This window comes from Stenella coeruleoalba (assembly GCF_951394435.1).
Source record: "Stenella coeruleoalba genome assembly, chromosome: 4".
Classification (NCBI taxonomy): domain Eukaryota; kingdom Metazoa; phylum Chordata; class Mammalia; order Artiodactyla; family Delphinidae; genus Stenella; species Stenella coeruleoalba.
In genome coordinates, this window is record NC_137149.1 from 19,097,102 (window position 1) to 19,385,459 (window position 288,358).

Genomic DNA, 288,358 nt, shown 5'->3' on the forward strand with positions numbered 1-288,358 from the left:
GGAATTTACAGTAATATTTTAAAATAATCTGAGTCAACCTTCAAACAATATTATACCACTTAACATCTGTATATTAATCTTATAACAGTGTATTCCCAGTTATTGCCTTATATGCTGTAAACACAATATATTGTTACAGCTTTTTTGCTTTATATAGTTAATTATCTTTTACAGCAATTAAAAACAAAGACATTTTTGTTATCCTCATTTACTTTCAACACTCTACGTGTCTTCATATAGATCCAAGTTTCTGACTATATCATTTTCATTCAGAAGTGTTCCTGCCCCTTTTTCAGATGTAATATTGGGGCTAGTTCTCCCAGCGGTAGAACTTTTTTTCCTTTTTATTCTTCTCCAGCTTCAGTGGGTTTCCACCAGTTGCCTCAGGCAACAATTTTGTTGCCCTTCCCTCTGCAGATTAGACTTGTATTCCTTAGGAGATATAGAGGACATGGGTCTGGGCAGGGTTTCAGTGGTGGCTGTTCTTCCCAGTATCTAGCCAGTATCATGGGGGAAGCTTTTTCAGGATTCATCTTGATTTATCCTATGAGCATCTTGTGGGATTCCTGGAGAGAAAGCTTACAGGAAGGCACAACAGCCCCTAAGTCTGGCTCCCAGGGTCATCACAGTCTTATTCTAGCCTATGCTTAGCCTATCTGATTAGTTAAAAATTACTGGCTGATTCTTCTTATTAGCTTGTATGGCATTTGTGAGCATTTGGCCCAAATAAGCAAATGCGCAGGTCCTGTTTGTGCTTATGCCTGTCTCTTCAGATTTTCTGTTAGTTGTTCACACTATGACCTCAGTTTTCTGATGGGTTCAAGAAAAATTGTTAATTTACAATGTGTCCAGCTTTTTTTTCCTAAGGGTAGCACAGTGCTTTTTTTCCAGTTCTCTACCTCTCCAAGGTGAAACCTCAAGTTCTCTGATTATGTATTTTTATTTTTTTATTTAATTATTTAATTATTTATAATTTATTTTTTTTTTGCAGTACGTGGGCCTCTCACTGTTGCGGCCTCTCCCATTGCGGAGCACAGGCTCCGGACGCGCAGGCCCAGCGGCCATGGCTCACGGGCCCAGCCGCTCCGCGGCATGTGGGATCTTCCCGGACTGGGGCACGAACCCGCGTCCCCTGCATAGGCAGGCGGACTCTCAACCACTGTGCCACCAGGGAAGCCCAGAAGGTATACATTTTGAAGGTGCTTGTTAGGTATAATAGTGAAAGGAGATAACTTTATCTTTCAACTCTCAGTTATTGAACCTATGTATTTTGTTTATCAGAGATACAGGATGAGATACTGACCACTAGTTTTTTTTTAAATTTTTTTTTTAGTTCATTTAGGTTGTAATATTTTCACAGCACTTTTTAAAAAAATCATTTGTAATATTCTGTAGATCACATTTAAACATTGTTTTAAAGACATGAAATAATATAGTATTTTTTTAAAGTAAAACCACCATTATAAAGTAGAGGAACTTAAGAAGACAAAGATCAAATCTGCGTCATATACAGGATGGGGCAGTTTAATACACAGTACAACATTAGTCCTTTCAAACAACTTTGCTAAGAAACAGCTCCCATGTTTAGTGTTAAAAATAAAATAATCTTCTTATTTAGAAACATCAAGATATCATTTGATTAATACAGCCCATTCTTCCCCCAATTTTATACTTGCTTGTCTTCATTTAGAAATTATAAATTCATGAGAAAAGAACAAATTTTGTTATGGTATAAAAATTTTAGTCGGGAACAACAAATTACAAATATTTAATTTTTTTAAACAAACAATACTGTTTTCCTTCCCAAAATGTAAACATCTAGTAAATAAAACATATGTAACGTTCCAGGTATAGAAACACTAGTAATTCACTTAATGAAAGAGGTGTAGTTTGGTATATTTGGTGGTAAGGGTTTTTTATTTAGCTTTTTTTTTTTACATCTTTATTAGGGTATGATTGCTTTACAATGGTGTGTTAGTTTCTGCTTTATAACAAAGTGAATCAGTTATACATATACATATGTTCCCATACCTCCTCCCTCTTGCGTCTCCCTCCCACCCTCTCTATCCCACCCCTCTAGGTGGTCACAAAACACACAGCTGATCTCCCTGTGCTATGCGGCTGCTTCCCACTAGCTATCTATTTTACGTTTGGTAGTGTATATATGTCCATGCCACTCTCTCACTTTGTCACAGCTTACCCTTCCCCCGCCCCATATCCTCAAGTCCATTCTCTAGTAGGTCTGTGTCTTTATTCCGTCTTACCCCTAGATACTTCATGACATTTTTTTTCTTAGGTTCCATATATATGTGTTAGCATACGGTATTTGCCTTTCTCGTTCTGACTTACTTCACTCTATATGACAGACTCTACGTCCATCCACCTCACTACAAATAACTCAATTTCGTTTCTTTTTATGGCTGAGTAATATTCCATTGTATATATGTGCCACATCTTCTTTATCCATTCATCCGATGATGGACACTTAGGTTGTTTCCATCTCCTGGATATTGTAAGTAGAGCTGCAATGAACATTTTGGTCCATGACTCTTTTTGAATTATGGTTGTCTCAGGGTATATGCCCAGTAGTGGGATTGCTGGGTCATATGGTAGTTCTATTTGTAGTTTTTTAAGGAACCTCTATACTGTTCTCCATAGTGGCTGTACCAATTCACATTTGCACCAGCAGTGCAAGAGTCTTCCCTTTTCTCCACACCCTCTCCAGCATTTATTGTTTCTAGATTTTTTGATGATGGCCATTCTGACTGGTGTGAGATGATATCTCATTGTAGTTTTGATTTGCATTTCTCTAATGATTAATGATGTTGAGCATTCTTTCATGTGTTTGTTCGCAATCTGTATGTCTTCTTTGGAGAAATGTGTTTGTGCCGCCAACCCCAGTCCTATCCCTGGGATCCGACCGAAGCCCGAGCCTCAGCTCCCAGCCCCCGCCCACCTCGGCGGGTGAGCAGACAAGCCTCTTGGGCTGGTTAGTGCGGGTCGGCGCCGATCTTCTGTGCGGGAATCGCCCCACCTTGCCCTCTGCACCCCTGTTGCTGTGCTCTCCTCCGCGGCTCCGAAGCTTTCCCCCTCTGCCGCCCGCAGTCTCTGCCCGCGAAGGGGCTTCCTAGTGTGTGGAAACCTTTTCTCCTTCACAGCTCCCTCCTACTGGTGCAGGTCCCATCCCTATCCTTTTGTCTCTGTTTATTCTTTTTTCTTTTGCCCTACCCAGGTACATGGGGAGTTTCATGTCTTTTGGGAGGTCTGAGGTTTTCTGCCAGCGTTCAGTAGGTGTTCTGTAGGAGTTGTTCCACGTGTAGATGTATTTCTGGTGTATCTGTTCAGTGGAAGGTGATCTCCGTGTCTTACTCTTCCGCCATCTTCCCCCTCTCTCCCTGACCACTAGTTTAAAACATCTGCTACAGTATGTAGGTCAGCACCCCAGCTATACATATCTTTCTTAGACTGAGGAATCACTGAATCTTCAGTAGGCTAGTCTACGATTATAAGTCTAGCTGCATATGGGTAATGATAAAACTACTGAAACCCATGGGCATCAGCTTTCTCTCACTGTAAGTTAGGTAAGTTTTCATTCTGTTGAACAATGAATAAACCTGTTAACAGGAAACAGTAGTAACAAAGTAATAGTAACAATAGTAATAGTAAAGTATTTAAACAGAAAACTATTCATGTTTGATGCTTAAGATAAATATCTGGCTTCTCCTGTCCAAAGGTTGGAATTCATTGAAAGACACATACCAGAGATAAGGAGGTTAAAAAGAAGTCAGCTTTATTGCCTAATGAATCTAAATTGGAAAATGTGCCCAGCTGTCTGGCCAAATGGGGTTGCCGTCACTCTCTAAATACACAAACTTCCTCATTCTATCAGTGCAAGCTGGACAAATCCAGCTTGCCCCTTACAGCATGCACAAGGGAGGAAATCAGAATTGCATCCTCCTTGCAGGCAGGCTGGCTTCAAAAGATGAAATGAGAATAGGCTCATTCGTTTTCTTTTCTCTAGAGCACCAAATGGATTAAGTCACTTCTGGGGAGGAGTGAACAACAGGTTGGGAGAGAAATTGTTATTATTCTGGTGGAAGGCACTCATAGTGGAAACATGAAGCCGGGGAAAGGAGCTTATCAAAGAGAATTAGTTACAGCGACTTGTCTATCCTGTACCGTTTCACTTGGCAGTTGACTTGATGCCCTGACAGGTCACCCTGTATTCATTCTGAGAGCTTAAGCTTTGTTGTTACCTCCTAACACCACTCCCCACATCCAGACCACTGGGTCTACACCTAACGACCAGAGTCTACTTGCCATCACTCTTTGACAGCATTTGCTCTCTTTGGCATTTTTTAACAGTATCTTACTCCAGAAATGCCTCCCAACATCTGATGGTTCTTCTGAGAGCTTTCCTAGGGTTTGTCACATATCATTGCCTGAATAAACTGTTTGTTTGAACTTGAGTTCAGAGCCTTTCCTGGCCTTGAGTTGCTCAGCTCTGACCTACACAGGTAAAGCAGACAAAATTCACAGAACCAGAACTTATTGAGTATTGCTCAGTTGAGGACTGTCTATCCATCTAACACTTCTGGCTAAGGATACTCTCTGCTTGAGGTCCCAAATGGGAACAACAAAAAAAAGATTCTCGACTGACTTTAAAATATGTGCTAGTGACAAAGGGAGATGGGTAACTAGCTCTCACTGTGTGGAGGGCACAGCATTCTGAGTATGGCTCTACCGGTTGCCATAGAAAATGACAAGTCCACACAGGCAATCAGGTTTATTCCATTAAACTTTAGAAGGCACCATTCCATAGTGAGGATAGAGAAGGTTCTAGAGCAATTCTATTTAGTGTAGTCCATGGACTGAGGCCACTCCATGAATTATTAATGCTCTACAAGAAGTATAGAAATTGAGAGTACACGTTTAGAAGTTCTTACAGCAATTGACAGAATACACTTGAATCTAATAATAAAACTGAATGTAAAAAATTAAAAATTTGAGCTTGTGTTTTATATGTTGAGTATTTTTATAAATGTTTTCATTTTGAATAATTGATCTTTACTGTATTTTACAAGTATTGCTTTGGCAGTTTAGATTGGTACTGCAGATTTATATGTGGTGCTACATACAGGTAATTTAAAAAAAATGATTCTTCACTACAGATTGTTTGTGAATCCCGGGTCTAAAGTGGGCCAGAAATTATGATCTTTATATGAGAAAATCCTTTAGATTTTGTTACATGTCATTGGAATGTTATAGAAAATCTGGATGTATAATGTGATTTACTAGAATAGGATAAGGTACATGATCCTCAAAATATAATTTTAGCAGACTGCCTGGAAACTGGTATCTACACAGGGCTGTATCTTTTTTCACTCAAGGATAGAGATCATCCTTCGTTTTTTTTGTTTGTTTTGTTTTACAGTTGCATACTATTCCATTAAGTGGGTCTGTCATATTTCATTTACCTGTCTTCCACTGATGGACATTTGAATTGTTTCCATCCATTTATTATGAATACTGCAATAAACATTCTTACATAATTATTTCACACATATGCAGGTATATCCAGTAGTGAGACTGTTCAGTAAGAGATGATGTGCCTTTGTAATTTTAGTAGCTTTGTGTAATTGTCCTTCATGGGGGTTATGCCAATTTACACTCCTACCACCACTGCACAAATACGGTTTTCCCATAGCTTTGTCCAACAGAGCCACAGAAATTTTCAACAGTTACAGATTTATTTTAAATTGCCCTTTTTTTGATAGCATTAGCACAGTAAGTGCCAGAAACAGAGTTTATACTTATGTCGTTTTTTTGGTAATCTCATATATCAATACATTTAAAGCCAGAGGAAATTTTTAACATTTAGAACTTACTACTAGCGTACTGTTTCTTGGAAGCAGAGAATTAATACCTGAAGTACAACTCCAGGAACTAATTTTCAAAATTTTTACTTATTCTGTTTTATGAAGTAACTATCTTAGATAGTTCTCTGGTAAGCTTGACCAATAGAAATATTGTACCTATCCCTCCCAACTGTAGGGCTGCCAAAGGGGAAACAGAGATCAGGCAGATGATTCATAAGATGGTCTAGCAGAATATGAAATGATGATTCTAGACACTAGGGTTTTAGTTTTGCTACTGAATTGCTGTGTGACCTTAGATAGCAGTTCTTAATTCCCCTACTGACACTTAGTGTACATGCATATCTACATACATACCTACACACACACACACCCTTGGCTAAGTGTCTTGACTCTTGAGTTTTTAATCTGTCAGAACAAATAATGCAGAAGTCTGCACCAGAGGCTTTCTTGAGGCATTTTCTAGCTCATGGTTCTTCAGTTCTGCTGTTTTACCCAGCCTTTAAACTGACTATTGACTTAGCTAGATTTCAAACCTGAGTTGTGATTAACAGTATTATAGCTACCTTTGAATATTACTTTAGATTTTGCTTTTCTTTTAAAATTTATTTATTAGATTTACATGTATAATATTATACATATTCATATGCACAAGGAATACATATAAATATATAAAGAATATAGTATAATAAAACAAATAGCTGTGTACTTACCAGTAGCTTAAGAAATAGAACAATACCTAATATTTCTGAAGCCTCTGCTGTACCTCTCCCTGAGATAATTTTTTATAAGTATTATTTTCTGTGAAAACAGTAACTGACACAGGTTGGGCATCTATTAATTATAAAATAAGCTATAAAAGGAAGAAAGTCTCAAACAACTACAGACTGAAACCAATTATTGTGACTTTATTACAATAGTTACAAACAATACTTTAGTGGTATGTATTTGTATCACAATTACTCAAACTATATACAAATAGATATTTATACAAGTCTACACTTAAAAAAAAGAAAAAGCAATTAATGTCCAAAAAAAAAAAGTCACATTATCAACAAATTTTTTTCTAAAAGTTATGGCCAATAACAAAGGAAATTCACAGTTATTCTGAAAATATTTTAAAGATGCAGGAATCATATTGCACATAATACAGTTATAAACCTTACTGAGCAGATGTGTATATTTTAATCTAGTTTTTCACAAAATTTACATCATGCAATACTTCACTGTATACAGAATGGTAGAACTACAATAAACAGGTTAACTTACAAACTTTTAATATAATGGCCACAAAATTAGAATTTTTTAAAGTTATATTTAAAGTAATTTTACTATACAAAAAAACACAAAAAACCCAACACTCCAGTGTAATAAAGCTTAACAGACAGAATCAAAATTTGTTCACAGATCAAGTTACATTTTTAGTGTTCTTCTTTATCTTTTCCTTTCTTTTCCTTTTCATCCTGTAGTGCAGTACCGAGTTTTTTAATAAGAACTGACAGAACCTTGTCCAGTGGGTCCATAACTCCTCTTTGAAGCCACTTAGGAATAGTAGTCCTGGCATGATGAAAGCCCAATTTTTGAAGAATATAATCAACACCTACTGGATCAATTTTTCTTCCAGTCCAAGAAATTAATCTAAAATAATTATAAGTCATTATTATTAAGGAGTACAGTGCCCTAGCACAGTCCTGAAGGTAGGTTCAAGACAAAGTATTTTCAGTAGATGCAAATGATTATGTAACCTACAATTCCTGGATTCACTGTAATAGCACTCAAAAAATGTGTGAGCCTACACAGCAACGGCATTTAGTGAATTTCATCGTGATTAATTTATTTTAGGCCTCAAGTTACATGGTCATCTTAGTTACAAGGACATCTGGCTCATTCTAAAAGATGGTATTAACTTGATGGGGGGAATCCTTTCATGATGTTCACGTATATCAAATCATGATGTTGTACACTTAAAATATCTGTTTTGTCAATTATACTTCAATAAAGCTGGGAGAAAAAGGCTAAAATTTACTAAGTGTTTGCTATGTGCTAAACGTGTTTGAAGGAAGAACCATTTTCTCCCTATTCTTTCCGTTTTCTTCCATATAGAAGAACAGTGTTAGTGAAACACTCCTGGTCTTTCTCTGCCCCCTTATTGGTGATTTATCTGATTGGCAAATTAACAGAGGAACTGAGTAGTGTAGTTCAGTACCCTCCTCCCTACCTGCTCTTCAGGAGCTTCTCATTTTGAACTGTTCCTCCATGCCATAGGTTTTTCAAGGACAGGCCGCTAAATAGTTAGCCCAAGACGGTTCGTGGCTGCCTGTAGCTACGTGAGTACACAAGGCTGCTGACTGCACAACTCTAGCATCCCTCTGCCCCCCACCTCCTGAGTTCTGAATCATTGAGACCCTGTAGGTAAGTCCAAACCTAGACTTCGTAATAGAAAGACATTGTTGCTTGACACCAAACCACATTCTGTTATCAGCTTTATAAGTATTAAAGCTGTAATTTTGATTTCCAGCTGCCTCTTGCTGTTTCAGTTGATCCTGAACTTAGGTAGGGAAAAGGAGGGTATTAAGCACTGGTCTGCTAAAACTCTAATGGTTGTAAGCTTTTTCCATTAATTAACTCATGTAACCATTGTAACAACCCTTGAAGGTAGGTAATACCATTTTCCAAATTTTTCATGTGAGGCACCTGAGGCATTAGATCCTTTGGCCAAGGTCACTCAGCCACTATGCTATGTAGCTGGGCTTAGAGCCAGAGCCCTTAACCACGTGCTCCACCAGTATATTGTATCGCTTAATCTCTTGATAGGTATCTAATATATATATATATATATATATATATGTACACACACATATATAATATATATGTGTGTATATATATGTTTATAGCAAATTTAACTTTTATTCTCATTTTAAATTAAAAGATAGTCAATTTCATTATATTTATTGATATTTACATATAATGGACGGTTTTCTGTATTAGGACCTTTGCAGTATTTTAATATTGACACTGTTGATATTTCTCATGAGTATATGTACTATTAATACCAAAGTGTATTGTTGATTTGGTTACAACATATTTTATTAAATACAGATTACTAACACAAAGTCACTACTTTCTGCTTATACAGGAGTCCACTGAATAATGGAGATCTTACTAGTTTAGAATGATTTTGTGGCATAAATATATCTGAATAATAACGTTGTCTAAATGAAATATGTATCATTCTGCAGAATGTTGTGCTGGACTTTTTTTGATACTGTTATTGCATGATGGACAGTTATAATCTGATTAACAAAGCAGATGAGAGGAAAGAGGAATAGGAAGGTTGTGTTAACTCACACACAAGGACATACAAAGCAAGTACCGCTAGTTACAGCAGAAGTTTAATGTAATTAAAACTAGAAAATACTTTGGAAAGTTTGATATGGAAACAATGTGATGTAGCTGGGATTGTGACTGTAGTAGAACATGACACAGTAAAGGAACCTGAATCTGAATTAAATCTGACATTTCAGGATGGTTTTATATTGCTTAGTATGCAGACAGAAAGACACTGTGACACTGTAGGTTCTATTACATTGTCATGACATATGTGAAAAATTGTAATGACTACTTAATGATGATGTATGACTTCTGCATCTTACAAAACAGTTTATTGTAGCTACCTCAAACACCTGAAAATAACATCCTGCTGAGATGGTGAAAAAATAATAGCAACAGCAAAAGTGGAGTTACTCTCATTTTTTACTGATTAACTGACAGGATGTCATGTCACACACTGGATAGTTAGTCAGCACGGAGCTATTCTCAGTTGTTTGTGCTGCTTTTGCCTTGCTTAGAAGCACTTACAAAGGAAAAAAGGAGAAGCAAAAATATCAGTCAGAAGCTGTAGAGGCTGTAAGTGACTAACATAAAAATATTTTTTGGTAAACCATATTTAACCTGCTGCATTATTTATAACCTTTTTCTCATAATAATCTCATAGGAAATAGGTAAATATATACACCCACTCCTTACCTAAGAGTGGGTTCTAGATGCCATGTATTGCACATAAAATCTCTCCAGTCCACAGTAGTGTAAGTGATGCTGTCTTCTCTGTCTTTGTCAGAGGAATTTTCGTCATGAATGATAACTGGACTTTTCTGTCCTGGTCGAGTAGATAAAATCCGAGGTGGAAAAATAGCTATAAGGAAAATGATATATTAATATTGCAAATACATATCTTATAAATTTATTTTAAGTCACTAAATGAACAAAGTAATTGGCTCCATTTGTTTTTATTTATAAACTGGCCAAAGCCTCATTTAATTACATTTCTTAAAAAACATTTAAAGATAAGCCATAAGTAAGTGCCAGTTATTGGTATTTCTTGGAGAAAGACAATATCGAAGTTATTTTATTCTCTCATAAGAATTAGAAATAACATGTCATCATTTATTTTTGAGTAATAGCACGTTTTACATGTATCTGTGCCTAAAACATACAGTAAAGAATATTTGATAGCAGGCACAGGACACTGAAATTGACAGTTGTAGGGCTCCTAAAAAAATGCCTGTAGCTGGATGACTTTTTAACAGCTTTTTTGAGATATAGTTCACTCGTTTAAAGAGTACAGCTCAATGGTTTTTTAATGTTAATGCCTATATATATATATTTGAAAGGCTGCACTAACTTAGGAGTTTTTTAGGTAAGCAGTCTTTTCACTCTTCCTAGTTGAGTACTCAAATGTTTTATGAAAAATGAAGTCTTTTAAAATTGGTGATCATAAATGATATATTTAAAATTGAATCTGGGACAAAAGTAGCTTTCATATGATCTTTAATAAATACAGCATTTCTATAGGGCACAGGTTTTCAAGACACAAATTGGGCATAAAATAATGATTAATACGAAATATGATATGTATTATGTAGCTCTGGTTATAACTGTTAATTAGCAGTGGGATAATGTATTGATTGGGAATGAAGCCAGGAATGAAGCTGTACTCTCACACCACATCGGAATACAGATGTCTTCAGTTATCGCCTGGTCTGTTGCTCTGCTTTTGTTTATTATTGATGGTGGTTACAGTACAACAGTTTATCTGGATGTTCTAGGAATATGTTGATTCTGCTCTAGTCTTACATACTGTTAAGAATTTTCTGAGGCATGTTTATATTTATTTTGCCCAACACTACTTGCTTTTAGTTTTTTTAAAAAATATATACTTACAGCTATTAAAATATTTTATTTATAATGAAAATCCCCATAAGTAATAGTTTTGTTACTGTAAGTCTGATAATCAAGTCCCTATTTCCTCTTTTCGCAATGAAATAATGTCTTACAACAATTTCTAGAAAAAATACATTTTAAAAGAAATACACACAGTTCATGGCAGGCCAACACAATATTTCATAAAGTGACAAAGGTTCCACATAATACCTGAGGGAAAGAAATCTGGCAGGCATTCACACCTAGGTAGACTAGAAAAGAATTCTGCACTTCACAGCTTTATCTAGAATCTGTGTTTCTCCACATTAAGTTTAAATATTAAGGCAGAGAGAAAAACAAGAGGATTAACAGTGATGGTATATTTTGTTGCTCTATGTGAAGACTGGATCTATGCATATTATACATAACATTTCCTATTATACGCCTGCAGTCATTTTACTTGAATGGCTCATAGATTTCTCCCAGCCATCATTATTGCTTTCACTCTCACTGAATTTTTGGCACATCTAGATTAAATAGTAATGGAAGAGCAACTCAACTTATGTATGCTATATTTACACTCTTTCCACATGGTCTTTTGATAATCTGTCTTTGTTTTCTTCACTCAAACATTCATCATGAAGCTATTTTGAAATATCTACAAGATAAATTTTATATTTCTTTCTTCTTGGAAAAAATGAAGCAGTTATTATAGTGTAATTATAGTGTGACTTGATTATATTTAATAAATTAAATAAATTTCATCTATTCGAAGCAGTTTTTTTAAAAGCACATCTGTTGTTTTTACCATTGTATATTCATATAGTTGCACAATAAATATTTATTGAGTGAATAAAGACCATATATTTGGAGAGCATTCCATATCATGACATTTTAAACTACCTCATTCTTTTAAACAGCTACAGAGTATTCCATTTCATTGTATGGACACACCATAATATATTCAGCCAATTCCATATGGATATGAGGGTCACCATATGTTTCTTAGTGGGCCAACATTTAAGTTTCCAGTGAGTAAAACCAATGTTAGCTAGCTCATGAAAACAAGACACCACTACTGAGGTCTAAATATTTATAAAAAAGATAACATTCTGTGCATTCTAGACAGATATATCTTCTTTAATTTGGTTTTCCCAATTACGTATGTAACTCTTGCTAACTTTATTATGTAGTTGTTTCTCTAGTCATTTCACTTTGACCAGCAATATTTCCTCAAAGAGGTTTTCTTTTCTAACTTTGTGAGACTATCTTACTAGACCTGATAATATACAGAAAATATATGGAAACATTGTGTAAAGTATAAAACACCATTCAGTTTGAGATATGGTTAGAAAAAAAATGAAATGTACCTGGCAGATACTCAGAAAGTCTATCACATAGTCTTACTAATATATATTTATTGATATTTGTAACTCATAGAGGAAGGAGACACATTCTACCCATTTTATCACTAGACCATAAAAATCCATATAAATTGTAGTGAGAGCTGCCTTTCCTGAAGCTTGAAGGGAAAAACAAAACCAAAACCAATATGTTACCCACCTTTTTCTTTTTCTTTAAGATAAGCTGACACTAAATCATGAAGAAACATGATGAGCTCAGCGTCCATCGTCACACAAATGTGGTCAGTGAACTCTGTCACCACACTGCATTCTACCTTTGGCTTCAGGCTGGCGTCTGCAATGGCAAAGTTCTTTTACAGTAAAAGATTATTGAAATAAGTCCCTTCCTCTTCCCATTAACAAGGGATTTACATGGGTCCGTGTAAATGCCTCCACTTAAATGCAATTTCTGTATATGACTTACAGAATGATGATGATAGTTAACTAAGCACTTTCCAAGTATATGCCATTTACTCATAAAACCCTGATGAAGTCCTATTAGCCCCATTTGAGGAGAAAGAGGCACAAATGGAGTAAATTATTTGCCAGAGGTCATACAGCTGGTAAGAAAATCAATTTGAACCAGAAGATCAATTTCATTATATTATATTACAAAAATAACCTTCAGGGAAAAAAAGAAGTTTGAAAATCCTTTAGAATTTTCTTTTAGTTAACTTTAGAAACTAAAGATTGTTTTTCCACATACTCTGTAATGAAGGTTCTTGTGGTTCTTGAACGTGAATAGATTTAAAGTCAAGCTGCATCCTTGGTAATGCAAAGATAGTCTCTGTTTCATGATTGTAGCTAGAACATCCTCTGAATCCACTCAGCAAACTAGAATTCTTCACTGTAGTGCTATTCTCAGTGTTATTAGCATCAACATTACGAAGCAGATTTAGCTCTACAAGCATAATGATAAAGACAATAAGAATCAAACCAATAGGCATTGATAAGCATATGGCTTTCATGACATTGATACACAGAACTTTTATCATTTCAAAAGGCTGGAAAATGAATACATTTTAAAAAAGAGAGCCATATTTAAGCTTTGATTTTGAGACTAGTTATATGCCTCTATAGATATAAATATGGACACATATTTATATATACATACATATACAAATATATATCTCACTATTCTCAATATTGAAGCTTTATAACATGATTTTGGCTAAATCCAGTAAATTGTGTTTTTTTGTTTCTTGAATTTTGAATATTATTCTCAATTGAAATCGTATCTGAATTTAATGAAGGCGAAGTCTTAACCACTGGACCGCCAGGGAAGTTCCAGGAGGTCTTTTTTAAGTAAAACATTCAAGTCTTAACATGTCCCAGTCTAGTCAGCTTTTTAATACAGATGAAATGATTGGTAAAAGCAGTACTCTAAACTCTGACACAAAAACAACCGCAGAATAAGAATTTTCATGACTGAATTACTACAAGACCGGTGAATCTAATTTACTTCCTTATCCTCCTTTGTTCTGAGAACATTTTTAACAGTCTCTGATCCCTAGGGTTGCCTGTGCATAACAACTATTTTCCATGAGGCCCAAGCCATCTTCTTTTCCATTCTGAGAGGATTGAAAAAATGAATAAATTAAAAAATGAAAATGAATTTTAAAACTTCATCAAAAGCACTTTCTTTAAACTTATGACTTCACAGGAATACTAATATTTAGTTTCATTTTATTCCAGCCATCCTGAACCTTAATTTTTGGTATTCTATTACTTAGTTGTATAATAACTTTCCCAAACCTCCAATGTGAACATTACTATAAAAATATTTTTCCAATTATAATAAACTTAATTTCATTTATTTAAACCAATTTTATTTTGAATGTTTTCAGTTACATATAAAATAATTTTAGTCCATGAGATGTTGCACTACTAGGGTGGTGAATCATGTACTAATATTGCTACTTAAGGCAGCTGGAATAAAACGAAAATTGTTTAAAGAAATGGAAATTCTCCCTACACTTAAATTCTAAACACAGTCAACAAAGCCCCAAATAGAGAAAACAAAATAAATCTCTCCAAAGAATCAAACTTTTAACCTTCATTTCTTGTGGCTGTAACGTAATTGAACCATTCTTTCACGCTTGCTACTCCATGGGGTGGATTTTCATGGCGACGCCTTGTTATCTTGGTTATTGTTGCCATAGGACTTTCCAAAGCACCGCATGGTTTGGTAACCATGGTATTATGGCCCAGATGAAAATCCAGTGTTTGTACAATATATGTAGAATGATCACTAGCACCTAGAGGGGAAAAAAAGTTTCTCAGTGTAACAAACTATATTTAGATGCAAGAAAAGTTGTGGCCCTAGAGCAATAAATTTAGCTAGGTAAGTCATACATAGATACAGAAGGCTGTAAAACTAAGGAGTACAAAAGAGAGAAAAAAATTCACAAATACTTTTTCTTGTAGTTATAACTGGATCTATCCCCAAGAAGATGAAGAACATCAACCATTTTTTCCTTCATCATTAAGAAACCACTGAGTAGAAAATTAAAGCTAAAAGAAACTGTGGAGGTAAAAGCACAGCCTGCCCATAAAAGTCTTGTAAAATAGTGTTGACTGGCAAGTAATTTCCTTACACTACCACTGTGTATCGTCTTCTCTTCATGTTTTTATAAGAAATTTTTACAATTTTTACAAATTTTTACAAATGACTATGGCCAACCACAGCAGCAAAAACTTTAATTGCCTAAGTAAGAAACAGAGTGAGATGGTAAGTTCAGAAATAAGTCCTTTAACATGTCCCAGACTTTATAGATACTGACTCATTGGCAGTGAACTCCTTGACATTGTCAGATACATGATAATAAATAGAGATGGATTTCAGAAATACCATAAGAAAAACAGATAAAAGATATGAGAAAAGAAAATTACTTTGTCATATATAATCATATAAGAAGATGAGGAAAAGTGAAAGCTGAAAATGTGTCAGTTTACCATCTTCCCAGATTTTTTGAGCTTCGGTCCAAAAAGCAATATTTGGTTCCTCTAAGTGAAAAAGGGCCCATGATTTTGAACGGAAATTTGGACCATGAAAACAAGCTAGTGTCATATGATTTCCATGTAAGCTCATTGATCCTCCAAACTGCATTCCATCTTCCGGTAATGGAATCTGAAATAAGGATATGTGGCATCCTGATACCACCTTCAATACTCCAGGCCAATGTCGATGATGAGCTGCATCGAGCACTGCAAGAAAACAAAAAACCACTTATCCTGAAATATCTCATGAACATCCTGAATGCTGAGTAGGAAGACAGCAGGTGGCTACTTTCTACAGCTGAAGTGACTCAGATAACAGATGAAAACAACAGTTCAGTCCCTGGTTAACATTAAGCAGAAGCTAATAAGGATACAGTCTGGGAAAAGATGCTGTGTAAGGATGGCTAGAACTCAGGAAAGTAGCAACTTGCTAATAATAATTACAACTAATGCTTCTGTAATGATTAATGATTTACAAAGTGCCCGCATGAAATTTTATGTAATTCTCACAGTATCTTTGTAAACTAGGTATTTCATCTAGACTCTTCAAGTGAAATAGAAGAGGGGTGAAGTGAACCAGTGAAGGCCTAGAAATCAAAGGCAGATCCCTGATTTTAAGTACTGGAAAAAAAATCTTTTATACCCTTTGCTGCTCAGAAGTGAGGTCTGAGGACCAGCGGCATCAGCATCGCCTGGGAGCTTGTTAGAAATTCACTCTTATGTCCACCCCAAATCTACTGCATCAGAATCTGCATTTTAAAAGCTCTCCAGGTGCACATTAAAGTTCAAGAACAACTAATCAGATATACAGTTGACCACTGAACAACATGGGGGTTAGGGGCACTGACCCTCTGCACAGTCGAATATCCATGTATAACTTACGGTTGGCCCTCCACATCCACACTTCCTCAGGATTCAACAAACCATAGACGGTGTAGTACCACAGTATTCATTACTATTGAAAAAAAATCTGTGCGTGGGCCTGCACAGTTCAAACCCATGTTTTTCAAGGGTCATCTGTACAATTCATATTTATATTTCCCACTTATTCCAATAATATCCTTTTGGCTGTTTTCCACAATTCTCATTCTGGATCTAACCAAGGATCATACATCATGATCATGCAAGGATCATGCATTAGTTGGCGTATCTCTTTAGTTTCCTTTAATCTAAGACAATTCCTTAAGCCCGTTTGTCTGTTTCCCATGACAAAGACTTTTTGGAAGAATCCAGGCCATGCATTTTTGGGAACACTCCTCTATTTGTATATATGTCTGATACCAATTCTAGTTTAAAGGAAATGCAGGGACTAGGGGAGCAAGATAAATGAAACAACAAAGAAGCAACTGAAAAAGACCCAGAAAGTAGGATATTCTGCAGGACAATTGGCCAAGTCTCTTCAGCAAGTCAGGTCACTAAAAAAAGGACTATACTGAATTTAAAAATAGTAAAGGAACATAACCATTTTTAATCTGTGATCTTGGATATACTGGTTTGGACAAACCAGTTGTAAATATAATTTTAGATCAGTTGTGGACTGTGCTGAGGTGACTAGAGGAGATAATTAGCACAATGGAAAGTCTGAGACTGTTGACTGGAAAAGGCTACAAAACAATGTGAATAATGTTTTGGTAAAAGGTACATATATGTGTGTGTATGTATATATATATACATACACACACACACACGCATAGAAAAGTATCTGAAAGTATATAAAGTGTTGACAGTGATGATTTCTGGGTAGAATGTGATTTTTTTTTTTTTTTTGCTTGTATATGTTTTCTCATTTGTTTTCCCAATGCACATGTACTGCTTATATGATAATAAATCATTAAAAATTATCCTGCTTCTGACTACTTTTCACTTTCACCACTATCTCTCTAGTTAAGGCCACCATTGTCTGTTGCCTGGACTCTCAGAAAATCCTCCTTACAATGGTCATGTAAGTCTGTAGCAATGGTAATGGTAATTATTGCAGTGATTTCCTTACTTTCATTCTTAACCACCTTAGTCTGTTCCCCACACAGCAGCTTTAAAAAGGATTAATTTTTTAAAAAGTGAATCAAATAATATCAGATCTGTTCAAAGCTCTCCAATAGCTACCCATCATATTAAAAATCTTCTCTTTGGCCTCTCTAAGTTCGTGTCCAGTGTTTTCTTGCTTGCTCACTCTGTTCCACCACAGTGGGCCACCTTAATGATCCTCAAACAAGCAAGTTTCCTCCCGACTGTAGGAGCTTTGCACCTTTCAGTTGCCCACTTTGCCCAGAACTCTCTTCCCCAGATCTTAGCCTAGCTGCCACTTCAGAAAAGGTTTTCCTGACCACCCTTTCTCAAACAGCTATCCTCACAGTATGTATCACAGGCTCTGTGATCCTGCCCCTGCTTTGTTCTTTTTCTCAGCATTTCTCTCTACCTGAAATTATCTTACATACTTACTTAGCAAATTTGTTATGGTCTGTCTCTCCCATTAAAATGTAAGCTCCATGAGGATAGGAATTTTTTCTACTTAGTAGATCTCCTATGCCTAAAACAGTGCTTAAGAACACGGTTGATACATAATAAAAATTTGAATTACTGAATGAAAATCTGCCTAATATGACACAGGTAATAAATCCAAACTCAGACATTCTGATTCCATAGCCCATGCTCTAAACCAGAACGTGGTGTTGTCATATTTAGTATTAAAGAGCATGTATTGTATCTGAATACATATAGTTGTATGTATTAAACAGTCAAATGAACATGAGTAATGTAATGGGAAATACAATGTAAGCTATTCAGAATAAAAGAAAATATATCTAATCATTAGTTGTAACTTGTAATTATGTAATAAGGTAAGAATTAATTTGTAATGTAGTGATGTAATCTGTAGTAATGGCATGATTGTAGATGAGCTGTGGCAGGGGGAGGAGATAATGAATGTGAATGACTTCCCAAATGATGGCCTCTAATTCCACTGGAGGGTAGGAAATTGGGTACTTTGCTGAGTGAGCAGGATAAAAAGCATATGGACCACTTTTTAAGTATGGTACATCGATATTATTTTAAATTAACACATATTTAGTGAAAGATAAAGCATATATAAAGCCTTAGTCTTCTAACTCTTACATTGTTCTTGTGAACTTTTCTCTAGGTTATTAGTCATTGTCTTAGGTGGAAGATAAGGAACTGGTCCCCAGGTAGACAGAGCTCGTTTGCTGGTGTCAAACTGTTGAGTGAAAAATTCCTGCAGCTTCATTCCTATTTTTATCAGGTCTGGTGTAGTTGATCTTGATATCATTACTTGGAAAATATCCCACTTCAGATCTCCATGGACAAAAATTTCACTAGAGCATAAAACAGAATCTTTTATCATATATATTACATAAGACAGTTTAAAAGCACAAAAAAAAGTCTCTTCCCCACCAGTTTTTCATTCATATTAATTGTATGATATAAAATCACTGTGCAGGAAAAATGGTTTGTGTTTTCTCACTGGATGATAGAAAATATGTTGAGTAGTCATGTAAAGTACTGAAAAAGTAATATTTTACTAAATACCTTTTATCGGTCATGCTTGAATCCAGTGTGTTATACAGATTTACTTTCCATTCATCCTGAAGCTTGAGATCAGCATTACTGAAGATACCCATGAGAATACTTGAGCCCATGTAATCAACACGAGCTTCAGTAGAACCCATAGTAATCTGAATTTTGTGACTGGGTTGCTGATTTGGATGTTCAGAAATATGAGCTAAAATAGAAACAATAATTAATTTTCACAGAAATGCTCATGGGAAAAAACTCATCAAAATCAATTTTCAAATACTTTTCTTCAACATATTGTTCAGTTGTAAAATTTCAACATACCAACCATCTCCAAAGCATTGACATCTATAGTCCCTCCAACTACTCCTCCTTTAGAATCTAACTGTGATCTTCCTAGACCAACAGACATGCTTATCTCTCGATCTCGATTACTTCCTACTGACAGACGGCCCTGGCTCTTCAAACCACTAGTTGTCCAGCTATAAAAAAGAAAAAGTGTTATTAATTAGACATATGGCTTCCCGTGTCAATGAATTAAAACAGGAGTTAGATGATTTCAAAAAAGTTGGGCAATGAAACAATACATTTCTTATAAAAACTATGGTAAACATTTGAATATTAACATTAATGATGAAGCTTTCTTCTTAACTAGAAAATTATGCTATTTTCCTTATCATTTTCTATCTTTTTAGAACACATTTCATGCTGTTTTTATGTTACAATATCTTTAGGATTAAACCATTTTCAGGATAAAGGTATATAATCTTTTATCTACTGTCTTCACTGTCTCAAACATTGCAGCTTTAAAAAAAGGTTTTGAATTGCTTTACTACAATTAGAAAAATTACAACTAATGATTAAATATATTTTCTTTGTATCTGAATAGCTTACGTTGTATTTCCCATTACATTACTCATATTCATTTGAACGTTTAATTGCTTCAGGTTGATAGCGAACACGACAAGTGTTTCCCATGGGGTCCCTTGTTGGCTTGCCGCTTTGTTCGATTTGTTAAAAGGAGTTGATGTTTTCGAAAGTGAATCTAAAAATAGAAAATCAAATGTACATTCACATAGATGCTCAGCCAATTACAAAGCAAAAACTACCCATCACTATAATCCAGAGAGTAAAATAATGATATTCTTGTGTTAAAACCTAACATTTACTAGCTGTCATATTGCCTCCAAAATATTAATAGTTACCATTTACTGAACGGTCAGTAAGGGTTGCCAGCCTTACTTCTTGAAAGCTCATAGTTCTGTATGAGCTCCATCTTATATGAGGAGATTCTGGTGTGCATGGGATATAGCAGCACAGATCGTTTATCACCCTAGGATTTTCTTACCAAAGGAGAAAATCATAAGTTGCTGCTGCCAAGAAGAGAACTTGGAAGGTAGGTACCATTCTGAAATGCAGAGGCTGGCTGGGGTGCCTGTCTTCTGTGTTCTTATGGACTTAGTATACATCCTGAGTCCTGCATTGGCTCATTATACTCTAATCTTACCTTGGGACATGAACTACATCATTCATTTTATATACTTAGACACAAGTAGAGCCTTGAGCACATAAGAGTTAAAAAAAAATAGTGGCTGAATAAAAGAATGACTGAAAGACTGAAAGACTGAAAGAATGCAAAGATTAACTTTTTCAATATGGAGTTTACAACACTGTAGGTCTGTTTTACTTCCTGTGGTGCATGCTAACATTATGCTTATTCCTCTCTCCCTATCCCTTTTCAAAGCGACTAGCCATCCAGCTGTCTCTTCTGCTAGCAAATACTGTGAAGTGCTTTGTCTGTTGTTTGGTTTGGGGCTCCTCCCTCAACCCCGCATCTCCATAAAAACCTGCAAGAGAGTAACTTCCTGCAGTTGGGGCAGAAGTCTGGGAGTAACTAATTAAGATTTTTATCTTGGGGTCACTGGAGGGCTACTGATAACAAGGAGAGCAGTGTTACCTCTTTGGGGAACTGAAGAATCAGACACACTTCTTGACCTTATGGAAGCTGGGGATTTTAGGCTCTGTGCTGCTGTCCCTGGTGACATGGTGCTGTTTGTCATATGCTCATTGAACACATTAGGTGACTGAGGCATGTGGGTGAAAGAGGCTGACTGACTAGGCTGCTCCCAGGTCCTGCAGTAAGCTTTCCTTGAAGATTCGGGGGAAAGGTGTTGGCTTACACCTTCAATGGAATCAGGTGTCCCTGGGCCAGATGCTAACAGAAAAGTAGATAGCAAAAACAAAATTAACAGGGTAATATCATCATGTTATAAAATAAGGAATTTCACCACTCCACCATTTCTAATCACATTTTATATTCCTTCCAGTTCTCTGACAACTGTATGATGTACATTTTGCAAAGTACATTCCAGCATGTTATTTTTTTAAATTCTCACAGAAACTCCATGAGATGGGTAGGACAGGCACTCCGTCCCATATTACAGATGAGGGAGTAGACCCAGACCCAGATTTCTGATATTTTCTACTGTATCATGCTAACTCTGTCTTTCACTTACGCAGTGTAATACTACAACAATATCTAAGTCCAAGAGAAAAAACGCAATATGATAGCATGTCCCCAATATATTCTATTTTCCATGTTTAACCATGATTAACTTGGTTAAATGTATTTCTGTGTTTCCAGATTTTACAAAGATTACAGGGTAATCATTACAGAATAAAAATCAGCTGAACTTAACCCCTGAGAGTGCAAGTATTTTGTGACCTCCAGTGCTAGTGCATTCCCAGTGGTTATTTGCACATTAAAGGGGCTCCACTAACATTTGCTGAATGAGTGAAAGAATTGCAGGGTACAACTTACCAAGTAAGACAAAGTTTGTGTTATCAATCATGGATCTTGTTACTATTGTAATCAAAATGAAAAGCAGCCTAAGTATAATTTATAATTACATAAACAAGCTTACTTGGCAAATTTATAGTTTGGTCTCCAAGGAACAGGCGTCTTGCAATACTCCTCCTATACCAAGCTCTTGGAAATGCTAGAATTTCACTGAGGCGGCGCATGTCATATTTAAAGGAAGCAGACCCTATATCACAAACAGCTGATACATAAATAAAGTTTGTTAGAACACATTTCCAAAACCTTTAATATTTTCACATGGTAGGTAATAATAGGACATGATATTACACAACTGAATTATAATTCTATTACAATTCATGAAATACCAAAATAAGTTACATAGTATGATTAGTAAGTGATAATGTGTTCCTTCCACAAATGATAAAAATAGCACATTCTGCACTGTTAGTTCCATTTTTAAGGTGAGGGCAAATTGGAATTCTATTATCAAGTGATGATATTGTGAAATTCTCAGAGAGGATCTAAAGATCGGTCTTACAAACAGCTTCCAGCTTTAACATAGAGCTCTTCTCAAATATGGGAAATGAATCATCAGGATGAGCTAGAATACAAACTTCCTCAAAAGTAGCTGCAAACCAAATAACTGTATGGCAAAAACTACTATTTTCCTTTTAGACAGAAAGCGGCCACTTGTCAATCTGAAAGCACTCTCATGGCTGTCTCCCGGGGTTCTGCTCTGAGCACACTGCTGCTTTTGCTTCACGTGCCTTCTATTCCTCCACCATAGCTTGTGTTGCATTTACATGCCAACATCTCCCAAACCTGAAGTGTCTGTTTCAGTCTGAGCCCATAACCACACAGCCCATTAGCCAATTGCCTACCAGACCCTTTCACCTCAAGGTCGTATAGGCCATTTCCTTCTTTATTTTCTATCTAAGTTAATGACCTCACTGTCCCTTCAGTCACCTAAGCTAAAAGTTTGAGGCATCCCTGTCTCCTCTACTGCTCCTCATACAACTTGTCCTTAAGCTTGTGGATTCTCATATTTCTCTTGAAACCATTCCCTCTACTCTTTTTTTCCTATAACAACTCAGGCCCTCATCCCCTATTGCTTAGTCTGTTTCAACAGCTTCCTCAAGCATCTTTCCACTCCACCACCTCTTTTCATTCAACCATCAAAACTCTCTTCCTAAAACATCAATCTGAAGCATCTTCCTTTTTTTTTAAAATGTAAACAGATTATTTTATAATCCATATATAATTGTGGTTGTTTTTTATGGTAAGAACACTTAACATGAAATCTACCAGCTACAGATTTTTAAACGTACAATACAGTATTGTCATCTTTTGGGACAGTGTTGTCATATCATTTCTTAAAAATTCTAAGGGCTTCTCCCTGCCCAAAGGATCAGAACCCTGTTCTTTAGCCTGGCATATGAGTCCCCCCTACCCCAATCATGTCCTGGGCTATTTTACCAGCTTTACCTCTAGCCAACTCCTCTCTCCCTCTGGCCTCACCTACTGTGTACAACTAACTAAATGTTCAGTTATACCTATGCTTCAGCTTCAGTGAATCAAAGTATGCTCCAAAAGCATACTTTCTGACACTTTTGTACCATTAAATACCATGTTGCTATAGCCAAGGATATTCCTACATAATTTTGAAGATCTGACCCAACATCATCTCCTTTGTGAAGCTTTCTCTGATCACTCATATAAAGCAGAATATGTTTCCTCCTCTTTAAGTAAACCTCCATTATAGGATTTATCACACTGCACTGTAATTTGTCTACTAATAAGACCTTCCCTTATTCATGCCTGCACCTTCAAGCATCTAGCAGAGTTCCTGGCACAAGTTCACTGTAAAATAAAGGCTCAGTATATGTTTGCTGAATGACCAAACATATATTGTGTTGAGTGAGTTAAGTATACTTACTATATCTTTTCAGTTAATAATTTTAAAAATTTTCACTTGCATAGTACTCTGAATTCTTCAAAATGTTCTACATGCATTTAATTTTAAATACTCAAATCACAACGTAAAGAAAATGTGCAAGTGAATCTGTCCATAGTTATGTAACTAGTTATAAAGCTGGCAACACATATGCACACAACTCAAGATCTAATGACACCAAGTAAAAAATTTTCAACACTCATCTCTCCTTAGTGTTTTAAGAATTTCTAATTAAAAAATCAAACAAAAAATCATAAACTTTACCAATTCATGGTAGAGAAGCGAAGAAGCAGTTTTCAGTGATTCAATTAGGCATATTTTGGCCCTTGGGTGATATTTCCATGTATTTATCTAGCAATCATATTTCTAACATTGATTACCTGGACTGAGATAATACTTGGCTGGACAGTTATTCTTCTCCTTTAAATCAATTTGTCACTGAATGCTTAATATTACTAAATGTATTTAATAATTAAACACGAAAAGGAGGCCCTTATTTAATTCTGGAAAAACAGTATTTTAATTAAAAAACTATAAAATTGAATACCAGATATATTTATTAGTGTAGTGTCCATTTTGCTTGCAGACTTGCTTACAGACTGACTTTCAAAAAATGAGGCACCTCCAGAACGCCTTATCCGAGACAAACTCACTTTTACAAACTCGAGATTTATACTGAGTGAGTCTTTTCGACCAGTGACTGAAGTGGCTTCTTCATCCACATTCCCTTTAAAAAAAAAAAAAACAACAAACCAAAAACACATGCGTGTGAACACACACACACCCATATATATATGTATACACACACACACAACTACCTAGTTACATGAAATTATCCAATAGGCTAGAATATGCTATCAAATAACATCACTTAAGTGAGTAAAAATTTAAACAGAATGACCTAATGAGCATTAGGCATTCCTAACAATAATTTTATAGGTTCAAGCCCATAAACATAATAGATGATTTTTACAGCGTCCCTCCAGCAAAAATTAGGATGGACATGGAGTGTGTGTCTTTATTTGTCTAAATAAGTCAAGAGACATTCACTAATATCAACATCCTATACATTTTTTAAATGCCAGGGGAATTTAAGTTCACTAAATAACGAGTAATAATAGTCTCATTTTAAATTAACAAATGTGATGCACACCCTTTAAAAATTTACTATTTATAAAATATAATTTTTTATACAAATAGACAATGATTTGATGAAACATTTAAAATTTAAGTAACATAAGTAACCTCATATCTGAAGCGACTGCACAGTGTATATCACTTATAAGATATTTGGAGTTTTAAAATTCTTATATAATTGATTTACCTACATTACTTATTTCATATTTCTACTTATTATGTAGAGACAGGATAGATATTATCAAGAAGAAAAGTAAAGTTTCTGATCTCATTTTATATCCATTATTAAAGATAACATTTCTAAAAAGATCAAAGCTTGAAAAGATGCGATAAATTTGAAAAAGATGCAGACATGCTAAGTATACCTAATCCTCCTGATCCAGGTGTAAGGCCAGAAACAGCAGTTTTTTGTTTCCCTGCTCCATATGGATGAAATACATAAAGTGAAAAGTCAGACATGCACGCAGTGAAGCTCAACCCAGATGAACTGCTGCTGGAACTGGTCAGATCTGACTGACTACTACTATGTCGACTTCTGCCAAGAGGGCTGCCTAATCCTGACAAACCTACAGGGAACACAAGAACACCAAAATATTTATAAGCCACAGAAAATTTAAAAAACTGTCACTAATATAGTCTCAAGAAACAAACATGACTTGAAAATAAAGTGAAAATAGTCAAACATTAACCGATCAATAGAGTTAAATCCTTGAAATTAAAATGAGGACTTAGATGTATTTTCCAGTTAATTCATAAACTAAGGCTGAATATTCTGTTCATCTTTGAAATAATTATTTATACATATGACTGGCCAACTCCATGGTTTCCTGTTTCTTTTCTCCTTTGTTCTACAGGGAGCAGGCTGTGGAAGAGGTACAAAACAGCTGGGTTTTAAGCAATGGAGGAGAAGAATGAACTGTAAAAAACCCAAACCATATAGCTGGAGTCCACATTTCCCAGAAACAGTGGAAACAGAGTAAGGTACACAAATAGAGAAAGTTGAGGATCTCCTTCTCTTAGGCAGCTACGTGCCCTCACTGGCAACATCTACCGTGGGTGGACAGACTAATTCCAAATATGCTTTAAACATAAAAAAATATGAGACTGTCTGAATGGAGCTTTATATGATTTGCCAGTGATTCTAAAATACGTATCTCCAGACCAGACTTCTTTTGGATTCATATATTGCAGCTGGTTACTTGACATCCCACTAGAATGGATCACAGACATGTGATCACCGACATGGTAAGACAAAGCTTACCATGTCCAAAACTGAACTGATCTTTTCCCCTAATCTGCTTTTCTTCCAGTATTTCCCATCTCTTTAAGTAACACTTCCATGCAAATAGCTCAGCCAGAAACCTGGGAGCTATCTGTCATCCTTCCCACTTGTAACTTCCTATCATGCAACTTATCACCATATCATTTCTATGTCTAACAACATATACCAAGTATGTCCATTTTCCTCCATCTTACTATTGCTATTCTAGCCTAAACAATGATCAATTCTGGGCTGCTGAAATGGCCAACTTCTCTGCCTGCTTCCTTTCACTCTTGTTCTCCTCCAAGCAACTGCCACACTGCAGCTCGACTAGTGTTCTAGAAGTGTGAATGATAATCACGTCCACTTCCCTGCTTAACCTCTCAGGTGGCTTCCCTGAATGATACGGCTCTTTCCTATCTATATAAATCTTGCTCATGCCAGTATACCCTTTGTTCACCATGCTCCACTTATACTAGTTGTATTCTTTTTATTTTTCAGAGTTGTCAAACTCTTTCCTACTTCATGAATTCTTGTATTCTGTACCTGGAGTGTTTATTCCCCCAACTCTCTGCTTGGCTAACTCATATTTAACCTACTTCATGTTTCCACTTAAAACATGTTTGTTTGCTTATTATCTGTTTCTCCAAATTCAATTTAAGTTCCATATTAGCAGGCACTATGTCTGTTAGCTAAGTTCACTACAGTATATCCAACCCCTAGTACTGACCCAGAACTCAGTAAAGTTCAATAAAGATCCTTTAAAAGAATGGATATTGTCGTAACCTACATTTCTTATACATTTATTCTCATCATCATTCCTTCTTTCATGCTTTATGATGATAGAATAAGAGGTGCTGTTTCATTCGTTAATTTTCTAAAATAAATGTGGACATAAAAATAGCTGCTCATTTTATTTTCCTCTCATTATGTATTTCTAGCATAGTACATATACACTGCTATAATAATTTGTGTTAATAATTTGTGATATTTTGTCATTAAGAAAAAAGTGAATATCCCAACAGAGAAATGGGCATGGGCATATTTATCCCCCTCTGTCAAACAGCCAATAAAGTAACAATATAGATTAAAATAATAAAATCCCGTTTTAGTCAATCATATTAACAATGATTGAAAATAAATTTAAAGCAAAGTGTTGGGAAGAGTACAGTGAACTTGGCGTTCAGATACGTTGTGGTGAAGATGCAGAAATCTTCATAGTCTTACTAGAGCGTAAAATATATCAAACACCTTAAAATGTTTGCACTCTCTGACTTAGGAATTCCACTTTTAAGAATTAATCCTATGGATGTTTAAAAATATTTATATACAGAGATACTCATCTCAATATTATTCACAAAATAAAAACCAAAGAGCCCAGAGAGTTTCAAATATATGATCAAAATGATGTTACATCATACAGTCATTAAAGTTATTTTAGAGATAAATACTTAATAATTTGGGAAAACCTATATTTAAAATTTCTGAAAGTTACATAGCAGAAGAGACCATATTTCAGTCTTTCCTGGGAAAAAGATCATATCTTCACAAAAATGCTAGAGAGTAGGTAGGAACTGATAAAGGGATATTATTATTTTCATTTTTGATACTTTTCTGTTTTCTTTATGTTCTGTAATAAACAATGAGTTAATTTTATAATCAAAAAAATATGTTTTCAAAAACCAGCACTACCGCTCCAACGTGTTGTTGACTACAACACAATTCCAGCAGCAATATTTAGGAGCTAAGTGTAAGACAGTGGGCTATGGCATTAGCAAAAATCTTATTTGTAAAATATCAACTTTTTGTTTTGAAAATTTTCAGAGATTTACACAGCAAAGCAAATGTTTTGCTTTAGCCATTTCTCCACATTGCGGAATATCCCCTGGGGGCAGAATCACCCCCCCCCACTGCTTGAAAACACTGAACATTAGTTCTCTCATCAATTTTCATTCATTCTAGTCTCTCTTTTAAAAAATGGCCAAGAAAATCTTTATTTTTTTGCATTTGTGATCTCTAAATGATTTTTAGGGCAGAAATGACACAGTTTTAATACAGTGAAGTGTGACTATCTCATCAGGAAATCATCAGTTCTGCTTTAAAAACTAAACCTTTCATGAAACAAACATTTGAGGTAGGTAACAAAATTTACCATTAAAAAGTCTTTTTATACACACACACACACACACACACACACACACAATGTGATATACTTTTAATTCAGTGTGATAAGAAATCCTTGCAAGATAATACTACATCTCTTATTTACCATTTGCAACACTGATTACTTGTAATGTAAAAATATAGCATAAAATCACTCAGAAGTACTTGAACACATTATCACTCATCACTCATAGTGCATGTAATGCGTACGTGAAACCAACAACAAAATGCTATCCCACTGCCATTCCTTTGTAATAAAATACACTCAAAACTTTGATCTACTATAGATTTTTTTCTACAAGTACTCTAATTCTCAAATATTCTCCTTTTCCAAATTTATTTATTTGGCAATATATATTACTGTTAAAATAATATTTGGCTTTATGCCAATTGAATAAAAGAATGTTTCCACACCTGGTATTCCAGTTTTGCTTGCAGAGGTCTTTGTTCCACTCTGAGGAGCATTACCTCCAGGGGATAAAGTCTCTGCAGGATACGTAGCCCCTAAAGTCTCCAGTTCTCCTCGGTTTGAAGAAAACACCAAGTCCAGGGATGGCAGCTTTAGCATGCATTCTACTCTTGACACCGGTAAACAGCTAAACTTGATCTGTGAGGGCTAAAAAGTGCAGAAAGCCAAAACAAAAGTTTCTAGGAGCTAGATGATTAAAAATTTTCCCACTGGACTCCAAAAATTACATTCAGTTTCCATTTCAGTCTACATATACCAAATTTATTATTTGACACTTAAAAGAATTTTGTCTTACTTAAAAGAATTTTGTCTTTAGTGTGTCCTACCTTTTTCAAACAGACACACGATACATTAACCAAAGTATATTAACAAAATGGTATCATTTATAAAACTCTAAATATTTGAGGAACTATCTCTAAGCAGTAAATATGTAGACATTTAGATAATTCAGAACATTAAAGATGTTTACATTCATATTGTTCATAATCAAGTATTTTAAAGGAAATGATTTCCTTTTATACTAAAATTTTAAAAGGCTATTGCATTAATAACTGAAGTTTTACAAACTCTCAAGCCCTCACTCATTACATGTTTTCATCAGATCTTCAAAAAAGCTTGTGTAAAAACTCCAGAAGATCAGACTGAAGTTCTTTTGGCCAAACTGCTATTGTAGAAATTAATCTGAACAGATGATCATTAGCGTTTCATTTTTTTTATTTTTTTGCAGTACGTGGGCCTCTCACTGTTGTAGCCTCTCCCATTGCGGAGCACAGGCTCCGGACGTGCAGGCTCAGCGGCCATGGCTCACGGGCCCAGCCGCTCCGCGGCATGTGGGATCTTCCCGGGCCGGGGCACGAACCCACGTCCCCTGCATCGGCAGGCGGACTCTCAACCACTGCGCCACCAGGGAGCCCCAACAGCGTTATTTTTTAATTAAGGCAGGTACACTGTTTTTTCAGATATAATACTATTGCACACTTAATAAACTACCATACAGTGTAAACATAACTTTTATATGCACTGAGGAATCAAAAACATGTAACTTGCTTCACTGCAATATTTGCTTTATTGCAGTGGTGGTTTGGAACTGAACCCACAATATCTCTCAGGTATGCCTATACTCCTAAAAGCCTACAGATAGGACTGAATTTTAGAATAAAATACTAAATATATAACTCTTAGAAAAATCTAACAAAGGTACTATTGTGACTTTGTATCTCAATTTCACTTTATATCTGCCCCCAAATGACCATAATGACAAGAAATATAGGCGCCATCATAAAAAATGGCATAGAGTGCTGAAAAAGTTTTAACTTACATATTTTCACATTTGCCACAAAAGTATGAGATCTCAATTTTGAAAACTCAGATACGAACCTCCTCAGCAGACAAGTAAATACACACATAAAGTTGTACATATACTTCCCAAAGGTTCACACAACCTCTAAGCCATCATAGACATACTAAAGGTCCATGAAGCTTAAGAAAACGTTAAAGGGTAGTAATATTGTAAATGTTCAAATAAACTTAAGAAAATTTTTTTTCTTTAAAACAGAAAGGAATAAATGAAGTATATCACCTGAACTCGTACATAAACCACAACATCTACAGGGAAGGAAGAGTAAGCAGATGTTGAAGATGATACTAGTGATGTTGTTGATTCTTCCATAGGATCTGGTATTTCAAAATGTCCCATATCTTCATCTTGTGAGCTGATAGCTGTTAAAATATTTAGTTTTAAGTGCACTCTTAGGGCAAGGGCAAACTATTTATTAAAAGATCTTTTTCTCTTATGCTAGTACTGAGATCAGGGGTATGAACGCACAGAAAACACTGGCTCTGTAGCCCATCATTCTATACATCTATCCCTATTCAAACCTCTTACTCATTCCTCCAAACTCTGATTCCCTGCTGCTATACCAAACAACGAACAAAGAAAAAAGTAATTATGCCTTTGCCCTCAAGGAGTTTCCAGTCCAAGAGACACACTAACATAGGACCTAAAAATGTTAATTTTGTCACTAGCTGTGGCCGTGGAAGAATCGTAAAACCCCACCAGGACTAGATGGTCTCTCAAGTTCTTCTTCAGTTCTATAATTCCTTTACATTTATCACTGAATATATAATAGCATTAAGAAATCCTTCTAAGTAATAGGACCCCAAAGTACATGTGATGGGAAAATAAGTATATAAACAGGACACTCACTTGTATAGTTCCTTTCAACTGGTGTAATTGGGATAGTTTCCAGAGCCTTTTCCAGAAAGTCTAATAGGCAGGGACTAATAACCATTTCTTCTGGCAATGACTGAAGTGCTACCCAGGCATATAACTTGGCTGTTTTTACTCCTCCACTTCCTTTTCCTTTGGCTAGAACATTTAAGGGTGTGAAGTGAATTTAATAGTTTCCATAAAACATACAATAATTTTGTGAGAAATGAGAATTATATGACAGTTTAATCACAGGAAACACCTCTTATTTAAAACCATACAAGAATGCAATAAAAATAGGTTGAAAGAAATCATAAATTATTGTTAGAATACAAAGATAATCAATGATGTATATAAAAGTACAACAGTTATTCCTATTTGCTCTAGGTAACAAATTTTGGTTCAATTTTTCAAGTTTATACTTTGCTAACTCTCTCATTAGTATTATTTTAGCATTTAATCTCTCATTTAGTATTATTTTGTCCACTTGAGGAGTAAGATGTAGACAATTTTGACTAATGATATTCTGTGGCAAGTTGAGGAAAAACATCATTGTTTTTAGGTTTTCCTGTGTTCTTGCTGTTCTTACCTTGTATGCATTTATAATGCCTCCTTACATGGGCTGCATCTCTCTTTCCTTCTACCTGACTAAATATTTCCACATCAGTAGAATGGTTATAATAGCTAACTAATATTTAGCTAACTTTGGCTTAGGTTTCCAACTCAAGCATGTATTAGCTTGTAAAAGTAGGAAAGAAATGCAACTTCTGTGAGCTTTAAATTTCATATATAAAATGGGGACAATATTGATAATATCTGCCTTGCACTTAATGGACATACATGTGTCTTGTCAATTTAAAAGTGATCTAGGGACTTACCCAGTGGTCCACTGGTAAAGAATCTGCCTTCCAACGTAGGGGATATGGCTTCAATCCCTGGTCAGGGAACTAAGATCCCACATGCTGTGGGGCAACTAAGCCCACACACTGCAACTACTGAGCCCGTGTGCCGCAACTACAGAGCACATGCACTCTGGAGCCCACGCGCCACAACTAGAGACAAGCCCATGCCTCGCAACGAGAGATCCCATGTGCCACAACTAAGACCCAACGCAGAGAGCAGAAGCAAGAATAACTACAATCCTGCAGCCTGTGGGACAAAAACCACATTCACAGAAAGACAAGATGAAAAGGCAGAAGGCTATGTACCAGATGAAGGAACAAGACAAAACCCCAGAAAAACAACTAAATGAAGTGGAGACAGGCAACCTTCCAGAAAAAGAATTCAGAATAATGATAGTGAAGATGATCTAGGACCTCAGAAAAAGAATGGAGGCAAAGATCGAGAAGATGCAAGAGATGTTTAAAAAAGACCTAGAAGAATTAAAGAACAAACAAACAGAGATGAACAATACAATAACTGAAATGAAAACTACACTAGAAGGAATCAATAGGAGAATAACTGAGGCAGAAGAACGGAGAAGTGACCTGGAAGATAGAATGGTGGCATTCACTGCTGCAGAACAGAATAAAGAAAAAAGAATGAAAAGAAATGAAGACAGCCTAAGAGACCTCTGGGACAACATTAAACGCAACACCATTCACATTACAGGGGTCCCAGAAGGAGAAGAGACAGAGAAAGGACCCGAGAAAATATGTGAAGAGATTATAGTCGAAAACTTCCCTAACATGGGAAAGGAAATAGCCACCCAAGTCCAGGAAGCGCAGACAGTCCCATACAGGATAAACCCAAGGAGAAACACGTCGAGACACATAGTAATCAAATTGGCAAAAATTAAAGACAAAGAAAAATTATTAAAAGCAGCAAGGGAAAAACAACAAATAACATACAAGGGAACTCCCATAAGGTTAACAGCTGATTTCTCAGCAGAAACTCTACAAGCCAGAAGGGAGTGGCATGATATACTTAAAGTGATTAAACGGAAAAACCTACAACCAAGATTACTCTACCCAGCAAGGATCTCATTCAGATTCGATGGAGAAATCAAAAGCTTTACAGACAAGCAAAAGCTAAGAGAATTCAGCACCACCAAACCAGCTCTACAACAAATGCTAAAGGAACTACTCTAAGTGGGAAACAAAAGAGAAGAAAGGACCTACAAAAACAAACCCAAAACAATTAGAAAATGGTAGTAGGAACATACATATCAATAATTACCCTAAACCTGAATGGATTAAATGCTCCAACCAAAAGACACAGGCTTGCTGAATGGATACAAAAACAAGACCCATATATATGCTGTCTACAAGAGACCCACTTCAGACCTAGGGACACATTCAGACTGAAAGTGAGGGGATGGAAAAAGATATTCCATGCAAATGGAAATCAAAAGAAAGCTGGAGCAGCAATACTCATATCAGATAAAATAGACTTTAAAACAAAGAATGTTACAAGAGACAAGGAAGGACACTACACAATGATCAGGGTATCAATCCAAGAAGAAGATATAACAATTATATATGCACCCAACATAGGAGCACCTCAATACATAAGGCAACTGATAACAGCTATAAAAGAGGAAATCGACAGTAACACAATAATAGTGGGGGACTTTAACACCTCACTTACACCAATGGACAGATCATCCAAACAGAAAATTAATAAGGAAACCCAAGCTTTAAATGACATGACAGACCAGATAGATTTAATTGATATTTATAGGACATTCCATCCAAAAACAGCAGATTACACTTTCTTCTCAAATGCGCACGGAACATTCTCCAAGATAGATCACGTCTTGGGTCACAAATCAAGCCTCAGTAAATTTAAGAAAATTAAAATCATATCAAGCATCTTTTCTGACCACAACGCTATGAGAGTAGAAATGAATTACAGGGAAAAAAATGTAAAAAACACAAACACGTGGAGGCTAAACAATACGTTACTAAATAACCAAGAGATCACTGAAGAAATCAAAGAGGAAATCAAAAAATATCTAGAGATAAATGACAATGAAAACACGATGATCCAAAACCTATGGGATGCAGCAAAAGCAGTTCTAAGAGGGAAGTTTATAGCAATACAAGCCTACCTCAAGAAACAAGAAAAATCTCAAACAAACAATCTAACCTTACACCTAAAGGAACTAGAGAAAGAAGAACAAACAAAGCCCAAACTTAGCAGAAGGAAAGAAATCATAAAGATCAGAGCAGAAATCAATGAAATAGAAACAAAGAAAACAATAGCAAAGATCAATAAAACTAAAAGCTGGTTCTTTGAGAAGATAAAATTGATAAACCATTAGCAACATTCATCAAGAAAAAGAGGGAGAGGACTCAATAAAATTAGAAATGAAAAAGAAGTTACAACAGACACCGCAGAAATACAAAGCATCCTAAGAGACTACTACAAGCAACTCTATGCCAATAAAATGGACAACCTGGAAGAAATGGACAAATTCTTAGAAAGGTATAACCTTCCAAGACTGAACCAGGAAGAAACAGAAAATATGAACAGACCGATCACAAGTAATGAAATTGAAACTGTGATTAAAAATCTTCCAACAAACAAAAGTCCAGGACCAGATGGCTTCACAGGTGAATTCTATCAAACATTTAGAGAAGAGCTAACACCCATCCTTCACAAACTCTTCCAAAAAACTGCAGAGGAAGCAACACTCCCAAACACATTCTATGAGGCCACCATCACCCTGATACCAAAACCAGCCAAAATAAAAAATAAAAAAGACCCAACACAGCCAAACATAAATTAAAAAATATATAAAAGTGATCTAAAAATGTTAGTCATTATTATCACGATTACTGGCTACTTTAAAAGATTTATCAAGTTCCATCTCTCAAATAAAGATTTTTCAAATAATTCTTGTCCAGTCCAATATTCCCTTTTTTGGATATTCTACTTTATATATATAAGGTATTATTCACATGGTATAGTAGCCAGATTCCAAGATAACTTCCAATAGTCCTTTCCTCCTGGTATTCACGCCCTTGTGTAGTTCCCTCCCACACTGAATAAGGCTCACCTGTATGATCAATTAGACATTGTGGAAGTGATGTTACATGACTTCTGAGACTAAGCCATAAAAGATATTGCAGCTTCAGCCATGTTCTCTTTTGGATCACTCCTTTTGAGGGAATGTCAGCTGCCATGTCCTGAGAACACTCAGGGACCCCAGTGGAGAGACCCATGTGGGGAGAAACTAAAGCACCAGCTTGCCAGCCATGTGAATGGGATACAATGGAAGCAGATTTCCAGACCCAGTCAGGCATTTGGATGACTGCAGCCCTAGCCAACATCCTGACTGTAGCTTCATAAAAGACTGTGAAGTTAGATTCACCCTGCCAAACTGCTCCTGAATTTCTGATCCACAGAAGGTGTGTTTGAGATTTTAAGCCACTAAATTTGTGATAATTTGTTATGCAATAATAGATAATTAATAAATGTGGTTAAGTCCAGTGCACTCTGTCTTAAATGTATAACTTTGATGTTTCCATCTAGATCATAAGCTCCCAGATATAACTTTGATGTTTCCATCTAGATCATAAGCTCCCAGATTTGAACTACATTAAGACTTTTCTAAATATATATAGATCTAAAAAATTAAGTAAACTTTAAGTATATTAAGTTTATTTTAACAACTGATATTCTAAGGTAATATCAGTTTGAGAACTAGGCAAAAGTAGTTGGCCAACACTTCCACATATGAACTTTGTACAGTCGTTACTGATAAGTCTAAGTCCTTTCTTAAACGTGAATTTGAAAGAAAGTCTCAAAAGAGCAAGTAGGTGATGACTAAAACTTAATTTATGAAAAAAATTAAAATAAAGTATATTTTCCGTAAATACCTGAGGGAATAGGCGGGGGCTGGGGGGGAAGTAAGGTGTGAGTCTTGCTCTGGGCAGTGCAAGGTAAAGGAGGAGGAGGAGATGTCGCACTATCTTTCACACCGTACAGCTTGGACTCTTTAGACAGTGTTCTTGGCAAGGAAGATCCTCTGGAGGCATTAGGTGATTCGGTCTTTAGAGTCTTGGAATTATAATGCAACTGTATTGAAACAAATAAACTTTCAAAATTAAAATTATGCAGATGAGGGAAACCAAGAAATGTACAAAAATGTGGCAGAAAGAACACTGGTTCAGGAGCCAGAAGACTTTACAAGTTAGCTTTGTGATCCCGGCAAGTTCCTTATTAGCTTTATCTCATTTTTAAAGTTAAAAAGGGTCATCCCAGATAATATTTTAAGTTCTTTCTAGCTTAACATCCTAGCTTAATAATTCTAGAATCTAAAAGAGTTGCAATAGGCAAGGTTTAGCAAATACATTGTGAATGTCAAGGTTTAAAAAAGAAAATTAACTTTTCTGTCAAAATTTCGTGGAAAAAGGGGCAACCTGCAGTTTAGAAGGCCTCATGTTCAGAATATGGCTATATTAGAGAAAAACTTCAGAAGGCCTCGTTTTAATACAATTGGTAAAGGAAGAATATATATGATAGAAAATAAACATGGCTACTAATAATCTAATCCCTAATCCTAGACATTTAGGTTTTTACCTTTACATCAACTCCAGGAATGTAAAATACTGTTGTTTCTAAGTCACTAGGCTTTGTCTGTAGAGATGATGGCACTTTCTTGCCAGTCATTAAATGCGTGGTGGAAGCATAATTAGTTTGAAACTTCTTCTTTTTCGAAGGAGAATCTTGATCTAAACTCCTGGAACTTCTGTCATAACTCCTATAAATAGAAAAATGTTTTATCTTTTTGAAAGACATTTATTTCCTTTTATTTTGTTTAAAAGCAAACTTTTATTTATATAGTAAATGAAATGTAATCCTTTATTAATAAGGTTGAAAAAGTGAAGCTCATCAGTGTCTCTAGTGAAACCGGTTAATCCTTGCATGGATGAGGTTTATGTTGTATGTTCCACAACTACACAAGGCAGTTATTCTTTCCCGAGATCACAGCTGTTTCACATGAACACATAAGGTTGAACCAAATGAAACTGCCCTTTACATAGGTAAATATAGCTGAGTACCAGCAATTTAGTTTGGTTTACTGCGGTTCAACCAAAAATAAATTAACAGTCGTTCTTATTATCACCACTATTACATTTGTAAGAATTTAACTGTTTAGAGTGCCTTTTTACCTTCTCATTTTATAAAAAGCTTCATTAGACAAAGAGACATTTAAAAATCTTTTATTATAGAAAATTTCGAACATACAGAAAGTAAATGGAACAGCAGAATGAACTCCCACGGGCCCATCTCCCAGCTTCAGCATTTGTCAGCATTCTGCCTACTTGTTTTATCTACATTTCCACCCACTCCTTACTCATTCACTCAATTATTAATATTACTGTTTCCCTATAATTCTTTTTTAGATTAGGAAGGAAAAGCAAAACAAATTCAAAGAACAAAATAATCTAACCCTACGCCTGTTTATACCACTATTTCGTCAATGATGGAAACAAATGGTAAAGCTGCAGTTATAGCCTGAACAACATTCCAGTTTACTGAGGTCTCTGTGCAGCTGTTTCCCAATCTTTCTTATTTCTTTATGTCATCAAACTTTCAATAACAAGATATCTTTAAGTATTGTACTGTTCTTTGAAACAGAAATGTGCACAATGATGAGAGACTGAGAAATTCATGCTTATTTAAAGAATTCCAATGATATAACTATTTTAATTAACAAATTTGCTAGAATCTAAATCAGACGTCCATTTCTAATCACCAGAAAATATTATACACTTGTTTAAAGAAAACAGTATGTTATACAAATAAACACTCAAACATGCTAATTATAATAAAATATACTCTTTAAATCTGCATTTTGGGATGTGGTGGGAAATGTTTGTTACAATTAATGATATATAAATAGTAGTTCTAACAAATGAAGTTACTTGTACACCTTTCTGACCAATATCTTACCTTCTCAAGCTTATATCATCATGTTCTTGTAGAAGGGTGGTTGGGTGGAGCACACATTTTCCACTATCAATTTCAACTCGTATATCAAGTTCAAAGTCAATATTTCTCTCTGTAGCTGTGCCACTAAGACTTCTGTTGGCTGGGGCTGTTGGCCAGCGTTCTGTAAATAGCTGATGAACAGCAGCAAAGCCTGTTGCTTTTTTACGAGATGTATGTCTAGAGAAAGAACAACTGGTGATTACATTGTAGTAAACTGGGAAGAGTTTTCAACAAACTATTTTCCAACATGTTATGTGAGCAGTAGTCTGTAAGTAAATTTCACTATTTTATAAATTCACACAAATTACCCAACTGGCTCCTACTAATTGAAGTTTTTCTTAAGTTTAATGGAGTCACATTTTATTCAACAACTATGTACTGAGTAACTGTCATGTGTCAGGCAATGTTCTCAGTGCTCAGGACACAGGCACAAGCACTGATATTAAGGAGTCTGAATATCAGTGTATGACCTACATTCTACAACTTGGAGGAGATTTCATTTTTGCAAATTGTAAAATTTAAAATGCTACTTTCTAGATTTTATTAAAAAAACATAAAGACAGGGAAAGAAAAAAATAATGCCATATGGAGCTAAATTATATTAGTAAACCATGGATACATCTCCTAGTCTCACTCTGGGTAGGCACGTTAAGATTTTCTTTTTTCTGTAAAAATTAACAGTTATATAATGCTTTAAGCTCAGTTCTAGATTCTAAAATACTGCCTAAGGATCTTAAAGCTACTCACGAGGGTTTCCTGTAAATATAGAACCTTTCCCTCTCATGGTCTTCATCCTTTTCATCCTTCTCGGAATCTTCACTGGTAGAAGACAAACTGTCATCCCGTCGGCCCTCCTCAGGTTGGAAAGAAATGCCTGGTGAAAGGCCTCCTGGAGTTTTGGGAGAACTGAACACGGAATATGATCCTTCACTATTTGAGGAGTAATGGGATGGACCTTCAATGGTTACTGACAAAAGGTCCAGTTCTGTCTCCTCTGGAAACTGAATGTAAAGAGAAAAAATATGAATCAGGTTCACATTATAAACCTCTTTTCCCTTAAAAAAAAAAAAGAAAAAAATTATACATTTAAGCGTCTAAAATTTCTCTCAAAATTGAATTTCCTCACGCTGAGCTGAAAGATCAGCTTTACAAACATATGAAATGATACACCAAAGAAGGAAGCAGAAGTTCAAACCACAGAAAGTCATATCACTGACTCACTAAAAATTAGAGTGAAATTTTACTTTATATAAGCATATATCATCATGTTAATTAGTACATACTGTAATTCTTTAAAGCATGGGTTAATCATGCTGTGGAGACAAAAGAAACAATATGATTAACTTTAAATTAGAAGGGCAAGAGAGCAATTAATGATGGAAGAGGATGCAAGTGTCAGTACAGAATGTACTTTGTGCTTCCAGAATACTTTCTGTGGATACATCTTTTTAAAATGGGCCCCTACTAAGCTGAAGAAAGATGTGTAAATAGTTATATAATTAAATAGCAATCAATCAAACTTAAGAATTCTGTATTTTAAGGCAAATACTTTGTGTAATAAGTACAATGTCACTCACTGAGGATTGTATCAGGAGACCACTGCATTTAAGTAGGTCAAAAAAAGAACAAAAAACAAACTTCTATGACCTTATTTTGATTCCCAGTTTTGAGATTTGCTCACATATCCTTTGAGGGAATGTGATAAGCCTTTGTAAAGTGTAATGTGCAAGGTACATTGATATTACTATAAGATACATAGTGAAATCCTATAATCAAAATTTCAAACATTTGCAGAATCTAGATTTTCTTCACTTTTTAAAAAATAACATATCATTTAGTAAGTAAGTCAGATTTTATCAGAAAATCTTCAACTTTTAAAGCTGTGGTAAGAGTTTATGTAGATAAATATCCCTTTGTTTATATTTATTTTCTATTTAACCATGCCTTAATGATCTATTCTGTAATTCATGATTTTTATACACTATTTTTTATAAACAGCATATACTGCTATTTAAAAATCGGACTTGAATCATTCAAATATTAATGCCTTTAAGAATAACTCAATCATTTCACAGTATATACATATATCAAATAATTATGTTGTATACCTGAAAATAATGTTATATGTCAATTATCTCGATTTTAAAAATACAGGAAAAAAAAAATCAATTAGTAGAATCCATTCAATTCACTGTAAAGGACAGTATTTCCAAGTTCATTTTTAGAAAAAAGGACATGTCTGTCAAGCTCATTCTATTACAACCTAATAGTTCTAAAACAAAATTCGGCTTGACTAAATTCAGTGTAACTACGGGATATATATTGAGACTATCTTAAAAGAGTGGGAGATGGGAAACAAATGTGGAATAAGTTCCAATTTTTAAATGTAACTTGACAGAAAATTTCTAGACAATGATTTATATACCTACTATACAGATACAATTTTAAAATTAAATTTTACTCTTATAACTTATATTTAGGGAAAATATGTAGCTTATAAAGGTGTTAACTTATAAGTGATTGTGTAGCACATTTTCCACACTGTTTTGAACATAATTTTTAATAGATTGCTTTTATACATGCTTTTTTTATACTAGTGACTGAAAATAAATAACACTCAATGATTAATTTGTTGTTCTGTTGATTCTAGTTTGAATTAGGTAACTAATTTTTTCTTAAAGAAAAGATTCATTTTGTGTTTGAGTGTAGGGAAAAAGAGATTCACTTCGGGATTAGCAAATAACTGTAATATATTGCAGTTTTTGGTTTATGATTTTGTTGAGTTAATCTGGTGTGCTGATTTAGTCCTTCTTTAATTTTGGAGATTAAATAATTACTATTAAATTATAAGTGAGTATAGAAGTAAAATATATTCATGAAAAAGCTTAGGAAATATAAAGGATGAAAAAGAATTGAAACAATCTTAAACCTTTATGTAAAATATCTTCAAGGTCTGAGTTTAGTATGAAATTAGAGGAAGACATTTTGAAAGCAGATTTTCAGAGTGGTTACTTAGTTTTAAAGCAAAATTTATGTTGTTCTTAAAAAGTACCTGAAAATACCCTTCCCCAGGACAGCTGGACTGTGGTGTACTTCCCCATACCGTTTTTTTCAACTTAATTAAAATAATAAGAAAATTTATAAAAATTAATGAAAAATAAAAAAACAATGATTTAAAAGTAAACAAAAACAACAAACATTTTAACATTCATTTTAACATGCTATAAAATTAGAATACAACTTTGACGCTGACCTTTTTTACTACTAGTTTCTGATATTATCTCTATATATTCTGAACAAAAATACATAAACAATAAAATACATTAAGTAAGAACATTCCACATTTACATTTGTGTAAAATACCCAGTTTAATGCAGAGTCGAACTTGAAAGAAAAATTATTCAACAAAATGTTTCTACCTACAAGCAGTATGGGGTCTTTATTCTACATGCAAAACACTAACACCTGCGGCATGGCTCTCAATAGTGCTCTGCTATTTGGCAACGTACAGACACCTCAACCATCACAATCCACACTTTCACTGTAAGTAGGAACTACTATTTCTAAACTGCGTAACTACTATAATTTTGTAATTACTAAAAATTATTTAGCACTGTGTATCTCTAACAAATAGTATCTCTCTTACTGTATCTTGGATATTGAAAGTGACTCTGGGTCCAGGAGATGCTGCATCCACCCGGATTTCTGGGAGCTCCTCAGTTTCACCTACTCGAGAACTATAATAAAATATAAAGTTATAAAACATTAATATTCGTGTTCAAAAAAAACCCCTGGACGTTATAAAAGTCTGATTAATGACATTAACACTTTATTTCTAAATATTTACCTTATCCAAGGATTGAACTTTTGGTATTCCATTTCTTAACCTTTAGCATCTCATAAAAAAAAAGTTCATTGCTTTAACACAAGATTTCCTAAAATTAAGCCTTATAAAAAAGAATTTATACTTACTTTATAGTGTTCATTTACTAGTAAATCTATATTTTTCTTCAATAATAAGTAAAATTTCCATTTTTCATATGTTAAATGTGTGTATAATCACACTTTCTAAAATGACAAATTTAGAGCTGCAGCTCCTAACATGGAATATTCATTTCTTTGGATAGTCTATACGTTTACGCATAAACTTGTCTAAATAGCAGTGTACTTCATTACTAAAAAGCACACAATGACTTTTATAATATAAAAGTAGAGTATAAATGAGATAGAGGGATTCCTCAAACTTCTTAGTTTGACAGTATCCACTATTACTAGTTTTACTAATAAGGTCCATTTGCTACCTTAATTTTGTAATTTCCCCAATTAGAACACAATAAATAAGTAGTGACCTTTGGCAAAAGAGTCAGCAATTTTATTACTTGTTTCATTGGTTGAAATATATTACCTTGCCCTTTCCATTCGCTTAAGAGGTGGTCTTCCAGAAGCTGAAATGGTTTTTGATCGGCTGTAACTTGGTTTGTAACCCAAACCCCACTTATCCTTTAGGGAAGCAGCCTAATGAACGGGGGTAGAAAAAGGGTGACTTTAGGCAGTTGTTTACTGTTGTAATATCTGACTTCAGGTAAAATATTCTGCTATTATAGAAGTTATCTTGTCTCCCCCAGGTCAATAACAAGTTATCTTAAATTGTGACTTTAAATGTCACTTAACAACACAGATGGATCAAAGTGCAGCAGGAATCAACTATTCTTAGTCCTAACGTCAATTAGGAAGGCTGTACAAGGAAAATAGGAGCCACCAGCTCGTTTGAGAGAAAAGATTGGGAGCAGGGATGAGGGGTACAGAAATAAGGGGAGAAATGAGGAAACAGTAAGAAAAGAAAGAAAATGAGAATTAAAAGGAAAGATTCTGGGAGAAACGTGAGGGGAGGGGGGAGAAGAGGAGATCAGGGAAGAGAGGGAGGGGGAGGGAGGGAGCGACCACTAATCATCCCAAGTACCCCCCAAGGGTACCCCTCCTGACAGAACTCTTTGTTACAGAAAAGGAAAGGAAGTGGTGACTGGAACACCTTCCTTGTCGCCAAATCCCTCTTCTTCAAATTTGTAGTTTGGGGGGGCTAGATAGTAAAAAGATTCTAATACAATGGAGACTTAGAAAGCAAGAGGACTAAAAGGGAATTGGGGGGAAATACCAAATGAGAAAAATGTTAAGAACACAGATTTAATTTCAGTAATTTTCCTAATCCTCTCCACCTAGTTTTATTTTTAAGTTAATTGCCAATTCTAAACTAGCTTATAAACAGTATGGCAAGCAATATTTTCATTATGTTGCATGGCTGTGAGGTACATAGTGGCAAAACATTTAAACACAGAGTTATGCATTACAGAGCATCACTATCCATTTAGTACTATCAGAAGCCAGTGATGAATAAAGTTGAATTTTATTCCTAATTTAAATAAATAATTTAGAACACTATTCAAATGAGGTCTAGGACTTCGGTGGTGACCAAGGAAAGAAAGTTCAAGCCGATGAACTCTGGATCCCTGCAACCTTTCCACCTTTTCTCTAACCTCAACAGCTCTGATTTAACCAGTTTTTATGTATTGGGGTAACACCCCAAAACCATATTCTGGTTAAAAAAAACTGGAGGGTTTTGCTGACTATATTTTTAAAAATTAGTTTTTCTACTAAGAAGACCACCTTGACCCAAAGCAACCTACCTCCATTTGAATAAGTTTTAGAATTATTTTCTACTCTATTTTTCTAGTACATCTATCTATATATTTATTTCAAGTGTTCAGCAATTGGACTAAATCCCAGAATGTGGTAGAAAGTAAGGTCAAAGATAAACAACTTGTCCTTTAAGAGGCTCAAATACTAGTAAGGGCAACTAAATATGCAAATAATAAAGGTAAGAATAAAGTGCTGACAGTATGTAGTGGCTAAGAGTAAAATCTTCTGTGGAAAATGGGAGGGGTAGAATGGACATCTCAAAAAATTTCACATTTGAATTAGAGACAAAAAAGAAAGTATGACTTCATGAAAGGCAGACAGAACACAGTGGCTAAGGGCATAAACTGTAGAATTCCACTGTTTGGGTTTGAATCTTGGCTCCACTGGAATTACTGGCTGTATAACCTTGGTCAAATTGCTTGACCTCTCTGTGCCTCAGTTTCCTCATCTTTAAAATGGGGAAAATAATATAAGCTACCACATAGGGTTGTTGTAAAGATTTAATGGGTTATTGAATGTAAAGTGCTTTAAACAGTGCCTGGTACATAGTAGACATGAGATACACAAATCAAGTGTTATCACTAGCAATGGAGGAAGAAAGAGAACAACATAAGTATCATCATAAAATTTCATAAAGTGATAAAATGTTTACATAGTCTACTTTAATAAAATTCTCCTTAAATGTTTACTCACTCGCATACTGGACCTCCGTAATTTTTTACGAACATCTCTTCTAATATCATTCACAGCAACAGATTCTAATTGTTGATAACGTTGAATTTCCTGGTTTATGGTTCCTTCACTTGCACCTAGTTTTCTGGATAAAAAACAAATATGGCAGTTATTGTAATGAGGTAACAAAGTAAGAGTGATTTTTACTTGCTCCTTTTAAAATTCTCTATCAGAATATCAAAGATTATGTATGGACAGGCCAAAATCCTGCATAAACTTAATACTCATATCTGGCAAACTGTAAAAAAAAAAACTTTCTCTAATGTTTTAGGAAATGGTTCTTATCCATTTCTACATCAAGAGTCTCTGTGATAATCTCAGGAAAGCTATGGAACCACTTAGCAGAATAGTATCTGTATGTAATATTTTACATATAATTTAAGCCTCAGGTAAGATTTTAGGGGGGGAAGTATATTTTGCTTCAAGTCAGTTTTCCCCTGATAACAAAACTCAAACTGTAATGTAAGTCAACAGGAAAACGTGAATCACTGTATCATAACTGATTTTACAGACAAGTTTTTAGCAAATACCGTTCACTGTACAATGTATACATTTCTGTAAAATCCTCGAATGCAAAAAAACACAGATACAGGAGTACAAAGATTAGAAAAGATGAAGTATGTTTTCCACCTTTGGGGAAAACAAAAATTTCAGTTTGGCAAGAAGAATATTTAGTCTTACAGAGCAAGTATTACCTAGTCAGTACTATTTAGCAGGCTACAGATAAAGAAAAAAATGACTTCCGCCTACTCCCCCCTCTTGGCTCGCCCTACCCTCACCTCAGTTCTAGTGAACTGCTAATACAGGCAAGCAAAAAGCATGAAGTTTGAATTCAGACAAACACAGGTTCAAATTCCAATTCTTTAATCTCTCCGAGCCAGTTTTCTCATCCATAAAGTTTGGATAATGCCATCTACTCTCATAGAAATGTTGTGAGGATTAAATTGAGATAACACGTCAGAATCACAATAGGTACTTAATAAATTCTAAATTTTCTTCCTCTCTCAAAAATTTGCATTCCAAAAATACTGTTAGCAAAACACTCATATTTACATACGTATGTGAAGATGCATGTATATACACGTAGAGATGCATATATGTGACATAAAGTCAGTCATAAACTTCTCAGAAATGGGGAGCTGTGATGAGCACTAGACTAACATTTCTAACTTTATCACTAATGAATATATGATCTCAGACAAATCACCAAACTTTTCTGGACCTTGGTGATCTCATTTATAAACTAAATGGGTTGTACTGGCCCCAATCCAGTTTCCTTCACATTTAAAATCTATTCTATTATTAGGGAATACTATACTAAATTACAAATCATTATACATACTTAAGATCATCTATTACTTTGGCCTGTTCATTCAGTTCTCTGATATCCACTATACGCTTCATAATTTTTCTTCCTCTAAGTTCTCCTGGCTGGCTACAAGATGCTCCTTGTCTTCGATGATCTACAGCTTCCTGAAAAATCAAAAGCATGTCTGTCAGTAACACCCTCAGGTCACAAAGCAAATCTACCCTATCACAGAAATAACACCTTAAATCAAAGGAAGCATGCAAGAATCAAAGCCATCTATATTAAGTAAGATGATTGGAATTCTCCAGTGATTCAAACCCCTTCATTTTCATAAGGAATCCATTTAGTTGCTACCTACGTTTCCCCATGAGTGAGCTCTGCATGCTTTCAGATGGGACTGGCTAGACTGAGGGGAGGCCCACATCTCTGGGTTACACAGATACTCTGCAGGAACAGAATAGCGCTGATGTGGAGGCCTCAGGCCTAGGAGGTGATTTACAAGTCGTTGCCCAAAGGTGAGCTTGTGGCCATCTCCACTTACTGAACTTTCCTCTGAACTCTAAATGGTAAACAGTAATGTTAATTTTTTAAAAATTTCTTTCCAAGAACAAAACTATTTCATGATACAGTAGTTAAAAGATGTTTCAAAAAATTTTTTACGTTGATAATAGAATGAAAGCAGAGAGAAACTTTCTTTTTAACTAATAAATAATAAGTTTAACTAATAACTAATCAATCTGATACTATAGAATATGTACAGTATAAATGGAAATACACATTTTTAAAATGTATACTTTATTTTGTGTGGGTGCACTTTGCTTTTGACTTTCATTTTTGAACATCATTATTGAGATAATTCACATGCCATAAAATTGACCCATTTAAAATGTATAATGGTTTATAGTGGTTTTTAGTATAGTCACAAAGTTGTGCAGCCATCATCAGAATCTATTTAGAACATTTTCACCGCCTCCCAAACAAAACCTCATAACATTAGCAGTCTCTTCCCATCCCCTCTCCCAACCCCCTAAACTCTCCCAGTCCTAGGCAACCACTGATCTACTTTCTGTCTCTACAAATCTGCTTGCACTTTGCTGTTACTGTTAACATGTTACCTGTAGGTTAAGGCACAAGTTGGTTGACAGCCGTTATGAAACAAGGAATTCAATTAAAAGACAATATTATGGAATTAAAAAAACAATATTATATAAATGTAGACACAGAGGACCACCACTCCCTTCCTTCCTCCACAACTAGCAACTACAGTAAATAACACTGACCTAATAATATCCCTTTCTCAGGGTAAAAGCCAGTCCTGAAAAAGTCTAACTGTGAGTTTACTTACAGTATGGATAGTGGGAGACATAGTGTCAACTTCATCTTCATCTGACAGGTCAGCTATGTTCACTGAATTTAGATCGGCAATGTCATCTGTGTCCTCCTCTCCTGTCAGTGTTGTAAGGGTATTGCCCAGAGCGTTAAGTCTTTTGCCAATGTTAGGATCCATGTGGACATCAATCCCACACATTTTCCACAATACATTGAGTGTCCAGGTTCCAGCACTACTACTTTCTGTTTAAATAAAGAAGTGACGTTTTTGGTTAAGTCTTGAGTATAGAAATTTAAATAATTCTACATTCAGGGAATAAAGTGGATGATGGCCCTGTGTAATAACTAATGTCTCTCACAGCTAGATCTGTCAGAAACATGAGACTATGGGATTGATTCCCCTATTGTATAGGGTGCACCTACTGTTCCTCTGTTTTCAGCACTCTTCTTTCCCCATGTGACCTATGAATTCCCTCCTCCCCTAGCCCCCTAGCTGATCTACCTTCCCATGACTATAGTAGGAGAACTGGCACAGCCCTCCCTCATTAGCCAGAATTAATTAGATGATTAGTCTGAGTAAGGGTCAAAGTTGGAAAACTAAGAATCCTTCCCTGGACTTGAGAAAAGACCGGTCCTTCTCTAGTGACTGAGGGGCGGGGAATGAGGCTCATGAGCTGCTCGCAGCCATGTTTCCTGCCATGTTTCAGGAGGTCAGCAGTAAGCACAAATGAAGCAGCCGGAGAGAAGCAAAGACAAGAGCTGGAAAGAGCCCTGGTGACAGCTGGGATCTTGTTTCCAGTAGTTCCTGAGGGCCCCTGAATTGACCTGGTTCCTTCTCTTCACTGAGATAGCCATTCCTAAGTTTAACTGTGATCTGCAAATGTTCTTTTAACAAGTTCCCCCTTTTAGTTAAGCCAGTTTGAGTATGTTGTTGTTGCTTATAAACAAGACCCCTGACAAAGACTTTTATGTGACCTTCCTCCCAATATGTATGTTTACCTCAGTTATCACCTTTTCCTTCTAACATTACTGCTGGAAATCTCCTAACCTTTTCAGTTCTCTGTCTGTGGGGACTGCAGGCCTTGCTATTTTCTGAGACAGTTTACTTAGGATGAGCACTGAGACTAGGTTTTGGAGGACAGGAGGAAGAGTAAGGAGGAAAGGAACTCTGCTCATTTAATCAGCTTCTCCCCTCTCAACATTTTAAGCTCTCTTAAATAAACATCTCCATTTATCTTACCCTAGTTTTATACCAGTAAAAATAATAAAAATTTACACTATGCTGTCATCTTAGTTAAGACGGATTATTACTTCTATGGTTATCTCCTAACCAGTTTCCTAGATTTTTCTCCTCTCTAATCCTTGAAAGTGTCCCTTTTGATACTGTCACATCTGCTTTCTTGCTCAAAAAAACTCAATGGCTTTCTCACTGTCCACCAAATGAAGTCCAAATTCCTTAATTTGGGATTTAAGATTTTTCTCATCTTATTTTCACATAACTCTATTCCAGCCAATTTGGACAACTCTAACCAGACACTGTGTTCTGACATCATGACAGGAATTATTCTCTCCGCCTGAATTTTCTCTATTCATATTTTCCAGTTTTTGCTTAAGAAACAATTTTATCCATCTTTCAAGTCCTTGTTTAAATGCTTTTTCTTCCATAAAGCTTTCTCTCATTCCAGTATCCTTTGAAATTTAGAAATTTTATCTCCCTCCTGTAAATTTCATTAGCAATTGGAATTTTATATATTTTTTGAACTTATCACTTATTGCAGTTTAGTTATGCTGCAGAGCTGTAACTACCTTATTAGAATTTAAACTTATATGGCATAGAAAGTATATCTTATTCATCTTTGTCTTTCCCAAAACATTTTGTAGTGTATCTTGTACACTGATGGTGTCTAATTAATTGTTAGATAAATAAAAATATGCTAATATTATTGCAAAATAGTTTTTAAAAATTAGGGAATACCAGAATGAGTTTAGTTAAAAGAGCCTCTAATATAAAGGCAGGAAAAATGGATAAAAAAAGCAGAATTCTACCAGATATATATAGCAAAATTAATACCAAAGGTGAACTTACCAGCAGCTGCTTGTCCTGTAGTCCTGGAACATACTTCATAGGTACCATCTGGAACTACACCTGCACAAAAATCAACCCCAAAATAAGTTTCAATAAAATTATGCTTGTGATTAAATATTACACTGCAATTTTTCTTCCAAAAATGATTACCTAAACAGGATTACTAGCCTCTCTAGGTTTCAGTTTCTTTTTTTTAAATTTAATTTATTAATTTATTTATTTTACACAGCAGGTTCTTATTAGTTATCTATCTGATACATCTTAGTGTATTAGGTTTCAGTTTCTAATCTGGAGAATGAAAGGGCTACCTTAGATGACTTATGATGTCTATGTCATATCTCACAATATTTTATTCTTATCGATTTTAAGAACTAAACTGCATACACCTGAAACTAATATATTGTAAATCAACCATACCTCAATAAAGAAAAAAAGATTTGACTCCAGTTTTATCTTTACATTCTGCATGTGATTTCCTTATCTGAGTGACAATACCTGGCCAACTCTGAAACTCTAGTTTCCAGATGCTATGACAATTTGTACCATCATGAGTGAATGGCACTTTGAGAATGCAAATAATTTTTAAATGATTTTTTGATAACTAAGAACTGCCACATTAGGTCACAGACATGATTCATCAACCTTGTCTTTTACTTTGACAAGGATCATTTTATGAGGGAAAAAAAAAAGATTGCCTGCCATGATGTCAACCTCATAAGGTCAGCCTTCTAAGGTCATGGACCTATCCCCAGAACATATCTAACTTTAACTTTGAAACATTTACTACTTCTTAGCTTTAATCAGATAATTTCAGCTTTTTTAAGAGGTTAATTAAATCAACAAAAGACATACCATCCTTGAAATAACTTTTAAACAAAGTAGAGCCTAAAGATAGAATTAAGACCCTTTCTCAGTAATCCTTAATGGAAACCAAATTTCAATCTAAACCTGACAGTATATATACCGTAAATAAAATGTCCTTTTGCAATTCATTCCATATTCTAAACTGGTATTCAAATGTTATGCAAATGTGAGTTGTAGAAATACTACAATTTAGGGACTTCCCTGGTGGTCCAGTGGTTAAGACTCCACGCTCCCAATGCAGGGGGCCTGGGTTTGATCCCTGGTCAGGGAACTAGATCCCGCATGCCACAACTAAGACCCGGCACAGCCAAATAAATAAATTAATTAAAAAAAAAAAAGGAAATACTACAATTTATTTTGGGAGAAAGGGTCTATAAATGATAATTTCTATTATGTATTTTTTAAGATGGTACCAATAACTTTAAAATCTAAATTATATTTTTGAACCACATGGTACTTGTGCCTCACATACACATTATAAAAAAGAATTAGATCTTGTTTGGGGGTAAAAGATTGCCTAATTCACCTTTAATGTCATAGTTATAAATCAGAGCAAAAAAAACCTAGACTACCCTTTCAAATCTTAAGACTGCTAGAATGAAAAGAAAAGCTTCTGAAATTGGAGTAATAAAACTAAGGCCAAATGAAAGTAAGAAACAGTAAATTCAAAAAGGGTAGAAAACATCAGGGACTTCCAATCCCAAGAAGCGCTAGAGAATTTTTGAATATTAAGCTAAAAGAAGATTATATAAATTCATAGAATACAGAGGTATGATGAATTAATAAGGAACATTAAAATTCTTAGGAGTAGATCTGAATCCTGAAAGTGAGAAGTAGGAAACCAACTGGGCTCTTTCCCATTGTACCTGTCATCTCTGAGTTGGACCAACCAGAATCCAGGATGGCAGTATTCCTGCTGTGACAACCAAATGCTGCTACCCAGGTGTTAGCAGAAAGCTTGGAATTTTTCAAACTTCTAACGGTTTAGTTTTTCTAAATACATGTTAAAGAAAAGCGTCTAATCTTTACTATTTAAGGGGTCCATGGAACCCTTCCTATAGATTGTCCTAATTTTTATTGCACTTCCCCCCAAAATATTATCACCTAGAGAGGAAATTACACCATGCTTTTTTTTTTTTTTTTTTTTTGGCCACGCCACTTGGCTTGCAGTCTTAATTCCCCAACCAGGGATAAAACCTGGGCCCCGCCAGTGAAAGCGCCAAGTCCTAACCACTGGACAACCAGGGAATTACCGACACAGGGCCATCTTTTTTCTAGGGCATGATTTTTTTTTTTTTTAACATCTTTACTAGAGTATAATTGCTTTACAATGTTGTGTTAGTTTCTGCTGTATAACAAAGTAAATCAGCTATACGTATACATATATCCCCATATCTCCTCCCTCTTGCGTCTCCCTCCCACCCTCCCTATCCCACCCCGCTAGGTGGTCACAAAGCACCCAGCTGATCTCCCTGTGCTATGCGGCTGCTTCCCACCAGCTACCTATTTTACATTTGGTAGTGTATGTATGTCCATGCCACTCTCTTTGTCACAGCTTACCCTTCCCCCCCCCCCGTGTCCTCAAGTCCGTTCTCTACATCTGTGTCTTTATTCCTGTCCTGCTCCTAGGTTCGTCAGAGCCATTTTTTTTTTTTTAGATTCCATATATATGTGTTAGCATACCGTATTTGTTTTTCTCTTTCTGACCTACTTCACCCTGTATGACAGACTCTAGGTCCATCCACCTCACTACAAATACCTCAATTTCATTTCTTTTAATGGCTAATATTCCACTGTATATATATGCCACATATTCTTTATCCATTCATCTGTCAGTGGACACTTAGGTTGCTTCCATGTCCTGGCTATTGTAAATAGAGCTGCAATGAACATTGTGGTACATGACTCTTCTGGAATTATGGTTTTCTCAGGGTATATGCCCAGTAGTGGGATTGCTGGGTCGTATGGTAGTTCTATTTTTAGTTTTTTAAGGAACTTCCATATTGTTCTCCATAGTGGCTGTATCAATTTACATTTCCACCAACAGTGCAAGAGGGTTCCCTTTTCTCCACACCCTCTCCAGCATTTATCGTTTGTAGATTTTTTTGATGCTGGCCATTCTGACTGGTGTGAGGTGATTCCTCGTTGTAGTTTTGATTTGCATTTCTCTAATGATTAGTGATGTTGAGCATCCGTTCATGTGTTTGTTGGCAATCGGTATATCTTCTTCGGAGAAATGTCTATTTAGGTCTTCTGCCCATTTTTAGATTAGGTTGTTTGTTTTTTTGATATTGAGCTGCAAGAGCTGCTTGTAAATTTTGGAGATTAATCCTTTGTCAGTTTATTCATTTGCAAATATTTTCTCCCATTCTGAGGGTTGTCTTTTCGTCTTGTTTATGCTTTCCTTTGCTGTGCAAAAGCTTTTAAGTTTCATTAGGCCCCATTTGTTTATTTTCATTTTTATTTCCATTTCTCAAGGAGGTGGGTCTAAAAGGATCTTGCTGTGATTTATGTCATGGAGTGTTCTGCCTATGTTTTCCTCTAAGAGTTTGATAGTGTCTGGCCTTACATTCAGGTCTTTAATCCATTTTGAGTTTATTTTTGTGTATGGTGTTGGGAGTGTTCTAATTTCATTCTTTTACATGTAGCTGTCCAGTTTTCTCAGCACCACTTATTGAAGAAGCTGTCTTTTCTCCACTGTATATTCTTGCCTCCTTTATCAAACATAAGGTGACCATACGTGCGTGGGTTTATATCTGGGCTTTCTATCCTGTTCCATTGATCTACATTTCTGTTTCTGTAGGGCATGATTTTTAAATGATCTGTGAAAAAAAATCCTAAGGCATAATCCTACTTTTCCTTATTTCTCTGCCCTAAACTCAACTCTTTTTTTAAAAAAATTGTCAGTTATATCCAAGTATACTTACTCCTAATAAAAACTACACTAATAAAAACTACAAAATAGTAAACTAATTGGTGAATCTGTAATTTGGAATTCTTTTATGTCAGCAAAACAACTACTCTACTCATCTCATTTGCCACTCTCCCAAAACACCAAACAATAAGCATGTTACAAAAACAAGTCATTTGATACCCTCCAAAACCCCAAATAAATTATGATTATCGCAATTATCAGCATGTTAGTGTTCTACTTTGCTGGTATAATATCCACTGAGGTGCTGAGTTATTGTTTATATTTTTTAGTATGTGTTTTTGACTTTGAGTCAGAGGCATATTTCTTATGCATTTTCCCTTTGTTTAAACTGCTAAGGAAATGGTATCCTTCCTTGCTTCCAAATATATTCTATCCAGTATGACTATAATGATGGCAAAATGTCATCTTAATAAAAATCAATAGGTTTAAATTTATTTTAAGGAAAAAAACACACAAACAAAAGACAGTTATGGTGACTTTTTAAAACATATATAAGAACCATGTAAAATGATTACTTGTAAAAATTTCTGATGAAGGCTAATTTTGGTCTTTTGGGTATTAGGCATGAGTATTTTGATATCAAGTCTTCTTAATAACCTGAAGTATTTCAAAGAAATCCTAGTATTTTACCTATGAATTATCTAAATGCAAAGCATTCAAAACCAAAAAATTTTACCTAAAATTTTAGCCAATATTAAATGCTAAAACTTCAAGTTTTGATATAAAAACACTCGAAAGTTCTCCCAATACTCAAAGAAAACCCAGAACTGGAAAGAAGATTTTCTTCCAGTGAAGAGAGGAAAAAATTGCTAAATAATGGCATACCGCCTTCTGAAAAGTAATTAATTTTGTTTTACAGATTAGCTGAGGAATTTTAGTCCACAACCTTTAATTCTTCAAATATAATTTTTCTTCATTATTAAGATTAATGATAACACAACATTGTAAAGCAACTATACTCCAATAAAAATTAATTAAAAATAGATTAATGATGCTTTATCAACTCTGCTGTAATATCTAAAATAAAAATAAATCCCTGTACCTTCAAAATAGCATATAAACACAGCTTTAGTTATTCACAACCAGAGGAATAACTAAAGCTGTGTTTAATGGGGCATAATAGAATCAGAGGAATTCACACAAATTATACTCTGTAAACTACATTGTGGACTTATTTATGGCTGGAATCCCTGCTCCCGGTTATCCTGTATTATGTTATAGGATGAACTGGATCTTACACATTTACCACTTTGTTTCAAGATCCCCACAGAACAAAGACACTTTGCCTGGTCATTAATGAATCAATTACAGGAAAAATCAGGGAGTGAGCAAATGTTCAAATGTTGTACCATCAAAAAGAATACCTAGTTGGTTTACTTACCCAAACAACTGAAAGCTGCAGTTTTTCACAAATATGTTCTGATATGTTTAATTAGAAATAGGCTTTATGTCACAAAGTCCAATAACATTCCTCTATATGAACATCCTTCAGTTTTACTTATGAAGACACTGGGGTTACTTTTTAATTTTAAAAAATTCAAAACCTCCTACAGAAAATAAAAGATACTCACAGGCATTCATCACTAGGTCCCCACGAATTTCTGGTTTCCAGTCATCCCATGATGTCTCAAAGCCATCAGCAAAACGGATACAAAAGTTTTTGAAATGCCCTTTACTAACTAGAGATTCTGAAGAACAAGCAGTGATGAGAGTACTTTCAATGGTCAGTACTAAAGCAGAACCAGTGTCAAGGTCTCCAGTGTGATTAGACTGCAAAATATATTAAAGAAATGAGACAAAAGGTGACAACTTTTAAAATTTGGAAACCTCACAGGATTCATAAGATCAAACATCTAGAAAGGGTCAACCCTAGAGAGCTTCATTAAAAAGCAGTTTAGAAAGATGCCTACTTTTAAAATTAAATTGCTCATGTGAAATGCATTGCCATGTGCATTTTTTTAAACTAAACTTGCAAAAGGCTAAATATCTGTTCTTTTTATCTCAAGCCTTTTAGTTTGTGGGGAACATTTTCATTTTGACAACCATCCCTGGTGTGTAAGGCCTTCCTGAGCTCTGTCCATCATGTCATTAAAATATTATCATTTTTGAACTTCTGAAGCACAAACATACCACGTTGCCAATTCTCAACTCAGAGTTTTTCTTAACACTGTTTTGCCAAACAAAATACTTAAAGATAAATTCATTCAACAACTGGTTACAGGTTAAGGTATATTATAACAGTAAAATGTAGACCTCTGTGTTTGTTATAACTGTAACTTCTTAGCCTAACAGGGGGTTCACAGCCTTTTCCCTCACACACATGTGCATACAAATATGTATTCCTGAGAACTGGTCCTAAATCACAAAGAGTAAATTTTTGCTTTATCCAGTACACATAACTTGGAAGTTTTGTTACCATTAAATATTATAGTTTAAAAGAATTTCGAAATTCCCTACCCCGTTTTAGATAAAGTTATTAAACATTATTATATAGCACCCTTAAATATCCTTTGTTTCTATTTTATTATCAAGTGTATGCCAAAGATGTCTTGGCTAAATACAAAACAAATAAAAAATTTTGAAAACTAAGCTGCTTATTTTCCAAGGTAAAAATTAAGATTTATTAGAGGGGTGTCAATCTCATTACTATTATGAGGCATATCAGAATGCTTCAGAGAAAAGTCTCATGAAATTGATATTTAATACACTGTGGATAAATAACGGTTGAAGGAGTTCAATCTTAATTGCTATCTACTAAACTCAAATTATAAACTGTTATCCTGAAAAGCTTATTGTTATACTCTATATACATAAAAATGGTTTCTAGAAATGTCTGGCTCTTAATGTTGGACTGTGATTCGATTTTTTATACCTGTGCAGTATTTGTGATAGGCAGGCAAATTCCCAGATCATTCACAGTGAGCTGGAGGAAGAGAGTCCCAAACGCCTGGGCTGACGTTTGCTGGATACCAGGCAACATATCTACCACTTCCTTTGTAGCCATATGAATATCTTTATGTAAAGCCATTCGTTGTTCATTCCAATTGTCATAGGCAGCCTTATAATTCAGCCAAAACAGCACAGCTTTTGATAATTAAGACAGGGCAGAAGGAAAATTAAAATAAAAACTGTAAAGCTATATGGCAAGTAAACCTCTAGAGCTGCAAAATCCTGTTGATTAATAAAAATTACTCCCAGAAAATTGTAGCATTAGAATTTGAAAGGATCTAAGAGGATACAGTCAACTTGAGAAATGAAAAAAGCAGAAAGCAGGCGACTGCAAAGTGGCAGAAGAAGAAAATCCAGGTCCATTCATTCATTCAATGAATTAGTTGTGAAATGCCTACTATATATGCTAGGCATTGGCATGGAATAACAAACGAAAACACACATGGACCCTGACCATATACAGCTTTCTGTTGCAACAGTTAAAAATTCTTGAAGGAGAGGTACATAATACTGGGAGTATACATTAATAAAGTGTGATTTAGAGAGAGAAGTCGAAGACATTTGAGTTTGTAACAAGAATTGAAAACTTAAGGTAAACCATCATTTAATGCAGTATATACAAGGAGGAGTCTAAAGAGAGATAAAGATGAAGGGGCCAGAGAAGTAGAAGGAAAAGCAGATGTTATGTCATGGACACAAAGAGTAGAAAGTACTTTAAGGAGTTGTTGAAAGTTGATCAAAAGTTGGTAAGATGAGAAATGAAAAAAAAAAAAAAAACGTGCACCAGATTTAGCAAAATAAAATGGTAAGGGCAGTTTTCTAACAAAATGTCTTATCACCAGCCAATGCCCACCACCGATTTAAATCTTTTATGGCTTCATAAATGGTTCTTCATTACTTCTAAAATACAATTCCTATTTGCCCAAGACACATTAATTAGATCCTATCTATCGTTCAGCCTTATTTCCCATTATTTTCTTTTATAAAAGTGGCTGCTGTATTTTCTTAGACCTCTGTGCTCATATATATTCATTCATGTTCTTTCTCACTTGGCAAATCTTTATTTAGTTCTTAACTACATGCCTGGGACTGTTCTGGGCCTTCAGATACAGAGGTAAATAGGACAAGCTTTCACTTCCTGTCTCCTTGGTGAACTCCTAACTCCAAGTTGAATCTGAAAATTTAGTTTCTCCTCTGAGAAGCACAGAGAAAGTGAGAGACACCCTCAGATATAAGGGGAAAAAAAAGAAGAGTGTGTGTGTGTGTGTGTGTGTGTGTGTGTGTGTGTGTGTGTGTGTCTCTCTCTACTCTGTAGTCTACTTTGTTCTCTTTCCCACTGAACTGAGATCTCCTTGAGGGAAGAGATCCTGTTTTCCATATTTGTATTCCACTTCTAGACAGTTAACAATAAATGTTTATAGAATAAATGAATAAAGACAGTGCTAAGACAATTGGGTGCAATAGTTATCCAAGCCAAAAAATTTAAAATTCTGAATCAGACATTCCTATAGATCCATGTAAAAAGCAAATAACTTTAAAAAGTAAAGTAACTCCAAAAACTGATGGTAGTAAGCAAGAAACTTTTTTTGGATGCTCACATTTCAAATTTAAGAGACATTTAGCTGTCAAGCATTTAAACTGGTAAACTACAGATGATTTTTTCTAGCATTACCAAAACATTTCTAAATCTAACAAGACAGTATTGATAGACTTCATCTTACCTCTATCAAAGGCCACAGGCTGTGCATAAACAATTGGTCTATTCAGGGTAATAAGCACGGCTTCCCTATCTGAAGAACCACTGATTTCTTCTCGCAGGGCATTTCTTAACCCAATTCTAGTTTTAAAATAGGCAACCTGATGAAAATCAGAACCAGCTTCCTCATAAACCTAAAATAAAATTAAAAGCTCAATAAAATCAAATAATGGAAAATATTTTAATTTAAAAAATTAGAAGTTTTAACACCATTAATGGTATTGTTCACTAAAAGAACTACAGTACATTTTTCTCTATTTTATTTGTCAATGATAAATTCCTGATACTCTGTACCATAAACACTTGAAATTAATATACAATATGGATGGGTATATAAGAAATAAATAGGAAGTCATACATAAAATTCATACAAAAGCTAGGATTAGGGCCATAGCCTCAATGGCAATATATTAAATGTTTCAAGATAATCAGATCCTCTCTCCTCTCGAACTGTGTTTCTATTTGAAAAAATTACTGTTTTTCTAGAGATGACATGAAATTTTTGTTCATTTATTCCCCCACATAATCTTTAATATAGCCACTCAGTTTTGAAAAGTGACTGGTATTCTTTTAATCTTCAAACTAAAGAAGGAAAAAGGTTAAATCTACATAATAATTTTTACCAAAAATAATAGTATAATTCCCTGATGAGCTGTGAAAGTTAATTTTTATACAACAGAAATCTGATTTACTGTTGTATATATACACATTTTTTTTTAAAACTTTACATGTTTAATATTATAGCATGCAAAATGTGCCATTATCAAACAGGACAGCTAAGAAACTTAGTAACATTTTAAAGACTGACCAATGTTAGTACAAAGTGTTGAAATAAAAAATACTGTTTAACAAAATCAAGAGAAATTATAAACGAATATTTATGAAGATACTAGATTCAAGTTTCATGTGATTGCATTTGCACTGAACAATATACCACCAATATACTCAATGAAATACCAAGGTAAAATTATAAGGGCCTTCTTAAATGATTTTTTATTAGAATTTACAATCAGATTTTACGAACTTCAACTCAATACTTTTTAAAGTATAGTAATACTTAAAGTAGTTTAAATTGATGTGCAAAGTTTAAAAGCCAGAGTTTTAATATCAACATATTCAGCACTCACCTGATGTTTAACAATTTGTCCTAATGCCAGATTTAAATCCACTTGGCATTTACCAAACAGTTTCAGATAGCTGCTACTTCCTGGTGAAGCTTTGGTTTGAAGTCGGTTCGAAAGTTCCAGTTCAATCAGTCCAGTTTCAAATCTCACAGCTCTCATTGAGGGAGTTGTGGCCGTTACTTGAATACCCTAGCAGATTATATGTTTGGAGGAAAAAAAGAATCTTAAATCAACAATGTACACCCACACAAATGAAATCTTTCAATATATGATAAATAAAACAGCCATGTTTTTAAACACACATAGGATGCCTGATGAACTAATAAAACTGGCAACATCCTTTAATTTCTCATGTCAGTCGGAACTTTTTTAGCTATTAAATTTTATTCCAGTATTCTGTATTTAAAATATAGACTGTTCATGTGTTAAATACATTAATTACAAGTAAATAACTATTTGGTAAGAATGATTTTTATTTTTAAGAACACTAATATCGTAAATATTGGAAATAACGTTTCTATTAAGGTATTATTTTAACTGGACAACTGTACAAAATATTTCTTACAGAGTAATTTATAACAGCAATAATTAGAAAAAAAGTCAAAAGGTTCATCTGAAGGAAGTAGTTAAATTGTTACAACTGTATAATATATAGCACAGCTGTTCAAAAAGATAAAGTGGATCTAAATGTTCTGACATGGAAAGGTATTCAAGGTTTTTAAAAATGCAGAAATATATACATATATAAAAATACAAATAGGAAAACGTCCTAAAGGATATTCAATTGTTAAAGCTTCTTCTATGCACGGACAGGGTTATACTTCAGTTTTATTTTCTATTTGGCATACTCATATATCATATGGATTTTCTACAAGCATACATTAATTAAGTAGAAAAATACTTCTTAAAGAATCATTATTATATTATTATTTTTGTTACCTTAAACTGCAAGTTCAGGGAATAGAGTAGAATTTTAGGCTTATCTCCATCTGCTGTTCCATCATGTTCGTTCCAAAGAGGAATAGGTTGCTCTCCACCTGAAAGAGGTTAAATAATTGAAGGTTTGAGGCAATTTCTTTAAAAGGAAAATAATAACTACTTTGTGTGCTTAAAAACACACACACACACAACATTTTCTTTTTCCTGATCATTAACTCAATCTTTAACAGGGAACTTTAGCATGTCACATTTCACTGAGGCAGATATTATAAGATAGGGACAGTACTGCATATGTAGATATTTATTAAGAACATTTTATAAGAACTAGAACTAAGATCTCACAAGCTGCGTGGTACGGCCAGAAAAAAAAAAAAAGAACATTTTATAAGGACTAAATTAAGATATTATACGTATAATTACACCAAACATGATTATACACCTGAGAAAATATATTTGAGGGAAAAACAGTACAATGAAATAATTTCTTCAACCAAAAATGTGACCTTTGTCATTTATATTTGTGTGTCATAAACAAAAAAGAATGGAAGAAAAAATAAAGGTAGAGAAATAAAAAATAAGGTAATAATTAAGAGTGTGACAATAAACGTTTGGCCTATACATGAAAACAAAATACGGGCAGAGGACCCTGGGGATAAAGTTCCTATTAATAGACCATTTGTTGCCCAGGCATTGTGGCATTCAGGAAATAATGTTCTAATATTTTAAAATCCAACTTCTATCTCCACTTCTCCTCTCCTTATTGTAAAAACTTTTCTGTATGCTTACCTTTCAAATATTCTATCTTAAAATGATTCATCTTTTTCTATGTATATTGAATTTAGCATCATCCCAGGGAGCAAATATAAGTGGGATGGGAAGTTTTTTCCTAGTAGGTAATCAATTAATGTAATTCATCACATCAACAGGCTAAAGAAGAAAAATCACATTATCATATTACAGGATGCAGAAAAAGCATTTGACAAAAACCAACACCTATTGATAGTAAAGATTCTCAGTAAACTAGGAGCAGAGAACTTCCTCAACTCAATAGAGAATATCTACAAAAAACCTACAGCTAGTATGATCCTTAATGGTGAAAAGCTCTTAGTTTCCTCACTAAGATAAGGTACAAACCAAGGATGTCCACTCTTACCACTTCTTTTCAACATCATACAAGAAGTCCTAGCTAATGCAATACGACAAGAAAAGGGAAAAAAAAGATATACAGATTGGGAAGGAAGAAATAAAACTGTCTCTGTTCACAAATGACCTGATCATCTATGTAGAAGTTCCTGGAACCAATAAGTGATTATAGCAAGACTGCAGGATACAAGGTTAATAATATAAAAAGGTCAGTCACTTTCCTATACACCAGCAATAAACAGTGGAATGTGAAATTAAAAACACAATACTATTTACATTAGCACCACAAAAAATAAGATACTTAAGTATAAATTAACAATATATATACAAGATCTACATGAAAAAACCTACAAAACTCTGATAATGTCAGTTCTTCCCAACTTGCTCTCTAGATTCAATGCAACCCCAGCCAAAATCCTACCAAGTTATTTTGTGGGTATCGACAAACTCATTCTAAGGTGTACGTGAAGGGACAAAATACCCAGAATAGCCAATAAAATATTGAAGGAGAAGACCAAAACTAGAAGACTTAAACTACCTGACTTCAAAACTACAAGCTAATCCAGACAGTGTGGTACTTGTGAAATAACAGACAAAAAGATCAATGGAACAGAAGGGAGAGCCCAAAAATAGATCCACATAAATATAATCAACTAATCTTTGACAAATGAGCAAAGGCAATACAATTGAGCAAAAGCAATACAATGGAGCAAAGATACAGTCTTTTCAACATATGTTGCTAGAATACAAAAAAATACATGCAAAAAAATACATCTAGATATAGACCTTAAACCTGTCACAAAAATTAACTCATAATGGATCACAGGCCTAAAGGTAAAACACAAAACTACAAAAATCATATAAGATAACAAAGGAGAAAACCTTAATGACCTTCTGTATGACAATGACTTTTTGGATACAACACCAAAGGCATGATCCATGAAAGAAAGAATTGATAAATTAGACTTCTTAAAAATTTTTTATTTTAATTTTAATTTTTTTTTGGTCACACCACACAGAATGAGGGATCTTAGTCCCCCAACCAGGGATCAAACTTGCACCCCATGCAGTGGAAGCATGGAGTCTTAACCACTGGACCACCAGGGAAGTCCCAAGCTAGACTTTATTAAAATTAAAAACTTCTGCTCTGAGAAGAGTGGTAAGAGAATAACAAGACAAGCCACAACTGGGAGAAAATATTTCCAAAAGATACATTTGTAAAGGACCGTTATCCAAAATATGCAAAGAGCTCTTAAACTCAACAATAAGAAAACAACCTGATTAAAAATGGGCCAAACATTTTAATAAACACCTCACCAAAGAAGATATACAGATGGCAAATAAGCACATGAAAACGTGCTTCACATCATGTCATCAAGGAAATGCAAATTAAAACCACAGTAAGATACCACTGCACACCCATCAGAATATCCAAAATCTAGAACAGTGACAAACAACACAAAATGCTGGGGGGATGTGGAGCAAAAGGAACTTTCATTCATTTCTGGTGGGAATGCAAACTGGTACAGTCACTTTGGAAGACAGTTTGGCAGTTTCCTATAAAACTAAACATACTTTTATATGATCCATATGATCCAGCAATCTTGCACTTTGTCAGTTACCAAAAGGAGATGAAAACTTATGTCCACACAGAAACCTGCATATGGATGTTTACAGCACCTTAATTCATAATGGCCAAAACCTCGAAGCAACCAAGGGAGGAATAAATAGGCAAAGAACAGAGGATTTTTAGGGCAGTGGAACTACTCTGTAGGATATTATAATGATGGATACACGTCATTATACATTTGTTCAAACCCACCGAATGTACAATGCCAAGAGTGAATCCTAATGTAAACTATGGGCTTTTGTTGATAATGGTGTGTCAATGTAGGTTTGTCAGTTGTAACAAACGTACCACTCTAATGGGGGACTTTGATAATGGGGGAGGCTATGCATGACTGAAGGCAGAGGGTATCTGGGAAATCTCTGTACCTTGCCCTCAATTTTGCCGTGAACCTAAAACTGCTCTAAAAAATAAAGTTGATTTTTAAAAAAGGCTATTTGTTTTGTTCATCTATCACTATCCTGAATATCTTTTACATAGTTTCAGAAAAAAAAAAATTCTTTTAATTTAAAAGACAAGCTCTGCCTCTTACAAAATGTATTACATAATACTTTTAGTTTATAGAAATATCAGAGACACTATTAGTCACATTAAATCCACAGTTTCTACCTTGTTATGAATTAAATATAGACCTGGTCCAATTGTAAGAATGTAACCTCACTATATATATATTTCTCATTACATATAAATGGCTGTACATACTCAAAAATAGACCTCTTCTCTTTACTAAGTCAGTGCTCATCTACATCTTTCTGAAACCCAGGCAATCCATGGGCAATAAGATTATAAGAACTGATTCTTCAAAAAAGAATTTTCCTAACAAACTTGATGATGATTGTGAACATGAGTATTCCTATGCAATAGAAAATGTCCTAAAGCTAAATGTAACGCGAAGGAAAAGCATGAGGAAAAAGTTTAAGAAACAAATAAGGAAAATAATCATGAAGATTATGGGAGAGTAGGGAAGCAATATAGAGATGAGAATACTAAGAAATGTGGCTACAGGGATTCTAAGTATTCCCTCTCAATAATCTGTTACATTCTCTGGTTTTGAAAAAGATAAGGGGACATCTGTGCTCCATGAGGCCCTGGGCCAGCTGGATGATATGTGATTTACATTTCAGCTATTTTCCTAGGGTTCATGCTGTCTCTACAGTCAGGAAGGAATGGTTCAGGGAGCAGATCTAGCCACTAAATGACTTTGGCATCATTATCTGATTTCTCTATTCTTCACAGTGATTAGCAAGTCTTCATGGTTAGAACATTAATTTCCAGTCTTCTTTTCCAGTTCATTATTCATAGACCTAGGGATACACTTTACTTATAACTCCTAACTGAATGTAATTCAAAGGTTAAGAAAAGCCTTTCTTTTTCATCAAAACCACTTTGACAGCTTACGGTACCAGACTAATACGAGGAACTCTATAATCCTAGCTTTTTACCGTAAGATACAAGATTAGTTAATGGAAAAGTCTGTTTGTTTTTTAGTTATACATATTCAGCAATAGCAGTCTTGAAAATACTCTTTAAAACTCATAAAAAATTACCAACTTGAAATATTCTTTACTTTCACATTATAGACAATGTTCTAATGTGATATCAACCAGGTAAATGGGCCACATTAAAACTTCTATATGGTCTCCAAGTAGAGACACCTTCAGTGGCAGAAGGGGCTTCTGCTATGTATTCATCCCTCCCTTAATGGTTTGTATTCAACCATTTTTAGAAAAATTCCAAGACTACCAATTGATCTGATTTTTATATTAACTTGTAAAATTCTATAGCTCTGCTAGGCTTCTTCAATGTGATCATTAAGTAGCTTCCTGACCTCAGATACAACCAGAACCAACCCACGAGAACCAGGAAAATCTCTTGCTCACACAGCTGCTACATAATTTAATTCCCTAATCCATGGTCTGTCCTCCTTCAGGGCCTTATCAAACACTGGTCCATAAGCTCTGCCTGAATCTTCTCTACTTCTCCTTTCTTGCCAAATGAGGCTTCACTTGTGAGGTTTTGAATATGACTTCCTCTGTGAAGCCTTTTCTGATTCCTTAGGCTACGTTAGTTTCTCCTTTGACACAGACATAGCACCTTCTTCTTGTCATTCAGAGAACTCATCACAAATATAGTGTACTATCTAGATACTTAATAAATTTGTAAAATGAATGAATTTATCCATCAACATGGAGGAATCTCCTCTCGATGCCAATTTATAGATGAGGCTTAACTATTATTTTAACATGATTATATGCATACTGAAATATTCAGCCTCAAGAACTGTTATACAGTCAACTTGTTTTCCACCCTAATGCCTCTTAATACTTTACCTTGTGAATTAAAAATCAATTAATTGTTTAAATCAAACATATATTTCTGGTTAAAATATAAAATAGTGATTAAGAAGCTCACTTATAATCTGATCTTGAGGAATAGCAAAAATATAATAAGGATTGCTATAGACAATTTACCATGTGGCCAGCATACTGTCACCATCTGATACAGATTAAAATCGAAATCTTAATACTGATCTAAATTTTGTTCCCAAATGATTAAGTTTAGTTTAGTTAACAGACACACACTAAGCTTTTTCTTTTTGGAAGGGAAGCATAAGGGACCTTTGTTTAATTTATAAATTGTAAATGCATATATTACATATGACAAAAGTAATAAGCAAAACAATCTGTAGGTGAGAAAGCCATAAAAGGAATGCAGAGGGGCTTCCCTGGTGGCGCAGTGGTTGAGAGTCCGCCTGCCGATGCAGGAGACACGGGTTCGTGCTCCCGTCTGGGAAGATCCCACATGCCGCGGAGCGGCTGGGCCCATGGCCGCCGAGCCTGCGCGTCCGGAGCCTATGCTCCGCAATGGGAGAGGCCACAACAGTGAGAGGCCCGCGTACCGCAAAAAAAAAAAAAAAAAAGAAAAGGAATGCAGAATTTTTAGGGAGTTACTCAACAATTTCATCTAAATGATAGGATCGATACTCATACCACTGGTACATGGACCATCATATAGCCAATGAGAATAAAAACCTGCTGTATGTTCTGCACTATAAGTATCAAATCATCTTACCAGAAACTTTTTGTATTACTTCATTAACTTCCTTCATGAACACTTTCTGTACAAATACCAAGTGGTTTAGAAGATCGGTTGTAAGATTATGTTCGAAGGAACCAACCTGCCAAACAAAATCAGAATACTAGATTAACATACTGACTATATTAGTTTAAAATACATCTCACATAAGTCATGCCAAACTCTGAGGAAAAACAATTAACTACATGCTATTTGAAATGAAAATACTGAAGAAGGGTTAAAAATACTCAGATTCCCCAATACTCTACTGGCCTGACATTGTTATGAGCCATTCCCCCCATATTTTAAAATAACAGTAGCCAATAAGGTATGAGAAATCTTTTGAAAATGAATGAAAATTATACTCTAGGTAACTTGCTGATTGCAAAATTGAAATTTTATGTAGAGTAATATTTATTTTTAATGACCACTGTTGTAGAGTTAGAAAGATGGACCAGTATAAGTGAAAGTAAATGTATTTACTCATTCAAATATTTATTGACCATCTGCATTAGGTGCTAAAGATACAGCTGTGAATAAAAATAACAAAATTATGGCTCTCATGAAGCTACATTTGAGCAAATTAGCAAATCAGATATACTAAAGTCAGCTTTACTATAATACATGTCCCATGATTAGTATAAAGCCCAAAATTTCTGGCAAGAATTAGTTAATAAATAGATTAAATAGAAAGCCGGCCCTAACTGGAGTTGAGTTTTATATTAACGATGAATTGAAACATCCTTATAAGTAAGGCAAATACTTCAACATTTGTCACTTTGATAGTGTCCACATTTTGATCAAAAGTTAACAGCAAAAGAGATGTAGCAGTCTCTTCTTAGTCTAAGTTTCACTGGGCACTTTTATTTTATATATAGTAGTATCAAATGGGCAAAGATGATTTTCACATGTGTCTATTTTAGGCCATAGTTAAATGGGCAACTCTCAGAGAGATGCAACTTTAGATTCTTTCGAATGTTTGTAATTAACTGCATTCTTAGTAAATCTGGGATGGCGTTCTGCCCCAATTACAAACTTTATACCTTTATAATAGCTAATATTAGTAAGGAACTATGCAATATACTGCATTTGATTTGTTTTATTTTCTGTCAAATGAACCATTAATAACAGTATTGCTAAACTACAGTCTGGAACACTTATTCTTCAGTGTAGAAAGCACAAATGAAATATGCTTTATAATCCACCTTTTAGTAAATAAATATTTGACTTCTAGCATCTTGTACACGAGTAGTTCTAGGACAAGCAGAGTCTAAAGAAGGTAAGCCAGACTTAAATATATCCTACTTAGCTGTAATATTTCTAGAAAGACGCCAAAGAGCATTCTTATAGATCCTTCAGATTCTAGAGAATAAAATTTATAAAACAAAGAGTTGGTAAATTGATTTTTGATAAGGTTGCAATTGTTTCTGACAAACTGACAAAGCAAGCTGAGGGACGAGCACACTGTGTGACTCCTACATCTCTCATTTGATAGTTGGGAGACTTAGGGAAAGTTATTTAATCTCTCTAAATTTGATTTTCTACTATAACAAATTAGGATGATAACAAATGGCCTACTTACCACAAATCAAATGAAAACATATCCAAATGCTTTTTAAACTTGTGATAATTGTACAGATATAGAGGGAAAATATAATGATGGAATCATGTATGCTGGCTTTCAAATTCCCTTAGTAAAGAAACTAGTCTGTGAATCTGCTTGTAATTATTTTCTCTCTGTATGACCTTTATATTGTTAATAAGTATGTATACCTGGATGAATCATGTAACCTCTCTAACGGCTCAGTTTCTTTACTTGTAAAATGAGAATAAAATATCTACCTCAAAGGATTGATTTAAGGATTGTACAAGTCAATGAATATGAAGCACCTGACAAATGTTAGATACGCTTAGCGTTTTTATAATCAAATGAATCATGAAAATATTGTAGAGATGCATGTGAAACCCAATATAATAAATATGAATTCAAAGATGATTAAAACAAGAAAAAAAAGCATGTTTAAATAAAACTATAAGGAGAGAGACACATACAGATGTGTACGTAAACACACACACACACACACACACCAGAGTAAAAAATTCTGTAGGAATAAATGATTTGATGATTTTTTTTGATCACTACATACTTTGGTACAACTAAAATTTGAAGGCTCCTAAATTACAAAGAGTAAGAAAATTAAAAAGTGAACTTACTTCTGCCACACAACGTAGATAATTTCCCTGTAAATAGTACCCTTGTTTAGAAGGCAGTTCATCTATACTCCACACCTGGTCTGAATAACTATCATGCTCTTCCATTATATATTTCCCTGACATAGTAACAGGAGGAAGGTTAAGACTGGCAGAAGGAGGAATGGTTGACATATCCGTGGCAGAAACTTTTGAAGTAAAACGCAATCTGTGATTTGGCAGCTCAAATGTAAATCTGGTCTGTGCACCTGTAAGAAATAAGGAAAGTTACTGTTTGTTGTTCAGGTGCTCATTCACTCATTCATTCCTTACTTTGTTCAACAAATGTGTCTATTAAAAAAAGTATGCATTTTCCAAACCTATGTTGAAAGATATGAGAAGGATATTTTAAATTTGCTTATAAAATATTTCCCATCTTTAAATATATGTATGGTTACTATAAAGCATCAGCCAGTATTATTAAGCCAGCAAATATCATTTATTAAGCCTACTAGGTGCCCAGCATTGTGTTAGGTGCTGGAGAAACACCTGTAAATGTTCTCTTTATTTCACGTAAGGTAGAAAAGAAACTGCCTTTATTATGAAAGAGTTAAAACAAGAGAAATTAAAGTGTAAAACAAAACAAAACAACAGCAATCCGCACAGTGTTTTATTCACAGAGAATAGTTAGCAGTTGATAACTTGCCTCTTGATCCTGACTCAGTATGGAAGGAAACAGTGAAATTGTCAAACCAACTAAATTATACTCAATGAAAACATTCGTCGAGTATAAAATTTTACAAAACATGTATCTTTGACCTTAACAATAATAATGGGACCATACTCCAAATAAGAATATGGTCTGAGTTTTAGTTTACTGTTGGTTCTAAACACTTAAATCAACAATTTGGCATGTAGTCGTTCAAACAATTATAAATACACAACCTGTACTATTTATTCAGGCTATATTTCTCCAACTATTTATTGAGGGCATTAAGGCGTAGCAGAAACCTTGTTAAAATCAAGATCTATTATTGCCTATTACATATACTGTCTAATGTATATGTGCATGTTCCTTTCCAACCAATCAAATCTACTGATACTGTTCTGTACATAAGCAATTCTCTCCACTCAAACATTAAACAGCCTATTTTGCCTACATTTAAAATTTATTATATATTCCTAGTATTCTCGATTGTGCCAGAAATAATTCTCTTTCTTCCACATACTAATTAAAGGGCACCTCCTATATGTCACATTCACTATATTCACTCACTATACAGTAACGTTTATACTTGGAATGAGTTATCCATAAACAGAAACACGCTCTCTCACCAACTGGTGCAACCGTGAAAGGCCAGATAGGTCACAACTGCTCTGATCTCCTCTTACTCACCAGGCAGAGTCATTGACTATGGCTTGCAGGCTGCAAGGGGTGCGGGCTGCCCTCCACAGTAGCTACCACTACTATTACTACCACCAACGTTACCAAATAAAAACACAGACTGAAGTAATACTAGGCCTCAGGTCATCCCTTATCACTAGTATAGCCTTTTTTTTTTCCTACTGTTTTTGTCCCTTTCCTTTACTGCAAGGAGAATTATGGGTTGTTATCTGACTAGATATTTGACAATATGTTTTCTTTGCTCCTAAATATTCATATCTTCCTAGTTCCAAACTGACTATTTGGCTTTTGATCTGCTGCTTCTGTTGGCTCTTCTATTTCATGGATGCCCTGAATAAACAGACAAGAAGAGCCATTTAGCCCAATACCTGAAGGCCCAACACTTCTGACTCTGCAAAATATGGAAATTCACTTTAAAGTGCTTCTGTTTCTGATAAGAAAAGATGTTCAGAAAAATTCCTCTCAATAAAGAAAACCTAAAATGCTAGAGGGCAGAAATAAATACATACACATACATACAAAAATACATACATGTATGTATGTATTCACATATATGTATATGTGTTTTTAAAATTATTAATGTAATTTATCATGTTAATATAATAAAGGAGAAAAAATATTTTAATTTCAACAGAAGCAGAAAAAAGTATCCAATAATAAGTATTTGCCAATCATTCATAGAAACTCTTAGCACACTAGGAATAAAAGTAACTTATCTTGACCTGATAAAAATAACCCAGCAAAAACCTACAGCAAACATCATATTCACTGGTGAAATATTAATTCCCTTAAAAAATATGAGTAAAACAAGGATGCCAACAGTACCCCTTTTACTGAACTTGGTAGTAGAGACATAGTAAGATAAGAAAAATAAAAAGGCATAAAGACTGGAAAGGAAGAAACAAAAGTATTATTTGCACATGGTATGAATATCTACTTAGGAAACTCCACAGAATCTTATTAGCAATAATAAAAATAGTTTAATATGATTGCTGAGTATAAGATTAACATCAAGTGCATTTGTACATACCACCACTGGTTTAAAATGCTATTTATAAAATATACCATTTGTAATAACAACAATAACATAAGGTGCCTAGGTATCTAAGTAAATAAACATATCTTGCAACAGATAAACAAAAACCTTAAGTTGAAAAATTTTAAACTTTATAGAAAAACACTGAAGATGATCTAAAGAAACAGAGAAATAGACATATGCAGGAATAAGAAGGTTAAATACTATGTCAGTTCTCAAAATCAATATTTTTAATTCTCCCCCAAGTAAATCTATAGATTCAACTCAATTTCTAAAATAATCCAAACAGGCTTTTTCAGGGAACTTGGCAAATTGATTCTAAAATGTATCTGAAGGAGCAAATAAACAAAAATAACCAGGACAACTTCTAAAGAAAGGAAAAGTCAAGTATCAGTATGACACTGGTGCAAACAGGCCACTGAGGCACAATAGAGATCTCTGAAATAGACCCCCATATACATAAACACTTAACAGATGATAAAGTTGGATTATCTATCACTGAAAAAAAGAACAGATTAGTCAATAAATCATGCTGAGATAACTGGTTATGCATACTACTCCATACCAAACTGAAGAAAAAACCAGTCAATTCCTTACAGATTAGGAACTTAAATGTGAAAAGCAAAACTTCAAAATGTTTAACAGTAAATATGAGAGAATCTTCTCATGATCCTGGGAACAGAAGGATGATATAAAAATTTATATTTTTATGTCTTCTTCAAAACATAAAAATACACAATAAAACAAGGAAATATTAATTCAGTTACATTAAAATTAAGAGTATATGTTGATCAAAAGACCAAAAAGTGAAATAAGCCTCTGACTGGGTGACAATATATGTTGAACATATAACATCAAAGGTTTAATATACAAAACATACAAAGAATTTCTGTGAACCAAGAAAAATACAAATGACTCAATGGTCAAATGGACAGAAAACAAACAAGAACCATCAACAGGTGTTTCATATAAGAAAACATATAAGGACCCCTTAATCATATTTAAAAATTCAGCTCCATTAATAACTACAGAAACATAAATTAAAGTACAATGAGATACCATTCCACATTTACGAGACAAGCAATAATTTTAAAGTCGATAATAACAAGTGTTGACAAAGATGCAGAACAATGGGAACTCCAATCTAATACTGATGGGAGGGTAAAAACTGGTGGACACAGCACTAAGGAAAACAGTTTTATATTTCCTAGTAAAGTTGAAGATGCATTTACCCTATAATCTAGCTGTATCACTCCTAAGTACATATCCTTGAGAAACTCTTGCACATATGTACCAGAAGATGTGTATGAGAACAAATGTAATAGCAAAAAAATAGAATGAGGCAAAGGTCCATCAATAGCAGAATAGATAAATAAATTGTGATATAATCACTTAACGGACTACTATATTTCACTGAAAAATGAATGAAACAAAGATACATGGATGAATATAAATAAATCAAAGAAAATGTGCAACAAAAAAATTCCAAGTTAAAATATACATTAGTGGGACTCCACATGAATAAAGTACAGGCTACAACAAAATTGGTCATTTATGAGTATATGTCTATGTAATAAAACTATAAAGAAAAGCAAAGGAATGGATAACACAAAATTCATGATAGTGATTATTAACCAAGCACTCATGGGGACTATTATCTGATAGTAATAATATTCATTGAAGGAGCCTTCAAAGTACTGGTAATGTTTTAATTCTTAGGATGTGTAATCGGTAGGTGAGTTTACAGTTCTATAAACTGTGTGAATGTAACTGATATACTTTTGTATACATGATACATTTCAGAATAAAAATACAACAGCAAAGTGCTTTTGGAGAGGATATATAAGGATCACAAAATCTTATAAAAATAGCTATTTTGAAGAAGTCAAATAACCTCTGATTTAAGCTAAATGTACTCAACGTGAAAATAAACCAAGTTATTCAGGCTATAAGAACCTAACAATGTAGAAATGTATTCAACTTGTAGAAATGTAGAAATGTATTCAACTTGTAGAAATGTAGAAATGTACTCAATTCAAGTTTAAGTTGGAAATGGTTTCTAAAGAGTGGATAACTAAAGAGTTCAAATGAAAGCAGGGTCCATGCTGGTCATTCAAGGAAGTGTATTGCTATTTTTACTTGACTGAATGAAAAACATTGTTAATGAAATTTAAAAGTGTTTTGATTAAAATTATTTAAATTTTCATAAAAAATCTATAAAACTAAATTTGTTTCACCAAAATATTACTAATTTCTTAAACCAGTCATAAATTTTAAGAATGAATTCAAACTTCAATGTTACCTGTCATTCCATGACTTCTCATTCTTCCCATCTTGTATTCTGCTTTCAGAGATGGTAAAAGTGCTGCTCCAATGGCTATACCATCTAACATGGTGCTGAATTTAAGGACAATAGGCTTCTTCTCTAAACCTTCTGGTAGCTGAGGAAATTCATTTGTTTCAATAGGAGTTTGATTAACACTTGTTGGGGTTTTTTCAGAAGGTAGGGGGGTTGCAATATCTTCTTTTACAGGCTGTGGGCTATAGAGCAAAACAAAAAAAAAAGTTTAAAAAAGACAATTAGAACAGCTACTAATAAAATTTAAATTGTATAAAAATAAAAATTGTATAAAATTGGTATTCTCAATGTAAAAGAACAAAAATAAACTACGAACAGATGTTTTCTTTCTAATACCAAGTCATATTAAGACTTCCTCAGAACAGCCATTGAAAAATGATGATCTAGAAAAGTAAACAAGATGAAGTAATAACAATATAAACTGAATGTTACACTGCCAAGGCCATTCACATTATTAATGTGAAACTGGAGGTTTTCTGATTCCAAATTCCATGACTTAACCATTATGCACTCTACTGTTGATTGTTAATACTATTACTATTACTAGCACTATTAATAATAATAACACCAACAACAGCAGTAATTATTTGAGTGCTTACTATGTGCCAGGTACTATTCTTATTGCTTTGTGTATTTCATATAATTTATTTATCTCATAAAACCCTTTGATTAGGTACCATTATCTCCATTTTACAAATGAAGTATAGCAAGAAAGTGGTGAAATCAGTTTTGAACTCAGTCAATCTGACTCTAGAGTCTTTTTGTTTTTAACTACTCCACTCCACTGCCAATACATTCTAATAAGGAAAAATTCCTTAGGGTATTTTATAACTAAGGCTCATGTACACATTCTGGATTCCATATTCCAGAGACAGGAGAAACATGTTTAAATTATTACTACTTAGTCAACCAGACATGAATTAATATTACATCAGAATTAAAGATCTAGATAGGACAACTGGAAAAATCATTGCTTTAAGACACTGTCAAAATACACACTCGTGTTCTTCTACCTTACAGGTTAGGAAAAAGGAAACATAACAAGACAAATTTTTACCTTTTACTTATATTTTTATTAGTTATTAATTAGCTATAACTTTGGAGACCAGGAAGAAAGCTTGGCAATGCAGACCCAGGGAATAAACGTTACTGTGCAAAGGTCCCATTTACTGCCTTTTAAAATATTTAAATGGTATATTCAAATCCTGCCTTGAACCATGTACAATAATCTCACATAGAGGTCAGCACAAAACCACGCATGGGACATAAATGGCCACTGCAACTTTATAAATCTATGCACTCACAAATTGCAGTGAGTTCAAAGTAAAGAAATATTGCTACAATCCTAGAATTTGCCTTTTATTAGTAACATGTTATAATGTCCACTAATCTCTAGGATCTCTTAAGCTTTACTGATGCAATATGAACGACTCGCAATCGCATTTGTGACATAGTACTTTAATAATATCCAGAATACAATTCTCCCACAATCATGTTTAGCTACTTTTCACCTGCCCCACTATCCATAATAGTCACTACTTAGATGTAACCTTCTGTCTTCCTCCAAACTATTGTTAACACAGCAAAGAATGACATGAAATACTATATAGAATCACAGATCTTGAATAAATAACTTACACTGTAGAAGGTTGTCTGATGAGATCTGAGATCTGCTTAGATAGCTGGTGAGAACTTCGAACCATCATGCTGTGTAAGGTGGCAGGGTGCTGGGGAATGTTGATGCTGATAGCTCCTACTTTGAACACCGCGGCATTGTTAGTCTTCAACCCCCTCTGGGCACTGTAGAGGGCTTGGGACTTGGCAATACTACATTTCACTACAGTTCTATTAAAAGAGAAGGAGGATCATTAAAATATGGCCAAGTAAAGAGAAATTTTGAAAAAGTATTTTGAGAGCAAGACAAATGTTTTTAAATCATTCAATGAAGTAAATTACAAGATTTCTCATGCATTTAAATCACACTAAAGAAATAACGTTTTCTAAAAATATGGACATACATTTTATACTGTTTGTACTGAATATTATTCTGTTTAATAAAGAGTTTACAGAAGAATGTATGTATGTGCTTACATGGAAGAGAATACACTGACATATTACACATATACAACACACAAAATCCCATTTTGATTTTTTTCCCCATTAAGAACTCCGTTTTTCTTCAACATATTTTAGGCATCTGTACAACCACTAAGAAAATATAAACAGCGAAAATTAAAAGAAAAGAAACAAACACTCACTATACTTCTTAAAATCTAATCAGCCAAAGAAACTAACCTAACAATCATCCAATATGTTAAAAGAAATTAATGAGAAGGAAGAAATTTAACTTGCATTTTCCTTTTTTTATTTTCAGTGAGTAGCAAAGAAATGACAGAAGTCCAATTCATAATGAGTAACTACTACTTAATTAAAAATTGGTAAGCTTTACTGGTACAGATATAAAATAGAAATACTGTCTTTCTTGATTTCTCGTTCTTTCTTTCCAATGCCTAGAACAGTGCTTTAAACATAGTAGACACTCACTGAATTTTGTGAAATGAATGAGCAGAAAGAAGTACAGCAGAAGAATGACTCAACACAACTGTGGAATTCCACAGATATCACGTGATATATCATGTATGTAAAAGCCATGATGAAGCAGTCTTGACACACACAGTAGAAAGGTTCATGTCAATGAACTGCACCACTAAAGGCCCAGTAGTAAGAGGAAAGCTTTTAACATATATGTTATCTTTGAAATGAGCAAAGAATGCTTGACAACAGATTTAGCAAAACACACAAAATGCAAATTTCATATTAACTACATGTCAGTTCACACACATTTATCTCTACTTAGGCTACAGAGGATTCACCGAGAATTTACTTACAGTCTCAAGGACCTAAGGAATCATCCATTCGTTACATTTAACTTCTATTAGAATAAACCTTGAGCAGCGTAAGAGTGGTTCTATTAGAAGTTTTGATTATTTACAGATAGTGAAATCCAGGTATTATACAAAATTCAAAAATGATTACTAGAGAACTATATTTGCTTTCTTCTTCAAAGGAAACTATTTCTCAAAGACTATCACTGACTAGAAAAAGAAAAAAGTAATCTATGGAATTGTTCTAGCTAGCATGAATATAGATTCTAGGATGCTGACTAGTTACTGAATTTTGAATCTTAACTATTTTAATAAATAAAGCTACTATTTATCATCAATGAGATTCCATTTTAAATTCAATTTCATCATGAGCCAGAACACTCAGATGGTGCTAAAGTGCAAAGTGCTTTCTAGTTGCGAACAGTATTCACCTACTGAATGAAACTAAGCATACATTTACAAAGAAGTCTTGTTATCATGACAGTCAAGAAATTCTACACCTATCTTACTATTTTACCTTTATAATCTATAGAAGTCTGCTTAAATATTACTTGTGATTATATAAGCACATACACAATCCTTAATTTTCAATTATACACCAAATGTCAGAATAGAAAGCTATGGGGCTGACTGCTCTCCTACTGTAGATCCTACTGTGGTATTTCCAGTGGAAATTTTGATGTTAAGGACTTCAGGGGCTCTGTGTTGCCCAACTCCAGAGGGCACCACCACACTGTAGGCTATGTAAATGATGCCCATGACTACAGCGTGAGTAATGTTCCTTGGAGCTAGACAACAGGATAGTCCTACACTGATCAAACTGAGACAGACACTGTAGAGGATGTCTGATTAACTCTTGTCAAACTGTACATGTTAAAGATGTAAGGAGACCCAGAATGAGGAATTAAACAATTTACAAGCTGCCAGTATGAATTATCTAGTCATAATTTCAGATTTATCTATTCATAATTATCTATTCATATATTATCTATTTTAATTCTTAAAAGAGCTGTCACTTAATCTAGATCAAAAAACATGTAGCATATATAAGACTTTTACACAGGAAAGAAGTGGTCAAAGTCTTTTTAAAGTGAAGACTATAAAAACTTGTAGCATGCCAAGCATGCCTCATATATGTAAAAAGTTCACGGCAAGTGACCAAGAAGCTTGGCTCAAGAATTCATTGGCAGTGGTGGGAGGGCAGATCCACTGTGAGCCTGTTATAACCACCACAGTGCCTAATCAGGCAAGGACTTTTCCGCATCTTCGTTTTCTTCCTGTGTCCAGGCCACAGGGCCTTTAAAGCAGGCCAGCCATCCTTGTAGTGCCGGTTGAGAGTTTGAGGACTTACTTTAGGGCCTCATTATTGCTACTCTATCTCCACCCCCACCCCACCTCCTTGATCTTGCAGGCCCAGACTTTAAAGGCAGGAAAAGGAGGTAAACTAATTTATGTACCCTGACCCATGCGGCCTGCCTCAGTTCAGTTTTGCCTGGAAATCTTTACAATGTGGACAGAGAGTGTTGGGATCACGTGTAATTCAGTTAACTATTAAAAATCATTGGAGCTTCCTTTCCCATTTGGCAATTGTACCTTACGTGTTAACTCTCTCAGCAGGAAGGCCTAAAAAAGGAGGGAGTGGTCCTATAAGTGATATTATGACAGGAACTACCTCTCACTTGCTTACTGTTCCATCTCTGAAACCTAACACAGTGTGCAGGCCATAATATGCAACCTAAAAACCTAATTAGTTGAGTGGATAAAGATGTGATCTTCAGCCATTAAATAGCATCGTCTCTAAAGTCATACAGTACTGATTTTTTTTTTATTATACATCCAGAGAACTCAGTGATAAAAAAGAGAGAAACAATAAATCTTCTCCAGCTACTATAACTACTAAAGTGGAATTAGCTATTTTTTTATACCTGTTATTATTAATGATGATATTAATATGGAAGAGTGGCTTCCAAAAACAATCAATTTTCTAATTTAATATTAGTGCATTTATTCTTTTTTAGTACTTCTAGTTGGCTGATGAAGTGACATAGATCACAGATAATCCCAACAAAGGGTTGCTGATTGATGATGTTTTGACTATGGCCTATTATCAATACACAATGAAACAAATCTCACCAGGTATTGATAATCTTACCAGCCTGGAACAAAATATGCAGATTCATCTATTTATTCAGCATACTGAAATTTTATAGAAAAGGTTGAAAGAAAAGATCAGTCCTAAGTAACATACTAAATTGTCATGGTGGTAGGACTCATGTGACAAGTATTTAAATATATCACTACCACAAAATATCAGATATACACAGGCCAAATCAAGCCCGCCAAAATACAAAAGGATACACAGTAAAAGCCATACATAAAAGCTGACAATAGAGCAGTGAACTCTCTCCATCTTAAAGACAGAATTATTATAAGGTTGAGCAATGTAGATATTTTCATATATTAGTGTTTTAATAATTAGTTTTGAAAATTTGTGAAAACTCATTTGCAAAGTTAAAAATTTTAGCTTCTATTATCACATCAAACGTTAACAAGGGTTTGTAACAGGTCTTAAAAAAGCACAAAGCAACACACAACTACAGTGTTACAATCTTTCAACAATAAAACAAGGTATGAATTACCAAAAAGGTAGTCCTTACCTGTGTATTTTCCTTGAAAATCAGTAAACTTTAATCTATAAAAGGATCTATATTAAAGCTACAAAATAATAGCTACATACTTTCACAGCCATGCAGATAATCTAAATATTTTATCTTTAAAAACTATTCAAATAGTATGTTAATCACAAAGTCCATGAAAAAGAATAATAATGACATACAGAAACTCTTGTTTGGCTGTGCTTGTAGGAGATGTAGGAAAATCCTCCAGTCTACAGATGAAGATTCAAGAGAAAGCAGGAAAACAAAAAGGAAGCAAATAAACATTCATGCATAAATTAGTGACAATATGAGCAATCATTTGGAAAGCTTTTATTTCCCATTTTTTAAATTTTCAAGAAACTTTTCAACTATTTTTTAAAAATTCCATTTCCTTTTCATTGAAACTGGAAGTGAAAAGCCAAAGAATAAATCCAGAAAGTCTTAACACTACTAGAGTTTGGCAGTGAGTAATTAATAACTTTTATTTTTTTAATGAAAAAGTTAAGGGCTCTTGGCTTGAGATTTTTTAAAGGCAAGAATTATCAACTAATACTTTTTTTAAAAATCAATTTTATAAATATGTTTGGTTCAAGAGGATAGAGTAAATAAAACCCACGAGACATCTAAAGAAATCTGTTGTACTTTTTTTTTTGCGGTACGCGGGCCTCTCACTGTTGTGGCCTCTCCTGTTGCGGAGCACAGGCTCCGGACGCACAGGCTCAGCGGCCATGGCTCACGGACCCAGCCGCTCCGCGGCATGTGGGATCTTCCCGGACTGGGGCACGAACCCGTGTCCCCTGCATCGGCAGGCGGACTCTCAACCACTGTGCCACCAGGGAAGCCCTGTTGTACTTTTGAATAGGTCAAAGTGACCATGATACTTTAAATTTAGACTCAACAAAGGAATCATGAAACCCAAGGTCTGTGGTGACTTTGTGCAGTAGCATCATAGTGAGGTAGAAGGTGCAGAGGTTCAGGTATCTCTTCTTACTGACTGTATGACTTTAAGCATTTTAGGAAAATACTTCGATATTTCTGAATCTCGATTTATTGTTCTGTAAAGTGGGGATAAAACACCCCAGTTAACAGGACTGTGGTGAGGATTAAATAAAATAATGTATAGGAGGCTCCTGGTCCATGATAGGTAACTCCTTTAGATTGTAATTATTACATAATAATACCCCTCTCCTCCCATACTGAATGATCAGAAAAGATCTTGTCTCACAACTACTGGAATTTCCTGGTCTTTAGAAAGACTGCTTAGGTAATGTGATCTGGACCATTTAGGCAGCTATAATGAAATATACTCTTTGGTTCTAGATATACAGGTCCAAACTGCCTCAGCAAGACTTAGACATCCATTTCATCCATCCATTTTATGTTCCCCAAGACAGTCATCACATTACCCATGTTTGAAATGTTATGAATAGACCTGTAATGAGTCAAATTACAACTAATATTTAATATTTATAGCATTGAACCAAATCCTCTATTTAGTCAGTATTTAGCATGATAGATGCTTTAAGGGACAATAGTAGGACATTAACTAGTTATAATATTAAGAATGAGCAAATCCTCAAAATCTGATCTAAATTATCAAAATACATTTTGTAGTTATAGCATAAAAGTGCTCCACTGAAAGGAAGTTAGGAATGAAGTTTTATACTCCCAAGTGTATGAGCAAAGTCAACGGTTAAATGTACTGACAACCAAATAGTGATCTAAGTATCATGTATAAAGGTAATCATTATCAGAACAATTTTGGACAGATCCACAAATAGCACATATAAAGAAAAGGTGAGAGCAAAGAGTCAAAAGAAAAGCAATATAGAATGGTAAACTCACTACAGAAAGCTTACCTATACTATTAGAAGGGTCTCATAGGCTTTATCGTTAAATTCTTTAAATGAAAAAATGGCAAGATAAAGTTTGGAAACCCAGCATGAATATGGGTAATGATCAGTTAGAATAAAATCAAGAGACAGTCTATATTCTCTGACTATAATTTTGTTTTAAATACTTAACTATTTGAATTATGTGAGCTTTTGCATCTCATATGTTTAACTGAAATTTGCACTGTAATCATTTTTCCTGTCACACAATCTTAACATGTCCTGGGAGTCAGTTTTTTAGGGTGGAGGGGTGGCAGTAGGCCAATTTTAGAAAAGAAAGAAATAAGTTTTCTGAGAACATTTCATTTGTGATGTTCTTAGTGACAGAATCACAGTGTCTGGCAACATTCAGTAATATAAATCTCAAAACTTAGTAGGTACGGGATTCATCCAATGAATTTTAAGTTTCCTGTCAAACTATAACAAACAAGTTTAAGAGAATAGTAAAAAAAACCACACTTACTGTATATTTGGTGTAATCCCTTCAAGCAGCACAATATTGACCCCACCAATATGAGCAGTGGCACATGTCTCAGTCATCTTTTGATGTAGAACATCTTAAAGTGTGAAAAAAAAAAAAAGTGTATGAATTCTGGAAAGAGAGTGGCACTTCATATTAAAATGTCATTTTATTCATAATACGTTCAAGGACAAAAGATAACTTTAAAGGTACAATGAAATTTAAACTATTTCCAAACGACTTTTTAAAAAATTTCCTTGAAGATTTTTATCTCTATGCATTCACATATACATATGTATTATACGTCAAAACTGGAATGATGCTGAATATGTAGTTTAACGTGCTATTCATGCACTAAAGAGCCTAATGACATTAAACAGCCTAAGGACATTTTAAATCTCAGAAGTAAAACTTGGCACAGAATACTTACAAGAATTTTAAAAACGTTAAGAATAAGAAAAAGAAACTATATACACGAGCACTCTTGATCCGTATAAACGGGAAGTTCCATTCTCTGAAGAAAAATTGCCAAGTAGGAATTTGTGAGACATGGCACTGGCTTTCTTCAGAAAAAACACGCCCCAGGGTTAGAATGTCACCTGCCTTTCATTTTTTCCTTTAGTGTGAAACTGCCGTGGATCCTCTTCAGCTCTGACTCCATGGTTAGCCCACCGATGTCGGCCTCCAGGTGCGTGCGGCTCACCATGCCAACCCCAAATACTATTAGAGTGACGTGCTGGGGCTCAGCAGTTGCCACGCTGCGCTTCCTCTGCGTCCTAGTCAAACTGTTCCTGTCTTGTTCATTCTCAAACACAACTTTACACGTTGGCTCTGTAGGGCTCCGGACTCCTTTAAGTGAACAGAAATATATAGGTTTAGACATGAAAACTGCAAAATGGAAGGACATCAACTGCCCTTTCTTTCCTGCACATTCCAAACTGGCTCTCTTTGTCCTCTTCCCCACCAAAATGATTTCTTAAATTTTTCAACATTTTCCCATGGTCATATTTGAAAATAAATAGTACAGTCAGGTGTTTGAAAGCAGGTCTGTGTGAATTCTTTAGGAGCATACTGTGTAAGGGTTAGGAAGGATGGGAAAAAGGGGTAGCAGAATATCTGATCGCCATCACTATTTTCTCTCCTTGGGTGACTGCCAATTTCTTTGCATTTCAATTATCCAATTATAACATTAAGAAAACATGATGAATAAACTTGTCTTTTTTAGTATTATTGCTATTCTAAACAGAAAATTTTTTAAATATGAAAATAGCCATTACCTGCTGGTCCAAATGTTTCTGAAGATTTTTCCAGTATTCCTGTTGGATCAGAGATAAGTGAATAGAAGTTAAGCAATTTATACATATTCTGCCAGCACTCAGCTGAAGGCTCACTTTGTTCTGACACTGTAATTGAGTCAGAGTCATCCATATGGATAGTCATATGATCCACCACGTCTTTGGAACCTTTCCTAGACACTTTTGAAGTTCTTCTTTCAGATCTTCCTAATGAATTTTTGTTTCGAGACTCCTTTTTGTTGTTCTCATTGTTGGTCCGTTTGTTCTTTGCATTATTTACTCTATTGCCACCATTAAGACTTCCTCTAGAACTGCGGCTGAAGTCAGAGGAGCGAAAATCCCGATGTTTTCTGGTTTTGAAGGTAGGCGTTGGAGAAGCTGATCCAGCTGTATATCTGCTAAGTTTAATGTCAGTCTGAGTCGCTTTGATGTCATCTATCATCGTACTAAATTGATGAATAAGACGAACTAAAGCCATATCTACATGCTGGCTTATTGACTGACAGGAAATAGTAAAGTTGCAGTGAAAGGTATTATAATAACGCTTGTTGAGATCATGAAAAGAAAGAGCGCTGGTAGAGTTCTGAGGGGTGCACACAGACTTTTCCATTACAACAGCACTGATGCTAAAGGTTTCCAACATCAATGCTGGTTTGAACTCAAGTGGAGGAAGATTCACATGGCCTTGCCTAAAAATGTGGAAAAAAATGAAAAAAGAAAATGACAAGGTTTTATTTCTTTTTTCCCAGAACCACACAATCTTTATTAACTTGTTAGCAAAATAATCTCCAAGGTGAAGAGTAAGCCATTTAACTAATTTTAAGTAAGAGATCAAGTAGAATAAGTTTTTCCAACTTTTTCATAAGTTGGAAACTGGGCCTTAAGTCTTCCTTCTTGATCTTACTCTATGACTAGTCAAAATCAGACTTAATTAATGATTTCAGTGAAATGATAAAATAATTTTTCTTGCCATCTGATGGCACACCTCAATGGTCTTAGAATTTAAAGTCAATAGTAGGTCAACTAGAACATCTTCCTTAACCATCCTCTACTCTTCTGTTAAATATATGGTTTATATATTTAATTTCATCACATTTTATATATTTTGATTTGCTATTTGAAATGAAACCCTGCTGGCATATTTTGCCAAGTTGAAAGTGCTAAGAAAAGCAACTGAAACAAAAATGAGAAATGCACACAAAAGACTTAAAACCTCTATAAAAGTTATTTTGGCAAATCCTCTGCATATCTAAAAATTTTCAGGTAGAAATATTATAGACAATTTTAATATTAAAAAGTCAAAATAGGGCTTCCCTGGTGGCACAGTGGTTGGGAGTCTGCCTGCCGATGCAGGGGACACGGGTTTGTGCCCCGGTCCGGGAGGATCCCACATGCCGCAGAGCGGCTGGGCCCGTGAGCCATGGCCGCTGAGCCTGCGCATCCGGAGCCTGTGCTCCACAACGGGAGAGGCCACAACAGTGAGAGGCCCGCGTACAGCAAAAAAAAAAAAAAAAAAAAAAAAAAAAAAAAGTCAAAATATCTCAGATTTTCATAAATCAACTACTAATAACAATAAACTTCAAGCACCAAAATTTTAAAAAGATATTTTCCCCTCTGCTTCCATGTAAAATATGAATGTGTAGTCACATAGGTTAAATTAAACATAGGATTCTTTTCTATTGGGAGAAAAAAACCCCTCCAAGGTTCTTTGATATTTTCAATTTGACTTAAAGAATTTATAATTAGAGACTAATAATTCCTTAATGAATACTAGTATTTCTTATTTAATAAGAAAAACTCCACTCTGTGGTATAATTCAAGAAAATGTACAAGCTTAGAGTAAGCCTATAATCGATGCTAAGTGTGCAATCAGAGAAGGAAAAATCAGATTTTGAGAATTAGAAGATATAGAAGAGAGACTCAAAAGAGATTAAAATAATCCAAAACTACAAAAACAAGAACTGAAAACATGTAAGCGAGGCAAAAAAGTCTTAAACAGAGGAGATTCAAGTAAAAGGGGGAAGAAATCTCGCTACATAATGAAGCAGTCATTTAAGGCAAAAGCAGCCACACGGGTAAAGTTAAAATTAAATATTTACTAAGCCCCTAACATGTTCAACTATCTTGACTGGAGACAGCAAAGATATAAGGAAACCAATATTTATGAGGACATACTACATGCCAGGACTTATGCTAAATGATTTAATAACTGTTCTGGCTTTATGGTCTAGGAAAGTTATACATGTTTATATAAGAAACTATAACCCAATAGTAAGGTACAATAATTAGTAGAATGAACAATGTGCTACAAAAAAAACCCAGACAAGACTAAAATTAATGACCAGGAAAAGTGTACTGTGACAAAAGTTTCCTAATAAATAAGATCTAAGGTGGAGTTACAGGAGATCTGAGAAATAAAAGCTAACCATGGTCTAGTAATAAGAATGTAGAGCACTCAGAGGTGGTGTGATAGTAGAAAAATTTAAAGGAATGTTAGGTTCAGCCAGACTAAAGACAGTAAGTTCAAAGTCACTCAAAGAATTTGGGAACATAAGAAGGGAAGTGTGGTCAGATGAAGGTCTGGTCTGTAGCAGTATTATATGGCATTTAGCAGGCCAATAAGTAGGCTATAAATATAATCTAATATATATAATCATATTATATATAATATAATTATGCATAACCTAATTATATCTGATGATACATATACTATATGTGTGTATACATCCACTTTTACATATACACACATATATTTTTACATATTAATATATATTTATATGTATGTATATATTTACATGAAAGTAGGCTACTGCAAATAGAAATACAAATTTAACTCAGGACTTTAAACTCTAATCCAGGAGTGTAAGCAGATATTATTGTTTTGGTGTCTGGATTTGATGATTCCAATGTGAATGGATGCAATTACCATGGTTTATAGTTAAATAACACCAGACCCCAACAGCATGGTTCAAATTTTAACTAAAATTTACTGCATAAAGTATAAACTTGCTGCTAGCTCTTCAGTCCACAAATCACTACATAAATAATAGACATACATCATGATCACTGACCAACCACATTACTTCTGTCAAAGTCTGTCAGTGATTGGTCAGTGCACATTTGTTTTTCATTTCATGCACAAACAGTAAAGCATGTAGTTATATTGCCTCCTTGTGATAAACCCACATGACATTTTACAAAAATGGTTAAGTAAGAGGGATCTGGACAGCAAAGATGAAAATGAAGCAAAATAAGATTGTAGTGATGAAATTCAATAAAAAGTAAATGGAAAGTTGCAGGGTTTAAAATCAACATACAAAAATCTGTTGTTTCTATATGCTTACAATGAGCTAGTGGAAAGAGAAATTAAGAAAACAATCCATTTACAATCAAAACCAAAATAATAAAATACCTAGGGATACATTTAACCAAGGAAGTAAAAGACCTGTATACCAAAAACCATAAGACATTGTTGAAAGAAACTGAAGACACAAACAAATAGCAAGATATTCTGTGCTCATGGACTAGAAGAATTAACATTGTTAAAATGCCCATATCACCTAAAGCAATCTACAGATTCAACGCAATCCTTATCAAAATCACAAGGACAGTTTTCACAGAAAGAGAACAAAAAATGTATATGGAACCACAAAAGACCCTGAATAGCTAATGCAATCCTGAGAAAAAAAAAACAAAGCTGGAGGTATCATGCTCCCTGATTCTGAACTATATTACAAAGTTAAATTAATCAAAATAGCCTGGTATTGGCAGAAAAACATACACAGATCAATGAAACAGAATTGAAAGCCCAAAAATAAACCCACACATATATGCACAATTAACTTATGACAAAGGAGCAATAAACAAACAATGAAGAAGGATAGTCTCTTCAATAAATGGTGTTGGAAAAACTGGGCAGTCATATGCAAAAAAAAAAAGAAAGAAAGAAACTAGACCACTGTCTCACACCATACACAAAAATCAACTCAAAATGGCTTAAAGATTTGAATGTAAGACCTGAAATCAGAAAACTCCTGAAAGGAAACTTAAGCACTATGCTTTCTGATATTGGTCTTTGCAAGATTTTTCTGATATGCCTCCTCAGGCAAGGGAACAAAAGTAAAAATAAACAAATGGAACTACATCTAAATGAAAAGCTTCTGCACAGGAAAGGAAGCCATCAACAAAAGGAAAAGACAACCTATTGAATGGGAGACGATACTTGCAAATGATATACCTGATAAGGGGTTAATATCCAAAAAATACATAAAGAGCTCATACAACTCAATTTAAAAAATGATTAAAAATGGGCAGAGTATCTAAATAGATATTTTTCCAAAGAAGACATATAGATGGCCAACAGGTGTTATGAAAAGATTTTCAACATCACTAATTATTAGAGAAATACAAATCAAAACTATGATGAGATATCACCTCATGTCTGTTAGAATATCTATCATCAACAAGAAATAACAAGTGTGGGCAAGGATGTGGAGAAAGGGAATCTTCATACACTGTTGGTGGGAATATAAACTGGTATACCACTATTGAATACAGTATAGAAATTCCTCCAAAAATTAAGATTAGAACTACCTTATGATCCAGCTTTCCTACTTCTGGGTATTTATCCAAATAATACAAACACACTAATTCTAAAAGATATATTCACCCCATATTCATCATGGCATTATTTACAATAGCCAAGATATGAAAACAACCTAAGTGCCCATCAATGGATGAATGGACACAGAATACTACTCAGCATAAAAAAAGATGAAATATTGCTGTCTGCAGCAACATGGATGGAACTTGAGGGCATTATGCTAAGTGAAATAAGTCAAACAGAGACATACCATATGATTTCACTTACATGTGGAATACAAAAAACAATAAAATAAATAAACCAAACCAAACAAAAACAAATACCCAGATACAGAGAACAGAGTAGTGGTTACCAGAGGGGAAGGGGCTCAGGTAAGGGAGGGGAGAGCAAAATGGGTAAAGGAGATCAAACGCATGGTAACAAAAGGAAACCAAATGTTTGGCAGCGAGCATGCTGTAGTGTATACAGAAGTAGAAATGTAATGTTGTACATGTGAAACTTATATAATGTTATAAATCAATGTTACCTCAATAAAAAATAAAGTTTAGAAAAGTAAATGGAGTTACAGAAGAAAACAACTGAGTATGAAAACGTTGACACTTCCACTGCTCTAGAAACTCTAGATATGCAGCTAGAGGACCTCAGAGAAGGCAAACTTACTAGCATAAAGAGGAAGTGGTCATGGCAAAAAGGATGAATATATCCCAGAGAAAGTGATGTTGGCAAAAACCTTTCTAGTAAAAAGAACTAGTGAAGATATTTCATGACACTGAAAGTGCAAAGGTAAAATGTTGAAAACTGCTGAGAATGGCGTATGACATTTGCTAAGGCACAGAAAAGATGCTCATTCTGTGTTTTAAGTTACATGATGATAAGAAGGTAAGGACTATACAAACTACCCTTTGACGAGTTTTTAAGAAAGAAATAAAACACCTTAATTCTCAATGTTTCTAAGGTTTTAAATTGTATGTACAAAATATTAGTTTTACTATATTTTTCATTTTCCTATACATTTATAATAAACAGTAAGAGACTTTTTAATATTTTGATAAACATTTTTCCAGGTCACAAAACAAAGGTAATTTTCCCCATTAATATTTATAATCATTAAGGTCACTTCTGCAGTGTTTCAGCTTTCATGGTCATTGTTAATGGTACCACACTATTGTGAAAAGCAAGTCCATACTCTCAGCATGACTTCTACTCTGTTCCTAACAGAAAATACTACCTGCTACAAGTCAACTCAGAAAGGAGGTTAGGAGGAAGTTCTAAGAATAATATATAAAATTACAATCCATAAGATCATAAAAATTAAACTACTGCAACAGTAAATAAAGTGTATTTATCAACATAAGTGCTTTGGCTGACCCTCATACATGTACTAACATCTTACAAAAATATGCCTAAAAATAGGCCTCATAACCTACTGATAAAATCAACAGGTTTTTAAGGAAATGTGGCTACTGTTTCTGTTAAATGGAAGTTATCTTCTCATTAGGCTATTAAAATTACTACCGCGTCAGCATTTGAAGAAAGCAAAGTTAAAAGAACAGGTATTATAACTTTTGTACAAAATTTTACATAAAAACAATCATAACGTAAGACACCTTCTTGCTCTTTTGCCTTTTCTCTCTTTGGCTGTGTCTGAATCCACAATATCTGCTCTAAGGCAGTCCAAAGTTCCTGAAAATGAGAGGTGTTCTCCAAAGTACATTCGGTAGCAGAGAGGCATTGCATCCTGTGACTGGATCCCTGTATGACTCAGAAGAGGTTTGAAAACAACCTAAAAGACATAACACATTTATATTACCTCAACTTAACAATTCATCATTTACTGTGGCTTTTTTCTTACACTCTACCTCAGTACATATTATTAACTGTAGTGTGATGGGGAAAAAAAAAGGCCTTGTATAATAAATATAGCTCTAATTTTACTTCAAACTTAGCAGTATTTTTGAGCACCTACTATGTGCCACTCATCTTCAAATTAATCATAAGGACAAAGATGCCTTGATCCTACTTAAGTGAAAGTACAAGGTAAATAAAATTGTGAATTAGTTTAAATCATTCTACTTCTTACTTTTAAAAAAGGCTTGAATATCTACTGTGTTTCCATAACAATATGCTATAAAAGGTTCACAAAAGAGTCTATCAATTTCCTGTGTTAATACAAAAACATTTCATATGTTATATTTTTAATATCTGGTCTATTTTTAAGTGGTATCACTTGGTTGCAAAATAACATTTTCTGACAAAGAACTTCCTTTACATTTTAAGTATCATATATGCTATGGAAATATTAATACATCACTCTGGTTAAATCTCTGGTTAACTGAACTTCATAGTTACTAAGAGGTAACCCAAATAGAAGCAACTATATGTGTGCAATAGTAGATCACTATAATCTTTCTGACTACTCCTTCTCTGCTGCATGGTTCCTTTCCTCCTTCCACATCCTAAATATAGATGCTATCTATCCGGTGCTTTCCTTGACCCCCTTCTAACTCTTTCACCACACATTCTCACTTAGTGATCTTTTCCTGAAGCTTAAAAAATCTATCAAAATGGAGAAATGCCATTTATGCAATGAAACTCAAGTCTGCACTTTCACTTGTCTCTACATCATCTCATTTGTTTGTGCTCGGGAAAACAAGCTACCCTTGTGAAAGCATGGAGGCCTAGAATGAGAGAATTCAAACAATTCACCCCTCACTGGAAACTTAGGGAGTATTTTTCTCTCCCTTGTATATCTGCTTGGCATACGCATTCTTGGGTTTACTCTTTCTTAGATTTGCTCTTTCATCCTAATGGAAACGCTCTTCCCTCTTTAAGGTTCAAACCATCCTCCACCTTTCCTAATCTTTGTTATCTACTTATGCCCCTTAGTTAGTCCTGCAAACCCACCTGGTATTTTGGTTCTTTTCTTTTCCATCCCAGTTTATCATTCTGAATGGCTTCTTTGGCCATGCAGATAACTCAACCGATGCTTTAGTTCCAAAGTTATGTGACTTCCTTTCCCCCCACCCCCCATAATCTTGCCTTAAACTCCTTTTCAGCAACTTCCAAGACTGTATATTACATTTCATCACCTCATTTTTCTTGCTACATCTGCTTTGGATCAATCCTCTTCTATTCCTATAGCTGGGCTACTAAGGACACAAGAGGTTCTAAATAACTAGACCCTCAGCACTATTAGGCAATCCTTCTGGGAGTCTGGTGGGCTCTCTTTCACATTCACTCCAACCTTTCCATATATCTAAATCACCTTACACAGTTTTTTATTGTATTACTTAATATTAATGTCTCTGGTAGATTTTAGTCTTACATGTAAAATAGTATAGTTGTCTCTAAAAATGTGTATTGGATGCTAATAAATACAATGAATGTATATACAGGCCAAAATAGACATAAAAAATATTTCTTTTCTCTCTCTCTCTTTTAATAAAAAGTGAAAGAATCCCTAAAAACTACTCCAATGTATTACAGAAGTAAATCTCAAGAAAGTTTAAAAGTGCCTAACACATTTCTTAACATAAATCACTTCCTATTGTGAGAGAAAGTTGAGGCTATCAATTTGCAAACTTACCTGTACAGTTATGAACTGTCCTTATTGCCTTCCCAAACATTCTCGGGGAAAAAGTACTTTTTATGTCAAAAAGTATCTCTCTCTATAAATGACTCTAAATTCCAACACTTCTCATCCCTCCCTGAATCTTTCTCTATCAGTTTACCCTCCTTTCCTTTTTTTTTTTTTTTGATCAGAACCTTCCTAATTCCTCCTAAGTAAAAAATATGCTCGAGTCTCTTTCATCCTGAAAAAATAACACCTCTTAATATCCATATCCCACTCTCCCACCTGCCTTCTGGTCACTCAAACTAGAAAGTACATTTCAAAGGATTTTGTTCTCTACTCCCTACATTTAGTCAATTAAATAAGATCTCCACAGTATTTCTCCTTTACCTATCAAAGCCATAACCATCTAAGCTAACAGCTTCATTACCACTTGTGTGAACTATTTCATTAACTCATCTTTTCACCTCTAGTTTCTCTACTTCAATCCATTTAACACATTGCTACTCATATAACATTTCCACATGTACAGTTCCAGGCACTTTACTCCTCTGCTCTAAAATCTTCAATGCCTCCCCACTGCTCGCTCAAGTCTTCACATAGCACTAAAGACTATAGGAAATGATGAAATTTAACTTTCTAGTCATGTTATTTTGCCAATCTCTATCTCCAAATAACAAAAATGTTGCTATACAAGACAACTAACTATATGCCACTCTTCAGTTTAATGAGTATCTATAGATGCTTAATTTGTATTTATAATTAACCTATGTACTTTTTAAAGGCTCCTCCTTTTTTCATGAAGGCTTTAGGCAGACAGGCAAGGACAAAGATTTTCACTAGAATTCCATGGTGCACATACTTGATGGTTCTAGCTGCTAAGTACTGCTCAATGCGAGGTCACTATAATTAGGGAAAAACAGACTGGCTCACCTGAGCATCAGCAAGCTGTACAGCAGGAAACCCTTGGTTGGCTTCTTCTACACCTACCACATCATCCTGACTAGTGCTATGCTGAGAATGTGTCCCATCCAAAGTATTCTGGTCACTAGACAAGACAGTGTTGAAATCTGAGGCTGAGGGTATTGTAGGAAGATTGGGTGCAACACCTAAAAGGGCAAGTGTTCAAAAATAAAATCTAAATTACTGGGAAATGAAGACAACATAAAGGGGCACAGCAAAGTAAACTTATGAAACTTGTATTATAATTGTATTATCAGACCATTTAAGTTGAGAAGGGAAAAAATAGCACTTTCAGGTTATTTTACAGACATGATTTATTAATAGAAAATGAAATTAAACTTTATTTTCAGAATATATCACTCATCCTCGTACAGGAAGTATGTATTAGAGCCAGTCACTCCAAAATATAAAACTTTAGGGCTGGAAGATCTTTGAAAAGCATTTGATATCCCATCAGCTTTGCAGTGAGGAACAGAATTATAGACAGTAGCAGGGCTACAAAAAGCAGCTGTAGCAGGACAAAAGCCATAGGCGTCACAAAATCCCACATATAAATTTCTTCCCCACTATGCTTTCCCAAGGTGGAACAAAAATGAAATGGCACTATTTCTTTCTTCTGTACTGCCCTTATCCTTTAACTCGCCAGGCAAAGGACCTGTGATAGAGAGGAAATGTTCCTTTCTGGTTCTTTTGAAATTTAAACTCTATGGAGTAGTGAGACTAGCTCCAGAAAAGTGCTGAGAGCTGGTAAAAGCACCATCCTTCTATCTTCCTCAACCAAGGGCCAATACTAAGAATTAGCACGTCTTAGTACTCTTAAGAGTCACAACTAGGATCAGTTCCAGATTCAAAAGTGGTCCATGCACTGGCAAAAAAAAAGGACTGAGTAAGTAGTCATATATCAACTACTTTTCATAATTTCATTATTTTTTGTCTGAAGAAAATTTACAAGTGATCCAATAGCTGTTACACAGATTAATTTCAGCTGCCCTCAGTAACGGTTCAAAGGCTACTTCACATATTCTTTTAAAAAATATATACACATTTTTACAATGAAATAATAAATGCATCTAGTGAATTTGGAAAAACACAAAATAATAGCAAAGAATAGGAAAGAAAGAGTGGCTTCATTTATGTTACTGGAAATAGCCACCAATATTTCTTTGTGAATCCTTTGCCTGTTTTTCTGCTGCTTATAAATAAAGGAATATAAATATTCCTTTAAAATTAATAAATTTTCCTCATTTGTTTCCCTCCTTGAGGGCAAGAATCTTACTTTATTCCTTTTAGTACTCCTTCAGATTTAATTAAATATTTAAGTAAATATTTAAGTATAAAGAGTATATAGATGCTTGTCATTATGCCTCAGAGGACTCTGGATAAGCTGAAAGTGTCTTCTGTATTGTAGGTACATGATGCTGTAATTATACTTTGCATTTTTTCATTTACCTCCTCTTGGTGTTTTGCAAATTAAACCACACACATTAAATGGAAGTTTTAAACTCTTTAAATTATATATAATCTCGCATTTGACATATTTGCCTTTCCACAAGAACACTGAGAGACTGCTTACGACTCTCTCAATTGCAATATTAGCAAAGGCATTTCATAAATGAGCCAATTTCAACTAAACAGTACTTAAACGTTTGAGATTTTTTTAACCATCCTCTGAAAAACAGGATTTTAACATAACTTCACATGTACCCCTTAGATGGTTAAGTAAAATAACGTGATAGCTCAATACCTGTTGGGAGACTATTGTGTCCTGATTTTGTAACAGGAGATTCTTGCACCACACTTCCTCGATTACCCACAGCATTTGACATCCAATTATAGAAACTCACAGATGATGGTTCAGACAACAAAGGGTGTTCAGATAACATATCAGTGGCCATTGTGTTTCCTGAAAATAAAGTTTTACTGAGTATAGTATTATTTATGTACTAAGGAGCAGAAAATGTGATTTATTTTTTGAAAAGTCAGGTTAAATTATCTGCCTTTTGCATGTCTTTAAACTCACTGCACGATGCTGGTATTTGGATATTAAGGCATTAATAAATAATTTATTGCTATCGTAATGGGAAAAAATTCACTGCTGGCTGGCCTAGACAGCATTCCACACCATGCCTAGGTTGATAGTAATAGCAAATGTTGCAATTTAAAAATGCAAACTAAGGGCATGAGACACCAACAGGTTATAAGCAGGACAGTTTTCCAAAATACTTTCTCAAAGATAAGGTGTAATACAAAAGACTAGGTATGCAACCAAAGTATATATCTAAATAAACGTTAAGTCCTATTTTCGTTTTCTTAATCTCCCACAGAAGTAAGCTTATAATTGTCAAAACTAAGGATATACCTGTTCTCGTTAGGGAGCTACTTTTCACCGCGGCACTACTTCTTTGAGGGGTCCCTTCCAGGAGGTTGTGCAAGCTTGGGAAGCTTCCAGTCAGGTAGCTGAGTAGGCTCTCCTTCCTTGGACTCTCCTTAACTGGCACGCCTGTACGTCCCACATGCACCGGAGAATCTGTGGCAGTGTCACCACTGGTATAGCTCAGAGAATGATACGGGTGAATGCCCTATAAAAGGAACAACACGGGGCCCTTTCTTATGCACATAAAAATGACTACTGATAACCACGACTACTCACTGTTTTTATTACTAGTTACTGTTTACATTAAAACAACTGCGTCTATCTAAACAGTTTGTGTCTATTAGAATTATGGTGAATCCCAAATGTATGTAATAATGTTTTATAACTCTACAGTACAATACAAAGGACAGCATTTATTATCATTCATTTAATTTTAACAATGATTAATGCCCTTTAAAATCTGAAGAGGGAGTCTGGTGGTAAGATGTCTATCCCAAAATTCTTCATACTATACTACTCTTCTTGGTACTCTGATAATAATTTCTTGGTACTCTGATAATAATTTCTGTGTTAAGACCTGATTCTCTGTAAAGCTCTAATATACCAAAAAGAATTTCCAGCAATTCTCTGAAGAAAAGCAAAAAAAATCAAAAATTACACAATTGTCCAATCTCTATCTGTTCTGTCACATCTAAGACTGGAATTCCAGATCAGTTTAAAACAGTACAAAGAAAGACCATGCAGACAGAAAGATCCTGAAAAGCAGAGATCTGAAACAAAGCACTTTTAATTTCAATTCTTTGGACTTCTGTAATCCATAAACAAAGGAATGCTCAAAAACATTTCTGAGAGAGAACAGCATTATAGAAAACACCTAGGGACTTCCCTGGTGATGCAGTGGTTAAGAATCCGCCTGCCAATGCAGGGGACATGGGTCCGATCCCTGGTCTGGGAAGATCCCGCATGCCACAGAGCAACTAAGCTCGTGCACTGCAACTACTGAACATGCAGTGTAGAGCCCACGAGCCACAACTACTGAGCCCATGCGCCTAGAGCCCGAGCTCCATAACAAGACAAGCCACTGCAAATAAGAAGCCCACGCACTGCAACGAAGAGTAGCCCCTGCTCGCCACAACTAGAGAAAGCCCGCACACAACAACGAAGACTCAACGCAGCCAAATAAAAAAATAAATAAATAAAAATTAAAAAAAATAGCAAATACCTAAATATGATCAGAGCATCTGGAAAAACTATAAATCAGGAAAAATTCTGAGACAGATTAAGGGGTGGAGAATTTAAAGTGTCCCAAGGGCTTCCCTGGTGGCGCAGTGGTTGAGAGTCCGCCTGCCCATGCGCAGGGGACACGGGTTCGTGCCCCGGTCCGGGAAGATCCCACATGCTGCGGAGCGGCTGGGCCCGTGAGCCATGGCCGCTAAGCCTGTGCATCCGGAGCCTGTGCTCCACAACGGGAGAGGCCACAACAGTGAGAGGCCCGCGTACAGCAAAAAAAAAAAAGTGTCCCAGCCTTGTAACTATACTGCAGAAATAGAATAAGCCTATAGCCCAAACTTTAAAAAAATGTATATCAAATTAAATGTTTTAATTAAAAGAGCAATATTTACACAAAATAAAACTTTCAAAAGCACAAAAGACTAGTCAATAAAAAGTATCTCCTGAGCTCCAGTTTGCTAGACCCTTTCCCCAAGAAGTCCTCTTAACCATTTCTTATCTATCCTTATATAAATAATTTGACTATATAAACACATATACATATTTATCCTTTTTTAACACACAGATACATATTGTCCTATACTTTATTTTTACTTGAACCAGTGCACTTTGGTGATCATTCCACATCCACTTAGAGACCTACTTTATCTTTTTGAAGTCTTCATAGTAGGCATCCATACGAGGGTGCACTAATTTATTAGTCCTCAAATAGTCATTTGAGGTGCTCATGAGCTCATAAGTGCTCATGTTCTTGAGCATTTATGAGCATTCATTTCTTTAGAATCACTTCCCGGACATAGACATACTGCTAAAAGGCATTACATTTAAAATTTTACATTTAAAAATGGACAAACTGTTCTTCAAAGAGGTTATGCCAGTTTACACTCCCACCCAGTACCGTATGAAAGTGTCTGTTTTCTTACATCTTCACCAACGTATACTATTAAACTTTCAGATTTTTCAACCTGACAGGTGGAAATGGAATCTCATTTTATTTTACATTTACATTTCTTTAATTAGAAGAGAATACATTTTCATATTTGTATATGAATTCCTCTGTGAACTGCCTTTATTTTCTATTTGGTTGTGCCTTTTTAGTGATTAGGAAAAGATCTTTACACATTAGGAAATTAGCCCTTTGTCATATGTCTTTCCATTTTGTTTACAATACTTTTTTTCTGTGTAGAAATTTTATATTTCAATATAGTGAAAAATACAATTTACCTAATGGATTCTTGGTATTAATTATTAATTTAAGATTATACCCAGACTGTCAACGGAAGTTAAAATATTAACTATTTACTGTTTCCAGTGCTCAGAAAAGGAAACTACCAAAAAATAAGTAACTCACAACAACAGCAAATAACTTACTAAGTGCTTACTATGAGCCAGGTATTGTTCTAAGCATTTTTCATGTATCAACTCCATTATTTCTTACAGCAACCTTCTGAAGGAGGTTACTATTATAATCTCCATTTTTAACATATGAGGAAACTGACACACAGTGCAGTTAAAAACTTTAGTCACAAAGCAATTAAGTGGCAGGGGCAGGATTGAAACCAAGGTAGTCTGACTCCTGAGTGGCAGTCAACCACTCTGCTATCCATATGTCTTATTTTATCAAGCACTGGTTAAATTTCTTAAAACAAAAAAAATGCAATTAAAGTCATGAAACTAGCTTAACTCAAACTGTATTTTGATCATGTACTACTTATAAAACTTCTCATTAAAACTAATAACTGTAAGCTGATCAACATTTCAATATTGTTTTTTATTGAATACGATATTCAATAAGTTGAAAAGAGAGCCCTAAGGCTTGGTAGTTAAAGTAGTCCTTGTTCAATATTAATTACTGACTGTTGATATAATTTTCAAAGAAATGTGTAAACTAAAAGTTACTAATCATGTTAATTTCAACATAAAAACACTACTTGAATATTTAGGGCAAATACCTAATATTTACATTTGAGATAACAAAAGTTTAGGTCTTCTCTGTAAGTCTAAGTAACTCTAACCAAAGGCAGCAACAATGTACCTTTATTTTTAATGCAGAGTCACTATGGGTATGAGTCTTAGATAGTTTCCTCATTATCTCAGCTCCAGTTACAGGTCCAGAACTACCAGGTGGAGGCCGGTTGGCTGTTCCCTCCAGCAGCATTGTGTGTTCACTGACTGTGGCTGAAACAGTTCAAAACAATAAGTGGGCTATAGATTATCATATAATCTTGAAACAACAACTCCAATGTTCCTGGTGGTATAACTAAACTCAACTTTTCATATTTCTTGAAAAACTAATTGTGCACTCTGCTATAACATTCACTCTTCTGTCTTTTATTCTTCAAACCCCAGTCTTCTCACTCAGTCTCAAGAAAGGAACAAACAGCTTTCGCTCAGTCTTTCACATGTCACCCAAATGGCACAGAGTTCAAAAACTAATTCAACTATGCTGAAGAAAGTACGAAACGTTCACAGATTAACCTAGGCCTTTGCAGATAATTAGAAGGGATGTTTACTGCACTATTCTTTCAATTTTGGGGTAGACTTGAAATTTTTTTAAATAATAAAATCCAACCTATTACACATAACATATTTATTTGTTAAATACAAAGTTTTTCTAATTTATTTTTTAAAAGCTCGGTAAAGTATAAATGTTCTGAAAGCTCTAATTTTAAGACTACTATCCTTTTCCATGGTACTTTTAATTTTTTTTTAAAATATCACAAGATAAATTTTCATTGAGTACTATATATCATGATAATAATAAAAATTATCCTTTGAAAAAGCATTTAAGTGTGCATGTCTATTTCTGTAATGCATTATCTACTGCCTATGTTCTGGCACAGTCAGTATAATGACAGAATTGTGGGCCAAATGCATACCTCTAAACATTATACAAATTCAGAATCAAACAGGCACCAGGTAAAATTCAAATCTTTAAAAGACTGGTATAGGGAGCATGACAAATAAAAATATAAATTTCAAAAAGAAATTCATGTGTTTCATTCAAAACATTCTAGTTATACAAAGATGTCTGTTAATTGTACTGGATAGATTAGGAGAAGAAATCTTCTGTATTTCACAAAATTAAACCTAGAAGTCAAGTCTGTATAAAGATTCCAATATTATTACCACTTATTTGGACTAATACAAATCATAGTTGTATAATTAAGCCATGACATTTCAAATTTGGGACAAAAATTATTAAAATTATCACAAGTATTAGGTTACCAAGCACATAGTATCTAGCAAAAATATTTACAAAATTACCTGCATCAAATTCAAATTCTGCTCCATCAGCACTGGTATCACTTTGAAGACCACCTCCATTGTCCAGCCCAAGCCCATCTTCATGATCATAGTGCACAGCTGACTGAGGTTTCAGGGGCTGAGCTGGTCGATGTAAACTCACTCCTTTAAAGGCTGGTGTCACTACAATAAACTTCATCCACTGCCTAGCCAGTGCAACTAAACCTTTCTTTAAAGTTACCAAAGCAGGAAGGCCATCACTCTGTAACAACAATGACATGGTTAGGAGTAATCTTACTGTAACAACAATAGTAACTATTTAAGTGTTCTGCATATATTTATTCATTTAAATCTCATAACTCCCATTTAGAGATGAGGAAACTGGAATTTATATGTTGAGTAATTTGTCCAAATTGACACAGGAGAGTCACTATTTCAAGTTGACTATAGAACTCAATCGCTAAACACAATGTTGCATCTTTCTATCATAAACAACCCAGCAGTACCAGGTAAATAAGAGACTAAACATGGGGTGTAAAGTGGGAATCTCCTTAAGAAGCATTCAAAGCACTTCGCCTGCTTTGCTCAACTGAAGAATTAAATGTATTTTGTGCTACCTGGAATATTCATCAAGCAAAGAGGAAATTATTTCTTTCAAAGATTAGGTAACCACCTCTATTTTAACATTAAAAAATTAATAAATTACTATAGTTAAATGACAGACACAGAAGGATTTGTAACTGCTTTGAAACCTAAATATATGATCAGTAAGAATTACATAATTTAGAATATATTTTATTCCACATGGTGATGATTTTACGAAAGAAAATTTGCCTATTGGAGCCTTAGCCTAAGGAGAAAATGTGCAACTCCTCTCCCCTTTCCTACAATTCCTTGTATTAGGAATAATAGCTTTGACTGAAGAGAGCCATTTACTAGGTGGCAGGAATCACCTCACTTACTTTCTGAGGAACATCAGGCCCCTTAGCCTGTCCTTTCACTCCTAGGCTCAAGTAAGGAGGGTCATCTTGTGTTTCTTCCTCTTACATGGAAACCATATCCCGGCACAGCATCCATCCGTGGGAAGTGCCTGCCTGTGACTAGACGGGCAAGTTAAACTTGCACTGTGGATCTCCCAGTCTTCAATTCACGGGATGGGAGTAGAAAGCACTATACCAGCCTCAGGTCTAAGTACCTTTATGAAATCCATAATTTACTCCAGATTCTTTCATTAGAGGTTATCAGGAGCTTGACTGACCATTAATAATACTGATACATTGATGACTAATTTGGCTAAAGCTTCCTGTGTATTCTCTATTGACCAGAAACTTGGAGAGGAGAGGGAGATCCTCAAGCTCTAAGCCTCTAATCATGTGCTTCCATAGTGCTTTTCTAGTGCAAAGATATACTGTATTTATTCGTACAGTTACATATTCCCCCCTCAATCATTAATTAGTCCTTATTTTATTAAACATTTCTGTGAAATTTGACTCTAATGATTACTCTCTTGTTTGAAATTCTTTATACCTTTGGTTTCTAAAACCTTCTTTCCTGGTCCTTCTACCTCTTCTTTTCCCTCCTCAGCACTCTGGGTACCTCTATGCACCCTCTCCATGCTCCTTTAATTTTGGTATTTATCAGGGATCCATCCCTGACCAGTTTCTCACTCAACATATCATCCCTAGAAGGCTCATCCTTATCCGCAGCTTCTAACGCTTTCATGCTGGCAAGTCCCAAGCCATTAATTTGAGCCCAAGCTTGTCAATAGCCTGGATTTCTAACCACATTTCTCCTTTGGACTTCCCATACTCATCTCAAACCTTCTGGGTCAACGGCTACTCAACAGAATAGAGGCTTTTTTAAAGCTAACATATGATTCCGGTAACTCACCATTGTAGCGTCATCAATGATGGAGTAGTTTGCCTGGTGCAGGTAGTGATGTAGTATATTACACAGTAAGCATGAAGGATTTTCTTGGAGAAAGCGGGCAACTTTTGTAAGTCTGTTGTATTTACTTCTTAAGGGAAAATGTACACTTTTATTCTGTGAAAAGCAAAACAACAGATTCAGAATGACACAGCAAAGATACAACAAACAAAAGATATCTAGAAATTAAGAACTTGCAGGTCTGATGTTTTCCAACAATGATAATAAGGGATCATTTTCAATAATAAACTTTGTATGATACCTTGTATTGTTGAAAGACATACCTCTAATGCTTCTGTCATTATGCATCCCATAACAGCACAAATTCTCAAGGTTCCCTCGGTTTCCAATTTGTTTAAGGATGACTTGAGTTGATCAATGGGAACAAGCCATGCACCAACAGCTGGAGTTGCAGTGCTTAAAAGGTTTAGCTGCCTTTTAAAATGAAAAAAAAAAATTATAAAAACAAGTGTTAAGATTTGTATTTCAAACAATCTCCCATATCTACTGTACTTAGTGGCTATCTTAGTTAGGCAAAATTACCTTTCCTTTTGACCACTAGATAAATTCTGAACATATAAGTAGGAAATGCAAAGAATAGATAACAGAAAATAAAGAAAAATATAAGAGTCTGTTAGAGGTGAAAAGAGTATATAAAAAGCTTACGGCAGGGTGACATGTAAAAATAAAACTAAAACCCTAGGAAAGAAGAAGGGTCAAACAAATTGGGAATAATGTCTATAGAAAGTATGAAGTAGGAAAGATGGAAAAGAAACCGGCAACCCTAATACTAGATATATCAGAAAAACAATTCAAAAAATACATGAAACAGAATTGTATGTTACTTAAAATAAAGAAACATCAAGGGATAGTAATATATTTTTAAAACTTTTTACCTAGAAAATGCATGTGCAGGAGATCTCACATTGGTGGGAGCTGCAAAACTAAACCAAATTTCCTTGATGGTCAGCTTCATGCTACAGGAATCTGGAGGTGGAGGCATTAAAGGTAGATCTTTTTTCAAATCATCAGATTCAACTCCTTCATCCTATATAAAACAGAGTACCAAAAACATTAATGTATAGTCCCTTAAAACCACTAGCACAGAGTGTTTTACGAACAAAACCTTCCTATCAAATCAAGTTCTACAGATAATAACACCGTGATATAAAACAGGTAACATAAACCTTGCTCAGCCTAATCCTTATTCTGAGAAATACCTATGGATCCTTGAAGCTCCAGGGAGCACAGTCTGAAAAACACTGCATTATAACGAACCATAAATCAGAGATCTTAGAACTAAAGTGTTTCTCTCAATCACTTCATTCAGTCACATTTGTTTAGGGATACTGTTTCTTTTCCTAGATGAGAGAAAGAAGTTTTATGACTTGCCAGAGGTCATACAACTATTAAGTTGGAGAATGAGTGACAGCATTAAGGTCTTCTGCTTCCTACTGCAATCTATTTTCCATTCTATCTTAATAGAATATTTCAAACTTCCAAATAAAGTGCCATAAGAAATACTATTATAGCCTATGTTCAAATAGATAACACTATACAATAAAAAATTCTTAGTTATCCTGGATGCTAGTAATCTGAATCTGTATTGAGAAATAGGAATAATACTTTTTAAACATGTAATCACCACTCTTCAGAATGCAGGGAGGTAAGAAGCATAATATTAAAGAAACAAACAAAATCCATTGCCTGTTATATCTGTTTAATAGGTTTCTAATTCATTTTTAGATATTCTTGGTCAAAATAAAGAAAAGATTGGCATTTTCTTGTGGGATGACTGAGGAATGAAAAGTATCCACAAAACAGCTTTAAATCCTAAATGTTACAAGACAATGTGAACCATAGACCCTAGTAATTTTAAAGTCAGCAGGCACTAAATATAAGTCCACATTCCCATATCTGCAATTCCAAAATCCACAACATTCTGAAAATCTAAATCTGTTTTTGTGGCATCAAAATCTGATATGAACTTGTAAGAGATTATTTATCCCACTTGGTGTTTTCATTCATGTCTTGCTGTAGAAATATTCAAATATTTCAAGACGTAGTGCTATCTCAGATTCCACTAGGAGTTTACGTAGCTTATACACACACCATATTACCTTTATTTTATTTTTTATTGAAGTATAGTTGATGTACAATATTGTATGTTACAGGAGTACAATATAGTGACTCACAATTTTTAAAGGTTATACTCCATTTATAGTTACTATAAAATATTGGCTATATTCCCTGTGTTGTATAATATATCCTTGTAGCTTATACATAATAGTTTGCACGTCTTAATCATTTATAATGGAATCTAAAAAATACAGCAAACTAGTGAATATAGCAAAAAAAGAAGCAGACTCACAGATATAGAGAACAAACTAGTGGTTATCAGTAGGGAGAGGGAAGGGGAGAGGGGCAATATAGGGCTACGGCATATTACCTTTCTTTTAAAGAAAAAAAATCTGAATTCTCAAATATATCTGGCCCATGGATTTCAGACAAGGGCTGTGAGCCAGGCAACTGAGCATATACAAATATACAGAAGACAGTCTAGAGGAACTTGAACTTTAAAAAACGGGAGAGGGGGGGCTTCCCTTGTGGCGCAGTGGTTGAGAGTCCACCTGCCGGTGCAGGGGACACAGGTTCATGACCTGGTCCAGGAAGATCCCACATGCCGTGGAGCGGCTGGGCCTGTGAGCCATGGCCGTTGAGCCTGCGCGTCCGGAGCCTGTGCTCCACAACGGGTGAGGCCACAACAGTGAGAGGCCCGTGTACCGCAAAAAACAAACAAACAACCAAACAAAAAAAAAAACAGGAGAGGGGCTTGTAGATAATAAGCAAGTACTTATAACAACATGTGAAGCAAAGTAACAAAAACCTTGGTTTTAGACTGACTGAATTTTTGGTGCCTACGGCACATCTAAATGATGATATCTAAAAGGCCATTGGATACAATTCTGAAGCTCAGTAAAGGGTTGATGCTGAAGGCATAACTGATGGGAAGGAGCAGTGTCATCAAATTATGGACCTGGACTAGGAAATGAAACAAGTGAGGGAGTGGACAAAGAGCAAGAAGGGTAGCCAAGAACAGAACATGGGGGGACACCCACATTTATGAAGGACAATGAACTGCATAAGGAGATGGACCAAGAAAAGTCAGAGAACCAAAAGAAAGTAACGTTACACAATTCGAGGACTTCCACCAAGGAGGACAGGATCAGAGAGATTCAGGAAGATACCTGAGTTTCTGTCAAGTATTTTAGAAGGTGAAGGAGAAGGAAAGAACAGATAGGTTCTTCCGAGCTCTTTGTTCAGTGAGCGGCTGCTATATATTTTAATTTCCTTAATCGAAGTGCTAATCCCCACCCAGCTCTCAAATACTTCCAAAGACCTCACAAGAAAACTGTGATTAAAACCCTTTACTATGCATCAAATCAAAATAAACTTTTCAAAAATAAATTCCCAGAAACCTGGGTTCAAGAGTGATTTGCCAATGCATACTAGATACCCATGACACGTTTCTTAGTTAAAAGGTGGTTTCTTTCCTCTTCAATTGGTCTAATTTCCAAATGATCAGAAGTGTTATGTGTGTTTAAGAACAACATTTACCAAGTTCTTACTTGGTCTTTCATATGTACTGCCTCCTTCAATCTCCACAACTCTAGGTCAATATCATTATAATACTCCTATTTCAGAAACATAGGAGACAGTAAAAAAAAAAAAAAAAAAAATGTGCCCAAGGTCACCTATCAGGTAGTAGTACAACTATTCTGTAGTCTAGAATTTTGAATATTTTCATTATTGCTGTTACTATATTCATCACCATGAAATTATACAATAAAAATAATAAATGAGTTGCATGTAAGGTGTTCTTCAGGCTTCCAAATGAAATAGGTAGATATTGACAAAAATATTTAAACTTACATGAAATACTACCAATAACAAAACTGTTTATTTAAAAAATGAATTCTGCTAAAATCCTTCAAATAAGATAAAAATAAAGCCTGCTTTTCTGAAATTCTATTAATTCATTAATTCAACAAATAAAATTAAGTACTTAACATAAGCAAAATATTATGCTAGGTACTATGACAGATATAAATATATCTATAATATGGTGCCTACATTTTAGCAATTATGCTCTAGTAGAATATAATCACCAAGATGCCTTGGCTACCATTTAAGCAAAATCCACAACATGGAAAGACAAGGAAATATACTCCAGAAATTAAATGTGAATTGGGTATGTAGTTTTCTATTTTATTTTCCCAAATCATTATTATTATTAGAAATTCACCAACTTGTTCATCGGAAACAGAATTTCCATTTAAGTCTGAAGAAGGGCTTGTTCGGTCACAAGGAAGATTATCATCAGAGACATCAGTATTATAGCCGCTGCCAGTTGGAGAATCAGAAGAATTATTGGATGTCAGCACTCCACCCCTTTCCGTGACATTAGCTTTACCCATAGTTCCAAAAGTATTATATAAAACAGCACCAGACTGTCTTCCTCCTATCCAAATGAAAGAATTTATTTATTAAAAACACTGTACTCTATCATATCCATAAAAATAAAAAATAAAAATCGCATGAAGATTTTTTTTCTCACCAAAACTTTGCCCTTATCTATAAAAGTGATATAATATTGCAATATCAGGTAAGGAATTATAGGCATATACACTACTATTATACATAACTAAGCCTAAAAGTCTTATACACAATTCAGCCTTCCTATTTTAATGTATTAGTCAGTAATGTAAAAGAAAATAAATATAAGTCAGTATCGCGGAATAAAGGATTTACAGTATTTTCATCGTATATGGCAAGGCTCTACTAATCAAAGATCCAGTTTCCAAAGATGCAAACTTCCAAAAGTTAAGAGGCTTTATATTTTATTTGAGAATTTTTTCTGAACTATGCACTGCTTTGCTCAGGCATTTTACATGTCTAGATGCTCTGCTAGTTTTGAATCACACAATAATTTCATTAAGCTCCACTTACGCAATTGGGATGGGGCACCCACTCCTAGTAAATAATCCCAGATGCCACACTTTCTGCTTGACTATGCTGATTCAGGTTATTGAAAGTCATGATTGTTCAAAACTTTTCAGCAGTGTGTGGCCAATTTGTTCCCCACTTAAGCAGAAATTTTTATAAAAAGCTTACCTTTTATGGTTAAATTTTCAAGTCCACATTCAAACATTATCCATCCCCATTTTTCTTGGCTGGGACCTATTCGAGTTACATCTGGAACAGCCTGCTGATCAGTTTCATCCACAAAAGCAAACTCATCCAACTCTTCAAGAGTAAATAAAACTTTGGACTTCTCAAAGGGGATAGCAGTGATGGCACAGGTACCAATATCTATTATCAAAAGAAAACAAAATGACCATTTTTAAAGACAGAGGTTTGTATATTTTTTAAAAACAACAAATAACGTAAGCATGTGGCACAGTGGTTGTCTTAAAAGATATCTTAGTATTCTGTCAAAAAGAAAAATAAACAAATGAACTAACCAATTTCTAAAATAGCACTGCCTAATGTCATACTACTTAAAAAGCGCCAGAATCATGTTGAAGTTAGAGGGAGAAAAGAAGATTCCATAATTAACAGATAAGTGCTCAGAGACAGGATAAATTCATTTCTGAGAGATTATAGGGTACTCTAAAAATCTAAACTTAAAAAGTTCCTGAATAATTCAGTTTCATAGTAAACTATTTTTAAATACTTTCTCATCATTTTACAAAATAAAAAATTATTTTAATTAATTACCTAGCCTTAGGAAAAACATTATTTTCCAGGAAAACTATAGCTTTCACTAAAAGATTGCTTTATGCTAACATATTTTATATAACAATTCATCACAGATATTGCCATAATTCCATCCCTTTCAATATGCAATATGGGAGCCAACATCCTGAGTGCCTGGCAGAGATTTTTAGTTTATCTTACTGTTTTTTCATTTCTTTCTCTGATTACAGCTAATGAATACAGAAAAGCAAAAAGAAGATTAAAAAAACACATGTAAATTTACCACCCAGAGATAACTTGTTTACGTCTGAACTAAGTTTTCTTCTAGCTCTTTAGAGATCATTTTACAAATCCAGCTTTGGTTCCCACCTTTCATGTAGCAGTCAACTATGATAATTTCCTCAGTTCATTAAAAATTCTTCCAAGTTATTAAGAAGCACAGCCATGTCTATTATTCTTATTGCTGCTATATTTTACAGATCTGACTACCTGCTTCTGATACCACTATTAATTCTTTTTAACAAAGCTGTGCCTACAGGACGATTTTAAAAAGAAAGAAAGACTATAAAGATCATACTCTCTGTTCTACAGTGAGCAAACAGATACCATGAAGAAAACAGATGCGAGATAGAAGCAGTTTCTAATTTGGGGCCATACCACCCACCTTCCCACCAAAGTTTACCTTCCATCCTGCGCAGAATGTGAGTAATGAATAGTTAAATACTATGTGTTCAATATATACAGAGATACCTTTCTCTTTCTTATATTGATAAAATACTCAAATTGTAGCAAACTCCAAAGGAAAAAAAATTATGTTTCCTTTTGCAAAATCCTCTTACATTTATACATGTCAAAGAAAAATATGTTGTAGACTCCTACCCGTTGTATCAAGACCCCTCAGTTGCCCATGAACTCGATGAATGTTTAACTTGGCTGCAATCTCTTTGCCTTTTTCCGCTCCAGCGTTTGATCTGAGAGATCCTGATGACTGAGGCTGCATCTTAGTGGCATGAACATACCTATCAAAATTTGATGTTCTACCAGGGTCTGCACTGTTTGAAGTCTCTTCAACCACACCTCTTTATGAAAAAAGAAAGAGTATGGTGGTTAACATTTAAATAATACATAGTTCAGTAAAAACATTTAACTAGTATTTTTTTCTAAATCCACTATTTTAATTAAACCAATATTAATAACAAATTCTTCAGTGTTTACTAAAAGATAGTATGAATAAAAACAGTACAAACTTTTTAAAACCTACTTTGCTAATCTTAAAGTGAGATTTGAAATTCCAATATCAGTTCTGAGTTTTAACATTAGAATTTTCCGAAATGTATTAAAAGGATGGTTAAAGCTTGCTTTTACATCCAGCAAGATAGTCATGGCTCAAATTAATAAACTCTTTCTTACCTGTTCATACGAACTTGTGTAGCAATTCTGTCAAAACACAGTGCTACTAAGGAAACATGAGTCACACTTCTACTAGGAGCTGTACTCGGAGATTCTTCCACTGAGGCTTGTAACAAACATAAGTTCACCTAACACACAAAATGTCACATATTCCAGAGTTGAAAAGTAAAAAGTTATCACTTAAACATAAGATATATAGGAAAATGAAAAACTACCATTAGGAATGGCATATCTATGTGTATGAGAGTAATGAAGAAGAAGCTTACAAACTCTCATAAAATAATAATTAAATTCTTACTGGATCAATGTGAATTATTTTAGTAAATATTACCCAACATTCTGCTTAAGTAAACTATTTACATTACATTAAATGTTACATTAGATCATCAAGGAAATAAAATATATATTTTTGATATTACAATCTATTCTACCACCGTTCAGTTTAGTAAATACAAAGGATAAAAACGACCAAAATATTCTCTTTCAGGAAAACTTGTTTAAATATTAAATTTTTACCTTTGGTATGCTAACATTAGCCTGAAGACCTTTAATTGTTACATTATCTTGCTTCATTGTAAGATTTGTCTGTGCTTGTCCTTGGTTAGTCATTCCTATGGTAGAATGTTCAGTTTTTGTTCCTCTAACATCCTGTTTGGAAGATAGCTAAAAAGATTGAAAGCGGAATTATTATTTCACAGACCTTTCGTAATTTCCATATCATCTACAACAGCAACTTGTTATTCACTGTGCTCCTTTATACCCATCTAGGTACCAGCTGCCATCTGGTTTAGCATTCCCAGGCTTAAAGTCCAAACCTTAGAAAAGCTAGAAAATAGACTGGCAGCCCCAGTGTTGAGAGAAGTGATACAAAATAAAGCAAAATCAGCCTACATAAAAACATGTACTTGAGAACATATTTGGTTTCTGATAATTAGCTCCTTGTTGGCTGGGAATATTTTCAAATTTCTTTTTTGATTTGTACTCCTCTAGCCAAACTACCTATCACATGAAATGCCAATATATCTTGAATAACTGGATCACTAAAAACAATCAGCTTTACTTTCACCTTGCCTCTGGTCCATAGTCCAAATGCGACTCAGATACATCTGAAAGTCAAGTGGACAATCACTAGATGAGGATTAATCACCAGGATATGACTGCTAAGAAACTGGCTTTGTGACTAGGACCACAGTGTTAAGTAAAATATCGCACACCAGAAGACAGTGAGTGACTTGATTCACCGAGGTGAACAAAAATAACCTCAAAACTATTAAAATACAAGTTATCTAATCACAGAGGAAAGCCAAAATAATATGCAGATTTGCTTTCTTAGTAAATGAATGTACCACTCCTAAACAATACTCATTCACTCAGGACCAAAGCTCTTTAGGAAAGGCTTAGAATTAAACTACTTCCAAAATAAAAGAAAAAATAATGCTACATTTTAATAAATATTTTACTCCTCTTATGCTGTCTCTTATGGAGCCAATGACATATAAAGCTTATTTAGAAATGTTCACGTATTCCAATTTAAATGACTAATAAAATTTTAGTACATTCAAATTTTTTTCAAGGTTGGATATTATGCACCTGTGAAGAATACTCAATTTGCCACACTCACTGAACAAAAGGTTCTTACATTTTCTGAGAAGGTAGTCTTGCTATTTTGGACAGCTTCCCGGAGGACTTTGACATGTAGATCATCCACAATTGCAGCTGGATGTCTAGTACTAGCACAATGAACCATGGCTTCAATATACCTGAGGGAAGAAAAACAGCATATGAAACATTTTAATATCACTTATGATCTAGTTTATCTAATTTGTCCCATTATGTTCCATTCTAGATTTTATTCATCTTAGTTTTGTCTCCCTAGATAGACTATATCTCCTTGCAGGACAGACAATATATTATTTCCTCTTTATACCTTCATTAACCAGACAGTAGTAAGAATATCAAACTTAATAATTAGTGCCTGGGTATTTGATAAATTTTATGCTTATCAGCCCAAAAGCAAAAAGTAGAAAATACAATGTAATATAACTATTATAATATTGCAATATATAATTATTTAGGCTGAAAAAGTAACAAATGATAACTGAAACACAGTCCTTTTAAAATATATTTTCATTTCTATTCAATCAAAATAGCCATCATCATTCTTTTTCATGAAAATACTATATCACATACACTTATTATTTTATAAAATAGTAGTTGTAGTTTTAGACAAAATTAATACCTGTCTAAAGCTTCAGCCACTAGGGGAGTCAGAACAATATCAACGGTTCCTTTTACTTCAACTATGGCTGTTGTTCTGGTCTGAGAGACTGGTTGATCCAAAGTCCACTCTTCCGTTAATGTTTCATCATCTGTGTTATCAACAGCTTTCTTTTCCAGAGGAGTATATGGTGTACTATACAATTTAACAAGCGAAGTATATATTAAAAAGACCAGTATATATATGAAAAAAATAGAAGTTGGAGCTTCCTTAAGATGAGTGACCCTTAACCTTATACTTATTTCAACTAAAAATTTCATGAAATTGGACTAGATATTATATGTCCCAAATACTCTTCAAGGACAAGACAAATGAGGCAGTAAAATGCAAATTGTTCAAAGATGGTTAATATATCAAATGATAAAAAAAAATTTTGATATATTTACTTGGCAGGGCTCTACCAAAATATGAAAATTATAATACTGAACTCTTGTTAGTTCCCAATTTTAATATGCCAAGTTATGGTTTGCATAGTATGTCTAAAAGAAATGTTACTGACTACTTATACATGTAGGCAAAGCCATGAAAGACAACAGAGTTGAATTATTTGGGTCAATTTATTCAAAAAATAAAGACAACAGTCAAGTAAAGAGTGGTTATTCCTCAGAACGAACTCTCTGTATCTCATAATCAAGAAAGACTGACTTTAAACTTCAAAAGTATATAATTTTTACTTACTTTGAAGTTGATCCTGAAAGCTGCATTCCTCTGTCTAGTAAAGAGTTAGCTGTGAGCCCTTGTTTGATAACCTAGAATAATATAAAACATTACTTATAGACTAGAATTTTAATATTAATTATTCTGTAATTTTATGCTATAAACTGATACTTGTGAATATCCAAATTACCTTGTTAATGTGATTTTGATATGTATGATATAAATATTTAACAAATTGAAAAAATCACAGGAAATATTCAACTGGCAATTTCATTTTCTAATTATTCAGAAAAATGACAGAGTAGGGCTGTAAGGATTTAGCGAGAGTAGACTATACAACTAAAGCTTAAAAGCAAGTGCTTTAAATGTTTTTCCTCCATAGTTCCTCTTTAAATTGTGCTTTTTTTAGAAAAAGCTAATTTTAGAGTCTTGTAGCACAATCAACTTTTAAGTGGGAAAGAATCCCAGAGTAACATTAAATTATAGGAAAAGCTAGATTGTATTTTATATCCATAAAAGATAACAAATAAATAATGCACTTGAATAACCAAACTAAACCCCTTTAAATGCTAGCCTGTTATTTAGATTTAATGAAGAAAAATAATTTCTTATGTTCTATTTTTGAAGTTGTTTAAAGATATGAATTCCTTGACTTATTTTCTCCAGAGATTTGACTGCCTAATCAAACTAGATTTATTGAAAATACTACAATAATTCTAACCTCTCACAGCAATTCTAACCTCTATTTTTCAGAGCAAGTGCAATTCAGTTTTATACTGGAACATTCATTTACCAACATATTTTCACATGGAATAAAGAGAACATTTTAAAATGTTGGCATGGGTAACTTATCTTAGGCAAGATAAGAAATGGGCACAACCTTAAAATCAAAATTTTGTGACTCTCTGTTTCTTCTTCCTTCAATACATATTACTCAACTGCATTTATGTCTAAGGATATTTCACTCCACTTATCACATTTCCATCACTAGGTCCAAGCCCATCATCTCTTGCACAGGCTGCTGCGACAGCCTCCTAGGTGATCACCCCAATTCCTCCTTGCGTAATGACAATTCTGTTCCACTTGGTAGCCAAAGTACATGAGATCACATCACATTTCTTTACTCATGAATTTCCCAATGAAATTAAAATTCTAACTACTGATACCCTGGTCTACAGGTCCTTAATGGCCTCGCCTTTGTTCAGGTCTCTAACCTCACCATGTGCAAAGCTCTCTGCTAACTCACTATGTCTCATGCACAGACTTCTTTCCCACTTTAGAACTTCAGCAAGGCCGATGCCTGTGCCCTGAATATAGTATATAGTGCCCCTAAGTCTTCCCTTCCTCAATTCCTCCTCATCCTTTAAGTTTCAGTTTAAATATTACCTCCTGTGATTGACCTTTCATGTCAATACAAGCTAGGCAGCCCCACTCCCCATTATTCTCTATCCCAGCATCCTTTATCTTCATAACACTTCTGAATTCATAATCATATACTGTACTTATCCATTTATCTATTTACTGCCCATCTCTCACCCTAAACTATATGCCCCATGTCTGTTTCCCTCACCACTGAACATCAAATGACTGACACACAGTAGTATATAATAAATATCTGAATATAATATGAGAATATTAACATTTAGACACTTCAAACAAGTATATATATACATGTTAGTATATACCACATGAGATTTTTGAATTGTTAATCAGTTCCATAAGATTTTATATGCTCAATTTTGGTCTTTAAAATCATAAAAAGTTCTCTTATAAATTTATAATTTTATAAAAATGTCTTCATATTGGATATTATCACTAAATTTATTTTGACCTATTTTTAGCTTTCCTAAAAAAAACAAAAAAGCTATTTACAGAATACATTACAGAAAGGGACAATAATTAATTAATACTAAATTATAATATCTCAAATACCAAGTGTACAGAACTAGATTTGCATAGAAGCAGTTAAGGATTAATATAATAGAACACCAACAATTAAAAACTATTTTAAAATTTTACTTTTAAGACACAGAAAATATGAATTCACAGAGACATGATCCTAATCTTAGAATATAATGTTGACACAGACTATACGTTAATTGTTAATACTCTGACGATCAAATCTGAAACTATTCCTTAATTTTATATGCTTAAATTTATAATACTCATCAATAAACCTGAGGCCTACTGTCGTACATGAAGCCATGACTTCAGGAATTTTATCTTTCAGAAAAGTAGCGAAATGACTGAGAGAGTAATTTTTTCAATATCTTAAAAATCAATTTTCCTACATAAATTTATCAGTGGAAATTAATGATTTGGCTTCTACCTTAAAAGTTGGAACAGAAAGCTGTTCAAATGATGATGAGCTTTCTTCACTGGTTGGTGTATCCAGATCGAGGGGGCGATGCAATGAGGACTTAGAGGTTCTCTTGTTGGTTGGATGCTTCACTGACCAATTAATTACTTGGAATTGTGTAAGGTAAGTCTGATAGCAATTCATCACAGGTTGCTGAGAAGTAATCTGTTCGCTCTCTACTGTTTTCTCACTTTCTACAACATACAGATGCTCTACAACATCATCCTCTCCACCTAATGCAGAAACAAAGGAAGCCTGGGAAGGATGAGTTTTGAATGGCAGAGTCCGAGGATCCTGAATGCTTTCTCCATGGCCAGTAAGTGGTCCTTCTACACTGTGATATATGGAACCCCTACTGTAGTCAATCTGCTGGGCTTGCTTTTTCTTCTTTTTTCTACCTGGATAAGTTCCAGGGCCTTCGTCACTGCTAATGGGCTCAAATTCTTCAGCTGCAGAAAAGTAAGCTTCACTGTCAGCCATTGACATGCTGGAATCCATTGATCGATATTGATGAAATGAATTAGAGTCTGCTGATGGTGTATATGGAAATGAACCAAAACTTCTTCTCTGCTTTGGTGAGTCTAGTACATTTTCATCACTTCTGGAGACATCACTACTAAACTGGACTCCAACCGTAACAGGCTGCTTGTCCCCATAAAAAGCAGCAGTAAGGCTCTTGGTACTTCCAAGTCGGGTGGAACATACAGAGGCTTGTCGTTTCAAGGGAGATCTCAGGGGAGACTGACCTACTGACTTATCCTGAGTATTAGGAGACACAGGGCTATTTCCTGAAATTTCTGTAGGAATGCTAAAACAGAAACAAAAACTATTAACATTTACTGCACACCATATAATTTATGTATAAATAGAAGTACTTATAAAATCCTTTCTGTATATATTAATCATGTATTTTACAAATAAAGGAAGTTGTAAACTTTTACAATAAAATATCCATACAAAGTAGCAAAACAGTACAATATATGTTCCTACCCCACAGAGTTCCAAAAAAATTGAGGCAACTTAAAACACAATAAAAATTTAAAGAAACCCAGAGTATAACCCAGAGTATAACTGTCTGTCCATAATCCATGAACACTAATGCACTTATAAGTTTTTTTTCCCACATCCTTTAAAAGTTTATATAACAAAATATACCAGGGGCCTTTGATTAAATGAGAGGAAATGAGAGAGGGAGAAGTCACAGATAACCCCAATATTTCTGACTTCAGCAACTGATATTTACCATTTACTGAGGCACAACCGTTTACTGAGGCACAACAAGTTGAACACGATAGGCACAAGATCATTTTTTAATATGTTGAGTTTGAGCCCTCCATGAAACATCAAGAAGGCAGCTAGGTTCATAGGGACAAAGGTTTTGGATGGAGTTTTTAACATTTACAAGATGTTAGCTACAGATCATAATTGAAGCCGAACAGTTACTAAGACTGCCTAGGGAAACAGTATAGAGTCAGTGGAGAAAAGGGTACATAACAGTCTTAAGGGATAATGACATTTAACAAATGGCAGGCTGTAAGAGGAAGAGAAAGAAGGGGAGGGAAAAAAAATGGAGGACTTGGAAATAGAGACGGAGAAGGAAAAGCCAAGGAGATGGGAGGAAAATCTGAAATGTGCTATCAAGTCGAGAGGAAAGTGTATTTCAAGAACAAAGTAATCAACTAGGGGCCAAAAGAAGGACCAAAAAATATTCAACACACTGGAAGGATAATATCCAAATGTTAACAATGGTTCACTCTCAGTGGTGGGATGACAAGAAATATTCATTTTTCTTATACTTTTCTGTATTTTCCTAACATCTGGAATGAATATATATGTATTACTTTTGTAATCAGAAAAACAACAGCAAATGGACATTTAAAAATAAGTTCAGGAGGAGAAAAAATTCTCTACAACAGGTGAGTTGAGAGAGAAGTTTTTCTTGCCACAGTTTTAAGCACTTGTAATCCTACGATCAGGTTTCTAAATCTAATTGAATACTGACCTCACTTGGCCATCATCTCTTTTCGTACCATGCAAGAATTCTTTCTGAACCAAATGATTATCGGCAACAGAAGAGGGACTTTCCTTTTCACCAGCCAATAGAGGCTGTGCAGCACTAGAACTACTATTCTCTTCTGAAGAAGAGGATGAGCTATGAGATCGCAATGGTACTTGTAGACTAAGGTGCTGAGTTTTTCTCTCTACTTCTATTCCCACTGATTTGTTTTCCCATTCTTTCCTCTTCATGCCATTCACATTACCTAAACAAACAAAAAAGTGAGTTACATAAACATAATAATTTCAAAAGCAATCTATGAAAAATATAATAACTTAATCCAATTCCCTGTTTTTAAGTGTATAATCATTTTTAAAAAGCACAAATAACTAATTTCACATAGGAATATGCTAAACACTACAGAAAGATATCAACATAAGTATGAATCCAGAGTCCATACACAGTGAATTTTCTTTTTTTAAGCTATTTATATGAAAATTTTCCAACTTAGAAAACTTTCAAGAGTGATAACCAAGCCATCAAAGATATTTTACTCGAAATTACCTATCTTAAACACTTTGCCCCCATTTGCTCTATTTTTATAAAGACATAATATTTTTGAAACCATCTGAGAGTAATTTGCAGATGTAGTAGGCTTTTACCCTAAATACTTAAAGGTTTATTTCCTAAGAATAATAAAAAAACACAGTATAATTATCAACTTGGTATATTTGGGGTTTATAGCATACTGTTATCTAGTCTACCACATGCTTTACAAGTTTCTCAAATGACCCAATAATGTCCTTTAAAGCACTTCTGCCCTCTCCAGTATAGGATCCAATCTAGGTCTGTATATTATTACATTCAGTTGTCATGTTTTCTTTAATCTGGAACATTTTCTCAGCCTTTTATAAGAGCCCCGTGATGTGTTATGTAAATTGGGGGTGGAGAGGGATAAAAGGAGAATTCTATAGCTGCTTAGATCCAAAAAATAACTACTGCCCTACTTCCCCTCTTCTCCAGCCATCCTTGTGCTACTCAAGAAAGAAGAACATACTAGTAGGAGAAAACATCTCTCCAAGCAGAAGGCACTTCTACACGGAACTTAAGTAGTAAGAAGACTTAAGAACTTACAGTATAAGTAATATTATTTGCTTCTACCACCACAAATGTAAAAATCCAACAAAAGTCAAAAGAAAAATGGGTTTGAGTCATTTCTAAGTGATAGGAAACTAGTGTTCACTGACCTTCCAAGGAAATTCTTTAGTTCCATTGATATGCCCTCCTTGATTCTATCCTGACACTGTACATCTATATGTGGCTCCTGGAATACACAGGGACTAATTCCAATCTTCCCTGCACAAGAAACTTATGGCAATTTACCAATTACAGCTCATTCCTGAGAAAATCACTAGGAGACACAGACACTCCCTATTACACGGTATAAGAACTAAAATGAGGTTTCTTTTGTTTACTGTTAGAGAAATTGCTATTTTCTCCCTTTTATACCATATGTAAATTCCCTGTAGATTTTCTTCCTTGAGTTTGCGATAGTTAAATTTTGATCTGCAGATCAGAAAATCAAACAACGTCTTTATAAATAGTGCCAGCTCTAGTAGGGTGGAAAGAACTAAAGTGGTTTCGATGACTGTAATTCTAGTTTATGCTCAGCCATATACATGACTTTTTGACTTCATGCAACTCAGCCTCAGTGATGACTTCAGTTACTTCACCATGTACAGGGAAAATAAAGAACTCACATGGTAGTTTGTGGATGAAATAAGAAATGCCTGTGAACACCTTTAAAAACAAACATTATTCAAAAGTAAGAAAGTAATATTATAAGAAGACAGCTAAGTAAATTTTATTTCGTATGTTTCTTGACCTTTAAATGTCAAGAAGTTTTGGTGTTTGCTGATTTTATAAGATAATCTGCTCTTATTCTAGTAAAACTGCTGAAGTCAAGTAATCTTAAAATAACATGTACAACTTTATTAATATTCAGTGAAATATCATTTAAACAAGAATTTGGCATATGTAGTAGTCTAGCTCTTTCCTCTAAGAGCTCCTTACACATGAAAATCAATCCAATAAATTCTTAACGTTAAAACTACTTCTTTTCTATCTTTGTCTACTGACAAAAGGCAGAGCTAAGTTAATGTTTCTGAATGGATCAAGGAAAAATAGCTAAATACTGGTGAGATATCAAGACTTTTCTACATTTCACTTCTTGACAGCATGGCAACTTAAGCAGTAAGTATTGCACTTAATTGTAGGAATACACAACTAAGAAACACAAAGGAAAATGCATTTCTGAAGTCTTTGGAGAAAAGATGCTAGATAAATATAAATCCAGTATGCCTAAAGCCACCATTCACTGTTCATATCAAACTCATGTATTTGCAAAGCTATCCTACAGGCTCTAAGACCAAATTTCTCTTCTTGACATGTACAGTTTTAGTAAGAAGAATATTTTGCAAAAGTAGTGAATAAAATGAGGGCCAATAGTATAAATATTTCTATGGATAAGTTTTTCCTATAAAGGTAAGCTGGTAAAACAATCATTACCTCAAAGCATAGCTATTCCTAAGTATATTTCTGGAATCTGGATTCTAGGGAAATAATGATATATAAGGAAATATTTAGAATAAGTTGGGCTAGGAAAAAATCACCCATGTTAACCGCAGAAGATCTGAATAGTAGATCTACTTTTGCCTTGTGCAACTCTGAAAAACTCACTAGTCTTATCTGGTTAGAGTTAATCACCTGCAAAGACTGCTCAAAAAACTAAGTTGAACAAAGTAACACTGAACTTCTCTCAGAATGGCATAGGGATGAAGATAATAAAAGATTAACACAAGTGACAACACATTACCATCTACAATTTTGGGAACTTCTTTAGTAATGATCCATTCTCCAGGCTGTAGCAGAGACTGTCCATAATACATATCAGACTCTGCACTTGTGCTTGAAAATGCAGAGCTACTGGAAGGTGTCAACTCTTCAAGTCTGAAGAAATCTAGGCCAGTTACTGTGCCGCCGAAGAATCTGCAGCCACCAAGACAACCACACTTGTTCCTACACCTCTTATTCTTCAGGGTATCATCTGGCCACAAAAACCACAACCTAAACAAAACCCAAAATGAAACAAACAAAAGAACAACAACATAACAAAAAATCATTAAGAAATCAGAAACTTTTGAGCAGATAATCAATTAAATATAACTTAATATTTTTAAAGAAGTTTGTTTTTACAATGGACTATCTTTTTAATTATTTTGCCTTTCTTAAAAAAATAAAGTCTCACCATGGTGAGATGAAAATAGGTAGGAATAATAATGAGAAATAGAGCATATGTTAAAAAAAAACACAAAGAGCTAAAAAAGAAGCATATATATAAAAATTAGACATTTAAATCCAGTTTAAAGATAGCAGTAAACATTCTCAAAAGAACTAAAAATTTAAACATTAATCTAAAAAATAGCCAAGGGACTTCCCTCATGGTGCAGTGGTTAAGAATCTGCCTGCCAGTGCAGGGGACACGGGTTCGAGCCCTGGTCCAGGAAGATCCCACATGCTGCGGAGTAACTAAGCCCTTGCACCACAACTACTGAGCCCGTGTGCCGCAACTACTGAAGCCCGCGCACCTAGAGCCCGTGATCCACAACAAGAGAAGCCACTGCAATGAGAAGCCCGCGCACTGCAACGAAGAAAAGCAGCAACGAAGACCCAACACAGCCAAAAATAAATAAAATTTTAAAAAATGAATAAAAATTTAAAAAATAGACAAAACTATTAGTATAGATTATGCTTAATAGATTATTATCTTTAGCATTTCAAAGCCTATTTCTAGTACACCAAAATGTTATAAATATGGGGCAAGTAAAAAATTATTTCTCAATAAAATCAAAATAATGCACCATTCTATATTTTAGGAAAAAAAATTGTAATGATTTTGTAATAAGGACTCTGAATAAAGTATTGAGAATTAAGACAATAAGATGTCTGTAAAATTCTGTAAAATGTCTGTAAAATTCTTCAAGCTCTGTGAGTGACCCCCACAGAAAACTGTCAGCATTTATTAACTCCCCTTTCTTAAAAAATATTATATAAGTCTGGGAAATATATCTTTATTCCTTTTTTTTTTTTTTACTTTAATAAAACCTCATATTAACAGTCCATTTTTCTAAGCATTTCCACATGCATTATCTCACTGGATCCTCAGGGCTCTCATAGGAAGACAGAATAGGTATTGCATTTTCACTTTACATTCATTCATTTATATTTCCTGAACATATCTACTGTGTGCCTTGTATTGTGCTAGGCAAAACTGACATAACCTTATCCGTGTGAAGTTTACAGTACAGAGGCAAAGACAGGCCACAAATAAGAATATCTAATCATAAATTACAGTAAATGCCCTGAGGAAAAGAACAGGGTGTTGTGACAAAGAAAATGTACGTAACCTTTCAAAAAATAATATTTGAGATATGAAAAATAAGATGGAATAAATATATCAAGCTAGAAGTGAAGAAATTAATATATCAAATTAGAAGAGGAACATCCGTCTAGAGAAGACAGAAGGAAAAATATGTATAACATATGTAAAGCACCTGATGCAAAATCTGGAATATAGAAGTTGTACAACAAATGTAAGCTCCCCTTCCCTGTCTTTATATAAACCAATGTGCTAGTTCTCAAACTTCAGCTTGCATTAGAATCACCGGGAGGGCTTATTAAAATATGGAGAGCTAGGCTCCACCTCCAGAGTTACTGATTGAGGTCTGGGAAGGCCTGATTACTAACAAGTTCCAAGGAGGCCTTGGTGCAGGTGGTTTAGGAACTATACTTTTCAGAAATACTAATCCAATGAAACTAATGGTCTGGGAGTCCAGTAACTTTTCCAGTTTTATCAGAAATGAATACACCTACTCCCCAAAACTCCTGGGAGTCAAATATGCACTAAGGCAGCCAAAGCAGAAGATCAATGAGCTACCATGTAGGGAGAAGCAATACACCACGGGCCCTAAACAGCCCTACCTGTTCTTGCTGGATATGCCAAGAATGCAAGGCTCTGACCAGGCCATTTCTCAGGATTGTGCTGATAGTAAGCAACCTTAAGGGATGAGGTAATGTCTCACCCTGGAAAAGAGCAGGCTTGCTTCCACTTATTATAAAAGTAGAATTTTTATTCTTAGGTAGAATCCCTAAGCTCAGTGTGCCTCTTCTGTAATGTATCCCACTATGTGTAAACATCCATCATGGGTCTTTTCTGACACTCCCATGGGACTCAGGGATAGGGGTACCAGGTTTAGCAAATACAAATAAAAATAAGTTTGTCCTATGCAATATGTGGGGTGTACTTATACTAAAAAGTTATTTTTGTTTATCTGAAACAATTGTAACTGTGCATCCTGTATTTTATCTGGCAATCCTACTTGGAGGGCACAGGGAACCAATGCAAACATTTTTGACTCTGGCTAGCGCTTTTGCTGTGAGTAATAAAGTCTTCTGTCTCTTACCAGGTTTCCTATATCTTCTGGCAGCACTCAGGAAACTGTGGCAGGATAATTTGTCAGCTTGTAAGTAGGATAAAATCTCAAACTCTTCACAATTCTGAACAAACCACAGCACTGAAACTAACCTAAATGAGGCCCTAAATCACATGAAGCCACCTCCTTAGCTTCACTAATACTTTGTACTACCACCTGACCTATCAGAACAGGCACTGGGTTCATACTTACTGGCTTCCTGAGCAATAATTAACAAAGAAACCAAAGTTTCTTTAAACAATATTCTCCACACATGAGTTTTCGTACTTAGATTTACAAGATATCAACATCTTAAATAAACCTAAAAGATTAATGTAATCCCAATAAAAACCTCAAAGGGATTTCTTTTAACTAGAAAAACAGTTCTTTGGGAAAAGTTAATAGATGAAAATATTTAAACATTTTGTGAAATGAGTATGTGTTAGGTATTAATTTTTCCTCTATATTTGAATATATATTTGCAGAAAAATCTATTTACATCCTTGGCTGTATTAATGCACACACGCCATTAAAAATCCAGATGGTTTAGAGTTTTTCCTCTATATCTGAATAGATATTTGCAGAAAAATCTATTTACATCCTTGGCTGTATTAATGCACACACGCCATTAAAAATCCAGATGGTTTAGAGTTTTTCCTCTATATCTGAATAGATATTTGCAGAAAGATCTATTTACATTCTTGACTGTATTAATACACACACACCATAAAAAGTCCAGATGGTGTGTATTAATGCACATACACCATAAAAAAATCAAGATGGTTAGGAACAGAAAAAAATAAGAAAGTACAGGGGTCACGCGATTACTAGCAAAAAGAGTGTTCTCAAATTAGTACAATAAATTACAAAAGGGAAAGGTTAACATATTTGACTACATAAGAATTAAAATCTGTTTAACATGAGAATAAAAAAATAAAAGCAACAAACTGTAAAATATTAGCACCAGGGATCAGAAAAGGGCTATAATCTATAAAGAGCTCTTAAAAATTGGTAAGAAATATACCAAGATCCCAATAAATGAATGTATGTAGAATACTAGCAGGCAATTCACAAATGAGGAAATAAAAATAGCCAATAAATATTTGAAAGAAAGTATTAAACTCAAAATAAATGCAAAATAAAGCAAAGAGATACCAACTTTCGGTTATTATAAAACACTCAAAGGGTAGCAAAGGTGCAGTAAGACAGAGACTCTCCTAAAAAGCCACTGGGAATATAAAATGAAATAATCTTTCTAGGAAGTAGTTTGGGAATGCATATAAAAAGCTCAGTTTTTAACACAGTCATACAACCTTTTAAGGAAGCTATTTAAAGGAAATACCCAGAAATCCTGGGAAAAGCTTTGATGTATAATGAAAGATTTAGAAACAATCTACGTATTTAATGTAAGGGCAATGGCTAAGTAAAGCACAATATACCTTTTTGATGGGTGCATTATCATTTGTTTAAAAGGAGCTTTATCAGTCCACAGCTTGCAGACGCCAGCCTCCTGACCCAGCAAAAACAAGCTGCCCAAGGGCTGCAGCCAACGTAGAACCCACAGCCTTCCCAGTCTCCTCCCTTCTCTCCTCTGTTCTCTCCTCTCCTCTGTTCTCCAGACTTGCCTACGGTTTGCCACAGTTTGCTTGTCTTGAACTGCAATTCTTTGCTATTCCCAAAAAAACTCATTTTGCTGGTAAAAACAAACCAGAAAACGGGCTCTTTTGGTTTTTTTAAGGGCAACATTACATACATGCAGGATTTTTAAATGTAAATACAGGATGATTTCAAGTATAAGAAAAATACACTAAAAATACTGGAAAGAAATGTAACAAATTCAGTGTAATAGAGCTATAATTATTTTCCTTTATTTCTTAATAGTTTTCTCTATTTTTAAAATAAGCTTTATAAACTTTAGAAGGGAAGAGATGGGGATGGAAAAAGTCATACTATCATTTTAAACAGATGTAATTCAGTAAGAAGCTTTGGCGACTTTTTAAAAAGCAGATATAATCATTTCTTAAGGTTTAGGTACTCTTCCCTGCAGTTGTGAAGGCCTACAAAAGAAGTTTTGTAGAATAAATGGTGATTAGTAATGGTGTTTTCTAGGAATGACATATTGGAAGTGCAGGCCTGTGGTGAGAGAGATGGGAGTGTAGTGCTTTACAAAATGTTATTTTGGGGCCAGTAATTTATATTTGTTTCACTGTTGACATACACAGCATGGGCTTAGAAACATATCAAAAAATAATGTTTTTTTCCAGCAACCACACCATCATCAGATGATGTATACAATGTGATTACTTAAATATAAAATCTTTATTTATTCTTTGAGGTATACCCAGCACAATCACATTCAGTCTTTATTTTAGACATTCTTATTCCATTCTTAACGGTAGAATTTCCTCTATAATTATCTAGTAATTTTCATCTGAACTTGAGACTATTACCATTCCTAAATTTCACTTACCTCTTAGTTCTGGTATCATGAGTTTCTAAGAAATGTCTTTGCGCCTCATGTTTAGAATGATGATCAGCAGCTAATGCAATATCAACAGTAATAAGTCCTAAGTTGGCTGACCCAGCTTCAAGCCAGTAGGCCCTCCGTAGTACTGCAGGCTGAAGCCCAACTCTGGAATTATTCAATTGTTCAATGTACTGTCTCACTTGAAAATCCTGAATTGCAGCACTTATTCCTTCCCCAACCGACTGATTGTGGAGATTACAGTTTGCAACCCGAATTGCACCCATCTAAAGTTGAATGAAGAAAATGAAACAAAACTGTAGTTTTGTACTTTTAAGCAACTTGCAGTAAACTATAGAATAAGTAATTATTTCAAATTGCATGAAATATAGAGGAAGAAAAGAAAGGGAAAGGAAAAAAGAGAAAGGGGAAATAGAAAAGATAAATGCAACAGAATAAAAATAAACATTCAATTTAAAAAAGAGGATAAAAGGAAAAGAACTTAATTCCAAAGGAAAATGAGAGATGGAGGAAAGAAAAGTTAGAAGAGTAGTAAGTAATGAAATCACAGAATCTTAACAAGGCTTGATTTTAAACAGTAAAGTAAGCAGCAGTGGCAAACAAATGTTTCCAGGAGCCAGACAGGAAATATAAATGAATAAAACCTAAAGGAATTCAAAATTAAATCTTTTAAAAACATTACTAATTTATGTTCCTGCCATATAAGCACGCTACCAGTTTATATCCCTGCCATAAAGCAAGGTCATAATAATTCAATTAGAGTAAAAAAGTAGTGAAAGTGTGCCTTTAAAAATTAAGACTGGAAGAGAACACAGATGGTATAAAATAGAAAGCTATCTCCTAGAATTCTGTACTGTTCTGCGAGATGGCAAACTATAAGTATGTGTTTTATTTCAAGAAATGGAGGTTTGGTTTGGCAAAAAGGAAAAAGAATTACACTGGCCAAGAAATAGACAAATGTGTACCTTTATATTTGTAGCACAGCCATGCTCCACAATATAAATATCAGCTCCATCTACTGCTAAACGAGTCATAGTATATTTCAAATCATCTGAAGTTGGACAAGGCCCAGGAATACAACTCAACTAAAATGAAATGGATTCAACATTTAATTCTTCACCATCAATTCATTATTTTGATACATAAATCTGCTTATTTAAATAAACACAAGTCTTGTCACATGTGTATTTTAAAATATCAATTAAATTTAACTTTTTTATAATGATAAATTATATATTTATAATTAGATATCTTTATAATGATAAACAAAATAATCAGCAATTAAAGTCTTGCCAATTAGAAAACTAATAAGCAATGATGTGTCACTTTCATTCAAAAGTGGCATGTGGCAATACTATACTGACAGAATACATATAAAGCTTGTTATTGAAACTCAAAAAGAACAGCCAAAGGAAACTGACAAACAACTTCACAGGTTTATAAGGACTGTATAGGAGTTTAAAGTTGTAAGTTTTTCTTAAGAGTATTTCATATTCCATTCACATGCACATTTTTACACACATCCACAAATATATGAACTGTAAATGTTATGATGATATCTAGGAAAGTCCACACAAATTTATTTTTGTTTTACTCCTAAAACATAGATTTGGTCATGATTAGGTTAGAAGATAACATACATATCCCCAACTTCAATGAACTTCTTTGGGAAATGGCAGCCCTGAATAAATTACCAGCCCAACAGCTTGTACTCTGCTCATCAGTGGCAGAGCCAGGACTAGAAGGCAGGTGTCTTGTATGATAGTCGGTGTTCTATACTAATATATTTCCTCCACACGAAATAGACCTTAAAAAAAATCTGACCTAAAATGACAGAAAGAATATCAGTGGATGTGTGGAATAGTGTCTGACTGCGAAGGGTCACAAAGGAATTTCCTAAGGTGATAGAAATGTTCTAGATCTTCATTGGTGGTAAGGGTTACACCAGTATATATAACTTTTCTCAAAACTCAAACTTAAAAAGGGTGAATTTATTGTATGTAAATTATGCCTCAATGAAGTTGATTTTTTAAAATTATAATACAACTTAAAAGCTCTGAGTATTAGTAGGAAAAAAAAAAAGAGGGAGGAGATACCTACAAGTATGTACAAATTATTGGTAAGAAACTAATGACTAAGGAACCAATTCCCTGGAGCCTGGCATTGCATTTATAACAAGAAAATAAATAATTTTATCACCAATTACAGCTGTTTCCTTTATTGATGGTAAATTAGCACAGGTTACAGATTTTCTTGGACATAAAATTAAAAGCAGAATGAATTACTTCCAACTCACAGTAATATAATAGCAAACATACAGTTTGTATAACAAAAGAAAAAAGAAAGGAAAGACACATAGAAAAGAAACTAGAAAGAAAAACTAAACTGTTAGCAATGGCTATCTCTATGTTGTAGAATTAGGGTAAGTTACTTTTTTTTTTGAAACTACAATGTTTTCCAGGTTTTCTCAAAGGAGCATACTTAAAAAATGTTCCCCACCCTAAATGCATAAGGAACAGTGCTTACTACAAAATAACACTCTGCATCTCTCTGCCCCTGTACATGATTTTAGGAATTACTATCTACTTTTTACAACCCTCTTGAAGGTACTGTAATGACCCTTAGTCATGGTAGTGCAATGCGGTAGAAAGAGTGTAAGATCTGGAGTCAGGAAACTTGGCAAATGCCCAACATTGCTAATCATGTTAAAGGAGAATATGTATGTTCCAGAAGGGTCTGCAAACAATGCCATGTAAGGAATTTAACCTTCTTCCTCCAATTTCTAAACCTTCTACATAAACACACATCCATATCCCAAAGAGTTAGTATAATAATGCAGTAAGAGATAAGACATAATTTTATAATATCTCCATTTATTTGTGAATGTATGTTTTAATAATTACCTCATATTTTAACTATTTACAACTAAATAACAAGTGGCTATAAATGTTCAAAATAATTTTAGTAATTGAAAAAACTGAACTTTGGTGTTTACTTGATGCTATGTACAGTTGATTTAAAGCTGATATCTCTTTCACTTCGAAAAAAGCCATAAATGTTTATAATACTGCTAACATATCTGTTAACATACCTTGGATTCACAGAACCGACGATCAATTCCATGCTGACATACTATTACTGATTTTGGTCTTTCCAGTTCATACTCCCGACATACGACATGAAAAACAAATGTCTGTCCCCACTCCAAGAGACAAGCCAGCTGCAAATAAGCCATGTCAGGTTGACAACACTGTTAGCATTCTAAACAATTGTTCAGAGTTTAAAATCTTATCAAGAATATTAATACAGCTTGAAAGAATCCAAAGAGTGCCTTATACCTGCTACATAATCTACTTGTTAACCAATATCATTTTTCTACCTTGACATCATTTATAAGCTTGTGTTACTTTTCATTTGTGAATGACAAAATGCAGTGCCAAAATGAAAACTCATTTCAACTGAAAACTTCAACTTCAGCAACCTCTAAAGCAAGTATTTTTTTTCAAGGTTATATCTTTCTTCTTATATGATTAATCGGAATCCTCTGCACAGAAAAGCACCGAAAATTCTCTACCTAATAATAAACCAAGCTTTGAAGTGAAATTTATATCTATTAAGCTACAATTTTAGAAAATCAGGTATTCTGAAGATTGAAGAACTTTTATGAATAGAAGTTTAAGTAAGTATATATCAATTTTTCATCAAATATTGAGTTTAAGAAAAAACCTTAATTTTATAATTGGTTAGTTTACAATAAACACTGAGACACGGGTATACACGGTATTATCCCCCCCCCAAAAAAAGTACATATCTTGAACTCTCAGAAAACATGAATTTCACTTTTAAAACATACAAAGAATGGAATAAACACTAAAAGCACGTATGGATTCATGAACCTTGCAGGAAACAGTGATGCCATGATTCTAGTGCAGAAGAAAGAAATGTTTCATCTTCTAATAAGGGCAACATATATGAGAGTCTAGCAATCTTTAGATTAAAGGAATTGTGTCCAATCTTGGAGGGTCAGCACAGCTTCACTGCATGCTTGCTGGGAACAAACTGTTTTGTTATATGCTTCAGTTTTTACTTGTATATTTAGAGACAGAAAATGGCAGATAAAAAGACAGTTATGAGGCTACTGAGCAATGAATATTTGTTTTCACCATTATATATTTCTTTCCATTCATTTTTATATAAAATATCCCTTTTCAATTCCATTCATTTTCCTACTATTTCTAGAATCTTAATTTTTGCTGCCCTCCAACAATTTCCTTCAGATACACAAGGTATCTAGTCTTTATTCACCTGCTTGTTGCCACTACTTACCTCTAAATTACACGTATTTCACACTCATTCTGTAATTCTTTATTAAAAACTGAGTATGTACCTTTCTACCACATTCCAATCTTTTGAAACACCAATTATGAAACGCACATTATAAATACAGGCATACCTCAGAGATACTGTGGGTTTGGTTCCAGACCACCGCAATAAATTTGCAATATAGTGACTATAACAATAAAGCAAGTCACAAATACTTGGTTTCCCAGTGCATGTAGAAGTTATATTTACAAGTAACTAGTAGTCTATCAAGTGCACAATAACATTATGCCTAAAAAAACAACATACATACCTTAATTAAAAGATACTTTATTGCTAAAAAATGCTAACCTGAGCCTTCAATGATTTATAATCTTTTTGCAATAGTAACTAACATCAAAGATCACTAATCACAGATTACCATAACAGATGTAATAATAATGAAAAAGTTTAAAATATTGCAATAATTACCAAAATGTGACACAGACACATAAATTGAGCAAATGCTGTCAGAAAAATGGTGCTGATAGACCTGCTTGATGCAGCATTGCCACAAACCTTCAATTTGTAAAAACAAAAAAAGAAAGAAAGCAAAATCTGTGAAGCACAATAAAATGAGGTATGCCTGTAAATGGCTCAACAGGTGAAATATTACAGTAATACAGACATTGGACTAAATTTCAATGGTCCATTTCTAGAACTAAATACAGTCAGCCCTCTGTATCCTTAGGCTTCACATCTGCAGTTGGTTGAATCCACAGTTGGTTGAACCTGTGGATGCAGAACCTGTGGATAGGGAGGGCTGACTATAACCCTTTAGGCATCTGAGACCCCTCAAGACTAAGTGGGACAGTGAGGGGGAAGGAGAATTTATCCAAAAGGATCACAACTAGCACTCCAGACCAGATTTTCTCACCAATAAATTCATTTTTATTTTTCTAAACCAGTATCCATATCACTAAGTGGAGGTTCAAAAGATTTTGTCTTGTTTTGGGACATCACAAGTAAAGAATGATGCTACCTTAATAGTATAAATGCTGTTTTCAAATCCTACTTAAGAAATATACAAGGTAAAGTTCTTAGAAAATTATTCTGTGTACTGGGAAAACAAGATTGTTCCAACAGTGGAGAGCCAAGTAATGTAATTTTAATAATATATAATTTGATTTCCAGAAATTTCTCATCCTGAGTTTTTCTCAAAGAAAGTCTTGAATTCTTGAAAGTATTACACAGAACTATAAAACATCACAGCCGTCAATTTTAGGTGGCCCAGAAAAGTGAAACTTGTCTCTGACTCATATAACACTAAGAAAATTCTGAATGGCAAGTGGAAATAAAATGAACATTCAAATGGGCATATAACCTATTTTTGGGGAGGTGGGTGAGTAAAGGAAAAAAAAAAAAGTCAGGAGATAGCACTCTGAGAACTGAGAACATACCTGTGGTGCTGTGACCTTAGCTGTAAGGCTTCCAGCCTGCACATCAATTAGCCATGCGTATTCTAAGGAATCACTTCCCAAAGTAAGACCTTCTGCTGAGAACATAGCATGTGCTCTCAGCTGGAGACCTGACAAATTGATGTGACCTTCCCTGAGCACTTCATCCACAGGGGGTCGCTGCTGAAAACAATAATAAGACTGTAAGAAGCATAAGAAAAATCAGCATTATAATTGCTAGCTGCTTTTTCCCCCAGTGACAAAAGGTAAAAACATGGTATTTGGAAAATATGACTTTGGGATCCACAAGCTCCTAACACAACCTTGTACCCATAAAAGTAGTCTGTGTTAAGCTTCTTTAGTGACATTATCCATAAGAGCCCAACTGCAAAGCGAGACAGCAAAGTCCTAAAAAAAAAATGCAGATCTCTGATTGGTAACTGCCTCAATGAATAAAAAGAAACAAGTATTATAACTGAGAGGGAATGTAAGAGGCCAATCTTTTGTGACAAGGCAGGAATCATGAGATCGAAGTATTAAAAAGAAGAAAATAACATGGAAGAACAAAGACCATTAAGACCATAAAACAAGGAACTAGCAAAGAAAGCCATCTTTCATAAAGATTTTGAGAATTATGTAAATATTAAAAGGATAGATCCATCTTACAAGAATAATTATATATTCACAACTAAAAAGCAGCAACATTTCAAAGAGAAAATTTCTAAGACTTACTCAGAAAGCTAAAGCATATGTCCTAAAATAGGGTATTCCATGCAACACTGGTTTCACAGATGGTTATTAGAAATACAGAATAAAGTAAGCTTGGTAATGCCCTACCCATTAGTCACCAATTTCTATAGAATCTACCTCCCAATCTCTCACAAATGCACTGAGTTTCTTCCAGCTTCACTGCTATCATCCTGGTCCAAATAATACAACCTCTTGCCAGGATCTCCCAAGCCTTAACTTTTACATATCTCTGGTCCACACTCTACAAAACCACCACAGAGATCTTTTAAAATCAAGTTTTATCATGTTTTTATCTTAAGACTATTACATGCTACCAAAGTACCTCATTCCTCTCCTTGCAGCACTTTTTACACTTGAAATTATTTATCTTAATTTTACCATGACAGTCTTTTTAGTGTGTGTGTGTGCAGGCCATCTTACAGGGTTAATGTTCCTTGTTTCAACACAAATTTTGGGAACTGCGTTCATAAAAAAGTGTTTTTAAGAATAGAGTTAAGTTGAATTCATAAAGAATTCTTAAAAGTTCATTTCAAATTGTGAGTATAACAATAGCTCTAGAAACTCTTCTGACACATTTTTAAATTTTATTTTCGTCTAAGCTCTGTGACAATATATATAATCACTTAACTTCTCCAGGCCCCAGTTCCCTTCTGTTTTATCTGATGCAGCTGGAGAAGATGGTCAATAAAGATCACTTCTGGCACTGAGATTCAATAATTCTCAGGATAAAGCTTTTGATAGCTTTTTCTGAGCTCAAAAATACATGTGGATCTTGGCTTGGAAGAATCAATATTGTTAAAATGTCCACACTACCCAAAGCAATCTACAGACTCAATGCAATCCCTATCAAAGTTCCAATGGCATCTTTCAAAGAAATAGAACAAATAATCCTAGAATTCGTATAGAACCACAAAGAACCCCAAATACCCAAAGTAATCTTGAAAAAGACAAAAGAAAGCTGGAGGTATCATGCTCCCTTATCTCAAACTCTATCACATAGCTGTAATAATCAAAACAGTATGGTATTAGCATAAAAACAGACACATAAGTCAATGGAACAGAATAGAGAGCCCAGAAATAAACACACATATATATGGTCAATTAATTTACACCAAAGGATCCAAGAACATACAATGAGGAAAGGAGAGTCTCTTCAATAAACAGTGTTGGGAAAACTCAGTAACACATACTAAAAGAATGAAACTCAATCACTATCTTATACCATATACAAAAATCAACTCAAAATTAATTAGAGACTTGAATGTAAGACCTGAAACCATAAAACTCCTAGAAGAAAATATCAGAAGTAGACTCCCTGACATGGGCTTGGTGATTATTTTTTGAATCTAACACCAAAGGCAAAGCAACAAAAGCAAAAATAAACAAGTAGGACTATATCAAACTAAAAAGCTTCTTTGTAGCAAAGGAAACTATCAACAAAATGAAAAGGTGACCTGCAGAAGAAAAGAAAATATTTGCAGGGCTTCCCTGGTGGCACAGTGGTTGAGAAGCTGCCTGCCAATGCAGGGGACACGGGTTCGAGCCCTGGTCTGGGAAGATCCTACATGCCGCGTAGTAACTAGGCCTGTGAGCCACAACTACTGAGCCTGCACGTCTGGAGCCTGTGCTCCGCAACTAGAGAGGCTGCAACAGTGAGAGGCCCGTGCACTGCGATGAAGAGTGGCCCCTGCTCGCCGCAACTAGAGAAAGCCCTCACACAGAAACGAAGACCCAACACAGCCAAAAATAAGTAAATAAATAAATAAATTTATTTAAAAAAAGAAAATATTTGCAAATCATAAATCTGATACAGGTCTAATACCCAAAATATATAAAGAATTCCCACAACTCAATAGCAAAAAAACAAACAATCCAATTTAAGAAATGGGCAGACGATCTGAATAGCTATTTCTCCAAAGAGGACATGCAGAAGGTCAACAGACACATGAAAAGATGCTCAACGTCACTAAACATCAGGGAAATGCAAATCAAAACCATAGTGAGATATCACTTCACACCTGTCAGAATGGCTCTCATCAAAAAGAACACAAATAACAAATGTTGGCAAGGATATGGAGAAAAGGGAACCCTTGTGCACTGTTGGTGGGAATGTAAATTGGTGCATCCACTATGGAGAATAATGGTGGTTTCTCAAAAAATTAAAAATAGAACTGCCATATGATTCAGCAATTCCACTTCTGGGTAGTTATCCGAAGGAAACACTAATTCAAAGAGATACATGCATTGCCATGTTCACTGCAGTATTATTTACAAAAGCCAAGATACGGAAAAAACCTGTCTATCAGTGGATGAATGGATAAAGAAATTATGGTGAATATATATATATATACATACATATATATGTGTATATATATATATACACACACATACAGTGGAATATCAGTCATAAAAAAAGAAGGAAATCTTGCCATTTGCAACAACATAAATGGACCTCGAGGGCAATATGCCAAGTGAAATAAGTAAGATAGAGAAAGACAAATACCATATGATCCCTCTTACATGTGGAATCTAAAAAAAGCTCATAGAATACAGAAAACAGATTGGTGGTTGCCAGAGCTGAGAGTAGGGGGTGGGGGAAATGGGTGAAAGGGGTCAAAAGGCAAAAGAAAATAAAGTGCATTTGGCCTTAAAGTTGGGGGGAGGGGTTCATGCAGACGAGACAGGGGGTATTGAGGGCATGATGCCTTTATCCGTCACTACCACCCAGCTTGTCTATTTTTATTATTTTTAGCCACATAGGTTATCACAGGGACCATCCAAATGTATTTTCCAAGAATGTTCAGGGCCCACATATGCATCTGCTGTTAGTATATTAGAGTACCATCAGAAAGTCAGCTATTTATGACTTTTGAATGCCACTGTACCTACACAGACACTTAGGTGAGTTTATCTCAAAGACAATGTCTATTTCTCAAAGACAATGAAGTCCACTCTTTGGAAAATACTAGAAAATGAAGGTTGATTTCTTGGTACTTCAAACCCAACATGCCCAGAAACGCATCATCTTCCCCTATAAACCAGTTCCTCCTCCCGCATTCTTTATCTCCCACTGGCTAAGTTAATTGCCCAAAGCAAAAACCAGGCATCATCCTGGATTCTATCCTCTCTCTCACCACCCACTGCCAAAAAAACAAAACAAACATGTGGATCTTGTCTTGTCCTAAAGGTAAAGCCACCAATAAAGATTATATTCTAAATTTTATTACGGCTTGCATCGTTTAGTGGGTTGAATGGTGTCCCCTATGAAGACACGTTCAATTCCTAAGCTCAGGTACCTGTGAATGTGATCTTATTTGGAAATAGGGTCTTGACGAATGTAATCAAGTTAAAATTACACTGGATTACAGTGGGCCCTAATCCAAGGAACAGTGTCCTTGTAAGGGGAAAACTTAGACACACAGACTCATGGAGAGAATGCCACATGAAGACAGAGGCAGAGATTTGAGTGATACAACTACCAAACAAGGAATGCCAAGGATTGTTAGCGACCACCAAAAGCTAGGAAAAGACAAGGAAGGATCCTCTCCTACAGCCTTGAAAGAGAGCATGGCCCTGCCAAACACACCAATTTCAGACTTCCAGGCTCCAAAACTGTGAAAGAATAAGTTTCTGTTGTTCTAAGCCACCCAGTGTGGGGTACCTTGCATTGGCAGCCCTAGAAAACTAATATACATCAAAAGATGATCAAGTAAAAAGTGTGTGGTTTCATAAGTCAGACACAATAATAGACCCATCACATTAGATCCTTAACCTTGAAGTTCTGCACTAAGACTAATGCTACCAGAAATAAGCAGCTACAGGTGAGTGACCCAGAACTGAGTCTTGAGGGCAGTCACAGTGTGAAGCTTCCCACCATGAAAGAGTATTAGATAGTATAAAGACAAAAGAAGAAAATATTTCTTAGGAATGCTAGCACTACAAAATGTAAGCAAATTAAGTAGATAAGCAAATTCCAAGAAAATATGTATAGACTATGCTTGTCTTCGGGGTGAATTATGAAGTGTTAACCATCCAGGAAACAAAACATCACTAATACTTCTACTACTGCCTTGATATCTCCATTCCCTGAATTCCCTTTCTTATCACCAAATAAATCACACCTTACACTTCAGTCTCTGTACAAGTTTGCCAGTAATTCTATAATTAGGGTTAATATGAATTTTCATAATAAACTCAATAAAATATTTTTTATATCTACTGAAGTCTTTTGAGAATGCAGTGATTAAAATAGAAGTTGAAGTATCACCAGGTACTCACAAGCAACCAGAGATGCTCACCTAAGATTCTCAGAACTCAGTCATAAGAAGATATTTCCCTTTTACCTTTACTAATTTCCTCAACAGACTGAAAAAAGGAGATGGGCTCCCTCTCCATACACTTGCCTCCCAAAATAAAAAAACAACCAATTCTAATGACCCACTAATTAGAGAGAGGACAAGAGTTATTTTTAAGGTTTCATGTGACAAGTTAAAAGTGTTAACACAAGTGAGATCTTTGTGATGATAGAATAGTTCTGTATCTTGATTTGGGTGGCAGTTACACAAATCTACACGTGATAAGATGACACAGAACGATGCACACATATTGTGCCAATGTCAATCTCCTGGTTTTGATACTATACCATAATTATGTAAAAGATCAACATGGAGGAAACACAGAAACTCTCTGTACTACCTTTGTAACCTCCTATAAATCTATAATTCTTCTGAAATAAAAGTTTTTAAAAAAGAAATATTCTGTGGCAAAAACTATCATACATTAAGTGTTACGTTTTAGCTACTACAATAGAAAAATATAGTCAGTTATGGCAAAAGAGTGAAAAGGGGTATGCTCTTTTAAATCAGATGATCAGTTACTACATAGACTCCATAGTGAGTTATCATTCATTGATGATTCACTGTCAGATTCTTCCTCCTGTTTATAATTTTACTTTGCTTTGTACTAAAAAACATCATAGTTCTAAAACATACAACTTGACTAAAAGTAGGAAAGAGCCTTAAAGTAGTGGTAGACGCCAAGAGAAGCCATTGGCATTAAAAAATAATAAAGTAATAATCTACCCAGGAATGTAAAATATTCCCATTTGATTAATGTCACCAGTTCACTTCCAAAAGAGCCTCAGGAATATCTTGAGGAATTAACAAAGTATCTGGTAGGTACATTAGATGAAAAGAATAAATCATTGACCATGTAGGTACGCATGTTTTCAAGATTTATGGTACTGGTTAATATTAATACTTAGGTTGTGATTTTCAACACTATCTACCAACATTGTATACAATTAGTTTTTCCCTTCCATAAACATAAGAGAAAGTTAGAAAGTATTTCTTTCCATTTCTAAAAACAATAGATATTAAATATAATTGTTTGGGATCATATAAATAAGGAAATAAGCAGAGGAAAAAAAAGAAGAACTAAGATTCTTGAAACAATTCTCATATATACACACAATACAAAACTGCTTAGTACAGTTAAATTAAAGGTCCCTAATTTTAAGAGCTATATATTCCATGCTCTGAAGTTAACACATTGTTTTGACCCCAAAAATAGTAAGAATAAATCTCTAAGTCTTTACCATAACTCAGTTTCACATTACCTGATAGTTATCACTGACAAACACATTCAGGGGTGACAGGACAAGTTGCAGCATGGTCTCCCTAAATCCTTTTTTCATTTCAAAACATAGTCTTTCCAAAAAAGCTGTAGGACACTCAGGGCCATCAGTAGTTCCATGCTAAAGTCAAGCAAAACACCATAATCAAGATACAGATAAAGACCAAGGAAGTACAGGAAAATAGAAATTACATTTATACAATTAAAAGACTGATATTTTACAAGGAGAAACAGTGCTTACTGACAAAAAAAAAGTATTCTGTCCCCAGAAAAAGACATTAGGTTCACTAAGCACCAGAGGTGATTCCTTTCCCGTGCAACCCTAAGAACATGACATGGACCCAGTATGCAGCACAATGCTCTAGGGCCACACCCTCCCTATCTGGCCTGGCTCCAATGGCCATGGGTTCTTTGGACAATATAATCTGATTTCAAGTCAGCCCCAAGAGGCCCAAGGGTCATCCTTTAGAGTAAACCAGGATACTGTGCTGAATCCAAACCGCTGACACAACTCAACCTCCAGGGTCAAGTCTGAATCTTGATTTTGTAATAGGTCTAACATCCCAGACTGGTCTGGAGTTAGAGATAAAGGCTAAAAAAATATGAAGTCCTAGGACATCCATCAGGCTAACTATAAACCTAGCAACTCAACAGCATGGCAAAATGTTCTAAACTTATATAGAACAGCAAAGAAGGAACTAAAGTGAAAGAAGAAAAACAGAACGGAAAATTATCAGTGATCGGGTAATTATACTATGAAGAAAATAATAAACTAGCTTTATAAAAAGATAAATTCAGAAGTGTTTTTGAATGTGAATTTTTTATGTAAGTGTGTGCACACACAGACACAGTTTCCTATGCTGAGTGGATTTCATAATAAACTCGACTATTTTGACACGTAAACACTTACAACAGGAAGACGCCCGTGAACTTTGTGCAAATTAACAAGTACAGTAATATCCCAAGGACGCAAGGTAAGCGGATGAATTGACTTGGCTGAACTTTCATTTTCTTTTTTGTCATTTTCCATTCCAACAGCAGTCCACCCAGAGCTGGATGATGTTGACAGTGACAGAACAGGACTTGAAATAACCTCTTCAAAATCCATATACATGTCATCTTCCCCAAAGTAGTTTTCCTACAAATATTAAGAATAAATTGCCATCAAAAGAGATATGTAACAATAACTTTTCACCTTGGAGCCTGAAATCTGTAAACTAAGCAATTCTTTAACCTCTTTTAAAGCATCAGTCTATTTCCTTTAAATGAAAACAAGATACATATATTTAAGGCACCCACTTAATACTTAACTACATATATTTAAGCAGCCACTTACTTGGCTGCTTAGCAAATAACTATTCCGTAGCAAAAAAAAAAAAAAACCCACAAAAAGTTACAGAAGTTTGTAGTAAAGCTTCATGATAACACCACCTCTAATTATAGCAAAAACTTGCAATTTAGATCCTAAAAGAAACCTATGAAGATTTGAAAGCTTCAGTTGTTTTCAATCTGTGCTTCTCAGAGTTCTGAGGTAATAATACCCAGAGATATCCTTTGAGGGAAGCAGATCAATTCACTAAAAATCAATTTGGAAAAATCCAATTAGCTAAATCTGTAATTTATATATTACAGTTGGAATATTTATCAGGAATATTTTAACAGCTTTAATAAGAATGCCCCACTTTTGGTTACTTGTGACAAAAACATTATAAATAGTTTATAAATAGTTATAAACTATTTATTATAACTATTTATTATAAATAGTTACCAAATAAACTATTTATTTATTATAACTATTTATTATAAATAGTTACCAAATGTGAACTTCCTTTCACACAGTTCATCCTGGTTTCTTAAGTATTCGAATTTCAGAAGTGTTTCAACAATTAATATCTGGTTTCTTTTGCATCAGAATTTAAATTTCTTTTTTAATTGAGATTCTTTTTTCTTCCTATTAATTCCAAATTTAAATTTAGCCTATTTGATCTGTCAGTAGTAATCAAAAAGTTGTTAAAATATTCCAATTAACACTGTTGACTACATTTGCTCAATATTAAAACCAAGGTAGTATTTTGGTAAATTCTGCATTTTGGTTATTGACATATTTATTTTCTGGCTAAGGTTCTGGATATACAGCCAATTAATATCCTTTCACAGGAAAGGATATTGAAGGGCTTAAGGTCATTCAGTTAATTACTGGCAGGGCAAATATTAAAATCCCAAATATACTGACTTGCAGAACTGGGGCTTTTTCCTCTATTCTCTACTGTCATCTGCCTCTAAATAATACAGGTCCTACTTAGAACCTGCTTGATTTAATTGTGCTTATATAACTCCGAAGCACAGACAAATTCAAACACAAATAGAAAGGTAAATAAATATTGGTTTTTATCCTGAATTCCAACATTAAGTTTGTAAAACTCAAAATAAATATCTAATTGATTTCAATCAACATTAAAAACCTAGAGTTATTTGGAGCAGTAGTTCTCCCTCAGATCATCTGAGAAGCCTTTTCAAAACATACATGCTGTCCCAGTCCTGGAGATGGGTTCATCAGGTTTATAGTGGCCATGGAGTCCAGAGACAAGCAGAAAATGGAAGTTCCTTTGGTGATTTTACCTGCAAATGGCCTCCAGACCTCATCATCTCTGCCCTACCTCCCCTCCACACAACTTATCTAAGGAGTCAATGTATTCTACTGATGTTTATTAGCTTTCGACATACTAAGAGTTACCAACAAATCATTAGAAATGTTATTCTTATTTTAGCTAATTTTTAAAAACACTAGCTTAATAATTTCTTATTTTTAAAAGATTCCCTTGTAGTCTCTTACAATTTTTAACCCTAAAAAGAAAAGGTTCCTATAGATTCCTACAATTAAAGGAAAAAGATTCTCTTGGGCATAATGTTCAATTTGCTACTAAACCAATCTCCGCTTAATTATCTGAAATAGAAATAACTCATATCAGATTCTTTAGGGATTACTGAATCTCCAACATAATAAAAGACATCTGCTAAGTTTTATTAAATGTGTCAATGACTGTTTTTAAACAGTTATAAAAACACTAGGAGTCTTTTATGCATTAACACATTTGTACCTGTTGAGTATTATCAACAAAATGTACTTTTTAAATCATAACTCTTTAAAAGCTAGCCTAATGTTAAATGTTTAATGTTGGTGTCTGATTTAAGTTTTGTGAGGGTTTTTAATATGTGAGTTCCATCTATAAGAGTTAATTTCTTAAGAATTCACTAAAAAATTACCAAAAGTTTGATTGAAGTATCTGGCAAGTAGTAATATATTATGGCAAACTTTTATGATATTTTAACATTAGTGAATGTATACAAATATTTACAACTACAAATAAAAATCCTATTTCCATTTTAAACAACCCTAGAAAAAACCATTGGCTTACAGAATTGGGAAAATGTATTCTTTTGTCAAGTTTTTAGCAATGTATGACGTTAAGAATGGTAAACTACATTTTCAGTTTACTTACGAGTCCTCTGTAATTTTAATTTCCCAGAAATATTTTATTACATGAGTATCAAGTAACCTAGTTTAAGTAACAGGAGACTGTCATTTTTTTCCCCAGCTAAAAATTAATACTTATCCAATCATACTCATTCCTCAAAATAAAAAAAGAAAAAGGAAAAAACAGGTATTATCAACAATAGTTAGAAGACAGCTGATAAAATCAGAAATGAAGAAAAAAAAAACCCTACAAATACTCTGTTTCCAATATTGTTTTTTAAAATCAAAACTTGATAGCCAGGCTTCTCTTCAAGACCAATAAAACTATTTTTTATTTTTTACATAATTTTTAAAGGTTATACTCCATTTACAGTTATTACAAAATAATGGCTATATTCCCCTTTAAAACTATTTTTTAATAAGAAAAACATATATGTCATATATACGCTTAATCCATGGTTACTATTTGCTACCACTATTTAGATTCAGATTTCCTTCTTCCATTAAGAATAAATGCAGGAAGATGGCGGAAGAGTAAGACAAAGAGATCACCTTCCTCCCCACAGATACATCAGAAATACATCTACACGTGGAACAACTCCTACAGAACACCCACTGAACACTGGCAGAAGACCTCAGACCTCCCAAAAGGCAAGAAACTCCCCACGTACCTGGGTAGGGCAAAAGAATAAACAGAGACAAAAGAATAGGGACGGGACCTGCACCAGTGGGAGGGAGCTGTGAAGGAGGAAAGGTTTCCACACACTAGGAAGCCCCTTCGTGGGCGGAGACTGTGGGTGGCGGAGGGGGGAAGCTTCGGAGCCTCAGAGGAGAGCGCAGCCACAGGGGTGCGGAGGGCAAAGCGGAGAGATTCCCGCACAGAGGATCGGTGCCGACCAGCACTCACCAGGCCGAGAGGCTTTTCTGCTCACCCGCCGGGGCGGGTGGGGTCTGGGAGCTGAGGTTCGGGCTTCAAAGGTCAGACCCCAGGGAGAGGACTGGGGTTGGCGGCGTGAACACAGCCTGAAGGGGGCTAGTGCGCCATGGCTAGCCAGGAAGAATTCGGGAAAAAGTCTGGACCTGCCGAAGAGGCAAGAGACTTTTTCTTCCCTCTTTGTTTCCTGGTGCTCTAGGAGAGGGGATTAAGAGCGCTGCTTAAAGGAGCTCCAGAGACTGGCGCGAGCTGCGGCTAACAGCGCAGACCCCAGAGACGGGCATGAGACGCTAAGGCTGCTGCTGCCGCCACCAAGAAGCCTGTGTGCGAGCACAGGTCACATCCACACCCCCGTCCCGGGAGCCTGTGCAGCCCGCCACTGCCAGGGTCCCGTGATCCAGGGACAACTTCCCCAGGAAAACGCACGGCGCGCCTCAGGCTGGTGCAACGTCACGCTGGCCTCTGATGCCGCAGGCTTGCCCCGCACTCCGTGCCCCTCCCTCCCCGCAGCCTGAGTGACCCCGAGCTCCCGAATCAGCGGCTCCTTTAACCTGGTCCTGTCTGAGCGATGAACAGATGCCCTCCGGCAACCTACACGTAGAAGTGGGGCCAAATCCAAAGCGGAGACCCCAGAGCTGTGAGAACAAAGAAGAGAAAGGGAAATCTCTCCCAGCAGCCTCAGAAGCAGCGGATTAAATCTCCCCAATCAACTTGATGTACCCTGCATCTCTGAAATACCTGAATAGACAATGAATCATCCCAAATTGAGGAGGTGGACTTTGAGAGCAAGATTTATGATTTTTTCCCCTTTTCCTCTTTTTGTGAGTGTGTATGTGTATGCTTCTGTGTGAGATTTTGTCTGTATAGCTTTGCTTTCACCATTTGTCCTAGGGTTCTGTCCATCTGTTTTTTTTTTGTTTGTTTTTTATTTTTACTTAAAAATTTTTTTTTCTTAATAATTATATTTTATTTTAATAACTTTTATTTTATCTTACTTTATTTTATTTTATTTTGTCCTCTTTCTTTCTTTCTTTCTACTTTTTCTCCCTTTTATTCAGAGCCGTGTGAATGAAAGGCTCTTGGTGCTGCAGCCAGGAGTCAGTGCTGTGCCTCTGAGGTGGGAGAGCCAACTTGGGACACGTGTCCACAAGAGACCTCCCAGCTCCACGTAATATCAAACGGTGAAAATCTCCCAAAGATCTCCATCTCAACACCAAGACTCAGCTTCACTCAATGACCAGAAAGCTATAATGCTGGACACCCTGTGCCAAACAATTAGCAAGACAGGAACACAACCCCACCCATTAGCAGTGAGGCTGCCTAAAATCATAATAAGGCCACAGACACCCCAAAACACACCACCAGACGTGGACCTGCCCACCAGAAAGACAAGACTCAGCCTCATCCACCAGAACACAGGCACTAGTCCCCTCCACCAGGAAGCCTACACAACCCACTGAACCAACCTTAGCCACTGGGGACAGACACCAAAAACAACTGGAACTATGAACCTGCAGCCTGCAAAAAGGAGACCCCAAACACAGTAAGATAAGCAAAATGAGAAGACAGAGAAAACACAGCAGAGGAAGGAGCAAGATAAAAACCCACCAGACCTAACAAATGAAGAGAAAATAGGCAATCTACCTGAAAAAGAATTCAGAATAATGACAGTAAAGATGATCCAAAATCTTGGAAGTAGAATAGACAAAATGCAAGAAACTTTTAACAAGGTCCTAGAAGAACTAAAGATGAAACAAGCAATGATGAACAACACAATAAATGAAATTAAAAATACTCTAGATGGGATCAATAGCAGAATAACTGAGGCAGAAGAACGGATAAGTGACCTGGAAGATAAAATAGTGAAAATAACTACTACAGAGCAGAATAAAGAAAAAAGAATGAAAAGAACTGAGGATGGTCTCAGAGACCTCTGGGACAACATTAAATGCACCAACATTCGACTTATATGGGTCCCAGAAGAAGAAGAGAAAAAGAAAGGGATTGAGATAATATTTGAAGAGATTATAGTTGAAAACTTCCCTAATATGGGAAAGGAAATAGTTAATCTAGTCCACGAAGCACAGAGAGTCCCATACAGGATAAATCCAAGGAGAAATACGCCAAGACACATATTAATCAAACTGTCAAAAATTAAATACAAAGAAAACATATTAAAAGCAGCAAGGGAAAAATAACACACAAGGGAATCCCCATAAGGTTAACAGCTGATCTTTCAGCAGAAACTCTGCAAGCCAGAAGGGACTGCCAGGACATATTTAAAGTGATGAAGGAGAAAACCTTACAACCAAGATTATTCTACCCAGCAAGGATCTCATTCAGATTTGATGCAGAAATTAAAACCTTTACAAACAAGCAAAAGCTGACAGAGTTCAGCACCACCAAACCAGCTTTACAACAAATGCTAAAGGAACTTCTCTAGGCAAGAAACACAAGAGAAGGAAAAGACCTACAATAACAAACGCAAAACAATTAAGAAAATGGGAATAGGAACATACATAACGATAATTACCTTAAATGTAAATGGATTAAATGCTCCCACCAAAAGACACAGACTGGCTAAATGCATATAAAAACAAGACCCATATATATGCTGTCTACAAGAGACCCACTTCTGACCTAGGGACACATACAGACTGAAAGTGAGGGGATGGAAAAAGATATTCCATGCAAATGGAAATCAAAAGAAAGCGGGAGTAGCAATTCTCAAATCAGACAAAATGACTTTAAAATAAAGACTATTACAAGAGACAAAGAAGGACACTACATAATGATCAAGGGATCGATCCAAGAAGAAGATATAACAATTGTAAATATTTATGCACCCAACAGAGGAGCACCTCAATACAAAAGGCAAATACTAACAGCCATAAAAGGGGAAACTGACAGTCACACATATTTAGTAGGGGACTTTAACACCCCACTTTCACCAACGGACAGATCATCCAAAATGAAAATAAATAAGGAAACACAAGCTTTAAATGATACATTAAACAAGATGGACTTAATTGATATTTATAGGACATTCCATCCAGAAACAACAGAATACACATTTTTCTCAAGGGCTCATGGAACATTCTCCAGGATAGATCATATCTTGGGTCACAAATGAAGCCTTGGTAAATTTAAGAAAATTGAAATCGTATCAAGTATCTTTCTGACCACAGTGCTATGAGACTAGATATCAATTACAGGAAAAGATCTGTAAAAAGTACAAACACATGGAGGCTAAACAATACACTACTTAATAACGAAGTAATCACTGAAGCAATCAAAAAGGAAATCAAAAAAAACCTAGAAACAAATGACAAAGGAGACAGACGACGCAAAACCTAAGGGATGCAGCAAAAGCAGTTCTAAGAGGGAAGTTTATAGCAATACAATCCTACCTTAAGAAACAGGAAACATCTCCAATAAACAACCTAACCTCGCACCTAAAGCAATGAGAGAAACAAGAACAAAAAAACCCCAAAGTTAGCAGAAGGAAAGAAATCATAAAGATCAGATCAGAAATAAATGAAAAAGAAATGAAGGAAACGATAGCAAAGATCAATAAAATTAAAAGCTGGTTCTTTGATAAGATAAACAAAATTGATAAACCATTAGCCAGACTCATCAAGAAAAAAAGGGAGAAGACTCAAATCAATAGAATTAGAAATGAAAAAGGAGAAGTAACAACTGACACTGCAGAAATACAAACGATCATGAGAGATTACTACAAGCAACTCTATGCCAATAAAATGGACAATCTGGAAGAAATGGACAAATTCGTAGAAATGCATAACCTGCGAAGACTGAATCAGGAAGAAATAGAAAATATGAACAGATGAATCACAAGCACTTAAATTGAAACTGTGATTAAAAATCTTCCAACAAACAAAATTCCAGGAGCAGATGGCTTCACAGGCGAATTCTATCAAACATTTAGAGAAGAGCTAACACCTATCGTTTTCAAACTCTCCCAAAATATAGAAAGGGAGGAACACTCCCAAACTCCTTCTACGAGGCCACCATCACCCTGATACCAAAACCAGACAAAGATGTCACAAAGAAAGAAAACTACAGGCCAATATCACTGATGAACACACATGCAAAAATCTTCAATAAAATACTAAAAGGATCATACACCATGATCAAGTGGGGTTTATTCCAGGAATGCAAGGATTCTTCCATATAGGCAAATCAATCAACGTGATACACCATATTACAAATTGAAGGAGAAAAACCATATGATCATCTCTATAGATGCAGAGTAAGTTTTTGACAAAATTCAACACCCATTTATGATAAAAACCCTCCAGAAAGTAGGCATAGAGGGAACTTTCCTCAACATAATAAAGGCCATATATGACAAACCCACAGCCAACATCGTCCTCAATGGTGAAATACTGAAATCATTTCCACTAAGATCAGGAAGAAGACAAGGTTGCCCACTCTCACCACTCTTATTCAACATAGTTTTGGAAGTTTTAGCCACAGCAATCAGAGAAGAAAAGGAAATAAAAGGAATCCAAATCGGAAAAGAGGAAGTAAAGCTGCCACTGCTTTTCAGGTGACATGATACTATATAGAGAGAATCCTAAAGATGCTACCAGAAAACTACTAGAGCTAGTTAATGAATTTGGGAAAGTAGCAGGATACAAAATTAATGCACAGAAATATCTTGCATTCCTATACACTAATGATGAAAAATCTGAAAGTGAAATTAAGAAAACACTCCCATTTATGATTCCAACAAAAAGAATAAAATATCCAGGAATAAACCTACCTAAAGAGACAAAAGACCTGTATGCAGAAAATTATAAGACACTGATGAAAGAAATTAAAGATGATACAAATAGATGGAGAGATATACCATGTTCTTGGATTGGAAGAATCAACAATGTGAAAATGACTCTACTATCCAAAGCAATCTACAGATTCAATGCAATCCCTATCAAACTACCAATGGCATTTTTCACAGAACTAGAACAAAAAATTTCACAATTTGTATGGAAACACAAAAGACCCTGAATAGCCAAAGCCATCTTGAGAATGAAAAACAGAGCTGGAGGAATCAGGCTCCCTGCCTTGAGACTATACTACAAAGCTACAGTAATCAAGACAGTATGGTACTGCCACAAAAAGAGGAATATAGCTCAATGGAACAGGATAGAAAGCACAGAGATAAACCCATGCACATATGGTCACCTTATCTTTGATAAAGGAGGCAGGAATGTACAGTGCAGAAAGGACAGCCTCTTCAATAAGTGGTGCTGAGACAACTGGACGGTACATATAAAAGTGTGAGATTATAACACTCCCTAATACCATACACAAAAATAAACTCAAAATGGATTAAAGACCTAAATTTAAGGCCAGACACTATCAAACTCTTAGAGGAAAACATAGGCAGAACACTCTATGACATAAATCATAGCAAGATCCTTTTTGACCCACCTCCTAGAGAAATGGAAATAAAAACAAAAATAAACAAATGGGACCTAATGAAGCTTCAAAGCTTTTGCATAGCAAAGGAAACCATAAACAAGACCAAAAGACAACCCTCAGAATGGGAGAAAATATTGGCAAGTTAAGCAACTGACAAAGGATTAATCTCCAAAATTTACAAGCAGCTCATGCAGCTCAATAATTAAAAAAAAAACAACCCAATCCAAAAACGGGCAGAAGACCTAAACAGACATTTCTCCAAAGAAGACATACAGATTGCCAACAAACACATGAAAGAATGCTCAACATCATTAATCATTATAGAAATGCAAATCAAAACTACAGTGAGATATCATCTCACACCAGTCAGAATGGCCATCATCAAAAAATCTAGAAACAATAAATGCTGGAGAGGGTGTGGAGAAAAGGGAACACTCTTGCACTGCTGGTGGGAATGTGAACTGGTAAAGCCACTATGGAGAACAGTATGGAGGTTCCCTAAAACACTACAAATAGAACTACCATATGACCCAACAATCCCACTACTGGGCATATACCCTGAGAAAACCATAATTCAAATAGAGTCATGTACCAAAATGTTCATTGCAGCTCTATTTACAATAGCCAGGAGATGGAAACAACCTAAGTGTCCATCATCGGATGAATGGATAAAGAAGATGTGGCACATATATACAATGGAATATTACTCAGCCATATAAAGAAATGAAATTGAGTTATTTGCAGTGAGGTGGATGGACCTAGAGTCTGTCATATAGAGTGAAGTAAGTCAGAAAGAGAAAGACAAATACTGTATGCTAACACATATATATGGAATCTAAGGGAAAAAAAAATGTCATGAAGAACCTAGGGGTAAGACAGGAATAAAGACATAGACCTACTAGAGAATGGACTTTAGGATATGGGGAGCAGGAAGGGCAAGCTGTGACAAAGTGAGAGAGTGGCATGGACATATATACACTACCAAACGTAAAATAGATAGCTAGTGGGAAGCAGCCGCATAGTACAGGGAGATTAGCTCGGTGCTTTGTGACCACCTAGAGGGGTGTGATAGGGAGAGTGGGAGGGAGGGAGATGCAAGAGGGAAGAGATATGGGAACATATGTATATGTATAACTGATTCACTTTGTTATAAAGCAGAAACTAACACGCCATTGTAAAGCAATTATACTCCAATAAAGATGTAAAAAAAAATAGAGCATATATATAAAATATATAAAAATCAAAAAAAAGAAAAAATGTAATAAGACTCACAGAAGTCAATTCATAAAAGTAATATAAGGGGTACTGTTATCCAACCTTATGTCTGCAACATAAGAAATAACATGAAATTTTAATATTACTGCAAGGACTTTGGCCTGACACTTAGAGTTGCTATGTAGTCTACATCTTCAGAAGACCTCTCATTTCCATAAAGTGTCCTCATAAATTACAATGCACATTCACTAAATACTCTTCTTAGCATTCTTTGTAATAATAATGCCAGGCCTAGTTTCTATTGGGGATTTTGTGGAAGTCAGTTTTACAGTCAAATAAATACAAGGCAATTTTTTTTTTCTAGTGATGTATCCTTTAGAATTTCTTGATGTTTAATTTCAATAAGAAAAATATAATCTCAGTTACATGAGTTTTTGTATTCTGTTTTCTTTTATATATACATACATACATACATACATAATACATGTGTCAAACTGAACTTCCAGAAAGTTTTAAAGTTCTAACACTGATACTAAGTAGAACATAAGTTATACATTAAAACTAATGAAAAAAAGTAAGAGACATTTAAGACAGGATTACATCTCCATGTCAGCATGACACTAAGCCAAAAATAAACAAACAAACAAAACAACAAAAAAACAACTTAGAGAGTTACATGTGACATATATTCCTAATAAAAGGAAGCAGAGAGTTCATTGGGTTAGAAGTTATTTTATAAAATATGTCAAAACTTAAAAATTTTAAATTTGTTTCAGTAGACACTTCATAAAAGTTCTGAATTAACTTGATGAATATAAATACAAATATTTAGCACAACAAACTTTCGACACTACTAAAAAGTTGTTGTAAAGTCTATAATGCATAGTCTGCATCAAAACATAATAAACTATCAACATGGGTAACATATATGGAACAGAATTTATAAAGAAGTCTAAAACAAAGGTATGTCTTTCTTTCTCTGTGTTCTTTGTTATAGTCCTCTTTTTTTTTGTTTATGTATTACTATGTTATTTTTTTAGTTAAAAAAATTGAGGTTCAATGTACATGTGGTAATGCAAAAACAGAGTTAATACTTCTCTAGTAGTATTCAAACTGATATTAGGGCTTCCCTGGTGGTGCAGTGGTTGAGAGTCCACCTGCCGATGAAGGGGACACGGGTTCGTGCCCCGGTCCGGGAAGATCCCACATGCCGCAGAGTGGCTGGGCCCGTGAGCCACGGCCGCTAAGCCTGCGCATTCGGAGCCTGTGCTCTGCACAGGAGAGGCCACAAAAGTGAGAGGCCCGCATACCGCAAAAAAAAAAAAAAAAAGGAAGTTCTTTTAAATCTTACCTTTATACATAGAAAGGCATTTAATAGAGGTCCATAGAGAGTTATCTGAGAATCTGGAGAAAGTTCCATTTCTACATGAAGTTTATCAGGTGGAAGTTCTGAGGGATCAATAGGTGGACGTGAAGAAGTAGAGGGAGAAGAAACAACTCTGTCTGTTTTCTGGGATGGCCTTAATACAGATAGCATTGTTTCTTCCATTTCTGACACTGGAATAAATTGAGGAAAAAAGAATAATGTTTGAGGGGTGAGGGAGGAAAGCACCTCTTAAAAGTTCTTCAAAGAACTAGTCACTAAGAAATTCTATTTTGCAAATATGAAAGCAACTAATGCTGCTAAAATATCTGTAGTATATAATGAAAACAAACCTGAAAGATTACTAGTTAAGAATGCAATAAAGTATGGACTTCATTGAAATGTGTATAAAAATACATAAATCAAACTTAAAAAAATCGATGAAAAGTTCCCATTAACAAAGGCAACATTCTCATCAAGTTCTGTCAATATACTGTAAATCTGGGTCACAATTAGGCTTTAACTAATTTAAAGTTAAACTATAAAGTTACTTTCACATAAACAGCTATTCAAATGCAGTGTGACATTATCAACGTATACATATGAGAAAGTTACAAAAACTATTCTTAAAAACTTAACTCACTGGAAAAATACACAGAAAATATCACTTGACTCTAATTCCACTTTGGATCCAAATAAAGCAGCACTTAAGCCTCAGGTAAACTATAAATGATATGACAGTTGTCAAAATGCATTAAAGAAACTAACATTTCACAAAATCAAGCGCTTTAAATATATAGATTTACATATACCTAACTTCATACTCCAGCTCTGCTTCTTCTAGCTCAGCAGACCTTGAGAAAATTACTTACTTTCTCTGAGCATATTTCCTCAACTCTACAATGACAATAATAATTATAACATCTATCTCACACAGTTGCTTGAAGAGTTAAATGAGATAAAGTAAACCAGGAAACAGCTTGGCCTAGTATTTGATATATATAGTATTTGATATAGTACTTGATATATAGTAAATGCTCAATGAAAAGTTAGCTGTAATTATACCAAAATCCTTAAAAGATTTTAAATGTATAAAATTGCCAATAGATGCATTTCCAAATATTTTTAATTTCTCCTTGTATCTTTGATGTTTATCAATTATAACACTAGATATTTCAACGTACAAATTATATAAAAACACTTACATGACTGTTTTAGCTGTTCATCTGCTTTTTGTGGATAAATTGGATGCCATGTGTAATCAATTGTAAGCATGACACTTGGGACAGTCCAGCATTCAACCCAACCAGCCCTTTGAAGATAAAAATAAAGTTTCTAGTCTGGTACTCATTCCTTTGATTGTATACAGACACCAGTTACAGATAATCAAGTTTTACTGTCATTCTTTTAAAGAATTAGAAGAGTAATTTCTCCACATAAACACAAAATACTTAGATCACTAATATTAAGTACTTACTTTTCTTGAGTAATGTTCCGCCATTTTGGTTTCACTGTTTTCTGGCCACTTTGACATTCAGCAGCAATACCAGTATCATGAGTCATTTTATTTGGGTGGCAATTCTTTACCAGCATAAATAATGAATATTTACTAGGGTGGCAATCTGGTAGAAACAAATGAAGATCAACATCTTCTCCCTAAAAAATAATTTATAATAACCCAAAGTAACAAAATAGGTACATAAATTTGTTAGGTTACTATTTACAGGCAAGCTTATCTATAATAATCAATTAAACAGAAAATAAACATAAATTTGAAATGGCAGGTTTTACATTGAATAATCAGGTAAGTAACTGGAATAAGATCTTACATTGACTGAAACTAAATTCTGCTTAGAAAGTCAAGAAAGGGACTTCCCTGGTGACGCAGTGGTTAAGAATCCGCCTGCCAATTCAGGGGACAGGGGTTCAAGCCCTGGTCCAGGAAGATCCCACATGCCACGGAGCAACTAAGCCTGTGTGCCACAACTACTGAGCCTGTGCTCTAGGGCCTGAAAGCCACAACTACGGAGGCCGAGTGCCACAACTACTGAAGCCCGCACATCTAGGGCCCATGTTCCACAATAAGAGAAGCCACCGCAATGAGAAGCCCGTGCACCACAACAAGGAGTAGCCCCTGCTCTCCGCAACTAGAGAAAGCCCACGCACAGCAACGAAGACCCAACACTGCCAAAAATAACAAATTAATTAATTAATTAACCTTCTTTAAAAAAGATAATAATAAAAATAAAATCTCAAAGTAAAAAAAAAAAATCAGGGAAATAAACAGCACAGTTTCTAGAAAACAGTAAGAAAATTATCTTCCATGGATTTCCTTGGATATTTTGCATGTAACTCAGTAAAAAAAAATTAAAAATCAGCTAATATAAGCTTAGGTGGAATATGTTCTGTATTTTTAAAAATATGATTGTCTATTTTGATTCTAGTAAGTCTTGGTTCCTCAACTGCCTTTTAAGAATTATATCAAAGGATCTTCACTGAGTTTCACTTTTTTTCCTTATAGGTCCCTGAATCTTTGCTCATTTTGATGCTTGGTTTCTTAACAGGCAGCACAGTGGGGTGGTTAAAAGAGTGGAGCCCTAAACTATACTGCCTGGGCTCGAATTCTAACTTGGCCACTCACGAGCTATATGACAAGTTACATAAACTTGCCTCCTCAGTTTCCTATTCTGTAAATGCAGATAATAACAACAACTACTTCAAGAGGGTTGTTCTGAGAATGAATAAATGAGTTACTACACATAAAGCACTTGGAGAAGTGTCTGGCACAAAGAAGATGTTAATACTTGCTGGCTGCTCTTATTATTGTTGCTATTTTTTACCTTCATAACCTCCATCAATACTACAACTACTAATGTTGTATACCTTAAAGTTAGGTGTACCATGAATTCTGAACTCCTAAGAGCTGGCTTTTGGCTCACGGGGTTTATTCATTGAATTCACGATTAAAATTAGGAATGAAATACAGCTGACCCTTGAACATCACAGGTTTGAACTGCACAGGCCACTTACACATGGATGTTTTTTCAACAGTAAATATTACAGTCCTACACAATCTGTGGTTGGTTGAATCTGCAGATGCTGAACCTCAGATACAGAGGAACCAAGGATATGGAGGATATAAGGAGAACTGACTCTAAGTTGCACACAAATTTATGATGGCAGGGAGGGTCAGCGTCCCTAACCTCCACATTGTTCACCAACTGTATAGAGAAATGTAAAATCCAGTTCACAGACTAATATTAGAGCTAGAATAAGTTCTAAAGAGAACATATAGATTAGTCACAGAGGTCAGAAATGAGCTCTAACAAAATAATCGACTCAAGGAATTATTTTTGCCCAGCTTTTTTTTTTTAAAGAAGTATAGTTGATTTACAATATTACATTCATTTCAGTCATATAACACAATTCAGTGTTTTTATGGATTACATGCTATATCAATACAAAGTTATTATAAAATATTGACTATATTCCCAGTACATTACATCCCCATGACTTATTTTATAACTGGTAGTTTATATCTCTTAATCTCCTTCACCTACTTTACCCCTCCTCCTTCCCCTCCCCCCTCTGGTTACCACTAGTTTGTTTTCTGTATCTGGAAGTCCATTTCTGTTTTATCTGTTTTATCTGTTCACTTGTTTTGTTTTTTAGATTCCAAATATAAGTGAAAACATACAGTATTTGTCTTTCTCTGTTTGACTTATTTCACTAAGCATAATACCCCTCCAGGTCATCCATGTCATAAATGGCAAGGTCTCATTCTTTTTTATGGCTGAGTAATACTCCAGTGAGTATATATGTCACATCTTCTTTATCCATTCATCTGTCAATGGGCACTGAGGTCACTTCCATATCTTGGCTATCATAAATAATGCTGCTATGAATACTGGGGTACACATATCTTTTCAAGTTACTGCCCAACTTCTTAGGGGAACTTGGGGAACTTAGGGGAAAGGCATAATATTACAGTTAACTACAAAAAAGGAACAGGCAATTCTGTGCCACTGAAGTTAGTGAACAATGGTGGAAAACCAAAATACTTCAGGGTGGCAACAGGATGGGCAGGAGAGAGTAAAGGTAAGTGCTGGGAAATCAAACTTACTAATAAACCTTGTGGAATAAACAATACATCCAATTATACGTACTCTTAAAGAGAACTTGGTATTACATGTAGCTGGAACAAAGTCCGTAAACGGCAAAGAGAAATCAATGTTTAGTGTTTCCCCACAGGCTGCCAGGTACACTGCAAAAAAAAAAAAAAAAGAAAAAGAAATTTACTTTTAATTTCAAAAAAATTTTAAACAAAAACTGCCTTAAATACACACCTAAACAAAATTAAATTTAATATGCTTAGTGTAATACAAATTCTGAAATAGTTCTCTGAGAGTCTTATAAGACAATGGAAAAAAAGATCAATTCTAGTATCTATTAAAACTACAAAAATCAATACCAGTTTTCTTTGTTGGTATTTGTCTTAATGAACAGAATACTAACCTAATTTTTAAAAAGTACTTACCATTTTCCTGTTGTTTAGTGGAACAGTCAATCCAATTGTGCTGATTAGCTGCCCAAATCATTTCAAATTGATGAAACATGATTTTAAAATTCCATGTATATGGAACAAATGAAAAAATGTCTGGAGCACTATCGCTTGACCAGTCTTGAATTAAATCTAAAATTATTGAGGTAGGAGACAGAATGTAAAATTAATAGAAATTCAGAAAACAAAATAAAAATATTCTAACACCAAAAAGTTTCCTATTGTTATCTAAAAAGAACTTTTATACAAAGATATTAAAAGCTGATTAAGATGTAGCTAAATGATTTGACAGTAAAAATGCTTACTTACTAATCACAGTTCCAAATAAAACTTTTATGCATTTCATATACCTATTATGTTTTTAAAGAAACTTCAGAAGATAAGAGGAAAAAAAAATTACCTGATATTCTGTTACCAAAATACATAACATTGTGGATATATCTCATCCTAGTTCTTTTTTCTATGTAGATTTTTACACTACCCTAGATATACAAGCTATATTACTTTTTTTCATTTAACTCAAAATTTTGCCATGTTATTTCATACACATTAACAAAAATTTTGTTCATTAAAAAGATTTGCAAAGATTTACTTAACCATTTACTGTACTTGGATATTTAGACTTTCTTAAAATTTCTGTTATATATAATGTTATCATGTATATTTTCATGCAAGATATTTTACATATTCAGGATTATTTTCTCAGGATAGATTTAAAATATGGATTTGCTAGGTCAAAGTTTATGAATTTTTTTAAGGCTACTATAAATCACAAAACTGCTTTCCAAGAGTAGTAGATCCATTTATGCTATTAGAAATGTATGGTCAACTATCCATTTCACTGTACCTGCTCCTGCATTATATTTCTTTCTACCTCTCTCCCTTTCTCTATTTTTTTTGCGGGGGGGGGGGGGGCGGGAGTGGGGGTGATGCGGCTTGATAATTGGTAATTGAAAAATGCTCTCTCACTTTAATTGAATTTCTTAATTACAAGTAGGGTTGAACATTATTCGTGTTGTTTTATTCACAAAACAAATACCTACAGAATGTCTACTGTGTCCCAGATTCTGTTTTAGACTGTGGGAATACAATGTGAACAAAACAAAGACTTGGCCTTAGAATTATAGTCAGTCATCTTTGTTGATTGCTGATTTACTGTATTGCTGATTTGTTGGTTTAAGTGTTGTTTTTTAAAATTGTGTTCATAGTCTGCTCATAGTTCATAGTTCTTAGTCTGCTTATCCTTTCATACCTTAATTTTTTTTTTTTTTAACCTCAATAGGCAAAAAGTCTTTACATAAAGATGTTAGCCCTGTTCTATCACAGTGCTTTCCTCTACTTTTCCTCTGGCATTCACATTATTGCATGGATTGTATACTCCCAGCAATGATGTCCTTCAATAAATGGTCTCCTCCTAAAAGGTGTCAAGCTCATCTTTGTATGCTCACAGTACATAACACAGTGCTATAAAATCAGAACTTTGTGTATTTGAGAGAGGGAAACAACTACAAGTACCATTGTTATAGCACAAACTCTGACAACCAGACAGTCCTGGGTTTAAATTGTGGCTTTATCATTTTACTAGTTATATGATCTTGAACAAATGACTGAAATGTTATCGGTTTTCTCTTTTACAAAATGGGACAACTTCACAGACTTATTGTGAGAATTTAGATGATATATGTGAACTTTTAGCACAGAAACTGCCACAAGATAAGCACTCCACAAACAGTAGCACTTAGAATTAAAGATATTCTAAGGAAAATAATAGGCAAAAATAATTAAATATTTAAAGTAGTTTCCTTTGAATTTTAAAGGATATCTTTAAACTGAAAAATATTAGATTCAGTAATGAAATCAGAAGTCAAATATCATATGAACTCATTTAAAATTTAGCTGCAATGTACAGAAACTTGTGCACATATATTAGATTCCTCTCTTGATAAAATAGCAAAATAATACATTTGATATCAAATTTTAATAACAATTTAAATTAATCTTAGTAAGATGCAGTTTTACTATATCAACGATAAAAGGCATATATGGCTATTAACCTGTTCTAAGACTAGAGAACAGAAATTTCCACTTAACGATTTTACTTTAAATATATTTTTATTTCATTTAACAAGCAATCACAGTAGCTCATCATACCTTATAGTATCTACTCCTACTTCTAAAATTTTACTTCTACATACGGCCCTACCTAACTAACCTGACTGCATCCCTACTATCTAACACAGCATTCAGCACTTTATTCTTTAACACAGCATTCAGCACTTAAGAGATGCCCAAAAGTCATCTCTGGGATTAGCCAACTACACAATACAAATTCACCATTCAACAAGCTGATTTTCACACTTTTCTTCCTCATAAACATTTTTGGTTCTGCACTTTTACTCAAACTATTCATCCCTTCTAAAATGAACACACTTTTTGGTAACCTCTTTGTTGCAGAGAAACTCTAACCATCTTTAACAACAGCATGACACTACAGAGACAGTACAGAGTCTACTACAGTCAAAAAATTGTTCTTAAATGTCTCTTCCACTTACTAGCTTCATGAGTCTGCCCAAGTCATTGAATGTTTCTTCAATTTCCTCATTGTTAACTCAAGGATAACAATAACAGCTATCTCTTTTCAGAGTTGTTGTGAAGATGATACCAATGAACATGCTTTGGAATGTTTTATGAAAACATACTATGCAAATTTTAGTTAATATTATTGAGTTCATTTACAAAGACCATTTCCGATCTTAATGTCCTTCCTTACTTTCTCTAATTATCTTCAGATCATATTGATTTCCTCTGTATCCACGTCTTACATGCATTTGTTAGCTTTGAAATTCATGCTTGCACTCAATGTGTGTGTGTGTGTGTGTGTGTGTGTGTGTATATATATATATATATATATATATATACTGTTATGTATTGTTTTATTTGTCTAAGTCTAGTACTACACATGCCAATATACTTGAGACTGATAAATAAATTCCCATAAGCGCTATCCCTATAAGTTCTCTCTGCGTTGAGATCATGGCTTATATTTGTTTTGAATCATTATTAACAAGTGACTCTCAACTTATACTGGTTGCATTTATCTACTTCATACTACTACCTAAAAGACTGAGCTATAATTGCTAGTAAAATAAACACAAATTCAAATAATCTACTAATCATCTAAGGAAACCAACATAATTTTATAGTTTTTAACGAATTTCTATTTTAATGTCTTATTAGTTTTTTTAATATCTTATCTAAACGTCAGTATATTCTGCAATATAGTTTCCCTACCAGCTTATACAATATCTTTACTGACAAATATTAAAAATTATGGTAACAAAGTATCTTTACTAGGAACCTCAAAAACCACTTCCGATATGTATTTCTCTTTAAACCAAAAGCTGCTCTTATTACCAGATGGTCTTACCAAATAAATTTATTTATTTGGAAGCACTTTCTTGATGACAGCCTTAATCATTTTGATAATAAAATTTTAAAAGTTGTAAAGTTGGTAATCTAAATATTAGTCTGGGAAAAAACTCACCTACAACTCACTTTATAATTAAGTTGATAGGCCAACACCCTACAAAATGTCCATCACCTGGTACTGGGGCTTTGCAATACCATTATATTTTCTTCTTCCATTATCAGAGTAAACCTAAGTCAATTTCATTATTGTCTGTAAAGACTTCACTTTTGCCTTTGTTTTACATCTTTCATTCCTGAGGCTCTATATTGTATTTATCATGAAGAGATCTCTGTCCCACATTGAAATCTCTTAAGAACAATTTTATCCCACTAATAACTGGCATGAGAATGGCTCTTAAGGCATATTAGGTATTCCCTCACACAAAATAGATAATTTATTTTCTGCAAAAATCTGTCAACAGAGAAATGTAAAACTGAGAAAAGAGAAAAGCAATTCAAACACTATGACCAAGTATGTTCTCTCCAAGGCTAAATTAATATCACTCTCTGATAGTATCTTTTTTAAAGAATAAATACGTTTTTGAAGGACTCTAGAAAGATTTCAGAAGTAATATATCTAAATGTTATAGCTGTTAAATCTGGGAGATGAGAACTTAAGTTTTGTACCTTTCTATATTTTTTAAATTTCTCCAAATAAATTTTAGAAAAAAATAACTAAAAAAGTGAAGTTAAATAGGTATAAGCATAAAGATTAGAGAAAGAAAATAATTTAAGAAAAATCACAATTGTAGTTTAGGAAATGTGTACTTGTTTAACTAATACAATATTCAATCTAAATGTAAGCGCTACTACAAAATAAAGTTTAAATTTTGAGAAATTTATACTTCTACTCCAAGTATTCTTGGCACTGCTAAAGTCTGAGATTGTGAAATTCTGGAGGAAAAACAATGTGAAGTATTGAATGCTTGAAAACACTGGGTTTTTTCTTTAAGTTTAAATAAATTAAATAATTTATAATTTTAAAAGTCTAAAAAGAAAGAAAGAAACTGGAATCTATTTTAAAAGATTAGCAAAGTTAGAAATGATAAAATCTTAAGTGAGAAGGAAAGGACTATGCAAAGAAGCTATCTATATAGAAACAGATTCTTGAAACAGACTATTTGGGTTGGAATCCTAGCTTGACTTAGTCGCGTAACCCTGGACAAATTGCTTAACCACTCTGTAACTCACTGCCCTCATCTGTAAAATAAGGATAATGATAATAAAATTGACCTCAGAGAATTATTATGAGGATTTAATGATTTAATATGTGAAACTGCTTAGAACAGAGACAGACACTAATACACACTGTAAGTTTTAGCTATTATTTTTTTCATAAATCTGAAGTAAGTAGTACTTATTCAATATTCAGCTTCACTGACAAAAATTTAACTTGCCAGGGACTCTGTCAAAGTTTCTACTACTGGGACCTTGACTTGAGCCTTGGAGAAGAATTATACAACTGCAAAAATACAGAATCATTCTATCTAATCCCCACGATAAGGCTCCTGATCAAAGCAAAAAACAAATATAGAAGACTAATGATTGAACATATTATAGTAATGGCATTATTATAAAAGGCCAAAACTCTAGCAGTAGCAAAATTAGGTTAGAAATTAGTATCCCTATTTCACAGATAAGGAAACTGAAGCTTAAACAATTAGGAAATTTGGCCGACATCATATTGCTAGTAAGTAATGTCAGGACAGGGAAACCTGTGAATATCTTAATGACTGCTATACCCACAAATATTAGTACTCAGCACAGAATGCTTGTAAATGATCGGTGGGTGGATGGACGAACAGATAAATGCAGCAATCAGTCAAGCAAATATTAGGAGTTCTGGGGTAGCCACTGATCCTAGAAAAGCAGACCAACTCTGGCTAAACTTCTTACAGAAAGGCTCAAAAAATGCTTATTTTTATGTAGCAATATTTATGTCATTCAGAGACTAAGACCACATGTTCCCATAATCATAAAATAATGAGTAGCTATCATAATATGCTGCAAGAAATAAAAGAATTTTTTCCACCTAATGACAGCATCAACTCAATTATACATGCCAACAGAAAGGAGTTAAGTAGGGACTCCAAATACAAAAATAACGTATTTGACTATTTGAATATACTGTCTGTGGATTACTAACTAAAACAAAATAGTAGAGCCACAATGATGCCTAATTCAGGAAGAGAAGAAACTGATTCATCTTCCCCAACTTATCGCCCACTAGACTGACACAAAAATGAGTTCTTGCACTTCCTCCTAAGCTCAATTTTGGGTTCATATTTTCCTTGTTTGGGTTAGAAGACAGCATAGAACATGTATATTTAAGTTTTTCCTTTGATAAACTTGGCCCCAAAAGAAGTGTAAAAGAAAGTATGAATTGTGTCATCAAGTCCCTATGTTGAATCTAAAAGCAAAACTTATTGACTATAAACAAGTTCACTATGATAAATCTCAGATCTCATTGTATTTATACTTATTAGAAAATTACCTGTGAAGAAATTCTTCTGTGCAAAGATGAAGTGGTAGGTGGCTTTATAAACCTCTAATTCACACTGCCATGTCTGTGGCATGTTCCATATTCGGGGGTAGCTGGCATTGATGTGAAACTGCAAATCAAATGTTAAGTAAAAATGTCAGAGGTTAAAATATGACATTGTGTGACAGCATTAGAAATGAACTCACACAAACTGGTGAGTAATTAAAACTTATTTTCCTACTGAGCCAAACAGAATGTCCCTTAGAGGTTTTAATATTGCTGTGGCTAAAGGTCAGTATCCATGGTTACATCCAGCTCCTTAAAATACTAAGCCATGATGTGGCCAAAAAACTTTAAGAACAAATCAGGCTACAGTTTTGATACTGTAGCTAAACAGAGTAACAGCCAACTTCATTAACTCTTCTTTAAACCTAACCTGTTAAGTGAGAGGCTCGGGTCAGGCAGGGTAGAGTGCAATGCATACTGTCACACAGAAGTTTGGCCATCAGTGCCTCCTCGGTTCTTATTTGACAGCACAGTAGTTATAAATCTGACATGATGCTTTGTGGTATATTCCACCTGCCAAAGCTTGGCAATTCTGCAAAGGCAAGAGCTTCCTGGCCAGGAATACCATTATTGCACAGCACCATTTATCAGCAATAGCTCAGGAATTCATTAAAATGCTGAATATTCATATTTATAGTATTCATTATATTCTTGGTAACTGCAAAATTTTCTTCTTAATTTACATATATCATATATAAATATGCTTGTTTAGACAAGCAATTAAGGACCTAATGATATCATCTAATATAAAAGAATCCTCTCTAAATATCAGCCATTCTACGCAGTGACTTTTGTTATTATTGTTGTTATTACTGTCGTCCCTGAGAAAAAATAATAATCTGCTTGATTAATGAGTTCCTGACCTGCAGTTTTCAATCATGAGCATTTCCATATTTATTCTGTTTCTAATATGGAGCAATTCAGGGTATCAATAAGATTTTCTTCCTTTTACCTTATTCATCAAGTAAAAAAGGACAATGAATTGTTAAGCCCTGAGAAAGAATCTGGTGGGGCCAGAAAACATACAGTAAAAAATTATCTTACTTACAGCATAGGAGACAGCTAGTCTAGCCATACAATGAAGTTTAAAAACAATACACCGAGAACTTTTCACATTTCTAAAGGCCAAAAACCCATGTAGTGTTGCCTTATATTCATTTCCCCCAAAAGAAGAGCAACAGAGAGATGCCAAAGGGAGTCCACAGCATTGGAAATCTACACCTGTTCCCAAAAACATGGTCAAGAGCATCTGGTTGTTCTTGAATGAGAAGACTGACCATTTGATGACCTCCTGGTCATTAAAATTTTATATTAAAAAATTAAAACCAAATTTGTATTTTATGGATGTAGGCATATCATCATACACTCTAGACTTACTGCTAACATTTCTGCTTCTAAAAGAGTCCGGTATTGCATGCTGGTAGTGGCATCAACATGTAAGAGTTGTCCTTTAATTGCAGGGGTGTAACCTAAAATAAGTGAAAACATAAAAATTAAGAACCTAAAGAAATATATACATATAATTAAAAATTTTGGACTGGAAACAAATTCCCCCACCACCCAAAGAAGGAATTCCTGAAAAATGGTAATCAGTCACTATTTAAATACACCCCCAATAATGTGGAGTATACTATCTAATAGGTAACCTTTCTCATTTCGGACAGCTCTGATGGAAAAGAGTTCCATCTTCATATAAGGTCTATCCTGACTCTGCTTTCCAGTGCAAAACTACAAGTCTATTTTCCAAATGATAGTGTGCAAATATTTAAGACTGCTCCCATGTCCTTTTTTTCACTGACTCAAGGGTACATATTTTCAACTACCCCTTAAGTAATGACAGTTGCTTTTTTTTTCTTTTTTTTTCTTTTTTTTTTCTGGAAATTAAAACACCAGCTTTATTATAGAGGTATTGAAAACATGGCTTTGAATATCCCAATAAGAAAATCTTGAGTTAGTCATAGCTACAGATAGGCAATGCTAGAAATCCAAATCTACTCCACCACCCAGGACAGACCCTTTCACTAAATGACTTCGAAGAGTCTGAAATCTGTAGAAAAGACAGTATTAAAAAAAAAGGGAATAGGATAGATCTAATATATCATATCCTTGTTCAAAATCCACCCATCAGGGCAAGTATAGGTAGGAGAGAAGTCAGGAGATTGCACAAATAAATTATTGAAAAAAATGTGTAATGACAGTTGCTAAACAAAAAAACTATTCCTTACATAGTGACAGTTACCAAACAACACAGCCCCACTCTGAATAAAAGCAGAAAGGTTCAGAGTATTTCACTTCTTTTCTTGATGGACTGCCCTCCTATGAACACTAACACTATGAACATTCTTATATGGCTAATTCAACACGCATCCTGCTCTGGGCATTTTTTTTTCCCCAAACAACTTAATCTCTGGGACCAGTTTTTAAATGTTTTCAAATTATATTTTGTTATTGTCTAAGAACTAAGTCTATTTTTCCCTTTGAAGACAGTCATCTTAAAAGCCACCTAACCTTTACCAATAACTTGACTGGGTTTTTCTTAGACACTTAACTCATTCAGTTCAACAGTCAGTGTGCTGTGGCACTTCCCATGAATTCATAATAGGTATATGCTCAAGATATTGATGCCTCAGTCCTCAGATGGTCCCTTTACCCCAGTGCACCAATAAATGTACCTCCCAAAAATCTTTACAAATATTATTTCCTATATACATCATCAGTTTAAAAAGGCAGAGGGACTTCCTTGGTGGCACAGTGGTTAAGAATCCGCCTGCCAATGCAGGGGACACGGGTTCAAGCCCTGGTCCGGGAAGATCCCACATACCGCAGAGCAACTAAGCTCGTGCACCACAAGTGCTGAGCCTGCGCTCTAGAGCCCACAAGCCACAAATGCTGAGCCCGCGTGCCACAACTACTGAAGCCCACATGCCTAGAGCCCGTGCTCCGCAACGAGAAGCCCCCACTCGCTGCAACTAGAGAAAGCCCGTGCACAGCAACGAAGACCCAATGCAGCCAAAGATAAATAAATCAATCAAAAAAAAAAAAAAAAGGCAGAAGCACTCCCTTAACTGAACCATTCTCAATTCTGTGCAACCCTCAACAGCCTCTTCCTCTACAGAATTACAGATCCTATATATCAGTAATTAAGGCTATCCTGAAAGATGCTTCTTTCCAACTGACTACTCTGAATCCTAGAGAATCTCAAGCATCTGCTTCAAGACTTAGGTTATTCTTTTAAAAGTAACTAAGATAAGGTTTTAGTTCTTCAGTGTAATAGCCCTAAAGTTACGGGGAAAAGATATACTATCTCATTCTCAGTCACTTTTTCAATTAATTATCTAAGCAGGCAGACTCAACTGCTATCTTTTTATGCAAGCTAATAAATCTAGTCAACACCTTTGCCTGTTTTCTTTCTTTTTTTTTTTGCCCGTTTTCTTTTTATCGTAGCAACAAAATGAGTGACAGAAACAAGAAAAGAGAGCCAAGAATTACATAAAACTTATTCTAATTATACCTAGCAATAGTAACATTGCTGTTCAGTAATTTAAAAACATTGGTGAGTTGCTACTCTCCATACCTTCAAGAAAGTGAAGAAATAAAGCAGAATTTCACTTCAACTGGTCTCAATTACAAATGTAATAAGAGGATGGGAAGAACAAGGAGAAATGAGGGAGACTACATAATATTTTGATAAATTTAACAATAAAGTATTTAATCATGTTACTGATTAACCTGTTATCAGAGCCCAAATTTTAAATTCATAATGAACTTAGATTATCTTAGCTCAGATAAAACTACAGCTAATCAGGGCATGACTTAATATTTTAAATATGAAATAATCTGCTTTCTTAAAGTTATGCTATTCAAAGTACCCAGGTTACTTCCTGACAAAAATCTACTAACAATATAACCTGAAACAAAGCCTATTAGTCATTCAATCTATTTCTGCCCATGGACCACATGCCAGGTCCTGGGTTTGGCACAGGTATACACCAGTGAAAAGAAATACGTAGTACCAGCCTTCACAGAGCAACAGACTAACAGGAAAAACATACACTAAGCAAATTACGCACAAACTTACAAAAGAAGTGTAAGGTATAATGAAAGCACAGAATAATAAGACCTAGCTTGATTAAAACACTTTTCCTTTCTCTCCAAGTGCATAAATAATATAGTATTTACTAACTACAGGCACATCAAAATATAATAAAAAGCTGAAAAAGAAAACCCCATTAATTTTAGTCTAACTGGATTAATAATTATTTATGTATTAATTATTCCCCTATTAATCACTTAAAACAGAAAAACACTCATCATAGCTTACCATTTTCCTCAACTGTCATTGGAATATTAATTTCTAAATATGAGCCAGCTCCTACATTTACATGTACAGCATTTGTTTCCTATCAAAAGCAAAAAATAATTCATGAGACATTTATTATAATTACACTCCCATCTTTACTTTTCAGTTATTATCAAAGATAAAATTTAATCATCAATAATATTAAATAGGTATTAACAGTTCCTAAGAGCAAAAGTTCAAATTTATACCAAAAATATACTAAAACAGTTTGGTCAGATTTAAAGGAGAAAATGAATCAGACTATACTATAAAGGTCTATTATTATTAATTAACTTCTTTCTATTATTTGGCACTTAATGAAAGTAACATACATACAATTATTGGGGGTGGGGGTCAGGGAAGCTCATAGAAATGAATCTGAGTATAGGACTAGTCACCAGAAAGATACTCTGGAAAATAATGTTCAAATTTTACACATAATTTTCCACTATATTATTTCAATAATTACCCTATTTTTGGTAAACAGCAAGTCAATTGTAGCATCTGCAATAATATTCATTCGTAGTTCAAAAGCAAGGATCTGTCTTGGTCTCCCAGGCTGTGCAATTTCAGAGACTTTCAGAACTTGATAATCAGGAGGGAAGAAGAACTTCCATAAACAATCTCTAAATAAAGAGGAAGAAAGAATAATGACAAGTTATTCAAATAAAATTACCTCTGATAAGAGACAAAATCAGTATTATAACTTTCTATTACCACTGCTATCTTATTTAACAATTAGACATAAAATTGAAAAAAAATTATAAGTCACAAAATAACACCTACCATAATTTCCTTTCAGTAAAATGAAAGACTGTTTTATACTTCCAGAGATCAATGAGCTTTGAGCACTTAATATACTACTATCAAATAAGACATAGGTAAGACCAAATTTGCACTATTCAAACATACTGTGAAAAATTAAAGACTTTCTACAGGTATATCAATTGTGCAAATGGCAAAGAAAGAGCTGAAGGGGGATGGCTTAATTAGAATCATTCCACTCTGGACAATTACTACTTAACCTTTCTGAGGACACTCGCCTGCTTCCTCACCTGTAAAAGAGGATTGTCATAACCAGTCTCAGAGAATAGATCCAAGAATTAAATGACAACATATATGAAAAAGACTTGGCAGTACATGGCACATGGAGAAAGTGTATTTCTATTATTTTCATAATCACTATTAATCAACGTTATAACAATAAGAGTCTAAAGAGCAATAGATTTCTAAAAAGAAGCAAGTGTTTGGAGGCTAGGGCTCTCATGTATTTGCCTCCCCATATCATTTGACAAACATGAAAGAAACCAAGAAACTTTCAATTCATAGCTTTCTATATAATTAAAAATTAGCATGTTACTCATACATTCAGAAAAAGTATCAGTTTCTGACTTTTAAATAGGAAGAGCTGAGGAAGGAGTCATCAGTAACAGGAAATGCTACTTGGAATAAACTGACTGCGAAAAATCAGATCAACAGAACAAAATTTGCAAACTGATCCATTATAGACACGAAAAGAAAATTAAGTCTGTAAATGTTTTGGCTAAGACACAAATATACAAAACTAAGCTTTCAAGACAAAGAATCCATCTGATCATTAGGTGATCATGGACTATAAAATGGGTAGCAGGATATAATGAAAAGAGCAGCGGACTTGAAGGGTTGGTCTGAATCTTGGCTCTAGATGCTATAGCTTTACTATCTTGCCCGAATCACTGAATTTCTGTGTCTTCATTTTCTCACAGGTATAATCAGATCACCACACCTGTCCTTGTGTCTCTCACTGTTATGAAGATCAAGTGTGAAAATATAAATGAAAGCAATAAAAGGCCAGACAATATCAGGAATATTTGCATTATTATAGTTATCATTAAGGAGTAAGCACGAATTTATGAAGTTTATATTTCAACTCTGTCATGAAAACTCTTAAAAAGAAAAGCCGAGTGTCTTAAAGATTCAGACACAAGAGGCAGGGGATATGGGGATATATGTATATATATAGCTGATGCACTTTGTTATACAACAGAAACTAACACACCACTGTAAAGCAATTATACACCAAGAAAGATGTTAAAAAAAAAAAAGAAAATCATGTAAAGGTAATAGAACTGACATTAAAATCTATAAGCTAAATAAGGTCATGCTACATCAGAGATCAAAAACAATGCTGAGTGAACTATCCAATAATAAAACAGTTGAGATTTCTTTCTATATTTCTTACACTAATAGGTAGATACTAAAAAAAATGACCTAATGAACATTTCTGATAACAGTTCATATTTGTTTAGAAACTCAGTATGGAGAAGGTGAAAAGGAAATGGCTACAAGAGAGGAAATGCACAATTTGCATATATAAGGGAGGAGATAAATACTATTATTACTCACACAAGGAAACTAAACCCATGTGATAAATTTCTTTCTTTCTTCTTTCTTTTTAATAAATCTGAATGGTTTTGTTAAGTCCAGCTTAAAAAAATGTACTGCTGTTCTCTCCTAGCAGTGGCAGGACCTACTGAAGGGAGCTGGTAAAGCAAATTTTTCTTTCATGTTATCTACAGTATCATTTCTCTGTATTATACAAAGATCACCCAAAGAGTGAATATGACTATATATTAAAAGAATTTTAGCTAGGATTTTCATGTAAATATAGCCTAATACTTCTCTTAATGCAATACAATTAAATATAGTTTAAGAAGAATCACACTTTATTCAAATACTAAAATGCAAAAATATTCTGTGTCTGTGTTAAAGCACTGCTTTAATTTTTTCCTTTCAAATATAGCAAGTGCAACTGTTACTTAAGGGAATGTAAAACCCCTCATTTTCAACTATTCCACAGTAAATATAGCATGGTTTAATGTACGAAAAATTTTATTATAAAAGGAAAATTTTAATCCAGTAATTTGAAAAATACTTGTTTTCTAACCTGAAATTTTAAGCTATGTTTACCTTTGGGTCTAATAATCTAACCCAGAACTTAATGAAGTACTGTATTGGCATACTCCAAGTATTCAAATAACACACTTACTTATATATTTACCAAACTACTGTTATTTAAGTAGCTACTTAATGGAGCAGGTATTTCTATATGCTAGAGATACCAAGGTTAACAGAATGTAGTAACTGACAAAGTATATAATTCTTCTAACAATGCTAAGTAGAAAGCACTTCTTTTGTGTTTTTTGGCTGCATTGGGTCTTCGCTGCTGCGCCCGGGCTTAGAAAGCACTTTTTAAAACAATTTAGTTTGCAAGGCAGAAATAGAGACACAGATGTAGAGAACAAACATATGGGCACCAAGGGGGGAAAGTGGCGGGGGTGGTTTGTGGTGCTGGGATGAATTGGGAGACTGGGATTGACATATATGCCCTAATATGTATAAAATAGATAACTAATAAGAACCTGCTGTGTAAAAACATAAACTAAAATAAAATTTTAAAAAAAACAATTAAGTATAAAAAGAGTGAGTATATCAAGTATCAGCACTCTTAGTAGTCCATCAGTGGCCCAGTAATATCTGCCTCAGTGACTGATTAAGCTTGTTTCTCCATTCAAGCTAGTTTATGAAAGACTAAACTAGCTTTAAACAAGGTATATTTACATAAAAATTTAGATGTTCCCTCATAAATAGTAGTACATGTCCCCTCCTTTGTTTAAAGTTCTTCAATAAGTAGGTAGATGTTCATAATATATTAAAAACAGAAAATTACTTCAAAATTAGTAGAATAACTAAGAAATAAAAAACCCTTTTTTACCTTTCAGGCACTCCCTATTACCTCCAGTATAAAATCTATATATTTCTTAACTACCTACAAATCTCTTTAACAACCTATAGAACTTATTAAGACAATTCTCCACTGCCATCATGCATTTGCAGAACTCCTCCCTTGCCTTGATTACTTATCCTTCCCTTCCTTCCCTGGCTAATTCTTACTTATGTTTCAAAACTCAACTCACATATTACCTCAACCAAAAAGCATTCCCCAGTTCTCTCCTCTTCAATATGAGTTATGAACCTGTTATGGGCTAAACTGTGTCCCCCTAAAATTCATATGTCCTAATCCTCAGTACCTCATAATTTAGCCATAGTTAGAGACAGGGTCTTTAGAGAAGTAATTAAGTTACAATGAGGTCAATAGGGTGGGCCCTAATCCAATATGACTGGTATTCTTGCAAGAAAAGGAAATTTGGACACAGAGACCTACAAAACACACAAGAGAGAAGACCATGTGAAGATACAGGGAGAAGATGACCATCCACAAGCCAAGGAGGGAGGCTTTAAACACAGCCTTCCCTCACGGCCCTCAGAAGGAACCAATCCTGCCAACACCTTGATCTCAGAATTCTAACCTCCAGAACGGTGAGAAATTTCTGCTGTTTAAGCCACACAGTCTGTGGTACTTTGTTGTGGCAGCCTCAGCAAACTAATACAGTACCTCTCTAAATTCTTCATCAAGACTTTTTACGTACCTCTAATACAGCACTTAATAAAACTCTTTTGTTTCTTTTTTCCGAAACTGAACTATGTATGTCTTTTAGCTCTGAATCTCCATAGTCCCAACAATCCCTGGCATATTCGGTGATTAAATACAAAAGAAAAAACTAAGGAACCAATAAATATTCTGCTCATTCACCATTTTTCTAATGAATTAGCTCCTCCTTTAGAGCAAACTTGCTTGTGCCAATTTCTCTACAAATTATTTGGATTAAAATGTTTAGTGATAACTTACCCTGCCATAATAAAATAGCTTATAAAAATATTGATACTAAGCTAGCATTTAATAAAAATTATAGTATTATCCCAAAACGTTTGACTTAGAAATATAATTTAATCAAGTACCTCTGCCTATCAGCCCATGGTCCATAGTTGAAATCTGTTCCTTTACCACAAACTATATCCAGTCCCCAACAGGGAGGCAAATCTTGTAATTTGCAATCCTCACTGCTCATTTCTCCTTCAATAGTTTCTTCTGTTTCTTCTGGAACAAGTCCTATATTGCAGAATATACAATATGAAGATAGTTACTTAAAATAACCATTAAAAGGCTTCCTTAGATCAACATTTCTAAAAATTTTTTGATCTCAGGAACCCTTTACACTCTATATTGAGGACCCCAAAGTGGGATTTTTTTTGTATTGTATCTATCAAAATTTACTGTATTCAAAATTTGAATTGAGCAATATTTTTAAATTTTATTTTTAAAATAAACTCATTACATGTTGACATAACAAAATGTCTAATAAGATTTAATGAAAATATGATGTGAAAAATAACTACATTTTAATGAAAACAAATAAAATTTTATTTCATTTTGAATGAAAATATTTTTTAATCAAAATAAGCATATTTTCTAAAACAAATTAATTTATTGAGAAGTGTTGGCATCGTTTTTATTTTGGCAAATTTCTTAAATATACAGCTTAATAGAAAACAAGTGAATTCTCACAGCTGTTTCTGCACTTAATCTATTGAAGAAAACCTAGCCTCATACAAATAGGTAGACAGAAAAGGGAGGAGTATTTTAATAGCTTTTTCAGATAATTTTGGATATTCTTTGACACTAGACCAAAATTCAACAAGTGGTAATTTCTTAAAGATTACTTGCAATGTGGAATCTGAAACCATATTGCTGAACTTCTCATACTCTGACACGTTAAAATTTACTGATCTCTCTTGCACTCTGAATAAATCTTTTACGGACATCATGAATTGTTCATTTGGAAAATATTGGTTCACTGAGACATGCATATTTTTCCCAAATAGACAAATTTCATTATTAAACATTTAAGAAGTCATATTTTTAATAACACTGGTAGTCTCATCAGAAAAGTCATCAAACTCACAGTGGCAGACCCAAATTTTCCAAAATTCTAACTTTCACATGAAAGCTCAAAACCATAGTTTGTCCCTAGTTGCTCTTTCAAGCACAACTGGTATTGCATGAAAAGAGCAAACAGTTCAGCTTGGAACTCAATCACAGAGCGCTTTTCCTCGAAACAACAGTGTACTTTGGTATGAGGCAGAAGTGCATTATGTGTTCTTATCATTTATTAAATGAATATTAAAAAGTTTACTGAAGGGTCAAGATTTGATAAAAGTAATTTTTACTGCTTAATCAAAGACACTGTAAAGTACACTGGCATTTGTTTTATTGTGACTGTGTGGCAGTGAAAAAGACAGGGATCACTAGTATAGTTTGGAATCACTGCCTTGATTCATGCTAAAGCACCAGAAGTTTTGCCCCCTGTAACTTTTACACCATCAATACAACATGGTAAAAAAAAAAAGGCAAATAACATCCTAATTTTGAACATACTTTGACCTCATAAACCTCCTGAAAGGTATGAAAAACAAGAATTAGGAAAAAATGACTAAAAATCCAATATTTAGCTTATTTATAAAACGGAGGTCACCTGTGAAGCACTGTAACTAGCTGGACTTCAATCCTTAAACTTTAAGCCTCAAATCCAACTTACTGTGATATTTTTCCCCTAAGCCAGCATGAACTACCTTAACTATCATCACATTCTCTATTGGTTTTCACTCACGGTCATTTGTATTCACAATTTTTGAAGTATACTTGCAAAAATGGAATTTGAAGGAAAGATTACTATATTTTTCTCTTTTGATCTGAAATACTAAAGAATATTCAACTTTTGACAAATGACACAGATATTTTTTAGGTAGGCATTCTCACATCCACATTTACCATTATTAATGCTTATTTATATCCTAAGCAAGGATACTTAAAATATTATTAGATATCAGCATTTCATAGAAGAAACAGAATTGTAGCTATGAAACATATTTTCAAAAAATAATACCTGGCTCATCCATGTAATAGTAGATGTCAACATCATTCGACTGCATCACCACAAAACCTTCTCCCATTAATCTTGGTGGTCTATACAAAGGAAGGTGGAAGGCAAACTAAGTACATCTCCAGAATATAAAATGTTCAGTATGCTAATTAACGATGGTAATGGGTGAAAACAAAAAAGAAAACTAAAAAGCAATCAAGTGTAGAAACTTGGAAAGGGAAAACATCTTTCACATACACAATAAATTGTTCCATAATTGTTTTCTATATTAGACTATATAAAAAATTGGCACTGAAAAAATTTTGACCAGTAAAATCATTTAAAGAAAGACAAAAAAATCTGTTTTGCATTTCTCATTTTAAGTTTTGAATGAGAGAAATCCATTTAAAACAAAGTTTAGGGCTTCCCTGGTGGCGCAGTGGTTGAGAGTCCACCTGCTGATGCAGGGGACACGGGTTCGTGCCCCGGTCCGGGAAGATTCCACATGCCGCGGAGCGGCTGGGCCCGTGAGCCATGGCCACTGGGCCTGCGCGTCCGGAGCCTGTGCTCCGCAACGGGAGAGGCCACAACAGTGAGAGGCCCGCGTACCGCAAAAAAATAAAAACAAAAAAATAAATAAAACAAAGTTTAATTAAATACAATGGAAGAACAATGTTCATTGGAATATAATAATCATATTCTGCATTTGCAACAATAAATTTAAAATTAGACTTCAAATTCAACCATTTTATATTAATAACACTATAAAACTGATTAAAAATATCATCTTATATATTGTAAAATAAAGCATAACCTTTCAGAAACATTAAATTAAAAAAATGTTGTCATTTTTAACAACTTTATGTTACCTATTTCCAAGAATATTTAGTTGATCAACTTAAAATAAACTTAAAGCAAACATCTTGAACTCAAATTCTGGAATGAATGTTTCTGTACCATCAATTAACTTCCCTCTACTTGCTTTGATTTAATAACTTTTGTCTTTATCATACACCACAATATCTTCCTTCCATATCAAAATTAACCTCTCAATCATCAGATAATATAACACATACAAATTCAACAATCTTCTTCTAAATATGTATTAAATCACAAAGGTTAGGGTTTAATCTCATTATTTAATCTCCATGTTTACTACTGAAGAGTGAAAAACACAATTTTAAATCTTTTTATACAAATAGCAGGACACTTTTTCATTTTACTCTGTAGTAATTTTCACAAAAACCCAGATTTATTTTTTTCAGTATTACAACTTGCACCCATAAATATAGAATTGTGTTCGTAGCTTATACTCCAAGATGCTTAGCAATTCAGTGATCCTGAAGAGTGTGAAACCAGGTAGACCCAGAGCCTCCCCGGTACTCAAGCTGGGAAAATGACTGTGTCATTCTAGCCAATCCCTAGAAAATCTAATAGCAAACTAGCCAAAAGTTGGAACTAAAAAGAAACAATCATGTTTCTCATAACCTCAAACTTTATATTGCCTACACACAAAGACAAAAGCTGAGACAGTGGAAACTCATCACATGAATACTTTTACTTTTATCACATGAATACTAAATTACACAAATTTAACGATAGACTCCTTCACAGAAAAGGATAGTGATTGAGAATAACAAAGATTACAAGAGCCCTCACCCCACTCATGAGCATGTGGCCTGGGAGTCAGATGCGAGTCATGTGTCTGTTACCTGGGGACCTCGGTCCTCTGGAATGGAAGCATCCCACCACAAAGAGGGTGACTCTAGTGTGCGTCATTATTACAATGTGTCTCCTAAAAGCAAGGAGCTTACTTCACTGAAGGAAAGCAAATCTGGAAAGCTAAGTGGAAAACTGACTGGGACTTAAATGTCAACTGAATTCCAAAACTGTCTTAACTTCATCAGTTTTCCAAGAGTAATTCTGATTCAACTTTCAACTTTTCATTAACTCCAATGATACTCTACTATAATGAATTTGTTGAATTTACTATTTATCCATCCCTTCTGAAAATAAAAACCTACCTGTAATGTGTATTTTCTAACATACAAACATCGGGGCTCAATTGCCCAAAATAAATTTCCCAAATACACTGAGAAAAGGATAGAAAAATTATAAGCTTATAAACAGTGCCTGACATATATTAAATGGCAATAAATATTAACTATTACAATTAAAGAACAAGAAAAATAGCTCATAGAAAAATATTTAAAATAGGAGTTTACCAGTGGATAAACTCCATTCATTTATCTTATAAAGCAGGAATACTCTCAGTTGATTTAATAGAGAAATATATGTAATTATTGCCCAACTTATAGCAAAGAAATTAAAAGGATACTAAAGATTCTAAATGATAAGCTACAATAGGTATAAAGAAGTTATTTGTTATTTTTATGACTTTCTTACTCATCATTTTGAAGACCAACATATCTTGGACTAGGAACAAGCATGACTCGAACATTTTCAAGCTTTCCCTTCACAATATGCATGAACTGATCAAGATGACTGGAAGGTGGTTTTGTAGTATAGGTTAAGAAAGCATCATCAAAGTTGATGCACAGAGTTTGAGGTTGGTAATGATTTCCAAAGGCCAAGCGTCCCTAAAAAAAACAGGTAAGAGATATTATGCCATACTATTTAGGCTGTATTTTTTTTCCTCAGGTGACCTAGTAACAAGCATTTTCAAGCAACTACTAAATGATTCCACTTTAGCACTATACACTGTTTAAATTGCTCCACTGATCAATTTAGACTAGTGTTTAAAGAAATTTGAGCACTTGTGAATAAATAAATAGCCTTACAGGTCTATACATTTGTGCTAAAATGGTATTGGTGTTGAAATAATTCTTTCACTTTATTAAGAATGGAACCCAAAGACCTCTAGAAAATTACTTTCTTAAGTGAAAATTATATTTGCAAAAATAAAAGGTTCTGTTATTAACCCATGAAACATTAATTGTAGTGGAATTTACTTACCGTGCTCACATTGACCTTTATGACTGGAATAAGTGATCTCCATGAAGATGTGGGGTCTTGAGATTCTGTTTTTACTTTAACTCTGAGAAAAAAAACAAAAATTGACATATGAGAAAAATTAAGTACCTGAGAATACTGTTGACTTCCTCATAGTACACATTATTATTATTATGTTTTGGCTGTGTTGGGTCTTCGTTGCAGCGCGCAGGCTTTCTCTAGTTGTGGTGAGCAGGGGCTACTCTTTGTTGTGGTGTGTGGGCTTCTTACTGCAGTGGCTTCTCTTGTTGTGGAGCACAGGCTCTAGGCACGCGGGCTTCAGTAGTTGTGGCTCGCGGGCTCTAGAGCACAGGCTAAGTAGTTGTGGCGCACAGGCTTAGCTGCTCTGCGGCATGTGGGATCTTCGCGGACCAGGGATTGAACCCGTGTCCCCTGCACTGGCAGGCAGATTCTTAACCACTGAGCCACCAGGGAAGTCCCACAATACACATTATTAATACCAGTTATATCTTTCCAAATATATCTAATGACTGCTCAGTAAACAAAACAATGACCATCTAAGGGACACTAATATCCCTAAAATGTCTCCTAGAATGTACTCTATCATGCACCAATTTTTATATAAGAAGCTATAACAAAAAAGTATATTTTCAGAATGACAAGCTTTAATGACAAAGTATAAATTATGATGTGCTGTCATTACATCTGTCATTATGCCTATCACACTACATTATATCATTTTACAAGACAGCAAAAATTATAATTAAAACAAAAATTACCAAGATATAAGTTACTTAGATGTTTGAAGTGTTTTAAGCACTTCTGACAGTTCAGCTGATCCTTCTCCTTCCCTACTCCCGCCACTCTGTGGCAAAATAATTTCCTCTCAATACAATGAAAAGGATAGACCAAGAGTAAGAAAAAAGGAATTGGCCATACACAAAGTACACAAAATTTAAGAAATGAAAAATTCACAGCAATTCACTAAAGATTTCATATGAAAACTCAAGGCATGTCTCTTCAATAACCCAGTAACTCCTAAATCACACTTCTGGAGCCATATTTGTAAGATGGCCTTCAGTGCTTAAAACTAAATTCAAAACTAACCTCACTACCACCCCCTAACCTTTCTCTAACGTTCCCTGACTAAGCATGACTACTGCTTAAATTAGAAATTTGGATTCACTGTTGACTCATCCTTCTTATTTGTTCTCCACATCTAATTCATCACTCTCTTAAGTATTCATCTGCTTAAATGTATCTGGAATCCATCTCCTTCTCTTCCTTCCCCTTGCTAACAACCCAGTTGATGATCATCTCTTCCCTGAACTGTACTACATCCTTCTATCTGGTCTCCCTGCCTCCAGTCTTATCTCCCTCCAATCACAACACAACACTGCTGACCTGGGGTAAGGCCATATTTCTAACCCAGATTCTGCTAAACATTTTAGTCTAATTTATCCCCACCTCAAGTAATCCACTCCAGTCTCAGTAACAACTTCTCTATTGCATATGATGTTTCTTCTCCATGGTAGAACTTTCAACTCCTTCTCTGCTTAATTCATTCACCTTTAAGGTTCCTACCTTCCCGGATCCTTCTGTGTGTGCCCAGAGAATTCTATTCTTGTCCCTGTTATATTTCTTGCACTAAAATTGCCTGCTAAGTGTTCTAACTTCCACAGTAGGCTGTAAATTCCCTCAAGATAGAACAGTTGTCATATTCTCAGTATCTCCAGTACCTCAAGCTCAGTGCCTGGGACATAAGATGCACTAAATATTTAATTGAGAATAAACATCCTCATCATCTACTTTAAAAAAAATAAAACTAGGGCTTCCCTGGTGGCGCAGTGGTTGAGAGTCCACCTGCCGATGCAGGGGACACGGGTTCGTGCCCCGGTCCGGGAAGATCCCACATGCCACGGAGCGGCTAGGCCCGTGAGCCATGGCCGCTGAGCCTGCGCATCCGGAGCCTATGCTCCACAACGGGAGAGGGCACAACAGTGAGATGCCCGCGTAACGCAATAAATAAATAAATAAATAAATAAATAAATAAAACTATTATGTATACAAGACTGGTTCAACATTCAAAAATCAGTTAACAGGCTAAAAGTGAAAAATCAAAGGATCATACCAACAGATACAGAAAAAGCATCTGACAAAATCCAATACCCATTCATGATTAAAACCTCTAGTTTTACTAACTAGGAATAGAGGGGAACTTCCTCAACTTGATAAAGAATATCAACCAACAAAAACCTACAGTTAACATGATACTTAACAGTGAGAAACGAGAAGCTTTCCCACTAAGATCAGGTATGAAGCAAGATGTCCCCTCTCACCATTCTTTTCCAAATTCATACTAGAAGTTCTAGCTATTGCAATAAGACAAAAAAAGGAAATAAAATGTATACAGATTGGGAAGGAAGAAATAAGACTTTCTTTGTTTGCAGCTGACACAATCATCTATGTTGAAAATCGGAAAGAACTGATCAAGAATACTCTTAGAACTAATGACTACAGCAAGGTTGCAGGATACAATGTTAGTAATACACAAGAGTCAATCACTTTCCTATATACCACCAATGGACAAGTGGAATTTGAAATTAAAAACATAATATCGTACATTAGCACCACAGAAAATGAAATAGGTATAAATTTAACAAATTTTCTACAAGATCTACACGAGGAAAACTATAAAACTCTGATGAAAGATATCAAAGAGAACTAAATAACTAAAGAAACATTCCATGTTCATTAACAGGAAGACTGAATACTGTCAAGATGTTAATTCTTCCCAACTTGATTTATAGATTCAATGCAATCCCTACCGAAACCCCTGGATATTGGCAAACTGATTCTAAAGTTTATATGGAGAGGCAAAAGACCCACAATAGCCAAGACAACACTGAAGGAGAAAAGCAAAGTTGGAGGACTGACACTACCTGATTTCAAGACTTAAATGTAAAGCTACAGTAATCAACACACTGTGGTACTGGTGAAAGAAAACAAATAGGTCAGGCTTCCCTGGTGGCACAGTGGTTGAGAGTCCGCCTGCTGATGCAAGGGACACAGGTTCGTGCCCCGGTCCGGGAAGATCCCACATGCTGCGGAGTGGCTGGGCCCATGAGCCATGGCCGCTGAGCCTGCGCGTCCGGAGCCTGTGCTCCACAACAGGAGAGGCCACAACAGTGAAATGCCCGCGTACCACAAAAAAAACAGAAAAAAAAACCCAAAAAGAAAACAAATAGGTCAATGAACCAGAACGGAGAGCCCAGAAACAGATAAAATAATATAATTGTATATGCACCTTAGCTATGTATATGTATGTATAGACTTATGTATGTGCATTCAAAAGAATAAAAAACAAATTGATAGTAGTTATCAACAAAGAAGGAAGTAGAACTGGTGAGAAGAATAGACCGGGACTGCTTTTTCACATTACATAATTCTGTATTATTTGAAGTTTTTGAAGAATTATATACTTATTTGTGAGAATAAAAGTTTTAGTTAATCTACAAAGAAAGATTAGGCTGTGCTTAGGTAAACAGTGTTAATAATACTCTAATAAAAGTGGATGTTTAAATGTTGGAGATTAATAGAATTCAAGTCTGACAATCAACCTTTCAATTTTGGACTGGGTTCTTGTTCTTCCATTTTCTCGTGTTTTATCATCTTCTTTCTTGGGTAGAATTATTGTTGGCTCCAAACCAAACAATTCTTGAAGATGTCCATAAAGATCCGAACGATTATACACATGAAATTCAAAGTCATTGACTGTGATGTATAATCTAGTTTCTGCCTTTGGATCTAAAGACATCAATTACAAAAAAAAAAAGTTTTTAGTCAACTTTTTAAAAACTTTAGTCAAAGTTTTAAGTCAAATCTTTTCCACAGCTAAAGTAACTCAAATGATTTCTTTTAAAACAGAAGTCTATGATAAAAGGGAATAATATTTTAAAAGCAATAAAACATGGTCAAAAGAAAGAAAAAAGCTGATTTACTACAGTATTTCAATTTAGCACTCTAAAAACAATCTGAATTTCTACATTCTGGGTGTATAACAACAAAACTTAAAGACTGTATGCTAAGAGCAGCACAATGCCAATAACAGAGTAAAACTTTACCCCAATATAGCCATAAGTGTATACTAAAATATAAATAGTAAATTGTTCAAAGTATGATGCATTTAAACATCACACTATTATTTGAACTTGTGCATCATAGAAACCAGGACTTTTCATAAATACTAGTTTGTTTTTAAAAACTACGCAATGCTAAAACAAAGATTCTATAAACTGTAGACTCAAATAGTAATCTCAAATAAAAGACAATTATATTAAATATAAGTGACAATAGTAATAAATCCAAATATAGATACGGCACTTGTTCCTACTGAGAAAATAATCTAAGACAGTGCATCTCATGTCAACCAAAAAGGGTCAGAAGAAAGGTACCACAATCAGTGCTTTATTTTGTTATAAATGATACATGTGTTTTTTAAGACTTCTTTTTCAACCTTTATCTGTTTTTATCCCTGTCAAACAAATTCAATTGAAAGGCAATTAGAATTAGATATGACCAGTTAGAATAATTTAATTTTTTTAAATGGGTAAAGAGAATTACCAACTTTCATTTTAGTAGCTTAAGCTGTGGTTTAGTAAGGTACCAAATTTCACCAATATTAATTTCTTCTCAAATTATTAGCAAAACAGCATATGAGATGTCAAACACCCTAAATAAATGTAAATTTTAGTTTAAATTAACAAACGAAAAATACACTGCCACTCATATTTCAAAGATAAGCTGAGGAAAATGAATCAACACATTCATATTTTTATACAGTAATGCTTTTACTTTTACTCCAATCAAGGTTTTTTTCCCTCATTACTTCCTGAGACAAGAGAGGAAAAAAAGATAAACACAATCCTTCAAAAAACTAATGCTTAAGAGTTGTAACTTTTCTTATATTTTTTAGACAGCTCTTGACCTATGTTCTCTCTCCTATTTCTTCAGACTTATCAAATGGCTAAAAGCTAAGACGATCCCTAAGCTATTACATAAAGTGTGTTCCCCTTTTTCTTGCTGTAGGTCAAATTCTTAAAATTAAAATAAAAATAAGAAACACACTTTTTTAAAATACATATGAAGTATTCTAAGATTTAATAGTTATAAATATCATTATCATTTTTTTTTTTTTTTTTTTTTTTGCGGTATGCAGGCCTCTCACTGTTGTGGCCTCTCCCGTTGCGGAGCACAGGCTCCGGACGTGCAGGCTCAGCGGCCATGGCTCACGGGCCCAGCCACTCCGTGGCATGTGGGATCTTCCTGGACCGGGCACGAACCCGCGTCCCCTGCATTGGCAGGTGGACTCTCAACCACTGTGCCACCAGGGAAGCCCTCATTATCATTTTTAAATAAGTAAATCAAACTTTATCACTCATTAGGTTTTAAACCTTTCTACAGTAATCATTCATGACCTCTTCTCAAAATGTCAGGGTCAAATATCCAGCAGCCTACTCAAATATCTCCAATTTGATGTCTAACAGGCATCACGCACTTGACATACCCAACCAAACACTCGATTTTCCCACCCAAACCTACTCCACAATATTCCCTACCTTATCAACAGCAAGTCAATCTTTTCAATTGCTCAGGCCAAAAAATTTGACTGCTCTCTTTCTTTCTTGTCCCAGATATTATCAGCAAATCTTGTCAGCTTTTCTTTCAACATATATCCAGAAACCACTCCTCACCACTCTGGCCCAAGTCCCCATCAACCTGCACCTGTTTTAACACAATAGCCTAGTAACTACTCTCCCTGCTTCTGCCCTTATTTCCCTTATGCCTGTGCTTTACACAGTGGCCAGATCTTTCAAAAATCCTATCTAGGGCTTCCCTGGTGGCGAAGTGGTTGAGAGTCCGCCTGCTGATGCAGGGGACACAGGTTCGTGCCCTGGTCTGGGAGGATCCCACATGCCACAGAGCGGCTGGGCCCATGAGCCATGGCCGCTGAGCCTGCGCGTCTGGAGCCTGTACTCCACAACGGGAGAGGCCACAACAGTGAGAGGCCCGCGTACCGGAAAAAAAAAAAAAAAAAAAAAAAAACCCTAACTAAAATCATGTCACTCTCCTGTTTCCTAATTTTCTGATGGTCTCCTCTCTCATTGATACCAAGTTCCTTTAAAAGTGACTTATAAAATCTTATAGGATCTGCACTCTTCTCCCCTTCCAGTCCTCCCTCCAATAAACTGGCCTCCATTTTGGTTATAAACTAGAACCTGAACAACCAGGAAATGTCCTTCCCCCAGATAGTCACAATAACTCATTTCCTTAACTTGCTTCATGTTTCTGTTTAACCATCCCCTATCACTGAAGCCTCTCCCGACTTCCTTATGTACACAGCACCCTCCGTGCAAAACAGCACTCTCTTCTCTACTGACCCTACTCTGACTCTCCTCAATGCCATATTTTCCTCACTCACTCCTCGATGCTACATATATTTACTCGCTAATTATCTGAATCCTTCCCAAGCAAGGATTCAGAATGAAGCAAGCTCTTTAAGAGAAAAAACTTGTTTTATTCACTATCGTTTCTCTGGTGCCTAGAACAATTCTTAGTACATAGTAGGGCTCATTTGTATGAAAGAGGAACAGAGCATCTTACCACAAATCATGCTCCTAAGTAAAACAAAAATATCCTCAAACAAATAGATCTAAGACTTTTGGGAAACCCAACATGTGGAAGCATAATAAATGCAAAGTAGGTTATTTTTCTATTCCCACTTTGATCTATACAAGTAGGAATTAATCATTATGCAATTCTTCAAGGTCATAAAGCAACTCAATCAAAATTTACCTCAAAACTCATTTAAGGCATTTGTTTTCAAATTTACTTTTGGAACACTTGATCATAATCCCTGAATACAAATGCCTTGATCGTTAGGAATATACTATAAAGGCCAGTGGATGAGCTACAGAAGGAGCCATGGGGAAAATCAAGAGTCTGGACTAGCTCCTAACTGGATCAGCAGTGATGAATAAACAAATGATGACTGTATAAAAATGGAAACAGGATTATTCTCAATTTGATCTTCAACTTGCTGGACATGCACTTCTGATTCTCTTCTTTCAATATAACCGAAACGAAAGAATATGGCTACATTAACTTACTAAAGACAACAAGGTACAAAGATAAAGGTATTAATCTCTGAAAGTATTTTGAAAACACTGATAAACACTAAATACTTAATACTAAAACACTGCAAGATCCTCTCAACAATCCCTACCCATTTTCCCAACTGTTGTTTTTTTTTTGCATTATTTATTATTGATTGTCACCTCCCCCAACTAGAATGTAAACTCCATTAGAGATGATTTTTTCCTGTTGTGTTCACTCTTCTATCCCTGGTGCCTAAAACAGTGCCTGGTATGTAGAAGGGGCTCAATAAATATGTTAAATCCTTAAACAGAAATAATAGATGGCTTTTAAATTTTAAGTAAGATTGAACAAAATGCCCAGACCACTCTTTTCCTTCCAAAAATCACTTTAGAAAAATACTGAAGAAATAGTGAATCTATAAGCATTTTAAAAGCAGCTTTTGGTTTCATATTTTTAAATAGAGAAATTTAGCTGAGTTCACACTCAACTTCTTTGTTCTATTGCTTCTATTTGTTTCACCTGAATTACTAATATTCCAGCCAGCAAGCTATGTGATTAAACAGTAAATCAGATCTCCAAGCCTGGTTGATCTCCAAGCTTACATGGCCTTATTCTCTTCAGAGTCTTTGCCCAGGATCTTTTCTGTCAATAATACCAGCTTTCTGCCATCCCCAGGAAAATTCCATATGGCAATTCCCTCTCCATCTGTCAACCCCTATCCCAACAAACACAGATGCAAAAAGGTGGCCCAAGAGCACACCCATAGAGACAGAAACATAGGAAAAAGCACATACACAGAGGTGAGCACACATATACAGAGGGGGGCATGCACTCATTTAAGCACTCAAACACAGAACCACTCACAAAGACAAACACATACATACATATACTCTCACAGAGCCACACATGCAGATGCATGAATACAAGTACTACTGTACTAGCATATTCAGTACTCATAGCATCACCCTCACAGAGATAAGTATGTACATACAGAGCCCACATGCAGAGGTACCCCACACATAGACTGGGTTACCTTCCCAGGTCAACAGGGCACATCCTCATAAATAAACACCTGCCCTAACAGATAGATGAGCACTCTACCAAAAGACAGATAGGTTTCAAAGGCATGTATCTCTCATATATAGACATGTGAGTACATGCATGCATACCCACACACACACGTAACTAAGAAGGACCCTGTGAGAACTTCTCAGAATAGAGAGCCACCCATGTCCTCTGCCTGCCTTTTGTCTCTAGAAAAACTTTAGTCAAAGAATTAATTTAATCAAAGAAGTGGAAAATGCAGAAAGAAAGGGAAATAGTCAAGCAAGACAAAATAATACTTTAGCCATTAAACAAAGTCAAGGACCTTTAGTTCTTCCTCAAGGACTACGGATAATATTCTGAGCCATGTCCTTTGAGCTGTTTTGCAGATACTGAAACCCCCATCAGGTGGAAGAAATTATCTGTATGCTGCCCACAAGCACGCAGACCCCAGACTGATTAGAACCAGAAGGCTGATGATGCTGACTCCCCATTACCTCACCACCAACCAATCAGAAGAATGTCCACAAGCTAATGACAATTTGCTCCTTGAACACTATAAGATTCCTCACTACCCGTTCCAGGGTGGGACACACAGTCTTGAGGACATTAGCCCGTTGTGGCCCCCTTTACCTGGCAAAGTAATAAAGCTATTTCTTTCTACTTCACCCAAAACTCTGTCTCTGAGATTTAATCCAGCACCAGTGTACAGAGGCCTAATTTCAGCAATACACATATACAGCTTTTCTGGGGGGGAAAGAAGAAAGTTGGGGAATCCTACACTAGATTCTCCAGGAATTAGAAAAAGGCAGTAAATAAACAGTAGAAAGGATATAAGATTTGATTCCTGTAACATTATTTACCAATGCTGTGACCTAAGGCAAGTACCTTAACCATGCTGAGCCTCATTTTTCTCATCTATAAAATGAGAATACCTCTACCTACCTGTAGGATTGCTCTATACCATAAATACTAGTTAGTTCCCTTGACTCTGCAGGTCAAATCCTTACTAGTCATATAAATTATCTATTCACTTTTGATTTGTACTGAATTCTCTTCTTTTTAAATAATTATTCATTTCATAATATGACATAATGTTCATCATAATAACAAAAGCAGCTCACCTCTATCGAACAGTTGCTATGTTCCAGGAACTGTTCTAGGCACTTTACTCATATAATCTCATTTAATCCTCACAACAACCCTAGCAGTTAGAGCCCAAGATTATATAACTAGGAAGCAGACTAAAATCCAGGTCTCTAAATAGGTTCTTAACCACAAAATAAAATTACTTATCAATTATATTAATACATGTAATGACTATTTCAAAAGCAAAAAAGTTATTAATCCCTGAAAACAGAAATGTACAAAACGGGTCCAGTTATTTCTTTGCATTTTATAAAAAAAAAAAACTGATCAATAGTCAAAACTTAAATGTAGTATTTAATTGTTAAATTCTGGTAACACTAGATTTCTCACTGACATTTATCTCTCCTGGAAATTTTAAAAGCAGTTTTTAGATTTCATTCATTCTGATGATACTGGGAGTCAAATGGAAAACTTTATTTTATACATAATTTAAGAAAGGTATAATCAACTGGCTCTTTTAAATCTTCTCTCTACATGAACACTGCTCTACCCTTGAAGGCAGAAATCTTCTCTTTCTCATACTCCTTGTCATCTAACATTCACATAATGGGCTTCCCAAACTCATTTTTTAATAAAATACCCAATAGATAGAAGTATAGACATAAAAGGCTCTTAACAAGCAGTTAATTTATGGAGGAAAAAAGTAAATGAATGTTGTAGAACAGCTTAAGTCTCCTAAGCAAACAGCTAATTGAGACTTCTTGTTTTCCAAAGGGAAATCAGGAAAAAGGCACTTATTTAATTATATAATTGGGACACATGTTATTTGCAGTAAAAAATCTAAAGTGCAGAAGTGCTGACAAAGTCTTGTAATACTTAGAATCGATACTTAGCACAAAGACAAAATAGTCTGCTGACCTTTTAAGAATTGTTCAGGGATTTTTAGTTCCTTTATGTATTTAACAAACAAGATCTAGATGCTACAAATTTAAAAGTACTAGATTATATTAGGCTAAAACTTCTAAGCAACAAAATAACAGAAAGGGACATACTTTACCATCATCCTTTCGCTTCTCAACAGCCCAAGAATTCCTCTGGATAAGAAGGATGCATGCCTAGTTTGTCAGACTAGTATGAATTTAAACACTATGATATATCACCACATATTAAGAGGCAACTGGCCCTGCTATTTATTTTCCAAAAGAATCCCTTAAAATTAAATACCCTAAAAATAAAATTTTTGACTGATATCCTCATTAAGTGGCCTTTAGCCGACAACCATCTATAACAGATCACTAATTCGTGACCTAGGGCATATTTTACAACAAACTCTATGGTAAATGAATTAGATGTGTTCTGTTTTCTCTTTTTTAAAGGGTTAAACTGGACAAGTGACAACTTTAAATCTGCTCCTGGCTTAAATTATCCCAACCAAGCTCTATGGCATAGTAGTGTCAGCACTTAACACGCCTCTTTTCTCATAATAGAGCAGCTCTAAAACTTCCTAATGAAAATCTTGGTCCTACCCACCAATGGGGCCTATCTCCTTGGAAGGCTAGTGGCCATGTATCTTCTCAGGCACATGCCCCAGTTAGGCTTCTAAATTTTCCACCAAGAACTATCAATCATCTCTACTTCCTGCTTGGTTAACTGTCAAAGCACATGGATCTTCCCTTAATCAGCAAGAAGTAATATCCAGAATGTAAGGTCTTGCTACTGAATAGAGCTCACTATTTTAACCTATATTCCATAATATTGTCCAACTTTTTATCAAAAGCTTACTTTGCAGCCTATTCATTCCTCTACACTATATTCTACTGATAAATTCTGTCCCTTATAAATGCTAGACTAATAATGTAGTTAGACCAAACTGCTTATTCCTGCACTGTTATTTGGCATTGTGTCTTTACCTTTGAAGGGTGTAACTGTGAGCACATTGTTAAGAACGTCATCCTTTACGACAAAGAATATCTTTTAAAAGCATATGGAAGAGAAACTTCTTTGACCATTCACCAAAGCTGTGCTATTCATGAGCACATACATTTAAATTTTTTAAACTATGAGCAAATAATTAGAATTATAAAAGTGATAACTGATAAAGTCTACCAACTTTTAACATCACTGTAAAATGGAGGGGTGAGATCTTTTTTCTACTGCAAACCGCTGGCATAAAAAAAAATGAGAAAGAACAATTTGGAAAAAATAATTTAAATGTTATTCAATATTAAGAAAAACATAAAATATCCAAAAATTATGGTAATGTTTCTGTTCTACATTATGGACAATTACAGAGGGAGAGCAGAGACACAGATTTATGTTAACATTAAGAGTGACAAAAAGAATTCAAGACACAAAGAAATGACAGGGAGAGCCAGTCAAGGAAGGGCTAACATTTGAGCTATTATATTAGTCTTGGGTTATGCATCTCAAGTAGTGATTACATTTTGCTATATTCTTTGAAATGAGCTAAGTTCATATCACTCCCCTGCTCAAAAACCTTTCACGGCAGTGGCTGCCAGGTGTTCAATATCCTCCATAGCACAGCTTCCAAATTATCCCCTATTATTCCTTTACCTTATATTTACCACCAAATGGAGTTGTTAATTCCTAAACATCCGTTTTCCAACCTTATTGCCATTGGTCAAACCAGTTATTCCATCTGAGCTACCCTCCCACCCACTCCGCCTCTGCATGACACAGTCCTACTCACTGTCATCATCAAGCATGCTGCCTAAGAGATGGAACTTTCACAACAGCCCTCCATCTACCATTCTGCTTCTTGACCAATGGGCAGAACTTTCAACATCATCAAACCATGAACCAGCTGGGACCACACCAAGTGGTCCATACGAAAGTTGGTATGGACCAACTTTGAAGATGGTTCTCAGTATTTTTCCTTAACACACACTCATTGCTCCATTTTTTCTTTAATTACAATTGTTTGTATGCATGTATTCCCTCAAGTGGATGTGGATAGCACCTTTTTTTTTAATCCCCCACTCCAACTTAACACAATGATCAGTAAAGTGAATTCAAAATAAAAATCTGTTCAATTAGGTAAAGATTTTTATCAAAAGTTACCTCTTTCCTAAGAACTTGGGTCAGTTACTCTTGACCCTCATCCATGTGTTTTGGTGAATAGCAATCCACTTTAAGATATTACATTTCATGATAAAATGAATTATTTTCTTCAAAAAAAAAAAGACTATAAACAATTTAGGATGGTATTCCCTGTGTCAAAGAAAATTCTGAAATGGGCAATCGCAGTAGGCTTAGTTTAAGTCGTACAGTTGCCTCTGGATACTGCAAATGTCTTCATTCCTCCCCATAAGCTGTGATCAGTGTTTATCCATGAGAACCTCTAAGGAACCTTCTTAGGCCACATTTGACAAGGTTGTCTTATAAATATAAGAAGCACTAGACTGGAAGTTAGCAGACCTGGGCTTTTTTCCCAATTTTACCAGCTATAATCACAGTAGTTTCTGATTTTCCATCTGCCAAATGAGGGGTTTTGAGAACATTGTTTCCAAATTGGTAACAGATTTTGAGAAAAATTGGTTGTTTCCTAACTGTGTTCCTTGGAATCCTGGGGTAAAAAGCATGGGGTGGAGGTGCCCTAAGGCCGAATGGGCTTCCTCACCCCACCACCCCCTACAGCTTTATCTGTTCACATGAACATTTTAAAACACTAAAAAAAAAAAAAAATTGGGAATAAAATTCCTAATATAAATATACAAATAGTTTTTTTTTATCACAAACAAGCTATATAAATGAAGAGAATTTTTGTTTCAGCTCCATTGTAACCTTGTTAACAACAAAGCTTATGTTAACTAAACATGTAACGAGAAAAAAAAAAGATTAAGTCAAAACAGCAAGTCACCTAACAAACAGACTACAAGATTAAAAGAAGCATGATGTGCTGAGGAAAAATATTCTCCTAAAGTAATCTATCTCTAAGGGACAAATCAGATGGACTTTTCAAACTAAATCAGAGGCAGAAATACTGGGCCTGCACAAAGTTAAGTAAATGTGTTAGAAGCTGGGACTGAGCTCAAAAAAACTTGGCTCTCAGGAATGAGCTTTAACCATCTCTAAAGTGTAAGATATCTTTACTTAACTGCCACCTTTAAGACTTAAAAATTAAAAAAAAAAAAGGCAAGAAAATTCTCTCCACAACATTTAACATGGTTAACAGTGTAGCAAAGTGACTCAAAATTCTGAATTTATTCAGATTTCATAAAAAGTCAAAACTTAAAAGATTCCCAATGCACTAACATAACATCTAAAGAACACTTTTTTTTTCCTGTGAGAATGCTTCTAGTAAGTGCTAAGAAAAGAGGTAAAAAGGTTGGTTTAACAACTGATATTCTAAAATCACAGACTGAAGACTGGTAATAACATAGAGCCAGCCATTCTTAATCACAGATGAAAGATTGTAAAAATCCTATTCCAAAGTCCCACAGAATACTTTTATCATATGAAGTCACTCAGCCTCTGTTCAAAATTATCTAATGTACAACTCTAATTTTGAGAAAACTTTTTCCAGACATGAAATTTGCCATTATTTCTTCTAATCATTCTGATTTCATTACCTCTTCAGATGTCAAATTGTAACCAACTAATGCCAACCTTTTCAAGGTAGAGTACATTATTACGTATTATATAGGAGGGGCAAAAGATACGTGGGAGCAAGGAAATGACAGTTTAAAAAAAGACTAAACAATGGTGAAACAATAGCAAAATCTAAAAGTAATTTAGGATAGCTCAAAGTTTTGATAAGTTTTAAAACTTTTGGAACTTTAAATCTATTTTCCTATACAAACAAGTTATATACAATGGTAAGATTCCTAGGTGAGCTCACACACACACACACACACACACACACACACACACACACACACACACAAAACCCAACATTTAATTGCAAAATTCCAAAGTTATACAGAACCAACCACCATTTCAGAATCTCAGTGGGGTGCCAGAAACAGAGGTCTTCATCGCTAAGAAAAGGTGGAGGGGTTTCGTCCTCTTTTGACCTTACACTCCCAGGTCCCACTTAAAATCTCTGTAGTTATCAAAATATGGTCCAGGGACCTCTGGGGAGATACTGAAACCCTTTCCGGAGGACCACAAAGTCAGAATTATTTTGATAGTATTATACTAAGATGTTTGACTTTTTCTCATTCTCCCATGAGTGGACAGTGGAGTTTTTTAAAGGCTACATGAAGTATATGGTACAACAGACTGAAAATAAAAGCAGAGGTGAGAATTCAATTATCTTCCATTAGGATATTTCAAATATTTGCAAAATATAAAACAGTGTCACTCTTTTCACTAATTTTTTTGCTTTGGAAAAGTTATTCTTCATTAAATTTGTTATTTATTTTAATATGTAATGGATTTATGATAGGTATTTTTAATGAAATAAAAATGTTTCTATAATGATCAGGCTTAATTTTGAATGCAGTAAATATAAATAGATATAACTTACATGAATAAAAGCTCTTTGGAATCCTCAATAATTTAGAACAATGTAATAGGTTCCTGAGATCAAAAATGTTTGAGAATCAATATTCTAGAAAGTAAAGACAAGGTGTACTCTCCTTGAGGCCACTGGTGTGGTTAATGTAGAGAAGGAAGGGTACATTCACAGACAGGAACACCTACAGTTGTGAAATGAAGATTTGAGGACAATATTCTGAGAGAAAATTCTGATGATAAAAAGCAGAACCAGAAGAGAGTCAAAGTCTGCAATTCCTCTTTTCTGCTCATCCTTACCATAGTAGATAAATGAGAGTTAGTCACAATGTCACGTAAAAGTATAAATAAAGTCAAAGAAGCTGAAAAGTAAGAGAAGTGTCTTAGTAGAATGATTAAAGAGTGCTAGGAAGGCCACTCTAACCACAGTATGGGATTAAGTCCATAGATGTAATAGGAGGTAAGGGTGGAAATGTGGGTAAGGGTCATACTGAGAATAACCCTAAGTAAATAATAGGTTAAAGAAACTACATTTAACCATGCAAGAGGAAAGCTGCTGAAGGATTTCCAGCCAAGGGGTATTAAAATCAGTTCTGTAAACTCCAAAGCTTTTAAAAATATTTTTAACTATTACAAAATGTGAGACATTCCAACATCTACAAATGAAAATTCTGATTATATGATTGAAGATTTCAAACACATGAAAAAATGAAAGCTCACCATGTTGCTTCTGCTTTGGGTTATACATTTTCCACCACCGAAAAATTATAAATCCATCTTGAATTCTAAGCAAGATAAATTACAGAAATGAAAGCTTAAGTAACAATTTACTTAACTCATTTCTTAATTATTATAAAATGCAGGCAATTGATAATAAGGAAATACACAAAATTTTCAACAGGACACTAGCATACCAAGATGTTTCATAATCTTCCAGTTAAGAAAGGAAAAGAAGATTTGCAAAGCTCTTAAGATTCTTCTATTTAGGTAAACTGTAATACCACATTACATTTAACAGGAAAATAAAGTGTTAACAGAAAAAACTTTTTCTTTTATAAATTTAAATTTAAAATTTTTAAAATTTAAAAAAGGAGTTAAAATTATATAAACTAAAAGCCAAATCTTCAAAGGGGGATATTAGCACACTAAGGGAAAACTTTTAAAGATTTTCTTTCATTTCTACAATGATACAACACTTCATATCCCAGAAGCATGGAATTATAGCCTAACTTTTACTTTTTACTTTTAACTTGGAAATAATTTTAGACTCACAAAGAAGTTACCTCTCCGTTATAAGTGAGGTATGAGGGCTGCCAAACCCTAGCACCTCTCAACTAATTCCATATCTTCAAGTTTTATCTAAGTAACAAATTTTAAGCAAATCACAAAAATAAGAGTAAGCTTTTCTTTCAAGGCTTACAGAAGACGGAATATATCAGACATATGAACTATCATTTCTTATTATATTCAGATTTCATTTCCACCTTAAGGTAAAATTAGAAATGATAGTAAGCGCTAAAAAATTCTAAAAACTGACTATCTATACTAAGGAACTAATGGATGAGAGTTATCAACGTCTCTGATCCTTGCTTACATAACAAATGACCACAATGAATTCTACAACAAAAATGGTCAGGTAATCTAATGGCTCAATATTTAAAACTACAGATGATATAAGATTATTCATTTCCATAAGCTGCTATTCAGTACTATTTTGCCAGCTTAAACCTTAGCTAAATTAATCCACTGATAGAAACATTTAAAAAAATCAATTCACCAAGTATGAGTCACTGAAGAAAATGATTTTTGATTTATGATTTTATTTGAAAAGGCCAACATTTCTAATATAAAAAGCAAGTCATATTCAATACAGTATCATAATCAAAAAAATTTTTGAAATATTTCAAATTTGTTTAAGATGGGCCCACATTTATTTATTTATTTATTCTTACCTAATAGACATGTCTTCTGTAATGTAATAGATTTCACGAACCATGACTTTTCCAGAAAGAACAGAGAAAGAAAAGGAGCCTGTTGTAGGAAAAAAACAACAGCAATTAATGTAATTGTTTTGAAAGACAGTAGAGCCCTTAAAGCTTTAAATGCTCCTAGCATTCAATTTACTCAATAATTAAATGTTCTCTCCCTACTCCCTTTCTGATATCCTTAAAGCCTTACTAACCTTCTAACATTTTTCCCTCAAATATAACAAAAAGTGCCATACATATCATCACTATGAACTGAGCTACTAAATAACTATATGAGAACATTATTTTATTTTATTTTATTTTATTTTATTTTTTGAGAACACTAGTTTAAACAGCTACTTCCTATGGATAATTCCCTTAACTAGGCATAGACATTAAATAAACCCAAAGCAGTGCAGGGGGCAGACAGGAGAAACAAGAAGAACTAGAATCCTGAAGCCTGTGGAACAAAATCCACATTCACAGAAAGACAGACAAGATGAAAAGGCAGAGGGCTATATACCAGATGAAGGAACAAGATAAAACCCCAGAAAAACAACTAAATGAAGTGGAGATAGGCAACCTTCCAGAAAGAGAATTCAGAATAATGATAGTGAAGATGATCCAGGACCTCAGAAAAAGAATGGAGGCAAAGATCGAGAAGATGCAAGAAATGTTTAACAAAGACCTAGAATAATTAAAGAACAAACAAACAGAGATGAACAATACAATAACTGAAATGAAAACTACACTAGAAGGAATCAATAGCAGAATAACTGAGGCAGAAGAATGGATAAGTGACCTGGAAGACAGAATGCTGGCATTCACTGCTGCGGAACAGAATAAAGAAAAAGGAATGAAAAGAAATGAAGACAGCCTAAGAGACCTCTGGGACAACATTAAACGCAACAACATTCGCATTATAGGGGTCCCAGAAGGAGAAGAGAGAGAGAAAGGACCAGAGAAAATATTTGAAGATATTATAGTCAAAAACTTCCCTAACATGGGAAAGGATATAGCCACCGAAGTCCAGGAAGCGCAGCGAATCCCATACAGGATAAACCCAAGGAGAAAGACGTCGAGACACATAGTAATCAAATTGGCAAAAATTAAAGATAAAGAAAAATTATTAAAAGCAGGAAGGGAAAAATGACAAATAGCATACAAGGGAACTCCCATAAGGTTAACAGCTGATTTCTCAGCAGAAACTCTACAAGCCAGAAGGGAGTGGCGTGATATACTTAAAGTGATGAAAGGGAAGAAACTACACTACCCTACCGGCAAGATTACTTTACCTGACAAGGATCTCTTTCAGATTCGATGGAGAAATCAAAAGTTTTACAGACAAGCAAAAGCTAAGAGAATTCAGCACCACCAAACCAGCTCTACAACAAGTGCTAAAGGAACTTCTCTAAGTGGGAAACACAAGAGAAGAAAAGGACCTACAAAAACAAACCCAAAACAATTAAGAAAATGGTCATAGGAACCTACATATCGATAATTACCTTAAATGTTAAAGGATTAAATGCTCCAACCAAAAGACACAGGCTTGCTGAATGGATACAAAAACAAGACCCATATATATGCTGTCTACAAGAGACCCACTTCAGACCTAGGGACACATTCAGACTGAAAGTGAGGGGATGGAAAAAGATATTCCATGCAAATGGAAATCAAAAGAAAGCTGGAGTAGCTATACTCATATCAGATAAAATAGACTTTAAAATAAAGAATGTTACAAGAGACAAGGAAGGAAACTACATAATGATCAAGGGATCAATCCAAGAAGAAGATATAACAATTATAAATATATATGCACCCAACATATACATGCACCCAACATAAATATATATGCACCCAACATCAATCCAAGAAGAAGATATAACAATTATAAATATATATGCACCCAACATATATGCACCCAACATTATAAATATATATGCACCCAACAAAGGAGCACCTCAATACATAAGGCAACTGCTAAGAACTATAAAAGAGGAAATCGACAGTAACACAATAATAGTGGGGGACTTTAACACCTCACTTACACCAATGGACAGATCATCCAAAATGGAAATAAATAAGGGAACAGAAGCTTTAAATGACACAACAGACCAGATAGATTTAACTGATATTTATAGGACATTCCATCCGAAAACAGCAGATTACACTTTCTTCTCAAGTGCGCATGGAACATTCTCCAGGATAGATCACATCTTGGGTCACAAATCAAGCCTCAGTAAATTTCAGAAAAATGAAATCATATCAAGCATCTTGTCTGACCACGACGCTATGCGATTAGAAGTCAATTACAGGGAAAAAACATGTAAAAAACATGTACACATGGAGAGTAAACAATACATTACTAAATAACCAAGAGATCACTGAAGAAATCAAAGAGGAAATCAAAAAATACCTAGAGACAAATGACAATGAAAACATGACGATTCAAAACCTATGGGATGCAGCAAAAGCAGTTCTAAGAGGGAAGTTTATAGCTATACAAGCCTACCTCAAGAAACAAGAAAAATCTCAAGTAAACAATCAAAACTTACACCTAAAGGAACCAGAGAAAGAAGAACAAACAAAACCCAAAGTTAGCAGAAGGAATGAAATCATAAAGATCAGAGCAGAAATCAATGAAATAGAAACAAAGAAAACAATAGCAAAGATCAATAAAACTAAAAGTTGGTTCTTTGAGAAGATAAATAAAATTGATAAACCATTAGCCAGACTCATCATGAAAAAGAGGGAGAGGACTCAAATCAATAAAATTAGAAATGGAAAAGAAGTTAAAACAGACACTGCAGAAACACAAAGCATCCTAAGAGACTACTACAAGCAACTCTATGCCAATAAAATGGACAACCTGGAAGAAATGGACAAATTCTTAGGAAGGTATAACCTTCCAAAACTGAACCAGGAAGAAACAGAAAATATGAACAGACCAATCACAAATAATGAAATTGAAACTGTGATTAAAACTCTTCCAACAAACAAAAGTCCAGGACTTCACAGGTGAATTCTATCAAACATTTAGAGAAGAGCTATCACCCATCCTTCTCAAACGCTTCCAAAAATTGCAGAGGAAGGAACACTCCCAAATTCATTCTATGAGGCCACCATCACCCTGATACCAAAACCAGAAAAAGACACTAAAAAAAAAGAAAATTACAGACCAATATCACTGATGAATATAGATGCAAAAATCCTCAACGAAATACTAGCAAACAGAATCCAACAACACATTAAAAGAATCATACATCATGATCAAGTCAGATTTATCCCAGGGATGCAAGGATTCTTCAATATATGCAAATCAATCAATGTGATACACCATATTAACAAATTGAAGAATAAAAACCATATGATCATCTCAATAGATGCAGAAGATGCTTCTGACAAAATTCAACACCCATTTATGATAAAAACTCTCCAGAAAGTGGGCATAGAGGGAACCTACCTCAACATAATAATGGCCATATATGACAAACCCACAGCAAACATCATTCTCAGTGGTGAAAACTGAAAGCATTTCCTCTAACATCAGGAATGAGACAAGGATGTCCACTCTTGCCATTATTATTCAACATAGTTTTGGAAGTCCTAGCCATGGCAATCAGAGAAGAAAAAGAAATAAAAGGAATACAAACTGGAAAAGAAGAAGTTAAACTGTCACTGTTTGCAGATGACATGATATTATACATAGAGAATCCTAAAAATGCCACCAGAAAACTTCTTAGAGCTAATTGATGAATTTGGTAAAGTTGCAGGATGCAAAATTAATGCACAGAAATCTCTTGCATTCCTATACACTAATGATGAAAAATCTGAAAGAGAAATTATGGAAACACTCCCATTTACCATTGCAACCAAAAGAATAAAATACCTAGGAATAAACCTACCTAGGGAGACAAAAGACCTGTATGCAGAAAACTATAAGACACTGATAAAACAAATTAAAGATGATACCAACAGATGGAGAGATATACCATGTTCTTGGATTGGAAGAATCAATATTGTGAAAATGCCTATACTACCCAAAGCTATCTACAGATTCAATGCACTCCCTATCAAATTACCAATGGCATTTTTTATGGAACTAGAACAAATCATCTTAAAATTCGTATGGAGACACAAAAGACCCCGAATAGCCAAAGCAGTCTTGAGGGAACAAAACAGAGCTGGAGGAATCAGACCCCCTGATTTCAGACTATACTACAAAGCTACAGTAATCAAGAAAATATGGTAGTGTCACAAAAACAGAAACATAGATCAATGGAACAAGACAGAAAGCCCAGAGATAAACCCACGCACCTATGGTCAACTAATCTATGACAAAGGAGGCAAAGATATACAATGGAGAGAAGACAGTCTCTTCAATAAGTGGTGATGGGAAAACTGGACAGCTACATGTAAAAGAATGAAATTAGAACACTCCCTAACACCATACACAAAAATAAACTCAAAATGGATTCGAAACCTAGATGTAAGACCGGACACTATAAAACTCTTAGAGGAAAACATAGGAAGAACACTCTTTGACATAAGCCACAGCAAGATCTTTTTTGATCCACCTCCTAGAGTAATAGAAATAAAAACAAAAATAAACAAATGGGACCTAATCAAACTTCAAAACTTTTGCACAGCAAAGGGAACCATAAACAAGACCAAAAGACAACCCTCAGAATGGGAGAAAATATTTTTGCAAACGAATCAACGGACAAAGGATTAATCTCCAAAATATATAAACAGCTCATGCAGCTCAATATTAAAGAAACAAACAACCCAATCCAAAAATGGGCAGAAGACCTAAATAGACATTTCTCCAAAAAAGACATACAGATGGTCAAGAAGCACATGAGAAGCTGCTCAACATCACTGATTATGAGAGAAATGCAAATCAAAAGTACAATGAGGTACCACCTCACACCAGTTAGAATGGGCATCATCAGAAAATCTACAAACAACAAATGCTGGAGAGGGTGTGGAGAAAAGGGAACCCTCTTGCACTGTTGGTGGGAATGTAAATTGATACAGTCACTATGGAGAACAGTATGGAGGTTCCTTAAAAAACTAAATATAGAATTACCATATGATCCAGCAATCCCACTACTGGGCTCATACCCAGAGAAAACCATAATTCAAAAAGACACATGCACCCCAGTGTTCATTGCAGCACTATTTACCATGCCAGGTCATGCAAGCAACCTAAATGCCCATCGACAGATGAATGGATAAAGAAGTAGTGGTACATATATACAATGGAATATTACTCAGCCATAGAAAGGAATGAAATTGAGTCATTTGTTGAGACGTGGATGGATCTAGAGACTGTCATACAGAGAGAAGTAAGTCAGAAAGAGAAAAACAAATATCATATATTAACGCATGTATGTGGAACCTAGAAAAATGGTACAGATGAACCGGTTTGCAGGACAGAAGTTGAGACACAGATGTAGAGAACAAACGTATGGACACCAAGGGGCGAAAACCGCAGTGGGGTGGGGATAGTGGTGTGCTGAATTGGGTGATTGGGATTGATACATATACACTGATGTGTATAAAATTGATGACTAATAAGAACCTTCAGTATAAAAAACAAACAAACAAAAAACCCAAAGCAGTGACTAATTCACCATTCTTCTCCATTAATTTGGGTGACTCCAGGAACCAGTCATTGCCTCAAATTAATGAAAGAGTACTTACGTTTGAGAGAAGTTTTATTTATGACCACTAAGAGGTACTCAACTCTAAGGAAGATCAGAAACATTCTATTTGCTGACTCCTCACCCCTTTTTCCCAGTGGTTTAGGGCTTTCTAAGGCATATAACTTCCTAATACACCCTCCTTTCTATTTGCAAACTTCCCATTTATAAGTAGTCAAGCTAAAGTAATAAAGAAGGCTACAAAATGAAATACACAAGATGATTCCACTTACAGTTATAGATTTTTTAGGTATCAGTTTAAAAAAAAACAGTAAAACTTCATCAAGCATTAGAAATTTTCTTTGGATAGCAAGACCTCAAGAAACTTCTAGTTCCATATTTTATATGTCTAGATTTTTCAAATTATTTTAATGATTATCTCTTATGAGCCAAAAAAAAAAAAAAAAGGCTTAGAAACACTTTAAGAAATAAGAATGAGGTAAAGGACATAACCAAGTGGTAGTTCAACTCTACTTGAAGTATATGCTATATGAGAGAAATTCCAGTTAAATTAGTTTAACTTTCATAAAACAAAGGTAAATTCCTAAAGCTACTATCTGTTTATAAAATACATATTTACAATATACATCTCAAGATTACACAGAAGAAAAAAATTACTCAAAACTTACCAATATGGATATAGCCATGCTTGTATAATCTGTTAAGAACCAGTGTTAAAATAAGACCAACATTCCGAGAATTATAATATGTGAGATAAATAATCCATCCACAGGACAAAATGGTAGCTGTTGGGAGAAAAAAATGCAGAAAATAAAGGATCTCACTATATGTTTCCTTCAATCATCTTAGTATCTCAATAAAAATTTGTTAGTGAAAGATCATTTATCATGTTCAGAAACAAGAGGATTTATTTCCATATGGTAAAATGTCCTCTTACAATTTAATAACTTGAATTTTCAAAACCGGAAGTTGATTCTTTATCCAACTTTCTTCATTCCCTGTAAGTCATTAGCCAGAAAAACACAGATTTCAATCAGATGAAGTAAAGTAATGTTTCAAGTAAAACTGCTTCCCTTTTTTTCCTGTTTTCTTTTTCACTCCTTTTACTGCTTTAGTTATTAAACATACACAAAGATGTTCTGGGACGAAAAAGCCCATATTTCTGAATATTATGAAAAAGAAAACTACCTTTATTAGGCTAAAAGCTCACTTCTAATACAGTCCACTTAAAAATAAAGAAAACGTTTTTTTTACATCATAGAAAAGTCACTTTTTTTAAAAATAAATTTATTTATTTTATTTTTGGCTGTGTTAGATCTTTGTTGCTGCACACGGGCTTTCTCTAGTTGTGGCGAGCGGGGCTACTCTTCGTTGCGGGGTGCGGGCTTCTCATTGTGGTGGCTTCTCTTGTTGTGGAGCATGGGCTCCAGGCGCATGGGCTTCAGTAGTTGTGGCGCATGGGCTCAGTAGCTGTGGCTCACGGGATCTAGAGTGCAGGCTCAGTAGTTGTGGCACACGGGCTTAGCTGCTCCACGGCATGTGGGATCTTCCTGGATCAGGGCTCGAACCCGTGTCCCCTGCACTGGCAGGTGGATTCTTAACCACTGTACCACCAGGGAGCGAAGCCCGAAAAGTCACTTTTTAAAAAAATCAACAGTCTCTGCTTTTAAAGTACTATTGGAAAAAAGTGACAATTTTAACCTACTTCAAGATATATCTATATTAAATAGGCCACCAAATACTATTTTGCTGCAATTGACAAGACAATAACTTACTTTTAAAGAACACCAGTAAATATTACTACAGTAAACGATATTCTAAATTTGATCATGAGTTTTTCATGAAAAGTTTATGGTCACTTATAAAATTTATAGTATTCCCAAAAAACCTAGTTTGTAAACACACAAAACGTGAAACACAAGAAAGTATTTTTCAATAAATTTTCTTTTACTTATTCATTTAAATAGTATAACTATTTTCTAGATTAAGGCAGTAATATAAAGCAATTTAATATGTGTAACCTTTTAGCACCATCATATTAAGTTCGTAAAATTTTTTAAAAATTATTTAACATAGGGCTTCCCTGGTGGTACAGTGGTTGAGAGTCCACCTGCCGATGCAGGGGACACGGGTTCGTGCCCCGGTCCGGGAGGATCCCACATGCCACAGAGCAGCTGGGCCCATGAGCCATGGCCGCTGAGCCTGCGCGTCCGGAGCCTGTGCTCCACAACGGGAGAGGCCACAGCAGTGAGAGGCCCGCGTACCGCAAAACAACAAAAAAAAATTATTTAACATAGATAAAACAAAGCAGTCATTGGGAGTCAAAATACAACATTCCTCAAGGTAGCTTAGATTGATGGTAATAGCTCTGAGATAGCAAGTGCTATGATTTGCCCATAAAAATTATTTCTAGAACAATTCTTTTGAACACTTATTTTCATGGTATAACATTGTTTTAAGCTAAAGTCATTTTGCATTAATTTTTACTGTAAATCACCGTGTGAAGAGCAGGTAGTTACGGGCCCTTCAGAAAGGCAAAAGGTATTTGCTGAGGACTTCCCTGGTGGCGCAGCGGTTGAGAGTCCGCCTGCAGATGCAGGGGACATGGGTTTGTGCCCCGGTCCGGGAAGATCCCACATGCCGCGGAGCGGCTGGGCCCGTGAGCCATGGCCGCTGAGCCTGCGCGTCTGGAGCCTGTGCTCCGCAACGGGAGAGGCCACAACAGTGAGAGGCCCGCGTACCGTAAAAAAAAAAAAAAAAAAGGTATTTGCTGAGAAAGTACACTTCTTTCCCAGAGAGTAACCACCTGAGGATTATGGCCTTTTCACTGTACCATGTCCCCCCCATCCCCTTCAACAGTGTAAGGCCATTAGTAAAACAGAGGGATTAAACAATCCCTCAAGGTTTTTCTGGTCGTTGCTATTATTTCCACCTTAAAGAAAGGAGCTGTATACAATGTGAAAATGAGAAATTCAAGGTGACAGGAGAAGGGGCACCTAGGAAATAAGAAAGAATTCTGCCGGGACTTCCCTGGTGGTCCAGTGGGTAAGACTCCATGCTCCCAACACAGTGGGCCCAGGTTTGATCCCTGGTTGGGAACTAGATCCCGCATGCATGCTGCAACTAAGAGTCTGCAAGCTGCAACTAAAGATCCCGTATGCTGCAATGAAGATCCCGATTGCTGCAACTAAGACCCAGCACAGCCAAAATAAATAAATAAATGTTAAAAAGGAAAAAAGAAAGAATTCTGCCTTTAATTAAACTAAAAGGTAATTTTTAAATGCTGCTTTTATGAAGTTATATTTCATAGTATTGTTTTGCATTTCATTTTACTTTTTATTTTTCATTAATGATAATTTACAGTAGTTCATGTTTGTCAATTAGGAAAAAAAAACTTGAAGTTGAAATGGTAATCCAATCCTACAAATCATGAATCATTATAATTCCCTTTATATACACTTCACCTCTACCATAACCCTACCATGCATCCTGCAGTGTCATGAAAGAAGCGTACGCCTGCACTCAGAAAAAAACAGCTGTGTAACCTGTGTGAGTTAATTAATCCTTATGGGCCTCAATTCCCCAACATGTTAATAGGAAAATAACACCTACCCTCATAAGTCTGCTGTGAGCATTAAGTGAGACAACATATGCAAAATGCCTGTGGCATGTGGCACACAAAGGATGCTCAATAAATATTACCTCAATAAATATTACCATTACCCTCCCTTTCCTCTCTCACCCCATCTTACCCTTCCTACTTTCCTCTCTGTATCTTTCTAATTCCCATGCTAAAATTCAAGTCAAACACCATCCTTCCACAAAACATCCTGGGCAGTAACAGCCTACAGTAATCTCTCCCTTCCTTGGTATTTTATTTGTATTTCTTCTTATTTGTTCATACTCATTCATTCACTCAGATTTCTTCCCTCTCTCTGCAATTTAAGTATACACTGTCTTGTATTATTTGTGTACACCTAGAAAAGTTCGGCAATATAAGACAAAAAAACTTATTACTGGAAAAGCCCACTGTCAAGTGCATAAAGAGTGAGGAAAGAGATGAGAAGATTAATTAGGCAAAAACATATTTACCACAAGGATTTATCACTTTTATAATAAAACAAAAGTGTTTGCTTGTATGTTGGGATGGGGAATGGAAGAGCTGATCTGAAACAGGAAAGATAAGCTATGTCTTTCTTCTCATCCCACTTCTCCTAAGTCAGACAAGGAGGCAGTCTAAGGAAAACAGCCTTCCAGAGCAAATATTCATAGAAGCATAGATTAAAATCTTCTCCCCAAAAAATAAACAAATGGTACTGTAAGCATTCTAACTTCAGTCAACCACTGCTTAAAATCTGGCAGTTGTTAATCCATACACAGAGAACAATAAAGTACAAGAAAATATATTCTACTTACCAACAAGAAGCCAAACAACATTGGAATTGTGCTCTGTAAGAAAATCTTCTAATTGAGTGATACTAGGAACAATACTCTCATTCTTCCTTTGATCCATTACTTAAGTTTTTCCAGAATAGCACCTAAGGGCCTGAAAGAGTTCAAAGGTTAAATTTAGAACTTAACCTATATAAGGGGAAAATAAGGTGAATTTAATAAATGTGAAAGTTTATTAAATCATATTCTGCTTTCTTCAATAAGAAGAAATTTGTTATATTTGCAAAAATATAACAAACAACAAACATGTCCACATTTCTACATAAAATATAAAACAATGTATCGTATTTTTAATGTCCTGATTTCACCATTCTAAGTATGAATAGAGACTCAGGTTCATTTACTATACTCTGGCTCAAAATAAGAGGGACATAATTATTCTTAAATCTAATCTAAGATATTTATCTCAACAACAAAGGAGTAAGTATTAATCATCTACATTAGACAAATTCACCTAGACTTGTCCTAAAAACTGCTGCTTAATAATAATATATTTATATATTAAGTTGTATTAACACTTCTTAACCTCTATCAGCTGTGCATTCCCATTATTCCATGGAGAAACAATCTTCCTAGTTTAGATTCACTCTGGATAGTTTGGACAGTAAGCAGATCTCCTGCTACCGGATGCTCAGGATAAATTACATCATATGTCAAATTGTGATCAGACATGAAAAATGTATGTATGTGTGTGTGTGTGTGTGTATGTAAGTGTGTGTGTGTGTGCGCGTGTGTACGTACTGAGAATGAGCAAAAAGTGAGGAATGAAAGTTTTGATTTTATGATCTAAGAAACAAGAGAATTATCCCTCTGATAATACAGCATTAGCATGACTAACCCAACTCACCTATAACAAAATTATCTTGTGATAAATCAGAAAAAGGGGGGAAAGAAGCTAGACAAAGAAAGCTATGCAGTTAATAATCCCTTAAGACCAAACAGTATATGTGACTTTTATGAACAACTAGAAAAACAGATTTTAAAACAGGAAGAATATGTGAGGACAACTTTCTAGATGAAATTCAGTACAGTTAGCTTGTCAACTTGAAAGTGTTTTCTGTTTACTCGCCACAAATCTATCTTCATAGATCACAAAACAAGTTTAAAAACTGGGTGAAACAACATTGCAAGATACTATCTACAAGAGATTACAATATTTCATATTTCTACATTGTTGAAATCAGTATAATTTAGAGGCAAATTAAACATGCATTTTTAAAAAATGAAGAGCTCAGTAATAAAAGGTTTATTATTAAAAGTGATATGCAAACCTAAGGGCAAGATGGCTAGAGAAATTTTTTTAATGTTTTCATTTTTCAGTAAACCTTTTTTCCTATGTTTTAGAGAGTAAAAAATGTTCACATATTGAAAATACTGGTGGTGGCCAAAGGCGTGGGGTGGCGGAAATGACTGAAGATGTTCAAAGGGTACAAACTTCCAGTTATAAGATAAATAAGTTCTGGGAGTGTAATGAACAGCATGGTGACTATAGTTAACAATACTGTATTGCATATTTGAAAGTTGCTAAGAGATCTTAAAATTTCACATCACAAAAACGAACAACGTGTAACTATGCAAAGTGATGGATGTTATCTAAACTTACTGTGGCAATCATTTTGCAATATATACATATATCAAATCATTATGTTGTATACATTAAACTAATACAATGTTATATGTCAATTATGTTTCAATAAAACTGGGGAAAATGCTGTATTTTTCAAGGCTTTGAAAAATCTGTCAACTAGCAACTTAAAATTTGGAGGCTAACTTTTACAACATGAGCTTCCTTTCTTCCCTTTTCAGTTTTGTAGACTAGAAGAAGTAAAATTTTTAAAAGAGAGAAAACACTTTGAAAAGACCTATAATCTAAAACCAAATATTCACATATTATATAGTAGTTTACATATTATAAAATAACATCTATACCTATTTCATACTTATTTTTACCATTTTACAGTTGTATCACCAGCACACTACTGAGGATGAAAAGAGCATGTGGTGACTCCTAGGGGATGCTCCCTGAGGGATGTACCCTGGCATTCAGATCTCCACATAAAAGGGAAAGTGATCTATCTACCAAAAGGATCTACAGTCCTCATGCAAAATCACCTGGACCACCCACCACTGTAACAACCCACAGACAAAGAGAATGTAATTAGCAAGAGGGTATTCAAGTTACCAAGAGAGAAAAATGCAGTATCACACAGTTTTAACCAACATTTGTCCAATTACTAGCTAATGCAAAACCTTTAAGAGCAATCAACAGACAAAGCCTCAATAGTTAAAAGAACATATTTTGAGCAAATACAGAAGTAAAGGCTAAGACTTAACAAGGCCCCTAAAGTAAACAGTAGACATTCTGGCATAAAGTGAGTAAAAATAACACTGGACACAGAAAATCCAGACTGAACCGGGGCTATATGCCTTGCCACACTGTTTAAGTGGCACACCACCAACCCTTTAAGGAAGAGGAAGTGGAGACTGATATAAGAACCTACAGCAAAACCTTTTCATGGAGTAAATGATGGAATAAAAAACAAATTGGTTGTTTCCTCTTCCTCTTCCCTTCCTGAACATTTCAGTCTAAAAGCCATAACGTGGGACTTACCTCGTGGCACAGTGGTTACGAATCTGCCTGCCAATGCAGGGAACACGGGTTTGAGCCCTGGTCCGGGAAGATCCCACAGGGATCTTTCCCGCAGGGAAAGTCAAGATGAGCCTTGTTTTCCAGAAAGGAAAGAAGTATTCAAAGAACGATGGGAACATGTCAAAAGGACATAAAAACCAGAGGCTCCCACTGGCAAAATCTGGGACAATTTAAGCAGTAAAATAAATAACAGTAATAAATTACAACCCATTTAATAAATACAAATCTATAAGTCCATACGAATATAAATAATCAATTAAATTTTGATGAGCAACAGGATACTCATATCATCTCAAAATAACTGCCCCCCAAAATAATTATTAATGACAAAGGGAAAAAGAGGAACTCTGAAAAACCTGGCAACTAATTAAGTGATCAAAGTAAACACCATCAATATAGGGACAAATCAAAATCGTGCAACTTTTAATAGAAGAAAACAGCCTCACTTCCTTGATATTCCTGCCAAAGATACATAACCTGAATCTAATCTATCTTGCCTCTCTCTCCTGAATCATAATGACAATAGAGATTGTTTTAGTCATCTTTGTATCCAAAATACCAGTGACAATGCCTTGAACACAGCCACTGTTTTCAAGTATCATATCATTTTAAATGGCATTTTTATCTGTTATGTAAGAAGATAACACTGATCTACATGTTTTAAGACGTGTTCTCTCAATATTTTCATGATTCACCTATATTCTTCTCTTCATTCTTCCTGAAATCCATGGTACTCATTTCAAAACTGCTGTCCACATTAGAAAAGAAATTGTGGCAATTAATATTTTAGTGGCATACAAAGAAAAGCATGAAAATGTGAAACAGTTTAATCAAACACAGCAACAACCAGAGATTTATCAAAGTCCCTAATTTAATACCACCACTACTACCAACATTCTTAGAAATAGCTTTCCAAAAAAGATTACTTTTCAAAATGAATTATCTGTAAAATCTTTTCAAATACTACATTCAACCTATTTTCTCTTCCACTAGCATGAAGGAATAAAACTATCTAACATCTAATACTTGCATCATCAGACTTTTAAAGATAGAACTCCAAATCTTGATTGGTCCTACAAGAATAGAGGTCATCCTACAAGTCAATACAAAAAATACAAATAATCTGATAGAAAAATGAGAAAATATATAAACAGGCAATTCACAGAGAAAGATAATCAATATCACTAGCAATCGGGGATAATCACAATTTATCACCCACTATAAGCGAAAATTAGACTGAAAACTATATTGGCAAAAGTATGGGGAAATGGGCACTTATACAGTTGATGGGAGTAAACTGCCTTTATGAAGACCAATTTATCAGATACTATAAAAATGTACATGCCTTGACTTGAATATTTCAGTTCTAAGGCTCTATTTATTTCTCAGAAATACTTAGACACAAAGATGTTTTTTCAAGGACAATCACTGCAACATTATATATCACACTGAGAAAACAGAAAAAATGTCAATTAATAGGAAAATAGTTAAATAAATTATGGTACACTCTTACCATATAAATACTATTACCATGTGAAATAATATGCAGCCTTTTTAAAAGAATAAAATAGCTCTATAGGGGATAATACAGAGAAATGTCCAGGATACATGTAATGTTAGCAGGAGAAAAGCAAGTTGAGCAAAAAGATGTATAGTATTCCACTTACATTTTTAAAAAAGACTATCCATTATGTGTATTACATATATACACCATATAGATACACTACATATGCATGTACATATATGGCGTATGTATATGTATATACTTTTATTAATCTGCAAAAACATTAGCTAAGCCATTTCCTCCGAGAGCAGTGGGAGGAGATTTGGGGGAGGGAAAAGAATCAGTAAAGCAGGACTTTCACTTTTACTCTTGATAACTAAGTATTATTTAAATGTTTTACAATTGGCTTGTAATTCTTCCATAATTTAAAAAGAAAAAAGGGAGGTGGTGGCTGGAAGGCACGACATGACAGGTGAGAAAGGGGCTTTTTTTGCCTAAGCACACACCCCTTGGCCTCTCCTTATAACTATGGCCAAGGAATAGGTGTTTCCCAACCCAAAAATATCAACTTGATCTTCTGTCATTCTACCATCATGTCTTTCCTTCTACGGTTCTTAAATCTTTGTCTTTTTGAAAAATTATAATGCAAATACCAATCAATATGAAACTCAAAGCCTTCATCAGAACATCAGAAAGGGCTTCCCTGGTGGCGCAGTGGTTGAGAGTCCGCCTGCCGATGCAGGGGACACGGGTTCGTGCCCCGGTCCGCGAAGATCCCACATGCCGCGGAGCGGCTGGGCCCGTGAGCCATGGCTGCTGAGCCTGCGCGTCCGGAGCCTGTGCTCCGCAACAGGAGAGGCCACAACAGTGAGAGGCCCGCGTACCGCAAAAAAAAAAAAAAAAAAACCATCAGAAAGATCAGTTAACACCTTAGCAAGAATTATTTGATTTGATAGCCTTGAGTGTAAGAATGGAAGCTGAACAGCTGTACTGTTCTAGAGAGGGGCAAGCTACAAACAAGGAAGGAAGTAAAGAACACTAACAGGAAAGAGACTGGAGGAAGGGAGAAAGAGGAAGCAGTTACCAAGGGAAAACAGAAGAGTCAAAAAGGTCCTGCTTCAGGCTGTATTGTTCCAAAAGCAGACCATTATGTGGATTGAGAGCATGGACTCTGTACTAGACCACCTGGGTTCAAAAACCAGTTCTGACATTATAGCTATGTGATCATGGGCAAGTTACCTAACCACTCTGTGCTCTATTTCTTCATCTGTTAAATGAGGACACTAACAGTACCTACCTCACAGAGTTGTACAGTGAGAATTGATGAGTTCAGATACGTAAAGCATTTAGAACAATGTGTAGCACATAGTAGATAATACATTGTGTAAATGCCTGATACTGGCAACAAATGCCATTGGTGTCTTGCCCATAGACTGCTGACATTCACCTCTACACCAGATGATTCATTCTGAACACCTGTAACATCCTACTGTAGGCTGCTGTCTGGCTGCAGGAACATGCTCAGTTTGTACTCAGGGCAAGCCAGAAATGCCAGAGTTAATGTCAATGATGGCTAGGAATTTGGTGGGTAAACACCTGCAGCTTCCCTGCTCTTGACTTGGGATAACTCTGAGGAATATTTTATTTAGTCTCCGCGAGTTCCTCAGTGGTAGTGACCTCCAGATGCCCACAGTGGTAACTGTACCTTAGCATTTACCACACTGTATTGTAATTATCAGTTTAGAAGTCTGTCTCCCCACCTAGACAGCTAACTGCTCTTTAAGGATATGCTTGCCCTATTCATTGAGTGTGCAATATGCAACAAAGTTCCTGGTATGCAGTAGTCTCTCAATAAATACTTGTTTCATAAATGAATGAAATAAATGCATCATTATAAAAAGTACATAATTATGAGCTATTGCCAAAGGTAAGCAAGTATTTCCACTGTACTCAAGGCCAAGAGAATCCTAAATGATCTTTTTCACACTCAAGAAAATTTGGTTTTCATTCACTTGAGTTTAAGAAAATGATAGCAAAATATCCTTTTGATAACCCAATTCCAAATATAACAAAAATGAAGGAAAAAATTAATCATACTCAAATCCCTCATGCAACAATAAAGTCACAATTATTTGTATAAAAGGCATTCACATACCTTCAGACCATTATATTAAAGTTCTTTGAATTTAATCACAGTTCCTTTTCCATAGAGGAAACTACCTGGGGTTTTGTTGTTTGTTTCTCTGTTTTTTTAATTTTTTTTGAAGTATAGCTGATTGTGCCAATCAACTATAGTTTGGCACAAGATTGTTGTGCCCACCTCTGCTGTGCAGCAGAGTGACTCAGTTATACACATATTGACATTCTTTTCTTTTATATTCTTTTCCATTATGGTTTATCACAGGATATTCAATACAGTTCCCTGTGCTACATGGGTTTTAAGAGTTGGCAAATATATCGACTTCATAGCTCTCCTTTAAGCTTCATCAACATTGGCATTCTCTTCAACATCAAGCTTGAATACCTATTAGCACACAGCAGCATTCTGTATACTAGAAATTCTGTGAAGTATGCACTTTGTACACACTTTTGCATTGCTTGCCCATAAACCAAATTTGACTGATTTTACATTAACTGTTATAGAATATACACTTTCTTGAAAACTTTTCAGGTACGGTTTGGTTTCTGTAAATATGTAAGAAATTACCTTGATATACCTTTGTAGAGGTCCCAATTTCAAAGTCATTTATATCTTCCTTAATTAAGAAGTCAGGTAATTGACCCAAAGAGCTCAGTAAATACCAACACAAAGGAACTGCCAAAACAGACTGCTTAACTTTCCTATGGCATAATGACATCCCAAAACAAAAGTAAAACACAAATCAGATGGCAACATTTTTATACAAAATGAAGTTTCAAGAGCGTTTAATTCATTTGAACTGTTTCTACAATGGCTCAAGTAGTCTGAGCACTCAGCAATCTAAAGGCAGTGGGCCTGAAACAAATAACTTTGTGATGCTCCTTCCAATTCTATGCCGCTACACAAATAAAATAATACAAAACAGAAAAGTACCTGCAATTGAACATCTCAAGCAAAAGAAATATGTAAACATTTATATTTAAGATAGTATTGGAATGCATATAAAGGTTGGTATTACCAACTGAGCATATAGTGATTTGAAGAGCCCTCTATGCCTAAAAAAATTTGCCCATCAGGATACAAGGCCTAAAATCCCACCAGCCATTTCTTCATATAGAGTACCAACCAATATTCTCTCTTAAAATGCAAAGATATCTTCCGAGTATCTCAATAATAGCTACCACTAATTATTACCATGTGTTATTAGTATAAATTAATTCAATAGATTACTTTTCTCATTAACAAGCAAGATCCAGGAATATCACAAAAGACCTGAGATTCCTGAAAATGGGAAAAACCTTAAAAAGAAGACAGTGAGCAAAAAAGCAAATTTAGTTTCCTTAACAAATGTGGTCAGGGTTGGCAGCTTTGTGTACATAAAGCAAAATTATATAATGTCCTATTCTGTTCATTTAAACAAACAAAACAGACAATTATCCTCTTAGATCAAACAGATTGGGAATAATCCTCTCTACCTAGAGGACCCTTTCAGCCCCAGGATTCTACATGCAACTAGCACAATTTGACCTATTAACTATTAACTAACTCTAAAGACCAACAGAATAAAGTGGTAAAGTAACAGTCAGAAATAACAGAAATCAAACAGAATAGGCTTTAAAGCAGATTTGCAACGTAAAGCTCCCTCTCTCTATCCCTTCTAGCCCTTCCTTAGCTGTGAGATAACTGGAGCAAGTTACTTAATCTCTTTGAGCCTGTTTCCAAGTTGTAAAATGGCCATCTCTTCCTTGAAGAGCAAACATAAAACTGAGCAAAGTGTTTGACAAGAAACACATTATAACAGTGGTAGCTAAGCTATCATTAATGTTCTTTTTTAAAAGAAAACCAGTTCAACGCAAGGTGAAAGTTAAAAAACCATAAGATGCACACCAGTAAACAATGACTCATGTATTGTTAGTAAAAGATAAAAATATAAAAGAGAACTATATATATTTAATTAAACAACAGAAATTTATAACAAAGAAGAAATTAGTTGATATAAATGACAATCAAAAATGTATTAAATGCACCAAACTTTTGGACAGCATGGGCCATGAGTCTAAGGAGCACTAAAAAAAAAAAAAAAAATGTATTAAGTTAATATGAATAACATAGCTCTAAAAATACTACTGAGATTCTTAAAAGCAGATCAAATACCAAAGTTCAATGGTCACCAGGCAATTACTACTAAAGTATTGATATTATTCAGATATGGTGACCAACGATTCAAACAGTATAAACCAACAAACTAAACAAATGTAGAGTACCTTTTAATATCATAATCTGTGCTACAAAAATGGTTCTTCATGTCAAATATGGAAGCGTTTTTAACATCTAAGAAGTCATATCATTCAATAAAAATATTGCACTTTAGCAAACCTCACTGCTATAGCCAGAAATTTATGCTGGTTCACCTAAATATTCATAGAAAGCACAAAAAACAAAATGAAACTCTTAAAAAACTGTAGAAAGCATATCTACTAATAATGGGGTAAAAAGAGCTAACTTCAACTTCTCCAAATCTAGAAGAAACCATGATTTATAAATATTACCCACCTCCATACAGCACACCAGAAGTAAATACTACCTTCAGCGTATTCTTCAATATGGCCAGCGATACAAAGACATCAACAGAAAGTGCCATGAGTGAAAAGTTTAACCCTTCCACTTCTGCATCCCATAAATTGATTAGCTGTGGGGTTTTGTTTTCACTTTTTGTACTGGCTGGTGAACACAATCTACAAGTTTCTTTTAATTCTTTTAATCTAGAATTCTATATATCCCTTCCATATTGATACACCAGAAGGCATAAAACTTTAAGAAAACTAGCATCAGCAAAGTAAAATTCTAAAGAAGGTTTCTTGTAATAAAATCAGTATTTCCATTTTCTTATCTGGCTCTTAATTTTGTTATCTTCTGCCTTAAGTCACATCAGAAAACCCCACCTAATATATATTCAAACTACTCACCCAATAAAGTAGGGTCTTTGGATATGGGGGAGAGGGAGGAAGAAACTGGTCATGTGTGTTTACCAACAATCTCATCATATCAAGTTCAAGGGAATTATTTTTTATTAGCATGTTGCTATGCAGAGAGCCCAAAAGATCCATTTAATAGCCAATTTCTATGAACTGAGAACACTGCTGTAATTGAAATTGAACTTCTATGTACCTAGTAAAACAAAAAAGCCTGCTTCAGGAAAAAATGCAGATGTGACCTTATACAATACTACTGGTGATATCTGACACAGTATTTTAAATGGATATGGAGCTGTATAGAAACACACTTTCCATATACATCAAAAGTGACAAAGTCCAATAAGGTGAGTAGTTTATAAAGTTTAGACTGTAAACATTTTGGACAATGTTATATTATTCTTTGAAATGTTCATGCCATGGTATTAACTCACCATTATAATGATAAAATATAGCTACCATAAAATGGCTAACATTTATTCACTGCTTGCTATGTGTCAGGCACTGTTCTAAACACTTTACATGTATTTACTGATCTAATTGTCAGAAATAACTACCTACTTACAATTCCCCATTTTACAGATGAGGAAGTTGTGGCAGTGAGAAGCTAAGCACAAATACGGCTAAGACATGGCTGACCTGGGATTTGAAACTAGACAGTCGGGCTTTAGAGTCTGTGTTATATTGCCTCTCATATCATATATGTTCACAGAAATCAGCCTGTACTTGTCTTTTAGTCCTCAATTTCTTTGCTGGGAAAAATGAGTTCTTTCCTTCTACCTCTAAATTCTAGTTTAGGAGCTAATATTAAATGTTACCAAAATCCATATTTTGGTATAAAAAATTCATATTTTGCCCACTATGGCATTTTTTTCTCCTAAAAGAATCCTCTATTAAATCAAAGGTCAGCAATCACTTTTTAAAATTAACTACAAGAGGCAACACATCAACTTATTGAGCCTAATTAGCGGCAATGGAGACCAAACGGTAAAGTGAGCCAAATGTGACTGAACCACCTCCCCACTTTTCTGTACTTCTCTCTCACCTGGATATAAAGGCTGAATCTACATATTTTTAAAGAGCTTATTTGCTGCCCTAAATAAACTGACAATTGATAGAATTGTGATAGTTTTTAAATATGTCCAAAAAGTATTTGATATTCCTCCCTTCAAGAGGTGGAGCTTAAGTCATTCCCCTCCCAAGTGTGGGCTGGACTTAGTGATTCAGTTCTCAAAGAACAGGGCAAAGCAATGGTTTGTGACTGAGTCAAAAACGGCATCACAGCCCCCTCCCCCTCCCCCCCCCCCCCCCCCCCCGGATCATCTGCTCCAGGGGAAGACAGCTGCCTTGTTAGGACACTTCAGAAGCCCTAAAGAAGTTCATGTGGTGAGGATTTCAGGCCTCCGGCCAACAGACATGTGAGCCATCATGGAGGCAAATCTTCCAGCCCCAGCTGAGCACTCAGTTGATTAAAGTCCCAGCCAATCAACTACAACCTCATGAGACCTGAAGCCAGAAGCAACCAGTTCAGTCACTCCCAAATTTCCAACCCACAGAAACTCTGAGATAATAAATATTTGAAGCCACTAAGTTTTGGGATAATTTCTTACTCTGCAGTAGATAACTAATACAAAGTATGAGAAAGGTAATTTTGTGAGATATCTGCAAGCTATCTCTACCCTGATGGTCCATACCTGCCATCTTAAGCTGAACTACCCTCACTCCACTCCTCCTCACCAAATGATCAGGAGTCAGCAATACCACACCAAGAAGGCTACCAATCACATGACTGAATCACATACTCTTTCCACCCTAATGGGAGTCTCCTGCAGGGACTCTGTGGACCAACTTCTACCCTGCCTCCTACAAATTTATCTGTATCCATAATCATCTCCACCTCCTTCCCTCCTGTCTCGGGAGAGGTCTATCTGAAGCACCCTTGACTTGCATCTTTGTATTCTATCCCTTCCAACTTGGTTAATGACCTTGCTCCACCAATTCTTCTCCTTCACTCTTCTATGTTCAAATTCTCTTTTTGATGGCTTCTTATCCTCAGCAAATAAAGACTGTAAATGTATTCATATCATTCGTACCTTTAAAAAACAAAAACGCTCTCTCAAACTCATCTATCTATTTCAAACTATCTCTAACTATCCCGTTTAAAACCAAACTTTCTGAAAGAGCAAGTGACATTAGTTATTTCAATTTCTTATCTCTTAGCCAGTGTGAACTGGATCCACCTATATAATTGCTCTTGCTGAAGTCAACGACGTAACTGACATGTCCAATGGATATTTTTGTTATCCTTATTTTATTTGATTTCTCAAAGATGCCTAATACTCATTCCTTTTCTCCAAACTCAGCTCTTCCACTTACTTGTGACTCTGCTGATCTTCTCCCACTTCCCTGCCCACTACTTCATCTCTTTTGAGGTATGTTTTCCTTCCATCTTACCCTTAAATACCCTTAAATATTAGTGTTCCCCATGCTCATTTCTCTTCTTTTACCCTATGTTTTTCTCCCTGACTGATCTCATGCATTCCCACTGCTTTTCACTGTCATTTATAAACTGTGACTTCAAATTTATATCTCAAGCTGAGTCTTCTTCTTAACTCAGATCTGTATATACAACTGCCTAATGACATTTCTTGGAAGTCACAGATGCCTCAAATATAATAGCCTCAACTGAACTCATCTCCTCCAACCATGTTCCTCAATCTATTTCTCTTCCTATATATTCCCTCGGTAAATGGCCCGGAATCCACTCAGTTTCCCAAGCCAGGTGTCAGATAATTCATTTATTCTGAAAATATTTATTAAACATTAATTATAAAATTAAAAATGATAATGGCTAGAAATCACCCTGACTCCACTTTCCCTCAAGACCACTAAATCTTATCCATTCTATCTCCTTTATATCTATCTAATCCATCTCCATCCCTTAAATCCCATTTACTCTACTGTGCTTCTAATTCTCATTTGCCACGTGGATTACTACAATAGCCTCTAATTGACTGCCATGCTTCCAAGCTCATCTCTCTCCAATTCATCATCCAGATTGTTGCATCTGACCATGTCCCTTCTATTTGTCATATATAAGTTCCCTGAAATTTTCTCAAATTAAAGAGTTAATTTTCTTAATCTCCCATGAACTTTTGAAATTCTATCTCTATCTTTTTTTAATTTATTTTTTGAGGTAACATTGGTTTATAACATTATATAAGTTTCATGTGTACATTATATTCGTACTTCTGTATAAACTACAATGCGCTCACCAACAAAAATTTAGCTTCTATCCATTACCATACAGTTGATTCCCTTTTCCCATTTCGCCCTACCCCCCCCCCAATCCCTTTCCCTCTAGTAACCACTACTCTGTTCTCAGTAACTGTGTTTTTGTTTGGTTTGTTCATTTATTTTGCTTGTTTTTTATATTCCACATATGAGTGAAATCATGTTATTTGTCCTTCTCCATCTTATTTCAGTTAGCATAATACCCTCAAGATCCATCCATGTCATCACAAATGGCAAAGTTACATCTTTTTTGTATGGCTGAGTACTATTCCATATATATATATCTCACATTATTTATAATAGCCAAGATATGGAAAAAACCCAAGTCCCCATCAACAGATGAATGGATAAAGAACATGTGGTCTACTACTATCTCTAACATGGAAAAGAGTACACTAAAGTGAAGTCTGTAAGAATCCTAGTTTCTCACTGTACCTTAAAGTAGCTCTAGTAGAGTGCCTTCCTTTATTAACTAAAATAATATGAAAGAATTATTATAAATACAAACACTTACTGTATGAGTAGTGCTGTTTTCCTAGTCTTTTACATAAACCAAAAACATCCTTGCATATAAAACTTTTTAAAAAGATATGGGTTCAGTGACTTCCCTGGTGGTACAGTGGTTGAGAATCTGCCTGGCAATGCAGGGGACATGGGTTCGATTCCTGGTCCAGGAAGATCCCACATGCCATGGAGCAACTAAGCCCGTGTGCCACAACTACTGAGCCTGTGCTCTAGAGCCCACGTGCCACAACTACTGAAGCCCATGCACCTAGGGCCTGTGCTCTACAACAGGAGAAGCCACCGCAATGAGAAGCCCACGCCCCGTAGTGAAGAGTAGCTCCTGCTCGCTGCAACTAGAGAAAGTCCAGGAGCAGCAACGAAGACTCAATGCAGCCAAAAATAGATAGATAGATAGACAGATAGATAGATAGATAGATAGATAAAAGATATGGGTTCACAAAAATCTTAACTTCTAGAAAAAAGTTCACTACTCTAGTACTCTCCAGGGCCATGATGACCACTACTCTTAACAGAAGCCTGAAAAAATGCCTGACGTACGGTACTCAATAAATATTTATGAAATTAATTAAGATTTTCTCAATCATGTTTAACCATGTCTTCTACTATTCTCCATTGAACTCATAGTGAAAAATATACTTAAGTTCAAACAAACACAGTATTCTATGAAGAACAAACCAAACGTCAACTAATTTTCTTCCTTTCTTTTTAAAACCCTTTATAATATATTGGGCAGATTAATGAGGAAGCAAAAGAGAGAAAAGAAGGTTGACACTTGATAATGAAGCCAACGATTCCCTTCTCTTTCTCCTGCCAATACACAAGCTAAGCACATGACTCAACTGTCAGTCACACAGCAATAGTTCAAAAGTCAGGTAAAATGAATGGCAGGTCACGTTATACACTACTGTCACCCCACCCCCATTCTTAGACCATTCTATCAGGTTAAATTACAATTGAAGAAGAAAGTCAGATTTCCTCTATCTGAGCTTTAACTGAAGACCCAAAATATTTACCAAGTTTTTTTTCCAGAGTCTGTAATGTTCTGTTTTTCCTTTTCTTGATCTTCAGAAGGCCTCTCTGCAGTGTTTCATCTTAACACACCTGAAAAGATCACCCATTTTAACCAATTATACAAGATATTCTGGCTTTATCAGCAGTTCCATTTCAGATTAAATGATTTGATTACACATGCACCTGCGTGCATGCACACACAAGAAGTCTTCAGTGTTAATCCAATATTACATTTCCTTCTTTAAAGTTTCTGAACAAGAAATACTCCTAAAACTAGAATAAGACCACTATTTCCGAACTACAGTCTTCCAAAGGTTTCAAAACCACTGTACTTATGGAAAGGGCATGATTTTGGTAATCAGAGGGTTCTAGAGGTCAAATCCTACCTTTAAAACATACTCCTTGAAAAAGTTGTTCTCTCAAACTGTTGGGTCCTTGCTGGCAAGAATCGTGCCTCAGTTTCCTTCCTATTCCCACCTGGCACACTTTTTATCAAATGAAAATCACCTTGCAAATCCTCACGATGTTTGGGAGTGGTAAAGCATACTGATTAAGGGACTCGAAACTGGAGTACCATTACCTGATCTAAATCACAGCTCTGACTTTCGACAAGTTTTTTAGGGCTGTGGGATTTAGTTCTCTCATCTATAAAATGAGAGTAATAACAGACTTTACGTGATAGGATTGTTATGATGATTAAATAATATATTCACATAAAGCATGTACCAATCAATACTTATTAAGATAAATGTTCTGGTTAATTCATCTATTTTTATACTTTATGTATCTACTGAACTTAAATCAGCTTCATTGCCATGCACAGAGTTGAAAGCAGCAACATGAAACCAGTTGAAACTTAGACGCTTGAACAGTCATGGAAAACAATGATTTCCTTACAGAGGAAATTTACAAGAACTCTTTCCCTTTAACAAGCGTCCCTAACTTGCGTCTGTCAAAACTAAGACCAAGAGGAGCGGGAGGGGGACAATTCTGCAGAGGGAAAATCAACTTCCCTTCACCCTCCTTTGGTCAAAAGATGTTTCCGCTGAAACGTACTCTTCCATAGTGTAGACCCAGCAAGCACCAATCAGAATACAAACACACCACGCCTGGGGAGTAAAGAGGGTTTCTAAGGCTCCACCGCCCTTGGTCCAAAATCGACTCTTAGTTAACCAGTATGGGGTCTCCTGCAGCCCGGTGCATCTAACAAGGCTGAAGCCAGAGTCTGCAGGTGCACGGTCCTTCCCACACACCCGCAGGTGGGCGTCGCCCGCCCGCCATACCATCACCCAGGGGCCAGTTCCTGCATTCGAGACCCCAGTCACCCATCATGGCCCTTTCTGGCCTTCTCATGGGCCTTCGACACCCGGTGTACAAGTCCCCGTGCTGCAGGTAAGGATGGCAAACGAATAAGAGATGAGTCGACGCCGCACCAGGCAGTCGCGACGAAGCCACACCTCCCTGATTCCGACCAGATTGAAGTCCAGAGATGCTGGGAAGAGTGCTGCCCACCCAAACCCTGCTCAGCCGGACCCATCCCCTCACCTGAGCGAGCGCCGGGGCGGCCCGGAATCGCTCTGGTCTCTCTCCGGGTGATGCCGAGGGCCTTGGGCGGCGGCGGCGGCAGCTGCAGCGCCCAGCCGGACACGACCTGCTGAGCACTGCGCGGGTCTACACCCTCCAAACCCGCCACCCGGACCCGCCGCCCGAAGTCCAGCCCGGGGCCCCACCTCTGACACAGTTGGGCGGAGGAGGATGGGAGGGGTCCGAGTTGGGGCCGGGCGGCACTGCGGCTGCGTCAATTGGTAACGTCATACGTCACGGCGCCGGCGCCTCGAGGCACGCCACCCGAGCCCCGCCCAGGAATTGGGACGCCCCGCCCCTTCTCCCCCTACTGGGCGGGCTGGGGGCGGAACCTCGACCTTGAGGCGGAGGTTAGGGACGGATTTGAAAAATCATTTCGCTACCCACCCTAAGGGAATGGTAATGAACTGCCTTGCTGAGGCCAAGAGGCAGATGAGCACAGGTGGGGACAGATCGCTAACAAAAAGGAGACCGGTGCTCTGATATGAAGAGAATCCGCTCTGAATAGAGAGCAAAACTTTTATGACTGTATCAATAAAGGGAGCTTCATTGTGTGAAATGCTGCCACAGCGAATCTATTAGAACTAAGTCTCTTATTGTTATACTACTGTAAAGTGGTTGATGCTCACCATTTTTAAAGAAAAAGGCTCTTCTTATTATTAGCGGGTACACCAAAGCAAACGACTTCCTGGAGTTAGAGGCTTGTTACAGATATTTTGCGCACTTCTTAGGTACAAATTGTAATAGGAAAAGTGGGAAACAGTCTTAGCTCTGTAAAAGTTTTCTGATTGCTTGGGGCAGATGTGGAGAATGCACATAAGACAACTAGAAATGCAAACGGTAACATACTAGTAATAGCTAACAGTGTCAAGCATGAGCGAGGCACTGTTCTAAGCACTTTTTATTTACTGACTCATTTAATCCTCCCAAAACCCTGTGAGGTAAATACTGTTATTATCCCCACTTATTTCCATTTCACAAATTAAAAACTCAGATACAGAGAGAGGTTTAATAACTTGCCAAACTGGAGAGCTAGGGTTCCCAAGCAGTATGGCTCCAGAGTTCATGATCTTAAGCATTACTGTATACTGCCTCTTAAATTCTAAATGTCTAAATGTCTAGTCTGACTTCCTTGAGCTGAAGTACCACTCTCAGTAACATTTTTACATGGGAGTTCCATTTTTACCTCAAAACAACAGCTATGAAGCCAAATTTAAAATAAAGCTAGAAAAGGTTAATCACATGAGGTATTGTATTAACCTTTATTGCATATAAGGAAATGGTGGCTCAAGCAGAAGTGGTTTATGAAAGGACTGGATGAAAGCCAAGAAAAGCATACACCTATCTTAGTTACTTCCACCTACTGCCGAGACACACCTGCCTCCCTTATTTGAATTAGCTCTTTAGAGTTTATTTCTGCACTTCTACAAAGAAATTAATTTCAGTAGTCTTTCTCAAAGTCTGGAGAATCTCAATCATTCTTAATCCTTATTCCCTAGTAAGGCTCCAGGACCCCGACAAGGATTCAAGTTTGCTACTGTCAAACATTCAACCCTGCCTTAAAGGGAAATTGTCCCAGCACAAGTTATCTGGAGTAGGAATACCAAGATGTGGTTCAAGTTCCTCAAATCAAAAACTAAACTGAAACTGAATTGCCCTGGAGCTAAGGGAAAGAGTTAAGAGGGAAGATGGGGGTGAAGTTGAATGTGGTCTTAATCTAACTACTGAGTGGACAGTTGGAATCTGAAAGTTTCTAACTCTTCCTTTCATCCCTAAGAAAAAGGGCCACCCTGTAACAACTACAGATATGCATTAGACAGCATCCTAAAACTGAATTATTTATTTTAAAAGCTTTCTATTCCAAAGGTGTTTAATGTTGTGAAGATCGTTAAACTCTCTGACATTTCATTTCACTCACTAATTTTCATGACAAGGCTTATTCCCTTCACTTGTCTACCACCTACAATCACCTTTCACCAGCAAAGAAGAATACAAAGGCAAATGTCTCCATCCAGAGACTTCAGTAAGAATTGCTCTAATGATGGAAGCCCTCTAATGATTTTGGGTTTTTTATTAACCTTTTATTAACCTTTTTATTTTTTATTAACCTTTTACTTTGAAATAATTATAGATACACAGAAGTTGCAAAGGTAGTACAGAATGGTTTTGTGTACCCTTCACCCAGTTTCCCCCAATGGTTATATGGTTCCCCAATGGTTATATGGTACATAATTATAATACAACATGAAAACCAGGAATTAGACATTGGTACAATGTGTATATATAGCTTTATGTTATTTCATCACATGTAAAGTCATGTAACCATCACTGCAAACATGATAAGAGCTATTCTGTTACCAGAAATATACACCCTCATGCTATCGCTACCCCTTTATAGTTACACTTACTCCCCTCCATGTATAATTCCTAGCCTCTGGCAACCACTAAACTGTCTTCCACCTCTATAAATTTAATCATTTAAAGAATATTATATAAATGAAACCACACCGTATGTGACCTTTAGAGACTGGCTTTTTTCACTCAGCACAGTGTCCTTGAGAGCAATCCAAGTTGTTGCACGTATCGATAGTTCATTCTTTTTATTGCTGGGTGTTCCACAGTCTGTTTAACAATTCACCTACTAATGAACATTTCAGTTGTTTCCCATTTGGGGCTATTATAAATAAAACTACTATAAATAACTGTGTATAAGTTTTCTCTGTGGTCTACTGGTTAAAATATATATATATGTATGCATATATATATATATATATATATATATGTGACATTTTCTTTGTCTTCATTTCTTTTGGTCCACTGAAGAGGGCTATTTTTTTAAGTTGAGACCAATGTGAAATTTACGTCTTTCAGTTTTGTCTCTCCCCTTTGTTACTCTCATTTGCCACTCACTAGCTCACATGCAAAGGTCAGCCTCAAGTCTGATAAAATCAGGCTCTCATGGTCCCCTAAAATTATCTTCCTCATCTCCTTCTGGGAGATATTTCATTTTTATGTAAAAACATTAAAGGCAATAAAAATCTTCAACTTTAAAGATATTGAATGGAATAAATCTCTAATGGTGTAATTTTGGGGACAGTGAAAGGATTATTTAAGGATAGAAGAGATTACTTTCAAAATAATCCACAGAGGTAGCCATCAAATTAACCAAATTTAGCCTCTTTCTATTTACACTGATATTGTCATCATGAAAATGTTTTACCCTAGAGTAAAATAAAACGTGCTTCAAAAACTAATGGAATATATACTAAGAAAAAAATTTTTTAATTACATATATATATACTAAGTGCCAGGCACCTGGCTAATATCTGTTATGGACTATTTCATTTAATTCACACAAACCCATAATGTATATACCACCTGTGAATGAGGAAATTTAGAAAAGTTAAATAACTTGCCCAAGGTCACACAAGCTAGAAAGTGGAACCAGAACTTGAACTCAAGAGAGTCTAACTCCAATACCTATTATTTTTCACTACTCCATACTAGATCCAAGTAAAAAAAAAAAAAGATTATTTCTCAAATTGTAGTACTGCAACACATAATAATGTAAAACCACAACTCTAACCAAGCAGGACCCTGTGGGACCTTCCTGGGACACCCCCATGCCCCTGCCACCATGTCCTCTGCCTGCATTTTGTTTGTAGAAAAGCTTTAGCCTCCTAGGTCTTCCAGAGTTCCAAAGAATAAATTTAATCAGAGAAGTGAGAAAATGCAGAAACAAAGGGAAACAGTTAAGCAAGATAAAATAATAATAGTTTAGCCAATAAACTAGTCAAGGACTTTAGTTCCTCCTCAAGGGCTATAAATAATATTCTGAGCCATATTCTTTGAGCTATTTTGCAGATACTAAAACCCCCAACAAGTGGAAGAAGTTAACTATATGCTGCTCACAAGCACGCAGACCCCAGACAGGCTGGAACCAGAAGGCTGACAATGTTGACTCCCAATTACCACACTACCAACCAATAAGAGGAAAGTCCATAAGCTGATCACATACCCCGCAACCCTCTCCCTCACCCTGGCATTAAAGACCTTTCCCTGAAAGCCATCGGGGAGTTTGGGCCTTTTGAGCACTAGCTGCCTGGACTCCGTGCTTGGTGCCTGCAATAAACACCGCCCTTTCCTTCACCACAACCCCATGTCAGTAGATTGGCTTTCCTGCGCTTGGGCAAGCAGACCGAGGTTTGGTTCAGTAACACAACTACTTTACAGATAATTTAAAAACAGTGATGATAAAGCGGCATATTGTCCGTATTTTAATGCATAAAAGAATTTAATGGCACCAAGTTCAATATGTTAAAGTTGTTGTGAATGCTTAATTCAGATTTTTATTTCACTACCCTTTAATAATTTCTTAAAGCCACTATTCCTTTATATATAAACTTGAGTGTTCCTCAAGTTGTTACACACTTTTTATAATACCATACCAAGTCTGAAGTTAATTCTCACACCAAAAAGAAGAAAAAAGTAACATCAATAAGTCCATAAAACACACACACAAAATAATTAATAGTTTCCTGTATTATTTCCCAACATATCTACCAAACTGGAGAGCTAGTTTGGAGAGCTGAAATTATTTCTTTCATTTCACTTACCCCCAGCCAATGCAGGCCACAATTCAAGCTTCTGTGATGTCACACTGTCCCAGGAGCCACCAATGCTAAAACAAACAAACCAATGCTATTTAAGTCAAATATATTTTAAGAAAACCACAATTACACACTTTAAAGCTGATGAAAAAGTGAAAGGAGCTGAACATGTGTGTTGAAAGAGGAAGTGTGTACATCTCTTAATATACTAGAAAAATCCAGTTTTCTAATAATGATTTGAACTTTAATGACATATAATACCCTACAAATCAACAAGCAAGACCAACAACCTGATGAGCAAAACATGTGAACATACAGTTCACATAAAAAGAAATACAACTGGGCCTAAAACTTTAGAAAAGACGGTCTTCATTCTCATAAAAATAAAAAGGCCAATTACAGCTAAAGTTTAGGTACTATTTCTTTTCAATTGGCAAAGCTCAAAACATTTTTTGATAACTCAATATTAGAAAGGGTTTGAAGAAAGAGACACCCTCCTACCTTGCTGGTGGTCGTGAATTGATTTAGCCTCAGTGGAGAGCAATAAGGAAATATCCTTTTAAAGCTTTAAGTGCTCATATCTTTGACCCAGCAATTCCATTTCTAGAAATGAATCATACAGAAATCTTCGCACATGACAAAAATGTACAAGTTATCCATTGCTACATTGTTCATAAAGGTAAAAGATTGTTAGCCACCTAAATATGTTCAGTTCTAGAAGACTAGTTTAAAAATATGAAACATTTGTAGAGCAGTGAAAAATTGTGATAACTATAAATGCACTGATATGAGATAATCTACAATGTATATTATTAAAAAGGTGAAGAGCAAAAAATATATGTGTACGTGTGAAAAATAATAAGTAAATAGGCCAAAACCTACAAGTGACTTTAAAAATATATTGGTCAAAAACTAAATTGGACAAAAGTTATAATTTCCAGTCAATGGCACATAATGTAAAATAACATGTATGTACATGGATGAGATGGCCACCTTCTCACTTTTTCCTCACATGCCCCTTCTCTGTGCAAGCTTGACCCTGGTGTCTCCCCTTTTGTCTTAATTCCTCTTCTTGCAAAGACACCAGTCAGATTACACACACTAATGGCCTCATTTTAACTTAATTACCCCTTTCAAGGCCCTATCTCCAAATATAGTCACATTCTGAGGTACTGGAGGTTAAGGCTTCAACATATGAATTTTGAGGGGACACAATTCAGCCCACAACACATGATAAATATGATCTCTTATATAATTCTTTGAAATATATACTCCACATACCTTATTCTAAAACTCTTGATATTTCTTAATTTGTATTAATTTACCAGTTTATCATCCATCTCTCCATACTAGATTGAATGCCCCCGAAGGTAGGGACCAAGCTCCTTTGTTCACCATGATGTATCCAGTGCCCAGCTGAGCACAGCACGTGGTAGATGCCCAATAAACCTTGGTTAAAAAAAAACAACTCTTGCTACACGTATTTTGTATTATGTTATCTTGTTCATTTATCCTATCATTCTTTTTTAAAAAGTAGAAAGTTTACAATATTTTTGTAAGTTATCATTTGATCTTGTGTGTGTTCCAGAAAAGGCTGAAGGGTGAGGATTCTTTTCCCTTCTCCCTTTGTATTGGTCAACCCCACTCTTGGCATATGTGCTAGTCTAAGTGACAGCATCTTACCTCTCTAATAAACTCCTTCTATTGCCTTTGTAGCTACAGTCCTCTACAATTCATTAATCATCTTATCACTGTATCTCTGTTCCTCAGGACAATGTGAAAAACTATTTCAAAGTCTTCTTTATTTTGATTTTTCACGTGTCTATTTTTCTCCTTCACGTCAGTCAATAAATATTTAATATTTTGTACAGTACACACTGGACTAGCTCCTAGATATGAAGAAATAATCAAGGTAGACATGGTCTCTGCCCAGGAGGAGCCTTATAGTCAGTGGTAAAGACAGAGAATAAACCAAAACTTAAACTCTGATCTCTCACTGCAGTCTAATGATTCCTGTTAATGGTATTGTTTTTTCCCAACCCACGTTAAGTTCAAATTCTTTTGATTGTATGTGATAGAAAACCAACATAAGTTGGCCTAAGTAAAGGTAATATACTGGCCCTTATAAACTTTAAACCCCAGAAATTGGCTTCACGCCAGGCTGAGGCTCCATGATATATATGTCTTCAGGACCAAGCTTGGCTATGTCTCTCAGCAAAACCATTCACATTGATGTTGGCTTCAATCTCATGTTTTCCACTGTAGCAAGACAGTGGTAGAGCTCCCACACCCTCCCCATTTTTTGATCCAGCAAGATAGAGCAAGAGTCTTTTCTCCAGAAATTTCAAAGTCTTCTTGAGTCTCATTGACTATTAGGTCCCATGCTTATCCCCAATGGCAATGGGAACTGCCGTAGTGTTGATTAGTGTAGACCTTGGTCATGCACTCCACCCCCAGAATCAGAGCTGGTATCAACTTTGTGCTGCCATTATGTCATCAATAAAGATGTATCACAGTGTTTTCCAGTTTTTCTCTTTCTAAATACCTTTTGCTCTAATAGATTGTGAATTCTCTGAGGAAGGACTGCCTAACAGAGTTTTGTTGTCAGACCCAGCATTGTGTCTGGCATAAGGTAAATATTCAATAAATGGTTATTAAATAAATGAAGGAAGGAACAATTAGCTTCAGATAACAGAAATCTATATATAAAAACAAACATGTAAAAGAGTGTTTAAGATCAATAAATGTCACACCCTTCATTTGAATGTAAAATACTGCACACTTTAAAATACTGGAATTTCCATTTACTGAGAAATATTTCAAAAACAAAGTTATCATTATATAATGCTTTTGGTTATTTTTCTATACTTCTCAATTTGAAATGTGATGCAATAATCTAACACCTATTATGTTTAAAGGATCTTACCTGTTCATATTCATACTACATATTCAAATTTGCTGAGTGACATAATCATAACAATAATTGCTATAGTTAAGACTGTTAACTAAGAACAATAAAACAGGCAGTTATTTTACTAGCAAAATGGATTTATTCAAGAGCTGCAAAGAATTGCAGTTTGGGACATGCAGCGATGGTGAACCACATGCATGTTCAGTAAAGCAAAGGAGAGGAAATTATTTTATAGAGGAGAAAGGAAAGTTGCGCGGGGCTGTTATACACAAAAAAGTCCACTGGAGGAAAGTGGGAATTCAAAGTATAGTGGCTTTTCATCACCTGAGTTTTGACAGTCTTTCATTGGCTGAGCTGTTACCAGGCAGGGAGAAAATCTTTTTTCCTCCTGTTGGTGGTAGTAATATCACTTCCTCCTGGAAATGCAAGATATTTCTCTTCCTGTTGTGATCTGTATTGATGTCAAGTGGTATGTGCATAAGAACTCCCCCTTCTGGTCTCCTGACTCCATTTTAGTGGTTTCCCTTGATTAATTTTCATATTTCCCCAGTTTATCAAGATCTTTCTCTGAAAGCATCACTGATCAAGAATTAGGTTTTATTTAATTTTTTGGCCAGCATTCAGTGGCCTTTTGTCCCTCAGTGCCAGGAAGGACCTTTCCTGGGTGTCATGTCCCATGTCAGAGGGAAAGTGCATAGACTGGGAACCTATTGTGGTCACATTTGAGTAACAAGGAGGGGTAGGAGGGGGACATCTCAGGCATTTCCCACCTAAAATCTGCATCTTAGAATAGTGCATCCAGCAAGGGCACACTCAAAATTGAAGGAATTAAGCAAGCACTTTGGGAAGACACAGTGCAGGAGCAAACATGACGTAATTAAACAATATTGGTATCTCAAAAGAAACTGTTTGGAACCAAATGTTTTATCCACAATACAGCTTGTAGTTCGCAAATTCAGAGAGTATGAACTTGGAAAAAGAATCCAGAGTCAGTTTATAGTCCAAATGAAAGAGAAACTTCTGTGACTTCTAAACCTTCTGACAGGCCTGGTCTGGACATCTTGGAAAAGCTGTCTTATAAGATGTCATCTGCTTCAATTCTGGGAAATTTTGACCTTCGGGTCACCAGATGATGCGCAGGTCCAATCAGGACTTGGTGCTTTCTTTAGATGTGTCATGTGAATCCAGGAGTCTATGCTCTGGAGTTTGGTGGCACACAGGTTGGTTATCAGTACCTGATAGGGGCCTTTCCAGCAAGGTTGAGGAGAATCCTTCTGGAGTTGATTTTTCCAATAGACGAAATCTCCTGGTTGCAGTGTATGATGCTTAAGGTCTTCATCTCCCAAGAGCACACTGTGAAAAGATTGCTCTAGGGGACTTCCCTGGTGGCACACTGGTTAAGAATCTGCCTGCCAATTCAGGGGACATGGGTTCAATCCTTGGTCCTGGAAGATCCCACATGCCTCAGAGCAACTAAGCCCATGTGCCACAACTACTGAGCCTGCGCTCTAGAACCCACGCACTGCAACTACTGAGCCCAGGCACTGCAACTACTGAAGCCCATGCACCTAGAGCCTGTGCTCCACAACAAGAGTAGCCACCACAATGAGAAGCCCGCAGACCACAACGAAGAGTGGCCCCCGCTCGCCGCAACGAAGACCCAATGCAGCCAAAAAAAAAAAAAAAAAAATTGCTCTACCAGAGCATGGTTATTTTTAACAGAAGTTAGGTCTTTACAATGTTGAAGCATATCCCCTTTTATCAAATGCAGATTAAAAGAGGCAAGGGTCAGGTGCACTGGTTGTCTAATGACTATCTCAAAGGTTTAGAGTTTATGAGTTCTGAAAGGAGTAGATCTGAGATTTAGAAGGACCAATGGCAGTGCATTTGGCCAAGGTATCTTAAGGGCCTCTACGAATTTTGCCAATTGGGTCTTAAGAACAACGTTAGTACGTTAGACTAACCCTAAGGATTGGCGATGGCAAGCACAGTGAAAATGTTGTAAAACCAGCCAAATAGCACAAACTTGTCGAAGTACCTGACAAGTAAAATGGGTCCCTCAATCACTATGAAGTTTAGAAGGTGTTCCCCAAGTAGGGGTGATCTTTTCTAACATAATTTTAGCCATGGAATAAGCAGTGATCTGCCTATGCGGGAAGGCTTTGACCCAGCGAGAAAACATACAAACCATGACTGAAACATGTTTATGTCCATGAGACAGGGCAGCTGTATGAAATCCATTTGCCAAACCTCAAATGGCCCACTAGGCAGTTTAAAATGTTGGGGAGCACTGTGAACAGGCTTCCCTGGGTTATTTTTTGGACAGGTGGGACAAGTGAGGTAGGCACTTTTTGCAGCCTTCTTAATATTTTCCCACCCATATTGGTTCATGAATGCTATCATTCTGTCAGTGGACCAATGGTTCAATGCATGTACAGTGGTAAGGAGTGAAAATCTTAGAATTTCTGGTAGCACCACTTGTTATTTGGCCTGAACCAGAGTTCTCTCTTTTTATCAAACCAGCAGTTACCAGATCTCCAGTACTGTTTTTCCTTTTCTGGGGCCAATTGTTGGGCATTTCTAGTCAATTTTTTCTAGATTGTTGTCTTAGGGAGCATCCCTTTAGACCATGAGAGAGGTTTAACCACTGCTTCCTTTGACAGAAGCAGTTTTGACAGAAATATCAATGAGGTGGTTTACTTTAGTCTCTAGGGATTCAAGCTTGGGATGCTCCGGGATCTTAATAATAGCCAAGGCAGCTGGCAAGGGTATGGCATCTAATAGGTTTTGGATATAAGAGCCATTTTTAATCTTTTCCCCATTAGAGGTAAGGAAACCTCATTGTTTCCATAGCACCCTAAAGTCATGAGCTGCTCCAAAGGCATGCTATCAGTATAAATGTTTGCAGTCTTGACCTTGGCTAAACTACAAGCCCAAGTAAAAGGGTATAATTCAACCTGTTGGGCCACAGTAGCCATAGGTAAATGTGCTGCCTCAGTAATATCAAGCCCATTGGAGGAAACAGGGAGATCAAAGTATAGTGGCTTTTCATTGGCTGAATTGTGACAGTCTCTCATTGGCTGAGCTGTTGCCAGGGGAGGAGAAAATCTTTTTTCCTCCTGCTGGTGGTAGTAAGGTAGTGTCACTTCCTGCCAGAGATGAAAAGTACGTCCCTGTCTTCCTGTTGTGATCTGTATTGATGTCAAGTGGTATGTGCATGACAGCCCCTGCTTCTGACCCCCTGACACCATTTTAGTGAGGTTTCCCTTTATTAATTTTCATAATGCAAATTGAGCACTTAGTGTGTGCCAATATATTTTTCCTAAGCATTTTACATGTATTAATTCATTTCTTCCTCACAAGAAGATATGGCAACCTAAAATTAGGATAGCGGATAGATGAAAGCAGATGTCTTTCAAATACAATATAAAAAGCAGTGCAAAATTAATACCTAAATATGTCTCAGTACTTAGCTGTTAAAAACTGGTTTAGTCAATGAGTTTTCAAGTGAAGCCTCAGGTAGAAAATGTTACAGTGATGCAGTCAAACTTATCATGAAACCCAAAGTGCAGACGTTGTATCAAGATTTATGAAAATAAAGATGGAAACAAAAATACCCATCTTTGCAGAGCCATTGGAATCTACTGGAAGCAATAAAACTCAAAGCCAGTAAAAGACACTATTTTCAATATTAACTATAGCATAACACCATAATTTACTTTCCTTGAAATGCTTTTTCTTCCATATCAGTGTCATCTTGGAGCAGGACCCTGTGGGGCCTTCCCATGACAGACACCTCCTCCCCCATGTCCTCCAACTGCATTTTGTCTCTAGAAAAACTTTAGTTAAAGAATAAATTCAATCAGAGAAATGAAAAAGCTGCAGAAGCAAAGGAAAGCAGTCAAACAAGACCAAATAATAATAGTTTTGTCATTAAACAAAGTCAAGGACCTTTAGTTCCGCCTCAGGGGCTATAGATAATAATCTAAGCCACATCCTTTGAGCTCTTTTGAAGATACTGAAACCCCAACCAGGTAGAAGAAGTTAACTACATGATGACCAGACTGTAGTCATGACATAAGCTGCTCCACCTTACATGATTATAAGAACTGGTCTCAAGGAAATGGGAAAAAACCAACCCTGAAACTGAAGATTAAATGCACTTAAAACAGTCAAGATGATGCTGATCAAACCACTGTATGACCAATTTCAAGAAGACTGTCAGAGCTGACTGTGCTGTTCTGTATGTAGCCCCCTCCCTCCACCTATATGCCCCCGAAATTCCCCTTTAAAAGCTCTTGCCCCATGACCAGCGGTGAGGGGTTGGCTTTTGGACATGAGTCCACCTTTGCTGTCTTGTAGACAAGGAAACTGAAGCTATATGCTTCCTTCCCACCACTTAACATATGAGAACAATAAAATGTGGTTATCAGAAGTATTGAATTCTACAGTTTATTTTTTTGGGTATCTTCAATTGACATATAACATTCCGTAAGTTTAAGGTATACAACTTGGTGATTTGGTACATTTATATAATGCAACATGATTACCACCATAGCTTTAGCTAACAACTCTATCACATCATATAATTATCATTTCTTTTTTATGCTGAAAACATCTAAGATCTAGTCTCTTAGCAGTTTGGAAATATATAATATAGTGCTGTTGACTATGATCACCACACTATGCATTAGATCTCCAGAACTTATTTATCTACTAGTTGTATACAATTAATTATTGTAACATGTTTGTTCCTCAACTACTAATATACAAATCAATCATAATATTTAGAATTTGATCTCTGCCTACAACCATTCACTCACCAAATCAGTATTTATTAAGCAATTACTGTGTTTTTGCTTAACAATTATAGCACTGTTGTAAGTGCTGGTATTACAATGCTGAACAAATTGCTTGCCTTTGGGGAACTTATGTCCTAGAAGTGGAGACAGGCAACATCCAAGTAAACAAATACATTAAACAGTTCTAGACAGTGAGTAGAAGTATGAGTACAAAGAAGGAAATAAATAAGGAAATGTGATCCAGAATTATGGGTTTAACTTTAAATGGGGTGATCAAGAGAAGAAATAAGCAAACAAAAGCTTATAGGTTGCTGTACCAATGTGAATTTCCTGGTTTTAAAAATGTAATATGGTTATATAAAATGTCAATGGGGAAAGCTGAGTAAGAGATGCACAGGATTTCCTACACTGTTTTTGCAACTTCTTGTGAGTCAAATTATTTTGCTATAAAAAGTTTAAGGGAATTTCCTGGTGGTCCAATGGTTAGGATGCCACACTTCCACGGCAGGGGGCACAGATTCGATCCCTAGTTGGGGAACTATGATCCCGCAAAATAAGATCCCTCAAGCTGTGTGGTACGGCCAAAAAAAAAAAAAAGTTTAAAATGAAGAGATAACTTACACATTGTGCTAAAACCTGTGAAGGAGAGGAAGAGGGGACAATGAGGGAACTGAAGACTTCCAGGAGGGTGATCAGGAAAGGGAGCTCTGAGGAACTGACTTTTGAGCAGAGATCAGAAAGATGAGAAGACTGTGTGTGAATGAAAGGGATAGTATTCCAAGCATAATTCCTAGAGCATGTGTAGAGGTCCTTAAGGGAAAAAAAAATTGGTGGGCAAAAGGAATTGATAGAAGATCCTTTTGGCTAGGAGCACAGCAAACAAGGGAGAGACTAGGGGACAGAGGGACAAGGTTGATGAGGTAGGAAAAGCTCTTGGGTGTTTTTGAGACATTGTACTACTTGGATTTTGCTCTTTCATTTCAAGCCTCAAATCTAGCATATGGCAGCTTTTTCTAAGCTAAAGTAAGTACCTTGACTATGTCTACATTTTCTAAATTATTTATTTATTATCATGTATACCAGTTCCCCTTATACTTTAATATACATACAAATAACCCGGAGGTCTTTTTAAAATGCAGATTCTGTTTCAAGGTCTGGGGTGGGATCTGGGATTCTGCCTTTTCAACAAACTCTTAGCTAATATTGCTGCTGCTGTCCCATGCAACAGACTTGAGTATCAAGGTTGTAGTCTGTGATCAGCTGTCTGGAATTTATGCTAAATTCAATGGGAAGCCAGTGAAGGACTTTAAAAAGAGTCATAATCCAATTGGTTTTATACTGTACTTCATTCTCCATGAGGCTCACTATGTTCTCAGTTCAGGCTGTCTTCTGTCTCCTTCAGCAGTTATTTAGTAAGAAGGCTGTTTCAAGGTTCTAGGTCACCTTGCAGGTTTGGAGTTTTTTCTATGCATTCTCTCTGGGGCTGAACTCCAGGTACTGAACTAGGCCAAGTCACCTAGGTCCAGGTCAGTGGTCTTGAAATGTTCTTGCCCATGTGTTCCTTAAAGATGTCATAAGCAGTATACCCCTTCACACCATAGCATTTAAAATTTTTCATCGTAAGTTTAGATATTTACAAAGGATGCAGTTTTCCAGACTATTATAAATACTGACATTTTAAAATAAAGCAATATCACTCTTTTAAATGTATTTAATGGGATCTAAATACTATAGTCATTTACATGCACTATCATTCACTTAAAAATAGTAATGGACAAATTCTTCTTTAACAGTTAAAAATTTTATATCATTTCTTTTCCTTTCTGAACTTGTAATCTCATCATACTTCCCCTGCAGAATGTTACCTAATATAATATACATTTAATGCTTAAAAGTGTTTTCTTGAACACCTCTCTTTCTTTTCTGCAACAAATTATGTAAATAAATATAAATTCAGTTTCTAAAATTTCATGTGACCATAAAACTCTTAAGAGTTCATTTTTTCCCCTCTAGATTGAATTATAATTGCAATTAGTGAAAGTCAATTAACCAAAATAATTATTTTATGAACTTTGACAAAATTTATTACACAAGAAGTAAAATGTACTGAAAATGTATCTGCTATTGTAAAAAAAAAAAGTGTTTTTCCCCAGTTAGTATATCTGTGGATGAATCTTACTGATTGCTTGAAGGAGACCTGATTATTCCTATTTTTTCATGTGCACTGATATAGGCTCTGAGAAACCTTGCTCATATAAAGAAGGAGATAGAAATGAAAGACTATTACATCAATATCACTTAAGTCTTTGAACTCCTTCAGAGTTACATGCCAAAAGTCACATTATAATCCATTATCAAAAATTATTTCCTTGATTAGGTCCTTCTAATACTAAGAATTAGAAACCAATCAGTAACTTCCTGAGTTGCAAAATGATTTGTTACCTAGACATTAGCCACTTATTCCAAAAAGAATTTACCAAAACTTCTTAAACAATAATAACTGATATTATTTTTCACTTAGAGCCACCTTGTTTAACCCATTATAATCAAAAAAAAGTTGAGAAAATTGAAATATTGTTAACTTCAGCATATTTGCCATATAATATGCTTGATAAAATGTTTTATCATGCCATGTGCTTTAAGTATGTTTTGTCAAAACCTTAGACCTTCAGATTAAGCTTGTTTATAGAAAATGTCTACTTTGAAACTAATTAGTGAAGTTAGGCTTCATAATTATTCCAGTTAGCCAAACCAGATTGACTTTCTGTTAAAAAAATAAAAGTCTTAACTTTTAATTCAAATGAGTGTGTTCATGTGCATTTTGAGGGATAATATCACTGAAAAATAAATTGTAAGGTAGAGTACTAGAAATAAAGCCATTAAGATTAAAACCACATAGTTTAATATAATTTTTTTCATTCTCTTAATAATCTATAAGCCAAAGAGTAAATTTTTTGCTAGTTTTCATTATTTAACTTATAATAATGCAATGCAATGGTTAGCCAAAACTATGAGTTATTTATAAAGCAGAAAGTATGATAAAAAAGCATGGCGCGTGTTTTAGCAGACGGAAGGCAGAAGTTTAAGAGCAAGTGCTGGATCAGGAAGTGAAGGAGAAGAAAAGCAAGTACAGAAATGGAGCAGATACAAAAGTTGGCTATTCTTGATGCTGCTATAAAAAATGTGCCTTGGGACCACCCATCTGGAGAAGAAAATGGGGAAGCAGTGTTCTTTGGCTCCCACCTAGTAGCGAGGACTAATCCTTTATTATGGTTCCTCAATTTGCCACAGATTCCAATTTGCCACACTGGATGCCTGCACTGGTTTAAAAAAGGGAGCGGGCAGCGGCTAAGGCAGGACTTTCAGAATGATGAAGCAAGGAGCTCAGCAGACCCTCTCCCCAGCCAAAAGTGGTTTAACTGGTGAAAATTATAAAAATCAGTCATTCTAAATCTCTGGAAATTGTGCCAAGGACGTACAGCAAATAAATAAATATTCACTAAAGAAACTATACTAAATCTTGGGTAAGAACAGTGAGAGCTTGGGACATATGAACCATATCTGCTCCATTACACAAACCCCCTCAGCTCCACATTATGAAAGCTCTCCTGTAGGGCGCGGTCAGCTAACTGCCACGCAGCAGGAAGCTGAAGTAAGCTGAATCATCCTTCCTGTGGCCACTGCGCTTGCGCTAAGTATACTAATGAGGTTTTAAAGTAGCGACCTATCCGATGCTGGCTCACAAGTCGCACCATCGGCGAAAGCCAATCACAGAGCGACACACGTTCTTAATCCCTATATAAGCAGACTGCTATAGGATTGTGGTGTCTTCCTTCCATCTTTTCTTTAACCAAGCTGTGCTCCAATAAAGTGTGATACGAGAAGAATCTTGCGTGTGGCGACTCGTCATTCTGCTGGTCGGAGGCGGCTCGCCGCATTTGGTGCCGAAACCCGGGAACTTCGCGCCCTGCATGGAGGACCGATTCAGAACTCGACACACGGAGTGAACCGTCGGATCAAGATCCGATCTGGGTGCCATCAAGACTGACGAGAATTGTTGAAGAAAACTTCAGAGAAGATGCTGAGCTGGAACCCGTTCCTAAAGGGAAACTGGTCTCAAGAAGCTGAACGGATGATATTTAAGCAAAAGATTCAGATTATGCAACTCAATGCTACCAAGCTGGAACCCGTTACCTTTGGAGATTTTACCTCTTGGCTCTCTTCTGCCTTTTCCTTCTTTAAAGAGTGGGTAGGGGTGGGGATCTTTGGGCTCTGCTGTATATTTGGGATTATAATATGTCTCTGGTTGGTCTGTCGCATGCGCGTCAGGGCACATCGAGATAAGGTCCTACTCACTCAAGCACTTTTGGCTGTTAGTGAAGGTGATTCTCCCGCAGCCTGGATCTCCGTCCTAAACAATTCGAATGGATTGCCCTTGCACGGAGAGGCCCTGTTGCCATTGCACCTCTATAGGGAATCAAAACTTATTCTGAGTCAGCCTTTGCACCCTGCAGCCCTTGTTGGCATTGCACGCAGGAAGGTGTCTCAGACATGCCAACGGAAGGCTGCCCTCGAACAGTGAGCACATCATGAGGTGAACACTTGTACGGGCTACATTCTGCTTGGTGATTCTAGTAAATAAAAAAGGGGGAGATGTAGGGCGCGGTCAGCTAACTGCCACGCAGCAGGAAGCTGAAGTAAGCTGAATCATCCTTCCTGTGGCCACTGCGCTTGCGCTAAGTATACTAATGAGGTTTTAAAGTAGCGACCTATCCGATGCTGGCTCACAAGTCGCACCATTGGCGAAAGCCAATCACAGAGCGACACATGTTCTTAATCCCTATATAAGCAGACTGCTATAGGATTGCGGTGTCTTCCTTCCATCTTTTCTTTAACCAAGCTGTGCTCCAATAAAGTGTGATACGAGAAGAATCTTGCGTGTGGCGACTCGTCATTCTGCTGGTCGGAGGCGGCTCGCCGCACTCTCCCACAGGCATTTGCAACCAAGAATGAGACTCCTCTCCCGCCTGCTCCCAGTCTGAGGCTATGGTGACCACAAGAAGGTCAGGCAGCTGTTTTTTTTTTTTTTTTCCTCCTCCCCAGACCTGTGTTACAGGAGCTCTATTCCAGGCAGGAGTAGCAGACATCTGTCTTCCCACACACAGCTTCCCCTCAAGGACAGACACCCTACCTTAGGTACGGCAGTCTGAAAATACTAAGGCTCCAATTTATCCCAGCCCCAGCTGGCTGTAGGGAGAAGGTTCCATGCTGAGAGGACAAAGCTGAGAAAACTAGGACCTGCCCCTACCCCAGTGGGTCGGTGGGAGCAGTTTCCTGCCTTTTGTTTCAGTGCAATGGAGCAAGGGTTCTGCCCAGGGAGAAAGGCAGGCCACAAGGACAAAGAGCTCTGCAGCTCTGCCTGAAGGAACTGACTTTATTTGGAACAGAGAGTGGAGAACTCCATGCTTATTGAAAACAACTGAGATCTTGGTGGAGCACAATTAAGAAAAGGCTGTTAGTTTCATATAAGCAAAGTAACACAGCAGCCAGAAGTTTAATGGAAAGAGCCAGGAAAAGAGGCAGAAAAGAACTTTCTTGAGATCACAGACAACTCTGGGGTCAGGAAGGTGTGTACATATGATAGGCTGCACCTACTCAGGAGCAATCGGAGCAAGACATGAGACAGACTTTTAAAGCTTTAGCCAAGATGCATATAGGCCCATCAACACAGGGCTGACACAGATGTTGGAATTATCAGATAGGGAATTTTAAATAACTATGATTGATATATTAAGGGTTCTAATGGAAAAAAGTAGGAAACATGAAAGAACATGTTATACTACAATACAGCTACTATAAGCAGAGAGATAAGAACTCTAAGAAAAAAAAAATTAAGTTCTAGAAACCCAAAACACTGTAACAGAAATGAAGAATGCCTTTGATGTAAATGAAGGTAGTCAAGGAAAGAATCAGTGAGCTTGAAGATATGTAAATAAAATTTTCCCAAACTGAAATGCAATGAGGAAAAAGAATGAAAACAAATAGGACAAAACATCCAAGCACTGAAAAACAATTTAAAAAGGTATAAAATAGATGCATTTTGAATATAAGAAGAAAATGAAACAGAAGAAATATTTGAAGTAATGATGGCTGAGAATCTCCCCAAATTAATAATAGACACTAAACCACAGACCTAGGGAGTTCAGACAACACCAACAAGCAGGATGAATATCAAAAAAACAAAAACAGAAATGAAACAAAACAAAACAGAAAAACAACACATAGGCATATCATATTCAAACTACAGAAAACTTAAGGGAAAGAGAAAATCTTCAAAAAAGTCAGAGAAAAAAAAATCACCTTGTCTTTAAAAGGAAAAAGGATAAAAATTACAAGACTTCCTATCAGAAACCATGTAAGCAAGAAAAGAGAGGAGTGAGATATTTTGAATGTTCAAAGAAAGACTCCACCAAACTAGAATTCTATATACAAGGGCAATTAAACTTCAAACGTGAAAGAAAAAGAGTCTTACAGACAAACAAAAATGGGGAATTCACTGCTAGCAGACCTGCTCTACAAGAAATATTAAAAGAAGTTCTTCAGGGAGAAGGGAAATTATATAGGCCAGAAACTTGGATTTACAGAAAGAAAGGAAGAGTACTAGAGAAGGAATAAATTAAGGTTAAATAAATCATTATATTCTTCTTATTCTTAATTGATCTAAAAGATGCCTTTTTAAAAGCAACAATAGTAAAAATATGTTGGGTGATTATACCATATGGATAAAAAAGTGAAAAAATGACAGTAATGTCATAAAGGATGGAGAAATTAGAAATACTTTTATAAAGTACCTGCACTATGTGTGAAGTGATGGAGTATTAGTTGAAGATGGGTTTAGAATAGTTTAAACAGTATACTGGAAATTCTAGGGTAATCACTAAAATATTTTAAAGTATAATTGATATGATAGGAGAGGAGATTAAATGGAAGTATATAAATTGCTCAATTAAAACCAGAGAAGGCAGAAAAAGAAGGGGGAAAATAAAGAACAGATGCAATGAATATGAAAAGTTACTAACATGATGGTTATTAGTCCAACTATATCAATAATCACTTTAAATGTGAATGGTCTTAACATCAGTGAGAATACAGAAAAGAAATACAGTGTCAGAGTAGACAAAAAAAAAAACCCAACACAACAGAACCCTACTTCTTGCCTATAAGAAATTTACTTTAAATATGAAGACTTGGAATCAATGAGATGAAGAAAGATATACTACACTAACACTAATCAAGAGAAAGCTGGAGTAGGTATATTAATTTCAGATAAGGCAGACTTTAGAATGAGGAAAATTATCAGGGATTAGAGGGGCATTACAAAATGACAAAGGGGTCAATTCTCCAAGAAGACATAACAATCCTAAATCTGCATAAACCCCCCCAAAAGAACAGGAGAATACATGGAGGCAAAAACTCATAGAACTGAAGGGAGATTTCAAGAACGCTCTTCCATTAATTGATAGATGAAGCAGGCAGAAAAATCAGTAAGGATATAATTGACCAAACAGCATAATCAATAAACTTGATCTTATTGACATTTGTAGAATACTCCATCCAACAACAGGAGAATACACATTCTTCTCAAGCTCACATGAAATATTCACCAAGATAGACCCCATCCTGGGCACAAATTTAAAAGAACAGAAATCATAACAATGTATGCTCTCAAACCACAATGGAATCAAACTAGAAATCAATAAGATAGCTGGAAGTTTTTCCAAATACTTGAAAAGTAAGCAACACACTTCTAAATAACACATGGGTCAAAAAGAAGCTTTAAGAAAAATTTAAAAATATTTTGAACTTAATAAAAATGAAAATACAATTTATCAAATTTGTGAGATGCAGTGAAAGTGGTGATTAGAAAGAATCTTACAGCATTAAAACATTATTAGGAAAACAGGAATATCTAGAATCAGTAACCTAAGCTTCCACCTTATGACATTAGAAAAAGAAGGGCAATTTAATCTGGAAGCAAGCAGAAAGAAATAAGTAAATACTAAAATTAGAGCAGAACTCTATAAAATTGAAAACAGAAAAACATTAGAGAAAATTAACAAAACGAAAAACCAGTTCTTTGACAAGATCAATAAATCTCATAAACCTCTAGCCAGGCTGGCTAAGAAAAAAAGAGACAAGACACATTTACCAATATCAGAAATGAAAGAGGGGTCATCACTACTGATCACATGGACATTAAATGGATTAAAAAAAAGTATTACAAACAATTCTACGCCCACAGATTTGATAATTTATATGAACTGGACCAAGGTACCAAAACTCACACTAGGAAAAACAGAAACCTGAAGAGACCTATATCTATTAAAGAAATTGAATTCAATAACTAATAACCTTCAACAAAAGAAAGTATCATGCTCAGATAGTTTCACTGGTGAATTCTTTCAAACTCTTAAGGAAGGAGTGATACATGTTATCCCCAATATCTTTCAGAAAATAGAAGCAGAGGGAACCTTTCCTAACTCATTTTATGAGGCCAGCATTACCCTAATGCCAAAACCAGATAAAAAACATTACAAGAAAGGAAAACTACAGACCAATATCTCTCACGAAGATAGATGTAAAATTCCTCAACAAAGTATCAGCTAATTGAATCAAAAATGTATGAAAAGAATTATACACTTTGAGTAAGTGAGATTTATTCTAGTATGCAAGGCTGGTTCAACATTCAAAACCAAACAATGTAATTCACATATCAACAAGCTAAAGAAGAAAAATCATATTATTATGCCAATTGATGCAGAAAAAGCATGGACAAAATCCAACATTCATTCATGATAAAAGTTTTCAGCAAACTAGGAAATTTCCTCAACTTCATAAAGAAGATCTACAAAAAGCCTACAGTTAAAATCATTATTAATGGTGTGAAACTAGACATTTTTCCTTAAAATAGAGAACATGGAAAGAATGTCCTTTCTAACCACTCCTATTCAACATTGTACTGGAAACCCTAGCTAGTGCAATAAGACAAAAAAGGAAATGAAAGGTGTACATATTAAGAAGGAAGAAATAAAACTGTCATTATTCAAAGATGACATGATTATTTATGTAGAAAATCCCTTAGAACTAATAAGAAAACTCTTGCAACTAATAAGTGAGTATAGCAAGGTTACAGAATACAAGAGTAGTATACAAAAGTCAACTACTTTCCTATATACCAATACCAAATAATTGAAATTTGGAATTAAAAAAACCACCATTTTCAATAGCACCAAAAAAAAAAAAATGAAATACTTAGGTATAAATCTGACAAAATACGTACAGGATCTATATTCAGCAAATTAAAATACTGCTGAAAGAAATCAAAGAAGATCTAAATAAATTGAGAGATATTCTTTATTTAGGAATTAGAAAACTCCACATAGTTAAGATGTCAGTTCTTTCCGACTTCATCTATAGATTGACAATGCAATACCAGAAAGCTATTTTGTAGATATCCAAAAAAAAAAACTTATTCTAAAGTTTATATGAAAAAAGCAAAAGAACTTGAGTAGCCAACATGTGCTGAAGAAGAACAGGGTTGTAGGACCCACACTACCCAATTTTAGGACTTACTATAAAGCTACAGTAATCAAGACAATGTGGTATTAGTTAACATATAGACACATAGATCAATAGAACAGAAAAGAAAGCCCCAAAATAGGCCCACACAAATATAATTAACTGATCTTTGACAAAGGAGCAAAGGCAATTCAATGGAGAATGCATATTTATACAGAATGTAAAATACAACTCTATAAAATGTTAGAATAAAACACTGGGGTAAATCTTCATAACCTTGAGTTAGGCAATGGTTTCTTAGATATGACACCAAAAGCACAAGAAAAAAAAAGAAAATATAAATTGGAGTGTATCAAAATTAAAAACCTTTGTTCTACAAATGGTATCATCAATAAGTGAAAAGACAATGCACAGAATGGGAGAAGAATTTTGTCATCATATATCTGATAAGGAATTTGTATCCAAAACATATAAAGAACTACTATGACTCAACAACAAAAATATAAATTACCCAATTTTTAAATGGGCAAACTATTTGAATATATATTCCTCCAAAAAGATATATAAACAGCTAATAAGAGCATAATATGCTCAATAGCATTACTCTTTAGGAAAATGCAAATCAAAACCACAGTGAGATGCCTTTTCACACTAACTAGAATGGCCATAATCAAAACAACAGATGTGTGGAAGGGGGTGTGGAGAAATTGGAGCCCTCATATTTTGCTGATGGGAATGCAAAATGACACGGCCACTTTGGAAAACAGTTTGGTAGTTCCTCAAAATGTTAAACATAAAGTTACCATATGACTCATCAATTCCACTTCTAGGTATATAGCTAGGAAAATTGAAAACACATGTTCACATAAAAATTTATACGTTGATGTTCATAGCAGCATCATTTATAAAACCCAAAAGGGGAAACTCAAATGTTTTCAACTGATGGATGGATTAAAAAAAGTGCTATATTGATAAAATGAAATATTTTTAGCAACAAAAAGAATGAGGTCCTGATACTTGCTCTGGCACAGATTACACTTGAAAACATTACGATAAGTGAAAGAACCCAGTCACACCGAGATGTAGAGAACAAACGTATGGATACAAAGCGGGGAAGGGAGGGGTTGGATGGATTGGGAGATTGGGATTGACATATATACACTACGAGGCATAAAATAGATAACTAATGAGAACAGACTGTATAGCACAGGGAACTCTACTCAGTGCTCTGTGATGACCTAAATGGGAAGGAAATCCAAGGAAGACGGGATATATGTATACGTGTGGCTGATTCACTTTGCTGTAGAGCAGAAACTAACACAACGTTGTAAAGCAACTATACTCCAATTAAAAAAAAGAAAGAACCCAGTCATGAAAGACCATATATTGCATAATCCCATTTATGTGAAATATCCAGAACAGGCAAATTCATAGATATAGAGAGTAGATTTGTGGTTGCTTCAGCTGGAGGAGGGGGGATGGGGATTCACTGCTGATGTGTATGGGGTTTCTTTTGGGGGGCACAAGTATGTTTTAAAATTAGACTGTGATGATGATTGCACAACCTTGTGAGTATATCAAAAAACACTGAATCATATATTCTGAATGGGCATTGTGAGTATATCAAAAAACACTGAATCATACATTCTGAATGGGTAAATGGTATAGATTTCATCTTAATAAAACAGCTTAAAAGTAAATTTTACAAATTGACTGGTTTCTCCTTTTCCCAGCAGAGTTCTGGCTATGGCAGACTTGCTCCTCCACCCTCCTATGCCTCAACCCTCAGCAAATATCTCCCAGGATGGAAGCAGCCCCAGGTTCCATAAGGGCTTGTCCCTCTCTGAATTTAGTTCATTCATAATTCTTTGTGTCTTTAAATTAAAAAATGACTTTTTAGTTTATTTGATGTGTTTTCATTTTTAAGGTGACCTTCTACACCTAACCAGGGATGTTCATTTGGTAGTCATTTGCATATAGTTAGTAACTAAAGACAAGAAAATGCACTGGATCACCCAGGAAGGAAGTAGGGCATGAGATCAAAGGGTAGCTCAGGATTGAGCTGTACCAACCTCTAGCATTATCAGGGGGATAGAGAAAAAAAGAGTCAGACAAAATGGGATGAAGTGGCCAATAATGTGGGAAGGAAACCACCAAAGGACTATGGCAAGGAAGCCAAGAGAGGTTAATGTTTCAAAATGGAGATATGTTCCATAGACTGAAAAAATGCAATTGCAACTGAAAGATGAACTTTTTCATCTGTAACAAAATGAGGTAGGGGAAATATGAGTATAATTTATTGGTGGTAAAGTGTAAGTTGTTTGGAGGAAAGATATTTTAGAGACAGAGAACTTAGGAGAGAGCTTATCTAGACAGAAAACCTAAGCACTGACTCTACTTTTGATGAGTTAGTAAATACGCAAACTAAAATTATAAATTTCCTAAATTTGACTTAGGTTTTCTATCATTTCTCCTTAGTAGAATCAAAGGTCTGAGTAACAGCAAAGGTGAATAACAGCAAAAATTGCCCTCTTCACTTTATTAATAGTACAGAAAACATATATTTCAGTTAGTGCATATACCCAATTTTACTACTCTGGAATTAAATTTTTTTGTCCCAGCCAAGTTTAAATGTTGGACACACTACCATTGAATTATTATTCTAAAATTACTAAAACTTTTCAGCAATAGCTATAATTCTCAATAGAAATTTTTATGGGACATATTAAGTAATGTCAAGGTCACAAATCAGTGTCAGCATTTTCATTAGAAGAAAATATGGTAGTTTACTTGTTACTATACATCAAGGATGTAATTCTCTAATGTATACTTTTATTGAACTCTAATCATATTTTCTCTTCCATAAGCTCCCACTTCAATAACATGTAATTGAATTATTGCCCCATTCAAACAGCTATCATAAGTAATCCCTTGCCACTTTTTTCCTAAACTATCAATATAATGGTAATTCTTACAAAACTCAACAATTTATAACATGACATCTCAGTTTACATAAACTAAATATCTCCCTAGCAGCCGACACAAATGTTGGTAGATAGTAAAATCAGGTTGTGTGCTTTTGGGGCTGAGAACACCTTGAAAGTCCCTGTCTTCTGAGATGAGAAATGAGCCAGACTTGAGAAGAATTTGAACAAAATATAACATTTTAGTTTCTTTAAAGGGCATGTTTTTAATACTGTGGGAAAGCAAGCTAGGATGGGGATCCTGATCAAAGTAGAAATGAAGGTTAGAATTGGGTGTGGGATTTCCCATGGAAGAAGACAGATACACACACACAGTGGTTTAAAAGTGTTTCTACTTTACAAACATGAAATTACTGTAAAAATTAGTTTCCTTTCAAAACTAATACCAAGTGGTATTGGTTTTTTACAGTATATAAATACTATAATATACCTTCATCAAACAATTCCAACTAGAAATATAGAAAATGGGACACCATTAACAAAACCATTAACAGAACTAGGCATTAATGAAAGAATGTATAAACCTTTATGAACTAAATTTTAAAGGATATAAAAGATCTGAGTAAGTGAAGAGATAGATATGCTCATAATGTTTTAATTTACCACAGTATGAATTACATTTAATACATAAATTCAATGCAATTCTCCCCTCCGTCCAGTAAATGCAGCTGACAGTATGAGGAACTCAACAAACTCCAAATTTTATATTGATGAATAGAAGCCAACAAATACCTAAATCAATTTTAATAAACAAGAGGAAAGAGCAGGGACATGTTTTACTAGGTATTGACTAAATCAAAGGTTTCTTAGTAAAAACAATATAATACTGGATAATATTGGAACAGGAACAAATACATAGGCCAGTGAAATGGGACAGATTATGTGTGTGTGTGTGTGTGTGTGTGTGTGTGTGTGTGTGTGTATGGAAATTGATGTATGAAATTCCTACCCCAGAACAGTGGAGAAATGAAAGTGCCTATTTTCAGGAGTGTTGAGATAACTAGTTCATTATATAAAGAATATATGTATATAACTGTATTCCTACCTTATTGGTATGAATAGGTGGACTAAAGGTAAACAATAGAGCTAATGGGAAGAAAATATAGGATATATTTATTCTATATGATCAGGGCCAGGCTTGCGAAACAAGACTCTGAAGGCAAACAGTAAGATGAAAAATTGATGCCGACTACATTGAAATTAAAGAAAACAATTTCTGTTCAGGGTAAGATACCACAGGTAACTTTAGTAGACAGGTGACTAAGAAAAAATATTTGCAGTATTTTAAAAATCAACAAATCAGGGACTTCCCTGGTGGTCCAGTGGCTAAGACTCCTCGCTCCCAATGCAGGGGGCCCGGGTTCCATCCCTGGTCAGGGAACTAGATCCCACATGACGCAACTAAGAGTTTGCATGCCACAACTAAAGATCTGGCACACGGCAGTGAAGATCCCGCGTGCTGCAACTAAGACACAGTGCAGCCAAATAAATAACTAAATTTTTTTTTTTTTTTTGTAAATCAACACATCGGGACTTCCCTGGTGAAGCAGTTGTTAAGAATCTGCCTGCCAGTTGGCTCAGGGTTTGACAGAAGGAAGACAAATAGATACTGTATTAAAAAGATGTTTCTTGGGAAAAAAAGAATCCGCCTGCCAATGCAGGGCACACGGGTTTGATCCCTGGTCTGGGAAGATCCCATATGCCATGGAGCAACCAAGCCTGTGCACCACAACTACCGAGCCTGTGCTCTGGAGCCCGCGAGCCAAAAGTACTGAGCCCGTGTGCCACAACTACTGAAGCCCATGCGCCTAGAGCCCATGCTTCGCAAGAGAAGCCATTGCAATGAGAAGCCCATGCACCGCAACAAAGAGTAGCCCCTGCCCGCCACCACTTGCCTGCCCGCAGCAACAAAGACTCAATGCAGCCAAAAATAAATAAATAAATAAATAAAATATAAAAATAAAAAAAAAATAAAAACCAACAAATCATTAAGATAAAAAACAAAACAAGAGAAAGTAAAAACCAAGTGAAGGTATAATTTGAAGTTCGGATGTAATGGGAAAATGGGCCTAGGACATGAAGCATTCGCAGAAGAGGAAGCCCAGTGCCCAACAAGCATACCAAAAGAGTCCCAAATTCACTAGTGGGGGGGTCAGAGAAGATGGTGGAAGAGTGAGATGCAGAGATCACCTTCCTCCCCACAGATACATCAGAAATACATCTACACGTGGAACTGCTCCTATAGAACACCCACTGAACCATGGCAGAAGACCTCAGACCTCCCAAAAGGCAAGAAACTCCCCACGTACCTGGGTAGGGCAAAAGAGAAAAGAATAAACAGAGACAAAAGAATAGGGACGGGACCTGCGCCAGTGGGAGAGAGCCGTGAAGGAGGAAAGGTTTCCACACGCTAGGAAGCCCCTTCGCAGGCGGAGACTGCGGGTGGCGGAGGGGTGGGAGCCCCGTAGCCGCGGAGGAAAGCACAGCAACAGGGGTGCGGAGGGCAAAGCGGAGAGATTCCCGCACAGAGGATGGGTGCCGACCAGCACTCACCAGCCCGAGAGGCTTGTCTGCTCACCCGCCGGGGCGGGTGGGGGCTGGGAGCTGAGGCTCGGGCTTTGGTTGGAGCGCAGGAAGAGGACTGGGGTTGGCAGCGTGAACAGAGCATGAAGGGGGCTAGTGCACCATGGCTAGCCGGGAGGGAGTCCGGGAAAAAGTCTGGACCTGCCAAAGAGGCAAGAGACTTTTTCTTCCCTCTTTGTTTCCTGGTGCGCGAGGAGAGGGGTTTAAGAGTGCTGCTTAAAGGAGCTCCAGAGACGGGCCCGAGCCGCAGCTAACAGCGCGGACCCCAGAGACGGGCATGAGACGCTAAGGCTCTGCTGCCGCCACCAAGAAGCCTGTGTGCAAGCCCAGGTCACTATCCACACCTCCCTTCTGGGAGCCTATGCAGCCCGCCCCTGCCAGGGTCCTGTGATCCAGGTACAACTTCCCCGGGAGAATGCACGGTGCGCCTCAGGCGGGTGCAACGTCACGCCGGCCTCTGCCACCACTGGCTCGCCCGGCATCCGTACCCTTCCCTCCACCCTGCCTGAGTGAGCCAGAGCCCCCTAATCAGCTGCTCCTTTAACCCCGTCCTGGCTGGGCGGGGAACAGATGCCCTCAGGCAACCTACATGCAGAGGCAGGGCCAAATCCAAAGCTGAACCCAGGATGCTGTGCGAACAAACAAGAGAAAGGGAAATCCCTCCCAGCAGCCTCAGGAGCAGCAGATTAAATCTCCACAATCAACTTGATGTACCCTGCATCTGTGGAATACATGAATAGACAACGAATCATCCCAAATTGAGGAGGTGGACTTTGGGAGCAAGATATATTACTTTTTCCCCTTTTCCTCTTTTGTGAGTGTGTATGTGTATGCTTCTGTGTGAGATTTTGTCTGTATAGATTTGCTTTCACCATTTGTCCTAGGGTTCTGTCCGTCCAGTATATTTTTGTTCTTCTACTTAAAATTTTTTTTTCCTAATAATTATTTTTTATTTTAAAAACTTTATTTTATGTTTGTTTTATTTTATTTTATCCTCTTTCTTTCTTGCTATTTTTTCTCCCTTTTATTCTCAGCTATGTGCATTTAAGGCTCTTGGTGCTCCAACCAGGAGTCAGTGCTGTGTCTCTGAGGTGGGAGAACCATGTTCAGGACACTGGTCCACAAGAGACCTCCCAGCTCCACGTAATATCAAATGGCAAAAATCTCCCAGAGATCTCCACGTCAGTGCCAAGACCCAGCTTCACTCAATGACCAGCAAGCTACAGTGCTGGACACCTTATGCCAAACAACTAGGAAGACAGGAACACAACCCCACCCATTAGCAGAGAGGCTGCCTAAAATCATAATAAGGCCACAGACACCCCAAAATACACCACCAGACGTGGACCTGCCCACCAGAAAGACAAGATCCAGCCTCATCCACCAGAACACAGGCACTAGTCCCCTCCACCAGGAAGCCTACACAACCCACTGAACCAACCTTAGCCACTGGGGACAGACACCAAAAACAATGGGAACTATGAACTTGCAGCCTGCAAAAAGGAGACCCCCAAACACAGTAAGATAAGCAAAATGAGAAGACAGAAAAACACACAGCAGATGAAGGAGCAAGACAACCAGACCTAATAAATGAAGAGGAAATAGGCAGTCTACCTGAAAAAGAATTCAGAATAATGATAGTAAAGATGATCCAAAATCTTGGAAGTAGAATAGACAAAATGCAAGAAACATTTAACAAGGAACTAGAAGAACTAAAGAGAAAACAAGCAATGATGAACAATACAATAAAGGAAACTAAAAATACTCTAGAAGGGATCAATAGCAGAATAACTGAGGCAGAAGAACGGATAAGTGACCTGGAAGATAAAATAGTGGAAATAATGACTGCAGAGCAGAATAAAGAAAAAAGAATGAGAAGAACTGAGGGACCTCTGGGACAACATTAAAGGCACAAACATTCAAATTATAGGTGTCCCAGAAGAAGAAGAGAAAAAGGGACTGAGAAAATATTTGAAGAGTTTGTAGTTGAAAACTTCCCTAATATGGGAAAGGAAATAGTTAATCAAGTCCAGGAAGCACAGAGAGTCCCATACAGGATAAATACAAGGAGAAATACGCCAAGACACATATTAATCAAACTGTCAAAAATTAAATACAAAGAAAACATATCAAAAGCAGCAAGGGAAAAACAACAAATAACACCCAAGGGAATCCCCAAAAGGTTAACAGCTGATCTTTCAGCAGAAACTCTGCAAGCCAGAAGGGAGTGGCAGGACATATTTAAAGTGATGAAGGAGAAAAATCTACAACCAAGATTATTCTACCCAGCAAGGATCTCATTCAGATTTGATGGAGAAATTAAAACCTTTACAGACAAGCAAAAGCTGAGAGAGTTCAGCACCACCAAACCAGCTTTACAACAAATGCTAAAAGAACTTCTCTAGGCAAGAAACACAAGAGAAGGGAAAGACCTATAATAACAAACCCAAAACAATTAAGAAAATGGGAATAGGAACATACATATTGATAATTACCTTAAATGTAAATGGATTAAATGCTCCCACCAAAAGACACAGACTGGCTGAATGGATACAAAAACAAGACCCATATATATGCTGTCTACAAGAGACCCACTTCAGACCTAGGGACACATACAGACTGAAAGTGAGGGGATGGAAAAAGATATTCCATGCAAATGGAAACCAAAAGAAAGCTGGAGTAGCAATTCTCATATCAGACAAAATAGACTTTAAAATAAAGACTATTACAAGAGACAAGGAAGGACACTACATAATAATCAAGGGATCGTTCCAAGAAGAAGATATAACAATTGTAAATATTTATGCACCCAACATAGGAGCACCTCAATACATAAGGCAAATGCTAACAGCCATAAAAGGGGAAATCGACAGTAACAAAATCATAATAGGGGACTTTAACACCCCACTTTCACCAATGGACAGATCATCCAAAATGAAAATAAATAAGGAAACACAAGCTTTAAATGATACATTAAACAAGATGCACTTAATTGATATTTATAGGACATTCCATCCAAAAACAACAGAATACACATTTTTCTCAAGTGCTCATGGAACATTCTACATGATAGATCATATCTTGGGTCACAAATCAAGCCTTGGTAAATTTAAGAAAATTGAAATTGTATCAAGTATCTTTTCCGACCACAACGCTATAATACTAGATATCAATTATAGGAAAAGATCTGTAAAAAATACAAACACATGGAGGCTAAACAATACACTACTTAATAGCGAAGTGATCACTGAAGAAATCAAAGAGAAAATCAAAAAATACCTAGAAACAAATGACAATGGAGACACGACGACCCCAAACCTATGGGATGCAGCAAAAGCAGTTCCAAGAGGCAAGTTTATAGCAATACAATCTACCTTAAGAAACTGGAAACATCTTGAATAAACAACCTAACCTTGCACCTCAAGCAATTAGAGAAAGAAGAACAAAAAAACCCTAAAGTTAGCAGAAGGAAAGAAATCATAAAGATCAGATCAGAAATAAATGAAAAGGAAATGAAGGAAACAGTAACAAAGATCACTAATACTAAAAGCTGGTCACTTGAGAAGATAAACAAAATTGATAAACCATCAGCCAGACTCGTCAAGAAAAAAAGGGAGAAGACTCAAATCAATAGAATTAGAAATGAAAAAGGAGAAGTAACAACTGACACTGCAGAAATACAAAGGATCATGAGAGATTACTACAAGCAACTCTATGCCAATAAAATGGACAACCTGGAAGAAATGGACTAATTCTTAGAAATGCACAACCTGCCGAGACTTAACCAGGAAGAAATAGAAAATATGAACAGACGAATCACAAGCACTTAAATTGAAACTGTGATTAAAAATCTTCCAACAAACAAAAGCCCAGGACCAGATGGTTTCACAGGCGAATTCTATCAAACATTTAGAGAAGAGCTAACACCTATCCTTCTGAAACTCTTCCAAAATATAGCAGAGGTAGGAACACTCCCAAACTCATTCTGTGAGGCCACCATCACCCTGATACCAAAACCAGACAAAGATGTCACAAAGAAAGAAAGCTACAGGCCAATATCACTGATGAACATAGATGCAAAAATCCTCAACAAAATACTAGCAAACAGAATCCAACAGCACATTAAAAGGATCATACACCATGATCAAGTGAGGTTTATTCCAGGAATTCAAGGATTCTTCAATATATGCAAATAAATCAACGTGATACACCATATTAACAAATTGAAGGAGAAAAACCATATGATCATCTCTATAGATGCAGAGTAAGCTTTCGACAAAATTCAACACCCATTTATGATAAAACCCTCCAGAAAGTATGCATAGAGGGAACTTTCCTCAACATAATAAAGGCCATATATGACAAACCCACAGCCAACACCATCCTCAATGGTGAAAAACTGAAAGCATTTCCACTAAGATCAGGAACAAGACAAGGTTGCCCACTCTCACCACTATTATTCAAAATAGTTTTGGAAGTTTCAGCCACAGCAATCAGAGAAGAAAAAGAAATAAAAGGAATCCAAATCGGAAAAGAAGTAAAGCTGTCACTGTTTGCAGATGACATGATACTATACATAGAGAATCCTAAAGATGCTACCAGAAAACTACTAGAGCTAATCAATGAATTTGGTAAAGTAGCAGGATGCATAATTAATGCACAGAAGTCTCTTGCATTCCTATACACAAATGATGAAAAATCTGAAAGTGAAATTAAGAAAACACTCCCATTTACCACTGCAACAAAAAGAATAAAATATCTAGGAATAAACGTACCTAAGGAGACAAAAGACCTGTATGCAGAAAATTATAAGACACTGATGAAAGACATTAAAGATGATACAAATAGATGGAGAGTTATACCATGTTTTTGGATTGGAAGAATCAACATTGTGAAAATGACTCTACTACTCAAAGCAATCTACAGGTTCAATGCAATCCCTATCAAACTACCATTGGCATTTTTCACAGAAGTAGAACAAAAAATTTCACAATTTGTATGTAAACACAAAAGACCCCGAATAGCCAAAGCAATCTTGAGAATGAAAAATGGAGCTGGAGGAATCAGGCTCCCTGACTTCAGACTATACTACAAAGCTACAGTAATCAAGACAGTATGGCACTGGCACAAAAACAGAAAGATAGATCAATGGAACAGGATAGAAAGCCCAGAGGTAAACCAAATTCACTAGTAACCAGAGAAAGGCCATTTTTAATAATACACTATGTTAACCTATCATATTATTTAAATTATAAAGATGAATGTTACTGAGGTTTAGTAAGTAATGGTGCATTGCTGGTGCTAGTCAGTTTGATAACAATATGATCATGATCAAAGAATGAGGTATGTGTACACCCGGTGACCCAGTGGTCCTATTCTGGTGTATCCCGGATAAATCTTTTTATATGTCCTTGATGGGTTAGTTTTGAAGATATTCATGGTGGCATTGCTAGTGATGGTCGGGAGCTGAAAGCTGGAAGAATAGATATGTAAAATATGATAGATGCATATCATGGACTAATATACATCAGATAGAAGTTATTCTTATGTAAAGCAAAGTTATAGGTATCAAAAATAATAAAAAGAGTTAAGGAAAGTATGAGATTTATAGCACAATGTTATACACATTGAAATAGCACAGCATCTAGTACCACATATTTTCCAAGGATAAATACACAGTTACAAGCGTTTATCCTTGTAATTGTCTTTGATTAGAATGGGGGCCTAAGCTGAGAGGAGAATATGAGGATATGGCCAGATATTGATAATGTGCATAAAACTGAGGAGTAAGATTAGCTCAACTCTCTGCCCTCTAGGCACCTGAAAAATAAATACTACAAGTGCACAAGTAGACATAGGAATGTTTCATTCTTATATGTATAAGAGTTGCATTGCTCATCTAATAAAAACACTTCATGGCTATTTTGTGAGGCCTAGCAAACTTATTACACTAACCAAAGAACATTATTTTGTTTTAAAAAAGGAATTTGGCTTCTTAGCTGTTTTAGTTAATACTATCCCAGATGACGTTTTTCAGACTTCAAGTTTCTTGCTCAAGATCTCTGAAAAACAAGTAGCTCTAGTACCATCTTTGTTGGATGAATTTTCACTTCTGTTCTTGACCTCATTGAGGATACTGTGTACAGGTTTCATGAACCAGATAAGGATTCTGTTGAATGACCTCCACCACACCTTGTAACTCTAACATCCTAACATCTTGTTATTCCTCTTCTGAGTTTCAGCCTTCATGGTACTGTTCTGTGCTCCGGTGAGAAAAATCAATTTAAAAATAATAACACAGTTGGATGTTTTTTTCTGAATGGAATCAAAACATATTTTTTAAAAGTCAGACATCCTCTAGATGGCAACAAAACATTTTGCTAAAACAGTAATTAGTATACGTAAATGTGAGACAAAGTGGTGAATTTTTTTTTCAATCCTGAGAACAACTGTTGGAAACCTTAATTACAAAATCTTTTCCTGCCCTATTGTGGCTTATTCTTGTTGAAGAAAAAATATGAATTTTATCACTCATCTTATTTTTAACACCTTCACTAGCATTTCAAGCTATTATTCCATTTAGAACCAAACATCTCAAGAACGACTGCATCTAGAACCATAGTATACAGTTTGGAAAAGCATGCCTTACAAAGCTCTGACTCACCTTTCCTTAGAAGTGAAGTGATGGAGAGGTGAAAAGAGAGGAAGTAAAAAGAAATGTAAAAGTGGAAGGAGAAAAAAAGGAAGAGCATGTGATGTTAACAACCCTTCAAACAGCACGTAAAAGACCTGTGGATCTATTTTCTCATTTTGCTGAGAAGTCCAACATCATCATCCCAGGTATGAAAAGAAACGTATGGGGAAGCATCTCAAGACATGGGCCCAGCTAAAACTTGAGACAAAACTCATTAAGGACAAGGAACGCTGAGCTATTGGTATTTGCCACACGTATCCCAAAGACATAACCAGATGATGCTCTTTTTCTCTGCAATGGTGGAGAAATGTTATATACAACAATGTTAAAGGAATACAGTTGCAATTTCTAGAGGCTGTGTGTAAAGATGTAAAAATATTCACAAGAAAAAGCACAGAAAACTGAGATGGTTGCTGGGTTGGAAAAAAAAATTCATTTTATTAAAAAAGATTTAGTCTCCTCAGTATGGAAGACCAACAGTAGAGTACATGACTGTCACCAGAGCAGGTAAACACAGAGGTTTACATTGCTGACTTCACCTTGATTTGTTGAGAATGAAATGTTAATAACGAGGAAACGTTTATGCAATAGGAAGAAAGTTATATAGATGTTAAATGTGTCATATTTTCTTTCCTGTTTGGAGAAAGCTCTACATTTTTCCAACACTTAATTCCATAATTATAACAGCTTAGGAAATGCTGGCTTTTCAATATTTTATCTTCAGTATCCAATTCATGCACTGCTTATATCTCAGAGCTTATCTTCAGGGCTCATGGAAGAAGGACCTTGCTACAACTTTAAGAAAAATGGGTGATCCGAGATCTTCTGGTGGCAATATGGTTGGAACAATGAGTTATTTAGAAAAAGCCAAGATAGCTGAGGTCCCAAGGTAACCTCAGGATCTGGCCCCTTTCTCAGGGATGTACAAAAGGTTTGGATGGTTGAGTTGGTCTGTGTATCATTTCCCTGCAATCACACAAACTAGTAGGAACAGCAGAGAATGCTGGTAGTGATGGTGACACAAAACTTCTTCACTCTGCCTTTTCCTTCCCTTTACCTCCGTTACCCTCACCCTCTTTCCCTAAACTTCACCCTCTGCCTGGGAAGACAGTTTAATTTTTAGGAGGAGTCCGGTTCAAATCATTATTGTGCACCATTTTCCCTCAAGCTGCAGAAAATGCTACTACACCACATATGCAGCTTCTCCTGCCGACCTCTGTCTTTCTCCCCTGCATTCACTGAGACTGATGGAAGCTTCTCCTCCTTGTCAATCATTTGTTTTTCAGCCTTGTCTCCACTGTGCAATGCTGTTCTCGTTACTTTTTATCTTTTAAAATTGCTTTATTGTGTATCAACAGCACAAAATCAGTTCTGCAAAGTGTTTAAATATATCATATTATTTTTACAAACTTTGCACCCTCCCCAATTGCTTATTTTCTTTTTCTTATTTTTATTTTTGGCTGTATTGGGTCTTCGTTGCTCCACACGGGCTTTCTCTAGTTGCATCCAGCGGGGGCTACTCTTCGTTGCGGTGCGCGGGCTTCTCATTGTGGTGGCTTCTCTTGCTGCAGAGCATGGGCTCTAGGTGCACGGGCTTCAGTAGTTGTGGCTTGCAGGCTCTAGAGCGCAGGCTCATAGTTGTGGTGCACAGGCTTAGTTGTTCAGCGGCATGTGGGATCTTCCTGGACCAGGGGTCAAACCCGTGTCCCCTGCATCGGTTAGATGCACTATAGTGCAGTGGTTAGGAATTAACCACTGAGTCACCAGGGAAGTCCCCCCAGTTGCTTATTTTGAAGAAATTCTGAACCAATAAAAATTGAAAAAATAGTAAAATTAACACTTTTAATCTTTCAACCTAACTTACTCATTGTTAATATTTTTCCACACTCCCTTTAACTCTCAGGACATTTCATCCCTAAATACTTCAGGAAGTATCTCCTATGAATAAGTACATTGGGCTACATAACCACAATACCATTATTATACTTAAGAAATCTTATGCCAACACAATATTTTAACCTAATATACTGTCCAATACTCAATATTCTCCAATTGTCCCCAAAATGTGTCTTCTAGTTGTTTTTTGTTTTGTTTTTGTTTTTGATCTAGTAACCAATCAAAGGTCATGCATTGCATTTATTTAATATAGAAGAATTTAATCTGCTTTAATATAGAAGAGATCCCTCACCTTTTGTTTTGCTTTTAATGATTGACATTTTGGAAATCTTGTTTTATTGTAAGTTGTCTCATAATCTGGATTTACCTGATTGTTTCCTCATGGTTATATTCAGGTTAAACATTCTGGCAAGAGCATAGCATAGGTGATCATGTGTCTTTCTCAGTACATCACAACAAGAGGCAAAAAATATCATTTATTCCATTACTGACAAGGTAAAGTTTCATTACTTGGTTATGCTGGTGTCCACCAGATCTCTCCATTATAAAATTATATCTTTTTTTTCCTCTTTATAATGAATAAGTAATCTGTGGCATGATATTTGAAAACTGTGTGAATATCCTGTTCCCCAATAATTTTTTACTTATGAGTTTTAGCAACTATAAATGATTCCCACCTATATCAATCAGTGCTTGCAAAATAGTGATTTTCCTACTTAGCATTTCTACTGCATCCATTGGCTTGTATTCTTTTATAGATAAAAGCTTCCTCTTTTTTCCTCTCTCCTCCGTCTCATTTTTGAAAAGAACACTATGGACTTATGGTTGTCTTTTTATTCAGTGTGTTATAATTCATTAGCATCATTATTCAATTTGATGTTCAAATTTTCCCAAGTTTGGTCAGTGGGAACTCCTTCAAGCTGGCTCCTGTAACCTTTTGAGCACTTTCTTGCTTTTTTGGTATGAAAAAATGTTCTAGGCTCACCTTTTACTTTCTCTGTCCCAGATCTGGAGTCAACCATTTCTCCAAGGATTCCTGCTTCCTTTTTAATGGATATTGGTATTTTAAAAACCAAGATCTGAGAACTAGATGTACTCATTGCTACTAGAGTATTATTCCTTCTAAGTTATTTCAGTGGCGAGTGGTAAGAAATAAACATATCATCCTGATACTTGTGCTTATCGTACCAGTACTTGGGTGGGTGTTGACCAGCCAAATAGTTTTGTCTACTTGGTTGTCTCTGTTAATGGAAGCTCTCTGGTGGGCATTAAGATGTGATATAAAAACCTTCCTTCTACAATTATACACCTTGTGTACACTTCCAAATGTCCACCCACACACTTCTATCCCAGACCTCTTTGTCACTGATTGTCTTGGCCAAGCCATTGCTCATGAGGCCTCTGCCCATTGAGGTAATTTTCCTTCATCACCACCAAGGTTGCATCTGAATGAAGCTATAGTGCAGCTGTCTTCCACCTAAGCTTGCATCCACACGTAGAGCTGACCCACCCATAAACCAAGATCAGAGTTTTGTCCCTCCTCCTTCATCTGAGAGCTGGGCACTGGCGTAACAGTGGTTGGGGTCGTGGAAATCTGGGTTACTTTAACATGCAGCTTTCTCTGTGCCCTCTGGCCCTGACTGTGCTCAGTGGTGCTGAGAGTTCCACTTCCAGCTTATGAGAGCTTGTTGCTGGCCTGCTCAATTTTATGAATTTGTGAGTTCTCATGAGAGGCAATTCCTGATATATGGTCACTTGGTTTCCCACGGTCAGGCATTCCACCTCTATAAGGCCCAAGCAGTACACAAGGTACATAATTTTCTGCTACAGATGGCATTGATCTCAGGTGGCCTCAGCATGCCGTGGCTTGAAGCAAGATTTCGGGTCCCTGGCCAGAGGCTGAAGTCAGGCTACGGCAGTGAGAGCGCTGAATCCTGGCCGCTAGACCACCAGGGACAGTGGCCAGAGACAAGGCCCCTGGCCCATTGGCTTTGTAGAAATGAATTTCCACAAAGAGATGAAAAATGGTGAAACAAGTAAAGTGTTTAATAGGAGGAAAAAGAATACGTGTGAATAGACTCACAAGGGGGGGGGGCTCAGCAAGAGAGTCGCGCCCATGGTAGTTTAAATCACTTATATGGGGCATTTCTTCTAGATTTCCTTTGGCCAATCATCTTGCTTTGCCTGACTGTGAGTCTGTATTTGGTATATCTCAGTGTCCTCCCCTGTGTGCGTGCTCATCTCTTAGCCAAGATGGATTCCAGCAAAGAGGACTATGGGTAGGTTGACATCACTTACTATGGGGTGGTGCCCCCTCCCTTTTTGACCTCCAAGGAGCCTTTCTGTGCATGTGTAGTCAGGGAGGTCTCCTTGACTTCGAGAATTAGGAATATGTAGTCTCTTTATCTTTTATCTGGGGAGGGCTCAGCTCCTCCTATTATTCTCCTGCTATTATCTTCATCTTGGAGTATCTGTCCACATGGGACAAACTCCAGCTGCTCAGCCTGGGGCCCATCTATTTCCTGCCTCAGCATGGCCTTGCTCTAGAACCCCAGTTGCCCTCCTTTGTGATTTCCTTGCTAGGGCTTACTACAAACTCCACACAGCATCCTTTCCTACCACTGATATCCTCACACCATACGTTCTACAGATCATATGGCCCCAGTGGTGGAACTGCTTACATAGCAACTTGGGTCTACTGCACAGCCCTCCCTTGCTCTGGGCTTCATTCAAAGCTGGCAGCCATTCATCACTCAGTATATGGGCCAGAGAAGTGTTGCTTCCAGAACCCAAACCTACCAGCATTTATTTTTTTAATGGAAGAAGGTACAAGAGGCAATACTTTCACTTTTACTTTAGAGGGGATATCTCAACACAACCCTAACCACTGAAACTTTAAACATTTTCGAGATGTAGTATGCCCCTGAAACTCTACACAGTTTATTGCCCACCCTCTGGAAAACATGAGTGTTATTTAGGCCTCCAGCAGGCCAGCCACTTCTTGTTTATGTAGTTTTACCAACATAATGCCATCAATGTAACGGATTAATGTGATGTTCTGCAGAATGTCTGGGTGGTCCAAATCTCTTTAGTCTATATTATGGTAGAGGATAAGAGAGATAACACAGAGGTCTGGGGTAAGACTGTTTCATGTGATCCTCTTTCCTGATTGGGATAGAAAAGAATACATTCACTAAATCAATGGCTGCATACTATATATATGAGGTCATATTAAACTTCTCTAGCAAAGATACCACAGCTGGCATGGCGGCTGTGATTGGGGTATTAGGTGGTTGAGCTTGTGGTAGTTTATAATTATCCTCCAGCATTAGTCTAATTTCTGCAGGGGTCAGACTGGTGAATTAAATGGATGGGGACCACTGCTGCTGCATCATGTAGAGTCTTAAAGGCAGCACTAATTTCTGCTGCCCTTAGGAAGCAATACTGTGTTTTATGCCTATTATCTTGGCAGGTGGGTGGTAGTTTAGAGGCTTCCATTTGTTCTTCTGCACTCTTACTCTACAGACCAAGAAGCCAATGTGAGTGTTATACCAGCTGCCAAGTATATCAATCTCAATTCAAGGACTGGGGAAATGAGTGTGAACCATTGGGACCAATGAGTGTGAACCACTGGGACCAATGGGACTCAGAGAACGAAATGTAAGCCTGATATGACCAGGACTCCGTTAACTGACCCTACTATTTTTCCACATTAACAGGGGACCATGATAGTGCCTCAGTGCTCCAGATTACAATGTCACCTAGACACTGGGTCCATCAGTCCTTGATGTCCGGATACTTCCGTTTCCTCAGTACATAGTTACCCACATAAATGGCCACAAGTTTCTTCAGGGAAGGACTGGGGAAATAATCACCATGTTTATTGCCATGGTGTTACACGGTCCTTCCTCCCAGAGACCCTGCCGCCTCTTAGTCAATGAGGTTTTCATCTGAATCCTGGCTCAGGTGAAGAACTGGGAAAGGAATCATATTGCTTACCCCTTGGTCATCTATTCTTCATTGCTTCTGCTGGTATAAGCTAAAAAGTTCCCATGCTGGCTGCCCATCTACTTTACCCCTGGAGATGCTGTATACTATTAATAATCTTTGTAATATTTTGTGAATCAGATCCCTTGGATTCCAATCTGACCTTGCTCATCATTACAATAATTGCTGTCCTCTGGCTTCTGGCTCTTAATTGCCACCCCCTGCCTTCTGTTATTTTGGGATTCTATCGTCCTCATTTCTATCAGTGAGCGAAGTTCTACAGCAGCCTTTCCTCCCAGCAGCCCTGACCCATAGAGGAGGTACCCCAGGAAAATTTCTGTTGATGCTGGTGCCCCTCTCGCCAGTTCATCCTCACAACCTTCGTCAATGGTGCATCCTCTGGGCCATCCTGTGGAACAGAGTCATCTGCCAAGCCTTCTCATCATCATATTATATCCATCCAAGCATGCTCACTTCCTTGACCTTTTAAATCCCTTCCTCTACAATCTACCACAGCAACTCTGTCATTTCAGCTGTGCTCAGTGTGGGCCATGATGTGGATATCATGTGGGCAGGCTTTTTCCATGCTTCTAGGAGCCATTTTAGGAGCAAGTCTTCCCCATCAGAGCCCTGACCTTAATGTAACAGACCACCACAGTTGGACTGTAAATTTCTTAGAAATTCAGGGACTTCCCTGGTGTCACAGTAGTTAAGAATCCGCCTGCCAATGTGGGGGACATGGGTTCGAGCCCTGGTCTGGGAAGATCCCACATGCCACGGAGCAACTAAGCCCGTGCACCACAACTACTGAGCCTGCTCTCTAGAGCCCACGAGCCACAACTACTGAAGCCCACGTGCCACAACTACTGAAGCCCGCATGCCTAAAGCCTGTGCTCTGTAACAAGAGAAGTCACCGCAGTGAGAAGCCCATGCACCGCCACGAAGAGTAGCCTCCGTTCTCCACAACTAGAGAAAGTCCATGGGCAGCAACGAAGATCCAATGCAGCCAAAAATAAGTAAAGAAATAAATTTATTAAAAAAAGAAATTTCTTTGAAATTCAGCCGCTCAGATCGTAAAGTCTGAACTTGATCCTCAACTTTCTCTGCTCTTCTGCTATAGGAGTTGAGCTTATTTGTATGTAAACAAAGAGGCCTTTCGGCTTCCAGAGTCCTTTTTAATTGTCTGTTATCTGGCCCTCAGCACTCCACTGTCTTTCTGTAGGGCATCAGTGGAGCTTGGCAACACCGCCCAACACTGCAATCCTCAGAGCTACTGTTTCCTCTATATGTCTCAGAGAGGAGACACAGAGCACCCGTTCGTTAGTGCATTTCCTTTCACTGGTACACCCTCCCAACTCATTACCAGTGAACAATTGGACCACCGCCTTGTGCCAGGGGCTGCTGTGCTCCACCTGCCACCAGCGAAGGGTCCTCACGACCAGCCAGGTGGTGAGTAATTCAGCTCTTGGCTGCAACTATTGCGAGCCGGGTTCTTGGGAAACAGACGCTGAGATGGAGTTTGGGGTGCAAGGTGTTTATTAGCGATCAATACTTGTGAAGAGAAGGGAGAGGAAACAGGATTTTTGGAAAAGGGAGAAAACATACTGTGATGCAAGCTAAACAAAGCCTCAGCCAACCTGGTGCGGAGCTCTGGGCCTTTAAGCCCCTGCCTGGCTCAGTGACAGGATGTGGTCGCCCCAGGAAGGGGGTGACTTTGCAGGAGGCTGTTCATCTGCAGCTGAGGCAAACCCTCAAGGAGCTGATAGCTGGAGGCTGTCTGCTGTCTGCATTCCCTGGGTGGGCAGCCATGCTTCCTTGAAAGACGATCTGAGTGGCACATTTTAGTGTTTACCACATTGTTTTAATTTTATGTTTGGGATTATTTAAAATACATAATTTAAAAGTCAAAACCATGTAAAAATTTATACTCAAGGAAGTCTTATTCCCATCTCTGTCTATTTGACTCCATAAAAAACATTTTCTTAGTTCCTGCTTGTTTTTTTGCCTGCATTTTTTTTGCAAAAATAAGCAAACACACATACACATGCACACGCACTCTCTCTTATTTCTGCTTCCTTCTTAGCATTCTACCGATATTCATTTGCCCCTTGCTTTTCTTAACAATAACCTAGAAATCATTCCAAATCAATATATAGAATTTTTTTTTAACAGCTTCACAGGACCCTACGGTGTGCAGATACTGATCTCCTATGGATAGACATTTAGGTTGCTTCCAGTATTTTGCTATTACAAATAATGCTGCAAATAATTTATGTTTTTCATATTTATGGAGGTACAACTTCAGGGTAAATTCCCTCAGTTGGGAGTGCTTGATGAAGTGATAAGTGCATATGAAGCTTTCTTAGATATTCTCACATCGCCCTCCCTAGGGGTTGTGCCCTTTTACCCTCCCACCTGAGATAGTTGAGAGTGTTCCTTTTCACACAGCCTCACCAGCAAAGTGGGTTGTCAATCTTTAGAATATTTACCAATCTGATAAGCAAGAGACCTAATTTAGTCTTCAGACCCGTAAAATTTTGATTTCTTTCCTCACTTTACCTGTCATTCAGCATCTCTTCTGTGGACTCCTGTTTTGTAGACTCGACAAGGAGCAAGATAACCTGGCCACTCCCCACCTCTCTGTCCTCATCGCATATCACTTTCCCACCAAGCCATCACCCCCACCACTGTCATTGTGCTCCAGTAACAATGGCCTTCTTTCTGTTCCTCAAACCAGAGCTCTGTATCAGTCAGCGTTCTCCAGAGAAACAGAATCAGTAGGATATATTATATCTTGGCAGCAATCCTCACAGGCTGGGTTCTTCAGAAGCAGATGCTGAGATGTGTGTGTGTCTGTGTGTGTGTATGTATATATAAACCTCTGTCTGTCTCTCTCCCTCTGTCTGTCTCTCTCTCTCTGAATCTCTCAGTCTATGTATATTTTAAGGAATTGCTTCATACAATTGTGGAGCTGATAGGTCCGAAATCCATAGGGAAGGCTGGACACTTAAGCAGAAGCCAATACTGTAGTCTTGAGGCAAAATTTCTTCTTTCCTGGGAAACCTGTTTTTGGAAACTGATTGGACGAGACCCACCACATTTTCTAGGGTACTCTCCTTTACTTAAAGTTAACTGATTGTAGATGTTAATCATGCCTACTAAATACCTTCACGGCAACATCTAGACTAGGGTCTAATTAAATAATCAGGTACCACAGCCTAGCCAAGGTGATACACAAAATGAACCATCATATGATCCAAACTTGTTCTCGCATTCCCTGTTTCCTCAGCCTAAAACCTCTGCTCTCTGATCCTACAATGAATGGCTTCTTTTTTTTTTTTAGAAGATGTTGGGGGTAGGAGTTTATTTATTTATTTATTTATTTTTGCTGTGCTGGGTCTTCGTTTCTGTGCAAGGGCTTTCTCTAGTTGCGGCGAGCGGGGGCCACTCTTCATCGCGGTGCGCGGGCCTCTCACTATCGCGGCCTCTCTTGTTGCGGAGCACAGGCTCCAGACGCACAGGCTCAGTAGTTGTGGCTCACAGGCCTAGTTGCTCTGTGGCATGTGGGATCTTCCCAGACCAGGGCTCGAACTCGTGTCCCCTGCACTGGCAGGTGGATTCTCAACCACTGCGCCACCGGGGAAGCCCCTGAATGGCTTCTTATCATTCAGGTCTGTGTTTTAAAAATATTTGTCAAATGAATGAAGCAGTAAAAACCCCAACTCAAGCATTTTAGTGCTCTGGAAAATGACGAACCCTAGTGCCAGTTCTGACATCTGCATAAGTCCTATGGTGGCAAGTAGGAGCTAAACTCATAAGGTCTTTTCTTGGACTTATTAGACCTGCCTACTCAACCTTCCAGTCCCCTTTTAAGGAGAAATCCCTTCCTCTATGCTGAGCACTACTTCTGGGAGGTGGGGACAGGAATTGGAGTCTGATTGTGTCTTCATTATATCAGGATCTTCTTTCCTGGAAAGCCAGTTTGTTCCATAAGGCTATTTCTTTTTCCGTGTTTGTTTGCTGCTGGTTGAATTGGGGGCTGGTGTGAAATGAGAGCAGGGACTTTGTTTTGTTTCATTGCCATAGTCCCAGAACCTAGAACAGTATCTGTTGCATCATAGGAGATGAATATTCACTGCCTGACTCTTAGACTAATTTTTTATTCATTTGATTAGATATTAGAGGAGTGGGATTCTGTGATCCTGCTTTGTTCTACCACTTTATATTACTTCTGTAATCAGAAAATGTAATTTTTGAGTCTCAGTGATAACTAGAATCATTTTGATACTAAAGTTAATATCAATATTTTTTAACTCTCATTTCACACCAGAAATCAACTTTATTTTAATGCATAAAATAATGGTTTGCACACAATTCTCACAACTCCCAGAAGATGTGCTGTAGTATGGTGATTGAAGCATGGGCTTTGGAGTCAGACTGACTGATCTCGACTTTGCTGCCTTTTGGCTGTGTGTTTTGACTTCTGGCATGTTTCCTGTCTCTCTAAGGGTTGTTGTCATGATCTGTACTGTGGTGAATGATAATATCTAACTCACAGGGTTATTGTAATGATTCCATGGTTATGTAAAGTGCTTGGCATAGAGCAGGGAAGCGTCCTTTTTGGTGTGTGTGTGCCATGAACCCTTTGACAGTCAAATTTATAAACTGCTTCTCAGATTATGCTTTGAAAAACAAAACAGAATACATAGAATTTCAAAGGAAATAAATGATATTAAACATAGTTGTCAAAATATATTTAAAAGACAAACTTATAATACATACACTTTCCTATTAACACATCAAATAACAAGATGTAGTGGCAGGTCTAATAACCGCTGAAATTATTTTTATTATGGTAAAATATGCATTCTACTGAAATTTTGAGCATAAACATTATTTGGAGCTATTTACAGTAACTGTAATGTGATATGAAAATATCTACGATTTCTATTGGCGACAAAGTCATATATATAGCTGATACTTCCGTGGCTTGTTGCCTGCATTAATAATTGGAGAAATTAGTAAATTTCAGTTAGTGATAGCAAAAAAAATATAATTTTTCCCCACCCAAGTTTATGAATATCTGAGTAAGAATCCTAGGGCTTCCCTGGTGGTGCAGTGGTTGGGAGTCCGCCTGCCGATGCAGGGGACACGGGTTCGTGCCCCGGTCCGGGAAGATCCCACATGCCGCGGAGCGGCTGGGCCCGTGAGCCATGGCCGCTGGGCCTGCGCGTCCGGGGCCTGTGCTCTGCAACGGGAGAGGCCACAGCAGTGAGAGGCCCGCGTACCACAAAAAAAAAAAAAAAAAAAAAAGAATCCCAGTTTGCAGAAGTGATTATCGTTATGACATTATGCTTCAGATTTCAGTGTCCCTAACCATCATTTTGAAAAACCTATGAAGTACATAATTGTACCTAGTGTTTGCATTACTATTTAATATGACAGTTACATAGACTCATTTCCCTGGAATTTAGAATCTAAGACAGTCGGATGTGGACATAGAACAGAATAAAAGCATTAAAGCAACACATGACTCAGTAAGTTGTCAATCCAAGGACAAGTTCATTTGAAGAGGATGGAGTGAGAGAAGTGCATGGTAGGATTGTAGGGGAGAGGTTCTTGTTCAGATTGGGCAGAACGGGGGAAGCAGTTGAGGATGAGAAGAAGGCATTCAGGCTCATCTAAGAGCAGAGCCATTTCCTTTCTCTGTCAAAAACCTGACAGTTGTTGGCAGATAGGACTGAGGAGAATGCAAAAGCATTAATCGCCCACTGCCCTCTTCTCTTTTTTTTGAATTTTATTTATTTTTTTATTTAGCAGGTTCTTATTAGTTATCCATTTTATACATATTAGTGTATGTATGTCAATCCCAATCTCCTGATTCATCCCACCCCCCCACCACCACCCCGCCACTTTCCCCCCTTGGTGTCCATATGTTTGTTCTCTACATCTGTGTCTCTATTTCTGCCCTGCAAACTCACTTTTCTTAACACACCTGGCTATCTAAGATTTTCTTTGACTTGCACAGTCTTGCCATTTGAGGAGACAGCGGGACGCCCAGGGTGCCATCCTGTAGACATGATTTTCATACACGGAATGCTCTCCCTCAAGATAGTATCAGAATTCCCGTGACCTCCCTTCAGATTTCCCGGGACATCATTTCTCTGCCTAAGATACCTTTCCTGTTTCCTAGAAGCCACAGTGATTCATTCACTGAGAGCCTCCTACGTGCCGGGCACCATTCTAGGCAATGCAGATTCAGCAGTGAAAAATCAGGCACCTGGTAACAATAGGTGGAAGGTAGCCATTAAGGAGATAGTAGAATGGAGAAAAATGGCAAACTAGTGAAAACCAAAAAGGTACCGTGCCGTTTAACAGACTAGGGTACCTCAGGGATACGTTGTTTAGCCAAGAGAGTTCATTATCCCTATCCCCCAAGGCTAAGCTGTGGTGAAAACGCTAACATCTGTGGTGCTGGTCTCAGGCAGATCCAAACTTGAGGTGATTCAGACCTGCACTAAACATGGCCATCCCACCTGGACCAGTTGCCCAGTGCTGAGATTCCTGAGACAGGGCTGATATTTGGCTGGTGTGTACGAATGTAAGAGACTGCTGCAGTGCGCAGCCCTTAGCACTTGGCCATTGCTGTGAGCCATTACCCAGGACCCCATTATCAGGCAACGGTTACCGGGAGACCATTAATGCCTAATGGTTAGAGCCACTAGAGGTCCTGCTCAGCCACTGGTGTGTGCCACAGGGGGACCCATTCAGCCATTGGTCGCTGCTGCAGTGGGTCCCTCCCCCAAGCAAGTATCTGTCAATGAACGACCTAGAGGGGCACTGGGCCAACGGTTGGTGGAGTGGTGGTCCTCAGGTGGAGAGTGAGGTAAGAGGCAGATCCTGGCCTTCTCCCCGGGGCCCTCCAGCTCACCCAGCCTTGGGCTGGCGGTTGAGTTGGGGGGGCCCAGGGGACAGGCTGGGGGTGTGTCCTGCAGGGCTCCAGAGCCCTTGCCACGATGCCCACTGGCCGGGCCCAGGCCCTGACACAGCGGTGACCCTCTCCCCCATCCCTGCCTCTGCGACCTAATGGCAGTGGCAGTCTGCGTGGGACATAGTCTGGGGGACCTGGCCCCTACCGTTTGGGTGGCCCAAGGAGCCTGAGGGCCAGTTGGGTCCTGGGTGCCTGGCTCCCTCAGCGATGACAGCTGGGCAGGGTCTGGGGACCTGGCCCTGAGGGAGCCGCTAACTGAGATCTGCCTCTTCAGCCAGGCCTGGGCACTGGCGGGAGGACCCAGACTGGATGCTGGACGAACGCTCTGGGGCAGGATGACCGCGCCCCGTCCCCCGCAGGGACCCCCTTCTCTTAGCTAGGCCTGGACCTCGAAGGGTGAAAGTTGTGCCTCGGGACCATCCCCTTTCCTGTCAGAACAGAGAGTGACGTTTGTTTGGTGGAGATTTACAGGAATACCGTGACCGGACCATGACCTGACCTCAAGAACAAAGATCTGACGCCAAGAAATTTGCAAGATCTACCCACGCCCCTCCTTCACCTTTCCTATAAAAGGGCTTTGCTGAAAGCTTTCATGGAGTATGGGGGTTTTTTTAGGGCAAGAGCCACCCATCTCCTTGCATGGCCCCGCAATAAACCTTTCTCTGTTCCAAACTCCGGCGTTTTGGTACTGTTTGGCCTCACTGTGCATGGGGCACACGGACTTGCGCTTTGGTAACCCTCGTACAGGGAAGGACTGTTAAAAGTGTTGAAATATGTTGGTAAAAGTTGGTGAATGGCTAATGTCCTGAACCTCCTGCATGCCCCCTACACTTGCCCTGGCCTCCCCTGGAACCCTCAGGATCTCCACAGTCCAACAACCAAATGATTAATGCCTGGTCTGGCAGGCAGCCTGGAGGCCCCTGCTTGTGCATTATGACTTGGGTCCCTTCTACCTGATCACAATGTGTCCCGTATCAATTATTAAATATATTTAACATCATCTCAAGCTAAAATGATCTGTCAGTGGAGGCCACAAGCGAAAGAACAGGCTTAAGTCCAAAGATGTATTGAAAGAATGGCAGCTTCACTGTGAACTTCCTTCCAGTCAGGAGAAGAAGCATCCAGACGGGCCCAGGAATAGTTAGCGGCTCTCATCTTTTCAAAGCTAGACATTTAGCTAGTAAGTAGCTGGCCAGTAGGAGATATGAGGTACTGGCATACCAAGGGCATATGTGAAATGACCTAATTGCTTTCCTTGTTAACTTTAATGGACGCCTTGGGTAGTGGTTGGGAAGCTTGCCTGGGGGCTGAGTCTAGCTCCTGGCCTGATTTCACCCTAGCCCTTGACTCCTGCCAGGATTCCTGCTCATTCAACCCAGAGAGGATCCTCCAGTGGTGCACAGCAAGGTATAACTTTGTCGGACTAGTCCTTCTGCTTTCTTTTTCTCTCTTTTTAAAAGTTATTTTATATGAATTTTAATAATTTAATTTTTAAAGAGGTACAGACACATGGCTGTACAACTTTCAAAGTCAAGTTGTTCTACAAGGTCCAAAAGGGAAGATAGCAACCTCACTCACCTCATCCTTGATGCCTTCCCCTCAGGGCACTTGACTTTATCTCTTAGCTATACCATCTGACGTTTACGTCCATATTTCTAAGTAACATGCATATTCAACCACTACCTGAGTTTTTAGTTTCAGACACTATCTATGGGCTTCCTACTATGGCAGAGGAGGGTTAGCTCTTTTTACGTCCCTGCCCCAGCCTCCTTCCAGTATGGTTATATCATTTTAAAAAGCATTTCATTATGCAGAATTTTGAACATAACCACAAAAAGGATATTATATAATGAACCCTCAGGTACCCATTACCCAACTCCAACAACCATTAACCTATAGCTAGGCCTGCCCTATCCACACACCACCCATTTCCCCCATCATCTCACGCTATTTTGAAGCAAATCCCAGAATCTAGTTTTGTCTCACTTTCTTACTAGACCAGTATTCATTGTTTGCATTATTATAACTGTATTATTTACAATTGAACTATATAGTAGACTATGATTATATTTCATTCCTTATAGAATTTTGTATCTTATTTGAAGTTAATAATTAACTCATTTTCAACTTTGTTTTTTATGCATCTATCACTAATGTATCACCAAATATCTCCATATGTATCTACATGTCCCACCCCTTGGAGTCCTCACTCCTGGAGTCCTCCGTCTTCCTACCACCAGGAGCTGGTGGCTCTCTAGGTCTGTTGCTCAACTGTGACCTGGGATCTTCTTTCACCCTCATCCTAGGAATTCTTCACACTGCACTTTTACCTTGGATACATTGTTTCCTGGTTCCTATTCCTTTCTCTTTGTTTATTTCCTTGTTTGGTGTAGTACATGTCCTAGAAGCTTCTTGAAAAGGGCATAAAAAGTGAAATATTTTGAGATATTGTATGTCTGAAATTTTCCATTTTATTTCATACTTAATTTGTTCTATTGGTGAGTATCTCTCAGTTTAAAATTTCTCCCACCCATGCTGGCTCTCTGCTTCTCCGCTCCCTCATCCCAACATCCTCTATAACTGAGTGAAGCGACCCTATTCCTCTGTAGCACCCATCATGGCTTCTGTAATGGGTATTTGTTGTTTTGGCTGACCAGCTTCCTAACATTCTTATTTTGGATGAATCCAAAGGCAGGTGGGACACAGCCTGATTTCTTTTTTTTAAAAAACGGATGGAGAGGCAGATATTTCTCTCTCTATTGCCCTGGAAGTCAGAGCACCGACATCTGACCTAAAAGTAGTCAATCAGATACTTCTGTCTAGAACTTTGGCTCTTAAAGAACTGACTTGAAGGCACAGGGTCAGTAAGTTTCAGGTGGCTGCTGTGGAGTTTAGAAGGTAATGACATGGAGAGAAAGCATCCAAAGGCAACAGTGGCAGAGGCGGAAGTCTCAAGCAGCCATAACTGGGGCTGATCCTGGCTTTGCCTTAGCACTTTTGGAACCTGCCCAGTCCTTGTTTTCCAGCTTTCTCATCATTTTTTTTTTTTTTTTTTTTTTTGCGGTACGCGGGCCTCTCATTGTTGTGGCCTCTCCCGTTGCGGAGCGCAGGCTCCGGACGCGCAGGCTCAGCGGCCATGGCTCACGGGCCCAGCCGCTCTGCAGCATGTGGGATCTTCGCGGACCAGGTCACGAACCCGTGTCCCCTGCATCGGCAGGCGGACTCTCAACCACTGCACCACCAGGGCAGCCCTCTCATCATTTTTATGACCACCTCTTATCCCTTTCAATAATTCCCTTATAATGTTTACATTAACTGAAGTTGATTTTTTAAAAATTGGAGTGGATTTCTGATGTAATGAAGAATCATGATAAATGCATCCTAATTTCAGAGCTCCTTTCAATCCCTAAAAGACATATTATGGTTCAATATTCTAGGAAGAATAAGTGAATGCAAGAAGAGATGCTGACAATATGATTCTTTTTTTTCTTTTCTTTTACAATATGATTCTTGACAAGAGTTTTAGCACACCGGTTTAACATAACAAAACTCTTCTCCAAAGTGGGCTACAAGCTCTGTTACTCACAACTAAACCTCTTAACCGATATAGTTGTCCATCTTTCATTTATGAGCCTCAGAATTAAATCCTGATTGGTCTACATTAATCATTGGCTTGTACTTGCCTTGGCAGTGAATGGTTTAATAGTTGTCATGGGACCCAGTTCCTGAAACACCAATGCAAGAGGCTCCTGGAAAATGTTTCCTTCTCTAAGATAGAGATACATGGGAAGAGATGGCCACCTTATCCATCAGACTTTTTTTTTTTTTTTTTGCGGTACACGGGCCTCTCACTGTTGGGGCCTCTCCCGTTGCGGAGCACAGGCTCCGGACGCGCAGGCTCAGCGGCCATGGCTCACGGGCGCAGCCGCTCCGCGGCATGTGGGATCTTCCCAGACCGGGGCACGAACCCGTGTCCCCTGCAACGGCAGGCGGACTCTCAACCACTGTGCCATCAGGGAAGCCCATCAATCAGACTTTATCTGCACATGATGCCTGGGACTTCACTTACAACCATGAAGGGAGCTGGCTTCTAAGTGAAAGGTGACATTCTGAGGATAGCGTAATGGAAAGAACTTGGGTCTCTGATAAGATGATTGAGCCATTTGATAACTTCTCTTAACTCTGGACTACTTGTTATGTAAGATAATACATATTTCTAATGCTTGAGCAGGTTGAAATGAGTTTTCTACTAATTCCAGCTGAAAGCATCTTAAGTGATAAAACATTCCTTGCTTATTTAATACTGTACCAGCTAGGGATGGTTGTTAAATCACTGAACAAAATGTGTTAAGCATTGCCTTCTAGGACTTTACAATCTAGAGGTAATTATAATGATTATAAAACACACTGAGTGTAATAAACTTCTCATTAGTTACCCAGTTAGGAAGAGTTATTCCTTCAATATCAAAAGGGAGCTCTGGGTCAGTATCAGATTTGTCCATTCAATGTGACTTTAAAAAAAAAAAATTTTCCCCAAGAGGAATATGATCCTTAATTAAAATAATCCCTTTTTGGCATACATAATATTAAATGAGGATTACAGGCTTATACTTTTATTTTCACTCTTCATTCAATTCAGAGTATCTTGTCTTGAGATGCCAGAGTAGGTTTACATTTGAAAAGTAATATGGTGACGATGTAATCAATCACCCATAGGCATAGCAAGTCACAAACTGGAGCTTCCTTAAAACACTACTCTTGAAATAAATGACTTATTTTAGATTAAGGACCGAATCTGGATTACTCATCTTCTCTACCTGGTTTTACATAATTAAGTCATGTTGGAATGGACATGGTAACTTTGGCCATGTAGCTTGGGAGTTGATAGAAGCAGGAAGACCTTTGGTTTCACTGAGGGGATATGTGGGCACCAGGAGATGGGCAAGGCCTGGCAAAACTTACTTTGGGATTCAAACTTTAAACGTATGCCACAGATTCTTTCTCTTGACCCCAAAGACATTTCTGTGGTGGTTACTCTCTGCACGTGAGGCATTTGAGCTCTCTGTGGGTTTTTTTTTTTTTTTTAAAGTTGTTTTTCATAGATACACTTTTTCCTCCAATGTTTTTTATAGCTGCTCACATGCTGTGTTCATTGTGTACATCCCAACGGGAACTGTTGCTTCTATTCCTCACAGTTTGAAGCATTTTTATGTTGTTAGTTCCCTGCAGTGATTTGTTTCTAATTCTCACGAATATCCATTTTCAGACTCATCTTTTGAAGCGCTCCTTGTGTTCCGCAAAAGATAGAGTGAGACATGGGGGCAAAGAGGCCTCGGACCCATATCTCCCAGGAACGGCACACTGCCAACCAACATGGGCAGTGTTCACTGAGGACGCAAATTCACAGAATCAAGGAATTTCAGTGCTACAGGGGGGCTTTCAGGCCAAGATGGATTCTGTGCATGCCACAGACTAAGTGGGACCTAACACCCAATGAGATCACAAAGAAAATCAATAGCACATCACTATGACAACTTAACGCAGAGCACATGCTAAACGCTAGACCCTGATAATGTGGTGGGACAGGATTTTCTTTTCCCTTCTCCTTGAGTCCTTATTCCCTACCACCCACTCCTATATGGGGAGAGCACTCTGGGTAAAGCAGAATAAACAGAGGCTCTATTGCAAAATAATGCCTCAGTTATGTTACAAGAGAATAACAATATTAGGAAAAGGAAGGTTTGTTTGCCTTGACGTTGCTTCACTCTGAAGAATCTGAAGGATCTAAATGCCTCTGCAGTGATTCATAGTTGGAATTTCCTTGGCCTCACTGGGCTGGATCCACAAATGACTCCAAGACAAAGCGAAATTCCCAGGGGGAGGGTGAAAACAAAAAGCGATGCCACTATTTAATATGGAGATTGGCTCTGGCTCTCTAATTTCACCTGCCTGTCAGATGGTTACATGTCAGGTCTGGTATAGGATGTATCCTGAGGAGAGGGTAGGATTGTTTGAGGGAGAAAGGGGGAGAGGGTGTCACTTGGTGTTCTCATATACTTGTCTGCAGCATATGAAAAGTTCAGTTTATGTATGCCCAAATGAATGGCTTTATAGATTGTATCATCTAGTCTTTAGTCTTCATAAAATGGACAGGTGGCCTCAATAATATTCCTGCAAAGAAGCCTCAGATCAAAGATAGAAGCAATACAGCAAGCACAAGTAAATGAAAACAAAATGTCAGAGACAAGTCTTTTACTCCTAGCACAGGCTTCATTGGGCCACTTTTTGAGGTTAAAATAATTACATCTAATTATACCTGACTGTAGCATTCACTCAAAAATTTTTAAATCTATCTGTGCCAAAGAAAAAAGGTGAGGTTTGAAAAAATATTCTCTGGAGAACTCAGACTAAAATAGCAACTTTCCAAGTAGAGACACCTTTAAGTATTATCTGCAGTAAAAGCAACAGGACACTTGGATATATATTAGAGGTGATAAATTAATGAAGATGACCTGATGACCTCCTTTAGTTGGGATAGGCAGGAGAAAAAAGTTTTGACTTCCTGGTTTTCTTGTTTGTCCTCCAAAATGACCTTTGATGTCTCATAAAAATCTCAGTTGGGCTTCCCTGGTGGCGCAGTGGTTGAGAGTCCGCCTGCCGACACAGGGGACACGGGTTCGAGCCCTGGTCCGGGAAGATCCCACATGCTGTGGAGCAACAAAGTCCGCGGGCCACAACTACTGAGCCTGAGCTCTAGAGACCGCGAGCCGCAACTACTCAGGCCCGTGCACCTGGAGCCTGTGCTCTGCAACAAGAGAAGCCACCGCAATGAGAAGCCCGTGCACCGCAAGGAAGAATAGCCCCCGCTCACCGCAACTAGAGAAAGCCTGCACACAGCAACGAAGATCCAACGCAGACAAAAATAAAATAAATTAATTTAAAAAAATTCAATTTATCTAACTTCAGCTGGGTCCTGAATGTTCAAGCCAATCTTTTTATTCACCTATCAGGAAACGGCTTCTCTTATTAACACAGAGCACAAAGGCATCCAAAGTTTGATCAGGGAAACACCAAAAGTGAGATACTCCTTCTTTCCCCAAAGTTTTTGCATACTCAGTGTGCTTTCCTTTAATGCCTGTTGCTATCACACGAGATGGCCCAGCATCAAAAATAGAAAGAAACAATTACAAAATTGAAACTGGGCTGAGGCAAGTGGGTCACTCCCCTCAAGTACAATATTTTAAGGGGGGAGTCAAAACCTCAGCAATCAAGATAAATGTTTTAAAGAAATACTGAAAAAAAACTAGTGCAAAAAATCCATAATGAAAAAAGTATCAAAATGTTAAATAATGACAGGATGCAACCTTACACTTACACAATCCTTCCTCATTCACCTCACCCTAAACTCAGCCCTATTGGAAACCCTAGAAACGACTTTGCAAGGGACAGGCTTTTCATCTTAAACTTTTCAGGGAATCAGCAAACACCTTTACTGAATCTCAAACCCTCTCATCCTAATGTAACACCGCTTCTACTCGTATTAAGTTAGCACAACTCTTCAGGCATATTTGCATGGCTTCCCTCCTGCCTGCCTATTCAAATTTGGTGATGAAAGGTCTTAAGGGTTGCTAAAAGGCGATGTTGTCCAGGTTCTACTTATCTCTCTCTGATCCAGCAGTTCATACCTAAAGGCTCCTGAGTCCATCCACTTAGGTTCAATTTCCAGCCCTACGTCACAACAGATTAGAGATCGACAAGTCCTCACAGGCTACGGTTTTCAACTCAGCCCATCTTTGGAGCTTTTTGCTGGGAACTCTTTCAGGTGACTTTTCCCCCAGGCAGTTGGTCTTGCAAAATATATATTCATCACATGCTCACTTGGCAGCCATGGAAATGTAGCACTCAAACCCCCTGCTACAGAGCAAAACTGAGATGCCTTCTCTCTGGATTGACCCCCAGGTCCATTCCATGCATCCTGCAGGCTGCTTCCAGCCAAGGACTTACCATGGCAAGGGTACTAAAGCTAGCCCATTCTTGCAAGATAGGAAACTCCCTTAACAGGGACTTTGGCTCCAGGATTTCCTACTGGCTTGCCCAAACTTCTTAGAACTGCATTTAAGTCTGAGACTCTTCCTAGCTAATCTTCCCTTCCTTCCCTTTCTCCTTCATAGAGATCAGACCTGCATCACAGTCTGAGGCTCTCCCCACCTTCTGTGACCCTCCCCCTTCCTTCCTTCATAGACATTTCCCCCCAATAAATCTCTAGCATATTCAATCCTGACTTGACACCTGCTTTCTGAAGGAGCATAACACACTCACAATATACCCATTTGTTTATGTTTCTCTATTCTGATCTATAAAGAATTTGAGGTGTTAACGTGCTCAGCCATCATTAACATGGTTAATACACAGTCAGATTTTGATATATACAGTAATGCCGCCACATCCTACTTAGGTATATTACATTCCTTAATGCCATTGTTCGAAATCATTTCCACTCATCAAAAATCTCTGAATCTATTCTCGCTCCATCACTTTGATCACACTAAGAAAATCAGGTTATTTCACCTGAACATCAGTCTCCCTCAACTTCCTTCCTCTCCACGTCAAGACTTCTCTATTCTCATCCATTATTCTCTCCTATATTCCAGAATAAACTTTCTGCTTCCCAAAGATAAATGCTTGCATTCTTGATCCTTAGACTAAAGCAATGGTTAGATCTTCCATACTAAGAAAAATCCTCTTGCTCTTGCTTCATCCAAGGCACTCTCCATCTTCCTTTCACTGCCAAATAGTCTAGCATTATAGATAATATTTACTGGTTTAGTTCCTTACCTCACCTTACCTGTAAATTGGTTTCTATCCACACTGATCTAATTGAGACAGTTCTCTTAGAGACGACACTGATTTCCTAATTGTCAAGTTTAGCGCATCATCTCATCCTTCACTCTATTCAACCTCAGAATTGGCTCCATTTACTACTCCTTCCTTTTCGAAAATTTTTAATCTAGGTTTTGATGACCTACCAAAAGGTTCTCTTTGATAGTCGTACTTTGTGTAGTGTCTTTCCCTTACTTACTCCACCACTGGGTGGAGTAATAATTAAAATGCCTATTTTACTTATAGGCATTTCCTAAAACTGGCCCTCTTCACTTCTGTTTTGGACTTACCCTCCTGCCAAATGAGCTCATTTACTTGCAAAGCCTCAGTCTTCGACAATTCCCAAGTCTACTCCTTTACCATTATTCCTCTTCTGAGTTCTAGGCCTCTAATTTCAAGTGCTGGGCATTTTCACATTGATGTATCCTTGGAGACTTGAGCTCAACGAGTCTAAAACGAAACTTGTCTTCATTTGCAACCCCTCTGCTTCTACATCCTCTGCTTCTGCCTGTGGCATCACTGCCTTCCTAGTTATCCAGATCCAAACCTCTTTTTCCTTTACCTCTACACCCAGTTTCCAAATCCTATTGATTCGCCTCCTCGGAGACACTAAAAATCCATTCTGTCCTTTCCATACCCAATGCTCTCATCGCTCGTGGTTTTCTCCAACTCCTATCTCATATTTCTGAAGCACCCTTTACAGTGCTTCCAGAACTACCATAAACACAATTCAGATGACCTTACTGCTCACCTCAAAAATTCGCAGTAAGGCTCCCACTAGCCAAAACTGGAACAATTTGTGCATCAAAATGAATAATGATAATAATGGTTTGTAACTCATTGACTAAAATGAGTTCATTTTTATTCTAGTATAAATAGATAAATAAATGTGCAAAGAGGGAAAAGCTCTTCCAAACAGTAATAAATGTAGAAGGAATGATGAAACTGGAAAATTACCATTTGGCAATCTCCATAGTAATAATTGTTTCAGGCAAGAAATTACTGGCTGAAAGTTTGATGAGAAAGAAGATATGATACAGTCTCATTGTAACTCCACACAAGACAATGTCAAAAATTTACAGTGGAAAAAAATAACAGTGGATACTACCTTACTAAGAGTTCAAGGTTAATATCATCTATAATTGGACAAATAGATATCACATATCTTCATATAATGCACTGTGAAAGAGCCAATGTCACTCTGTGGTATTCCTGCCCACCCAGAACAGTGTGAATCTAATCATGAGGAAACAAGAATCTACAAATGGGTGTTCCTCAAAATAAATGGCCTGGACTCCCCAAAAGTGTTAAGGTTATTAGACGGGAGATTTCAGACTAAAGGAGACTAAAGGAGACTAGAGAGAAAAAAGCCAAACAACAATTTGTACTCCTACATTGAATCTTAAACTAGATTTTTCCCCCTTTTCCTATAAAGGATATTTGTGAGACAACTGGTAAAATTTGAATAAGATCTGTAAATCAAAGTTAATTTCCCAATTTAGCTGTATCAAAGTTAATTGCCTGGTTTTGATAACTGTAGTGCGGTTATACAGAGAATGCCCTTGGTTTTAGGAAATACACACTGGATCATTTAGTGATAAAGGAGCATCATGTCTATAACTTACTCTCAAGTGGTACAAAAAACATAATCATACTCATCTATCTCTCTATTTATATAAAAGATGATAAAGCAAATGTAAAATGTTAACTTCTGAGGAATCTGGGTGAAGGGTATATGGAAATGTTTGTCTCTGCAGTATTTTTGCAACTTTTCTGTAAATCTTAAAAATCATTTCAGGGCTTCCCTGGTGGCGCAGTGGTTGAGAGTCCGCCTGCTGATGCAGGGGGCACGAGTTCGTGCCCCGGTCCGGGAAGATCCCACATGCCGGGGAGTGGCTGGGCCCGCGAGCCATGGCCGCTGAGCCTACGCGTCCAGAGCCTGTGCTCCACAACGGGAGAGGCCACAACAGTGAGAGGCCCGCTTATCGCAAAAAAAATAAAATAAAATAATAATTTCAAAATAGAAACTTAAAACCTGCAGTGGTAGATAAATCACAAAATGCTTTACATATATTAAGAAGGCTTCATGACGTGCAAATTTTAACTAAGGCAGGTAAACAATCTTTGCCATACTCCTCCCTATTACTGATTAATTACTACCTTGGTAGAAGTTCTCCTGACTGATAGCTTAGTAGGAAATCAAGCTCAATATATCTCCAATAAGTTTTTTTTTTTTTTTGCGGTACACGGGCCTCTCACTGTTGTGGCCTCTCCCGTTGCGGAGCATAGGCTCCGGACGTGCAGGCTCAGCGGCCATGGCTCAAGGGCCTAGCCGCTCCGCGGCATAGTGGGATCTTCGCGGACCGGGGCACGAACCCGTGTCCCCTGCATCGGCAGGCGGGCTCTCAACCACTGCGCCATGAGGGAAGCCCTCCAATAAGTTTTTATTAGTAATTATCATATAATGATGATGATGATGAAATAAACTGTCTTACAGCTGTATCCCTTAGAGATTTTTATTATAATGTATGTGTATGTTGCCTTTTACCTTGACAAATTCATTAATAATATACATGAGAAATTATAGCACATGAAAGCCTAATGGATAATTGGTCTTGGTACTCCATGTAATATTTGGGAAAGAAATTACATACCATGTTTTCTAACACTAAAGTAGATCAATTCTTGTCTATCAGCATTAACACAGGCGGGTAGAAATGGCCTTATTTCAAAATTTAGGATATTCCAAAAATTAAATGGGTTTTTTAATATGTTTATATATTTATATTTCATATGGATGTCATTAATTTTCTGATAATTCATGCAGAAAAATAATGGATACCATGGCCTAACAGTAAGTTGGGAAACCGCCCAAATTGACCATCTTACTCTTGTTTAAATCCTCTGGGCAACTTACTTCCTGTTGAGAACACCTGGCTGTCTTCCAGGTTATTATAAGCTTACCACTAAAACCTGTTTTGAAGCAGAAACGGTAAGTAGTTGGGTTTCTAAAGCATTCTCTGCATGTATGGTAAGCAGAGCAGATACTGTCAGTAAACATTAAAAAAAATTTTTTTTAAGAAGTCATTATGAAGGTATGATATGGTGATATTTCTTTTCTCCATCTGGTAATATGTTATTTTGATTTTCCTTAGTCACAAGAGCACCAAAGGGTATAACACTCCATAAGTATTACAACTAGGCTCAGGCTAAGAATAAGTCTCATCCTGGTGCTTTTGGAAGCGATAAGCATCCTGCAGGTGACACACTTCAGCTCTGAGGATCGCTTGGGGCAGAGGAGTGGAGCTGTCTGATTAGAGGAGGGGCTCGGGTTAGCTGCTCTGAGAGGCTGCATCTGCGGATCATGCTTCCATAATTGAAGCATTTTACAGTTGAAATTGAAGCTAAGAAGCCTGGCTTTTTTTTTTTTTTTTTGTCTAAAAAACAAAGAGACATCTAGTCAGTGAGCCTGTTCTCTGAGATAGACAAACGATCTGGATTCAAGTTGTAAAACATCACCCTACAAGCTATGTAATTGGGACAAGTCACTTAACCTCTTAGAGCAGGAGTCAGAAAACATTTTCTGTAAAAGGCCAGTTGATAAATATTTTCAGCTTTGCAGGACATAGAGTCTCAGTTGCAACTACTCAGCTGTGCTGTTGTAGTGTGAAAGCAGCCATGGACAATATTTAATAAAGGAGCAGAGCTGTCTTCCAATAAAACTTTACTAATGAACACCAAAATTTGAATTTCATATAACTTTCACGTCATTAAATTAAAAAAAAAATTTTTCCCCAACCATTTAAAAATGTGAAAACCTTTCTTAGTTCACAGGCCGCACAAAAGCAGAAGATGGGTTGAGGTTGCTACCCCTGTCTTAGAACTTCAATGTCCTAATCTGTAAATAAAATTTACCGTATATTTTCCTCTTACTTCATGTGCTGATTAAATGAGAAAGTATATGCGAGAGTCCATTTAAAACATATAAGCATTATATGTTAACAGGATACTGTATTTCCATTAGGGATATTTTTGTTACCCTCAAGTCACATTTTTACTTTTGCTTGCTGGGTCCAGGATATATATGGCTCTAGGTAATACACAAAAATATTTATAGAACTGAGGTCAATGATTCAATAACATTGCTTTCAGAGGTTATGGCATATACAGCAAACATATGGGGAAATATTTTTAGTATATACTTAAATTAAGATTTGATTAGTCAAAGTGATGAAACACAATTTGTTCTGTAAGAGAAAATGTCAACTATTATGCCATTAGTGTTAATATTTCTTGGATGAAAGGCCAAAAGATGATGAAAATAAATTCATTAAATAAATTAAGACTATCTGCCTGGAAGACAGTACATAAAAACATTATCCTGGAGCAAACATTCAAATCTGAAAGTAGAATCACCTATTAGACGATGATGATAATGGTGATGATGATGGTAGCTAACATTAAGTGCTTATTATATGCCAGGTAAGGTTCTTTAAAGTGCTGGTTCATTTAACACTCACAATAACCCTGTGAAGAAGGGACTGTTACTACTCCATTTTCAGATGACAAAACCAAAGTACAGAGAAATTAAGCAATTTTGTTGAGGTTCTAATCTGGGAAACGGGAGAACCATTTATTGAACAAAAGAATACTTTCTATGTACACACATATATGAGCATGTATATATGCACGCCCATTGGCTACAGCTGGGCTGGCTCCACACCTCTGCTGGCCTAAGTTCAATTCAGTGGATATGGATTGAGACTGAGAGGACAACTAAGTTTTTCAAAGTGTACCCTGCTGATAAATAATAGATCAGAAGTTTAAATCCTTGTCTACGAATGTTCAAACACAATGTCATTTCTACATGAACTTTTATGAAAGGTTTCATGTTGAAGATAGCACTTTGGCTGAATTTGGAAAGAAGGGTTTTATTGTATAAGGAACAGAATGAAAATGGAAGAGAGAAGAGACAATTCCAGAGTAAAAAAAAAAGAAGTATAGAGGTAGAAAATCAAACAGTGTGATGGTAACAAATAGCAGGCAGATTCCCTTAGCATTCATTGGACCCCACCCCCCTCCATGACAAGAGACATGTTTAAGGATAGAGAAAAACTACCCTCATATGTTCATATTTGGGAGACTGCAAATTAAACAGACAAAAGACAGATTAGTGGGAGAAAAGACAAAATTTAATCACCTAAGCATGACAGTTCACAGAAAAATGTGAAGTAGAATTTGGGGCTTATATATCATCTTAACAGAGGAAGGGGAGGGGAGAAGAGAAAACAAATAACTTTTAGGAAAGATAAATGGGTCTTAGGACAATAGATGGGAGACAGTGATAGTGTTAAGATACTGCCTGTCTATGTATGGTGTGTGGTGTGTGACTTTTCTCCAGTGATAAGATCTTCCTTGGTTGGGAAACTCCCAGGGAGAGGATTTAAGACAATGAAGTCCCTTTGGGGGGCTCTGCTTTTAGGCAGATACGGAAGTTCAGAAAAAACCTATTCTCAGATTCCTTCAGCACAATAGTTTTTATGCCATGGTGGCTTATTCTGGACCCCTTCACCTGCATTTTATTATGATAAAAAATATTGAAAAGGATTCTGGACAGTGGTAAAATGGGAGAGGAGACTGAGGGGTTTTAGCATTTTCAACAGTTATCGTGGGGAATTAACTAGTTACTAGGTGATCTAGAGCTATTGTAACATTACAAGTGGTTAAGTGACCATGACTCACCATGATTCTATCTTTATCCTAAGAAACTTTCTGTAGATTAAAAAAGCCAGTAATAGGCAGAGGATACCTGATCAACAGGGAGATATGAGATATTAACTATCTGAGAGAAAGGGATTTGGGCCCCAGGGAGCTAAAGCAATCTCAGCCATAGCTGGAAAGCTCCTAATAAGCAAAGCCAAACTCAGAAAGCAGTGTGTCGTGAGGAGCAAGAAAACTGCAAGGAAGGAGCTAGCACAGCTCTCTTAAGAGAAGGAAGAAGACTCGAGAGTTTTCAAGGCAACATTTAAAATATTCTTTTTAACTCTTCTTTATTGCCACTTATTTTTTATTTCAAGACTTATAGCATGTATACTGAAATAGAAGGCAAGGGTCTCGTTTGAACTGTCATTATCCTCATAGATTCCAAAACTGTGCAACTCAGATGGGACTTGAATCCATGTTCCAGGACTCGAACCCAGCAAGATTCCAGATTGGGACTTGAACCCACAGACTTTTAGCTGAGATCACACACCTGGTCTCAGGACTTAATGAAGCTCAGATTCTTGATGTCTCGTTGCAGAAGGAATTCAGTGAGACAAAGTGACAGGTAAGAAGTGGATTTACTTAGAAACACCCTCCACAGACAGAGTGTGGGCCATCTCAGAAGACGAGAGGCCCCAAAACATGGGGTGGTTAGTTTTTATGGGCTGGGTAATTTCACAGGCTAATGAGTGGGAAGATTATTTCAATTATTTTGGGAAAGGGGTGGGGATATCCAGGAATTGGGCCACTGCCCACTTTTTGGCCTTTTATGGTTAGCCTCAGAACTGTCATGGTTCTGGTGGGTGTGTCGTTGAGTAGAATATATTACAATGAGCATATAACGAGGCTCAAGGTCCACTGGAAATCAAATCTTCCACCATCTTGGACCTAGTTGGTTCTAACCAGTTTTTGTCATGTCCTATGGCTATGTCATTCTTTTAAAGGTTGTGCCCTGCCCCCTTCCCTCCTGTTTCAGTTCTGCCTTCTCAGCCAGCTAACCTCTCACCCAGTTTCCTGAGCTTTTGGTCACGGGAGCTATGTTTTTAAAATACTCCAACTAGATGCCCTGCCTCTTCCGCCTTGCCTTATAAGAAGTCTACATCCTGACTGTTGTGATTGTGGATTTCTTTTACCCATCTCGTGCTTTCCATGCTCTTGTGTTCTCACAGGACAATTCTCAGACACTGAACTCTCCTATTTCCTTCCTTCTGCCCCCATTACTTTCCCGTTCTGCCTACTACACGGCAGAGGTGCCAACGCTTCTCTTTCTCTTTGTCAAATCCCTATTCTCCTGATGGCAGTTATCCAAAAACTCCTTACGGCCTGCCACTTATACATTTGACCGCGAGCAAGCTAAGCAAAGAATTAACTCTAAAAGAGTTGTGGTCACAGCTGTAAGCAAAGGCAGCCTGGGGAGAAGAAGAAATTTAATTCAAGTCTTTGATTAGGTTTAAGGCCATTGAGTAAAGGATCCTTAAAATGTCACAGTTCATGCCCTGTAAAGCTGACAGAGGTGGAAGGTTGAGTACAATATTTCTGCCGTAGTCACCACCCTTGGACACTGAAGAGATCTGTTAAGCTTAGTCCTCTTCCCCAACGCTGTTGACCTTGGACAAGAGGCTGTCCCTCCATGGGCTGCAGGCTTCCTAATCCAGAAATGAGGAGTGGACTCTTGAGAAAAGGAACCAAACACATTCACAACGTCACTGACCTCAGCATGAGCCTTTTCCCTTGGGTGTAACTTTCCAAGCAGTTCACATTTTTCTCATGGTTTTAGGAAACAAACAGACTCAATAGTGTTTATTTCCTGGGTAATATTCCAGCATCATGGGAAATGGAAAGTAGGAAATGTATGATTTTGCTCAACTTGGCTATAACTTTCAGGAGAGGAGAAAAAGAATGACGTCTTCCCAAGACTATATTCTACTTTGGTAAGACAGTCAAGAGATCTTAAACTGACCTAAGAGGTATTATTTTCATACTATATGTCATTAGGCATATTCTGGGAATAATTTACATTCTATTTAAGAAATGCTTTACATAAAGATTTAAAATTCCTCAGTCCTTTGGAAAAAAATGAATCCTCTAATAGTTGATATCTGAAAATCTGTTCCCTGTTTTCTTCTCTCATTATTTCTAATTACCCATCAAGGTCAACTGCTGATGTCATATTAGTTTCACGTGGTGGGGGAAAATAAAATTAGAGATTAATTAACTCATGCTTTATGGTATTAGTCAATGCATTTAGACAGCCAATCTCAATTCGTTCAAATAAAAGACCACTTTGAAAAACTCATGACACATGAGTCAATATCCAGAACGTAGATAATGGTACAAATAGAAGGTTAAGTGGAAAATGAGTCAGCAATAGAAGAGACAGAGAATGCAAGGGTGAGGCACGCAGATCATTTGAGTCTGTTTTTCATGCTGTTACAACTTAGTCCAAAGCAGAAATTCTTTTTTTTTTTTTTTGGTTGTTTATTCCAACCCTTATTCCTTAGAAATGCTCATTTGTTTTAGATGTAAAACTCAAAGAACATATATTCTTTCTACTTCATTTCATTTGTATGAGAATGATGTTTTCCAAAGCAATATTTAAGCTTTTTTTTTAAAAGGACAACATCTTTGAAGGATAACATCTCTATGATAGGAAAAGCATGGATGGAGGAATGCAAGTCAGGTGTGTTTTGGGCCAAAAGCAGCCACTGTATTTTCCCACTTCCCAGCTGGGTTGTGTAGAGAGTGGGATAAATGAAGACAAGAAGCATAGGTACTTATTCATTCATCCATCCATCCATCCATCCATTCTTCAATAAGTACAGTGGCTGGGACATTGGAAAATTTGCAGATGCAGAATCACTTGAGGGGCAGCTAGAGACCAGAACTCCATCTGTGTGAAGATACCCCACCTCCTGCATATGATTGCTAGTCACACAATCCCACCCTGCTGAGCTTCACTTTGGTTATAATTTAACCCCAAGTTTGAGGAATTATAAATCAAGCTCAGAATCTATTTTCTAATATAGAATATATAAGCCTTTCAAACATAGTGAAATGGAACAGAATATCCAAAGTCCTCCTCACTCTTTAGAAACAAGCAACACAGATTTAAGGGTTGAGGTTTTTGAATACTTGAAGTGATGAATGTAGGTACATATCCATATCTCCTCATTAATGGAATTAGGGCATTTCAGGGATGGCCTTGGTTTTCTCTTGAGATGATCTGATCTAATCTCATTTACAAATTAAGAAATCAGGGTTCGGACTTCAACCCCCCGATCCAGCTCTACTCTCCCCCCAGAATTCTCTCTAGAAGGAGAAGATTCATGATGAGAGAAATGGTGGAAGAATCTGTCCAGCGTAACCTCAGAAAGCCTGCCCATTCCCTCTCCACCTTAGCAGTGTGCAGAATGAGTGAGTTTCCAAAGTCTTAGATAATGGGGATTCTGACTTTTCCACCATATCTCCCAGAAAACAGCTAACTGTATTAGCTTCCTATGTTGCTATAACTAATTACCACAAACTTACTGGCTTAAAAACAGCACAAGTTGATTATCGTACGGTTCTGGAGGTCAGAAGTCTGAAATGCATCTCAGCTAAAATTGAGATGTTGGCAAGGCTGTATTCCTTCTGGAGGCTCGAGGGGAGACTGCATTTCTTTACCTTTTCTAGTATCCAGAGGCTTCCTGCTTTCCTTGGTTTGTGGCCCCTTTCCATCTTCAAAGCCAGCAACTTCAGGCTGAGTCCTCACGCTGCCAACTTACTGGTTTTTCACTCGTCTGCCTCCCCTCCCCCCTTTCCCTTTTAAGGGCCTTGTGATTTCACTGGGCCCACCTGGATAATCTATGACAATTTCCCTATTTTAAAATCCACTTATTAGCAACCTTCAATCTCCTTTCTGTGTAACCTAACATATTCACAGGTTCTGGGCATTTGCATGTGGACATCTTTGCAGGGACATTATTCTGCCTAACAAACCTACTAACAATAAGTTCATGTTCAGAATAATTTTTATTACTACAAAATTAGAATTTTCATTTTGTAAAGTTTTCACTTTCTCTGGATCCTCTAACTTTATATGACATGCTTCCTGGGAATTTTTTACTGCTATATAAAAGGGAAGATTCTGAAATGAGTACCAGTTCTTGATTATAATTCAAATACAGTATAATGATAGTCATTTGCCTTTTAGTAGATCTCAGAGATTTTAGACATTCCTGTGAGGAAATACGATGTTATTCCTAAACTTTTGTAAATGAAAGAATTGCGACAAAAAAATTTCCAGCATGTGCTAAATAAATCTCTGTGAGGGAATAAAACACTTAATTCAACCAGGTTCTATAAACTTCAGCATGTGGTGTATGTATGTTTGATGAAATAGTGAGTTGTCTATGATGTGCCACCTGTGATAAATTCAAAAGCAACATTAAAAAGTTTGAATATAAAATATAAAATTAACTAGTGAACATAAGAAAAGCAAGACTCACAGATATAAAGAACAAACTAATGGTTACCAGTGGGGAGAGGGAAGGGGGGAGGCGTGAGATAGCAGTAGGGGATTAAGAGGTACAAAGCACTACATATGAAATAAATAAGCTACAAGGAAATATAGAATGACACAGAGAATATAGCCAATATTTTATAACTATAAATGGAGTACAATGTTCAAAAATTGTAAGTCACTATGTTGTACATCTGACACATAATATTGCACATCAACTATACCTCAATAAAAAAATAATAAAAAAAATTAAGATGACTTTCATTGTCTTGTATTATCACTAAGGGTGAAATGAAGCAGAACCTTATGGTCCTTGCCCCCCCCCCCATGTCCTCCATCTGCCTTTTGTTTGTGGAAAAACTTCAGCCAAAGGATAAGTTTAATCAGAGAAGTGAGAAAATGCAGAAGCAAAGAGAAGCAGTCAAACAGAATAAAACAATAACAGTTTAGTCAGTAAGCAAAGTCAAGGACCTTTAGTTCCTCTTCAAGGGCTATAGATAATATTCTGAGCCACATCCTGTGAGCTGTCGGTCGTTTAGAGACTGAAATCCCCACCAGGTGGAAGCAGTTAACTACATGATGACCAGGCTGTAGCCATGATGACATAAGCTGCCACAAGTCCAAGAATTGGTCTCAAGGAAATGGGAACAAACCAACCCTGGCACTATAGACTAACTCTTCTTAAAACAATCAAGATGACACTGATCAGACAGCGGCATGACCAGTTTCAAGAAGACTGTCAGAGCTGACTGTGCTGTTTCTGCATGTAGTCCCCTCCCTCTGTCTATAAAAGCTCTTGCCCACTGATTGTCAATGGCGGGGGAGTTGGCCTTTGGACAGGAGTCCACTCCCCACACCAACACCCCACCAACCCCCCCACCCCAGTTGCCAGCATCCAAATTAAAGCAAACTTTCCTTTTCACCAACTTGCCTCTTTATTGGCTTTTGAGTGGCGAGCGGCCAGACCCCACTTTTGGTTACAAGGGTTTGAGAATGGCTTACTTCCATTTTTCTGTTACCCTCTAATACTTTTTATAGGGACATTATATGCTTTGTTTCTATAATGCAAGGACTTTCAAACGTGTCATGTAAATGCTAGGGGTATACTGTGTATGAACCCCAGAGGGCACATAAGATAATTAACAGGGCCATGAAAAAAAAAAAAGAATTTCTATTGATATTTATTTTTGTGTTATCTAAAATAAGAAAAAATAAGTTTGATTAATTTTATCTGTATAGATCAACACTTGGTATATCAAACTGTCATGTATACTGTATGTGCATGGAGTACCTTTATATGATTGGTGTATGGAATTGAGAAATAAAAAATATTAATGTTTAGTAAGGCACCTACTGATGTACTTTCTCCATTCTGATGTACCCATTCTTGTGTGATATCTTTTCCAAATATGGCCCTTAAAACCAGGTATCTAAATAAATAAATCGAGGTTAGAGGTTGTCAAAAAAAAAAGTTAGAATTCAAGCTCCTTGCATTTTTTTCCTTCTCAGCATCCACTGTCTGATGCAAAACAACAAGGGATTCTTCACCAAGGTAAAAATGACTCAAGCAGCAAGCACTGATGTCTTATAATATAGCAACCTCTTCAGATCGGGCCATTAGTACTAATGTCTTGGCAGGGAGCTTTAGGTCAGCACATTTAAACTCCGGGAGCTTTAAGAACTTTCTGGGATAAAAGAGGGAGTAGGTAGGAGACTAGCAACTCTAAGAGAAACTCAAAGGATGAGCAAAACATCTGGTTTAATTCAGGCCAAATCTGAAGATTTGGAGGCTTTGTGAAAATTTAATTCATGGTCTGTGACAGTTGGAAAACTTTGATTCTGTGCATTTTAAAACTTATGTTTTACACAGTTGAAATTATATTTAAAAAAAAAATTTTTTTTAAATTAACTTTGCTCTTTTTGCCCAAGTCTGGAACAGGGAAGGAGAGGGGAGTTTTGTTACAGGGAGGAGTTTTGTCTAAAGGCATCGATCCGTCTTACTCTTCGCTAGCCTAGCACCGTAGTTGCTGCAAAGCTTCTTGGCCCCCACCTACAAGGTTGCCTGTGGTCTGTCCTGGGTGGGAAGCGAAGTAGGGAGAAAAAGAGGGGAGGGAAGAAGGGGAATTCAGTAGCCCAGGCATTTAGCTGAGCTGGCTTTGCTGCAGCTAAAGCACTAAAGCATTCCTGTGCTGAAGTGGCCCTGCTTGCTAACACCAGGCCCCTGCTATGTCCTTAGTCTAAGTCTCCATTCAAAGTCCTCTGCAAACAAGGCCTTTGTCTTATTATCCTGTACCTAAAAGTTCATTTTGCTTAGTCTGCCCAGCACCATTCCTTTTTTTTTTTAAACCAACATTCCTTGTAAATGACAGTCTTGCCTTTCACTTTTGTTCTAAACAGGCCTTGCCATCCACCCCCCTCCCCGCAGGGCACCAGGGTCCCATTCCTGAAACTCTGCCCTTTGAACAGACCAATTTGACCTCTCCCCACAGCTGCCCTCCACCAACATCCCTCTCAGGACCTCCCCTCCCCCCATCGCCACTGTGACATTTTAAAACAACATAGAGAAAAGTACAGAGAATACGCTATTACAGTGGTTCTCAAACGTTAGCACCAGAATCACCTGGAGGGCTTTGTTAAAATATAGGTTGTGGGGCTTCCCTGGTGGCACAATGGTTGAGAGTCCGCTTGCTGGTGCAGGGGACACAGGTTCGTGCCCCGGTCCGGGAAGATCCCACATGCCGCGGAGCGGCTGGGCCCGTGAGCCATGGCCACTGGGCCTGCGCGTCTGGAGCCTGTGCTCTGCAACGGGAGAGGCCACAACGGTGAGAGGCCCGCGTACCGCAAAAAAAAAAAAAAAAAAAAAAAAAAAAATATATATATATATATATATATATATATATATATATATATATATATATATATATATATGTAGGTTGTCAGGTTCCATCCCCAGAGTTTCTGATTCAGTAGGTCTGTGGTGGAGGCTGAGAATTCGAATTTCTAACAAGTTTCCAAGTGATGTTGATGGTTACTGGTCTGGGGACCATTTATCTTTAGAACCACTGATTAATTATGTACACATGCCTCCAACACCCAGATTTAACAAATATTCACATTTTGCTGTATTTGCATTACACCTTGTTTCTTTTATGAGAAATGAACTGTTCTAGATACCGTGTGGCCTCCTTCTCCCTCCCTTCCCCGTGTCTTCCTTTTCCTGATGATAACTAGGACTATACCATCTGGATACAGTGCACTGGCATGTGGTGGAATTTCCTGTGACTTGAAGTTGAATCTGCTTCCCTACTGGCAGCTTGACTCCTTAATTTCCATCTTCTATCCCACGCTGCTACTCTTAATTTTTCTGTCCCTGCTGGGTCACGGATGTAACAGAATATACATTAAACTTTCATTAGGAGAAACTGAATTAGGTTTTTACTGTGAGGAAGACTGGACTTACCAGGCAGGTATTCACTCTATTAATTAAGTTTTAGATGGAGAGAACAAAGATCAGTAACAATTATGTAGAATAAGTAGACAGAGCCTGGGTGTAGTAATTTATGAGACTGAAAGCCTTAATACTTAAAGGCTTAAGTATTAAGCCCAGGTTCTGGCATCCTAGCTTCCAAGAGAGGATCCAGGGATAAAGTGATACAGTGCACCGAGGAAACCAAATATCAAGCTTACTAATTAAGGGCTCTCAAAGGGGCTAAGCTAGCACCATACATATCTGGCTTTAAATAGGTTGCACACAAGAGTTTTCTTATTTGGTTCTTCCAATACTACAAATTTTTTGTCTAAGTGACAATTTTAAATCATATGAAATTAAAATTATCTAAATGGTCAAAGGTACTCAGAATTAATACATATATAAGTATATAATTAATACATATATACTTAAACATGAGTAGTGGGCTTCCCTGGTGGCACAGTGGTTGAGAGTCCGCCTGCCGATGCAGGGGACACGGGTTCGTGCCCCGGTCCGGGAAGATCCCACATGCCACGGAGCGGCTGGACCCGTGAGCCATGGCTGCTGAGCCTGCGCGTCCGGAGCCTGTGCTCCGCAACGGGAGAGGCCACAGCAGTGAGAAGCCCGCGTACCACCAAAACAACAACAACAACAAAAACAAAACAGCAAAAAAAAACCCCATGAGTGGTAAGAATGCCCTTCTCTAGGTCCTCTTCTCATTGTCTGTATGCCCCATTCTCTCTTAACATCTTTGCTTTGCTTTTCTATGAGCGCTGCCCTCCCTCCTGGTCTTACCCCTTTATATAGGCAATTTAGCTAGGCCCACTTCTGGCATGGTCACTGTCAGCTGCTGTGGCTGGGTGAGAATTTCTATCCACCCTTTCTCTTCTTCTCTTTATTAGGAAAACAGCTCTTAACTTAGTTCTCATCAACCCCAATGCCCAGCTTAGCTCCATCCGGGTTGAGTGCTTTGTTCAGTTGGCTTACTAGTGGGGATCCCCAGCTATGCTTACCAGTGGGGCTTCCCACCTTTCCATGCCTCTCCAAGTTGCTGGGAAATTAGACAGTAATATATACTGGATGGACAACTAGGTGCCATGGGAATTTAACTGAGGGCAGTTAATTCTGATCTGATGCAATTATTTTAATTGGTGCAAAATCTAATACAAGCACTGTGTTTACTTAATGTTTCATGTTATTTATATGTAACCACTCTTGTGAGATTAGCATAATGTTTATGGTTCAGTATTTATACTGTAGTCATCAAACAGTTCTATTATTATCCCATCAGATAACAAAGATAATCATCTAGGCTGAAGACTAAACATAAAAATCTCAAAATTAATCAACACACACACACACACATGATCTCTCTCTTAGGGGTAAAATAAAATCTTCATAAGAATAACAACCACAGAAAAGGTAGATTGATTATTTGAAATGGAATGTTTTAGGTTCTTTCCTTACTCCATTACTGATGCTATCATTTTCCATGATAAAACATTACACTTTGTCAAATAGTTAATTTAAGGGGTTGACAGTCTGGGAAGAAAAAGAAGAAAGTAAAGAATAAAATCTTTTACCTAAGCAGGGATTTACAGCTTCTTAAAAATGATGAGAATAGTGTAGACTAGATTCAAGAGAGAGATGCTGGAGACACAGCACTTCTTAAAAAACTGTCAGTTGTTTTTCTCCTTTTTTGCTCCTTTTTAGATGTAGGTCTGAGCCATAGAGAGTTAGGAATTCAAAACTTGATGAGAAGAAAGGAATGCCAATATATGTTCATGATGGCAGCGTTTTCCTCTGCACTGAATCAGGTTATTAATATCAGTGTTTTTTCCAACAAGATGATTTTACCAACCAAGAGACCATCCATCCTGAATGAATTATCATAAATAAAACATGAAACATTATCAAAATAAAACATAAAATTATCATAAATAAAACAAAAGTAAAAAATATCATAAATAAAACATAACATAAATAAAACAGTAAATGACCGCAGTTAACACAGACTGGATATAAAACATCCAAAGCTGAGAAAATGCAAAATGCTTAAGTAGTTTGACTAGAAATCTTTTGGTGCAGGGATCTCAAATCATAAGCCAATGGAATTTAATTTAATATACTTTACTGCCATGCAGAGTTAGGCATATATTGCTACAACCAATAAACCGAATCACTTTGTCCAGTGGACAGATTTGAAATTCTGTGTCTTCGTATTGTGTTTCTATTCACTAACGATATACAGCTTTGTTGCCATCACTATCGAGATCATCACTCTCTTTTTTACTTGACAGTGTGAAATAAGAGCACTTTCTCAAAATTTAATAAAACATTTCTTAAAGTTTGAGAAATATATTCATGTTTTAAATTGTGGCTTGTAAATTAGGAGAGCTTCAATTCAGGTTCTCATCGGGCACTACATCATCTCTCTTATGTGTTCCAGGAAGCTCTTCTCTCTCTCTCTCCACCTTTCCCCTACTCTCCCCTTCTTTCCTCCTCACTTCCTAATTTCAGCTGATTTATAAATGTATATGATCCTCATTTGTTTGGTATATTGTGAATGCAGTATTTGGTGGATAGAATTCATAGATAATTCATAGAAAGAATGAGTAGTTGTGCTTCTGCTTTTTTTTTCTTTCATTTTTTGCTGGTTTCCTGTACTACAAACAAACACACTGTATCAAAGTCAGTATCTGGAGTTAACCAGCACACATCATACCATATAACCATCCTTGGATACACTCAACAAGAAGAATGAACATACATATCAAACTGGAAACTGGTGAACATTAATCGGGCATAATATTTTTCATCTTTTCCCTGCTTCTTAATGAGGACTTTATTCCAAACCAACATGAAACCATTCTGCCTTATTTCCTAAAAGTATCGAGAGAATACCCATCCATTTGTTTATGGCTGCTACGCTGCTTTAAGATACTGTGAGGGATGTGTTAAGTGCACCAGAGATGATCAATAAATGAATGAATTTGTCCAGCTAATGAAGCCATGGGGCAGGATGTAAATGCTATTTATAGTAAACACACACACACACACACACACACACACAAGTTTCTGCCTGGGAAGGCATTACTAGGTTTTAAAAGGAGTTGGGAGAAGGAAAGGCTGGGATGGGAGTCATCCAGGAAAAGGAGAGATAGTACCATAATGAGCAAAGTCTCCCCACCTGCCATATGTTGGAAGACTGATCGGCAGCCACACTGACCGGATCCTTAGGCACATGGACAGGACGGGTGGACAAAGCGTCAGCCCAGACACTTTGGGGCCACACCACAGAGGTCATAGCAGGTGAGCCTTGAGTTGGTAGCAATAAGAAACCATGGGAGTTTGGCAAAGGCCAGTGACACAAAATGGTGCTTAAGGAGATTAATCTGGTGGCAGATTGTTCTCAGGACCTCATTCTGAGATTTAATAACAGGCAAGAAATTCTTACCCTGTATTTTCCCCACATCCAGTCCTTACTGGAGGTGATGAACAGTTGGTGCATACTTTCTGAATAAAAACCCCTTCCCAGGCTTGAAGAGGAAGTCTCATTTAAAATTATAGAATTTTCATTGAGGCATAAAGGTGGCTTTGACACAATTTGGTCAACTCCTCTGGAAAGGAAATGCACACTTGCCCAGCGAGTCAGCGGTGGCCCCAGAAATTCTGATGCCTAAATATTGGTTCTTTTTCTTACTTTGTGACTCCTTGGTTCAACCTACCTCCTTCTCTGAGAGCCTCTCACAGATTCATTTTCTCTCTTATCTCCCTGACTCATAGGAGATATGATTTTAGCTGGAGGCTTCTTGAGTTCTCCAAGCTGGAGAGATACTTCGTCTCTAAGATTCCTCTGCCTTCCTTTCTTCTGGGAAACCTTTCTTCTGGGTTAAACCATACCCTACTACAAAAGACTTTCCCTGAATTAGCCCAATTAAATCCGATTATTCCTTTACTTTGTGTCCTCTCAGCTCTTAGTAATGAAAACATTTTCATTTCTCCACCTTTTTGAGGGAACGATCTGTGCTACACAAAGAAAAAATTTTGAAGACAAGCTTATTTCTTTGACTGCTGAAGGTTAGTCACCTAGATTGTTTTTTTAAAGGTAAATTTTCTATAATGATATATCACCTATTTATTATGTCTTTTATAACCAAGTTTATTGAATATAAATTAACTTTTTCGTGATGCCAAGTCACCATCATTGGAAAGCATCAATCTTTCTGTCCAAACTTCTCCTCCCAGTCCTTCCCATTTTGTTTATTAGAAATAACATATATATAGTTGCCCAGCAGAAAGTCTGGAGTCATCCTTATCTTGGCCCTACCTCTAACATATATCCAGAATCGAATCAGTTCTTACTGACTCTATTCTTTCCATTTGGATCCAAGCCTCCATCACCTCTTTCCTGGATGGTTGCAGTAACTTGCTAACTGGTTTCCTTACTTCTACCCCTGACCCCTTCTACCCACAGTCTGTTCTCAGCACGGCAGGCAGAGTGAGCCTGTCAAAGGGAGTTAGTTTATTATTACTCCTCTGCTCAAAACCCTGCAATGTCTTCTTTACTCCAGAATAAAAGCCAAAGTCCTTACAGTATTCTGAATTGTGACTAAATAAGGCAGTTCTGGTAAAGTGCATGCATTTTCTAACTTGTATTTTCATTTGTGCAGTAACTGTTTTGCATATTCAGGATCTAAGACTGTGTCCCAGAGTTGAGATCAGCAGATAAGTGATGCCTTGATACCTGTGTATTAACTTACACTTGATGTATTGCTTTGTATAATAGAAATGCTTGTCATTTTGTTT

General features: G+C 36.2%; 1 protein-coding gene across 1 annotated transcript; it reads right to left on the reverse strand.

The window, feature by feature from the left end:
* Window positions 1-6,566: 6,566 nt before the first annotated feature.
* On the reverse strand, window positions 6,567-214,332 carry BLTP1 (bridge-like lipid transfer protein family member 1). Its single transcript, XM_079919926.1, has 88 exons — window positions 213,861-214,332; window positions 212,318-212,405; window positions 198,184-198,313; window positions 194,436-194,552; window positions 188,084-188,162; window positions 186,852-186,916; window positions 174,983-175,169; window positions 171,366-171,447; window positions 170,796-170,989; window positions 168,414-168,493; window positions 166,429-166,579; window positions 162,059-162,215; window positions 161,572-161,650; window positions 158,628-158,719; window positions 157,197-157,314; window positions 151,211-151,366; window positions 150,840-150,937; window positions 148,151-148,329; window positions 147,879-147,985; window positions 146,662-146,867; window positions 135,146-135,373; window positions 134,219-134,356; window positions 127,855-128,034; window positions 125,187-125,315; window positions 123,061-123,180; window positions 122,081-122,361; window positions 116,955-117,205; window positions 114,086-114,344; window positions 112,054-112,891; window positions 109,746-109,816; window positions 109,029-109,202; window positions 108,429-108,549; window positions 107,306-107,452; window positions 106,790-106,917; window positions 106,259-106,458; window positions 104,795-104,992; window positions 103,930-104,141; window positions 100,516-100,667; window positions 99,904-100,054; window positions 99,584-99,736; window positions 97,715-97,955; window positions 96,483-96,625; window positions 93,203-93,422; window positions 92,588-92,746; window positions 90,814-90,989; window positions 87,917-88,092; window positions 81,689-82,395; window positions 81,015-81,260; window positions 80,415-80,508; window positions 78,239-78,289; window positions 74,156-74,362; window positions 72,461-72,699; window positions 67,742-67,986; window positions 65,525-65,630; window positions 59,683-59,780; window positions 58,747-58,932; window positions 57,585-57,753; window positions 55,787-55,998; window positions 54,486-54,684; window positions 49,116-49,175; window positions 47,046-47,272; window positions 46,059-46,259; window positions 45,734-45,864; window positions 44,353-44,476; window positions 42,371-42,480; window positions 41,612-41,702; window positions 41,018-41,080; window positions 38,713-38,966; window positions 37,927-38,142; window positions 36,550-36,730; window positions 35,847-36,045; window positions 31,018-31,179; window positions 30,391-30,530; window positions 28,757-28,958; window positions 25,284-25,484; window positions 24,329-24,508; window positions 21,931-22,068; window positions 20,964-21,221; window positions 19,901-20,051; window positions 19,331-19,488; window positions 19,022-19,214; window positions 18,590-18,807; window positions 15,434-15,685; window positions 14,533-14,736; window positions 13,185-13,379; window positions 12,639-12,773; window positions 9,903-10,068; window positions 6,567-7,514 (listed from the first exon to the last, which is right to left on the reverse strand). Exons 3-88 carry the CDS (start codon window positions 198,278-198,280, stop codon window positions 7,298-7,300), a joined length of 15,276 nt encoding a protein of 5,091 aa, XP_079776052.1. The 5' UTR covers window positions 198,281-198,313; window positions 212,318-212,405; window positions 213,861-214,332; the 3' UTR covers window positions 6,567-7,297.
* Window positions 214,333-288,358: the final 74,026 nt, after the last annotated feature.

Bases quoted from the DNA above. Each gene is read 5' to 3' on its own strand.
- BLTP1 (XM_079919926.1), bottom strand. From the start codon at position 198,280: ATGGATCAAAGGAAGAATGAGAGTATTGTTCCTAGTATCACTCAATTA. The intron at 166,580-168,413 runs GTATTATTTTTT...TCTGCAATATAG, and splicing joins CTATTACATGGATGAGCCAG to GACTTGTTCCAGAAGAAACA. The intron at 147,986-148,150 runs GTAAGTACTTAA...TTATCTTCAAAG, and splicing joins CGGAACATTACTCAAGAAAA to GGCTGGTTGGGTTGAATGCT.